Raw genomic sequence first — 288,358 nt, forward strand, 5'->3', positions numbered from 1 at the left:
AGAAAAACAAGGCTAGGTGGAATGGTGTGAAAGAGTTAGAACAGAAGGAGCGACACCTTATCCTGAATTAGATGTGCAGAGGTCAAACTGACGGAGCAGGCTTCGGCTGCAGGAAAAATCAAAAGCTGATAAGAAACATGACCAGAAGGGAACACAGGAAATGCCTTACTAATTTGGTAAAGGATATCGATGAGGAAGACATGTTGGTCTACCTGTATGGATGTGCTCAACAAGGACAGTGGTTGAGATGGGATTCTGCCATACAGACCGATACATCATGGAAGATTTGGGGGACAACTGCTGTCATTCCACACCAACACTATCCACAACCAACTCCCTTCCCCAACCAACCTAAGATTATGGGGGCAACCTTACCCAAACCTTACCCTACCCATTACCCTTCCTCCCGTCCATGGTACACGGAATCTTGTGGTGAGGCTATTGCCCAGAAACAACTTGCTTTCGTCTCCTGGAAAGCAAATCCAACGGAAGGAAATCTCATTTCCTTTCACAAAGCCCATAACAAGTGTTTGTCCACCCTCAGGAGAGCCAGGAAACAATATCTCTCCGTTCTCAGGACAGAACTCTCTTATATGTCTCCCTCTTCCAAATCCTGGTGGCGTCTGGTCAAATCTGTTTCTGGTGTTTGTTCCCCCTCCATCCCCTCCCTCACCTCAAACGGCGACACGGCTGACTCCGCACGTGAAAAAGCTGAATGCTTCAACTCTGTGTTTGCCTCTAAATCTTGTGTCCCAAACCCATCCCTCTCTGTACCCACTGTACCCAGTCGTACCCAGCTGCTCCTGGACTCTGTGTCCTTTCCTCCTGACAAGGTGGAAAAGTTTCTGGCAACCCTCGACTCTGATTCTGCAACTGGACCTGATATCTGCATCATTCTGCAACTGGATTCTGCAACTCCATCAGCCCACGGGTCCTAAAATCTTGTTCTTCCGCTCTTTCACTCCCTCTCTCTGTTCTCTTCACCCTCTCTTTTGCTCAAGCTCATCTGCCATCTGCTTGGAAATCTGCCAACATCACCGCTTTGCACAAAAAGGTGCAAAAACAGATCCCAGCAACTACAGACCAATGAGCCTTCTCCCAATTATCAGCAAAGTCATGGAATCCATCATTGCTTCAGATATGAAATCTTTCCTCTTCTCCAATGGCTTGATCTCTGATCATCAATTTGGTTTCAGACCTGGTCACTCTACTCTGGACATGCTGCTTCTGCTTTCTCAACAATGGATGGAGGTCCTCAATGCCAAACAGGAAATTAGAGCTGTCTCCCTTGGCATATCACGTGCCTTCGATACGGTCTGGCACCCCGCTCTGCTCACCAAACTCTCCTCTTTTGGTATCCATGGAAATCTCCACGCATGGCTGGCGGACTTCCTCTCTAGTCGTAGCCAACGTGTGGCCCTGAATGGGTTTCTCTCATCTCCTCTTCCTGTTCAGGCTGGAGTTCCCCAAGGCAGTGTTCTGGGCCCTGTGCTTTTTCTGGTCTTCATCAATGATCTCTCTGACTCTCTTGAAAATCCTCTCTATCTCTTTGCTGATGACTCTACTCTCTGTCGCTCCATTCTTCATCCCTCAGATCGGCAGTCTGCAGCCTCCTCACTCTCTGCAGACCTGGACAAAATCACAGACTGGGCAAACAAGTGGAACATGTCTTTCAATCCTGACAAATCTCACACTCTTACGATGTCTCTCCGAAAAGACCGACTGGACAACCCTCCCATCCACTTTCTGAATAATCCTCTCCAAGAAGTTCTGTCACTCAAGCTTCTGGGTCTCACTATCTGCCATGATCTTTCCTGGGAAAACCACATTTCAAATCTGGCCTCCAAAGCCAGTCGCCGACTGGGCATCCTCCATCGTGCGAAGTCCTTCCTTGGCACACCTGAGCTCCTCACCACATACAAGGCTTTCATCCGCAGCTCAATGGAATACAGCTCTCCCCTCTGGGCTGGTGCTCCTGCCTCACACCTAGCTCGTCTTCACGCTGTTGAAACCAAAGCATTCAGAATCATTGGAATCTCCCACGATGAAGCTAATTCCAAGGGCCTCTCACTCACTCACCGCAGGCAGGTTGGTGGTCTTTCCGTCTTCTACCGACTCCTCTCTGGCCTTGCCCCCCCCCCCCAGCTCTCTCTCGGCTCTGTCCCCCAAATATTCCTACAGGTCGCACAAGATCTGCCTGCAACCCTCTTATGGTTAAACTGCCAAAATCAAGACTCTCTGCTCACCTTCACTCCTCCATTCCTCTTTTCTCCCGCCTCTGGAACAAACTCCCTCGCTCTCTTCAATCCCACTCCACCCTCCAGGTCTTTAAAACAGCTGTCCACCACCATATCTTATCTTCCCCCATGCAAAACCTTGATCTTTTCTATCCCCGCTAATTTTCACCCCAATTCCACTTTTTTTAAATACCAACTTCTGTCCTGGAAGTCCTTGGTGTCCTTGTGTTTTATACTTCTCACACCCCCCCTCCCCTTCCCACGCCTCCTCCCCCCAAGCCCTCTCCCTCCCACACATCTCCCTGCGCTCAAATGTTGTTTTTGTGTGCTTCCCCTTCTCTCCCCATCTTGTCTTCCGCTCCCTCTTTTTATATATTTTGTTTGTCTGGTTGATTTGTTTGTGAAGTAAATGTCAGCTCGTTCACGAGCCTCGATTCAGTATCCAAAAAAAAACAAAAAAAAAAAAACCTTGGACTGTGTCAACGGTGCTATCATCACCATTGCACACTGCTCCACATCTTAAATGAGTGCAGCTACTCACTCCAAAATGGAAGATACAACTGGTGCCATGACCAAACACTAAGAGCGATTGCATCAGGCCTGGCTCCTTATTCAAAGATGCAAATAAGAAGACCAGTATTGTGTCAAAGCCAAACTCCATTCCCACCATTGCATTCCGTACAGCTGATGGTACATCCTACAGGAACCCAGCCCTACCACTTCCACAGGTAGAAGCATAGGACATCCTACAGAAGGCTAATGTTTGGATGTTTCTTATGGATGAAGACCATAAGCCAATAGTGTTCCCTCCAAAACTTATGGAAACTGCCAAACGGCCTGATATCACCATCTATTCGGCAGTAACTAATAATGTCATCATTATTGAATTGATAGTCCCAATGGAGGAGAACCTGTCCAATGCATATGCTAGAAAGAAAGGCAAATACGAAGACCTGGTAGCTTATTGTGAACATAGAGGATGGTCTGTAAACTACTTTCCAGTAGAAATAGGTGGCAGAGGATTTTACAATACATCTTTCAGCAAATGCCGTGCCCTTTTAGGCATTCCAACAGGAAAGATTATTATGGGCACTGCATCCAAAACGGCCCAGAGAGCGAGCTATATCATCTGGCTATGCAGAAGCTCAAAGGCCTTCAGACAAATAGAATTACTGCCCACACCAGAAATATGCTCTGAGAAAAGAGGGACGGTTGAGCGCTCATAAAACCGGTTTAACCCACCAGAGTCTGGGCTGAAGTCCAGAAACCTCAGAATATAGTTTTGAGTGTAGTATTGTTTCACATTATTGTTCCAGACAGAGATATTCTGCAACAAGGTGAAGATTTTTTTCATAGTCATCTTCATTATTTCAGGAGTGCTCATCCTAAAAAGGGTGATTGCAAGGCTCCGAAGATGACTGCGCTGGTGTTTCACCAATGAAATATCCCTCATGCTTTGTTGCAATGTTATCATTACTTTTGTTGTTGCCCTCGCCTGAGGAGAGGGTATTGCATTTGAGTCCGTTTGTTTGTCTGTTTGTCTGTCTGTCTATTTGTTTGTCTGTTTGTCCGCACAGAATAAATATGATTTTCTCTGCAACCGTTGGTCCGATTGCAGGAAATTTTCACTAGGTGCAACTCCACCTGTAGAATTTTTAAATGATAATTAGGACGTCATAGGTCACGTGGTTCTGCAGCCATATTGGAAAAACCGAAAAACGTTGCACCTCTATATCTCCGAAAGCGCTGAATAGAAAAAATTGAGACATGGCTCATTGTAAAGAACTCTCCATGGGGAATAAAATATGTTAATGATGATGTCATAGGTGCCTCCACGATGACGTCATAATTCGACAAGTACAAAACTTCATCCAATCAAGATGAAATTTATTGAGCGTCATGTCGGTATAAATTGGTGGAGAAAAAAAAATGGACGTCATCGGTCACGTGGTTCGTCCGCCATCTTGGAAAAACCGAAAAATTTTGCACCTCTATATCTCCGAAAGTGCTGAATACAAAAAATGGAGACATGGCTCATTGAAAAGAACTCTCCATGGGGAATAAAATATGTTAATGATGATGTCATAGGTGCCTTCATTATGATGTCATAATTTGACAAGTACTAGTACCCAACTGCAAAGCCGCAATGAGCCGGCGAAGCCAAAGCCTCTTGCCACTATTTTATCCATCACTGTGGCATCAGTAGGTTAGGTAGTTGGTAGTAGGTAGGTGTAGTAGGGGGAAGTTAAAGGACAGTACCTAGTTCAAAATGACACCATTTGCATTCTGGGTGAGCTTAAAACTTATAAAATTTACTTCTTGATTAATTCGGTGAATTCCGTCTCAACTTCGGATATTTCCGGCCGTGAAAAACTATCCCCTGCGGCCGCGAGATTTCTAATAAATAATTCTTCATCAATTTTAGAATATTTGACGCCGTTTTCAGCCTCCGAAACGTGGTACCGGTAAAAAGCTTTTTGAAATATTTTTTCAAATGCTCGAATCTCATTGGTTCCGGTGTTTGGTGACGATTTTCGTTGAAGATAACCAGGGCCCGGTGAACGAGGTTGGTCTTAAAGTATTTTAATTACAAATTAGAGGTGCATAAGATTGTGAATAAAAAAAAGACGGGTGAAACAATGTCCTATTGAACTTTTTCTCAATTTTTATGCATACTTCCGCATCCGCAAGATAGCGGCCTCCATGGAGCGATTTGGTGCGTCAAAGCTTCGAAATTCTCAAAGGATCCAGCAAAATCTGGCTTTTCAACATAATACGTACGCGTTCATTTACAACACCGGCTTCGCCGGCTACAAAACGTCATCCGATCAAGATGAAATTTATTGAGCATAATCTAGGAATAATTTAGTGGAGAAAAAAAGAAAGATAACGTCATCGGTCATGTGGTCCGGCCGCCATATTTGTATTAACACTAAAGCCTTAAAAAAACACTGAAAATACATCCTGGCGAGGGTTTGCAATCTCTGATTGCTCTTTGTCTTGTTTATTTTGTAATTAGAATGCCATGTGGTGGAAGGACATATTAAGCTGGTCTATACATCCCTGGTGTTGGGCTAGCGGCTAGGGTGCCGGCTTAGGATCCTAGGATCCTGGGTTCGAATCCCGGTCAATCGCTGAATTAACGCCAGGGGGGTTGACTCAGCCTGTCATACCTTCCGAGGTCGGCTAATTGAGTACCAGTTCACTGGTAATTCCCTGCTTGTCATTAAAGGCGGCAAAAAGGGTTGGCGTCAGGAAGGGCATCCGGCCGTAAAACATTGCTTCAAAAAGGGGACCGAAAAGCAACAACAACCACAGTTCCCGAAAAAGGCCAACCCCCGCTTGCGGGGAAAAATGGCCTCTAAAGGTGGTTTTTTTTTTTTTTATACACCTCAACATGGTGTGTGCTTAGAAACTTGGAAATTCTTCCAGATTTTTAAAAGTTAATTATCATAATCAACTCAGGAGGTCATAATGATCATTTTTGTGTTTCACACTCCACCATTAGAAAGCTCCAGTAAAACTCCACAAAAACATGCCACAAACACACATACGCACTCACACACACCCACACTCATAACAAAGGTGCCGCTTTTCTCACTGCAGTCGGCGGGGCATTTCCTCAAGATGAATTTCCATAACCCCATGGATGCCAACCAATGAGGATTATCCTTTTAAATGCTGAACGTCAAGCAAGGAAGCAGCATGAATATCGGATCTGTGGGACAAATGTGGCCCTTAAGATAGCCCTTCCTCTATTAACATTTGCACAACACAACGTTTTTGTTTGACTCGGCCGGGATTAAGGATTAAAAGATAAAAACATACAAAGTGCTTTTGGTCTACAATGGTAAAACATATATACTGTACATAGAAATTCCAAGAAATAAAGCTGATCTTCTGTACTCTTTGCAGTGAGTTACATACAGTTTACTTTTGCAGTTACATACAGGTGAGCAATGGTTTTGGATTTAGGCAATTTTAGTAAGAGGGGGTTGCTGGTGGTCTGTATGGTCCTGTAGATACCTGGGGGAGGAGTTTAGGGGGTGGGGTGGGGGGGAAGCAGGGAGAGGGCAGAGGGTGGAAGACCAGAAGCGAGGCAGAAGAAGACAAAGAGACCATCGACCTGTCGGCGATGCTGAAGTGAAAGTCCCTTATACTCAGCTTCATTGGCCTTGGTTTTCATGGCGTCAAGCCGAGCAAGATATGAGACCGGGGTGCCAGCCTAGATGGGAGAGCAGTACTCGATTGTCGGGGAAGTGGATGGTGAGACTCAAGACGCCAATGGTCGGAAACAGGTTTTACAAAAGGTCACAACTTTATTAACTGGTTATTCACTTCATTCCATTACCAAATAATACCGTTTAACTCAATGGATATGGTAACTCTATCCGCATAGTCCCTCTTTCGTGGCTGCAGCGCCGAACCCGTGGTACGCGTTCATTCCGTCGGGCAGGGCTTCTCGTGGCAAGTGCTCCTTGACTCCAAGTCTCTTCCGCTTATATCGGCAAACTTCAGTTAATCCTCTGTCCGCTGAAATCGTAATCCCTTCTCCGCTGACGTTACTTGGTCGCCTCACTGGCACCAGCTCGCTCTCCTCCCTGCTGGGAATTTGCTTCATCCACTTTGCATCCCGATGAAAGACAATAGTACGGGCTTGGGAATGTGTGTTAGCCCGGGGTCGTGCTAAAGCTACACAACAGGACTCCCAGCTTCGACAGGGCGAGATGCATTCCTGATATTCTTACGACCACCTGCTCGTACCTTGGTTAGTTACCAGTTCCAACCAATAAGTTACACTGAGTTACACTTCCACAATTCCCTCATCTTTTTGTTTTTGTTTATATTAACCATTAATCTAAACATCAATATAAGTAAACAATCAATCACTACAAGTAAACATCAATACAAGTATAAGTAAATAATCAATCACTGCAAGTAATCAAATTCCCTTAGGCATACACCGTCATCCTGCAAGAATCACAAAACATTTCGTTGGTCATTGACTCCTTCCATATTGTTCAATCTATTGCATTTGCATCACAAATATCTTTTCAAAACAACACTTCACCATCACCAAGATACAACAATTTCACTTCATTTTCAAGTTTTGTAAAGCATCTGCACCATCTGGCAAAAACGTTTGCCTCCACACAAATGTTGACTTTGTTTGAAAGGAAGGGCTGATCACTTGTGTTTGAATTCAGGTATGAAACATTTTCTTCAGTCTTTATGAACACCTGCACTACTTCGTGTAGGATTTCGCTGTTGTGGTAACGGTGCGGAGTCATAGACTGACCCTGCTCTCCATGTAGCATTCTTGCCACTCTTGCTGTGAACCATAATGATTCCTTGAACAAGGCCTTCGCCCAGTTGTAGTCGACTTGCCTCCTCCCTCATTATGAGTGGGCAGCAAGTGTTGGTGTAATGTTGATTGGCCAGCAAGATGTGGAACAGGGATGCCGGATGCATCCACAATGATGTTGGGACCATGGTGTTCAGGTCATCCATGGTCCATACCAGGAGTGGCCCGCAGAATCGTGCACAGCTGTTGTGAAAAGGCACAGCCATTGGTTTGCAGCTCCATGCTGGCTCCCCGGAAGTTGGTTAAGTAATAACATATGTCCCCGCATTTCACAGAGGTTGCAGGTAAAATGTCGTTGTCCTGCAACTTCTGATGTGATGAATGTTCGAAGCCTTCGAACAAGAGTAAGTGATCGCCTTTCTTTCATATGTTGCAGTGTGATCCAGGCAAATGGTCACATAAATTTCCTTGGTGAAGGTAAGCATTCATCTCCAAGTTACACGGGAGAATGTCTTCATCATTCTTTGAGAAAGAGGGTGTATGCCACGATTAACTTCATTTTTTAGCCACAAATTTTCTTTCTCGAACTTCTTCCCAATTCCGTTAGCACTCCCTTCAAAATGTGATCTCGTCTTATCCTTATGCTCAGTCACATCTGAATCTGCTTTCCACACACACTGAATCAGATAGGGTACATCTTACCATGAAATCAGCATAATCATGTATATCTTCCGACAGTTTCACATTCAACAATTTGTTGTTTTCCCTTACAACATTCAAAAAGTTATATTCATTTATATGCGTCACACAAATAATATTCAATCAGGTATGTATTTCACTACTAAACTAAGAATAGCATCCACAATTGCTTTCAGGTTAATATAGTTCAAAAATTAACTTGTGCAGGTATTTTAGCACTACTCTAAGAAAATAAATTGTATATGATTACAATCACAAACAGGAATATCTAATTCCCAACAACAATTTTCCCAAACCAACAAATTAAGCATAATGAATTATTACCATAATTCCTCTCCACTTTTTCTTTTTTCCTTTTTTTTTTTTTTTTTTTTTTTTTAACAGTGTGTCACTCGTGGTGATATGAGTTCACTGATATTGTAATTGACACAACTCATAACATTGTCGTTATGCCATTATCTTAATTCTACTGTATTCCTTTGCAACATCACTTGATTTAATCTTTTAATCTCAGTATTTATGTCGCCATAAAAGTCTTCCTTTTCTGGTTCCACATTTCTTTCCTCATTTGTCACTTCATGCGTTATCATCGTGTTGTTGGTTACCTTATTCAAACACACCGTCACTAAGGCTTTCAAGCAAGCCACCACTAAAACAATTGCCAATATAACTACTAAACCAACAAACAAGTCTGCTACTCCTTGTATATATTCATACCTATGACATAATTATATGTCGATGACATTCAACATTATATACCAAACTAACAAGCTTCCTAAAAGGTAAATAAAGAAAATCCCTTAATATGTAACATAAATCAGATTATTTGTCTTACCCTGATCCCCCTATCTCCCGGGGTTGAACTCAATCCCCTGATCATGAGTGTAGTTGTTATACAATTTTCACTCATGTTGTATTAATATCAGCAGGTAATTGTATGTCATGTAGGCAAATAAATGTCACTATCCCAAGTAGGAATATCACATGTTGAAAATGTAATGTTTATCAATGCAAGGGGTGTTAAAATGTAATTCAAATGACTGTAAATCACGACAATCATTTATCTGCCACTGAATGTTCTGCTGGGCTGCTAGGTGCAGCCTCATTTTCTGTGGGGTCGTCCACCTTAGCCCCATGTGCTTGCTTGCAATGAGAGGCATGAATCCAACTTTCTATTTTGGGTCCATATTTGTTTCTATTCTTATCAATCTCCTATGGTTTATCAATTCGTTCCAAGATACCGCAACCAAAGGTTTTAACCAAAGCTCTACCAAACTATTTCCAATTTGAACAAAAAAAAATGCCAGTGAAACAATGATTCGAAGAATTAACTTCAAGGGGTCAATAAATTTATTCTATAGCCAGATCTAATTTTCCCATCCAATAGTTTGCCTTGCCACATGTCATATTATAACACTTTAATAAACCTTCGAAAAATGTTTCCCATCTCAACAAATTTCCTTTTTACAAATAGCCATGTGTAACTTACGTATTTAACTACAATTTCCTCTCAATTTGTTTGGCCTAGCTGGCCGCAAAAGTGGCTGCCAGCATGCAGTACCGTTCTTTATCTACCAAGGAAGTGCTCGTCCACACAAGACCTCTACCAAAATGTTGTTTGTAAAAACAAATCTGGGATTTCTGATTACATGGATGCACACTCTCAGGACATTTTCAGGCTGCTGTTAACAATCCACTACGATAAATTAATTCCTTTACCCACAATCAAATAATTAGTACAAATTGAGGATATTATCCCTATCACATTCTTTTATAGATTCATTATGTTGGATCTAATTTTTTCCATTAATTTTCCACTGCTGTAAGGAAGAACAATAGCTCTCATAAGTCTTAGTAATATCGTACTTAATTTGCCCAGCATCGAATAATTTATTTACTATCCTTTCTCATCTGTTAACCAGTGACTTTGTTTGAACTCCAGAACTGAAAACCCACAATAGTTCAAACCAGCAAAATTTTCTTTACTATATTCCCATATCATCTATGCCTAAACCACATCCATACATACAGCACAATTTATATGCTGATAAAATTCAAGTTTATATATATAAAAATCCATGAGCAGAGTACTCTGGGAAGTCAGTGTAAGACCTCTCCAAAATTTGGCTAATTTTGTACTCCCACATTTTTATGAAGCTCATCTATCTATAATTCCAGTAATCTCTGTGTGTCTGTGTGTGTGTCTGTGTGTATGCGACCGCTGTTTCTCCACAACTACCGGTCCGATATACTTGAAACTTGCCAGGTATATTGCTGGGGACCCGAGGATGTGCCTTTTCAAGGTTTCATATTAATCGGAGAAGTAGTTACCGAGCTATGTCCAAAAAACGATTCAACCAATCAGAGAGCAGCGAGTTATCACGTGTGCCGAACGTGGCGAACAGACTCTGCCTCAGACGGCACATTTGAGAGCGTATTCATTTATTTCACGTTGGCAAACTATGTTGCCGCTATGTTGGCGTTAAACTATGTTTTAAAACTAATTAAAACTAATTTGCGATTCTTTCGCTTTCCTGCGCGTTTGTGCACGCTATGGCGATTTGTTTACCAAACTCCGCAAGCCGTTCGCTTTGGACCAAACCATTTCATGTAAATAGAGGGGGGGGGGGATTGTCACCGTACTCGCAAGCCGTTCGCTTTGGACCAAACCATTTCATGTAAATAGAGGGGGGGGGGGGGGGGGATTGTCACCGTACTCGCAAGCCGTTCGCTTGGGACCAAACCATTTCATGTAAATAGAGGGGGGGGATTGTCACCGTACTCGCAAGCCGTTCGCTTTGGCTTTGCGAATGGACCAAACCATTTCATGTAAATAGAGGGGGGGGATATAATTTTAGATATATATATAGTACGGGCATGCCCTAATATCCATAAATAGCTTTGATTCTCATATAAATTCGATCACAATGGAATCCCAAGATTACTTCCAATTTTTTTTTATTTTTATTTTTACTATTAATGAATAGCTGCTCATAACTCAGCAAATCAAATCTTTATTCTCCATCTCCCTTGACAAAAGTGATAATTTTCATAATCAAATTATATTTCTATTTTTTATTTTTTTATTTTATGAATTCTCTCGATATGCGATCCCATCCCCATGGAACTATCTATTTTTTCAGACAAGGCACACTGTCGGTGTCAACAATCTTGTAGGATTGATACACAAAAACAAAAAAACACTGACACACAAAATACCCACACACACATGCATTATGCGTATTTGTTTGCGTTGGAACCCTTATTTACAAATCCGGATGGGTGTCAACTTTATTTCAATTTCTCAAAATTTGTCCTTCAATTTTATAAGCGCTAATACACAAATGGACCAAAAAGTTTATTCTTAGAAAACCCCTATGACGTCACATTGACATTACCCTTTCAGTTCCCACAATAATTTATCCAAATTTGACTACCCACCCATTTGTATGTCAGTCGACCACTGACCTATCAATCGTGTGGAACAATAGTCCGAAATTCCCACCTGATCATGATGTGACTCTTGTCACTTGGTTTGTCAAAAAAAAAATTGCAAAGCAATTGTTCCAAACTTTGTAAATTTAAAATTTTGTGCCCAACATAAAAGATCCAATTTCGGCATTTGATCAATTAATTATCAATTTGCTTACAAGCAAAAGAAAAAATGAATAATTCTTGCTCCGAAAACTTTTCAGACCCAAGAATCATCGACAGTTATTCATGTTTGTCCAGTAATCTAATTTGTTGAGGCCAATCGTCATTTGGGATTTGTCGCAATGAAGGCCTAATCATTGTCTGAGGTATCGGTCAGCACTGGTACCCTTGATCTTGGTTTACCCTATGAACTTGTCTTCCTTTTGGTATACGGACATCCTCTTTTCCAATGTCCCATCCGTCCACACTTGAAACACCGGTTTCTGTCGTTGCCTGGTCTGTGCACCTGTGCACTTGTATTGCTGGGCTGCATCTCTACATCCCTGAGTTGCCACTGCAATCTCTCGTTATCTCCCGAAACACGAAAAAATTCTCTGTACCGTCCTTTTTGGGGAGACAACTGGAAATCAGATGGGACAACTGTCCCTTTCATTCCTAATTTCGAGGGCAGTTGTGCATTTGTCTCCTCCACTGTATCCTGTATCCTTTTTATTTTAAGTTCTAGATCCGTTATCCGTTCTTGCTGTTCCCGTTGTCTGGATTCACCATCCCAAAGATGGAATGCAAGCCAGTCTACCGTTAGATTCTGTCTCTTCCTGGCTTTCAATCTTTGTTCCAATCTTTCCAATCGACTTCGCTCAAATGTACCATCTCTTGGAAACTCCTCATCATGTCCCTTTGTCCACAAATACCAATTCTCGACCTGCCTTATAGCTTCGGCACCATAACGGTCGTACATATGATGTGTACAAGTACCTTTTTGTGGAATCTCTGGTTGTCCTTGTGTATTCTTGCAGGCTCCATTTCCCATTTTGCCTTTTATCAAAGTAGTGTTGGATGTGTTGTAGTTTGTTCCTCTAAAGCTTCTCTCGTACCTCCAGGAAGGATCTCTCCACCTGTTCAAACGGTGATTTCCAGAGAATCTCTCTCACCTGTGGCTTTTGCACAATCCAATCTCACAGATCAGTATTTGCAGATGAGCCAGAGGGTCAGTATGAAATGGGTGAATCCTCAGGTGTCTGCTCTGTTGAAGGGGAAATCATACAATGGTAACCGCACATATATATCTATATATAAACTCACCACCTTGCTCAATTTTCCAAGGTTGTCTTCACATTGATAATATCTCACAAAGATATTAAAGCTTCTTTCTTGAGACCGCATTTTCATCAATCAAACGATCAATATATTCAATTTAATTTATTCAATTCAATTTATCTAGTTAAATTTATTCAATTAAATTCAATCAATTAGATTCAATCAATCAACAATTCAATCAATTATTCAATTTCAATTAATTCATCAATATTCATCAATAAATCAAATTAATCATTTTGGATGACTCCTTGCATAAGCCCTTTCCCCAATGATGTCAGGACAGGTCCATCCATTGACTGAGATCGAATCTCATCGGTCGTCACCTCTGGTTCATACCTCATGTCAATTGATGAATCACCGTACTGTCCTAGGGTCATATCTGACATATTTCCCCATTTTGCCTGGTCTCCACAAATTTTCTTTGCAACCACTAAAGGCAACTCATCCTTCATTCATGAGACAGCCAAAATGGATGGCAGATATTAAAGTTCATTGGGAAAAATATCTCATCATTTCTCTTTTAATAGTACCCAAAATCTCTTGGCAATATAAATTTCGTAAAACTCCTGAAATAAGACTGTAAAATTCCTTCAATCATGCTAAATTTTGAAACTCCATCGCTTGTAACACCCAATTTATCCCATAGGGCTTGAAAGTTCTTTCCCAAGTTCATGCAATCATTCTGCATTTGAACCCTATGATATCATTCATAATAATCATCATGATTTTATAGTCATGGTCCTATCATAATCATCTATTTAAACGAACATTTCCTTTATCACCACAGCTATGTGGTATAATCAACAATAGAATAAAACTGTACATAGCAACAGGCTACCTCATGGCCACTTAGTATACCTATTGACAATAAGTCATAACAATATCGAATAATCATTGAACAATTCAAAAAATCGCTTCCACTGCTCCAGCCGCAGCATTCGTCATTTTGTATGCTCATCCGCGTGACCGAAACGAAATAAAGGGAGCTCAACCATTACACAGCGCTTTTAATGGCGCATGCCATAGGAACTCAACGCAATTTCGACTCGGCCAGAAAAACGAGCAAATTTTGCAGGATGTTAACTGGAATTAGCCGTGAAAATATATACAAAATACACAAAAATACACACCCACAAAAATAAACAACAAAACCCAAACAAACCCAAGGTCGACCCTCTTACACAGTAAATTACATCATTTCAGCATCGTATTGATTGCTGAAATATTCCAGGGTTTATACACACCTTAAAAGAGGTATGCGTGGTGTTGCCCCCTCCCACGTTTTTGTTCCAGGGTTTATACACACCTTAAAAGAGGTATGCGTGGTGTTGCCCCCTCCCACTTTTAATTCCTCATTAAATTACTCATTAAATTACTCATTAAATTACTCATTAAATTACTCATTAAATTACTCATTGAATTACTTATTAAATTACTCATTAAATTACTCATTAAATTACTCATTAAATTACGCATTAAATTACTCATTGAATTACTTATTAAATTACTCATTAAATTACTCATTAAATTACTCATTAAATTACTCATTAAATTACTCATTAAGTTACTCATTAAATTACTCATTAAATTACTCATTAAATTACTCATTAAATTACTCATTAAATTACTTATTAAATTACTCATTGAATTACTTATTAAATTACTCATTAAATTATTCATTAAATTACTCATTAAATTACTCATTAAATTACTCATTAAATTACTTATTAAATTACTCATTAAATTACTCATTAAATTACTCATTAAATTACTCATTAAATTACTTATTAAATTACTCATTAACTTAACTTACATAGTTTCAGCATTGTATTGATTGCTGAAATATTCCAGGGTTTATACACACCTTAAAAGAGGTATGCGTGGTGTTGCCCCCTCCCACGTTTATTCCAGGGTTTATACACACCTTAAAAGAGGTATGCGTGGTGTTGCCCCCTCCCACTTTTAATTACTCATTACATCGTTTCAATTAAAAACATCGCTTCTACTGCTCCAGCCGCAGCATTCGTCACTTTGTCTGCTCATCCGCATGACCAAAACGAAATAAAGGGAGCTCAACCATTACACAGCGCTTTTAATGGCGCATGCCATAGGAACTCAACGCAATTTCGACTCGGCCAGCAAACGAGCAAATTTTGCAGGATGTTAACTAGAATTAGTCGTGAAAATATATCCAAAATACACAAAAAATACACACCCACACAAATAAACAACATTTATTCCGTTCAACAGAACAAACATTTCCTATATCATGACATGCATGTCTTCAAAATTATATGACCAAGAGAAAAAGTAAAACTAATTAAAACTGCGGGCAGTGATAATCCGGGGACCATACCGCTCCATCCTGATTGGACGAGTGCGTGCTAGAGTCGTTAATAACGACAGTCCAGATCCGATTGTTCAAAATTTCAACTCAATCGATCGAAAAATGAACGCAGGGATGCATTTTAAAGGTGCAGTGGCAGTAACTGAGTTGCCACGAATATGGCCACGAAATTGCCAATATGGCCATCACAAAATATTTTCCTTAATCAATTGGCTCATAGCATAACCAATCTGCAAGTATCTCATCCGAAGATGTATCTCTGAGGAATTTTAATTAAATAAGTCATTTATAAATCAACGAGTTAATTTATTAAATGATTAATCAATAAATCAAAATTTTCCTTGACAGCCACATCACTTGGTCAGTGTCATGTCCAAATATCAGCTTCCTTACTCAAAAGGTGCCTGAGTTAATGTAATGTAATTACTGTAATAAGATTACTGCAATTACTGTAACTAGGGCATGCCCGTACTATATATATGCCCGTACTATATATCTATCTAAAATTATATCCCCCCCCTCTATTTACATGAAATGGTTTGGTCCATTCGCAACGCCAAAGCGAACGGCGAACGGCTTGCGAGTACAGTGACAATCCCCCCCCTCTATTTACATGAATGGTTTGGTCCATTCGCAACGACCACAGAACCCCCCCCTCTATTTACATGAAATGGTTCGGTCCAAAGCGAACGGCTTCCGGAGTTTGGTAAAGAAATCGCCATCGCGTACACAAACGCGCAGGAAAGCGAATGAATCGCAAATTCGTTTTTATTAGTTTTAAAACATCGTTTAACGCCAACATAGCGCCAACATAGTTTGCAAACGTGAAATAAATGAATACGCTCTCAAATGTGCCATCCGAGGCAGAGTGTGTCCGCCACGTTCGGCACACGCGCTAGTTCGCTGCTCTCTGATTGGTTGAAGCGTTTTTTGGACATATCTCGGTAAGTAATTGTCCGATTAATATGAAACCTTGAAAAGGCACATCCTCGGGTCCCCAGCAATATACCTGGCAAGTTTCAAGTATATCGGACCCGTGGTTGTCGAGAAACAGCGGTCACAGACAAACAAACACACACACAGACAGACACACACACACACACACAGAGATTACTGGAATTATAGATAGATGATTACTGTAATTACTGTAATTACCGGAACTGTAATTACTGTAATTACCTCAGGTAATTACTGTAATGTAATTACTGTAATGTAATAAGAAATGTAATTAATTAAATAAGTACTTCATTAATCGCTAATAATTAAATAACTCGTGAATTCTTATCCGATTTACTTAACATTTGAGTGTCCCCAAAACGTTGGAGCAAAACGTTGCAACAACGAAAGTGAAACGTTGTAGCGACGTTGTGGACACGTCAGCAAAACCCAACATTTAAATGTTCCCAAAACGTTGGAGCAAAACGTTGCAACAACGAAAGTGAAACGTTGTGGCGACGTTGTGGAAACGTCAGCAAAACCCAACATTTAAATGTTCCCAAAACGTTGGAGCAAAACGTTGCAACAACGAAAGTGAAACGTTGTGGCGACGTTGTGGAAACGTTAGCAAAACCCAACATTTGAATGTTCCCAAAACGTTGGAGCAAAACTTTGCAACAACGAAAGTGAAACGTTGTGGCGACGTTGTGGAAACGTCAGCAAAACCCAACATTTAAATGTTCCCAAAACGTTGGAGCAAAACGTTGCAACAACGAAAGTGAAACGTTGTGGCGACGTTGTGGAAAACGTCAGCAAAACCCAACATTTAAATGTTCCCAAAACGTTGGAGCAAAACGTTGCAACAACGAAAGTGAAACGTTGTGGCGACGTTGTGGAAATGTCAGCAAAACCCAACATTTAAATGTTCCCAAAACGTTCCAACAACAAGTTCCAACAACAAGTTCCAACAAGTTCCAACAATAAGTTCCAACAACAAGTTCCAACAACAAGTTCCAACAACAAGTTCCAACAACAAGTTCCAACAAGTTCCAACAGCAAGTTCCAACAACAAGTTCCAACAACAAGTTCCAACAACAAGTTCCAACAAGTTCCAACAACAAGTTCCAACAACAAGTTCCAACAACAAGTTCCAACAACAAGTTCCAACAGCAAGTTCCAACAACAAGTTCCAACAACAAGTTCCAACAACAAGTTCCAACAAGTTCCAACAACAAGTTCCAACAACAAGTTCCAACAACAAGTTCCAACAACAAGTTCCAACAACAAGTTCCAACAACAAGTTCCAACAGCAAGTTCCAACAACAAGTTCCAACAACAAGTTCCAACAACAAGTTCCAACAACAAGTTCCAACAAGTTCCAACAACAAGTTCCAACAACAAGTTCCAACAACAAGTTCCAACAGCAAGTTCCAACAACAAGTTCCAACAACAAGTTCCAACAACAAGTTCAAACAACAAGTTCCAACAACAAGTTCCAACAACAAGTTCCAACAACAAGTTCCAACAACAAGTTCCAACAACAAGGTCCAACAACAAGTTCCAACAACAAGTTCCAACAACAAGTTCCAACAACAAGTTCAAACAACAAGTTCCAACAACAAGTTCCAATAGCAAGTTCCAACAAGTTCCACCAACAAGTTCCAACAACAAGTTCCAACAGCAAGTTCCAACAACAAGTTCAAACAACAAGTTCCAACAACAAGTTCCAACAACAAGTTCCAACAGCAAGTTCCAACAAGTTCCACCAACAAGTTCCAACAACAAGTTCCAACAACAAGTTCCAACAACAAGTTCCAACAGCAAGTTCCAACAACAAGTTCCAACAACAAGTTCCAACAACAAGTTCCAACAAGTTCCAACAACAAGTTCCAACAGCATGTTCCAACAACAAGTTCCAACAACAAGTTCCAACAACAAGTTCCAACAACAAGTTCAAAAAATCCTTAATTTTCATCCGATTCACCCATGCTATCTGTCTGACAAATTTCGTCCAAAAAAAAAAAAAAAAACACAACAGCACTGGTTTTGCTTCCTGGAAGCTTCCAGCAAAACGCTTTGCTTCTCGCAAAACGTCCACCAATGGGAACTAGAGGGAGGGGAAGGAGCGGGAGCAAGAGACAGGTAACTGGAATGAACATGAGGGACAATGAGGGACAGTGAGGACGTGTCGGTATGCAATTTTCATCCAATCGCCATCTTTCACAATAATTCTGGACCGGCATGAGATGGCGTTGTCTGTCATTAATTTATATTGTAATCAAACGAGTTTTAGACATGGCGGGAAAACTTAAAAAAAATTATTTATTTATTTATTTAAAACGGGTGTACACGATTGTACACGTGTACGGACCTTACCGAACCTTACCGAACCGGCAAACAAATCGCCTCATGGTGCACTCATGGGCCGATTCGCCTCCAGAACAGAGTAAGGCTTTTAATACCCAGCGTATAATGTACATATCCTCGCAAGCACACGAATAATAGAATCATTTAAAACGTTCCATCCGTGACTTTTACCTCGGACGGTCGTGACAAAAAATACGTTTACACTCCTTGGATTACCTATGGAATGCAAGTCCCACACACACATCCTCCACCATGATCAGAATTCATATTTCATAATGGACGCCATGCTTACCTTGGCGACGTCCACTCGAAATTCCAGCGGTGCCTCCAGATTGTCGGGGAAGTGGATGGTGAGACTCAAGACGCCAATGGTCGGAAACAGGTTTTACAAAAGGTCACAACTTTATTAACTGGTTATTCACTTCATTCCATTACCAAATAATACCGTTTAACTCAATGGATATGGTAACTCTATCCGCATAGTCCCTCTTTCGTGGCTGCAGCGCCGAACCCGTGGTACGCGTTCATTCCGTCGGGCAGGGCTTCTCGTGGCAAGTGCTCCTTGACTCCAAGTCTCTTCCGCTTATATCGGCAAACTTCAGTTAATCCTCTGTCCGCTGAAATCGTAATCCCTTCTCCGCTGACGTTACTTGGTCGCCTCACTGGCACCAGCTCGCTCTCCTCCCTGCTGGGAATTTGCTTCATCCACTTTGCATCCCGATGAAAGACAATAGTACGGGCTTGGGAATGTGTGTTAGCCCGGGGTCGTGCTAAAGCTACACAACAGGACTCCCAGCTTCGACAGGGCGAGATGCATTCCTGATATTCTTACGACCACCTGCTCGTACCTTGGTTAGTTACCAGTTCCAACCCATAAGTTACACTGAGTTACACTTCCACACCATCAAGATGGGGATGAAAGCCTTATAGGTGGATAGGAGTCCAGGTGTGCCAAGGAAGGACTTTTCACAACGGAGGAGGGCCAGTCAGGGTCTGGCTTTGGAGGCCAACTTTGAAATATGGCTTGCCCAAGAAAAATCATGGCTGAGGGTGAGACCCAAGAGTTTGAGTGACAGAATGTCTTTGAGAGGGTTGTTGAGAAAGTAGTTGGGATGGTTTGTGGTACGGTCGTTTTGGAGAGAGACAGTGAGCATTGTTATGATAAATATTGTTGCGGATATGAGATTGGCCTCCATCCATATCCGCTTGTAAATATTCCCCTATTTCCCCAATACTTCCCAACTATCCCCAATCCCCCATTCCCTAGTCCCATTTTCTGTAAACAACACTCTGTAGCCCCGACCTTCCCCTATTTCCCCCATTAAATGTCGCATCCAGGTCCACCGCATCTCACGTAGACAACTATAGGACATCTTGCTAGTTATTCTTAGTCTATGTCAGTTAAGGACTCGTTTCCATTAATTCTGACTCTTCGTTGCACCAGAATGTGATTGTATGGCACCGTTAGAAAGTTTAGGACCTCCCAATACCTCCCCGCAGCTCTTCCTCATGGTACAACAACAACAACAACAACAACAGCGGCGGCGGCGCGGGGAGTGTGCGTCCTCACTCCGGCTTGGTTAGCCGCCATTGAACATGTGCTCCGACGGGGTTACCACGCAGGGGCTCGCTGTCAGCTCCTCGTCAAGGGCGGAGCCCGGTAACCCCCCGCACCCAATAGAAGCGGCGGACCGATTCCATCTGGGGCGGAGACAACGAGCCGAGGGCGTGTCACTCCCCGCTGAGCATGCGCAGAAAGAGGGAGGTGACGTCAGATGCGCCCTCAGCTTGGAGAGAGAAGACGCCACCTCCGAGCGCTGAAATACCTCCCCGCATCTCTGGACCAGACCGTGTTGATTCTGCCCCTGAGCCAAGGTGCACCTTGTGCTATCGACTGCCTGTCCTTCCTTGCCATCAATCCCTGTGTAAGTCAGTCTTGTCCCGTTTGTCTGTGGTCTGTCGGGGATAAGATAAGACTGTGTCTAAGTGCCATCTTTTCTGTGCTTTACCTCTTACCGTGTAATCTACCCGTTTCTGCATCACCAATTATATCCTCCTCCGGGGGTCTTGAGAACTGTACCCCTTGTGTCGTTGCATTTATCCCAGCCGTTGTGTCCTTTCCTTCATTGATTTAGCATAGCGCGATTTGGTCAACGTCGGGCGGGATCGGGTTCTAATCGGGGAGTAACTGTTCGGACGCGGTAATACCAAACCGCTCGGTAAACTAACATCTAAAACCGCGTCTGTAACAATTGGTGTCAGGAGTGGGATTCGAACCTGGGACTAAATTTGTTAGGCCCAAATTTTGGACACCAATTGTGTTATTACAGTAACAATTGGTGTCGGGAAGTGAGATCGGACCCGAAGCGCGCTTCACGTGCTCGAAATTATTAACGGCGAAATTTGATTTTACAAAAATAAAAACCCGAATTTTGAAAGTCGCGCTATGGCGGATCAAGACGGCTGGGTTCCGGTAGAGGAGAGTGAGGCAGGGTCGATCCAGGACCAAATTGAGGGACATGAGGGACATGAGGAGAGCGAAGCAGTGAGGGCGGCAGGTTCGCAAAATGGCGTCCTCGCGCACGAGGTTGCGGGCGCGCAAAATGGCGCCTCGCACATAGCTACGGCGGCCGCACCCGCTGCACAAGTGGGAGGGATGGCCCAAATGCAGGCCCTCATGGAGCAATTTATGGCGCAAATGCAGGCGTCCCTCAAACTGCAGAGTGAGCAATTGGGGGTAATGGGAAACCAAATGGGGGTAATGGGGAACCGGATGGATGCTCAGGGTGAGCGATTGGAGGGCCAAATGGGGGTAATGGGGTCCAATAGCGAGAAATTGAGGGAGGACATGGGGTCCAATAGCGAGAAATTGAGGGAGGACATGGGGGCCCAGATCGGAGGGTTAGGGAGTAGAATAGAGGGATTAGACAATAGATTAGGGGAAATACAGGAGGGGTTAATGGGGGTAGAAAACAGAATGGCCGCTCAAGAGAATCAAATGGAAGGGATGCAAAAGGGGTTAGAGGGGTTAGAAAACAGTATGGAAGGCAAATTGAGGGACATGAGGGACCAAGCGGAAAGGGAAGTTAAACAAATGGGGCAGCAGATAGAGGGGGTCAGAATGGGGGTAGAAACTAAATTGGATGCTCACAGGGAGGAAATGGAGCAGATGAGGGTGGCATCTGGGCAGGAGATGCAAGTGATGGGAGAAGAGATCAGAAGAGGTGTGAGTGAGGAGGTCGGAGGAGTGCGCGAGGAGGTGAGGCACTGTAAGGAGCGCATGGAGAAGGAGGTGAGAAAGGGGACTGTAAAATCGCAAGGGGGCATAGAGGACCTGACGCAGGAGGTGGAACAGCTGACGGTGGGACAGACGGAGTTAGTGGAGCAGGTACAAAGGAACACTGCGGTACTAGGAGGGTTAAAAGCGACACAGAAAGAACTAAAAGACGACTTGATAGCGACGAAGAGGAAATGTCAGATGGTACGTGAGGGACTGACAACGAGGTTGGACGAGGTGACAGAGGTAATGGAGACGAAGGACCGGCAGGTGAGGACGCACATGGAAACGGTCAAGGTAGCCTTAGAGGACGAGCTTGAGGAGACGTACCGGGAAATAAAAGAGGTGAAGCAGAAATTAGAAGCAGTGGAAGAAGGGGTGAGCGAAATTAAGAAGCGACGGAGAGGAGATAAGAAAGAGATAAAAGAGGAAGTAAAATAATTGGTCCAAAGTCTGTGTTCGGATCGTGATGATGTGCTCATTAACCGGATGAGGGATTCGCAGGTGATGGAGGAGAAGCGAAGAGAAAGAGGACCCGGTGTAAGTGGTGACCAATATGGTCGTGCGTATGATGCGCCAGGTGATTTAATGAGCTTGGGGGTCGAGATGGACCCGGGTGTTCGAGAGAGGCCGTTGGTGAAGTGTGCGACAGGTCTGGTGTGCGAAAAAGGAGGTGTGCGAGAAAGTCCGACTCTGGGGTGTGTGAGGAAAAAGTGCGTGCCAAGGAGTGAGGGTGCTGTCGAGAGTGAGTCGGTCGTAGCGCGTGTGCGAGGGAGCACATGGAAGCACGTAGTGAGGAGTGTTACGGAGGGTGTAAAGGGAGAATGCACGCCTGTGGTGAGTGTTACAGAGGATGTAACGGGAGAGGGTGTGCGAGAAAGATGTGTGACGGACAGGTGCATGGGGAAAGAGTGCGCTGTCAAAAGTAAGGAAGAGTGTACACCTGTGGTGAGTGTTACAGAGGGTGTAACGGGAGAGTGTGCGCGAGAAAGGTGTGTAACGGACAGGTGCATGAGGAAAGAGTGCGCTGTCGAGAGTAAGGGTGAGTGCGCTGTCAAGAGTGGAGGTGAGAGTAGTAAGAGTGACACGGAGCATGAGTTGGTTGTGACAGGTGAGAAAGGATGCACACCTGGAATGGTAGAGCGTGTGTGGGAATGCACGCTGGAATTGGTAGTGAGGCACGTGGTTGGGAGTGCGAGTGAGAGCACACCTATGATTGTCACAGAGGAGGTGACCGAGGAAGGGGCGCGAAGAGGTGTGTTGGTGAGGTGTGCGACCAACGAATGTGTGCCAAAGTGTTCGGTGGTCAGGTGTGTGACCAAGTCTGTGAGTGGAATGAGTGTACCTGGGTGTGTAAGGAAAGGTACGAGGAGCATGGGAACGGCTGGAGGTATGAGCAAGCAAGGGGTAGCGTATGCATGTAAGCATGCAGGTGAAGCATCGACGGTAACCGGGTTAGCGGTTAGAGCGACTTATAGCCGAATCGGGCCCTCGGTGCGTGCCGGGCTTCGCGTGCCGCGAGAACCAGCGGGGATCTGAGCCACGGCGGGTTCGAAAGGACCGCCGTACGCGATCCACTCTGTGCCTCGCTTGGAACGGCCGCGTCCGGGCTCCACTAGGCGGAGCGGGCAGCCCGATAGGAAGGGTCGTCATGGCGACCACTTTCTATTGAGACGTGCCGGCAGGTCGAGATCGGGACATTGGATGGCTCCACGCCGAGGTGGTGCGTGGGATCTCGGCCCGGGTAAACCTCCTTCCCTGCCCCGAATGCGGGACGTATCCAGCCGCTGGCCCAAAACAACCCGCATTCATGGCTTGGCTGTACGGAGCCGAGCTTTAGAAGTAAATTGGCGCACCGAGAGGCATTAGTAAGTAGACTGTAATGACGAGGATAGTGTTTTGGCCCCGAAATTAGAAAAACAAAATTTGATGATTGGCAAAGGATTGGCAGTAATGATTGGCAGATGATGGGTAGTGAGTGGCAAATTTTTGATTTGTTGAAATTTGATGTGCAAAATTGGTAGTGGGAGATGCCCGATGTGGTGGGATGGCAACTCTGTCATCCCTCACAAAAGGGGGCAAATGCGCGATAGATTATGGGGTTGATGGCAGTGAAAACTAGCCCGGGTGGGTTAGGTTATATTGTGTGTAGGGATCTAGCGAAGATGACATTAGGTAACGTTAAGATTAGTTAGTGACTGATACCTGTAGAGGGGACGCAGGTAGATTAGTATGGATGATAATGACGAGGGAGCGCAATAGTTTAAAGGGACGACTGGGAAGCGCAAGTTTCAGAGGGGAGTAGTTAGATGAGATGATGCTGTGTGAGAACTGGACAGGTGTGTGGAGCAGTGTATGAGTAGTGAGTGTTGTGGATCAGCGCGAATGCGCTTGGGGAGAGAAGGGTGCAGGTGGCACCAGGTGTGAGAGCACAGGTGTGCAAGTACAGGTGTGTGGAATACATGGAGTATTGGAATGAGTGGTGTGGAGAGAGTTGGAGTAAGTGGTACGGAGTGGTGTGCATGGTGCGAAGGTGTGGATGGGGGAAGAGTGGACCCCTTTCACGAGTACCCGGGGTGGGTAGTGTAAGTGTTATGTAGAGGGTATAGGTAAATTGTGGTTGGATATTGGCATTTGTGGTGCGGTTGCAGAATGGTATTGTGGATGGGTGCATTAGTGTTGTGGAAATGGCTGGGCGTGTAGCCTGTTAGTGTGTGTAGTTGGTTTGGGCACTCCACCACTGTGAGGATGTCGGCCAGGTGAGGCCGCAGGTGGGCTCTGGGAGCCGTTAGTGTCAGTGGGTGCCTGAGGATCCCGGGTGTGGATCGGGCAGCCCGTGCCAGAGAGGGCACTGAGGGGGTGAGAGTGCGAGAGGGCCTTCCCCAGTTAGTTAGGTTAGGGTGAGGAGCAGGTAAGCTCGGGTGGCAACTACAGTGGTGGAGGTGTGCAGGTGGGTAGACCTGCTGGGAGAGCTACACGTCAAAGCCCAGAAATTGTGCGAGGGCACCGAGAGATGAATCGGGGGAGTGAGACCCCAAATTGAGAAGCACCACAGTTTGGTCAATGGGAATTGGTTTTTAGAACCCATAGTGTAAGTTGGCCAATGGATTGGCAGGGAAAGACCCCGGGTAATGTAAAGTTGTTAAAGTCATTTAGGAAATAGTTAGGATTGATGAACCTGTCGCATCATACGCAGCCACTTACCTGAGGTGATGATGATGATGACTCCACACCTGTGTTTCTTTGTCTTGTGTTGCAGGAAATGAGAATTGCTGTGTGGATTTGTGAGACGCATCACGACGTGGATGAGACATTGGGGTGATTCCATCTCTCCCTCCTTAGGAGGGACTGATGATGAATTGGTGATGGCAAATTTTGATGTTGAGTTGGAGATGGCAAATTTTGATGAGAGTTGGAAATGGCAAATTTGATTGGTTAGGAGGGAGAGAAGACGAATTTGGTTTATGGGAGGAACGGGGAAGACAGTAGGGACGTTTGTTGATGTGTAAAGTAGATGTTTATGGGTAGTGTTGTGTTTTGTGGATACAGTAAGGGGTAAGGGAGGGGCAATGTAGGTTACCTGGTGGGGGGGGGGGGGGGCATACGGTAGGAACGTACCTGTCTCACCTGGTTCCCATGTGCCCCCAGTGTGCATTACCTTGTATTGCGTGCACTTTTGCGCCCTTACCACCTTACTCAATTGTCTTCTTTTGTCTCCCACCTCTGAGGATCTGGCTTTGGGGCAGAGAGAGAGGAGAGAGAGGTGCTGGCTCCGCAGTTGTGGGCCTGTACTTTCGCTGCTTTCTGCCTGGATCGATACACCATATGGACCGCAATTTTTGTGGCCGCCCACCATGGACCGCAGTTCTTCTGCGGGCAAGCACCACCCGTGGATGGACCTATGGGTCAACGTGGCACCTATGCCATACAGGTGAACCACTTTTAGTTGGCCCCCTGACGGCCACAATTTAGAAATGGACGCGGTTGGCGCCTTTCTTTATTTTTAAAGAAGCCAGAAGGCCAAGTACACCACATGAAGGCAAGACCAGCGGCAGAACATCAGCCGGCTGCGACACCACCGGTGACTATGAACACTTTATTGGTGCACCGGATGGTGCTGACTGTATGTATGGGGTGGTGCTTTTGGTGCTTGGATGGGGTGCTCTGCACATTATTAAAGGCCGTAAGGCCACAGGGCACTCGTGGGTTGGTGTATCGATGCTGGCATGCGTGCTCTCTCTCTATGCATAACATCTGCATGTGTTCCTCAAAGAACAGGTCCTGGATCGTAGTGTAAATATCAGTCTTGTGTAAATAATGCTCCCTACCGGCTGTATGTTTAGTTTGAGGATTCTTTCCGGATTCGGTTATCCTGTGGGTGTGTTTCTGTGAGGAGAAGGGTGCAACGTCGCAGGGGGACATATTTACTCATTTGTGAACATCTGTAAAACTGTCGCACTCAGGGTTGAGTTAATAGTAGAGGGAACTACATCTGAGTGCCACACTAAAGTAAGTAAAAATTTATCGGGTCGGGACGCCCCGAGGTAGAGAAGGGTGCAATGTTGCGGATATGAGATTGGCCTCCATCCATATCCGCTTGTAAATATTCCCCTATTTCCCCAATACTTCCCAACTATCCCCAATCCCCCATTCCCTAGTCCCATTTTCTGTAAACAACACTCTGTAGCCCCGACCTTCCCCTATTTCCCCCATTAAATGTCGCATCCAGGTCCACCGCATCTCACGTAGACAACTATAGGACATCTTGCTAGTTATTCTTAGTCTATGTCAGTTAAGGACTCGTTTCCATTAATTCTGACTCTTCGTTGCACCAGAATGTGATTGTATGGCACCGTTAGAAAGTTTAGGACCTCCCAATACCTCCCCGCAGCTCTTCCTCATGGTACAACAACAACAACAACAACAGTGGCGGCGGCGCGGGGAGTGTGCGTCCTCACTCCGGCTTGGTTAGCCGCCATTGAACATGTGCTCCGACGGGGTTACCATGCAGGGGCTCGCTGTCAGCTCCTCGTCAAGGGCGGAGCCCGGTAACCCCCCGCACCCAATAGAAGCGGCGGACCGATTCCATCTGGGGCGGAGACAACGAGCCGAGGGCGTGTCACTCCCTGCTGAGCATGCGCAGAAAGAGGGAGGTGACGTCAGATGCGCCCTCAGCTTGGAGAGAGAAGACGCCACCTCCGAGCGCTGAAATACCTCCCCGCATCTCTGGACCGGACCGTGTTGATTCTGCCCCTGAGCCAAGGTGCACCTTGTGCTATCGACTGCCTGTCCTTCCTTGCCATCAATCCCTGTGTAAGTCAGTCTTGTCCCGTTTGTCTGTGGTCTGTCGGGGATAAGATAAGACTGTGTCTAAGTGCCCATCTTTTCTGTGCTTTACCTCTTACCGTGTAATCTACCCGTTTCTGCATCACCAATTATATCCTCCTCCGGAGGTCTTGAGAACTGTACCCCTTGTGTCATTGCATTTATCCCAGCCGTTGTGTCCTTTCCTTCATTGATTTAGCATAGCGCGATTTGGTCAACGTCGGGCGGGATCGGGTTCTAATCGGGGAGTAACTGTTCGGACGCGGTAATACCAAACCGCTCGGTAAACTAACATCTAAAACCGCGTCTGTAACAATATGCACCTGTTGAACAATAAAGGAAATTACCTGACTATTGCCATATATCTCAATACACCGGAGGAATTGGGTTGGGAATGGCGGATAGAAGCAAAGGAACAAATTAAAGTTGCTCGGGGAAAGGCACAACACACCCGACTTTCCCAGCCTCCCATGTGTGATGCGGCGAGTTCCTCTACTCTGGCCATCAAACACATCCTCAGCACAGTGGTCACGGCACGGGTTTCACAGCACAGGTTTCAGGTTTCGCGGCACGGGTTTCGGGTTTCGCGGGATGGGTGTTGGGTTTCACGGGATGGTGTTCGCCGGGTTTCGCGGGATGGGTGTTGGGTTTTGTGGCACGGGTGTCGGGTTTCGCGGAATGGGTGCCTGGTTTCGCGGGACGGGTGTTGGGTTTCATGGAATGGTGTTGGCCGGGTTGCACGGCATGATTGTCGGATTTTGCGGCATGGGTGTCGGGTTTCGCTGCACGGCTGTCGGGTTTTGCGGGACGGGTGTTGGGTTTCGTGGGATGGTGTTGGCCGGGTTTCGCAGCATGATTGTCGGGTTTCGCGGCACGGGTGTCCGGTTTCGTGGGATGGGTGTTGGGTTTCGTGGGATGGTGTTGGCCGGGTTTAGCGGCATGATTGTCGGGTTTCGCGGCATGATTGTCAGGTTTCGTGGCACGGGTGTCGGTTTTCATGGCACGGGTATCGGGTTTCGCGGGATGGGTGTTGGGTTTCGCGGGATGGTATTGGCCGGGTTTCGCGGCACGGGTGTCGGGTTTCGCGGCACGGGTGTTGGGTTTTGTGGGATGGTGTTCGCCGGGTTTCGCGGCATGATTGTTGGGTTTCGCGGCACGGGTGTCGGGGTTTCGTGGCACGGGTGTCGGGTTTCGCGGTACGGGTGTTGTGTTTTGTGGGATGGGCGTTGGGTTTCGTGGGATGGAGTTGGCCGGGTTTCGCGGCATGATTGTCGGGTTTCACCGCATGATTGTCAGGTTTCGCAGCATGGGTATCGGGTTTCGCGATGGGTGTTGGGTTTCGTGGGATGGTGTTGGCAGGGTTTCGCGGCATGATTGTCGGGTTTCGCTGCATGGGTGACGGGTTTTGTGGTAAGGACACCGGGTTTCGCGGGATGAGTGTTGGGTTTCGTTGGATGGGAGTTGAGTTTCGTGGGATGGTGTTGGCAGGGTTTCGCAGCACAGGTATTGGGTTTCGTGGGATGGTGTTGGCCGGGTTTCGCAGCATGATTGTTGGGTTGCGCGGCAAGAGTGTTGGGTTTTGCAGCACGGGTGTCAGGTTTCGCGGCACGGGTGTCAGGTTTCGCCACACGGGTGTCGGGTTTCGTGGCACGGGTGTTGGGTTTCGTGGCATGGGTGTCGGGTTTCGCTGCACGGGTGTCGGGTTTTGCGGGACGGGTGTTGGGTTTCGTGGGATGGTGTTGGCCGGGTTTAGCAGCATGATTGTCGGGTTTCGCGGCATGATTGTCAGGTTTCGTGGCACGGGTGTCGGTTTTCACGGCACGGGTATCGGGTTTCGCGGGATGGGTGTTGGGTTTCGCAGGATGGTATTGGCCGGGTTTCGCGGGATGGGTGTTGGGTTTTGTGGCACGGGTGTCGGGTTTCACGGCAAGGTGCCTGGTTTCGCGGGACGGGTGTTGGGTTTCGTGGGATGGTGTTGGCCGGGTTTCGCGGCACGGGTGTCGGGTTTCGTGGCACGGGTGTTGGGTTTCGCGGGACGGGTGTTGGGTTTCACGGGACGGGTGTTGGGTTTTGTGGGATGGTGTTCGCCGGGTTTCGCGGCATGATTGTCGGGTTTCGCGGCACGGGTGTCGGGGTTTCGCGGCACTGGTGTTGGGTTTCGCGGCACGGGTGTCGTGTTTTGTGGGAAGGGTGTTGGGTTTCGTGGGATGGAGTTGGCCGGGTTTCGTGGCATGATTGTCGGGTTTCGCGGCACGATTGTCAGGTTTCGCGGCACGGGTATCAGGTTTCGCGATGGGTGTTGGGTTTCGTGGGATGGTGTTGGCAGGGTTTTGCGGCATGATTGTCGGGGTTTGCTGCATGGGTGACGGGTTTTGCGCAAGGACACCGGGTTTCACGGGATGAGTGTTGGGTTTCGCAGGATGGGTGTTGGGTTTCTTGGGATGGTGTTGGCCGGGTTTCACGGGAGGGGTGTTGGGTTTCGTGGGATGGTGTTGGCCGGGTTACGCAGCATGATTGTCGGGTTTCGCAGCAAGAGTGTTGGGTTTCGCGGCACGGGTGTCAGGTTTCGCGGCACGGGTGTCAGGTTTCGCCACACGGGTGTCGGGTTTCGTGGCACGGGTGTTGGGTTTCGTGGCACCGGTGTCGGGTTTCACGGGATGGGTGTTGGGTTTTGTGGGATGGTGTTGGCCGGGTTTCGCGGCATGATTGTCGGCTTTTGCGGCACGGGTGTCAGGTTTTGTGGTACAAGTGTCGGTTTTGTGGCAAGGGTGTCGGGTTTCACGAGATTGTTGTTGGGTTTCGTAGTATGGTGTTGGCCGGGTTTCGCGGCATGATTGCCCGGTTTTGCGGCATGGGTGTCGGGTTTCACAGGATGGGTGTTGGGTTTCGTGGGATGGTGTTGGCCAGGTTTAGCCGCATGATTGTCGGGTTTCGCGCCATGATCGTCAGGTTTTGCGGCACGGGTGTTGGTTTTCGTGGCACGGGTATCGGGTTTCGCGGGCTGGGTGTTTCGTTTCGTGGGATGGTGTTGGCCGGGTTTTGCGGCATGATTGTCGGGTTTTGCGGCATGGGCGTCGGGTTTTGTGTCGCGGGCATCGGGTTTTGCGGGATGGGTGTTGGGTTTCGTGGGATGGTGTTGGCGGGGTTTTGCGGCATGATTGTCAGGTTTCGAAGCATGGGTGTCGGGTTTTGCGGCCCAAGTGTCGGTTTTGCGGCAAGGGTGTCGGGTTTTGTGACACGGGTGTCGGGTTTTGCGGGATGGTGTCGGGTTTCGCGGGATGGTGTCGGATTTCGCGGGATGGTGTCAGGTTTCGTGGGATAGTGTCGGGTTTCATGGTATGGGTGTTGGGTTTCGCGAGACAGGTGTTCGGTTTCGTGGGATCCTGTCGGGTTTCGCAATAGCTGGCAATAGCATTTCCAAGCTGGCCTCCAAAGCCAGTCGCCGACTGGGCATCCTCCGTCGTGCGAAGTCCTTCCTAGGCACACCTGAGCTCCTCACCACATACAAGGCTTTCATCCGCAGCTCAATGGAATACTGTTCTCCCCTATGGGCTGGTGCTCCTGCCTCACACCTGGCTCGGCTTCACGCTGTTGAATCCAAAGCTTTCAGAATCATTGGAATCTCCCGCGATGAAGCTATCTCTGAGGGCCTTTCACTCACTCACCGCAGGCAGGTAGGTGGTCTTTCTGTCTTCTACCGACACCTCTCCGGCCTTGCTCCCCCAGCTCTCTCTGTGCTCTGTCCCCCAAATATTCCTACAGGTCGCACAAGATCTGCCAGCCACCCTCTGATGGTTAAACTGCCGAAATCTCGGCTCTCTGCTCACCTTCACTCTTTCATTCCTCTTTTCTCCCGCCTCTGGAACAAACTCCCACACTCACTTCAATCACACTCCTCCCTCCAGGTCTTCAAAACAGCTGTTCACCACCATCTCTTATCTTCCCCCATCCAAAACCTTGATCTTTTCTACCCCCACTAATTCACCCCAGATCCACCTTGTTTGAAATTCCAACTTCTTTCCTGGAAGTCTTGGCAGTGTCCATATGTTTTATACCTCTCCCACCCCCCCCCCCCCCCTTCCCATGCCTCCCCCCCAAAGCCCTCTCCCTCCCACAGTTCTCTCGATGTCTCCATGTCTCTCGGTCCCTGCTCTCAAATGTTGTGTTTGTGTCCTTCCCCCTCTCTCCCCATCTTGTCTACCGCTCCCGATGTTATTTGTTTTGTGTGTCTGTTTGTCTTTCTGTGTGATTAATGTTCGCTTTTTCACGAGCCTCGATCTTGTATACAAAAAAAAAAAAAAAAAAAAAAAAAATACAGGTGTCAGCTTTTGCGGTACGAGTGTGTCGGTTTCGCGGCACGGGTGTTGGCTTTCGCTGGATGGTGTTGGGTTTTGCGTTATAGGTGACAGGTTTCATGGCACAAGTGTCAGGTTTGGTGGCACGAGTGTTGGCTTTCACAGTGGATGTGCTGGCATGACGGCTGGAGCCTGTGTCTGTGGGGGAAATCACATGGTCTAGCAGGAAGGACTGATGCAGGCAGATTAACAGACGATTCGAAATTTTCGAGGTGTAAAACCGCAAAATTATCATGATAAAATAGTTAAAATATATGGCAAGATAAAAATGTGCTTGGGTTTAAAAAAAAATTCATTAAATGTATTTTTTCCTATGCTTTGTGTGTTTCTTATATATTTTTTGATTGCCTGGCTTATTGAGTGGTGTTGTGTGGGATATCAACTAAGTGTTTGGAATGCACCCAGTCCCCCTAAATTGCATTAATTGTTTTGGGGGAAAATTCCCCGCTATCCATAGTTTCGTCACAATTCCAACTTTTCTGGAACGCAACTCGGACGTATAGCGAGGACCCGCTGTATCGTACCACTGGGAGGCGGGGGGAGGGTTGGGGTTAGCGGATAGAGGGAATACAGATCTGTGGGACAAGACAAGAGCACCTCATATAATAAAGCTCGTTCCTCCATTAACATTGCACAACGTGCATATCATTCACAAAAAACGTACACAGACGTGACATTATTTATTAACAATCACAACAGCCGCAAAAGGGGGTTTACCACTTACCACTCACTGCCATGCACATTGCTATATATATATATATATATATCTATATATATATATATATATATATATATATATATATATATATATATATATATATATATATATATGTATATATTGTTACAGATCTCTACGTCGGCCTTTCCCCCTTAAGAAGGGGGGATTCATCCCCTTGGCCGCGACTGACCGACGTGAGTCCTGGGGGTCCCAACGCTCCTTCCGGTCGGGAGCAGCCAGGATATTTGGTCTACAAAATGTCCCAAGGACCTGAGTGCCACTCCAGACCGTGAAGCAAGGGAGGGACTCCCGCTCGAACCCTGGTTTTAGATGGTCTAGTTGCCGAGTGGTTTTTAGCAACCCGAAGTTCGAGTCATTAGCATTCACTAACCCGATTCCGAAGCGTTGTCCAAATCGTGCCACAGGTATTCAATTGGGAAAAGACAAGGACGACACGGATGTAAAGGAAAGAAGGCAGAGTAAGGAGGAACAAATATAATTTATTACTAATTATGTACAAGTCAAAAGTAACCAAGGAGAAGGAAGGATACGAAAATAAAGACAGAAAGAGGGACGGACCAGGACACAGTGCAATTTCTAGCTTATACAGACTTACTTATAACCCAGGACAGAACACACAAAACAAACTCACGTACACAAAAGGATGGAAGGACAGGAATCATTTGGGACGGCAGAGGAGGGTCCAGGTAGATGGTGGCGTCGAGGTCCGGTTCCAAGCGCGCGCTCCGATCCACGCTTTGGGGTCGAGGCGAAAACCCGGCAAACACAGCTCCGCTTCACGTCTCACCGACCGGCAATAGGGCCTAGAGGGTCTCGGCCTATTGCCGCAGTACAGGCACCCCCTCACGTCTCTCTCCCTCTTTCCTCAATCGTCTCTTCGTGCCGCCGTGGGGACGTCGCGTGCTTTCCCAGGACTCATCTCAGGTGGGGGGCGTCCCGCTGCGGGTTATATCGGCCACACCCTCTAACCTTTTCGAACCTCCATGATCGCTCTTCCTCCGCCCTCTCAAGCCAAACCCCTCGTGCTTGGTTGGTTGTAGGGGCTCTCCTGGCCCCACCCTCCGATGACGAGGTGGAGACACGCCTTTCTTTTCCAACTTGACCGCGTGCGTAATGGAGGTTTTGCGGCGAAAACCATAAAGCAGCAGCGGCGAATGCAGAAAACCGCACATGGAAAACCACCCAATGCAGTTGGCCATTGATGACAAAAGGGGCATTGGAAGGGAATCTACCTTATTTGAATTCGGTGCAATGGAGTGTCAATTAATGGAAGACACAGCCTTAATCTAATACACATAATAAGGAGATAACTACTGAACAAGGAGGAAATCTATGATTGGCTACGTGTGGTATTTGGAAGAACTACGGGCACGACCTTTGACCTTTATACACAACAAATGGAGGAAGGAGGGTGATATTTTACAATTCATTACACTACAATTAAAAAAAAAACCCAGCAATTCTCAAATCCATAACACTGCACCCTCCTCCTCTTAGACACTTCCCGGGCCTATTAAACTTTTACCTTTAGTGTGGCACGTAGGTGTAGTTCCCTCTACATTTAACCTGACCCTGAGTGTGACAGTTTTAAAACATAAATAAATATGTCCCGCTGTTCCATTGCACCCTGCCTAACAGACTCATGCCCACAGCTAACCGAATTGCGGAATTGTCTTCAAACTACAACATGAACGATGGGGGAGCATTATTTACAGTTACGCTACTTGTATTTACAAAACGCAACCCAGGACCTGTGATTGTTCTTTTGGGGGGGGAGACAGCCTGTGCTGCATCGACGCACCAGAAAGCACCAAAACGCACCAAAGCACCATCAAACACCAATCGGTGCACAGTCACCACAGTTCATAATAAAAATAAATCAACAAACCCTTGGTGGTCTTGCTCTTCGGCTCCCTCTGCTGGCTATTGGTATTCTTCCAGTTGTTGTCAACTTCTTTGCTGGCGGCCTATTTGGACATAATAAAAGTGCACAACCGTGTCCATTGTCCTTTTTATTTATGGCCCACAGGGCCGACCAGGGGTGGATCACCTGTGGGGCATAGGTGCCCTGTGACCAAGGTCCGCCAGCAAGATCTCGGGCCATCATGTCCCATTCCAGCAGAGGGGCCACGCCCTAACCCATGGGGTCCATCAGTGGTGCTCAGCCACAGACATGTGGTCCATAGGTGGTGCATCGATGCAGACAGCTGGTTGCGGGAGTTTCGGGCACACAATGTTGGACCCCCGCACGGTCCCCTTGGCGCCCAGTGGCGCACATTCCTCGGGTGGGAGACAAGGGGGGGGGGGGGGAAGAAGACAGGTGAGCGAGGGGTAAGGTCACAAGGGTACACATCAATAAAGGCAATGCAAGGTGAGGTGCGTCTGGAGACTGAGCGGAGAAAAGCTCGTCCCTACCGTACGTCACCCCCCCCCTGTTACCTTCTCTACCCTTGCCCTTACCCCATATTTACAAAAATTTCCACATTTACAAATTCGTCGCTACCGTCACGTCTTCCCATATTTTCCCTATACCAAATTCGTCACCACAATCCCTCTAATTCAAAATTTGCCATCACCCAATTCATCATCAATCCTCATAAGGAGGGAGAGATGGAACACAAAGCACAATGTCACACCCACGTCATGATGCATCTCACAATCCAAAACAGTTGCCCAAAAAATAATAAAAACATGGCATGGTGCGGAGTTTTGTCACCTCAGGTGAGTGGATGTAGATGGTGCGAGGAGATTCTTAATCCTGACTATCCTCTCAATGACTTTAATACTCTTTACACTACCCGGGGTCTTTCCCTGCCAATCCATTGGCAATCTTACTCTATGCGGTTTTAAGAACCAATTCCCATTGACCAAACTGTGGTGCTTATCAATTTGGGGTCTCACTCCCCCCGTTCAACTCCCTGTGCCTTCGCACAATTTCCGGGCTGGGTCGTGCAGCTCTCCCAGCAGGTCTAGCCACCTGCACACCTCCACCACTGTAGTTGCCTCCGAGCTTACCTGCTCCTCACCCTAACCTATCTAACTGGGGAAGGCCCTCTGGCGCTCTCCCCACTCGGTGCCCTCTCTGGCACTGGGCTACCTGGGTCCGTCCTCCGGATCCTCGGGCCCCATCCACAACTTTACCGGCTCCCAGAGCCCACCTACGGCCTCACCGAGCCGACACCCTAACAGTGGCGGAGTGTTCAACCAACTACACACACTAACAGGCCACACGCCCAGCCATTTCCACGACACTAATGCATCCATCCAAATACCATTCTTCCACCACGCACCACAGATGCCAATATCCAACCACAATTTACCTGTACCCTCTACCTAACACTTACACTACCCTCCCCAGGTATTTGTGATGGGGGTCCACTCTTCCCCCATTCACACCTTCGCACCATCCACTCCACTCCACAGTTTCCACCATACTCACTCCACGACCATCCATTCCATACTCCATATATTCCACACTCCATGTATTCCACACAACCATTCTCCATACATCTGTAGTTGCACACCTGTGCAATCACTCCTACTGGTGCTTCCTGCACCCTCCATCACGAATACCCTGGGTATTCCCGGGGACTGAGCACCACGAATGTGGATGAGCACCACGAATACCTGGGGAATCCAAACTATTGCGCTTCCTCCCTGGACCATTTGGTCAACACAACACACATTCACCACTACCCAGTCATACACTGTTCCATGTACCTGTCCAGTTGCACACCTGTGCAATCTCACCTGGTGCCACCTGCACCCTCCTTCCTCCAGGACCATTCATTCAATACAATGCACAATCAATTATTCCTCATACGCTGCTTCATACACTTTCGATTCTCAAAACCATTGCCTCAGGCACCCAGATTTTCCCACGCTCACACACACATCTCTCCCGAGCATTGCCTAGCAATTCCTCATTTCACCGATATCAATACTCACTCACTCGGCATCATCTAATCTACCTGGTGCCCTGCTAAAACTCGCGCTTCCCCGTCGCCCCTTTAAACTATTGCGCTCCCTCGTCATTATAATCCAAGCTAATCTACCTTCGTCCCCACTGCAGGTATCATTGTCACTACTTACCTCTACCGTTACCTATGGTCATCTTCTCTAGATCCCTACACACTGTATCCTCCGGGCTAGTTTTCACTGCCAACCCCATAACTAGTGCTCCTTTGCCCCCATTGTGAGAGATGGCAAAGTTGCCATCCCACCACATCGGGTATCTCTCACTACCAATTTTGCTCTCAAAATTTTCCAACCACTGCCAATCACAAATTTTGCTTTTCCAAATTCCCTATCCCTACCAAATGTCCTTTACTTGAGCCTCTCGGTGCGCCAATTCATCTCCAAAGTCCGGCTTCGTAAAGCCGAGCAATGAATTCGGGTGGTTTGGTCGCCTGCAGTTGGATCCGTCCGGCGTTCACGATTCTGGGGAGGAGGCATGCTCGGGCCGAGGATCCACGCATCATCGCGGCTCGGAACCTTGCGGTCTCCGGCCCGACGACCGAGGCTCACCCGGTCGGAACCCCGTCCCCGCCAGGGGCGAAGGTCCGACCCGGCTCCCCTCCCCCGGAATCACGCCGATCACTGCTCTGACGCGGCTCTGACAATTCAGTGCGGGGCCCGACCCGAATCGTGCGCGACGCTCCGTAGCGGGGCGAAACAGCATCGATCGCGCAAAGCTTCGCACTCAACAAAGCGCGCCACGCACCGGCGCCCGCGTCGGCTATCCGTCACCCTAACCCGATTCCGAACGTTGGCCAAATCGTGCCCAGGTATTCAATTGGGAAAAGACAAGGACGACACGGATGTAAAGGAAAGAAGGCAGAGTAAGGAGGAACAAATATAATTTATTACTAATTATGTACAAGTCAAAAGTAACCAAGGAGAAGGAAGGATATGAAAATAAAGACAGAAAGAGGGACGGACCAGGACACAGTGCAATTTCTAGCTTATACAGACATACTTATAACCCAGGACAGACACACAAAACAAACTCACGTACACAAAAGGATGGAAGGACAGGAATCGTTTGGGACGGCAGAGGAGGGTCCAGGTAGATGGTGGCGTCGAGGTCCGGTTCAAGCGCGTGCTCCGATCCACGCTTTGGGGTCGAGGCGAAAACCCGGCAAACACAGCTCCGCTTCGCGTCTCACCGACCAGCAATAGGGCCTAGAGGGTCTCGGCCTATTGCCGCAATACAGGCACCTCCTCACGTCTTTCTCCCTCTTTCCTCAATCGTCTCTTCGTGCCGCCGTGGGGACGTCGCGTGCTTTCCCAGGACTCATCTCAGGTGGGGGGCGTCCCGCTGCGGGTTATATTGGCCACACCCTCTAACCTTTTCGAACCTCCCCGATCGCTCTTCCTCCGCCCTCTCAAGCCAAACCCCTCGTGCTTGGTTGGTTGTAGGGGCTCTCCTGGCCCCAACCTCCGATGACGAGGTGGAGACACGCCTTTCTTTCCCAACTTGACCGCGTGCGTAATGGAGGTTTTGCGGCGAAAACCATGAAGCAGCAGAGGCGAATGCAGAAAACCGCATGCGGAAAACCACCCAATGCAGTTGGCCATTGATGACAAAAGGGGCATTGGAAGGGAATGTACCTTATTTGAATTCGGTGCAATGGAGTGTCAATTAATGGAAGACACAGCCTTAATCTAATACACATAATAAGGAGATAACTACTGAACAAGGAGGAAAGCTATAATTGGCTACGTGTGGTATTTGGAATAACTACGGGCACGACTTTTGACCTTTATACACAACAAATGGAGGAAGGAGGGTGATATTTTACAATTCATTACACTACAATTAAAAAAAAAACCCAGCAATTCTCAAATCCATATATATATATATATATATATATATATATATATATATATATATATATATATATATATATCTATATATATTATATATATATATATATATATATATATATATATATATATAATACATACAGACTTGGCATTTAATATGGAATTTTTTTTTCTTCTTGACTTGGGTTTACTTTCTTAACTCAGTATATCAATCTGGTGAATTTCTTTTACACTTTGGTGATTTATTTGTTAAAAGAACCATGTCACTGATTGTCTGTCGCAGCAAGAAGTCAACAACAGGATTATATCACAGGTGGCGTGGCATAATGTACGGAGAGGTGCATTTGATGATTGGCTTCACAGTCGGGTATACAAGGGTTGTTGCGTTCTGTATTAGTGGAAAAGAACTGCTGCACGTCTCCAAAAGTTATTGCCGCTTCCTCTGGAGATGGTCCGTCAACTCGACAATGCTGTTTGTCATGGAGTGGTGGCTTTACGAAATTACGGCATGAAACAGCGTGGAATTGCTCGGCAGTATGGCATCACTCAAGGTCAGGCGTCAAAGATCCTGAAACGAAATGCTCCGAGGGGTGTCCCTACTCCAATACCGAGGCCAGGACGTCCCCGCAGAACCACAAGGAGGGATGATCGCCAGCTGCACCGGTTAGTCCGCAATGGCCGTACCAAGTCAGCTAATCGGCTTGGGGCTGAGTGGCAGCAACTGACAAATGTGCCTGTATCCAGAAGGCTAGTCAACCAACGACTAGTTCAAGCAGGCTATCGTGCCAGGCGTCCCCTGAGAAAGCCACGCCTGACCAGACAACACCGCCAGCGCCGATTGCAGTGGGCCAGAGAGCACCGTCAATGGCAGCCAGGACACTGGAATCACGTGATCTTCAGTGACGAGTCTAGATTTCTGGTCTATCGTCAAGATGGCCGCGTCCGAGTGCGCAGACAAGTGCATGAAGCCTACAACAAAGATCGTATAGTGCCAAGAGTCCAAGCTGGAGGTGGTGGGGTGACTGTTTGGGCTGCTTTTCATGCAGGGGGCAAAACTGACCTGGTTGTTCTGAATGGAAACCTGAACCAGTTCAAGTACAGGGCCATTCCTGAAGAAACATTGCTTCCATTTTCTCATGCAGCCTTTCGAGGAAACATTGTCTTTGAAGATGACAATGCACGGCCTCATCGTGCTCGCATGATCCAACACTTTCTTGCTGACCGTGGTGTAGAGCATATGGAGTGGCCTGCCATGTCCCCGGATATGAATCTGAAAGAGAACTTGTGGGCAGAATTAACGCATCAAATCGACCACTTGGACCAGCAGCCGACCTCTGTGCGTGAATTGCAGCAGGCTATTTTCACTGCATGGCAAGCGATTCCTGTCCAAACCTGGCAAATCTCGTGAACAGCATGCGACAACGTGTACGTGCTCTCCTGAATGCTCGTGGGGGTTACACGAAGTACTGAACTGTAATTTTACTGTCCATAATCCCAGTAGTAATTTAACTTTTGTTTTTGTTGAAATTTTTTTTGGCTAATGTGCAAAATAAAGAGTTACTTCTGGAAAACGTACAGAAGTTTAACACAGTACTGTCCATGAATTGAGTTCGATATCAGTTTACATCACTTTCAAGGATCAATTTATTTGTTTCGAAATGTTAAATGTGGTTTTTGTTTCTTTTAAAGGTCACATGAACAAATTCTAGAATAATTTAAACATAATTCCAATGAACTTTTGGTTCTAAGACATCTTGAAAAGTAAATTCACCCCCACAAAAAAAATATTCCATATTAAATGCCAAGTCTGTATATATATATATATATATATTATATACACGTTGAGGCATGCTGTTCACGAGATTTGCCAAGGTTTGGACAGGAATCGCTTGCCATGCAGTGACAATAGCCTGCTGCAATTCACGCACAGAGGTGGGCTGCTGGTCCAAGTGGTCGATTTGACGCGTTAATTCTGCCCACAAGTTCTCTCTCGGATTCATATCCGGGGACATGGCAGGCCACTCCATATGCTCTACTCCATGGTCAGCAAGAAAGTGTTGGATCATGCGAGCACAATGAGGCCGTGCATTGTCATCTTGGAAGACAAAGTTTCCTCGAAAGGCTGCATGAGAAAATGGAAGCAATGTTTCTTCCAGAATGGCCCTGTACTTGAACTGGTTCAGGTTTCCATTCAGAACAACCAAGTCAGTTTTGCCCCCTGCATGAAAAGCAGCCCAAACGGTCACCCCGCCACCTCCAGCTTGGACTCTTGGCACTATACAATCTTTGTTGTAGGCTCCATGAACTTGTCTGCGCATTCGGACGTGGCCATCTTGACGACAGACCAGAAATCTAGACTCATCACTGAAGATCACGTGATTCCAGTGTCCTGGCTGCCATTGACGGTGCTCTCTGGCCCACTGCAATCGGCGCTGGTGGTGTTGTCTGGTCAGGCATGGCTTTCTAGGGGACGCCTGGCACGATAGCCTGCTTGAACCAGTCGTTGGTTGACTAGCCTTCTGGATACAGGCACATTTGTCAGTTGCTGCCACTCAGCCCTAAGCCGATTAGCTGACTTGGTACGGCCATTTCGGACTAACCGGTGCAGCTGGCGATCATCCCTCCTTGTGGTTCTGCGGGGACGTCCTGGCCTCGGTATTGGAGTAGGGACACCCCTCTGAGCATTTCCTTTCAGGATCTTTGACACCTGACCTTGAGTGATGCCATACTGCCGAGCAATAGCACGCTGTTTCATGCCGTAATTCCGTAAAGCCACCACTCCATGACAAACAGCATTGTCGAGTTGACGGACCATCTCCAGAGGAAGCGGCAATAACTTTTGGAGACATGCAGCAGTTGTTTTCCACTAATACAGAATGCAACAACCCTTGTATACCCGACTGTGAAGCCAATCATCAAATGCACCTGTCCGTACATTTTGCCACGCCACCTGTGGTATAATCCTGTTGTTGACTTCTTGCTGCGACAGACAATCAGTGACATGGTTCTTTTAACAAATAAATCACCAAAGTGTAAAAGAAACTCACCAGATTGATATACTGAGTTAAGAAAGTAAACCCAAGTCAAGACAAAAAAAATATTCCATATTAAATGCCAAGTCTGTATATATAATATATTGCTACGGTTTTGAGATTTGTACATATGACATCATTAAAGGCTAAAGGTTTCCCCCCATAGTTAGTCCACGAGCAACACGGGGGCCACCTTCGAGTATTAGTTATGTCATAGTATGTGTAAGTATAGGCCATTTCCCCTTGTAATATCTGCGTTGTGTAAAGACATGAGTTTAGGTCCCTTCATTTTTGCGCCACCCTCCAATTCCAACGATGGGCATAATTGATCCTGCGCCCCATTTGGCTGATCCCTCAGTTTGTTACGCTTTGGCTACCCACAGCAGTTTGTCACGCTTTGGCTGCCAGCAGCATTCGCTGCCCTTTGTTCACTCGCTAGTTGAGTAACACGAGGTAGGCCTGAGAAGAGGGAGGAGTGCGGGGTCGGGGTGGGTCGGCGTCAAGGAGCACGTCAGAGGCGATGATGGTAAGGGCCTCCAGCCAACCAGGGCTCTGAGGGAATGGCGTGATAGGGCGTGGTAAGGCGCATCTGGTATGTGCTAGAAGGTTCGCGGGGCGTACCTATAAAAGGCTTGGCACAAAGCCCTGGAAGGGGACTCAGAGGACTTACGAGGACTTGCACGAGGGGAAGGACTAGCGCTGGGAGGACTTGTGTCAAAGGACGTGGTGGAAGGCACTTGCTTGAAGGACTTGAAGAGGGCTGGTTGAGAGCGCATTGTGAGCACTTCGAGGCTTAGCGCTTCAAGGCTTTGAACTATATTCGCCTATTACGTACGCAGCCATGCGAGTAAATGCGGCAATAGCCACCAGTGTTAACCGCCAGAGCCAGACCCTACCGTTCGCCCCGTATTATCCCGTGTGCACCAACGACACGCGGAGAGCTCCTGCCGTCTCTACTTACCATCTGCCCGGTACAATCTGGGGACTGTAGAGAGAGCTGCATGGGAACCATCCCTGGATGCGCTGGTGACCATCAACCTGACCTTCATCAGCAAGCTCCGTGTGAGTGTGTCTCTGTGTGAGACAGGCCCGTTTGTTCTGGGAGTAAGTTAAGACTGTTTTTAAGGCTGCACTGTGTTTCTTCTTCTTCTCATCATTGTAAATAGTGTGAATAAATTCTGTTCTTCCTTTCTTCCCAATTCGACCGCTTCTGTGATTTCTCCATTGGGTAAGCGTGGCACGAATAAGAACCGCTTGGATCGGGGTCTAGTAATTGATAACGGCTCGGATCACGTGTTCGCTACCGCTCGGCATATCCACCAACACACGTGATTCGTGCGAGGCTTATCTCCTTGTTTCAGGGCAGCGCTAGTATTTAGGTAATAGCGAATTTGGTCCTACAACCCTATTTAGCGCTGTCCGGAAAGGACGTCATAGGCCTCGGGTCATGCCTGGTCAATCAAAGACAAGGGGACTAATCCCCCCTTGGTAAGGGGAGAATGCCGGCGGCAGATCCGCAACAATTGGTGTCAGGAGTGGGATTTGGAACCTGGGACTAAAATTTTTTTAGACGAAATTTTGGACATCAATTGTGCTATTGGCTGCAACAATTGGTGTCGGGGAGTGGGATTGGACCCGAAGTGCGCTTAACGCACTCAACATTACGAGTGGCCGAAATTTAGTTAACAACCAAATTGTATTCGTGCCATGGATAGCCAAGACGGTCGAATGCCGGTGGGGGTAAATGAGGAGGTAGATAACGTAGAATTAATAACCCAGGACCAAGAAGGACAGTTGACAATGGAGGAGGACATTGCTAAGGGGCAGGTAGCAGGGGAAGTAAATGGCGGCGCCTCACATGTGGCGGCGAGAGTCGAACCCACAGCGCCAATAGATATGGGCCTATTTATGACACAAATGATGACCTTTATGGTCAAAACGGGTGAAGAAATGGAAAAGATGAATGGGACAATGGGTGCCCAAAAGGACGAACTGCGCGGGATAAATAACAACATGAAGAAATAAATAAAAGAAATGGGGGACAAATCCACCAAGGAGATGAAAGATGGGTTATTAGGGTTGGAAAACAAGATGGACGCCCAGGGGGACAAATTCACCTGGGAAATGAAAGAAATGAAAGACGGGTTAACAGGGTTTGAAAACGAAATAGGTGGCCAAATAAAAGAAATGGGAGAGGACATTGAGCGCAGGTCGAGCGGGAAGGTCGCATTGGTACGCGACGGGGTAACGCGGTGTGAGAAACGCGGGAAGAGCGAGCTTGGGCAGAGCGCAGTCAAGTTGACCAGGGTAGAAATCGCGACTCGGGGTGTGGAAAAGCCAACGGCCGCCAAGTTGGAAAATTTTATTTTATGTGCACCGGCGGTCGTTGAGCTGGAAATAAAAGAAAAAGAAATTATAGTGGAAATTGGGGACGAAGAGACGGCAAAAGCAGTAATTAAATCGGAGATGGTGATGGAATATGTGCAAAGTCTGTATTCACATCGTGATGTCATGCTGCCTAACCCAAATGAAAGTTTGCAGGTGCGGTTGGCGGAGAAGAGAATCCCGAAGGTGAGTAGGAGCATGTATGTCGCGAAAATGTATGGCGCGAAAGTGTTTGGCAGGAAAACATTTTTCGTGCGCTTGGGATCGCGACGTCACCCGGGCGCTCGTGGAAGGTCCGTGGGGAGGTGTACGAGAGCGCATGGCGCGCGTGTGCGAAAGAAGTGTGCACCGAAGCGCGAGTGTATGACGGAATGTGAGGGGGAGGTGTGTGAAATGGAGTGTGGAACGGAGTGTGATACAGAGTGTGCGATGGCCGAAGAGAGTGTGCAAGAATGCACACCACAGCGTGTTGAGGAGAGTGTGCGGGAGTGCATACCAGAGCACGTGATTGGGTGTGCAACAAGAGAGTGCACACCTGTGGGTAAGTGTGCGCTGATTGGGTGTGTGCAGGAGTACACATCCGTGGTAGTTACTGAGGATGTAACAAAAGAGAGTGCACGAGAGGAGTGTGTGGAAGAGAAGTGTGCAATGGAGTGTGCGAGTAGTATGAGTGTGCCAGGGTGTGTGCGAGGGTGTATGATAATGGAGTGTGCGAGCAGCATGAGTGCACCTGGGTGGTGTGCACCTGAGTGTGCAAGAGAAGAGAATGCACGGAGAGAAAGTGCAATAACGGAATGCAGGGGGTGTATGGGAGGCGCTGGAGTGCCTCGGTGTGAGAATGCGACTCGGGCATCGACGCGGACTGGGGCAGCGTTTAGCGTGACGAATAGCCGACGCGAGCCCTTGGTGCGCGGGTGCTTTGTGTGCTGCGGGGGCCGGCGGGGATCGTTGCCGCAGCGGTCTCGCAAGGATCGGCGTGTACGATTCGTGCCGGGCCCCGCCCTGTATGGTCGGTGCCGCGCCTTCGCGGGAAAGGCGATCGGCACGGTTTGAGGGAGGGTAGGAGAGGTCGGACCTTCGCCCCTTGGCGGGCGCGGTGCTCCGGCCAGGGGAAGTTGGGCCACCGTGCCGGGGACCGAAAGGCTCCGCGCAGGGATGGCGCCTGGAACCTCGGCCCGAGTATGCCTCCTCCCCTGAATATAAAATGCCGGACGGACCCAACCTACAGGAGACAAACCACCCGCATGCATTCCTCGGCTTTTCAAAGCCGAGCTGTGACGAGAATGTATTGCCACATGGAGAGGCTCATAGTTAGTGGACAGTTAGCCATAGTGTTGGCGAATGGTACCTTTACCATTCATTTGGGGCACATGAGCAATAGGTTATGGGGTGGCAGTGTAAACTAGCCGAGGGCGGGCTAGGATATTGTTAGGGATTTAGAAATGACAATAGGAGACATAAGATTTAAGTAGTGACTTTTATACAGGTAGAGGGGACGTAGAGAGATTAGAAGGATGATAATGACGAGGGAAGTGCTTAGTGTAAGGGAAGACGGGAAAGCACGAGTTTTAGAGGGAAGTAGTTAGTTAGATGATTGTGTGTGTGTGTAAAAGTGTATAAGTGGTGTATTGAGCACAAGTGGCATTGTGTTGTGTGAATTGACTTGCATGGGGCGCAAGTGGGGAATATTTGGTGTGGAATGCTTGGTGGGAGTAGATGGTGTGGAATGAGTGGTGTGGAATGCATGGTGCGAAGGAGTGAATGGGGGAAGATGGACCCCTTCACGAATACCCGGGGAGGGTAGTTTAAGGGCAGGTAGAGGGTTTAGGTAAATTGTTGGATATTGACACCTGTGGTGCAGGTAGTAGCAAAGAAGTGCTTGGATGGGTGCATGAGTCTGTGGAAATGGCTGGGCGTGTGGGCTTTGTTGGTGCGTATGGTTATTGGGGCACTCCGCCAATGGTAGTCTGTCGGCCAGGTGAGGCCGCAGGTAGGCTCTGGGAGCCAGTTAGAGTCAGAGTAGTGTTCAGTGGGGCCCGAGGATCCAAGAGAAGGACCCGGGTAGCCCAATGCAAGAGAGGGCATCAGAGGGGTGAGAGAGCCAGGAGGGGCCTTCCCCGATTTAGGGTAGTCGCAAGGAGCCAGGTAAGCTCGGGTGGCGACTTCAGTGGCGGAGGTGCGCAGGTAGTTGGACCTGCTAGTGGAGCCACATGACCCAGCCCCGAAATTGTGCGAGGGCACAGTAGGAAAAATTGGGGAATGAGACCCAAATTGGAGAGCACCACAGGGTGGGTCAATGGGAATTGGTTTGTAGAACCACATAGTGTGACGATGGCCAATTTAATTGGCAGGGCATGACCCCGGGTAGTGTAACTGAGTTAATGTTATTAGAGGATAGTTAGGATGAGAAATCTCTTCGCACCATCCACATCCACTCACCAAGGGAGACGGAACTCCACACTGGGTTTTGTAAATGATTTGAGTGGGTGAGACGCATCTCGACGGGATGAGACATTGTGTGTAATTCCATCTCTTCCTTCTTGGGAGGGATTGGACGTCGAATTTGGCATAGAGGGGGATATGGGAGACAGGATGTAGAGACGAATTTGTAAATTGTAAATACAGGGAAGGGCAAGGGTAGTGTCGGCCGACATGGGGGGGGGGGGGGGGGTATGAACGGCTAGGGACGAGCTTGCTCTGCTCGCTCTCCCGTGCCCCTCATGTTGCATTGCCTTGTATTATGTGTACCCTTGTGCCCTTTCCTTAGCTAACTCTGCTTTGTCTTCCTCCCCACCCATGGACCCATTTTTTTGGAGGGGAGTGTGCAGGAACCCTGAACTGTGCAGTGGCACCTGGCTACACCGGTGCGGCACACCTGCTACCTGTTGCTGCACCAATACACCCTATGGACCACAGTTCTGTGGCCTGGCATCTTTACTGAGCAGACGTTTGCTGCAAACGTTAACTTGCACCTGCGGAACACTGGTTCTAAGTGGCGTCAATGTCACGCAGACGGACCACCTAAGATTGGCCCTGCAAATAAAAACGGACACGGTTTGTGCATTTTATACTTTGGTGTGTCAGGAAAGCACACCAAAGTATAAATCAAAGCACACCAAAGGAATTCTTTCCGCAATTTGGTGTGTGTGTCAGGAAAGGGACGCGGAAACATGTCGTGGTTTGCGTTCCCCCTAACGAGGTCACCGTGGAAGACTTCGTTATTGCGGTCATCTGCCTGCAGAGAGCCCGTAAAGACATCCTTCGTCTCCAATGTTGTGAGGACCTTTGCACAACACTAATTGTGACTCGTGGATCAATTTGGTGCTGGTTTGTGGAGCTTCCGGTTCCGGAGGAGCTTCCGGTTCCTCGGGCGAGTGAGGCGTGCTTCGAGCTCTCCACGGCATCGAAGTTTGAGTGTTTTCCCATTCTTGTCTTTGTCAAATTTCCACTGGTTATTTTGCTGTGTACGTGTTATTGTGTGTTTCTAGTTGGTGCTGGTTTGTGGTTCGTGCAAACTTCTGTGTAGTTAATCGTTTTCTGAGTCGTACCTCGTGCGCGGCCTGGTGACTTGGGGCTTCCCTCCCCCCGTCGGTGTTTTGTCGGTTTGGGTTATTTCCTTCGCTGTATTGCTTGTTTCTTTTATTTTGTTTTCTCCCCCTCACCTCACCTCCTGAGACAAAGAATTCTATATTGATTCTTTCTCTCCTCCCGGACACGTGCTTGTTCGCTCTCCTCCTCGTCTCAGCTTGTGCCCGGCCCCCTGTATCTCGTTTTCTTCCGCCTCTGCTCCTTCTTTCTCAAATCCACGTTCTCGCTTGGAGACTTTTCCCGGATTGTTTTTTCATCGTTCTGTTTGGATATTGTTGGAATATGTTTAAACCGCAGCCGTGATGCTGACGCCCCCCCCCCCCCCCCCCAGAATTTACATGTTTTGAACGTTTCCCAGTGTGTACCCTGGTCAGAATAGGTACACCGTATCCCTGCGTGTCGTAAGAGACGACTAAGAGGGTTGGCGTCAGGAAGGGCATCCGGCCATAAAAACATTGCCTCAAAAAGAGAAACCATGACAATCACAAGTACATATGGGCAGGGTGCAGCCCGAAGTGGAGATCGGTTTCTGAGGTTTGGGACATGGAATGTGGGGACAATGACAGGGAGATCAGGTGAAGTGGTGGAAGTATTGGTCAGAAGAAGAGTGGACATATGTTGTGTGCAAGAGACGAGATGGAAGGGAAGTGGTGTGAGAATGGTGAAGGGTAGGCAGGGACAGAAATACAAGTTTGTGTGGCAAGGGTGCCCGGAGGGCGTGAATGGTGTTGGTGTCCTGTTTTCTGAGGAGTTTGTAGACAGTGTGGTGAGTGTTACTAGAGTGAGTGATAGGTTGATGATGGTGAAAATGATGATTGGAAAGCTCTTGGTGAACGTCATCTCGGGATATGCTCTGCAGGTTGGTCGAAGCGATGAAGAGAAGGACAAGTTCTGGTGTGCGATAGAGAAGCTGATGGAAAACGTGAAAGATGAGGAAGTTGTTGTGGTGGGAGGAGACCTGAATGGACATGTGGGAAGGAGTATGGATGGTTTTGAGGGAGTTCATGGGGGTTACGGATATGGTGTGAGAAATGGAGAAGGTGAAAGGATTTTGGAGTTTGCTGATGGAGCTGATTTGTTGATTTGTAATACTCAGTTCCAGAAAGAGGACAATAAGCTTGTTACATACACGTCAGGTGGGTCGACGACAACCGTTGACTACCTGATGGTGCGTCGGCAAGATAGGGGGCACCTCCGGGACACAAAGGTGATCCCGGGGGAGGAGGCTGTTTCACAGCACCACTTGGTTGTCTGCGACATAAGGGTGAAAGGTGCGAGAAGAGCTCGGCGGGTGAAGTACCAACCGAGAATGAAGGTGTGGAGGTTGAAAGAGGTGACAGTAAGGGAGGCATTAAAAGAGAGGCTGAGTAGGGTAGAGGATGATGTGGTTGAGCTTGAAAGTGGTTGGATGTCAATGAAAGCTAGTCTGTTGGGAGCCGTTGGTGAGGTATGTGGATGGACAAAAGGACCACCGAGGCACTCGGAAACATGGTGGTGGGATGTTGAGGTTGGAAAGAGGATTGACGAGAAGAGGAAGAAGTTCAAAGAGTGGCAGAAGGCGAAGGGTACGGGAGCAGAAACAGCAGAGCATGAAAGTTATAAGGCAGCCAGGAAGGCTGCAAAGAAAGAGGTAGCAAAGGCGCAGGAGGCATGTAGGAAAATGTTCGGAGAACGCTTGGATTCAGAAGAGGGTCAGAAAGCAGTATTCAGGATTGCAAAGCACATAGCGAAAGAGAGGTGTGATGTGATGGGGGTGAGTTGCTTGAAGGATGAAGTGGGATAAATCGTTGTCGACCCAGATGGAATTAAAGGAAGATGGAAAAGATATATGGAAATGCTGTTGAATACAGAGAATGAATGGGATGGCAACATAGAGAGTAACCCAGTTTTAGGACCGGCAGAGAAGATAACTGAGAAGGAAGTTGAGGAAGCGATAAAAGCAATGAAGAGTGGAAAAGCGGGAGGGCCGACGGGAGTTGTGGGAGATATGTTGAAGGCAGCAGGAAGTTGGGGTGTGAAGAGAATGACAGAGATCTGTAATCTGGTGGTGAAAGAAGGCCGCATTCCAGTGGATTGGGAACTGAGTACCCTCGTCCCTCTATACAAGGGGAAAGGTGACCCTCTGGAGTGTGGCTCGTACCGAGCGATAAAGTTATTGGAGCATGGAATGAAGGTATTGGAAAGGGTGTTGGAGAGGAGGATAAGGAAGAAAGTGAAGATCGACGAAATGCAGTTTGGATTTATGCCAGGAAGAGGAACGACAGATGCGCTTTTCATTGTGAGGCAGTTGCAGGAGAAGTACATGGATAAGAGGAAGAAGTTGTTTTTTGGGTTTGTTGATCTGGAGAAAGCATTCGATAGGGTTCCACGCAAAGTATTGACATGGGCATTGAGGAAGTTAGGAGTGGAGGAATGGTTGATCAGAGTAGTGATGGGAATGTACAAAAGAGCACGCACAGCTGTATGGACGAAGGACGGGAACAGTGGTGAGTTTGAGGTGAAGGTGGGAGTGCATCAGGGGTCGGTACTACGTCCACTACTATTTGTAGCTGTGATGGAGGTGCTGGCTCAGACCGTAAAGGAGGGTTTACCGTGGGAGTTGTTGTATGCAGATGATCTGGTGTTGATTGCGGAAAGTATGGATGGACTGAAGGAAAAGATGAACAAGTAGAAGGAATGTATGGAGACAAAAGGTCTGAAGGTGAATATCGGAAAGACAAAGGTGATGGCAAGTGGTAAAGCATGTGGTGAGGTGGAAAGAACTGGGAAGTGGCCGTGTGCTGTGTGCAGGAAGGGTGTCGGAGTGAACTCCATTCAATGTACAATGTGTGCTGAGTGGGTTCATCAAAAATGTAGTGGTCTGAGAGGGTCATTAACCAGTGTGGCAGCTACATTCAAATGTAAGGTGTGCACAGAGGGAGCTGCAGATGGAGGAAATGTTGAGTTGGATCTTGGAGATGGCGTGAAGCTGGAAGGTGTGAAAACATTTTGCTACCTCGGAGACATGCTGAATGGAGAAGGTGGATCAGACTCGGCAACGGTTGCTCGAGTGAGATGTGCATGGAAGAAGTTTCGGGAACTGAGTGGCGTGCTGATGAGGAGGAGAGTGTCGCTGAAGCTGAAGGGAAAGGTGTATGCTGCATGTGTGAGAAGTGTTATGATTTATGGGAGCGAGACATGGGTAATGAACGTAGAGCAGCAACGAAGGCTGGAAAGGGTGGAAATGCGAATGGTTCGATGGATGTGCGGAGTATCGTTGAGAGAGAGGAAGACAAATGATGAATTGCGAAAGATGATGGGAATATTGCCTGTGATTGATGCTGTGAAGAGGAACAGGTTGAGATGGTTTGGTCATGTATTGAGGAAGGATGAAAGTGACTGGTTGAGAAGAGTGATGGAAGTTAATGTAGAAGGAAGTAGAGGACGGGGAAGACCGAGAAAGACTTGGCTAAAGATGGTGGAAGAAGAAATGCGGGCAAGGGGGTTAACAAGGAGAGATGCAGAAAATAGGGCAAAATGGAGAAGATTGTCATGGGGACCGCAAGGCTAACCCCTGCTCTAGCAGGGAACATGGCCTTAAAATGCATGTTGTTGTTGTTGTTTGTGTGTCAGGAAAGAAGACCTTCAAGTTTTTATTATGGCACACCGAAGACGAAGCGGGAAGCAAGAAGATGCAGCCAAGCAGCAGCCAAGGAGCAAATATGACACTTGAAATGTTTTTTGTGCATTTTTGTGTATTGGTGTATTGGTGCATTGCATTGTTGTTTCTCTCCTCCAAATTTTCTTCCCACAAAAGAACAGGTCCTGGGTTATACAGATGTAAATAATTAGTTTAGTGTTGTAAATAACATGCTCCCCACCGGCTTTATGTATAGTTTGAGAATTCTTTCCGCAATTCAGTTCGCTGTAGGTGTGAGTCTGTTAGTTAGTACACAATGCAGTAGGTGGAACATATCTAGTGTTGTAAAACTGTCGCATACAGGGTGTTAGATTAAATGTAGAGGGAAACCACATCTAAGTGTCACACGTAATTTAAAGAGTAGTCCTGAACCTTGCTCAAAACCGGTCGTTCTCACCTGTGTGGGTTCGGCTCGGGAACGAGCCTGGCGAAGGAGGGGGGCAGTGCTACGGTTTTGAGATTTGTACATATGACATCATTAAAGGCTAAAAGTTTGCCCCTCATAGTTAGTCCACGAGCAACACGTAGGCCACCTTAGAGTATTAGTTATGTCATAGTATGTGTAAGTATAGGCCATTTCCCCTAGTAATATCTGCGTTGTGTAAAGACATGAGTTTAGGTCCCTTCATTTTTGCGCCACCCTCCAATTCCACCTATGGGCATAATTGATCCCACGCCCCATTTGGCTGATCCCTCAGTTTGTTATGCTTTGGCTACCCGCAGCAGTTTGTTACGCTTTGGCTGCCAGCAGCATTCGCTGCCCTTTGTTCGCTCGCTAGTCGAGTAACACGAGGTAGGCCTGAGAAGAGGGAGGAGCGCGGGGTCGGGGTGGGTCGGCGTCAAGGAGCGCGTCAGAGGCGATGACGGTAAGGGCCACCAGCCAACCAGAGCTCTGAGGGCATGGCGTGATTGGGCGTGGTAAGGCGCATCTGGTACGTGCTAGAAGGTTCGCGGGGCGTACCTATAAAAACCTTGGCACAAAGCCCTTGAAGAGGACTCGGAGGACTTACGAGGACTTGCACGAGAGGAAGGACTAGCGCTGGGAAGACTTGTGTCAAAGGACTTGGTGGAAGGCACTTGCTTGAAGGACTTGAAGAGGGCTGGTTGGGAGCGCATTGTGAGCACTTCGAGGCTTAGCGCTTCAAGGCTTTGAACTGTATTCGCCTATTACGTACGCAGCCACGCGAGTAAACGCGGCAATAGCCGCCAGTGTTAACCGCCAGAGCCAGACCCTACCGTTCGCCCCGTATTATCCCGTGTGCGCCAACGACACGCGGAGAGCTCCTGCCGTCTCTACTTACCATCTGCCCGGTACGAGTTGGGGACCGGAGAGAGAGCTGCACGGGAGCCATCCCTGGACGCGCTGGTGACCATCAACCTGACCTTCATCAGCAAGCCCCGTGTGAGTGTGTCTGTGTGTGAGATGGGCCCGTTTGTCCTGGGAGTAAGTTAAGACTGTTTTCAAGGCTGCACTGTGTTTCTTCTTCTTCTCATCATTGTAAATAGTGTGAATAAATTATGTTCTTCCTTTCTTCCCAATTCGACCGCTTCTGTGATTTCTCCATTGGGTAAGCGTGGCACGAATAAGAACCGCTTGGATCGGGGTCTAGTAATTGATAACGGCCCGGATCACGTGTTCGCTACCGCTCGGCGTATCCACCAACATACGTGATTCGTGCGAGGCTTATCTCCTCGTTTCAGGGCAGCGCTAGTACTTACGCAATAGCGAATTTGGTCCTACAACCCTATTTAGCGCTGTCCGGAAAGGACGTCATAGGCCTTGGGTCGCGCCTGGTCAGTCAAAGACAAGGGGACTAATCCCCCTTTGGTAAGGGGAGAAGGCCGGCGCCGAGATCCGCAACAATGTATATATAATATATATATATATATATATATATATATATATATATATATATATATATATATATATATATATATATATATACATATACAGTATATATATATACATATATATATATACATATATATATATATATGTACATATATATATATATATATATATATATATATATATATATATATATATATATATATATATATATATATATATACGTATATATATATATACAGTATACGTATATATATATGTATAATAGGTACGTAATAAATAGATGCCCTCAAAGACACGAAAGTGTCCATGAAATCCACCGCAATAATCCACGTGCCCTTTAGTCGTGGATCGTGAAGAATGTAAATTATTATTCTCGAGAGGTCGCGTAGGGGGGTCGGAGACGCGTGTCGCGTGAGGGCGCGCGCGTCCCGCTATTTGTACGTTTTGTTGTAATTTATTTATTAAACAAAGCACGAACCAAATCAAACTCCCGACTGAGGTAAATATGTACAAGGGATGGTTCGTTCTTGTACAAGGGAACAAGTAAGTTCGGTTGTTTTGTTGTTTTCGCGCAACGCGTCCGATTTTCTTGGTGAAATTGTTTGTGTCATAAAGGGCTTTCGGACTTTTAATAGATCTCCACCAAGGGGCGGATTCCGCTCTCATGACGTCATATCGAAGGGGTTGGGTTTGGCGTCCGCAGTTTGAGCTGAGCTGGGACAGCGAGGTGGATCCGAGTTACGACTTCGAAGTTAAGTACTGAGGTGAGAGTGCGGACGGAGTTCTGCTGTTTCGGGGAGCGCCTGCATCTCTCAGCTGAGTGAACAGCGAGCAGCGAGTGCATCGTGCGAGTGATGCGGTGAGTTTGTCGCTGTGGACGATGTTTGTGGCGGCCCGCACGTGGACCTTCCGCTCGTGCGGGGTCTTGTACATCCTCGCGCCGTGGCGCGTGATACTAGATAGTGCAACGCGTGGGAAAACCGTTTGTCCGGTTGGAGGGTACGTTCTTGTCTGATAAAGTTGTTTTAGTTGTCCATGTCGTACTTTGATTCGTGAGTAACTGTCGCCCCTGGGGAAGTTCATTTATTTATTTACTAACCTGGAGATCACCTTTTATTCCTTCCCCTCCTCCTTCCGTTTCTGACCCATTCTTCTTCCACCATTACCTACGTCGTGTCCTAAAGGCGTTAACATCCGTGTCCTGGAGAAACTTTATCATTAACACACATACACACACACATACACATACACACACACACACACACACACACACACACACACACACACACACACACACACACACACACACACACACACACACACACACACACATACACACATACACACACACACACACACACATACACATACACATCCATATTCCATAACCGTCCATATTCTAAAGTCTAAACCGAAGGCACCACCACCTAGTAGTAGTAGAGCTGCCCAGCCAGGTAAAGCTTAGTCGGTTCGATGACTCAGAGTTCAGACTCCCAGACCCATTTGTGGATGAATCGTCTGACCCGAGCCTTACCTGCTGCACACCTGTACTCGTGGGTGGTGTTTGCGTTTTAGATTCGACGTTCCACGTTTCGAGGAAGAGATTATGTTTGAAATTTGTCGATGGCGCAATCTCGAGGCCATTCGTTACCTGGTTCAGCCTTTATAACCTATAACCTGTTTCTCATCGTTGATCTCCAACACCATTGGGATGGAGGGTGAATTAATTAATTAATTACACATCATTACAGAGCATCCAGCTGTTAAAAAGTGAGAAAGGACGAGGAGGGGAGATGAGAAGAAAGGAAGAATGTGTAGGGTTAACTCCACCACCCCGGGCATTTTTATGTATGTAGTATGTAGATGGCTTCGTTGCTACTGCTTTCATTGATGAAATGCTCTGGAGGAGTAACCTTGATCATGATATAATGATATCTACCATACTCTTCAATCAGTCTCTTGGTGGCAAGGATTATACAACTTATACTGGGTGGTTTGCCATTGCCTTCCGGCAGTAGTTGGGGTAGGCGAGTGGAATTTGTTCATGGTGCCTGCGATAACTCGCCTACTCTTGAAGGACACTGTGGGATCTTTAACGTCCACCAACGAATTCCAGCAGACGGTATTCCCAACTTTATTTCTGGATTCGAACCCAGGCCAGACGGCTTACCTCTTGACCATCAGCAGCGCTACAATAACTGTGGAGATAAGTAAATTAAACATAGATGGCTTCATCGAGTGACACGTGGTCTCGTTATTTTGCTGCCTGACACTGCCAAACCACAACGTGTGCTCATTATTCCGAGATAAACGTCACAAAACAACATGGAAGGTGAACTTTTTATGAACTTGGAAAAACTTTTCACGGACAAGTCCACATGAGATATCCAAATAGGGAAAGTGCGCACAGGTTTTGAAGGTGCAGGAGGTAGTTGCTCCCGTCGGTAGAGTTGTGGAGCACAGGGAGTGGGATTAAATGCTGGTGTAACGAAAGCAGAGTGAAGTACAGACATGTCTGCTTCATGACATCACCGCTCAGCTAGGCCACTCATCTCGTTGTCTGGGATCAATCGTTCACGCTCTCGCACGCAATTTCAAGCAGGATCACTTTCATTCCTGCAGTCACATGTTCACCATTGTTTACTCTGACTTGCACTTGCTGTGACATTCTAATTCATATAATCGGAGACAGCTTTCTCATTCCAATATATATATATATATATATTTGTATACAAGGTCGAGGCTCGTGTAAGAGCTAACATTGATCACAAAAAAGACAAACTGACACATAAAACATAAAACAAATGATAAAGGGAGCGGGAGAACAAGATGGAGAGCAGGGACATCAGGAGATCTGTGGGAGGGAGAGGGCTTGGGGGGAGGAGGCATGGGAAGGGTGGTGGGGGGGGGGGGGGGGGTGGGAGAGGTGGACAAAAAACACGTAAAAAACACGTGGTAAAAAAAAAAACACGTGGACATATGTCTAGTTATCGTGCTGTGCGTGTGCCATCATCATCATACGCAATATACCTGGTGTTGGCCTAATGGTTAGGGCGGTGGGCTTGGGATCCTAAGGTCCTGAGTTCGAATCCCATATATATATATTTGTATACAAGGTCGAGGCTCGTGTAAGAGCTAACATTGATCACAAAAAAGACAAACTGACACATAAAACATAAAACAAATGATAAAGGGAGCGGGAGAACAAGATGGAGAGCAGGGACATCAGGAGATCCGTGGGAGGGAGAGGTGGTGGAGGGAGAGGTAGTTGCGTCTTACTGCCAGGTGGGGTTGACTCAGCCTGTCTCATCCTTCTGAGGTCGGCAAAATGAGTACCTAGATAACTGGTTATAGAGAGGCACTGCATCAGCGGCTAGATGCGCCCACCGAAAAATGATGCAAACAGCAGCTGGGTGGCTGCACACGAACCACCCACCATCATAGACAATGACATTCGGCTACATTATTATTGATCATTGATAAATTGAATGAAAAGGACTTTTGTAGACAATAAACAAGTCAGCATCGTAGATGGGATCTCAATATGAAGTCAACAACCGACGCAAGTCGTCATCATTGTTGTTGTTTTTTGCAGCCTTTGGTTGCTGCTTGCATCATGCTTGGAGCAGTGCCCCTGATGCAGTGCCCCCTGCTGGTTAGAGTAGAAATTTGGAATTTGTCGAGGGTGCTGGTGATAGCTCTCTTACTCTTCACGAACAACATGTGAGGTTGTGGGGTCTTTAAGGTCCACCGACTAAAGCTGGCGGACGGGACGCCCATTTAACGTCCGACCGAGGGGCGGCACCCATTGGTGAATGACCGCGAATCAGAATGCCATTTTATAGCTGGGTGGGGGTTTGAATCCCGGCTATACGGTTCGGAGGCGTGTGCGTGCGTCTAGGCTCTCCTGCCATCCCAAGGGGCACGTGATGAGGTCTGAATACAAAAGGGGCCAATTCCTGGTTTAAGAAGATTAAATATGCCCCACTGCCTCGCTTCCTTTTCCTGCACTCTTGCCTATTTAATTAAAAATATCTTTGTAAGTTACGAAAGAAGCTCAAACGGCATTCCAACACTATTACTCTTTTAAACGTTTTACAAACCCAAAATAATTATTGTGCGGTGGTCATCTGGATTTGTAAGATATTTGATCGATAACAACGCTGTTGTACCATGGTCTGCGAATGCTTCTTCAGTTTATTTGGTGCCTCGATGTTACACCCTGGGTTGATGGTCACAACACGATGTATGAACTCCACATGTACCACACAATGTATGCCCCTCCCCCTCTGACTTTGGAAGCGTCCTTCTTGGATGGCAATACATCTGTACCATTGTAAGAAAGAACCACCTTTGGAGGCCATTTTTCCCGCAGAGAGCAGTTGTCATCTTTGTTGTTGGCCTTTTTGTTGGCCTTTTGTTGGCCAACAAAAAAAAAAACCTTACCCTTAAAACAAAAACAAAACAAAAATGGTAAAAAAAAAAAAAAAAGGTTGGCCTTTTTCGGGCACCGTGGTCCCCTTTTTGAAGCGATGTTTTATGGCCGGATGCCCTTCCTGCCGCCAACCCTGTTAGTAGCCTCTTGCGACATGCAGGAAATTACCAGTGAACTGGTACTCAATTTGCCGACCTCAGAGGGATGGATTCAGGCTGAGTCAACCCCTCTGGCGTTAATTACAGGGATCGACCAGGATTCGAACCCAGGATTCTAGGTTTTTATCCCAAGCCCGCACCCTGACCGCTAAGCCAACACCAGGCTTCACCATTGTAAGAAAGGAAGGAAACATTTCATTGATGCAGTTTAACATGGTCCGTTCACAAACTTCTCAATAGTCCAAAAAATGCTAACGTTAAACAGGTGGTGCACCACCATCTCATGCCATCCCCCATCCCTACCCACAATCTTTATTACCCCACTATAAATCCTTCCTGAGACGACCCTTTTTACCTGCTGCCCCCACTGTCAGCTCATACCCACACTCACACACGTACACACGTACACACGTACACACACACACACACACACTGAGACTAGCAGACGATACTATTTTGTTGGTGAAAAGTAAGGAGGACCTGATGAGACTGCTGTAGAAAGTGAAGAAGGAAAGCGAAAAATATGGTTTTGATATAAACCCAAAAAAACCTGAAGTCTTGTCAACTGAGAAGATTGTCGTGTTCAGATTGGGTGATCGTCATGCGGAAAGTTTCATCTTCCTGGGTTCTGAGATTGAAGTGAGTGGAGAATGTGGAGGATAAATTAAGACAGTTAAAATGGGGGATAACAGCAGTCTGTGCATTAAAGCTGGAGAATAACATTCATCTCCAACATCAATAATTTTTTGACAAAATCCTGGAAAGACAAAGATGTGACAAAACAAACCCAGATGAGGCTGGTGAATGCTCTGGTATTTCCAGTTGCAATCTGTGGATGTGAGTCATGGAGAGTGAAAATATAGAAAGGAAGAAGATTGACAGTTTTGAAATGTGATGTTGGAAATGAATGTTAAAAATTCCATGAACTGCAAAAATAACAAACAAATGAAAAATCACTCAGAGTGACGCTTGTCAAAACAGAACAAAGCAGAATGGCACTCATAGAGAATCCTTTTGACCTCACAAATAGTTGGTGGTTGAACTCAGGTAGCTGATATGAAAATCCAATTCAAATTTCAAGTCAATCAGATGAAAATTGAGGCTTTTAGAAATTCAAAAATAGTGGTTGACCTTTGGCCTATGTTGACCTTTTGGCCTACGCTGATCTCAAAAATAGTTGGTGGTTGAATTCAGTTCGCCGACTTGTAAATCCGATTCAAATTGCAAGTCAATCAGATGAAAATTGAGGATTTTAGAAATGTGAAATTTTGTTGACCGTTGGCCTATGTTGACCTTTTGGCCAATGATCTCAAAAATAGTTGGTGGTTGAATTCAGCTAGTCGATATGTAAATCCTTTTCAAATTTCAAGTCAATCGGGTGAAAATTGAGCATTTTAGAATTTTCCAAAAAAGTGATTGACCTTTGGCCTATGTTGACCTTTTGGCCTATGCTGATCTCAAAAGTAGTTGGTGGTTGAACTCAGTTAGCTGATATGTAAATCCCATTTAAATTTCAAGTCAATTGGATGAAAATTGAGGATTTTAGAAATTTGGAAAAAGTGGTTGACCTTTTGACCTTTTGACCTCAAAATACATAGGATCTTGTGGGACCACGAACTCTACCATTTGGTGAAGTTTCGTGAAGATCGATTTCAAATTGTGACCTATAGGCAAGTATAAGTGAGCGGACAGACGAACACACAAAAACCGGAATGATCAACATACTTGCAAAAAAATTTTTTTTTTTTTTGCCAAGTAATAAGTGCTTGAAGAAATGAGACCACCATGTACGTTAGAAGCACTGATGCTAAAACAGAAGCTGTCGTACTTTGGTTGGACACAGCATGTGCGCAGAAAAAGAGAGACTGGAGAAAACAACCAGGCTGGGAAGGGCTGAGGGAGGAACAGGCAGAATGTGTATATGCTGGATGGATAGGGTAACGGCTGCAGCAAAGCTGTCCCTACCAGAGCTTTGGGAAGCAGAGCAGGAGAGGATGTTTGGAGAATACTGATCAAGAATATCACCAGAATTCGGACACGACTTGATGGAACTAGATGCAGTGCCTTCAGAAAACATTCACATCCCTTCACTTTTTCACATTTTGTTGTGTTAAAGCCTGAAATTAAAATGGATCGAGTTGAGTTTTTTGTCACTGATATACACATAATAGGCCATAATGTCAAAGTGGAATTTTTGGTTTTAGACATTTTAACAAAATAATTAAAAATGAAAAGCTAAAATGTCTTAAGTCAATAGTATTCAACACCTTTGCTATGACATTCCAAATTGAGCTCAGGTGCATCCAATTTCCTTTAATCATCCTTGAGATGCTTCTACAACTTGATTGGAATCCACCTGTGGTCAATTCATTTGATTGGACATTATTTTGAAATAAACCCACCTTTCTCTATAAGGTCCCACAGTTGACAGTGCATGTCAGAGCAGAAACTCTACCATGAAGTCCAAGGAACTGTCCGTAGAAATTCGAGATAAAATTGTGAGGAGGCATAGATCTGGGGAAGGGTATAAAACAATTTATAGAGTGTTGAAAGTTCCCAAGAACACAGTGAGCTCCATCATTAGGAAATGGAAAGAGTATCGAACGACCCAGACTCTTCCTAGAGCTGTCCGTGTGACCAAACTGAGCAACCGGACAAGAAGGACCTTGGTCAGGGAGGTGATTAAGAACCCAACGACCACTCTGACAGAACTACAGAATTCCTTGGCTGAGATGGGAGAATCTACCAGAAGGCCAACAGTCTCTGCAACATTTCACAAATCTAAGCTTTATGGGAGAGAGTTCAGACAGAAGCCACTTCTGTGAAAAAGGCACATGAAAGCATGCCTTGAGTTTGCAAAATGGCACGTGAAATACTCTGAGGGCATGAGGAAAAAGATTCTGTGGTCTGATGAGACAAAATTGAACTCTTTGGCCTGAATGCATAGTGCTACTTCTGGTGGAAACCAAGCACGGCTCATCACCCATCTAACACCATCCCTAACATGAAGTATGGTAGTGGCAGCATCATGATATGGGGATGTATTTCAGCAACAGGGACTGGTATACTTGTAAGGATAGAGAGAACAAGGAATGGAGCCAAATAAAGGCAAATCCTTGAGGAGAACCTGCTTCAGAGTTCAAAAGACCATAGACTGTGGAAAAGATTTACATTCGAACAGGACAATGAGCCCAAGCATACAGCCAAAGAAACACTAGAATGGCTTCAGAACAAGAGCGTGAAAGTTCTTGAGTGGCCCAGCCAAAGCACAGACTTGAATCCCATTGAGAATCTGTGGTGTTACAGCCTGAAGCACACCAAGCAAAGCCTTCAATCACACCGGCTTTATTTAGGGTTATCACCCTCACAATCTATTCCTACACATAAAACAAAGGGAGAAGAGAGGGAAAAACCAGAGTAGGTCAGCATGAGAGGGTAGGAGTAGGCAGGTCCAAGAGTAGGCCCCAATGTGGGCCCAGCAGTAGGCCCCAGGGCAGGCCCAGCGGTAGCCCCAATGCTGCCTCAGCAGTAGGCCCCAATGCAGGCCCAGCAGTAGGCCCCAGTGTAGGCCCAGCAGTAGGCCCCAGTGCAGGCCCAGCAGTAGGCCCCAATGCAGGCCCAGCAGTAGGCCCCAGTGCAGGCCCAGCAGTAGGCCCCAATGCAGGCCCAGCAGTAGGCCCCAGTGCAGGCCCAGCAGTAGGCCCCAGTGCAGGCCCAGCAGTAGGCCCCAGTGCAGGCCCAGCAGTAGGCCCCAATGCAGGCCCAGCAGTAGGCCCCAGTGCAGGCCCAGTGGTAGCAAGAGTTTAATCCATGTCAACCATCAGGTACAGAGGTGGCCGCAGGGGTTGATCCGGCACAAGTCAACCTTCAGGTACCGAGATGGCCGCAGGGGTTGATCCGGCACAAGTCAACCTTCAGGTACCGAGATGGCCGCATGGGTGGATCCGGCACAACCTTCAGGTGGGGAGATTTCCGCTGACAACTCTACAAGCACACAAAAAGGCACTCCGCCATGAGGCCTCTTCCAAAATGGCCACTCCCTCCTCTGAATCACCTTCCTGTCCCCTCCCCTGCCCCACAGCCAATCATAGGCTTTATACCCATGGACCAAACCACTTGGTCTAACTCACAGGGGAGGGGGGGGGGGGAGAGGAAGAAGAAAAGAAAGGTCACAGACCGTAACATTGAGAAGACTTGAAGATTGCTGTTCAGCGACGCTCCTCATCCAACTTGACAGAGCTTGAGTAAATCTGCAAGGAAGAATTGGAGAAACTCCCCATATCAAGATGTGCAAAGCTGATACAGACATACCCAAGAAGACTCAAAGAGCTGTAATCGCTGCCAAAGGCGTTTCTGTGAAGTATTGACTCAGGAGGTTGAATACTTGTGTAAATTAGAGATTTTTGTATTTCATTTTCAATGAATTTGTAAAAACAACTTCTCAAAACATGTTTTTACTTTGTTATTATGGGATATTTTGTGTAGATTTAAGCAGAGGTTCAAGTCAAAGCAAACAATACTGAGCTTTGCAGAGAAGCGGAAGTGCTTTTCATTGCGCCATATATATATATGCAGAAAGGATGGTTGATGTAGGTGATTTTAGCAGACTTCCAAGTAGATGGAAGATGATTCAGGCAAATGATAAAGTGAGTAGAGCAGAATATTTGTGAAGTACAATATGTTGTCTTTCGATTAAAGCCATCAGCAAAGCGACGGGTACTTTTGCTAGTATGTATGTATGTATAATGTGTGTATATATATATATATATACATACATACATACATACATACATACATACATACACATAGAGGTAGTAGAAAACAGAGAGGCCACTGACCTTCCTGCCATGTGAGAGCCACAAACCAACAAGCGTTGACTTCATTGTGTGAGATACCATTAATTTGAAGAACTTTAGATTCCAGTAGAGACAGGTTAGATGGAATGTTGGGGCACCTGCTCATGGCGGAGATCAGTACTCCATTGAGGTACGGACAGAGGCCTTGTAGACTGTGAGTATCTCTGATTTTCCAAGGAAATACTTGGATGTACAGAAGATTCCCATTCTGCGGCTGGCTTTGGAGGCCGGCCTTGCTATGTGTTTGGCCCAGGGGAGGTCATGGTTGATGCTGAGGCCTATAATTTCAAGAGACTGAACCTTTTCCAGTTGCTGACCATGGAAATAGACAGGTGGTTTAGTTTGATGGTCCTTCCGTAGCATCAGGATGAGTTAGTAAGTTTTTCCAGGATTGAAGGACATGTTCCATTCATCAGACCAGCGTCCAATCGTACTTCTTGCACTCTCCCCACCTTCACTTTTCTTCTGCGGTTGGTCCATTTACAGGTTTGATCTCGTGTCTTGACTTTCATTATTAGCTTGTGATCTTTATTTGCAGTCCTCTGTCATCCTATCATGATCAATGAAGGTCAATTGCTTTCCGATTCAGCTTCAAACCTCGCTCTTCTACCTTTGGTGATGGAAATGTGTCATTTCTACGACTTGCTTTACTTTCTGTAAATGCGCATTGCAGGTTAAATTATTCATTTCGCAATAAATCGGAATATTTCTCAATCATGACCAAGTGCCAAGCATCCCAATTGGTGGACGATGTGCGCATTTTTGCGTGCACCTTGTATTTCACAGTTCACCTTTACATGGATCCCTGCAGTCTGCCACAAGGTAAGTTAGTTCACTGGATTCTCCAAGATTTTACATTCTGTCATAATGGTGTGGCCTCGGGCACGATTCCAGATTTCAAGTCAAACGCATTATAATACTGCAATGCATTATGTTATCCGTCTATAATACTTCGCGGTTATTTTCACTCGATTTTCCTACTTTCCGTCGAGGCATCACCCCGCTGCATGATGCTCTCACTATTATCGCTGATATTCCGAGGCACCGTGAGCATGAAACGATGTGCACAGGGTTGAGGTTGAGGTGGGAACAGGCATAACATGGATTGATATGAAATATTGAACTGCAGTATAATGTTTCCATGGCAGAGAGTTTTCCTTTGCCTTTGATTCTCAGTTTGAGAAAACATGTCTCGGCTGGCTCCGGTCGGGAGCCACAGTTATTTGTGTGTCATTGTTTTTCTCTTTTTCCCCGTTGCGTCGTGGTGCCCCGAAGGACACGGCACGCTTGCCTCCCATGGTGGCTCTACGGCCATGTATCTGCAAGTCATAATTAAACAACCTCCACAACAACAAAATACCTCGACTCTGAGCCTGACACCATTAATATCTTGTTTTATTTTAACCTCATCTCCTTAAAAAAATTTTAAAAATTAAAAATCTGTTTTTATGGCAGCTCGTTCTGTTCCACATTCTTTTTCAAACCATGTTTTCCATTTTCTACTGACTTCAAACCATTTTTAAGTGGTCAATGATGAACCCATGTAATTCATGATGATGATGATGATGTCCACTCCTGCATCATCAGATGCATATGGCGGCCGAAGCAGTTTCTTGACTATTGGGCACAATCCTGGTTGGGGCGTCACTCCTACGCAGGACACTCGAATGGCTCATTCATCCCAGTACCCTGGTACTCATTTGGTCTCACCTCGGAAGGATGAGAGGCTGAGTCAACCCCACCTGGTGTTAATTCAACGACCGACCAGGATTTGAACTCAGGACCCTGGAATCCCAAGCCAGCACCAGCCATAACCCATGTAATTAGTATGCTGTAATTATGCTGAATATATATTTCGGGATTCAGTGGAGTTGTAATTTTGGAATATAATGGAATATAATGGAATATACATGTAATTCAATGCATGAAAAATGCCATTTGGCCAAAACCCGCTGTGTTATATTTACCTCCGCCACCAAAAGTGGACTGAGGTTATGTTTCACCTCTGTTTGTCTGTTTGTCTGTCTGTGTTGCAGGATATCTCAAGAAGTTATAGGCAGATTCGGATCAAATTTGGTGGACAGGTTGGGTGTGTGACAAGGAAGAATTGATTCGAATTTAGTGAAGATCTGGATGCGGATACGAGAATTTTAAAAGTGATTCTTCACCATTGAGAGATGGGGTTGAAACTGATACATAGCGCAACATCTCAAAAAAATATGGACGGGTTATGACAAAACTTGAGGGATGAGTTGGTTTGGTGACGAGAACAAGCCGATCAGATTTTGGTTCAGATCCGAATCCAGATCCGACCTATCAGTGGGATACAAAACGTAAACTGTTCAGCCTGGAGGAGGTGTGCGCTCTACCGAGTGCCGTTCTAGTTTTGTGAAAGTTTCTACCTGGAATTTAATGTTCTTTTCCTGCTAAAGTAATTTCATTTTTGGTTATTTCTAGTCAAATGCTCTCGGTGTTCAAATATGCTTGTTACCATGGAAAAATAAAAGCAGTAAATATGATGCTTGATTTTGACTGGCCTAATTCAATCAACAAGACCAACATCATCAAATTATGCCAGCATTTGCCATGTACCAAATCAATTTACACAAGGTGTGGCCGTGTGGTGCATTCATCATTCATGCCACCTTCCCTCCTTCCCCCTCCCACTCCTCCCCTGTTGTTACAATCGCACGAAGTAATTCCACATCAAGAATAATAACACATGGAGTATTAAGATAGCACAGTATGAAAAAAATGCAATAATGTTGTTCAATATCAGAGATCTCCTTGGAAAGGTAGTGGAAGTAGAGGGCGTAAATAGGTTTAAAGTGAAATTAGATATGTACCTGGATGCAGTGGAGATAGTGGGATATCGGGATATTGGCCAGACTTGTAGGTAGTTTGTGTGTGGATGGGTGAATGTTTCTGGGGTTGGTGCAGCGCAGGCATAATGGGCCGAATGGCCTCCTCCTGCACCAAAGTTATTACCTCGGCCACCGTAGGTGGATGGAGGTTATGTTTTCACCCTTGTTACTTGCCGGAAAAGATTCCGGCAAATATGTTGGTTGGTTGGTTTGTCTGTCTGTCTGTTTGTCTGTTTGTGCGCAGTACTACGTCTACATCGTTGCACATAGCATCGCCATACTTTACACACATATTTGCCTTGCCCTGGAATAGACTGTGCCCAATTTTTAACTCTCTAGGCCAAAGCTCAAGCTCAAGGTCGCCCAAAACGTGAAATCAGGGGGATCGAGTTTTCATTTGAAATATATTTCAAAGCACTATAACTCTAAAAGTACAAGAGATATGCATACACTTACTGTTACTGACATATAGGAAGTCACATATGACATTTCATTTGGCACCATGACCTTTGACCTTGAGTGACCTTGAAAGGTCAAACTCGAGGTCAATAAAAAAGTACATTCCGGCAAGTCCTCGGTCTCTGAGCGATTTCTAGTCTGTTTGTTTGTTTGGCTGTCTGTCTGTGAACAGGATATCTCAAAAAGTTGCGGACGGATTCGGATCCGGCTAGTAGAATTTATAAGTGATTCTTCACCATTGGGAGATAGGGCCAAAAACGATACATAGCAGGATATCTCAAAAAGTTGTGGACGGACTTGGACGAATCTAGGTGGACGGGTTGGGTGTGTGACAAGGACGATTCAATTCGATTTTGGTGAAGATATGAATACGGATTCAGATACGATAATTATTTAATTAATAAGTGATTCTTCACCATTGGGAGATAGGGCCAAAAACGATACATAGCAGGATATCTCAAAAAGTTGTGGATGGATTTGGATGAAACTTGGTGGACCGGTTGGGTGTCTGACAAGGAAGAATCGATTCGATTTTGGTGAAGAGAGAATGAAAGTCTCATTGTAAATGCATTAATTAAATTATTTCTGCTGTCTGTATAATTGCACAGCAGAGGCAGAGTGGTGTGGGGAGACTGTGGGGTGGAGTTCCAGGTGATTTTGTAAACTCTCCCCTTTTCAGAAAACACTTTATTATAGCTTAATTCAACAATAATACACCTTTTGCCATTTCCCCCCAATAATTATGTTAGAAGACGTCAAATAATAGCTACAAGTCCAGGGTGTTGGTCATGTATGAGAAAGAGTCAAATCATTTTACACACAAATATTCGGCTTGTTCTTGTCACCTAACCAACTCGTCCACCAAGTTTAGTAAAAACTCGTCCATAACTTTTTACGGCGTAGCCCATAGCGCAAAGCCGTCTGGAACAGTGTTTGTCCGTCTGTATGTATGTCCCCTCAAACGTATACCAATCAGAGCTGAGGATCTGGTCACATGACAGGGTGATGTGATTACGTCTGATGTCATTATGGCGCCGATGGCGGTACAGCGGCTGACTCTCCACACTCCGCCATTTTGATTTATATGCCGTTCATGCCGAACATATTGTCGAACCTGTCATATATCACAATCACCATGCTCCACCTTTACGTTTTTCATCCAGTGTGAAACACAAACAAACCGATTGTTAAAATGACCATCAAATATCGAAAGCATCGTCGTTACGTCTCTTCCAACAAAACGGTACGTACCCAACCCTTGTAAGGTATAATCTAGATTACAGTAGATCTTCCCTCAGTTCTGTTAGTGAAACTTACCTCACAGATGACTGGATTCCTCCAAATTTCTTTGTTTAATGTTAGAAACAGCATTAGCCAATGTTTAAAAAGCTAATCATGTGCGTTTGTGGTTTATAATATTTTACAAGCCCGGCTACACCGCTGTTAGACTTTCAGTCTTGTTAAATATCATGTTATATAATCGCATTTCGCCCAATCTCTCAATAGTGAAGAATCACCTATAAATTAAATAATTATCGTATCTGAATCCGTATTCAGATCTTCACCAAAATCGAATTGAATCGTCCTTGTCACACACCCAACCCATCCACCTAGATTCGTCCAAATCCGTCCACAACTTTTTGAGATATCCTACTATGTGTCGTTTTTGGCCCTGTCTCCCAATGGTGAAGAATCGCTTTTAAATTTTAATAGCCGGTTCTGAATCAATCCGGATCTTCACCTCAATCTAATCATTTCGTCCTTGCCACATAAACTACCTCTCTGCCAAATTTCGTCCGAATCAGTCCAAAACTGTTGAGATATCCTGTTCACAGACTGACGGACAAACAAATGAAAAATTTGTCAGAGACTGAGGACTTGCCGGAATGTACTTTTTTATCAGCCATTTTGGATCATTAAAAGTAAATAATGACCTCTGCCAAAGTTCAAACGACGTGGGTTTAATCTCCACATGAGAGAATTCCACATAGCTATTTGGGTGGTGTATAAGCTAACAGATCGCTGTCTCCATCGATCTTGCCAAGGCCGTAACATCTATCGGCTCAAAATCCTTTTAACTGTTGACTTGCTAGTCTTTACAATGAAGGAAACACGTATCGGGAGTACATACGACATAGCAATTGTGAATGTGACAGCCCTGAGGCGTCTTTCGCTTCGCATCGCACTGACGGCGAGCACCAACATGGCGGCTGTAAGATTAAAATCTGGCTTGAAGCCCCCTCACCACCCAAAGCCTTCAACCTTTGGTTAACACGCTCCTCCCCCTTCATTCCCGTTCTTCAAAGCAAAGCGGTAAAAATTGTTGTACCGCCATAATATATTACTAGCAACGGTACCTGCCCTAAGGGCGGGGCTTCAATTGGGAGGCGCAAATGATTGGGTGACCATCGTTTTGGGTGACCTTGAGCTTGACCGTGGGCCTAGAGAGTTGAAAATTGGGCACAGTCTTCCAGGGCAAGGCAAATTTGAGTGTAAAGTATGGCGATGCTATGTGCAACGATGTAGACGTAGTACTGTGCACAAACAGACAAACAGACAGACAGACAGACAAACCAACCAACCAACATACTTGCCGGAATCTATTCTGGCAAGTAACAAACAGACAGGGGTGAAAACATAACCTACACCCACCTTCGGTGGCGGACGTAATAAAGTATCTTGCTATAATTCACCAAATGCCCGTCCGTCTGTGTCTGTCCGTCCGTTCAAAGGTACCGCAAAAACGGCTGAACTGATCGCAACGATATTTTTGGTCGGTAATCCTGGGATCTCCTGGAGTAAAATAGGGTATATTGTTTCTCCAATTTCAGCTTTGGCCTCCAGCATTTTCAGGTTTGGACTCCCGCATAACGTTATTTTCCCGGGTGCCGCACAAACGGCTGCACCGATTGTTGCACGGCTGCACTGCACGGCTGCACCGATCGGACTCGGTGGCCTCGGACAAAGACCTTTTATAAGGACATGGGTTGAAACCCTGCTTGAGAGAATGCCAACCCCTTCCCCGCCATCACGGTCGTCTCTCCAACTCACAATCCCACATCAGTAGAGTGGCCCAGGGTCGTCCTTTCTGGGTATGCAGAAAGGACGACCCAAAACCAATTATCTTCTTTTTGATTCGTATATAAACATCATTAAAAGTAAATAATGACCTCGGCCAATGTTCAAATGACGTGAGTTTAATCTCAACGTGAGAGAATTCCACATAGCTATTTGGGCGGTGTATACGCTAACAGATCGCTGTCGCCATCGATCTTGCCAAGGCCTTAACACCTATCAGCTCAAAATCCTTTTAACTGTTGACTTGGTACTTTTTACAACTAAGGAAACATTAAGAATGTTGTTAAAAGTTTATTTTGTGATTAATTTGTGATTGGAGTTATGTTGTTTGGAATGAAAAAAGAGATATTGTCATTGAGTTCAAGTAAATGACGACATGCCGTGATGGTTTCTACTTTCCAAACGTGAACTTTGCGGATCGCCATATGCAGATACGCCACGGTCCCACGATCGATGTTTCTATACGTGAATGTACCCGTTTGTTTGTGAACGGGTACGTTTTGCATGGAAGTCCTTTACGAACTTGCTGTCCATGTCTGATGTCTGACGTGCGACTGAGGGTGCTACAGGAATGTGGAATTTATTAGTTTCATGCTTTCGCATTTGCTGTATCTGCATTGCCTGTTCGCGTCTGGTCTCCCACCCATGCGTAGCACGGGTATCTCACTAGTTTTCAGAAAAGGGGAGAGTTTGCAAATTCACCTGGAACTCCACCCTCCAATCTCCCCACACTCGTCTGCCTCTGCTGTGCAAAATACAGAGCAAAAATAATTTAATTAATGCATTTACAATGAGACTTTCCTTCTCTCTTCCAAGGCCATTCGCATGCACACTGGCTGAACATATTCCAATGAGCTTGTGCAAGGTCTGTTTTCAAATGCTAATGCTATAAAGTCAGATATCGTTACTTATGATTTTGAAAGTTTATGTCCAATGTAGGTCTTAGTGTCGTCCTTCGTGTCACAATATAAGGTAGATGTAATTTTGAAATGTGAAATTATGCCCCCAGAAGTTAATCTAAAGCTGCTTTTAACTGTTGGAAGATCTTTTTAATAGCATATCGAGATGCCCTCTCGAATTTATTTTATCTTCTTGACATTCAAATTGCTCTTCAGCATTGCCCTTTTTATCAAGCACTAGTGGAAGTACCCGGCGTTGCTTGGAGGGGGAGGGGGGGAGGAGAGTAGGGGTGGGAGGGGGGGAAGGGGGGAGAGGTGGGAAGGGGGGGCGGGAAAGATGGGAAAGGGGGGTAGGAAGGTGGGGGAAGGGGAGGGGCAGGAGAGGAAGGGGGTTCATATATATGCTGGTTTGTGAATGTGGCGTTCATCACGTTTCTGAGTTAATTGTGATGCCGATCAGGAAGAAGAAGAAGCTGTACTACCAACTTCGTAGACTTCCGGAATGGTTTGATTTATTTGTATTCAAATATCTGGTGATTGTTTTGTATTTATTTATGTGAATGTGTGCTTGTATATAACTGTCATTAATTTAAAAAGGCTTCGGTACTATCGAGCGTTTTTTATTTATTTTTTTAACTCCAAAAAAACGATCTTTTTTTTTTTTTTTTTTTTTTTTGGCCTAAAACATTCACTGATGAACTTCTGAAAGTTTGACGAAGACCCGTTCAGCCAACTCTGAGAAAAATGGCGACAGAGAGACACACACACAGACCAACATCTCTCTTAGTCTTATATCGTCGATTTGCATAGTATAACTCTATTGAGTTACTTGAAAGAAAGTCTCTCTCTTTCTGTATCAGCAGGGTCATTCAATAATGCTTTGTTGTTCATAGCTGAACATCCTACATATGCCAGGTGGATCTGATAAAGAGGTAGCCAATTGCCTTTGAGTCATCTAGTCTGTCTGTTCGATTTTAAATGCTTCTATAAACTGGCTGGTGCTTCACTGGCAAGGTGTTGCATCAGAAATAGTTCCTTGCATCGGTGGGACGTGAACTGGGACCCCGTCACCCTAGCATTGATTTATTGGTGGAGGTTGAAGATCCCACAGTGTCTTCCATCAAGGTTTTTTGAGATTTTCCTCATTGTGGTGTCCGCATCGTGAGCTAGATGTTCCGATGTGGAAATGAAACGGGGCATATGAAAAGAAATTGCGTACGTAATATGTTGAAGTAAAAAAAAAGAAGTCTCTTCCCTAAATTCTCGCTGTCAGGTCTGCATGCGCCTTTTGCATATAACCCAGAGCCTTAACCACCTTTACCACCTTTAGAGGCCATTTTTCCCCGCAAGCGGGGGTTGGCCTTTTTCGGGGACCGTGGTTGTTGTTGTTTTTTTGGTCCCCTTTTTGAAGCAATTTTTTACGGCCGGATGCCCTTCCTGACGCCAACCCTTTTTGTCGCCTTTTTACGACAAACAGGGAATTACCAGTGAACTGGTACTCAATTTGCCGACCTCGGAAGGATGAACAGGCTGAGGCAACCCCCTGGCGTTAATTCAGCGATTGACCGGGATTCGAACCCAGGATCCTAGGTATCCTAAGCCCTCACCCTAGCCGCTTGCCCAACACCAGGGCTCCCCCTTGCCCAGACCCATTGCCCCAGATTGCCCCAGATTGCCCCAGATTGCCATTGCCAGATTGCCAGAGGGCAATAACCCAGAGCCTTGCCAGAGGATAATGTTTTCAACCAACAATTCTGAAGCTTTATTTCTGCAGATTAATTTTTTTGTCTCATCTTTGTGAGTTTGTTGTTTCTGTAGCTAACCTGTTTTATAACATCGCGAAAATATTTTCTATGGAGCATTGTTTGCTAGCTGTTGGAGCACCAGCTTGGTACCTAGTACATCACCCGTCGTGTACAGGCGGTGAGTGCTCAGCTGTGCCAGAGAGGAAATGGAAGGCTGTTGGGTTGATGTTTGAGTGTGGGGGCCTCCACCCCACAGGAAGCATGAGCCGTGCAGCTCTGCCATTCCAAATTGTCCATTATAAGTTTCTCAACAATGCAGGTGGAATTTCTCCCTTTGGCCTCACCTCACCGCAGAGAAAGTACTGTTGTTGCAAACACTGCTACATGCCTGAGGTTTTCAACATTGGTTTTGCTCTGATAATTATATAAAACCTTCAAAACAATATCTTTGTGGGGTCTATTTTATTACAACTGGATTTCAGACTTCTGTAAAGCAATTAACTGCACAGTGTCAGATTGATGTTGTGTTTTTATTTTCTCAATAGGTGGGTGTGGGTGATCCTGACTTGCATTAGATAACATTCTAATTCCCATAAATTAACCTGAAGGAATTTGAATTATTATAACTAGTGGGGTCACCCGTGGGAATCCCACGGGCATGGAGGTGTATCGTTGCGATCGGTGTAGCCGTTTTTGCGGTACCCGGGACAATAACGTTAGGCGGGAGTCCAAACCTGAAAATGCTGGAGACCAAAGCTGAAATTGGAAAAACAATATAGCCTATTTTACTCCTGGGGGTCTCAGGATTACCCACCGAAAATTTCGTTGCGATCGGTTCAGCCGTTTTTGCGGTACATGGGAACGGACGGACGGACAGACAGACGGATGGACATTTGGTGAATTTTAGTAAGATTTGTTGAGGGACACACATTGGGCTGGCAGAATGGCGAAGAGGTACGCACACTCGCCTCTGGGCTGTTTAGCCTGGGTTTGAATCCGAACCCAGGTATAAGCTGTCATCCGGGTGTTTCACAAGCAGGGTGAGTCGTCAATTTGTGTCCCTCGGATGCACGTTGACCTGTTTGTACGTTAAAGATCCCACGGTGTCCTTTGCGAAGAGTAGGTGAGCTATTGCTGGCACCGTGAACAAATTCCAAATTCCTGCCCTAACCTTAATTGAACGTCAGTCGGTCCATAAAGGATTTGGGTCAAAACTTCCTCAGACCATGGGAATAATTGTGAACAATAATAACACAAGAACATGGGAATAATTGTAACCATTAAATAATAATAAGAAGAAGAAGTTGAGGTTCACACATTGGAGAGGGAGAATGGAAGCAGTGAAGGGGGAATTAAATAGAGGAAAAGAGAATGGGATAAGGTAGTGTACGTGGAATGTAGGGAGAAGAGAAAGAAAGCTGTATGGATTGGGTTGTGGTGGGGGAGATGGATAGGAGAGAGAAGTGAAGGGGCTTATATGGGGGCAAATGGGGGAAGGGGAGCATAAATTCTGACATTTTCTGCAAATGCAATAAAACGATTGTTCCCAACCACCACGAGTTGACTAATACCACATTGAGATTGCAGACCAGGTGGAAACGCAAAATACCTTGTGCCTGAAGTCTAGTAGTGACCCACCTGGCTATCAGCAGTCTGAGAGCATCATGGTATTTCTATTGAAACTTGCATTCATTCATTCCAGAATCTGGGAATTGAATCGTGCATACTGCTGCCTCCAGTTTGGTTTTAACCAACAACCTTTGGAATGCCATTCGAGTGTTGGCATGTGTAAATGTTGATAGTGCCTTTACTTAACTTGAATTATTACCACCTGCACGCGAAGCGAGCAGCGGGGTTAAGCGATTGGTTCGCTTCTGTCTGTGCGTCTGTCTGTCTGTCTGTCTGCAAACATCAGTTTATGATCGAGGAACAACTTGACTTCAATTTATTGTTACATTTTGAACACAATTCGGAACATGAATCGGAAAGCAAACCTGCAGTTTAGCAGTACTTTGGCTCTGAATTCAGCCTGATCATGCAGCCTCAGAAAGGAGAGATTTTTATTTATTTATTTTTTATTTTTTTTGTATACAAGATCGAGGCTCGTGAAAGAGCGAACATTAATCACACAGAAAGACAAACCGACACATAAAACATATAACATCGGGAGCGGTAGACAAGATGGGGGGAGAGGGGGAGGAACACAAACACAACATCTGAGAGCAGGGACATCGAAAGATCTGTGGGAGGAAGAGGCTTTGGGGGGGGGGGAGGCATGGGAAGGGGGGGGGGGGGGGTGTGAGAGGTATAAAACATATGGACACTGCCGGGACTTCCAGGAAAGAAGTTGGAATTTCAAACAAGGTGGATCTGGGGTGAATTAGCGGGGGTAGAAAAGATCAAGGTTTTGGATGGGGGAAGATAAGAGATGGTGGTGAACAGCTGTTTTAAAGACCTGGAGGGAGGAGTGGGATTAGATAATAAGATAATTAGATAATTAGATAAAAGAGATAATCTTTTTACTCTGCCTGATGGCCTGGCAGTGAAACCAAATTGAAAATCATTCCAAACAGGAAACTTACGGTTTTTAAGGATGTCATAAAGAACACAAACAACAGGCAAAAATACCGAATGTAACGTGTTAAATAAGGTCGTGTAAAATATGCCGCAGACACTAAAGACGCTGCTTGTGTAAAATAACGCAAATCGCCTTTTGGGCACTTTAAAAACCCTTCTGTTTAGCAGTACGTGGACAAAATATTACGGGCATTTTGCGTCGTCTTGACCAATCAAATTTGCCGCTCACAGACCCCACCAATATTCTTGTTTTCCAAGACAACGTGGGGGTAATGTGTTCTATGAACTCTCTGGTTTGCATTGTCATAATGACATCGATATTTTGTATTGTCGCTTTAATATCGCAGTCTTGAAACAGTTTAAAGAAGAAAGAGCAATCATAGATTGCACACCCTCGCCAGGACATGTTTGTAGTTTGTGCGGTGTTTATTACCTCCGCCACCAAAGGTGGATGGACATTATGTTTTCACCCCTGTCTGTCCGTTTGTCTGTCCGTTTGCCCGTTTGTTGTGAACAAGATATCTCAAGAAGTTGTGGACGGATTCGGACGAAATTTGGCAGAGAGGTAGCGTATGTGACACCGACGAAATGATTCGATTTTGGTGAAGATCCAGATCCGGATCCGGCTACTATAATATTTTAAGTGATTCTTCACCTTTGGGAGATCGGGCCAAAAACGATACATAGCAGGATATCTCAAAAAATTATGGACGGATTTATACGAAACTTTGTGGACAGGTTTTGTGTGTGACAAGAAAGAATCGATTCAATTTTTGGTGAAGATCTGAATATGGATTCGGATATGAGAGTTATTTAATTTTTTAAGTGGTTCTTCACCATTGAGAGATGGGGCTAAAACCAGCATATAGCAGGATATCTCACAAAGTTGTGGACGGATTTGGAAGAAACTTGGTGGACAGATTGTGTGTGACGAGGAAGAATCGATTCAATTTTTGTGCAGATCCGGATCTGGATCCGACTAGTAGAATTTTTAAAGTAATTCTTCACCATTGGGAGATAGAGCCAAAAACGATATAAAGCGGGAGATCTCAAAAAGTTGTGGACGGATAATTTTGATTAAATGTGATTCTGTATTGTGACTTTCTGGTCTACTCTGGGATACAAAACGTAAAATGTTCACCTGGCGGAGGTATTCTCTCTACTGAGTGCCGTTCTAGTTAGCTGCTGTGTTTGTGTGGTTTACTGATGATATAGATTTATGTTCAATCCAATACGGCTGCCAAACCACGTGACCGATGACGTCATGAATTTAATTCCCCCATACAATTTTTGTGTGGATCATGCACAAAAGATCAAGCGTTCTACTTGTCTAATTATGACGTCATAATGAAGACACCGATGACATCATCATTCATTCATTTCATTCCATGGGGAGCACTTGACAACGAGCCATATTTCCTTTTTCCCATGGAGCGGTTTCGGAGATATAGAGATGAAAGGTTTTTCGTTTTTTCCCGAGATGGTGTCCGTACCACGTAACCTATGATGTCATAATTATCATTAGAAAATTGTACAGGAGGAGGCACAGGTATGGTGAAAATGTATTGTTAATCGGACCAACGGTTGCAGACAAATGCAATAACATCTCCTCTGGCGAGGGCAATATTCACTGATTATGACAAATGTTATACTACAGTATATGCAGTTTATGAGAAACTTACAGTACCGGTGGTTGTAAGACAAACTATTGCATCACTCGTTTTATTGTGCAAAGTGAGTAGATTCCATATTGTTATCGGAATTGTTTTAAAAACGAGATGGATGATCAAACAAAGAAGTAATACCTAGATGTGTGATGATGCAATATTTGCAAAATATGTTTGCTAGACCATTTTCAAGGAGTCAGTTGTCATTCATCTGTGCTCTATATCTGTGTACCTACTCAATGGGAAAGAAAGTGGAACTGTCTTTGATCATTTGAGGAAGCTTTCGTCATTTGAATGCGAGATGAAGGACTTGGTATGAAACAACTTTGAATGAAAGTGAAATTTTAACCAGTTAACTGTGGCACAGGAAGTGAAGAGGCACAAGGAAACTGGCACTGCGAAGCGACAAAAGGCTGAGGGCAAAAGACACCTTCTACTCGGACAGGCTCAGAGAATCAAATGTTGAAATGCTTGAGCCTCAGAAACAGAGCAGCAGCATCATCAACTAATTTGAATACAGGCCTGGGAGAACCAATCTTACATGACTATGAGCATCCTTAATGTCTTACCTTGTATTTGCTTCAACTCCAGATGCTTCCCTCACTGTCATAACCATGCAGGATATCTGAGGTCATGTAAAGGTTTTGTTTATTGGAGGTTTATGTTGTGTTTTGGGAGGGGTTGGAGAGGAAGAGTATCTCAGACTTATGAAGGAGTTTGAAAAACTATAGTCTTGCTCGTGGATGCTATAGTGACGATCTGCATCGGCGGACTGGTAGAACAATGGATGAAATGAACTGTTAATGAACACAACACAACTGTTAATGTTGAAATGAACTCCCATCGAAGTCTGTTAACTGCCGTGGGGAACAAGGAGAAGTTGATGTTTTGGGCATTAATCTTTCGTCAGAGCAAAAGAGGGTTAGTGCCCGAAACGTCAGCTTTTCCCTGCTTCCCACGGCGGTTAGCACACTTCGATTGAACGTCCTGTTGATTCCATCCATCATGGAGGAGTTTGTACGTTATATGTATTATGTATGGAAACATGGATGCATCATACTATAATTCACCAAATGTCTGTCCGTCCGTCTGTTCCCAGGTACCGCAAAAACGGCTGAACCGATCGCAACTAAATTTTGGGTGGGTAATCCTGGGACCCCCTGGAGTAAAATATGCTCGATTGTTTTTCCAATTTTTCGAATTTTCTCAATTTAACAGTTTTTCCAAACACGATGGAATAATATTTACCGATATGGACAGTGATGTGGCTTTTATTGAAATTCTACAAATACTGTTTAGATTTTGATGATTTGCGTGTGATATGATTTAACGGATGTTTATATAAATCGTTTAAAATAAAAAAAGCCTTCAATTTCTGATATTTTGCCTTTTCATTTGGGCCTCCCAATTGAAGCCCCAGCCATAGGGTGGGTACCGTTGCTAGTCAATATAATTTGAGGGACTTGAACATGTACTCCCATGATTCCAGGCAGTACTCGGATTACAACAATAAATAGACAGACCAAATTAAAATGTACATAAATATACTGTATTATAAACACTAATGTCCACTTTTGCATTTGGTTTGCCTATTTATTAGGTATCCATAAGCTGCAGATTTTTTTATTTCTCCCATCCCTCTTGTATGTTCCTCTCGGACTCCCCGCTTCCCTTTTTCTTCCTTTTCACTCTTGTGTTCCACTCTCTTCTTTTTCTCAAGTTACATCCTCACAAACACTCCCCTCTTTTCCCTTTGTATATTACAAAGGGAATATGTTTGGTTCCCTTTCAACCACTTTACATAACTCAACGAGATCATGACCTGCATGGTTACGTCACAATGAGAAACTGTAAACACACTATGTCAGCAGTGAGTATTTACTTATCATGTTTGACCTGGTTTCTGCCTACCTTCAGAATTTCAATGCTGTTTAGTTGGGAGGTATTTTGTTAAAAGCTTCTCAAAAATACATGTGGTAATGTCAAGCTTTGTATCCTTTGTCCTGTCCTGTATAGTCCTCCATAAAAACCGAACATGTAGAATTGGTAATGTAATTGCTGAAGGAATGTTTCAGGGTTCATTCCAAGTGCCTTTTTGGCACGAGGGATGTGGAGAACACCTGATTGCAAGTTTCCACGTAACGTAATCATCTCGTGCAATAATCATTCAGCACGTCCAACTCGTGCACCCTTAGGTTTTCACAGGCATCCTGAGCATTTTTAAAGATTATCCGAAATCAGCGTGTCGATCATCCAAACACACACTGATTACATATTCTTTAACTAGAGAGTTCATAGAACAGTGATCAATAATAAACTTAAATTTAAATAAAATTAATGATTTTAAAGATGGTTTTAAAAATCCGGAAGTTTTGCGCTATTGAAGCAGTCTTATCCACTGTAATAACGCAACATTGATTCACAGTTTAGGAGATGGAGGCTTTATTGATCACCATAGAATGCAGTATCAATCATCATCATACATAGCCGTATTGGCAGCCTCTTCTTCACCCCAATCCTGCACCCTCTTACATCTCACATGCCAAACCCTCTCAAGCGATATATCGATATGTAGCATGGTTCTTGGAAGTATTATGAAGGTGATTTGTGTTGTTCATTGCTCAAGTATAGAATTCAATTTAAATAGAGGTTTAAAGGCATATAAATAAGTTAATTCCGGGTTTTACTGCCGTTTTACCCAGTGTCTATTACATCACCATATCTAACACTTACTTGGATGAACTTGGATGTAGAGGCTGGAAGTGATGCTTATTTTCCCCTTGTTACTACATCAGTTCTTTACATTACATTACACAATACATGAGTTATTCGTGCCTGTTGTTTGTGTCTTTTATAACGTCGTTAAAAACCGTAAGTTTCCTGTTTGGAATGATTTTCAATTTTTGTTTGACTGTCAAGCAGGTAAACAGAGTAAAACAAAATTCTCACTCCTTTCTGTGCATGTGAGATTGGGATGAATTCAGATCCGAAGTACGGTAAAACAAGAAACCTTTCTTCCGATTCATGTTCTGATTCATGTTCAAAATATAACATTTGTATGTTATGAGGTTGCCCAGAGTATTCCGGGAAGTGACGGTGGTGACAGCATTCCAACAAATTTCTGTTTTTCCAACAATTTTTCTTCCAACAAATCAGACTGTGATATTGTCATTCAAGCACTCGCTTTATCATTGTGCGAGGTCACTCGGTGGTTCAATTCCAACCCTAACTGAGTCATACCAAAGACTTTTAAAAAATGGTCCGTGCTGCTTCCTTGCTTGATGCTAAGCATTTAAAGGATAGAGCGTGGGTATACTTGTGGTTTGGCATCCCGTAGGAGAGGGACGGAGGATGGGAGAGAGATTTCTCCTTAATTGCCTCTCCTTAATTTCTCTATTATTGGCGCTGAGGAAGCGCCTTTAGCGATTGACTTCCAGCCAGTGTAACGCTAATTCCTGTCACAGGAATTCTGAGATCATATAAGTGGGCGTGGCAGTTCCTGATTGGTTCGTGTTGGGGAACGCCTTCTCGCTGCCGACGTGACGTAAATTCGCGCACGCGCACTGGTGATTGGCGCTGAGGAAGCGCCTCTAGCGAATGACTTCCAGCCAGTGTAACGCTAATTCCTGTCACAGGAATTCTGAGATCATATAAGTGGGCGTGGCAGTTCCTGATTGGTTCGTGTTGGGGAACGCCTTCTCGCTGCCGACGTGACGTAAATTCGCGCACGCGCACTGGTGAAGCTTACTCGATCTTACTCGATCCCATATTACATGTACTTTCATTGCATACAAATTATACTTCCTCCTAGAAATTCCATGCCCGAACCTCAGCGCAATCCAAGAGGATTCACTTGTTTATTTAAATAAATTAATATTTAATTATAATTAATTTAATTAATTAATTTAATTTAATTTAATTAATTAATTAATTAATTTAATTTAATTATTAATATTATAAATAAATTTAATTTATTTAAATTTCTTAATTAATTTCTTAATTTTTCTTAATTTCTTAATTTAATTAAATTTCTTAATTTTCTTAATTTCTTAATTTCTCCTTAATTGTGACTGAGAAAAGAGAGATGTCACAGGTTGGCGTAGCCTGCACCCAGAGTACACTGGGAAGTTATATCACTTTCCTCAATGTCACCGACTCTGTTTGTCTGAAGTGAAGCGCGGAGTTGCCTATACTGTCTCTGTCTGAATGGCATAGCTCCTCCATAAGCCAAATAATCCGAAAAACTAAGAACAAAAAACAAAAACAAATGAAGTTTTGGGAAATTACGGAGCATCTGTCGAAATTGAGCTTTCCTGTCTAAGTGTACAAATCCGCCCCACGTAATCTGCCCTCGAACTCTCAGACTCAGCAGGTGCCGTGAAATTGGAATGCTGACTCATGCGCAGGCTATGACATTCACAATGTGTTAACATTATTTTTGGAGGAAATGCAAGGTCAGTTTGTCATGCCTGGAAATGACATCACATTGTGTATGATGCTGGGACCGCCAGCTCAACCTGACAGCCACTGATTCCCAGGATAACAACTCAAATAAACAACCATATGCATTGTGGGGAGATAAGGTTGTCGGTACAATGCCCTGTCATCCTTTAGTTCTTGTTTGCTCCATAATGAGCTCAAATTTTAGAAAAGGTTGATGTTAAAAGAAAAACATTTATTTCTCATGCTTATTTATATAATTTCACCATGATAATTTTTACGTTGAATTTAAAGCTTGTAATGATTATTTTGTAGAGGCTCGGGTGTTCATTTACTGAAGTATCACTTTAATATATATATAATATGTATATAATATATTTTTATATATATATATATATATAATATATATACTAGCTTGGCTCGGCACGCTGCGCTCGCCTCACCAAGCGTCATTACTGAGGATCGGGCTTGTTTTAGCTGAGGCTAATGACTGTACCTGAGTTGCTGTGTTGTCATGATTTACACCAATCATAATACAAACAATTACTTTGAACAAATGTATTTGTTGTGTTTGTGATATTACATTTTTATAGGCAATTTAGGTTGAAGATTTAGGTTGAATGTTTTTTTTTCAAGAAAGAACCCCGCAGCACATACATAGGGGAGGGGTAGGTGCAGACTGGAAGTTTGGGACGATTACACCTCACCACCACGTAATTCAAAACACCTCACCACCAAGTAATTCAAAACCCCTTACAGCCATAAAACACGTAATAAAAACACCTCACCACCACAAAATTAAAAACACCTCACAGCCATAAAACACGTAATAAAAACACCTCACCACCACAAAATTAAAAACACCTCACAGCCATAAAACACGTAATAAAAACACCTCACAGCCACGAAATTAAAAACACCTCACCACCAAGTAATTCAAAACACCTCACAGCCATAAAACACGTAATAAAAACACCTCACAGCCACGAAATTAAAAACACCTCACAGCCACGAAATTAAAAACACCTCACCACCAAGTAATTCAAAACCCCTTACAGCCATAAAACACGTAATAAAAACACCTCACCACCACAAAATTAAAAACACCTCACAGCCACGAAATTAAAAACACCTCACCACCAAGTAATTCAAAACCCCTTACAGCCATAAAACACGTAATAAAAACACCTCACCACCACAAAATTAAAAACACCTCACAGCCATAAAACACGTAATAAAAACACCTCACAGCCACGAAATTAAAAACACCTCACCACCAAGTAATTCAAAACACCTCACAGCCATAAAACACGTAATAAAAACACCTCACAGCCACGAAATTAAAAACACCTCACAGCCACGAAATTAAAAACACCTCACCACCAAGTAATTCAAAACCCCTTACAGCCATAAAACACGTAATAAAAACACCTCACAGCCACGAAATTAAAAACACCTCACCACCAAGTAATTCAAAACACCTCACAGCCATAAAACACGTAATAAAAACACCTCACCACCACGAAATTAAAAACACCTCACAGCCACGAAATTAAAAACACCTCACCAACACGAAATTAAAAACACCTCACAGCCATAAAACACGTAATAAAAACACCTCACAGCCATAAAACACGTAATAAAAACACCTCACAGCCACGAAATTAAAAACACCTTACCATCACGTCATTTAAAAACACCTCACCACCAAGTAATTCAAAACGCCTTACAGCCATAAAACACGTAATAAAAATACCTCACCACCACAAAATTAAAAACACCTCACAGCCATAAAACACGTAATAAAAACACCTCACAGCCACGAAATTAAAAACACCTCACCACCAAGTAATTCAAAACACCTCACAGCCATAAAACACGTAATAAAAACACCTCACCACCACGAAATTAAAAACACCTCACCACCAAGTAATTCAAAACACCTCACAGCCATAAAACACGTAATAAAAACACCTCACCACCACGAAATTAAAAACACCTCACAGCCATAAAACACGTAATAAAAACACCTCACCACCAAGTAATTCAAAACACCTCACAGCCATAAAACACGTAATAAAAACACCTCACCACCAAGTAATTCAAAACACCTCACAGCCATAAAACACGTAATAAAAACACCTCACAGCCACGAAATTAAAAACACCTCACCACCAAGTAATTCAAAACACCTCACAGCCATAAAACACGTAATAAAAACACCTCACAGCCACGAAATTAAAAACACCTCACCACCAAGTAATTCAAAACACCTCACAGCCATAAAACACGTAATAAAAACACCTCACAGCCACGAAATTAAAAACACCTCACCACCAACTAATTCAAAACACCTCACAGCCATAAAACACGTAATAAAAACACCTCACAGCCATAAAACACGTAATAAAAACACCTCACAGCCATAAAACACGTAATAAAAACACCTCACCACCACGAAATTAAAAACACCTCACAGCCATAAAACACGTAATAAAAACACCTCACAGCCATAAAACACGTAATAAAAACACCTCACAGCCATAAAACACGTAATAAAAACACCTCACAGCCACGAAATTAAAAACACCTTACCATCACGTCATTTAAAAACACCTCACCACCAAGTAATTCAAAACGCCTTACAGCCATAAAACACGTAATAAAAACACCTCACCACCACAAAATTAAAAACACCTCACAGCCATAAAACACGTAATAAAAACACCTCACAGCCATAAAACACGTCATAAAAACACCTCACAGCCACGAAATTAAAAACACCTTACCATCACGTCATTTAAAAACACCTCACCACCAAGTAATTCAAAACGCCTTACAGCCATAAAACACGTAATAAAAACACCTCACCACCACAAAATTAAAAACACCTCACAGCCATAAAACACGTAATAAAAACACCTCACAGCCACGAAATTAAAAACACCTCACCACCAAGTAATTCAAAACACCTCACAGCCATAAAACACGTAATAAAAACACCTCACCACCACGTAATTCAAAACACCTCACAGCCATAAAACACGTAATAAAAACACCTCACAGCCACGAAATTAAAAACACCTCACCACCAAGTAATTCAAAACACCTCACAGCCATAAAACACGTAATAAAAACACCTCACCACCACGAAATTAAAAACACCTCACAGCCACGAAATTAAAAACACCTCACCACCAAGTAATTCAAAACACCTCACAGCCATAAAACACGTAATAAAAACACCTCACAGCCACGAAATTAAAAACACCTCACCACCAAGTAATTCAAAACACCTCACAGCCATAAAACACGTAATAAAAACACCTCACCACCACGAAATTAAAAACACCTCACCACCACGAAATTAAAAACACCTCACAGCCATAAAACACGTAATAAAAACACCTCACAGCCATAAAACACGTAATAAAAACACCTCACAGCCATAAAACACGTAATAAAAACACCTCACAGCCACGAAATTAAAAACACCTTACCATCACGTCATTTAAAAACACCTCACCACCAAGTAATTCAAAACCCCTTACAGCCATAAAACACGTAATAAAAACACCTCACCACCACAAAATTAAAAACACCTCACAGCCATAAAACACGTAATAAAAACACCTCACAGCCACGAAATTAAAAACACCTCACCACCAAGTAATTCAAAACACCTCACAGCCATAAAACACGTAATAAAAACACCTCACCAACACGTAATTCAAAACACCTCACAGCCATAAAACACGTAATAAAAACACCTCACAGCCACGAAATTAAAAACACCTCACCACCAAGTAATTCAAAACACCTCACAGCCATAAAACACGTAATAAAAACACCTCACCACCACGAAATTAAAAACACCTCACAGCCATAAAACACGTAATAAAAACACCTCACAGCCACGAAATTAAAAACACCTCACCACCAAGTAATTCAAAACACCTCACAGCCATAAAACACGTAAAAAACACCTCACCACCACGAAATTAAAAACACCTCACCACCAAGTAATTCAAAACACCTCACAGCCATAAAACACATAATAAAAACACCTCACCACCAAGTAATTCAAAACACCTCACAGCCATAAAACACGTAATAAAAACACCTCACCACCACGAAATTAAAAACACCTCACAGCCATAAAACACGTAATAAAAACACCTCACCACCAAGTAATTAAAAACACCTCACAGCCATAAAACACGTAATGAAAACACCTCACAGCCACGAAATTAAAAACACCTCACCACCAAGTAATTCAAAACACCTCACAGCCATAAAACACGTAATAAAAACACCTCACCACCACGAAATTAAAAACACCTCACAGCCACGAAATTAAAAACACCTCACCACCAAGTAATTCAAAACACCTCACAGCCATAAAACACGTAATAAAAACACCTCACAGCCACGAAATTAAAAACACCTCACCACCAAGTAATTCAAAACACCTCACAGCCATAAAACACGTAATAAAAACACCTCACCACCACGAAATTAAAAACACCTCACCACCACGAAATTAAAAACACCTCACAGCCATAAAACACGTAATAAAAACACCTCACAGCCATAAAACACGTAATAAAAACACCTCACAGCCATAAAACACGTAATAAAAACACCTCACAGCCACGAAATTAAAAACACCTTACCATCACATCATTTAAAAACACCTCACCACCAAGTAATTCAAAACGCCTTACAGCCATAAAACACGTAATAAAAACACCTCACCACCACAAAATTAAAAACACCTCACAGCCATAAAACACGTAATAAAAACACCTCACAGCCACGAAATTAAAAACACCTCACCACCAAGTAATTCAAAACACCTCACAGCCATAAAACACGTAATAAAAACACCTCACCACCACGTAATTAAAAACACCTCACCACCAAGTAATTCAAAACACCTCACAGCCATAAAACACGTAATAAAAACACCTCACAGCCACGAAATTAAAAACACCTCACCACCAAGTAATTCAAAACACCTCACAGCCATAAAACACGTAATAAAAACACCTCACCACCAAGTAATTCAAAACACCTCACAGCCATAAAACACGTAATAAAAACACCTCACAGCCACGAAATTAAAAACACCTCACCACCAAGTAATTCAAAACACCTCACAGCCATAAAACACGTAATAAAAACACCTCACCACCACGAAATTAAAAACACCTCACAGCCACGAAATTAAAAACACCTCACCACCAAGTAATTCAAAACGCCTCACAGCCATAAAACACGTAATAAAAACACCTCACAGCCACGAAATTAAAAACACCTCACCACCAAGTAATTCAAAACACCTCACAGCCATGAAACACGTAATAAAAACACCTCACCACCACGAAATTAAAAACACCTCACCACCACGAAATTAAAAACACCTCACAGCCATAAAACACGTAATAAAAACACCTCACAGCCATAAAACACGTAATAAAAACCTCACAGCCATAAAACACGTAATAAAAACACCTCACAGCCACGAAATTAAAAACACCTTACCATCACGTCATTTAAAAACACCTCACCACCAAGTAATTCAAAACACCTCACCACCACGTAATTCAAAACACCTCATCACCACGTAATTAAAAACACCTCACCACCACATAATTAAAAACACCTCACCACCACGTAATTATAAATACCTCACCACCACGTAATTCAAAACACCTCACCACCACGTAATTAGAAATACCTCACCACCACGTAATTCAAAACACCTCACCACCATGTAATTCAAAACACCTCACCACCACGTAATTATAAATACCTCACCACCACGTAATTCAAAACACCTCACCACCATGTAATTCAAAACACCTCACCACCACGTAATTATAAATACCTCACCACCACGTAATTCAAAACACCTCACCACCACGTAATTATAAATACCTCACCACCACGTAATTCAAAACACCTCACCACCACGTAATTCAAAACACCTCACCACCACGTAATTATAAATACCTCACCACCACGTAATTATAAATACCTCACCACCACACAATTCAAAACACCTCACCTCCACGTAATTAAAAACACCTCACCACCACATAATTAAAAACACCTCACCACCACGTAATTATAAATACCCCACCACCACGTAATTATAAATACCTCACCACCACGTAATTATAAATACCTCACCACCACGTAATTATAAATACCTCACCACCACGTAATTCAAAACACCTCACCACCACGTAATTATAAATACCTCACCACCACGTAATTCAAAACACCTCACCACCACGTAATTATAAATACCTCACCACCACGTAATTATAAATACCTCACCACCACGCAATTCAAAACACCTCATCACCACGTAATTAAAAACACCTCACCACCACGTAATTAAAAACACCTCACCACCACGTAATTATAAATACCTCACCACCACGTAATTCAAAACACCTCACCTCCACGTAATTCAAAACACCTCACCACCACGTAATTATAAATACCTCACCACCACGTAATTCAAAACACCTCACCACCACGTAATTATAAATACCTCACCACCACGTAATTCAAAACACCTCACCACCACGTAATTATAAATACCTCACCACCACGTAATTCAAAACACCTCACCACCATGTAATTCAAAACACCTCACCACCACGTAATTATAAATACCTCACCACCACGTAATTCAAAACACCTCACCACCACATAATTATAAATACCTCACCACCACGTAATTCAAAACACCTCACCACCATGTAATTCAAAACACCTCACCACCACGTAATTATAAATACCTCACCACCACGTAATTCAAAACACCTCACCACCACGTAATTCAAAACACCTCACCACCACATAATTCAAAACACCTCACCACCACGTAATTCTAAACACCTCACCACCACGTAATTATAAATACCTCACCACCACGTAATTCAAAACACCTCACCACCACGTAATTCAAAACACCTCACCACCATGTAATTCAAAACACCTCACCACCACGTAATTATAAATACCTCACCACCACGCAATTCAAAACACCTCACCACCACGTAAATCAAAACACCTCACAACCATGTGATTTAAAAACACCTCACCACCACGTGATTCAAAACCACCACAACGTTATTAAAAACACTTCACAACCACGGAAACAAATGTTTGAGGGAGTCGTTAAATGACAACACAGACACTGCCCAGATGTGTAGATATATAGATAAATGACTGCACCCGAGTTGCCGTTTTGTCATGGTTTAAACCAATCATAATTCAAACAATTATTTTGCACAAATGTATTTGTAATATACGTGATATCACATTTTATAAACGGTTTGCGATTGCCTTCCCAGCAGTAGTTAGGGCAGGAATTTGGAATTTGGCCATGGTGCTGGCGATAGCTCGCCTGCTCTTCGTGAAGTATACCGTGGGATCTTTAACGTCCACCAACTAATGCTGGGAGACGGGGGACGCCCATTTTAATGTCCATCCGAGGGACGGAACACACATGGATGAATCACCTGCCTGTGAAACACTGGGATGACGGTTTATAGCTGGATTAGGATTCAAACCCAGACTAGACAACTTAGAGGCGAGCGTGCATACCCACAGGCCATCCTTATTGCCAGCCACATTTTAATATAAATTTCAGCTAAAATGCCAGACCATTGCAAAGGCATGCGGAGTGTAACATTAGCCTGAATATTGGCGGAAGCCACTTGGGGTGCGTGGTCCCAAAAATACACCCGGCTCGTGCAGTACCCACTTGTCTGCCCACTCGCTTTACATCTTGTTCACGTGGCGTGTCGTGTGGTGTACGGTCCTTGGATTTCACGGCCTAGCTCGTTCGGATGTGGTGCGGCAGATTGCACCAATATGCTTGCTTGAACTAATGCAGTCATGATGTTTGTACAAGTCGGACTTTGTTATTTACTTTGCTACATATTGGGGCCAAACACTTCTTAAAAAGACATTTTTGCTTGCGTTTTGTCATAGCAGAGATCGAACATAAAGAAAGAGTTTGAAGAGGAATTGTCAATACAGTATGATTGCTTGTAATTGAATTTAACTAAATTTGTCACTTAAAAAACAGCCATTTAATTTTGTCCAGTGTTTTGAAAGGTCATTCATTTAATCCAATGGCAAATCCGCAACAAACCCAGCAGAAGGATCATTGGGGTGCTGTTGTGTTTCCCCCGATACAAGATCGAGGATCATGGAAGATCGAGGAGATCGAGGGTAAGACCCGACGGTGGGGCAGTTGGGCATCGGTTGGCCACAACGAGCCAGGCGAAGAGGAAAGAGACGGGAGGAGGAAACTGTAACTTGCAAGTAAGAGGGCTGGGTTAGGTAGGGTTAATGTGGGTAGATAAATTTTACTTTGAGATGACAACCACAGTACCGTATCCAAGTTTGGAGAGAGTTTTTATTAAGTAATAATGAGCTCTTTCAAGGATGTTTGGAACCATATTTGGTTGGCACTGCGGTTGTTTCTCTCATCTATAAACAATGGTATGAAGAAATAAAGGCAAACTGTCCAAAATATGTTCGATGTTTAAGTTTAGAACTTGGCAAGATTTGGTCTACTTTGGATTATTTCTTATACACATGATTTGGATAATAAAATATTTATCTGTCAACTAACTTATTTTTACAGTCATGCATTGACTTGCTATCATGATTACCACTGGTTTGTCTTACTTATTTAATTTGTCCTTGCTTTGAAGATTGCTGTTTAAGCATAAGTCACATTTGCTCTACGGCTAGGATACGGCGGCCGTACCCCCCTTAAATTGACAGAAACGTGCGGCGGCCGCAGAGTTTCTGAGGTGGCCTCAGGGTGGCCCTAGGGCGTATGGCTATCTTTTACAGGCCGTAGGGGTCGCCGTGGAATTATAGCGCGGAGTTATAACTTTTTTCATTTCTAGGTTGGCCGTAGCAATTCGACAAGCCGTAGCCATGACAACTAAGTGCTGTTATACATATGAAAAATAACTGGTATATATACCCACTCGTTACCGTCCGTCTGGCTGCACGTTCGCCTTAGGGCCGCCCTGCGGTCGCCTTGCGGGCACCTTGAGGCTACCTTGCGTCTGCCTTGAAAATTCTATGGCCGCCGCAGGGACGCCCTAAGGTCACCGTGCGACATCAAATCAAAGACCGTACGGCACCCCCACGTTTTCGGTCTCCACAATTTCTAAATACCCCGTGCGGCTACCCGAAAAATAAAAACATATGTGACTGCTACATTGTGTGACCGTGGAAATACTGCGGCCGCCCTATAATTGCTAGTGGCCGTAGATTATTTAGACCCTACGGCCGCCGAGCCAAATGTGACTGAAGCATTACAGACGCTCCCCATCCAACTTGACAGAGCTTGAGCAAAGCTGCAAGGATGGGAGAAACTCCCCAAATCTGGATGAGTTTTAGCCTTTTCTTTTTCTTCCTCCTTTCTTTATTCCCAGAAATTCGTAATTCTCACATACAAGTAATTTTTTTTCCTGTTTCAGTGTCATACATGGGTTATGATTACGCAACGTAACATCTTTTATTGTGCTCTTTGACTCAAGGCAATTGTTTGAGAACTTCTGCAGCTGTTTGTAATTTACCGATTCCAAAAATAATGGTAGGCTGGCGGCTTAGTGCTAAGAATACGACACTGATGTTTACTCAGCAGTTCTTCTTATTCTTAAACGGCCACAATTATTCCCACGTTCTTGTAGGGTTGGCCGGGAGAAGCTTGGCCAAAGTGTTTCACGAACCGGCTGGCCACGCCCGATGTTTGACTATGCCGAGGGAAGGAATTTGGAACTTGTTCACTTTGCCAGTGATAGTTCGCCAACTCTTTGCGAAGGACACTGTGGAATCTTGAGCTTTTGCCGACTAATGAGCTAGCAAATGGCTGGACTCCCTGTTTAACGTCCATCCGAGGGATGGCACACATATTGATGACACACTCTGCCCTTGAAACACAGAAACCAGGCTAGACAGTTTGGAGGTGAGTGTGCGTACCTCTAGGCCATCCTGCTAGCCTATCTTTACTCAGTAGTTATGGGTTTAGCTATGGGTGCTTGAAATAAAGGAACTAGCAACGGTACCCACCCTACGGGCAGGACATTAATTGGGAGGCCCAAATGAAAAGGCAAAATATCAGAAATTGAAGCCTTTTTTTTTTTTTTTTTTTAACTTTAAACGATTTATATAAACATCCGTTAAATCATATCACACGCAAATCATCAAAATATAAACTATTTGTAGAATTTTAATAAAAGCCACATCACTGTTCATATCGGTAAATATTATTCCATCGTGTTTGGAAAAACTGGAAAATTTAAAATTGGAAAAATTTGGAAATTGGAAAATTTGGGAAAATTTGGAAAAACAATATAGCCTATTTTACTCCAGGGGGTCCCAGGATTACCCACCCCAAATATCGTTGCGATCGGTTCAGCCGTTTTTGTGGTATCTGGGAACAGACAGACAGACAGACAGACATTTGATGAATTATAGTAAGATACTCTGTGTTTGTACTTCTTATCATGGAGTAAACTGTATTCCATGACAGAAATAACTGTTTTCAGAAAGCATTTTCCAATTTATCCAATAAAAAGGAAAGTCAAAGTTAAAAATAGTCACCTACTGCCCAATGTACTCAACAAACCAATTATGGTAATGATCTTTTTAAAATAATATTTTCATCTTTTCCTTCAAAATGGCAGATCTGGCAGATATAAAAATGTCAGATCCAGGTGCTAGAGACCCATTTACAGTGCAGGCTTCCTCTTATTCGACAGGTATCTCCAGCACGGAAGCATAAATCAACAACAATTTTTTTTTTGCTGACTAATCTTTATGCAAAGCATATTTCAGGTTATATTCACAAACTCCATCCCAAAGTGTTGAAATGACACCTTCACATTTAACGCAAGACCGACACCTATTAGAATCACAACCCGAATCACATTATCCATTAGCACAGCACAACATGCACCCACACCCACAGATCACACCCAAAGTCAACCTTACATTTTGGATGACATCGCTGTACCCCATATATCTCCCCTTGTTTCTCACGATCCCATTTTTTTAAACCGAACTGCAGTTCCTTTTGTTACTGCCCTCTCCAGATGTCTATCTCATGCATTAAAGACTTCTTCTTCTTTCTTCTTCAGTGGCCACTATTATCCCACCTTGTGGGGTCGGCCGGGGGAAGCTCGGCCAAAGTCTTCACGAACCTGCTGGCATTCACCTAGTTTGGACAGGAATTTGGATTTTGGGCATGGTGCGGGCGACACTCGCCTACCCTTTGCGAAGGACGCCATGGGATCTGCAACGTCCACCAACAAATGCTGGCAGATGGGACTTCCAGTTTAACGTCCATCCGAGGGCCAGCACACACATTGATGAATCACCTGCCTGTGAAACACCAAACTGACAGTTTATAGATAGGTCGGGATTCCAACCCAGGCGAGACAGCTTAGAGACGAGTGTGCGTACCTCTAGGTCTAGGCCATCCTCTCAGCCCATTACAGACCTTGTATAAAATAAAATACCCTTGCCTTACTTCTGTTTTAACCTTTCACCATTGCTCCTAAGTCCTGTTGCAGTCTATGTTGATAAAATAAAAATCTTCTGCATTTATTTTATCTCTAACCGTCATTATGAAACATTTATATGAGATCCCCTGTTAATCACTCCATTTTGATGCGTAAAACCAGTTTCCCTCAGCCACTCCTCATGGCATAGCTTATCTAACTATGGAATCGATCTGGTAGCTCTTCACTGAACCCATTCAATAGCACCTATGACCTTCCTCAAATATGCTGACTAAAAGTGCAAACAATAATCGCGGTGAGGCCTAAATAAATTGCTGTATACCATCAACACCACTTCCTTCAATCTACAAACGACCTCTCTGCAAATGCAACCGAATATCTTATTTGCTTTGTCCTATTTCTGTCTGGCACTCCACTAACTACTGTGCTTAATTTCCAGATCCACAACAAGCCTTAGATTTTTCTGCTGTGCCACATGCTCCTTAACTGCCCATTGCATTTTGTACTTACCTCCGCCACTAACGGTTGACGGAAATTATGTTTTCACCCCCCTGTTTGTTTGGGTGTCCATCTGTTTGTTTTTGTCTTTGAACAAGATATCTCAAAAAGTTATGGACAGATTCCGATGAAACTTGGTGGGCAGGTTGGGTGTGTGCCAGTGACGAATTGATTAGATTTTATTGACGATCCAGATCTGGATACGAGAACTTTAAAAAATTTTATAGTATTTTTTCACCATTGAGAGATAGGGCTAAAACAAAAGCATATTTATATAAGTTATTTATTCATATAAGTCATATAGCATATTTCAAAACGTTGTGGATGGATTATAACAAAACATGGTGGATGAGATGGGTAGGTGACACGGCCAAGCCGATTCGATTTTGGTTCAGGTCCGAATCCAGATACGAACTATCAGTGGGATACAAAACGTAAACTGTTCAGCCTGGCGGAGGTATGCTCTCTACCGGGTGCCATTCTGGTTTCTACTTCTATTAACCCTCTCCCATGCCCAATATTTTACATTTTCCAATATAGAACTGCATATGGCACTTCTGTGCCCATGTTGTAAGAACGTCTGGAATTAAAAAAAAAAATACTCTTAACTCCGTTGTCAAAATCATTTATATAAATTACAAGCAATATTGGTCAGAGTACTAATTTCTGAGATATTGTATTACTTACAATTTCCACGTATGACGTCCTTCCAGTGACAACCACTCTTTCTTTCCTCTCCCTAAACCAGTTCTCCATTGAGTTTGCTGGCAAACTTTCAATAACTTGGATTTATCAAAATGATCCCCCATCCGATTCCTAATCGATGTTTCCAGTCCCTTCCCCATTACTGAAGTTATGCTAAGAAGTCTCTACTTTAAAAAAAAAAAAAAAAAAATCCAATGTTTCCCTCGATCCAATCTCAAAAATTGCTGTTGCGTTCCCTCCAATCCTCCTCTACCTGTTCTGACTCCAGTGAGCTATTAAATATGTCAACTATTATCCAACTTATCCGCTCTGCTGCCTCACATAACACTCTTGGACACATTATTCGGCCCTGGAGCTTTGTCTTCTTTAAGATTTTCTAGCAGTCTCTTTACTTCCTGCATTGTCTTCCCATGTGAAACTTCTCTCACACCCCATAACCTCTCTGGTACACCCACGACCTTCTCTTGCATAATTTATGAGCTGGCATTTCACTTTCATCAGTAACCAACCCTCCCTGTGCTATCCCTAAAGCATAAGTCACATTTGCTCTACGGCTAGGATACGGCGGCCGTACCCCCCCTAAATTGACAGAAACGTGCGGCGGCCGCAGAGTTTCTGAGGTGGCCTCAGGGTGGCCCTAGGGCGTATGGCTATCTTTTACAGGCCGTAGGGGTCGCCGTGGAATTATAGCGCGGAGTTATAACTTTTTTCATTTCTAGGTTGGCCGTAGCAATTCGACAAGCCGTAGCCATGACAACTGTAAGTGCTGTTATACATATGAAAAATAACTGGTAGATATACCCACTCGTTACCGTCCGTCTGGCTGCACGTTCGCCTTAGGGCCGCCCTGCGGTCGCCTTGCGGGCACCTTGAGGCTATCTTGCGTCTGCCTTGAAAATTATATGGCCGCTGCAGGGACGCCCTAAGGTCACCGTGCGACATCAAATCAAAGACCGTACGGCACCCCCACGTTTTCGGTCTCCACAATTTCTAAATACCCCGTGCGGCTACCCGAAAAATAAAAACATATGTGACTGCTACATTGTGTGACCATGGAAATACTGCGGCCGCCCTATAATTGCTAGTGGCCGTAGATTATTTAGACCCTACGGCCGCCGAGCCAAATGTGACTGAAGCATAAATGGGCCAACATCAGTGATGCTATAAGGATTTTGATGCTAAGCCTCTCGCAATTGAGAGCTTCAGGAGAATTTCGATCCTGCTCTTGCATCATCGTAGAAATCCCAGTTGTTAAATTAACAACATTCAGGGAAGAGAGGATTTACCTGCTCCGCCTGGCCATTTCTATATGTAGCACCAGTCCTCATTTTTATGATTGACTGAAAGATCGTTGGGGGGCAATTTGGGATGGGCACTAAATGTTGCCCATGAAATGACTTTGCTACTCAACTTGGCATAATAAAAAAACAAAACATGTGTGGAAATGAAATTTAAAAAACTTCAAAAGTGTCATTCATTCTCATTACCCCACGCACGTGAAGTGTAAAGCTAGTTCACATCTGTCTCTCCGTCCTTCTGTCTACAAACGTCAGTTTATGATCGAGGAACAACTTAATTTCAATTGAATGTGGTATTTTGAACACAAATCGAAACATGAATCGGAAAATGAACCTTCAGTTTACCAGTACTTTAGATCTGAATTATTCCCGATCACGCATGCTCAGAGGAGTGAGATAATCTTTTTACTCTATCTGCCTGTCTGGCAGTCAAATAAAATTGAAAATCATTCCAAACACGAAACTTACTGTCATAAGGACATTATAAAGGACACTAACAACAATTATAACAACTAATGTAATGTGTTAAATAATGTGGTGTAAAAGATGCTGCATCATCGGCGGTGAACTTCCGAATTTTTCGTCTACAACGTTTAAAATCTTTATTTGATTTCAATTGCATTACATACTTGAACACTAGAACACAAATTGCCTTATTGGCACTTTTACAACCCTTTTGTTTATCAGTACTTGAACAAAATATTACAGCATTTTACATCGTCTTGACCAATCAAATTTGCCTCTCATAGACCACTGCCATCTCCCCCCTCCTCCCTCCATGCCCTTGTTTTTCAAGACAGTGAGCCTGTGCAGAGTAAGGTGTTCCATGAACTCTGTAGTCTTAACTATTTTATATACATGGAACCCTCTCCAAATAATAATTCACAACACTACTGTCAGAATAAAAAACAATTTCAAAGGACTTCACAAAGTCATTATTTGGCATAATTCATGCATTTCTAAAACTAGTGAGGTACCCGTGCTACGCACGGGTGGGAGGCCAGGAGCAAACAGACAATGCAGAAACGGCGAATGCCAAAGCATGAAACCAAAAAATTCCACATTCCTGTAGCACCTTCAGTCACACGTCAGACATGGACAGCAAGTTCATGAAGGACTTCCATGAAAAACGTACCCGTTGGCAAACAAACGTGTACGTTTGTTCCATACCCAGTCAATGGCGAATCTGCATATGGTGATCCGCGAATTCGCGTTTAGAAAGTAGAAACCGTCATGACATTCCGTCATTCACTTGAACATGATATCTCTTTTTTCATTCCAAACAGCATAACTCCAATCACAAATATACATTAATATAATAAACTTTTAACAACATTTGTGACATAAACAAATATTTAAATCCTGATGTGAAGTTCCGTACGGTTGGGTGAATACAATTACGAATTCAATATCGTAATTGTATTCACTCAATTCCAATCATCAATTGATACTTTAACAAAACAATTAACACGATTAACGTTTAACGATTTAACATTACGATTGAATGATGGTTGTATTTGGATATTATCAAACCCGCGCATTGCCGTCATCTGTCCACATCCAGATTCGCGGCAGGTTCATAATTGTCATCAAAATCTAAACAGTATTTGTAGAATTTCAATAAAAGCCACATCACTGTTCATATCGGTAAATATTATTCCATCGTGTTTGGAAAAACTGGAAAATTGGAAAACTTGGAAAAATTGGAAAAACAATATAGCCTATTTTACTCCCAAGGGTCCCAGGATTACCCAGCCAAAATATCGTTGCGATTGCTTCAGTCGTTTTTGCGGTACCTTTGAACTGACAGACGGACATTTGGTGAATTATAGTAAGATACTCTTCTTTTAAAAAATACTTTGCAAAGTGCTCCAAATATGTTTTGTGTGTGGATAATGTGATATCAAATGAAAGAGAAGACTTTACTGCTTTGTGGTGCGTCATTTGGCACAGATGCTGTGATAACTATATAATTTGACAATAAGACAGCTGTGAGCATATATATTCTTAACAACTAAAGGGGTGTTTAAAATAGGATGAAAATTCTTAAGCGGTTTCACCTGAGACAAATTTCTGGCATTCTTCTGTAGTGAAAATGGCAGTTTTTTCAGCTGCTACCGTCCTTCTCTGTTCTCGCCCTTCTCCCCCTCACCCACTTACCTAATAGCAGTTTGTACTTTAAGGGTGTCAAGGAAAGACTTGATTTAATGGAGGTCAGCTCATCGACTTGGCTCATATTTTTTGAGATGTGATCGGCACAAATCATGATCGATTGTCACACGAAGGACAATAAATCTGGGTTTACGTCAACTTCCTCTGCAAATGTTGATCCCAAAATGTAATTGGAATTGCCTTCATGTTTTGAGATTGACAAATTAATAACGTAACAGTTACCCGAGTTCAGTCATGATTTGGCTTCGGGACCAACAGGTGATGTTATTCCGGTGTGCATCCAGGGATGCTGTTGCCAGTTTGCTGTGTTTGGGGTGTGTGGCTACTTAGTTCAGAATGGATTCATCTGTACTGGTAGATACCATAAATTTGCACTGGTAATAGAAGACTTATTTTTAGACATCATACAATCACGAATGATGTCGTTTGTGATTGTAGAGGAAACCTTTTTTTGAGAGTTTTTTGGTGGTGGGGTGGGAGAGGGGTGAATGGTAGTGTGAATACCTTAGTTGAATTTGGTCCCACCCCAAGCCAAGTTTGAATTTCTTTTTTAGTTCCAGCACCTGTGTCTTTTAACTTGATCGCAGATAATTGTAATCTGGATCTGAATTTGTCTCACACTATGAGTGGTGAATTTGCAGCTTGTTTCCATGCTTTTGCGTACTGATCGATCGCTTGGGCTCACATCAAATGGATGAATGTGAATAGATTATAACAACAGCAGATTTACTGTCAGATTTAAGTAAAGTTCACTTATCGATCACAGACAAACAACCATGTCAGTTTGCAATACGACCACAGGCTTTGATGGACCTAATGGTCTCCTACTGCTGAGAAGTTCTTTGTATTGTAAGGGAACATTATTTATTTATTTATTATTTTAAGGTCAAGGTATTGCTATTAAGGTGTGCTCTTAAGGATATGCTTCACAGAGCTTTGAGGCACTTACGGTTGGGTGAATTTGACCTTACATATAGATGAAATACTCATGGATATTGCTGAGCAACAACCAACCCCAGACAGTTTGCCACTGTTGAAAGACGTAGATTCAGGCAGCAGTTTAGAATTCGGCCAGCGTGGAGGCACACAGTGGCCTATTCTTGCAAAAGCCCACATAGGGGGGTTAGCATCTACCATCAAATGCCTAGTACTCATCTCATCCCCCATCCTTATCCACAGTATTTTTGTTACCGCCATTTAGCGCCATCCTAGGAAAATCCTCTTACAGGTTACTGTATTTCCTCTCCTCCTCACTTTCTTTGTTCATTTCATTCTTTGTTGTGCCAAGTATTGCCCTGCTGCGCCACTGTCGGTTCATTGCCTTTTTACCCTCTGTCACATCACTTTACTATTAGCCTCGATCTATAAAGAAAAAAATCACACAAACGAATAACAAAACCATGCTGCTGCAACAACCGAAACTCATCGACAAAGTCATCACAGCATAAAGGAAACCCACCACTTCTTCCAATACATTCCCTTGGCACCACTCACCACTGTTGTCCCCAAATTATCTTTCAGACTGCACCACTGATAACAGGAACAATATAATCATTCCAAACGTCATTGTTAGATGTTACGTTGTGACAAATGTGAAGTTGGTTGATTTTAATACAGCAGTCAGGACTTTACAGATCCTGCAGCCTTATTTTGAATTTTAGGTTGCTTTTGTTATTGTAAATGTAATTACTTTGAGGAAATGACTGTTTAATATTAGTTTCTCATGTTAAGGAAAGGGCTAAGAAAATATTTTCTGAGCAATCTCTGGTGTGCATGCAGCTGGAGTGAGCAATCAGACGAGTCGAAAACACCTTAGTGTAACTTTCCTGTTCCATAGCTTTTGGTCTTCTGCTACGTGGGGTATTCAAAAAAAAGGATACACACAGTAGTGCAAGATATGTCAGTATTGCTTTATTTTTCAAAATAAATGTCTATACAATTGCCTAGGTATGCATCGTAGAGATCTTTGAGTGGTCTAGCATGGGTTTGAATCTTGACCCATCTATAAACTGTCATCCTGGTGTTTCACATGCAGGGTATTGTACATCAGATGGCCGTAAACCCAAATGACTCATCTACCAGCCTTGGTTGTTGGATGTTAAAGATACTTTGGTGCCATTTTGTGGCAAGTAGGCGAATTATCGCTGGCACCCTGACACAAATTAGAAATTCCTGCTCTGACCGATTGCTGGGAAGGTAAAGGTAAACTACCCAGCACGACACTTGCCAAGCGACTGCGTAGTAGCATTGAATATGAATGAATGATCGTTTTTAAGGACATTTTCCCGCTAGAGCGGGGGTTAGCCTTGCGGGCCCCATGACAATCATGGTTCCTGGTTGAGGCAATGTTTTTATAGCCGGATGCCCTTCCTGACGCCAACCCTTAGGCGCCTCTACGATGGATGCGCAGGGATAAGGTGTACCTATTCTAAATCGGGGTACACACCGGGATCATTCATCCCAGCAAGCTGGTACTCAATTTGCCGACCTCTGAAGGACGACAGGCTGAGTCAACCCCCCCTGGTGTTAATTTAGCAATAGACCGGGATTCGAACTCAGGATCCTAGGATCCCAAGCCAGCACCCTAACCACTAAGCCAACACCAGGCGTAGTAGCATTGACTGCTGGTAAAGATTTTAATAGAGTGATGATGATGATAAATAGGAGGAAACTAGAACAGCACTCGGCAGAGCGCATATATCTCCGCTAGACCGGACAGTTTACGATTTGTATCCCACTGACAGGCCGGATCTGAACCAACATCGAATTGGTTTGTTCTTGCCGCCTTTCCAACTCGTCCGCCTGGTTTTGTCATAACCCGTACACACCTTTTTTAAATATCGTGCTATATATCGTTTTGGGCCTTATCACTCAATGGTGAAGAATCACTTAAGAAAAATTCTCATATCCAGATCCGGATCCAGATTTTCACCAAAATCGAATAAATGTGTTCTTGTCACACACACAACCTGTCCAGCAAGCTTTGTCCGAATCCGTGCATAACCTTTGAGACATCCTGCTCACAAACAAGGACACACACAAACAGTGGTGAATACGCACATAATCTCCGTCCACTTTCAGTGGCGCAGGTAAAGCTGTCCTTTCTAATTGCCAAATCTGAATATTGAAAAATAATTTGAAAATAAGTTGGCATATCTGCACTATTATGAGTTTCTTGTTTGTATAAATTTTGGAATATCCCTGGTATCATGCTTTTTTGCAATTGATAGACATGAATCATTTTGATGTAAACTATGGTATCCAAAAATAAAATATTGATTCAGACACAGCACAGCAGTTCCCATAATGTCTCACTGCCAATTCTCCAAAATACATGAGTGCCATTGAGTCCACACCTATTTATGTTAAAACCACAACTATTTATTTTCGTCTTCATTTATATGTCTTTAAAGGCCCCAATGATCTCATCTTCTTGTGGGGTTGGCCTGTGTACATTTGTTGGCCCAAGTCTTTCATAAACCGACTTTGCAGGCCTTACAATAATTTAAAGGCGACAAAAAATTGGAATTTGTTTAGGGTGCCAGCAATCACCCACCCACTCTTCATGAAAAACAAACGTGGGATATTTAATATACACTAATGACCAGTGCTGGTACATGGTTCCTCCAGGTTAGCGTCATTCTGAGGGACAGCACCAGCATTAATAGCACACACAGAGCCCTGTGTGCAAAACACCAGGATGACAGTTTATAGCAAGGCCGCAATTGAAACCCAGGCTAGACAGCTTCGAGGTGAGTGCACATACATTTAAACTGTCCTGCTAGAGCAAGACCATTTGTGGAAAGGGATAACATTTCCATTTTTAATAAAGATTGTATCTCAGGTCAGAAAAGGTGCTTGATTTCAAAGTGGAAAGTAATAGAGTTGGTTTGGCAAGGAATAAAATAAAAATTTCATTGATTAAAAAAACTTTTTGTTGACCTTGCAACTTCCGAGGCATTAGCAACAAATGATCATATGAAGAAAGTTGCAGTTATTCAAAAGATTATACGAAAGGATAAGAACTGATCCGCAACTTGCCTTATAACTGTTTTGTACTTGTTATTATACTCTTCCAAATTCCCTGGAATTCCGATTTTATAACTCGTCTTTGGGAATTATCTACATTTGCTTCTTAGTCAAAAGTCAGAGTTAAGTCCTTCAGGTTTTTCTTTAAATAATTTATAGCTTCATTAAAATGAAAATTTATTATTTGGTCGAGGCAGAGCGAAGCGGGGTCGAGGCCGTTTATTCCTGCTATGCGGAACACCCGGCAACCAATGCCTACTGAAAACAGACTTTTTAAAATGCCGGCTGAATTTTCCATCCAATCATCATGCATCTTTGCTAATAAATTATCCATGGGTGGGCACTCCCATGTTGAAAGTTTTGCATCAATCGCTCAAGCGGATGTGGCTAAAACAAATTTAAAAGCGAATAAAGGTGAGAAAGTGGGGATGGAAGAAAGAAAAAAAAGTAAGGACCTCAGCTGACATTCTGCAACATGGTTGTTGGCGGTTGTGGATGCCTATTACTAGTCTAAATAACATGCACACAGCATTCATCTTAGAGGGCATATGCTTTCCTATTCCATGCCCTCCCATTACTCCTCCCTCCTTACAAATTTTCCCTTCCATTCCCACTCCTCACACACTTCCTTACTCTCTGTTCTCCCTCATATCATCATCTCTTTTCTTCCTTCTCTCAATAATTGTGAGATTTACAATTTGGCACTACCTCTCCTCTGCGTACGGAATAAATATATGGGTCCTATCTCCTTACATTCTTTCTCAATCGCTATCCCGGTCACTTCCTGTGCCATTTCCTAAACACTTAAAATGCTGCTCTGCATTTGCAAAACATAAAAAAATAATTCAACCACCAAAATCAACCAAAATGTTCAACTTTTATTTTCCATATTTACTCTCACACATGGGCACCCAGAACAACAATGCCACACTGTCGCAGCATATGCTAGCATATCCTTGTAAGATCAATTTTTGGGGGTTAGAAGTGTCAAAATATTAGGGTAGATTGCGGTTCAAATTCCTGATTTTTTAGGACTGAGTTAGTGATGGTAAAATTAAATTTCACACATGCTGATGGAAAAGCCTTGTTAATGCAGCAAGAATGGGGTTCTCTAAGCCTAAAGGTCATGTAGAATGTGTCTTAAGCGACAGGCATAGAATATTAATGAGCATGTTATGTTTTCTTTTGTTTTGCATTTTGCTTTGTTCATTCATATGAATGCAGCACAGTTGTTCTGCCTTATGGTGTGGAAATCTCATGTTTCTGTCCATGTCTTGTTGTCTGTCAGGCTTCGTGGTACTTTGCTTGTCCTTTTCCTTTGTCCAGCCAATGCTTCATGAGTAGAAGAATTGCTGGAATAGCAGATGTAATTTGTGGATAAACTAGCCTGCTTGACCGATTGAACTGCTTCGTTTGAGATTTGTTGTCACCAGGGAATTTGGGAATTCCCTTGAGGCAGGTTGGGAAGTCTTTAAAGCAGGTGGTGACCGAGTCAGAAGCAGAAGTGAAATAGAGGTCTGTTTTCACGAGGGCCTCAGCACAGTGAAAACAGGTGCAGTTCAAAGCTCTAGCCCCGCACAGAGGTGAAGTGGAGGTGACTTGGTGGGATGCATATATAGTGGGAGCTTCTCAAAGATAAAGCTTCTCAAAGCTATTGTATAGGAGAGTATTAGGATGCAGTCCAACCTTCCTATAAAGCAACCTTCCTATAATGGAGCGAGTAATTTTTTTTGCACTCTCCTTCCACCTTGCCACTCCCGGGCTTGCATTGCAGTGGAAGAGGCTGGAGAGTGGTACTGCAGCTCGTTGCTAGGAAATACTCACCAATCGGTCATAAAGTGTAGGAGTCTGGTGCATCCTTGTGGCCTTTAATGTACACGCATTGCATTTCTTCCACCTCCAAGTTTTGCTCCAAAAACTGACTTCAATTGGTCTTTTCCTCTATAATACGAAGACTTACAATCCAAGAACGTTTTAAATGTGCCTTCTTTGAAAAGGAAAGACTGGAGTGCAGACAACTCTTTCATTTTTATACGTGTGTGTTGTCTTAAGTGCATGTTCTATGGGTGATCGTGACGATTAATGTTTATAAGAGGTAATGGCTGCTTAGTCATATGGCAATCCTTTGAATTGTAAATTATTGGTTCACTTTGTTTGTTAAATGATGCAGGTCTAGTTATTACACGAATATTCGTTATTACCAAATTTAAACGTTAATTTGTTCAACTGGCAACGGTACCCGCCCTATGGGTGGAGCTTCAATTGGGAAGCCCAAATGAAAAGGCAAAATATCAGAAATTGAAGGCTTTTTTTTATTTTAAACGATTCATATAAACATCCGTTAAATCATATCACATGCAAATCATCAAAATCTAAACAGTACATGGCGTCCATTTTGAAAAAACATTGAATTCTGCAAAACGGAAGCGGCCGCTACACGTCTTTCTCAGTCGCACGTTTATGTGTGAAGAGTGCGCGCCGAATCTGTAACACGGAAGCGGCCGCTACACCTGTTTCTCAGTCGCTTTGCACACGCTGCCGTGTTACTTCGGAGCCGTACGTTTATATCGGAAGAGTTTGTCAGGAGTCGATCTACTCTCTCCTGGTACATAGAATTTCAACAAAAGCCACATCACTGTTCATATCGGTAAATATTATTCTATCGTGTTTAGAAAAACTGGAAAATTGGAAAACTTTTGAAAAATTGGAAAAACAATATGTAGCCTATTTTACTCCCAGAGGTCCCAGGAATACCCACCCAAAATATCGTTGCGATCGGTTGAGCCGTTTTTGTGGTACCTTCGAACGGACGGACGGACATTTGGTGAATTATAGTAAGATGCTGTCTGCTCTGATTGAAATTTGAGGTTTGGCTTGAAGTGTCAAGTTGAAGTTAGCTCGGCTTCACACTGTAGAAACCAAGGCTTTTAGAATCATTGGAATCTCCTATGATGAAGCGGATTCTGAGGATCTTTCACTCGCTCACCGCAGGCAGGTTGGTGGTCTTTGTCTTCTACCGACTCCTCTCCGGCCTTGCTCCCCCAGCTCTGTCTGTGCTCTGTACCCCAAACATTCTGACAGGTCACACAAGATCTGCCAGCAACCCTCTTATGGTGAAACTGCCAAAATAAAGACTCTCTGCTCACCTTCACTCTTTCATTCCTCTTTTCTCCCACCTTTGGAACAAGCTCCCTCACTCTCTCAATCCCACTTCTCCCTCCAGGTCTTTAAAACAGCTGTTCACCACCATCTCTTATCTTCCCCCATCAAAAACCTTGATTTTTTTGTACCCCGTTAATACACCCCAAATCCACCTCCTTCGAATTCCGTTTTTGTCCCCCGTCGCACCGCGGAGCGAAAGGGGGATTATGGTTTTCCCCTCCGTCTGTGTGTCCGTCCGTCCGTGCATGCGCGTGCGTGCGTGCGTACGTGCATGCGTGTGTGTGTAAGTGAAGGGCCGAATTCTAATTTGGTGTGGGTGCAACCCACGTCAAAATCTAAGATGGCCACCGCCATGTATGTCTGACGCCATGAATGTCTGAACCTTGTGAGCGGAATATCTTGAAAAATAAGCAAAGTACCAACTTCTAATCTGGTGTGTGGGTGTATCTAGGCATAGGGAAGAACGCTATTGAAAATTGGGTCGCCACGTCAAAATCCAATATGGCTGCCGCCATGTATGTCTGAACCTTGTGAGCGGAATATTTTGAAAAATAAGCAAAGTACCAACTTCCAATCTGGTGTGTGGGTGTATCTCGACATAAGGAAGAACGCTATTGAAAATTGGGTTGCCACGTCAAAATCCAAGATGGCCACTACCATATATATGTCTGAACCTTGTGAGCGAAATATCTTGAAAACTAAACGAACTACTAACTTCTAATCTGGTGTGTGAGTGTATCTACGCATAAGGGAGAACGCTATTGCAAATTGGGTCGCCACGTCAAAATCCAAGATGACCGCCTTGCATCTTCCACTTTGTCAACTCGCATCACTTCACTGACGGGGGACCTAGGCGTAACGCTTGTCTTTCCTGAAAGTCCCTGTAGTGTCCATCTTGTTTATCCCGTGTACCCTGCCTCAGCCCTCTCCCTTCCACAGATCTGACGATGTCCCTGTTCTCTACTGTTGTTGTGCTTCCCTCTCTCCCCTCTTTCTCCTGCTCCCTTTATTACATGTTTCATGTGTGTTTCTGTTTCTGTTTTATGTGTTTTATTTGTTAGCTCTTACACGAGCTTCGACTTTGTATACAAAAAAGTGCATTTAATTATTTTCACTTGCCAGAACCTTTTATACCTGTTGAGATTGTAAGTTAATTAATCAGAAGTTTGCAATTGGAATGCCCCTGGTTTTGCTTTGTGTGTGCACATCCAGGTAAAAGGGCTGACCAGTTAGTTGTTTTTTTTGTGTACATAGTTGAGGCTTGTGGACGAGCTACTACCAGTCCACTGAACCGATCAGGATGTACCAGGACAAAAGGAACAGTAGAGAAAGGTGGGGAACACAAACAGCAGTTTGGACACAAACAACAAAGGCCAAGATAAAGGCAGACGTGGGCAAAGAATGGCTGTGGGTGGGAATGTACGGGTGTAGCAGAAAGCCCCTGAGATTACGATACATGGAATTTATCGGTAAAGATGGAGTTAAGGCATTCAGCCTAATCTTTAGTCAAATGAATTTCATCCATCATGAGCAAATGATGTCAATGATAAGTTGGCAAATGGCAGGCACTGAACTGATCCAGGTTTTTGTTGAACAATATTTGGCTGATGTAGCTTAGTCCTACTATAACTAAAAACTACTGTCTTTGTATTTTCTGGAGAGAAGAACTCAGAAATTGTGAATGAATTAAAATTGATGTTTTGCAAGGAAACAAAACAGTTTTACACTCGTAATAATCACGTCATCGATGTAGAACTCAGTCGAACTGAGTATCGTGGTGAAATGTGTCTGCAACAGTCCATGGTGGAAAGCAACTTTTCCGATTTAGAAATGAAAACTAATCTTGGCGATGAAGATTTGTGTCGATCTGCATCCTTAGACAGGTAGAACAATGGATGAAACCAACAGGATGTTGACCAAGGTATGCTAACCCCAGTGGGAAGCAAGGAGAAGCTGACGTTTCAGGTGTTATCCCTACGTTGGAGAAAAACTGTTTTTCCTCTGACAATTAGCTTCTCCTTGCTTCCCATGGCAGATAACACAACCAGTCAACGTGTTGTTGATTTCATCCATTGAGTTTCATTGTACAGCTGTTGAATTGAACGTTGTAATTACAGACTTAGCATTTAATATGGAATATATATTTTTTCTTGACTTGGATTTACTTTATTAATTCAGTATATCAATCTGGTGAGTTTCTTTTACACTTTGGTGATTTATTTGTTAAAAGAACCATGTCACTGATTGTCTGTCACAGCAAGAAGTCAACAACTGGATTATATCACAGGTGGCGTGGCAAAATGTACGGACAGGTGCATTTGATGATTGGCTTCACAGTCGGGTATACAAGGGTTGTTGCGTTCTGTATTAGTGTAAAACAACTGCTGCACGTCTCCAAAGGTTATTGCCGCTTCCTCTGGAGATGGTCCGTCAACTCGACAATGCTATTTGTCATGGAGTGATGGCTTTACGAAATTACGGCATGAAACAGCATGCTATTGCTCGGCAGTATGGCATTACTCAAGGTCAGGTGTCAAAGATCCTGAAACGAAATGCTCAGAGGGCTGTCCCTACTCCAATACCGAGGCCAGGACGTCCCCGCAGAACCACAAGGAGGGATGATCGCCAGCTGCACTGGTTAGTCCGCAATGGCCGTACCAAGTCAGCTAATCGGCTTGGGGCTGAGTGGCAGCAACTGGCAAATGTGCCTGTATCCAGAAGGCTATTCAACCAACGACTGGTTCAAGCAGGCTATTGTGCCAGGCGTCCCCTGAGAAAGCCACGCCTGACCAGACAACACCGCCAGGGCCGATTGCAGTGGGCCAGAGAGCACCGTCAATGGCAGCCAGGACACTGGAATCATGTGATCTTCAGTGACGAGTCTAGATTTCTGGTCTATCGTCAAGATTACCGCGTCCGAGTGCGCAGACAAGTGCATGAAGCCTACAACAAAGATTGTATAGTGCCAAGAGTCCAAGCTGGAGGTGGTGGGGTGACCGTTTGGGCTGCTTTTCATGCAGGGGGCAAAACTGACCTGGTTGTTCTGAATGGAAACCTGAACCAGTTCAAGTACAGGGCCATTCTGGAAGAAACATCGCTTCCATTTGCTCGTGCAGCCTTTCGAGGAAACTTTGTCTTCCAAGATGACAATGCATGGCCTCATCGTGCTCGCATGATCCAACACTTTCTTGCTGACCGTGGTGTAGAGCATATGGAGTGGCCTGCCATGTCCCCTGATATGAATCCGATAGAGAACTTGTGGGCAGAATTAACACGTCAAATCGACCACTTGGACCAGCAGCCGACCTCTGTGCGTGAATTGCAGCAGGCTATTGTCACTGCATGGCAAGCGATTCCTGTCCAAACCTTGGCAAATCTCGTGAACAGCATGCCTCAACGTGTACGTGCTCTCCTGAATGCTCGTGGGGGTTACACGAAGTACTGAACTGTAATTTTACTGTCCGTAATCCCAGTCGTAATTTAACTTTTGTTTTTGTTAGAACAAAAATTTGGCTAATGTGCAAAATAAAGAGATACTTCTGGAAAACGTACAGAAGTTTAACACAGTACTGTCCATGAATTGAGTTCGATATCAGTTTACATCACTTTCAAGGATCAATTTATTTGTTTCGAAATGTCAAATGTGGTTTTTGTTTCTTTTAAAGGTCACATTAACAAAATCTAAAATAATTTCAACATAATTCCAATGAACTTTTGGTTCTAAGACATCTTGAAAAGTAAGTTCACCCCCACAAAAAAATATTCCATATTAAATGCCAAGTCTGTAAATGGAATGGTGTAATTTGTAAACTTGTTTCCTGAAGCATGAGCAGGTTCTGTCACAGATATGTTGACTCGACCTCGAGCTGTTTGAGGATTTGCATTGGGGAAGAGATATTTGATATGTTTGGAATGAACTTTTCAGTTAACACTTCAACATTCCCCTTTCAATTGGCAAATGACATGAAATTCTGCATAGCTTTATGATTTGTGGGCACTTTCATGGCCTTGTAACAATCCGGACGATCTGCATCCTTAGACAGGTAGAACAGCCCCTGAGTACATGCGTCGACATTGCGTAACCCTCAGCATCATGTTATTTGAAGGAACTCGCCCTTCATGGGTCCTCACTGTCTTGTGTAAGTTACTTAAATTTAGGTTGCCTTTCATGATTCCACCATCTTGGCATTACATCCACAACTCTGCTCGATGATGTGATGACACTTGAGGCCAAAGTCGGGGTTTCCACCATACTTCGAGCTGGAGGAATGGGAAGTTGGCATGCCAACTTTGGCAGAACAGTTTCCAGTGTTTTTTGTTTTTCTTCAGTGATGCGTGCGAGAGATATGGGCATGTAACGTTCCTTTGCTTTGACATGCCAGCCTTACTTGTTTAGTTAAAATGAAAAGCCGCTGGGGTTTGAGAGTTGTGGGGCATTTTATCCACATTGACTTGAATTACTGGACAACCCTTTATTGGACATCCAGCTATTACTTAAATTAATTAATTGCAGAAATTCTTCATTGTGAAACTCAGTCGCAGGCCATTGGCATCATGGTGCACAAAGTGCCAGTACATTGTCATTGCCAACATTCTGCTGCAATGTTTACACTGTCCACATACCTGATAAGCATGCCAATACCCTGTTCAGAAGCCAAAGTTTGATATATTGGGCTGGGTCAAATGGACATAAAAGCATCCCCAACTGACCTGCTCAATAAAATAAATAAATAAATGCGGATGACCCGTTCAAAGTGAGTGCTCCGATACCCTTGGCAAATTCTCTCTTTGATTTGGCTGTACATTTGGCATTGTGGTGTGGATATGGCACAAACATAATGGTTCAAGTGGAGTTTGCCTGTTTCTTAATCACCTTATGATAGCTTGCAAATCGGCAAATGGGCAAATTTTTAGGCTTAAAATAACTGAATTGCTAAATCTTACAAAATTGGGACTGTTTTTCTTGATACAGCCACAAATACTCCTGTGATGCTCAATCTAATCACCAATAACCTCAATAATTTGTCTTCATCAATGATCTCTCCGACTCTCTGGAAAATCCTCTCTATCTCTTTGCTGATGACTCCACTATCAGCCGCTCCATTCCTCATCCCTCAGATCGGCAGTCTGCAGCCTCCTCACTCTCTGCAGACCTGGTAAAAATCACAGACTGGTCAAACAAGTGGAACATGTCTTTCAATCCTGACAAATCTCACACTCTTACAATGTCTCTTCGAAAGGACCGCCTGGAAAACCCTCCCATCTACTTTCTCAACAATCCTCTCCAAGAAGTTCTGTCGCTCAAGCTTTTTGGTCTCACTATCTGCCATGATCTTTCTTGGGAAAACCACATTTCCAAGCAGGCCTCCAAAGCCAGTCACCGACTGGGCATCCTTCGTCAAGAAAGTCCTTCCTTGGCACACCTGAGCTCCTCACCACATACAAGGCTTTCATCCGCAGCTCAATGGAATACTGTTCCCCCCTCTGGGCTGGTGCTCCTGCCTCACACCTAACTCGGCTTCACGCTGTTGAAACCAAAGCTTTCAGAATCATTGGAATCTCCTGCGATGAAGTTAACTCCGAGGGCCTTTCACTCACTCACCGCAGGCAGGTTGGTGGTCTTTCTGTCTTCTACCGACTCCTCTCCGGCCTTGCTCCCCCAACTCTCTCTGTGCTCTGTCCCCCCAATATTCCTTCAGGTCGCACAAGATCTGCCTGCAACCCTCTTATGGTTAAACTGCCAAAATCTAGGCTCTCTGCTCACCTTCACTCTTTCATTCCCCTTTTCTCCCGCCTCTGGAACAAACTCCCCCACTCCCGTCAATCCCACTCCTCCCTCCAGGTCTTTAAAACAGCTGTTCACCACCATCTCTTATCTTCCCCCATCCAAAACCTTGATCTTTTCTACCCCCGCTAATTCACCCCAGATACGCTTTTTTTTGAAATTCCAACTTCTTTCCTGGAAGTCCTTGCAGTGTCCACATGTTTTATACCTCTCCCACCTCCCCCAAAGCCCACCCCCTCCCACATTTCTCCCGATGTCCCTGCTCTCAAATGTTGTGTTTGTGTCCTTCCCCCTCTCTCCCCATCTTGTCTGCCGCTCCCCTTATTTTTTGTGTTTTGTGTGTCGGTTTGACTTTTTGTGTGATTAATGTTAGCTCTTTCACGAGCCTCGATGTTGTATCCCAACAAAAAAAAAAAAGAAAAAAAAAAAGTATTTTTTATGTTGAAGGCTCCAGGCACAGACTATATAGCCGTCATCGAAGCCTGGCCTTAAATACAAGAGAAGGAAATGATGTTTGTTTGCGAGAAAGAGAGATTGAAGCTAGCCCTGTAGCTAGAAAGAAAGGTAAGCTGGAAAGTAAGACCAGCAATCCTGACACAGAGAGTCAGTTACATTACAAACTGTTAAAACATTGTAGTCAGTCAGAACGGTAGTACTACCCTAGGCGGTTGCTGTCTACAACCTACTACCTAAAAAACCGGTCCAACCGGAGGGTGTTTTTTTTTAGGAGACACCATCTCCGTACTGGATGGCCGTTGACTCACTAAGGGAGCTCATCCGCCCTTTAACAGGTATTGTTTTTAGTCCTACAGGGTCTCACAGGCACTCTCCCCACTAGCAAGCCAGTGAGGGTAGTCAGTTTAGTCGCCGACTACCCAACAATGCAGCAGGTAGCATTGGGTTACATGTTACCAGTGGCAGTCAAGACACTGACCTGACTATTTTATGCTGATTTTGCCTTACACCACCATAACAATGTCATTGATTAATAGCTCTTGGTGTTTGATCAGTTGTACAAGCCAGTATTTATGTGGCTGCATCAGAGAGACGCTCGTGTCCAACAGTTTCTCCATTGCCCTACTGTCAGTTCATGCCCCCATCACCTTGCTCTTCCATGAGCCTCAATCCTGTATACCAAAAAAAGAAACCCATTTTGTCACGCCTTTTGTAATTCTCAACAAAACTTTTTCATAATATTTATCGATCATCACACTTTACTCATTACTGCTTTAATGCCACGAACGATCATTGTGAAAATTCGTAATGAATTTTGTGTTCCATTCTGTTGTCACCTGGTGTTGGGCTAGCGGCTAGGGTGCCGGCTTAGGATAACCAAGGATCCTGGGTTCGAATCCCGGTCGATCGCTGAATTAACGCCAGGGGGGTTGACTCAGCCTGTCATCCTTCAGAGGTCGGCTAATTGAGTACCAGTTCACTGGTAATTCCCTGGTTGTCGTTAAAGGCGGCAAAATTGTCGTTAAAGGCGGCAAAAAGGGTTGGCGTCAGGAAGGGCATCCGGCCGTAAAACATTGCTTCAAATAGGGGACCGACAAACAACAACAACCACGGTTCCCGAAAAAGGCCAACCCCAGCTTTGCGGGGAAAAATGGCCTCTAAAGGTGGTTTTTTAAATTTTTATTCTGTTGTCACCCATCTGAGGTTTTCTGAGTCAGGTTTGAATATTTTCAGATTCTTCTCTGCTCTTGTCCCAACTTAGGGTTACTGAAGTTCAACGATTTGATACTGTACTTGTTTGGAATGGCAGCTATCTTAGCCATGAATAAAACTGAAGTTATACCATGACCTTAAATCTTGTATAGCATAAATTGTAACTGTGCTTGGAATTAATATTGTCTCCCCCCACCCCAACCCCACAATTTCATATCTTTTCCCTACCAGAATTATTTCCTCAAATGCCTTCTATGGCAGGGATGGTTGAGAAAACGTCCGAGTCGCTGGGCTTACTGGAAGAAACTGCGGGAGACCGGGCAAGGAAATCGACGATACAGGGTAATGAGAGCACAGGAGAGGTCCCACAACTTAATGTATCAACGTTACAACGGCCTTTGGATTTCGGCGCCAATGCAGCCACCACAATGGAGTCTCTGCTTCCTTCAAAAAACATTTTTGAAGACGGGGACCCCGAAAGAGGCAGCAGTGATGTGACGAGGCCTCCGAAGGTGTTGGCACCACATGTAGACAGAGTGGTGCGAGAGATTATCGAGACCGAAAGAACGTATGTGCAGGATCTACGCAGCATTGTAGAGGTGAGAAGCAGCAATTTAAAATGATTGCGTTTCATTAAAACTAAAGTTGTACAATAACTTACATTCTCAAAAGGAATAATAATGAACTGAGACTGCAGTATTGCTTCATTGGTAGCCTGGCCACAAATTGAGATGTTCAGTAAGAGTTCGAACCTTAACCGGTAAAACTTTCTCAGAACTGCAGTCCTGATGCAGAGTGTAGCAGGGAGTGATAAATGCCGGAGTCTATTGTGCAAATGGGGATGTAAAGCTGGCTGTCTTGTCGATATTCAGGTTGTGAATGTTAAAGACCGTATGAGAACCGCCCAGGGTAGTACTCCCGTTCTGACTTAAGAGTGTTAAAGTGGTGGCCAGAACCATCTTACACTCTCCATGTCAGGATTGCTGGTCTTACTTTCTGTCGCACTCAAACTATAGCTACTGGGCTAGCTTCAAAGTAACTTTAGCAAGAAATATGCCATTGCATACTCGTATGCAGGCAAGATTCCCTTGGAATTAGCGACCGGAATTAGCAATGATTGCAGTAGTTGGGACAACTGGGCAGTGGCATAGTTATCCAGTTAGGGTTTGTGGTGCCTGGGGCCAAAGGTCATTACTGCTAGTCAGTCGGGCTTTTTCCCCTCACAAGTCTGTCCTCGCCATACGTCATACGTCATGGCCCATCTCGTGTGTACACGCGGGCCGGGCTGAAGGAAACTCTACCCGTGAAAGAGAAAAAATTAAGAATGATCCTCGGAGGGCCACACACATAAAGAGGGTGAACTGATAGGAAAGTAGGATTCAAATAAAAAACGTCGAAAGGAAAAGAGAGGGACAAGGAAGTTAAAGAACTTACTTGACACATGATTGAGCTCGGACGGAGAAAGACATCTGGATCTGATCGACATGTAATTACGTCATTACGACGTATCTGTCCAACAAGCAACAATTATAACCTCTCCTTCCCTTGGGCCTATCATGGGCGATCTCTCCGTATTACAGAATGCAATACCTCATCTGTTTGAAGATTTCACAAAATATAATTGGATTAGATAAGAGATTTACGCAGCCAGCAGCCCCATACTTACTGATACGGATTTATTTACTGTGTGGATGTGATTAGTAATAATGTATTACGAAAAATGTTAAGCTGGATGAAAGAGTTTGTTAACATCGACATGACACATTGACACGTACCACAGAGTTTAAAATGTAAAAAGTGGTTCTAAAAGTTACATCTTGTGCTCTCATGAGGAGTCTGTTGTACTTAATTGTATATACACCAAATGGAGCAAGAAAACGTGTTTTAGGGGGTGTCATTTGGCGTCCCATCCACTTCCTGCTCTTGGCTGTTGCCTTTCTGTCGTAGTGTAGCAGCATAGCAAACCTGTTGTGCATTTTGTGATACAAGCACCAAATTTGGCACAAATGTACATTAATATGTTGCGAACATTGTGTGGTCAGCAATGAAGACGAGAGTCTGAATTACATGTATGCAAAAGACCTTGTGAACCAGTGAAGCAAATACACGGGTAAGCATGAATTAAATCTAGGGCATGATATAATTTCCATGATGTTTACCTCTACACTCAATGGTGGAAGGAGGTAATGTTTTGATCCCAGCTTGTCTGTATGTCTGTTTGTCTGTTAGTCCACAAAATTCCAGACAAAGCTTGTAGTAGTGGTAGTTGTAGTGGTAGTGGTGATAACAGAAATTGTTATATAGAACTGAACTTATATTATTATTATATGCAGAAAATAACTTCATTTCTATATGCCCTGCAGTGGACAGGTTAATTGGTTTATGCACTGAAGGGGTCACCCTGGTGTGCACTGCTGTGTTCTGCCTCACTGAGTTGTTCAGGTATGATGTACTCAGCACAAGCTTCCGGTCGACCCGGAGGTGGGGGTGCGGGGCCTGTCACTGAACGTCAAAACAAACGGCCTGCCGGGGCCGCCCAAAAGTCGGGCGTGAGGGGCGCGTCCACTAATGGAACGCCTCTCGCTTCCCAGATCGAGGGCCACGTGGTCAGGAGAACCTCGTCCCTTCCGGTCACACTTTGCCTATCGGCCGGCCTCGAAGACCGAAATTGTGACGGTGTCACCCGAAAAATTTGAAATTACGAAATTTGAAAAAATTTGAAAAAAAAAATTACGGAATTTCAAGTGGCCCAATATCTGAAAATGTTCGCAACATATTAATGTACATTTGTGCCAAATTTGGTGCTTGTTTCACAAAATGCACAATTCTTTTGAATATTTGGGCTAAGCCGCCCCACTATCGGCACTGTATTATGATACTCTTTTTGCTAGACTATTCATTCTGATAATCTTTTTCATATAACTTTTTGAATTCCCTCAAATATTATTCTTACTTTAAGGACATGCAGCAAGTACCTAGTAATCTTATTTTTATTCGGCTGGGGCCAAGCAAATTGAGGTCGAGTTCATTTATTTCCGATACGTGAAAAACCCTGCAAACCATGCCCACAGAAAGCAGACTTTTTGAAACGCCAGCTGCAATTTCCATCCAATCATCATGTAACTTTGGTAAAAACATTATTCATGTGTAGCCACTCCTATGTTGAAAGTTTTGTTTCAAACGTTCAAGCGGTTATGGAGATAACACATTTAAAAGTGAATAAAAGTGAAAAGGCGAGGGTGGAAGAAAAGAAACTGAGGGCCTCGGCTGGCATTCCACAAGATGGTCAAGGATGGATGTGGACGCCAATTACTAGTATAGATTGAAATCAATGGGTATAAGTAGTATGACATAATTTGCATTGGATTCCATGTAATAATACAAGTGAGGAAACGATAATGTGCATTTTCTCACATTGTCAAATGACTTTCAGCACAATCATCACTTATCGGTCTGCTAGCTACGGTGAAGTGGATTGGGTGAGCCGCTTACACTTTAATTAGTTACTCCTGTGTATTATGGGTATTAGGCTTTTCCATTCATAAATTTGCAATGATAAAATGCCTATATATATATATATATATACTGGATATATATATATACAGTCACGTGAAAAAGTAAGTACACCCCATGTAAAGTTTTGACTTTTTCAACATATTTAAAAAAACAGCTATTTGATCTTCATTTCAACAATATTGATAGATAAAGGTGATATAATATAACAAATATCATGAAACATTTACATTTTGTAGTCCATTGTATCTATCTATAATTCCAGTAATCTCTGTGTGTATGTGTGTGTGTCTGTGTGTGTGTGTGTGTGTGTGTGTGTGTGTTTGTCTGTGACCGCTGTTTCTCGACAACCACGGGTCCGATATACTTGAAACTTGCCAGGTATATTGCTGGGGACCCGAGGATGTGCCTTTTCAAGGTTTGAAATTAATCGGACAAGTGGTTCCCAAGGTATGGTCACCGTACTCGCAAGCCGTTCGCTTTGGCTTTGCGAATGGACCAAACCATTTCATGTAAATAGAGGGGGGGGGGGGGGGTTCTACCGTACTCGCAAGCCGTTCGCTTTGGCTTTGCGAATGGACCAAACCATTTCATGTAAATAGAGGGGGGGGGGTTCTGTGGTCGTTACTGCCACGTGGTTTCAAAGTTTTTTTTTGTTGTTGTTGTTTGCACGCATGTTTTTTTGCACCCACGTACGGGCACGCCCTAGTAATTTAAATAAACATAAATGCAAATTTCGCATGTGGAAAAAGTAAGTACACCCTTGGCTCTAATAGGTGGTATTGCCCCCTTTGGCAGAAACAACCTCAAGTAGGCTTTTCTTATAACTGTCTACCAATCTCTGACATCGACTGGGAGAAATTTTTGCCCACTCCTCCATGCAGAATTCTTTCATCTGTGCGATGTTTGAGGGGTTTCTTGCATGCACAGCTCGTTTCAAATTCCCCCACAACATCTCGATGGGATTTAGATCCGGGCTTTGACTTGGCCATTCCAAAAACCTCCATTTCTTTCTTTTCAGCCATTCCTTGGTGGATTTACTGGTATGTTTAGGGTCATTGTCATGTTGCAAGGTCCACCTTCGGTTGATCTTCAACTTTCTGACAGATGGCCTCACATTATCCTCAAGCACCCTTTGGTACAATTAAGAATTCATAGTGGATTCTATGATGGTGAGCTGCCCAGGCCCTGATGCAGCAAAACTGCCCCAAACCATAATGTTTCCACCACCATGCTTTACAGTTGGTATCAGGTTCTTGTGGTCAAATGCTGTCTTTGGTTTTCACCAAACATGACTTCTGGTACTGTGGCCAAATAGCTCTACCTTTGACTAATCTGTCCAGAGCACATTGTTCCAGGAGTGCTGGTCTTTGCCAAGGTGTTCATTGGCAAACTTTCGTCTTGCCCTGATGTTCTTTCTGGACAGCAAAGGTTTCCTCCTGGCGCACCTCCCATGTAGATCAAATTTGTGCAGCCTCTTTCTAATGGTAGACTCGTGCACTTTGACATCAACAGTGGCAAGAGCTAGCTGTAGGTCCCGTGATGACATTCTGGGGTTCTTAGAGACTTCTTTCACCATCTTGCGGTCTGCTCTTGGGCTGAACTTGCTGGGGCGGCCTGGCCTGAACAAGTTGGCAGTTGTTTGGAATATTCTCCACTTGTAGATCATTTTCCGGACAGTCGAATGATTGATTTCAAATTGTTTGGAGATATATTTAAATCCCTTCCCAGACTCGTAGCCATCTATAACCTTCTTTCTGAAGGCCTCAGAGAGCTGTTTTGATCTCGGCATCATGACGCCGCACACTTCAACAACAAAGAGCAAACCAAACTAAATGAGGTTTAAATAAGACAGGTTCCTCCACGATCATCTCTAATGACGTTCTACTCATTTGCACCTGAGCTGGTGCACCTGATTCTAATTTTAGGTATTTGAAGTAGTGATAAATGTAGGGGTGTACTTACTTTTTCCACATGCGAAATTTGCATTTATGTTTATTTAAATTATACAATGGACTACAAAATGTAAATGTTTCATTGTATTTGTTATATTATATCACCTTTATCTGTCAATATTGTTGAAATAAAGATCTAATAGCTGTATGTTGAAATATGTTGAAAAAGTCAAAACTTTACATGGGGTGTACTTACTTTTTCACGTGACTGTATATATACATATATATATATAGTGTTTAAGTCAGCAGTTTTTGTTTCCAATGTTCTTAATTTCTGGATTTAGCTCTGAACCATGCTGACCCATGGTGTGAGCTGGAAACAATATGGTTTAGTTTTTAGCAAAACATGATATACTCAGCAAAATATGATATTGTTTATTGTTTCTTGCCTTAACTTACTCGATCATATTCACTGAACATTGAATAATTTGATGCTTTGCAGGCAGTGAGCTATATTGCAAGGTGTATCGTCCTTCGGATCATTGAGCTGGGGACCCTATTACTAGCTTTAGCTGGTGGAAGTTAAATATCCCACAGTTAAAAAAAACAAACAGTCGATGAGTTATTATTGACGCCTTCAACAAATTCCAAAATCCTGTTCTAACCTAGTGGTGTAACTGCAACAAAGGTATAATCATACCTGCTTCCCTCACCCAAAATGATTTTACTTGCAGGCCAAACTTATACTTGTGTCCCGTCCCAATACGCACATTATACAATACAATACTGGCTCAGAACACCTGCACACGCTCCAAAGATGCGGCCGTACGTCTTATCATTGGAGTAAGCCTCAAGTTCCCAAATGATATCTTAGAATAACTCACTAATTTAAAATGTCTTATGTACTTTCTGCCACCATGATAAGATATTGATGTCGTTGCATTCAGCATAAAGGCGTTGGTATATAACCAATAAAAGCGAGCACAGTGAGGAATCGTGTTTGCGGCGAGAAATCCTTTGCTCGCTGAGGCCATAATAATGTTGACTCTGATAATGAGCAAATGATCAATAACGTGTGGCAATGGAAGTCTGTATTACAGCTGCTCCTTGTAAACCTCTCCACCGTTTCTTTAACTAACTGAGGATCTTTGCTTTCACCTCTGCGATGATGATATTTTATTATTTTAAGGTCAACTACTCATATGACTGTCTGAGATGTCTGCTGGTGGCTTATCGGTTAAGGCGGTTGGCTTATATCGAATCTTAGGGTCCTGAGCTCAACCCCCACCTGTGCCAAATCAACACCAGATGGGTCGACTCACTCCAGTCATCCTTTCGAGGTCGCAGAAGTGAGTACCAGTTTGCTGAGGTTAACAGTTGATTTAATAGCAGTGGTGTACTCCCTACCCAAGTGGTAGAAGCCAGTGAAAGTGGAGCCTTACGGTCGCCCCTGACGTCGGTAGACACCTTCCTTACCTTACCTTACCTCATATGAGTGCAGATTTTACTGTGAAGGATTTGCTCGTTTTGCTCTGATCTCTCTTCCTGCTGTTGATCTTGTGACCTTTGTAAACCATCAGATGTTCCCATGGTATGTATTCCATTTTGCCAACCTGCAGAGTTGTTTGTAGAGTCATTGTTGGTTGAAGCAATATCAAGGGAAAAGAACGAACACCTACACGGCTCATTTCACTGCATAAGCTAATTTAGTACACTGAATATTTCTCTTCATCCAAAATATATGATTAATTGCTTGCCATGACCGAACCGCTTTTTTGAATGAATGAATGAATATGAATGAATAAATATGAATGAATGATCGTTTTAAGGCCATTTTTCCCCGCGAGAGCAGGGGTTAACCTTGCAGGCCACATGACAATCATGGTTCCCTGTTTGAGACAATCTTTTTATGGCCGGATGCCCTTCCTGACGCCAACCCTTAGTCGCCTCTTACTATGCGCAGGGATACAAAAAAAATAATGAATGAATGAGCGTTTTAGGGCCATTTTCCCCGCTAGAGCGGGGGTTAGCCTTGCGGGCCCCATGACAATCATGGTTCCCTGTTTGAGGCAATGTTTTTATGACCGGATGCCCTTCCTGACGCCAACCCTTAGTCGCATCTTACGATGCGCAGGGATACGGTGCACCTATTCTAAGCTGGGGTACACACTGGGATCATTCATCCCAGCATGCTGGTACTCAATTTGCCGACCTCGGAAGGATGACAGGCTGAGTCAACCCCCCTGGTGTTAATTTAGCGATTGACTGGGATTACGAACCCAGGATCCATAGGGTCCTAGGGTCCCAAGCCGGCACGCTAACCGCTAAGCCAACACCAGGCCAACACCAGTTCTTTATTAAACACAAAAATAATAATAAAATAGGAGGGATACGGAGTACCTATTGTAAATCAGGGTACACATCATTCATCCCAGCAAGCTGGTACTCAATTTGCCGACCTCAGAAGGATGAACAGGCTGAGTCAACCCCTCTGGCGTTAATTCAGCAATCGACCGGGATTCAAACTAAGGATCCTAGGATCCCAAGCCGGCACCCTAACCGCTAAGCCAACACCAGGCTAGATTTTCTTTTTTATTGGACGCTTTTTTATTGGACTAAAATGTGCAGCACGTTCTCAGGTAGGCCAGTTCAGCTCAGAAATGGGTATTATGAAGCAACAATACAAGACCAGATGTGTAACCTTCTACTTTCATAATAATTGTAGGAACTTTCCTGTTTGATAAATCTGAGTACAATTTGAACTTCCCGTCTATTGACTCGACTCGCAGACAAAACCGGCTGATTTTTGCCGTCTCAACACTTTGCAATTTTGCTGAAGGTCACGCTTTGGTTTGGAAGCAGTGAATCTGTTGTTACTATACGCCTATTTGAGGAGCTGCCACCACATTTGCCATCTGGCTGAACGACCTCGTCCCTGGCTTTTTGCTAAGTTGCAGGAAAAGTCGCATTTCTGCTGCTTCCCCCTCAATGGACGTCACAAAGTGTGTGGAGATTGCCGAGTGTCTAAACGAGTAGAATTGAAGTGTAGTATTTGGTCGATTTTGCGACAGCCTTAACAATGTTGTATTTGAACTGTTATATTGCAGTTGCAATTACTCCCTTTTTAATACTCGTGTTGATGCTCAAGGAAGAGCAGAACAACAGGGAGGAAAGGGTCAACGGACAAAATGTAGCAAAGGTAAACAGGACAAGAATGCACGGATGGACCACAGCACGAGGAGGGGAGTTCTACGTGAAACAGGGAAAGACTCTCAAGAGGTATAGACGGGTGCAGCAAAACAATTTCCTCCGATCTCCTGTCTACATCCTTTGCCTTAAATCTTTATCATCCTGACCTCCTCTCTCTCTTTTTTTTTTTTATCAAAATTTTCTCCCACCACACCTTTCTCCATACAGATGTAATATGTAGATAACTTTGATTTAACCTGGCAATCTCTGCTCATGTGTTGTAATCCAGACCTACACAGAGGTGCCATTTAGAGGGGTGTTATCACCTTGGAAGTCGTACGTATCGGGTTGCAAAAGTAGCGATGAAGAATGAAGTTGATATGTCAGGCACCAAGGTATTTTGCGATATCATCTGAATCTGCAGTACGCCGAGCAGGCCACACCGATGCCAGCAAGACACGCACGAGACCATGACATAACCACGGTGAGAATGATACTTGTCTACCGCCAAACCCAAGTGTTTCCATCCATTAAAAATACGGGGAAAATGTTCTTTGTAGGAATGATGAGAGGTGCGATTTGAATAAAAGTACATGAAGTGTTCAACTTCATAAGTTGAACAGGATATAGTGCAGTTTTGCAGTGCTCTTCCCTTCCTTCCTTATCCAAGTTTCCTTTTCTTTTCCTTCTTCCCTTCCTCCTCATACCTCCGAACTGCCTTTTTCTCCTCCCATTCTTTGTTTTTCTTCTTCCAGTTCACATTGCCCCCTTTTACATCCCAACATTTATCATTTGTTTACAATGCATCGCACAATCCATGATGCAATGGAAATGTAAAGTGTTGCTGCTTTTCTGCATACTCTCATTACCTCCTCCACCGAAGGTTGACAGAGGTTATGTTTTCACTCCTGTCTGTCTGTGAGTAGGATAGCTTAAAAAAGTTGTGGACAGATTCGGACGAAATTTAGTGGATAGGTTGGGTGTACGACAAGGAAGAATTGATTCAATCCTGGTGCAGATCCAGATCCGATCATTTTTAAGTGATTCTTCACCATTGAGAGATAGGACTAGATATACAGCTAAATACAGTATGTAGCATATAAAATGATATACAGTATAGCACTATATTTCAAAAGGTATGGACTGGTTATGACAAAACTTGATGGGTGAGTAGGGTAGGTGGGTGGTGGGTGGATTCGTGTGCACCCACCCAGCTGCCGGTGGGCGCATCTGCCGCTGATGCAGTGCCTCTCTATAACCAGTTATCTGGTTACTCATTTTGCCGACCTCAGAAGGATGAACAGGCTGAGTCAACCCCACCTGGCATTCATTTCAACGGGATTTCGAACTCAGGACCTTAGGATACCAAGCCCACCACCCTAACCATTAGGCCAACACCATCTATAGTAGGGTAGGTGACAAGAACAAGCCGATTAGATTTTGGTTATGGTCGAGATGCAGATCCAGCCGATCAGTTGGTACAAAGTGTAAACTGTTCAGCCTGGCGGAGGTATGCGCTCCGCCTAGTGCCATTATTGTTTACTGTGTTATTCCCCTCAAGGGGAATAATTTACTGTGTTATTCCCCAAAACTCGTGGTTGCTCGCACGAGAAGGCAGAATACTGGAAGATGTTTCTTATCGTTAATGTGTTTATTAGAAAACAATGAATAAATGGATGTGGGGGAGGTGGGAGACAATACACCAATAAATACTCAACTGAACATATCTAGCGAACAACAGGCAAATGAATAGGTGAGTGCACGTACTTATTATACAAAGAAACTATACCCCACTAATGGTGCCAAAATACCAGATTCAAACAGGAAACAAACGACGGACATGCGAGGACTTGAGGCAGGCACGCTGGTCTTGATCCACCATTACCTGTGCAGGCATGCACCTACGTGGCTTTTATTACCTCTAGGACTAGACCTCATACATGGTGGGTCCCTCACATTGGTCACAAGTAGAAAACATGTACTCCTGTAAACCAATTTTGTGGTCGCAAAGGCTGGGGCTCTCATTTCAGTGATTCAGACTCGAGTTGTGCATTTTTAGTATCCCATGACAATTGAATCGCATTGCTGAGATACCCAACTCAACATGAATTAGCATTCGAGACTTTGAAGTTTGAACTCAAATCTTTAAACAATTGACTTCATTGGGTCCAGTGGGCGGCTACAGTTTCCGGGACTTCCCGCCCTTCTCCAGGGCTCCGCAGCTCACTACACTACTGTGGTCTGCTGTCTTTCGTCAAATGACCTGTGGCGTTTCCATTGCAAGTGCCTTCTGTTATTTGTCACAAGTCCTCCACCTGGCCGCACCTGTACAGGAGGTTTTACATGACACAACCATACTCTATTCTGCTCTATGATTTACAATCACTGCCTCCTCAGTGCACGTATTACATCCAACTGACCTCTGACAGATCCCTAATAGAGGTGGAAATCACTCGACAACAGTGACCAAGCTATTCTTAGCATATTCTATCTATGGATGGGGGGATTCACATCCATGAAGGAGGCCTCATGGAAGTGGAGGAGTGCAGGGATCCACATCACAATATACAGACTTGGCATTTAATATGGAATATTTTTTTTCTTCTTGACTTGGGTTTACTTTCTTAACTCAGTATATCAATCTGGTGAGTTTCTTTTCCACTTTGGTGATTTATTTGTTAAAAGAACCATGTCACTGATTGTCTGTCGCAGCAAGAACTCAACAACAGGATTATATCACAGGTGGCGTGGCAAAATGTACGGACAGGTGCATTTGATGATTGGCTTCACAGTCGGGTATACAAGGGTTGTTGCGTTCTGTATTAGTGGAAAACAACTGCTGCACGTCTCCAAAGGTTATTGCCGCTTCCTCTGGAGATGGTCCGTCAACTCGACAATGCTGTTTGTCATGGAGTGGTGGCTTTACGAAATTACGGCATGAAACAGCGTGCTATTGCTCGGCAGTATGGCATCACTCAAGGTCAGGTGTCAAAGATCCTGAGACGAAATGCTCAGAGGGGTGTCCCTACTCCAATACCGAGGCCAGGACGTCCCCGCAGAACCACAAGGAGGGATGAGTGCCAGCTGCACCGGTTAGTCCGCAATGGCCGTACCAAGTCAGCTAATCGGCTTAGGGCTGAGTGGCAGCAACTGACAAATGTGCCTGTATCCAGAAGGCTAGTCAACCAACGACTGGTTCAAGCAGGCTATCGTGCCGGGCGTCCCCTGAGAAAGCCACACCTGACCAGACAACACCGCCAGCACCGATTGCAGTGGGCCAGAGAGCACCATCAATGGCAGCCAGGACACTGGAATCACGTGATCTTCAGTGACGAGTCTAGATTTCTGGTCTATCGTCAAGATGGCCACGTCTGAGTGCGCAGAAAAGTGCATGAAGCCTACAACAAAGATTGTATAGTGCAAAGAGTCCAAGCTGGAGGTGATGGGGTGACCGTTTGGGCTGCTTTTCAAGCAGGGGGCAAAACTGACCTGGTTGTTCTGAATGGAAACCTGAACCAGTTCAAGTACAGGGCCATTCTGGAAGAAACATTGCTTCCATTTGCTCGTGCAGCCTTTCGAGGAAACTTTGTCTTCCAAGGTGACAATGCACGGCCTCATCGTGCTCGCATGATCCAACACTTTCTTGCTGACCGTGGTGTAGAGCATATGGAGTGGCCTGCCATGTCCCCTGATATGAAACCGATAGAGAACTTGTGGGCAGAATTAACGCGTCAAATCGACCACTTGGACCAGCAGCCGACCTCTGTGCATGAATTGCAGCAGGCTATTGTCACTGCATGGTAAGAGATTCCTGTCCAAACCTTGGCAAATCTCGTGAACAGCATGCCTCAACGTGTACGTGCTCTCCTGAATGCTCGTGGGGGTTACACGAAGTACTGAACTGTAATTTTACTGTCCGTAAGCCCAGTCGTAATTTAACTTTTGTTGTTGTTAAAAATTTTTTGGGCTAATGTGCAAAATAAAGAGATACTTCTGGAAAACGTGCAGAAGTTTAACACAGTACTGTCCATGAATTGAGTTCGATTTCAGTTTCTATCACTTTCAAGGATCAATTTATTTGTTTCGAAATGTCAAATGTGGTTTTTGTTTCTTTTAAAGGTCACATTAACAAAATCTAGAATAATATCAACATAATTCCAATGAACTTTTGGTTCTAAGTCATCTTGAAAAGTAAGTTCACCCCCACAAAAAAAATATTCCATATTAAATGCCAAGTCTGTATATTGCATTTTCATGTGAATGATGAATGAATGAGATACATGGATTTTGAATAATTATCAACATCAGGAGGAAGTGTCCTAAACCAAGTGCCTAGAGAAAGCCAAACCAAGGAAAGGCGAGTTAAACAGAAACAGGAGGAAGCCATTTGGTCCAACCTGCTGTGCTATATTTACATACAAGCATGCCCACATTTACTGCAGGAAGTGTTAATTGAACAGGTAACCCAAAGTACGATACTTGGCCACGATACCGCCACTCATTAATGTACTCTTTTTTATTATTATCATTTTATTTTAAAGATACATTCTCAACCTAAATGCAGAGTAGACAGCATCCAGACTTTTACAGGATGAAGGGTATTTTGAAGGCAATCACTATATGTGTGTATGTGTGCACAAGAGGGTAGAGAGAGAGTGTGTGTAGTGTGTGTGTCTCTCCAAGTTGCTGTTGTTGGCTGCTATCTGCACACATGGGTGGGTTTCAGGAAGTGGAACGGAGACAGAAGGTGGAATGAAACCCTCCCAGGTCTCAAAGTATTCACCTCCATGTGTGCGTGTGTGTATATACAGTATATGAGTGTGTGCACGCACGTATATGTGTGTGCAAATTGCTGTTGTTGGCTGCTATCGTCACACTTGGGTGAGTTTTAGGAGATGGAACAGAGACATACCAGATCTCGTGTGTGTGTGTGTGTGTGTGTGTGTGTGTGTGTGTGTGTGTGTGTGTGTGTGTGTGTGTGTTTGTGTTACACAAGAGATGTGGGGGAATTATCTTTTTATCTTTTTGAGATTTCAAAAAAACAAACAAATTATGTTATCTGATACATTTGACAGCAGTGGAAAATAAATGAAAAGGCTTGGAAATCGAAATCTTGGAAATCAGCAAACATTACCGCTTTACACAAGAAAGGTGCTAAAACAGATCCTTTCATCTTCAGACCAATCAGTCTGTTCCCAATAATCAGCAAGGTCATGGAATCCATCATTGCTTTGACATCAAATCCTTCCTCTTCTCCAATGGCTTGATCTCGGATCATCAATTTGGATTCAGACCAGGTCATTCCACTCTGGACATATTGCTTCTGCTGTCTCAATAATGGATGGAGGTCCTCAATGCCAAACAAGAAATCAGAGCTGTCTCCCTTGACATATCACGTGCCTTCGATACGGTCTGGCACCCCGTCCTGCTCACCAAACTCTCCTCCTATGGTATCCATGGAAACCTCCACACATGGCTTGCAGACTTCTTTTCTGGTCGCAGTCAACGTGTGGGTCTGAATGAAATTCTCTCATCTCCCCTTCCTGTTCAGGCTGGAGTGCCTCAAGGCAGTGTTCTAGGCCCTCTGCTTTTTCTGGTCTTCATTAATGATCTCTCCGACTCTCTGGAAAATTCTCTGTATCTCCGTGCTGATGACTCCACTCTCTGCCGCTCCATATCTCAACCCTCATATCAGCAGGCAGCAGCCTCTTCACTCTCTGCAGACCTGGACAAAATCACAAACTGGTCAAACAAGTTGAACATCCTGACAAATCTCATACTCTCACTTTGTCTCTCTGAAAAGACCGTCTGGACAACCCTCCCATTTACTTTCTGAACAATCCTTTTGAAGAACTTCTGTCAATCAAGCTTTTGGGTCTCACTATCTGCCATGATTTTTCCAGGGAAAACCACATTTCCAAGCTGCCCTCCAAAGCCAGTCGCCGACTGGGCACCCTCCATCATGCGAAGTCCTTTCTGGGCACTTCTGAGCTCCTCACCACATACAAAGCTTTCATCCGCAGCTCAATGGAATAATGGCCTCCCCTCTGGGCTGGTGCTCCTGCCTCACACCTAGCTCGGCTTCACGCTGTTGAAACCAAAGCTTTCAGAATCATTGGAATCTCCCGCGATGAAACTAACTCCAAGGGCCTTTCATTCTCTCACCGCAGGCAGTAGTGCAGGAACCAGATATCCATTTTGTGAGTTCCGTTCATGCATCAGTGTATATACCTGAAACCTATATAGTTTGGTAGAGGGGTCCTATGGGCAGTAGATATGCCCGGTTTTAATTCTAGAGATGTGTGCATTACTGATTTATAAGTATTTTGCTGAATCATTTGTGTACACCATTTCCACCACTTACTGAATTTGGTATAACGTATCTACATGGACAAATATACAGCATGGGTAGCTTTGTATGGTATCAAATTGACCGGAAAGACATACTGCACACATAGAGTACCACCATAAGGCCTTATCCTAGCTGTTCATTCTTCAAGCCACCAGAAACGTCAAAATTTTGTCAAAATTCCGTTTCAGTTTAGGTTCTAGTCCCCCATCATTTTGTTCATAACCCCAAAAGTATATGACCGATTTATGTGTTTGATACACCAAAATCATCCCCATTTATTACCCTTCAAAATAAGATCACATAATCAAGAAATGTATACCATTAATAAACTCTCAGTGAAGCAAAACTAAGGCTACCCCCTTATTTTTCATGAAAACGAAAATGTCCAAAAATGTGTATTAATATTTATGTCGGTTGCTAAAATTAAATTAGGAAGGATACTGGAGCTTGTCTGAATCATGAAAACAAGAAATAAACCAAAGAATTATTGCAATAATTAAACAAAACAGATTGTTGTTGTTGCAGGCCATAAAATGACATTTAATACTCTCAAACAATCCTTATTTCACAAGTATGATTCGAAGGTGAGATACCTCCGCCCCGCCAGAAGGAACAACTATGTTATAATAAACTGTTATAATGTAATTATAAGGCTTACATGGCTTTATAGTAGTAAAATTATTAATCTTGTAACTGTAAAGTATATTATGGAGCAAATTTAACACTCCTATACTAAACTGATATAATCTATCTATAATTCCAGTAATCTCTGTGTGTATGTATGTATGTATGTATGTATGTATGTATGTATGTATGTCTGTGACCGCTGTTTCTCGACAACCACGGGTTCGATATACTTGAAACTTGCCAGGTATATTGCTGGGGACCCGAGGATGTGCCTTTTCAAGGTTTCATATTAATCGGACAAGTAGTTACCGAGCTATGTCCAAAAAACGATTCAACCAATCAGAGAGCAGCGAGCTATCACGTGTGCCGAACGTGCCGAACAGACTCTGCCTCGGACGGCACATTTGAGAGCGTATTCATTTATTTCACGTTGGCAAACTATGTTGCCGCTATGTTGGCGTTAAACTATGTTTTAAAACTAATTAAAACTAATTTGCGATTCTTTCGCTTTCCTGCGCGTTTGTGCACGTTATGGCGATTTCTTTACCAAACTCCGCAAGCCGTTCGCTTTGGACCAAACCATTTCATGTAAATAGAGGGGGGGGGATTGTCACCGTACTCGCAAGCCGTTCGCTTTGGACCAAACCAATTCATGTAAATAGAGGGGGGGGGATATAATTTTAGATATATATATAGTACGGGCATGCCCTAGTGTAACTAAAAGACTTACATAGCCTTACAATAGAATATTAAATAAATGCAACTATAAGGCTTACCTAGCCTTACAATATTATATTAATCTTGATTATGTAACAAACAATTTTCTAATAAACTGATATCCAAAGGTTGAGGGTCATGTACTTGATTTGTGACAGTGATTGTAACTAAATATTACACAATACCATAGTAACTTGAATCCCACACATTTAAACTTTATATGTTTAGCTAAGAAGATAAATACATGAAACAAAAGTACTGCCATTATAGAGGTTACTTAGCTTTACACTCGTATATTTTAATCTCGATTATGAAATCGACATGTTATTTGCTTAGCTTTGATTATGTTAGCCTTATTATGTTATGTTAGACGAGTAGTCTCGTTATATCATTAACCAAAACAAGAAAATAAACACATTTATCTAATGTAGTCAAATAATGCGTGATATAAAAGCCACTTATTTGTACTCAGTCTTCATCGGAATTGTCCTCGTCTGACAAGTGATGACTATTGAGGCACTCTTGTCGGCATCCACAAGCAGCACTACATAACAGATTGAACCTCCGGCATGTACAATGAAGGGATGTACATTTTGTTTTGCACCCACATGTCAACAGTTCTGTGCACGCTGAAGGAACAGGTGGCAGGGTCATCAGTTTTGGTGATAATCCTGTTTCGTCTAATTCCCATCCACATTCCTCTGGTTGGGGTAGATCAGGTTTGGACACAACTGCACTGTACCACACCATGGCTTGGTAATTGCATCTTTGAATGTGCAGCAACAGAGAATCATGAGTGGGAGGTAACTTTTCTGGGTCATTAATTCGATGGAACAGTTCGACGCGAAGATCATTGATATAAGTCGCAGTTGTAGTTGAACTGTCCAACTTGATGACAAAGAGCTCGATATCTGTCGTGTCAACATTGGGGTTGCGGCCAAGATTCTTGAGTAGTTTTGGATTCTTCAAGTATGTTTTCCATGCGGTGCGTTTTCCATGGCCGCAGAACTGACTGGTTGAGTCTGATCCTGTCAGAGCATGAAATCCCAGAATATTGCTGATTACTTCCTGCTCCAGACTTGCACGTACAAGGCTCACTGGAATGTAATGTTTTTCTTTGGCGGTCCCACTGCTTACCCATACGTCTTGGGCAACATCATGATGAATCATCAGAAGGATTTCAGCTTAGTTACTACTGTATGCAAAGCGTGCAGGAAATAGGATTCGTGACTAATCTCATCACTTGTACAGCTTTCTTTACATGTAGAAACCTATATCTGCTGTCTCAGCACTGTTATAAAAATCTGTTGTTTTGCAATCATCGCCCCAATAGCATCTTCAGTGGTAGTGGCTGCAGGAATCAGAAGCAGAGGTTGGTTGGCTAGTCGCTGTTTGCGGAATAGAATTCGGTTACCATAGTGCTTCTGTAGTTTGTGTTTCAAGACGTGTGTCCGGCATGATGGATTGAGAATTCCAGATCGTGTCATAAGATAAATGTATTTATCGGTCACAATGTCCATGCTATAGATGTGGCCACTCTGAAAGCCATTGCCTAGTATCTGTATCAGATCTTCTAGAGCGGGGTCAGTTGTAATCCCAGTGATTTCACTGGGGTGAATGGAACGGCTGATTTTGTCTGCTTTGTGTTTGCAAGAGGAATGGTAATGTGCTTCGTACGCTATCAAATCATTTCCCCCAATTTTGCATTTGAGGTTTTGATCATTCTTTGCCTGACTGTGGATGCTTGCAGCTACTTCATCTGACTGGACTTGGTGTACTTTTTCACGCTTACGACTCTGGCAATAAATACACTGCTTCCAGTCAACCTTACATATTACTGGGCGTGTCAGTGGTTTTGTGCTTGAACTCGCATCACCCGCATCTACTGCAGCAGTGGCTTCCATGTAGCGTTTCTTGACAAGGTCAATGTTGGTTTGGTTTGTGAATGAAGCATAACAATTTTTGTGCCATTTTGCCTGTTTATCACTGAGATTTGTTGTTGTTGCTTCTGATTGCAGTCGTTCTGTAATGTCAGTGGTTTCAATCTGAATTCTATCTTGAAGGGCTGAACATACTTTCGCAACGCCCTGATGACTAGCGTTAGACAAACCGTCAGTACCTTGGCAGAATAGGCATTTTAACCAATTCGTCTGCAACTTGCGCCTTTTAACAGGCATCACCGCTGTAGGCTCAATAATCTCCTCCTGTTCCGTGTTAGACGCCATGGTTACGAGGGAGTAGGATTCATCAGCAGCAGAGCAGCAGGACACCGGTTTCAACGTACTGCAATACAAACGAAAAGTATAATAATAAACATATCTAGGTCATTGATTTACAATTAAACGAAAATTTATTCACCTTTTGCCGCTGATAAAAAATGTAATTAGATTCTAAAGAATAAGTAAAATGAATACACAGGTTAGTATGTGATAGTCTGGAATGAACCGGGCGCCAGATCTGAAAACATATGTATACTGAAACGCAAAAGAAACTTACCACCTTTGAAACCTTTAAATATCAACAATAACACTGCGTGTAGTAAATGTGTGAACTTATTTGTGGACAATAGTGTCCTCACTGTCAGACAAAACGGTCACGGATGGTCACTTGAACCTTCAATGGTCACTTCATAGCACAGCTGTTGAACAGCCGTTTTGACTGTCAGTGATTAGCCAAGGGGTACGGGATGATTTTAATGAGCTGCACGTGATGTCTTGATATTGGCTTTTAAAAGGCCAGTGAAAAATGGGCATTTCAATAAACATGCCACGATTGTCAAGGGATCAATGGCAGCGTGCCCTGGGCATGCTGCAAGGCGGACTGAGCTACCGTGAGGTGGCACGTCGCCTTGGCTGTTCACACCAGATGATATCAGCCCTGGTGGACAGAGACACCCTCCACAACTCTGCAGATGACAGACCTCGATCAGGGAGGCCAAGAGTCACCACTGCAAGGCAGGACAGGCAGATGGTCCGAAGTCACCTGCGGGATCGATTCCGTCCAGCATCCCGCACTGTGGCAGAAACTCCGGGGCGTGCAAACCCACGGATCTCCCATGATACTGCACGAAGACGACTGCATGACTATGGTCTGACTGCCAGAAGACCATACAGAGGCCCCGTGATGACGGCTGCCCATCGCCGCAACCGACAGAGATGGTGCCAGCAGCATCAGCGGTGGACCTTGGCGCAGTGGAACGAGGTCGCTTTCAGCGATGAGTCAAGGTTCTGTTTCAGCGATGAGTCAAGCGATGAGTCAAGGCCGATATCGTCTGGTGTGAACAGCCAAGGCGACGTGCCACCTCACGGTAGCTCAGTCCGCCTTGCAGCATGCCCAGGGCACGCTGCCGTTGATCCCTTGACAATCGTGGCATGTTGATTGAAATGCCCATTTTACACTGGCCTTTTTAAAGCCAATATCAAGACATCACGTGCAGCTCATTAAAATCATCCCGTACCCCTTGGCTAATCACTGACAGTCAAAACGGCTGTTCAACAGCTGTGCTATGAAGTGACCATTGAAGGTTCAAGTGACCATCCGTGACCGTTTTGTCTGACAGTAAGGACACTATTGTCCACAAATAAGTTCACACATTTACTACACGCAGTGTTATTGTTGATATTTAAAGGTTTCAAAGGTGGTAAGTTTCTTTTGCGTTTCAGTATATATACATGATATATGTATGCCATATGGACATTTTCGTTTTCATGAAAAGTAAGTGGGTAGCCTTAGTTTTGCTTCACTGAGAGTTTATTAATGGTATACATTTCTTGATTATGTGATCTTATTTTGAAGGGTAATAAATGGGGATGATTTTGGTGTATCAAACATATAAATCGGTCATATACTTTTGGGGTTATGACCAAAATGATGGGGGACGAGAACCTAAACTGAAACGGAATTTTGACAAAATTTTGAAGTTTTTGGTGGCTTGAAGAATGAAAAGCTAAGATAAGGCCTTATGGTGGTACTCTATGTGTGCAGTATATCTTTCCGGTCAATTTGATACCATACAAAGCTACCCATGCTGTATATTTGTCCATGTAGATACGTTATACCAAATTCAGTAAGTGGTGGAAATGGTGTACACAAATGAATCAGCAAAATGCTTATAAATCGGTAATGCACACCTATCTAGAATTAAAACCGGGCATATCTACTGCCCATAGGACCCCTCCACCAAACTATATAGGTTTCAGGTATATACACTGATGCGTGAACGGAATCACTAAATAAGGCACTTTTTCCAATGTGGGACCTGCACTACAGGTTGGTGGTCTTTCTGTCTTCCACCGACTCATCTCCGGCCTTGCTCCCCCAGCTCTGTCTGTGCTCTGTCCCCCAAATATTCCTGCAGGACACACACGATCTGCCAGCAACCTTCTTCTTGTGAAACTGCCAAAATCAAGACTCTCTGCTCACCTTCACACTTTCATTCCTCTTTTCCACCTCTTGAACAAACCCCCACACTCTTTTCAATCCCTCTCCTCCCTCCAGGTCTTTAAAACAGCTGTTCACCACAATCTCTTATCTTCCCCCATCCAAAACCTTGATCTTTTCTACCCCCGTTAAACAACCCAAATCCGCCTCTTTCAATCCCAACCTCTTTCTTGAAATTCCGAGAAGTGTTAATTTGCTTTATACCGTGTACCTCTCCCTCCTCCCCAGCCCTCCCCCATCAACAGATCTACCGACGTCTCTGTTCTGTTGTTGTGCTTCTCTCTCTGTCCTCCTCTTGTCTCCTGCTCCCTTCATGTATGTTTAATGTGTCTGTGCATGTTTTCATGTTCAATGTGTTAGCTCTTACACAAGCCTCGATTCTGTATACAAAAAAAAGGAAAAAAAAGGCACTTGCTCACAAATAATTTAATAAGGTTTACCTTCCTTTCTGAGATTTATTTCTAAGCTTAATATTCCATGAATTGATGTCGGCTGCTGACAATATAATATGGTTTGTTCAAGTAAATCATAGCAATACCCTCTGTGGATAATTGCATGGAGTTTGTTTGAATCTTGTAGTAATGCCCTCTGGGCTCGACATCAATGGTTGTCCAATTGTCCGGGACTCTAATATAATCTATATCACCATGTGAACTTATGGAAATTGTGTTCAGACCAGTTTGCTCGGACGAGAAATCAGCCAGAAATGTGCGCCTGTTGTCTGGTGGACAGGTCAGTATTTCAATATTTCTGATAAACACGTCATGCATATTTGTGATACAAGTTCTGGAACGAGCCAATTAGCGGACTAAAAAGCCGAAAATCACCGAAAAAAACGCATGAGTAACTTCTAATGTATTTGAACATGGGAAGCGAGAGCAGCCTTCATGAATGAGTATAGTATCTCACTGCATGCTTTGAGCCTCGACATGCCCATCAGATTTGATTTTCATGTCCCATACTCTTTACTGGGCGTTGGTGCTGCCAAAGCATTTTTGGCAAGGGTTGTACTGGGTGGTTTGCCATTGCTTCCCAGCACTGTTTGTCCATGCTCTATCCTTTTAAATACCGAGCATCAAACAAGGAAGCAGCAGGTACCATTTCTTAAAGTCTTTCGTATGACTTGGACCGGGGTTTGAACCACCGACCTCCAAGGTCAGAGCGGATGCTCCAACCATTACATCACCGAATCGGGTATTCTATATCAGAGCTGTAACTTTGTGGACAGATGAAAAAATTTGTTTGAGTTTGTTGGCATTGTTGTCCCTACCAATATCATCAGCTATTTGTGAGAGGGGGTTTTCTGCTGTTAAGCACATCAAGTCTGACTATAGTGATTGTCTTTGACAACTGACAAGATGAATCACTTCTTGCATATGCAGTATATTTAATGTAAGGGTTGTTGAGAAGTCTATTATGCAAAACGAGCAATGTATCTGTGGGGAACAATAGGATAGAGCGAGGGAGGGAGGGAGAGAGAGAGGGACAGAGAGAGAGACGGAGACGGAGAGGGAGAGAGAGAGAGACTTGACTTTTGTGAGCTTTTATTATAAAAGTATCAAAACACACACAGAAAACACCACAAATTTGTTACAAGAAAAGGAAGTTGTACAAAAAAAGATTTAAATACAGTCACGTGAAAAAGTAAGTACACCCCATGTAAAGGTTTGACTTTTTCAACATATTTCAACATACAGCTATTTGATCTTCATTTCAACAATATTGATAGATAAAGGTGATATAATATAACAAATATCATGAAACATTTACATTTTGTAGTCCATTGTATAATTTAAATAAACATAAATGCAAATTTCGCATGTGGAAAAAGTAAGTACACCCCTACATTTATCACTACTTCAAATACCTAAAATGAGAATCAGGTGCACCAGCTCAGGTGCAAATGATTAGAACATCGTCAGAGAGGATCTTGGAGGAACCTGTCTTATTTAAACCTCAGACATTTAGTATGGTTTGCTCTTTGTTGTTGAAGTGTGCGGCGTCACCATGCCTAGATCAAAAGAGCTCTCTGAGGCCTTCAAAAAGAAGGTTATAAATGCCCTACGAGTCTGGGAAGGGATTTAAAAAGTTCTCAAACAATTTGAAATCAATCATTCGACTGTCCGGAAGATCATCTACAAGTGGAGAAGATTCCAAACAACTGCCAACTTGTTCAGGCCAGGCCGCCCCAGCAAGTTCAGCCCGAGAGCAGACCGCAATATGCTGAAAGAAGTCTCTAAGAACCCCAGAATGTAATCACGGGACCTACAGGTAGCTCTTGCCACTGTTGATGTCAAAGTGCACGAGTCTACCATTAGAAAGAGGCTGCACAAATTTGATCTACATGGGAGGTGTGCCAGGAGGAAACCTTTGCTGTCCAGAAAGAAGATCAGGGCAAGACTAAAGTTTGCCAATGAACACCTAGGCAAAGACCAGCACTTCTGGAACAATGTGCTCTGGACAGATGAGTCAAAGGTAGAGCTCTTTGGCCACAGTACCAGAAGACATGTTTGGCGAAAACCAAAGACAGCATTTGACCACAAGAACCTGATACCAACTGTAAAGCATGGTGGTGGAAATATTATGGTTTGGGGCAGCTTTGCTGCATCAGGGCCTGGGAAGCTCACCATCATATAATCCACTATGAATTCTTCATTGTACCAGAGGGTGCTTGAGGATAATGTGAGGCCATCTGTCAGAAAGTTGAAGCTCAACCGAAGGTGGACCTTGCAACATGACAATGACCCTAAACATACCAGTAAATCCACCAAGGAATTGCTGAAAAGAAAGAAATGGAGGGTTCTGGAATGGCCAAGTCAAAGCCCGGATCTAAATCCCATCGAGATGTTGTGGGGGGATTTGAAACGAGCTGTGCATGCAAGAAACCCCTCAGACATCGCACAGCTGAAAGAATTCTGCATGGAGGAGTGGGCAAAAATTTCTCCCAGTCAATGTCAGAGACTGGTAGACAGTTATGAGAAACACCTACCTGAGGTTGTTTCTGCCAAAGGGGGCAATACCACCTATTAGAGCCAAGGGTGTACTTACTTTTTCCACATGCGAAATTTGCATTTATGTGTATTTAAATTATACAATGGACTGCAAAATGTAAATGTTTCATGATATTTGTTATATTATATCACCTTTATCTATCAATATTGTTGAAATGAAGATTAAATAGCTGTATGTTGAAATATGTTGAAAAAGTCAAAACATGGGGTGTACCTACTTTTTCACATGACTGTATATCGTTTTTTAAGGCAGATATCACACCGAGTGTGTTGCATGTATTATAACGGCAGTATTGCTGGCAAAAACACTTAATTTGGGATTTTGTGCAATCCCACCATTGCCTTAAATTTAGGTAGGAAAACGTTTGCATTTCACATTCTTTAAATACCATTCTGAATGCTTCTTTGAAATGCTCACTTTGTAAAAGTTTGACATTGAAAGTCCAATATGCACTTCGACAAACTTGATGAGGTAGGCCACATACAACAACGACCATGTGATGATCAGAAAAACCAGATGGCCTTTTTCAGAATTCTTGACAGGATTTACCATATCACGGTTGACATAAATTATATCCAAACGAGCCATTGTCAAAAGATTTCTTGCGGCACAAACCCACGTGTACTGCCGGATGTTAGGGTTCTGTACCCGCCACACATCCACAAGTTGAAATTTTTAAACCAGCTGTGCCAAAGGCCTTGCACTCGGTGGATGAGGCTCAGGAGTGTTTCTATCAAGTTGTGGGTTGAGGGTACAGTTGTAGTCTCCCCCCAGACAAACAAACATAGACAGGTCAATAGTACTTAAAAGACCCGCTAACTTGTGAAGAAAAGCACTTCTTGCAGAGTTAGCACGAGGGCAATATACATTAGTCATGCAAATCTTTTGATTACCACTGACAAACTCCACAGATAGTAAATGGCCCTTGCAAATTTCTCTACATCTGATCTCCAACGGCTGAAGTCTAGGATGTAAGACTACTGCAACACCAGCCTTGGCATCAACGAAAGCACTGGAGAAAAAGTGACAACCTTTAAAGATTTTACGCCACTCAACCTCAGAAGACTGATTTGCATGCGTCTCTTGTAATATCAGCACATCAATTTTTTCATTCTGAAAAATTTGAAACACCTGGAGGCGACGCACACAACTGCGACCACCGTTGATGTTTAAGGATGCTACTTTCATCTCCATTCTGTTAACTATTCATGAAGTTCCTTACCTGCTCAAGTTACACATTTTCTTAGCCTCTGGAATTGAGGTTCTGACATGTTAACCTGATAGGGTTCACGAATCATGTTCTTTGCAGTCAAAATAAAATCATGCAGATTTGGAAAGTAGTCTTTGATTTTTACATGTCTTTTCCTGAACGTTTCATCAAGGAACTTAATAACATTTTCTTGAGAAACCCTGGTGATGGTGTTGTCATCACACGCCTCACTCTCTTGAGCACTTGAAGCACTAAAGAGTGGAGTAGAAGAGGTTTCATCAGAATCAAGTACTTCGTCTTGATCTGCACCTTTTCCTACTATTTGTTGAGCACTTAGTTTTGGAAACAGCAATTCTACAGGGTCAAGGACCTCCGCGCTCTTTGCAGACACTTCCAAATTTACGATATCCCCCTGTGGCTATAAGTATGTCCCCCACCTCATCATCCCTTTCATTTTTATCTGTCAGGGAAGGGTTAACGTTATCCTCACAGTCGCAAGGACTTTCCCCTTTATCTATTTTCTCCTCACTAGCAGATCCAGCTGCTAACTCGTCTGAGGGAGTTTGGTTATCAGGACAAGGACTTACCACATCCTGAGATGATCGACTATTTTCCGGGTCATGCTCAATCTCCGCAAGTGGTGCAAGCGAACCTTCCTCACGTACACACACTTCCAGTACCATTTCTGTTTTCGCCAAGGAGTTTCCGGTGTAGGCCTCACCCTGAAGGTCCTGCGAGCCTGACACGATCTGAATATTATTTTGTTTTTCTTTGGAATCACAGGATTCATCACTTGAACGCTTCTGACATTTTTTCCTGGTGTCCGCTACGGATACTTCCATGTTATCGTCCGCAATGTCGTGTACAGTGGACAAAATGGGAGAGGGTTCAACCACTTTCATTCCCACCTTAAGTGGAGGGGCGGGGTTAGTCACCTCACGTTCTAAATCTATCACTTCCCTCCCGGGGTGGACGTGTCTGCCGCTTTGCTCACCGCAGTAGGTGTGGTGGGTGGGTTACTCACTCGATCCACCTCCTCCCCGTCGGTGTGCGGTGAAGCAGGCACTCCTTACATGCCCGTAAGCCCCACACCCGAAACACGTCATAGCCTCCGAGGAGGCATACATTTTGTATTCAAAGCAGTTGATTTTCACACTCAACACGACATTGAGCGTTTGTACATTTGCAAGCAGTATCATGTACACCACTCTCTTAAAGGACATGACATGTTTGAATCGTTCACAAACATTTTGCATCGGCACCATCGAAATCCTCGATACGACCTTACCGAACTTGCTTAATTGTTCACGTAAATCCTCATTTCTAATAAATGGCGGGATATTACTGATGGTAATCTTTACCGTAGGGGCTTGTGAAGTGAACACAGAGAGGAGCGTGTTCGGTTCAATGAACAAGCCTTGTTCAACTACACTCGCTACCATGTGCTCCTCGGACAAAAATACGACGAATTTCTTATTCATACGAGAGGCAGCGCGAATGCTGTGTGCACCAACGATGTTTCCAATGGCGGAAAGCACATCATTAATTTCAACCTCGTTGGGAGGAGCACAAACTAGCCCGTGTTTACGAGTTAGCGATTCATAAGTATCAATGCAGAAACGTTCGCCCGCCATTCTAACTCGACCAAAGACAAGTTCGTAACCGAGAACCGAGAAAACCCAATGTTTGTCAAAACCAACAACCAGATCAGCTATAGCCTAAAGCCATTGAACACAGCCACAGAGTGAAGAAAGACCTCCCCCCGGCGGCCATAGCAGGCCGCTGGCTTAGGACCCTCTCAACACCGGACTGTGCGCTCTCTCCCTCTCTCGAAGACAAAGGTACAGAAAGGATGAAAACATAACGCCAAAGCACACAGGATGGAAAAGGAGAGGGAGGGGTAGGGCAGGAGAGGAGAAAAACACACAAAGGACTCACCACAACACAGAGCAGTTGCTCACAGCCGCCATGACGCCACACCCAAATCGCAACAGCCGGCAGGGGGCGAGAGAGAGAGAGAGAGAGAGAGAGAGAGAGGGCGAGAGAGAGAGACTTTGACTTTTGCATACCTTTACTTAAACAAGGTTAGAAAAAACAGTTAGACATAGCCAACGAACAATATCATAAAAGGAAGGTAAAAGATTATAAAATAAAATAGTACAAGTGCACCTTTAAAATGAAAAGGTGAGATCATTATAGACTACTTTACACAGTAAGGTATTGTAACACCATTTTTACGTGTTACAATTAGAGGGTTTTGCTTTAAAAGGTCTAAATTATTTAAGTTTTGGTGAAAATAAAACTCTGCACGTAGCCTGGCAATGGTAAGGGCCTTAAAAACTGTCAAAACATTGTAGTCAGAATCAGGGTTTGCAAGAAGTTTAGCTTTCCTTGTTTTATAAATTGCTAGCTTCCCTTCAGCGATACGGCAGCATTTTTTGGATTTAACAGCAAACCAAAAATGAACATACATAAAGAAAAATAAACATTCATATGGCAGCACAATTGCGATAGCAAAATAAAAAGTGGGGTCAGCCTTGCACAGTCAACATAAGCATGATGTAAATCTTTAGAGGCCGTACAAAAGGGGCATGAAACAGAATTTAAAACAATAAAATGGTGCAATAAAACATTGGTAGGTAAAATCATATGTACAATTCTCCAAGAGATATCACCAGTCTGTTTTACAATCGGCGGGGCATACATGGTGACCCATTGTGGGCAAGGGGGAGACCCCGGAGGTAACATCCCTATCAATCGGGATCCAAACCTACACTACGTGACCAAAGGTATGTGGAAACTCCTTCTAATTAGTGTATTCGGCTGTTTCAGCCACACCCATTGCTGACAGGTATATATAATCAAGCACACAGCCATGCAATCTCCATAGACAAACATTGGCATTAGAATGGGCCATACTGAAGAGCTCAGTGACTTTCAACGTGGCACCGTCATAGGATGCCACCTTTCCAACAAGTCAGTTCGTCAAATTTCTGCCCTGCCCGGAGCTGCCCCGGTCAACTGTAAGTGCTGTTATTGTGAAGTGGAAACGTCTAGGAGCAACAACAGCTCAGTCGCGAAGTGGTAGGCCATACAAGCTCACAGAACAGGACTGCCAAGTGCTGAATCGTGTAGCACGTAAATATTGTCTGTCCTCGGTTGCAACACTCACTACGGAGTTCCAAACTGCCTCTGGAAGCAACGTCAGCACAACAACTGTTCATCGGGAGCTTTATGAAATGAGTTTCGATGGATGAGCAGCCACACACAAGCCTAAGATCACCACGCACAATGCCAAGCGTTGGCTGGAGTGGTGTAAAGCTCGCTGCCATTACACTCTGGAACAGTGGAAACGCGTTCTCTGGAGTGATGAATCACGCTTCACCATCTGGCAGTCCAATGGCCGAATCTGGGTTTGGAGGATGCCAGGAGAACGCTGCCTGCCCGAATGCATAGTGCCAACTGTAAAGTTTGGTGGAGGAGGAATAACAGTCTGGGGCTGCTTTTCATGGTTCGGGCTAGGCCCCTTAGTTCCAGTGAAGTGAAATCTTAACGCTACAACATACAATGACATTCTAGACTATTGTGTGCTTCCAACTTTGTGGCAACAGTTTGGGAAAGGCCTTTTCCTGTTTCAGCATGGCAATGCCACCGTGCACAAAGCGAGGTCCATACAGAAATGGTTTGTCGAGATCGGTATGGAAGAACTTGACTTGCCTGCACAGAACCCTGACCTCAACCCCATCGAACACATTTGGGATGAATTGGAACGCCGACTGCGAGGCAGGCCTAATCGCCCAACATCAGTGTCCGACCTCTCTGATGCTCTTGTGGCTTAATGGAAGCAAATCCCTGCAGCAATGTTCCAACATCTAGTGGAAAGCCTTCCCAGAAGAGTGGAGGCTGAATATAGCAGCAAAGGGGGGACCAACTCCATATTAATGCCCATGATTTTGGAATGAGATGTTCGATGTTCAGGTGTCCGTATATTTTTGGTCATGTGGTGTATCTTTGCTCACGTAAGGATGCCGAATGGTAACACAAAGGTGGTACAGGCACTTTTTTGCAGCACTAGGAAGTGGAGAGGAAGACAGGCACTCAGTTTCTGTTAATGCAGCTAATGATAGATGTACCTGATGAAGGGAGAGAACATACATTGCAGGGTCATTGTTGTTGGCATCAAAATAGTCCCAGTCCTCTAAAGGTATGCAACACTTCTTGAACAAGCATTCTGAGTATTGCGCTGCAATACATGTCCCCTACCGGCAGTCTGTCGTCCGGAAAACTGTTGGGGAAATTACCAAAGTTCAAAGTGCCATAACTTTGTCAAAAATGATCGAAACGTCGTGAAGTTCGAACTTGATCTGTAACTTATCATGTGGAAACCACGTACCAAGTTTGAAATCATTAGCATTAAGAGTTTAGAAAAGAAGTCCGGAAAACTGTTCTTTGCGTGACGGACTGACAGACTGACAGACTGATAGACGGAGGGACGGAGTGCAAACCTATAGTCCCCTCCGGTGTACACCGGTAGGGGACTAATAATCTTCTATACTGTATAACAAAGGTGTCATGGCTAGCACGGTATATACAGGATGAGAAAATGTTCTAATTCACCCCCACCTGCGAACGGCACACTGAACAGACGGATCTCAAAAAATATGCAAATTTATGCACGGTTCATGCTGCTTTTCAAACTTGATCTGAGTTATATCTGAGTTATGCTGAGACATGCGTGTACAAAATTTTGTTGAAATCAGCCAATATTTGGTGGTTATCGCACGGAAACCAAAGTGTGACAGACGAACCTCATTAAATATGCAAATTTATGCACGGTTGAATGTGGGCGCGGATGATGTGAGACCGGGTTAGCCTGACCGGGTTATCCTGACCAGGTTATCCGCGGACCGTGGAAGCTAGGTTACGTCTGACGCGTACTGTATATACTGCTAAGAGGGCAGAGTATCAGATACATATTTAAAGAAGTATTCACGCAGATTATACGCACAGAAGCATATGGTAAAGTGACAATCCAACCTCCCTAGATGTATTGTTGATTTATTGGTAAACTATGTGAATTCAATGTATTCTTGCCTGATATGAAGAATTGTGTTTAAAAAAACCAAAAAAAAACCCACCTTTAGAGGCCATTTTTCCCCGCAAAGCGGAGGTTGGCCTTTTTCGGGAACCGTGGTTGTTGTTGTTTTTTGGTCCCCTTTTTGAAGCAATGTTTTACGGCCGGATGCCCTTCCTGACGCCAACCCTTTTTGCCGCCTTTAACGACAACCAGGGAATTACCAGTGAACTGGTACTCAATTTGCCGACCTCGGAAAGATGACAGGCTGAGTCAACCCCCCTGGCGTTAATTCAGCGATCTACTGGGATTCGAACCCAGGATCCTAGGTATCCATAAAGCCGGCACCCTAGCCGCTAGCCCAACACCAGGGTTCAGTTATTGTTAATGGAAACAAAATTCAGTGAAAACGTTTTTGACTTGATGCTTATTCGAGGAAAGCATTTTAAAGAACAGTCCACGATTACAGCATATTGTACACAAGGAATATTAACAGCTTTGACTTACCGCACTCCAAATTATAGTCCGCAAAACTGTTGGGGGAAATTACCAAAGTTCAAAGTGCCATAACTTTGTCAAAAATGATCGAAATGTCGTGAAGTTCGAACTTGATCTGTAATTTATCATGAGGAAACCATATACCAAGTTTGAAATCATTAGCATTAAGAGTTTAGAAAAAAAAAGTTCGAAAAACTGTTCTTTGCGTGACGGACTGACAGACAGACTGACAGACGGAGGGACGGAGTGCAAACCTATAGTCCCCTCCGGTGTACACCGGTAGGGGACTAATAATCTGGGAGACAGCTCTTACAGAGCGCATTCCAACAGCGGTTGCAATATGTCCTGCTGAGTGCCATGTTTCATTCTGGTTATTCTGCAGGTCTCGTATGACATGCACACCAGAACTTGTGAAACATTGTGCATAAGCACGTGATTGAGGTATTTTGGGGAAAAGTGCAATGTAAAGGATGGGCTCGTCGAGGAAGTTGGTGGTGTTGTGATGAGCCATATCTCGGTGCACCACGAGAGGATGCCAGGCATGCAGCAGGTCTTGGTAGAACAGAGGCAATGGGGAGATGTCAACATGTTGCAGGTCCACGATAAAAAGTTCCTTGTTGAAATCAAGCATGCTAGCCATTTTCAACAGGCAGTTGGCAGTGAGCCACCATGGCAGCGACGTGAAAAAAAAGAAAACGGTGAACAGTGGTGACTCGAAAAGCCATTAGTCGGCTGACAATGTCAATGAGACCATGGCCACCTTCTGCCAATGGAAGGTAAAGGACTTCAGGCTTGACCCAATGCTTGCTGCCCCAGAAGAAATCAAGCAGATGTTTTTGGATTGTCAGCAACAGTGCTTCAGGATGGTGCAAAGCAATAATTTTGTGCTACAAGGAAGCCACTACATTATTAATTACTAAGGCACGTCCTCTATACGACAATGCAGATAACATTAACCCAGTTATTTGCCATGAAAGCTGGAGTGCCAATGTACACACCTAGATAATGGATGCCTTCCTTCTCCCACTGCAAGCCTCTGGGAAGAGAAGGCAAACCAACAGCGGGGGTATGGCCAACCCATAAAGCTTTACATTTGTTCCAATTTATTGCAGTTGTGAATGCCAAATACATTTTTTCCAAATTGTTTAGTAGCATGGTGACATCATCACTGCTACACACCACAACACACATCATCAGCATAGGCTGAGGTGACAATTAGCCTTTCGGTTGGCATCACGGGAAAACCTGGTGAGCTAGTATGAATGCGAATTAGTAGAGGTTCAATGCAGAGAGAGTAAAGAATGCCCGATAAAGGATACCCTTGGCGGACTCCTCTTTCATCCGTTAGTGGTGCACATAAACTGTTATTGACTTTAATGATGCTAAAAACATGATTGTACAGCAATGAGATATAAGAAATAAAGGCTGACCCAAAACCAAACTGTTTTAAGGTATGAAAAACATATTCTTGGCTAATAGTGTCAAATGCTTTCTCTTGGTCAAGTAAAACCAGGCCAGCATTCTGTTTTTGTGCAGCACAGACATCCCACAAGTCCCAAATTAAAAAAATAGTATCATGAATAGACCGAGTTAAAATACAAAAAGATTGATCAAAGTGTATTAAAAAACTAAGAAGGGGCTTACATGGGGGCTTACAAAGAAGGGGCTTACATGCATGCTGCTTACTTACATGCTTAAGCTTTATGCTGCTTACAAGGACTTTGGAAAGGATTTTTTAATCTGCACAAAGCAGAGAGATAGGCCGCAAATTTTGTAAAGACTGCAAGTCTCCTTTCTTGAGCATAAGGCATACAATTGCACGGCGATAACTTAGAGGTAACACACCCTCTTGTGAACTATACTTAAAAACATCTAAACGTGTCGGACCGAGCAAGTCCTAGAATATTTTGTAAAATTCTACAGGTAAACCATCAAAGCCAGGTGCTTTATGATCATTAAGGCTATTAAGAGAAATTAAAAGTTAAACTACTGTAAAATCTTGTTCTAGAGAGCGCTGCTGTGATTCTTCTAATTGTGGTAGATTTTGGGTAAAATTTAACATTTCTTGTTCATTACTTTTCTTTGCAGTAAAAACATTCTTTTAAAAAGTCACTGATAAAACACTTCAACTGAGCCTTCTCCTCAATAATTTGTCCATCACTTGAACGTAAGCTTAGCAGCAAACGATGAGACTTTGTCGCTTTTTCAAAGCTAAAATAGTCTTTACAACAAGTTTCTGAAGGAGATGGACCTTTTACTTGGAGTCGTGTTAGCACTCCAAGAGCATCATCTTTAGTTAAAACATTCAGTCGGGCTTGTTTCTCGTGAAGCCGCTGGCATCGTACATCCTCAATATTAATCGTGTTTTCTTGCAAGTCAAGAATTTCTTCTTTAAAATGCATATCCTCGCTTGCTTTACATTAGTAAACTAGAACGGGCACTCGGTAGAGCGCATACCTTCGCCGCAGCTACTGTTCTGTACTTGGTAAAAATACGATTTTGACCTTTTCGTGACCTTGACCTTGACCTTTGACCCGATTGCTCCCAAAATCTAATCAAATGTGTCCCGTATAATAACCAATCATCCCACCAAATTTCATGCAATTCGGTTGAATACTTTTTGAGTTATGCGAATAACATACACACACACACACAGACATACAAATAAATACACAGCGATCAAAACATAACCTTCCGCTTTTGCGAAGGTAAATATTCCTATATTGCTGGCAGAAGACTCGGATTTGTGCTTTCACATAATCCCATCATTGGCAAAGATTGGTGAAATCATTCCGTGATTCGAGAATCCGAAGTCAGAAATTTAGAAAAGAAAGTTTAAAAAAGGAATCATTTAAAAGAGAAATATTAAAAGACCAATGAGAAGTATGCCTCAGGGCTAGGGAAAGAAAGACGCATTTTGATTTTAAAAATGGTCAGAAAACCCAGAAGGAGTAATATCAGTTAAACTTACAAGGTTTACAAGGAGAGGCTGTTATAAAATATATCAAGCCTTGCAAGCGACAAGTTGTTTAACAGGCAACGACACCAAGTAAATTGTTGAGTGTTCCCATGCTGTAGTCGCCAAACATCACCAAGATCATTTCGAGACAGGAGTGCAGACAGAGGACTAGCACTAGCTGGATGGGGTTCAGGGCTGTTCTGATCTTTGGCTGGGTCTAATGTGCAATTAAAATCACCACCTAAGCACAAAAGGGCATCAGGGGAAAGATGATTCAGGAAGGTAAAGGATTCAGTAAAGAAAGCCGCCCTGGCTGTGCTGTCACTTGGGGCATAAACATTGACGATTAGCATCCGCTGATGGTTATATAAAAATTCAATGGAAGCTAGATATCCAGGTACAATTTCTTTAAAAACAAGAGAGGAGACGGGAAGGTGTGCAGAGATATAGAAAGCAAGACCGTCATTCACCCAGGCAGTGTTACTAAAAAACCAGGTGCCTTTCAGCTTCAGCCTCCAACCTGCCATGCAACTCACAGTCGCACGAGTTTCTTGTAAAATAAGAATATCTACCTTCTCATTCTTAATCAGCTGCATAGCTTGAACTTTACGTAGGGGATTATGCCCGCCGTTTATGTTCAAACTTGTTATAATCAAAATGAAGAGAGTGGCCCACAAAAGATGTTTATGCATTTAAATGCTTCCTTACTTTAACAATGTATCTTTTCAGCCTCTTGCAAGAAGCGCTAGAAATGGCAACAGCTTCCGGGTTCTTAACAATGATTTGCGCAAATTGGGGGAAAAATCATTCAGGTTTACTCGTTTCTTACGAGTGGTTTTTTTTCAAGAAATCTAAATATATCGGATGTAGAAATTGTAGCATCAAGAGTACTGTCTGGGAGGAGCTCCTCACCAAGTGCACTTGACGCCAGAGAGGAGCAACCATCTGAATCGTGGTCGTCATTTTCCTCAGGGCCTTCACCCATTTGCTCAATATCCATGATTGTTTCAGAGTGGGAAACAAAGGATGCAGTAGGGCCAACAAACTCAGCGGTTACATGTTTGGGTGGGTCAATAGTTGTAACAATGGCGATGTTATCTTTAGCAGAGGTACTGCAAGGTTGAGGTAACTCAAAAAGTGTAGGGGCAGTAGACTCAGACTGGGGTGCACTGGTAGTGGTAGTTGGAGGTTGCAGAGCTGGGAGGGGTGGAGGAGAAGAAGAAGAAAAAGAGGGAAGAGTAAGAGGAGGGGAAGGGGGAGGGGGAGGAGGGAGAAGAGCACGGAGAGGGGGATGAGGAATGACTGGAAGAGAGAGGAGGAGGGTAGAGGGGAGGAGGAGAAAGAGGAGAGAAGGAGCAAGAGGAGGAGAGCAAGAGGAGGGGTAGGAGAAGGCAAGGAGGGGCAATGGGGAGTAGAAGGGGGGGGGGGGACAGAAAGAGGGGAAAGAGAAGAGGCATCATTAACGTCATTACATGATACTTTTGAGGCGACCAGTGACTCAGAGGAGGGACAATCTGATGACACAGAAGTACATGGGACCTGTGTTGTGGGGCGAGTACCTGCGACCACCTGAGCAAAGGAACGAATGGATGCTGAAACAGCCAGAATTTTCGATCCAGGTTCAGCGGTGCTTTGAGAAGGGGAAAGAGGTCTTTTAGTACTTTTGTTTGTAACAGCAAGAGCAGGTGCTTCATTTGAACCTGCTGGTTCTGTTTTGGACGTGTTACCTGAGGGAGGGAGATGTTGGGTTGAGGGACCTATGTTAACACTTTGATTCGTCATGTCTCTGGGGCACGATCTTTTTACATGGCCGAATTCACCACAACCAAAACATACCAGGGTTTCTATATTGACATACACCATGTAAGTTTGCCCATCGATTTTGAAGGGAAGTATCGCCTGAAACGCTGAAACCCGCAGGTAGAATCATCTTACTATAATTCACCAAATGTCTGTCCATCTGTTTGGCTGTCTGTTCGAAGGTACCGTAAAAACTGCTGAACCGATCGCAAAGATATTTTGGGTGGATAATCCTGGGATCTCCAGGAGTAAAATAGGCTATTTAGTTTTCCCAATTTCAGCTTTAGTCTCCAGCATTCTCAGGTTTGGACTCCCGCATAACATTTGCATTCGCATAACGTTCATTGTTCTCATTGTGACAATGTTGTTTTCCCAGGTGCCACACAAACGGCTGCACCGATCGAACTCGGTGACCTCGGACAAAGACCTTTTATAAGGACACGGATTGAATCCCTGCTTAAGAGAATTCTAACCCATTTCAACTGAAGGAAACACGTATCGGGAGTACATACGACATAGCGATTGTGAACACGATTAGTTTAATCTCCACATGAGAGAATTCCACATAGCTATTTGGGCGGTGACTACGCTAACAGATCGTTGTCTCCATCGATCTTGCCAAGGCCGTAACAGCTATCGGCTCAAAATCCTTTTAACTGTTGATTTGGAAGTTTTTACAATAAAGGAAACATATCGGGAGTACATACAACATCGGGAGGACTAACTGCACGCGTCTTCAGTATCAAGCTTAAATCTCTCATGGCGGATCTGAAGAGCGGAATGCTTGGAGAAGTGGTGGGCTACTTCGGCATGAAGGAGGATCAGAAACGTGGACTCCCACACTGCCACATCCTGCTGATACTTGCTCCCGCATGACGTTATTTTCCCGGGTGCCGCACAAACGGCTGCACCGATCGAGATTTAACGGATGTTTATATAAATTGTTTAAAAGAAAAAAAGCCTTCAATTTCTGATATTTAGCCTTTTCATTTGGGCCTCCCAATTGAAGCCCCGCCCATAGGGCGGGTACCGTTGCCAGTGTAGAGAATTCAACGAAACGACATAATGTGCTTGAGTTTGTCGTTTTGACTATGAAACGGAATCATTGTTATTGGACACACAACCGTTCTGTATTTTTAAAATTGGGATACGATTTATTCACTTTTAACAAAGGTGGGGGGGGGGGGGGGGGGTGAGGAGGAGGTGAGGAGGGGGTGAGGGGAGGAGTGAGGAGGGGAGTGAGGAGATGAGGAGGGGGGTGAGGAGGGGGTGAGGGGTGAGGGGCGAGGAGGGGGGTGAGGGGTTGAGGAGGAGGTGAGGGGAGGGGTGAGGGGAGGGGTGAGGGGAGGGGTAAATTTGAAATTACAACTTTTTTGCTGGAGTATCCAGGGGGGAAAAGGGAACGTAAATATCGGGGTCAAAAAAACCCCCCGCGCTCCACGACTTGAGCGACCATCCGGACTTCGGAAACGAAAAAAACAAGACGTTTGTTCATGCGAGAGAACGGCTTTAACATTCTCGATGCCGACGATCTCACCGACAGCAAAGATCAACTTCTCCATGTCGATCTCTGACAGAGGAACTCACACAATCCCGTGCTTTCGGGTTAACGCTTCAAACGAAGCATAACATGAACTTTGACCCGCCATAGTTATTCAATGGCCAGATATATGAAAATAAAACACCGAACACCGTTCAACCTTCGACGGGTCATGAGAAAATAAGAGCAATATAAACGAAAAGAAAAATTATAACGAGTAAAGAAGAGAAGGAAAAAATAAACACGATAAACTAATTATACGCAACGGTAAATCGATTGATAGGAGGCGCCGCCCAGAGCGGAAAATAACAACGTACCTAAAACCGTCGAATGCTCTTCTTTCTCTCGCTCAATATATGGGACAAGACGATAGACAGAAGGACACCAACACTTAGACTATAGCCGGAGAGAAAGAAAAGGAAGAAAGGGAAAAGCGGCACAAAACACAAAGCGAACCGACAGAGACCCTGAGCACTGGGAACCTGTGATTACACCTGTGCAGGAAAACGAGCAACAGCTGTGGAAAGTGGGAGGAGAGAGAGAGAGAGGCAGACAAAGAGACAGGTGGACAGAGAGACAGACAGAGACACAGAGAGACAGACACACAGAGAGACAGACAGAGAGACAGAAAGAGAGACAGAAAGAGAGATACACAGAGACAGAACAACAGACAGACAGGCAGACAGATACTCAGAGACAGAGAGAGATCAAGTCGTTCAAAATTCTCGCAAATGCAGATGCTCAGGATGAAAATGATCTCTTCAACATCTTGACAATGTGAACAATAGTCGATCTCAACGTACTGACTGTTCAATAGTGAGAAGATTTACTGCATCATATTCTGCTACATTCTGCAATGTGACAATGGAAGTACACATGGGGCATTCAAAGTTACATTACAATGTGTTTGTTGGTTGATCTGGGTTTGTGTCAGTGTTAAGCTTTTTTATTGCATACTAACAGTATTTCTTTTATTTGTGAGCATATATATCTGAGAAATTAGCATGAACATTGCCATTGGACACTCATTGGGACTGACACAATCTGTCAATTTCCCGACCCGGATCTCAGTCAATGGAGTATCTTCTCTTCTGGACTTGGTTATGACTAACTTCCCTGCAAATGTCTGCTGCTCTTCTTCTGCTCCAATCGGTTCTTCTGATCATGTGCTTGTTAAAGTGGACATCTCTCTGGCCATTCTCAGAGAGCCTCCTCAGCGCCGACGAGTCTGGCATTTCACTCAGGCCGACTGGCACGGTCTGCAAGCAGCCATCAATCATCTGGACTGGTCTCCCATCTCTAATGCCTCTGACATCAATTCTTCCTGGGAATTCTTCCAAAGCAAACTGCTCTCTCTCATGCACAGATTTATCCCATCTCGTCTTCAGTTGTCTTACCCTTCCTCCCGTCCATGGTACACTGAATCTTATGGTGAGGCAGTTTCCCTGAAACAACTTGCCTTTGCCTCTTGGAAGGCAAATCCAACTGAAGGCAATCTCAGTTCCTTCCACCAAGCTCGAAACAAGTGTGTGTCTACCCTCAGGAGTGCCAGAAAGCACTATCTCTCCACACTCAAGATTGAACTCTCAAACCTGTCTCCTTCCTCCAAATACTGGTGGCGTCTGGTCAAATCCATTTCTGGTGTTTGTTCCCCCTCCATCCCCTCCCTTACCTCAAATGGCTACACAGTTGACACCGCACGTGACAAAGCCGAATGCCTCAACTCTGTGTTTGCCTCAAAATCTTGTGTCCCAAACCCATCTCTCTCTGTTCCAACCTTTCCCAGTCGAACCCAACTGCTCCTGGACTCTGTGTCCTTCTCTCCTGACAAGGTGGAGAAGTTTATATCAAACCTCGACTCTGATTCTGCAACTGGACCAGATGGCATCAGCCCACAGGTCCTAAAATCCTGCTCTGCCACTCTATCTCACCCTCTCTCTGTTCTTTTCACCCTCTCTTTTACTCAAGGTCATCTGCCAGCATCTTGGAAATCAGCAAACATTACCGCTTTACACAAAAAGGTGCAAAAACAGATCCTTGCAACTACAGACCAATCAGCCTGCTTCCAATTATCAACAAAGTCATGGAATCCATCATTGCTTCGGATATCAAATCCTTCCTCTTCTCCAATGGCTTGATCTCTGATCATCAATTTGGATTCAGACCAGGTCATTCTACTCTGGACATGTTGCTTCTGCTGTCTCAACAATGGATGGAGGTCCTCAATGCCAAACAAGAAATCAGAGCTGTCTCACTTGACATATCACGTGCCTTCGATACAGTCTGGCACCCAGCTCTGCTCACCAAACTCTCCTCCTATGGTATTCATGGAAATCTCCACTCATGGCTTGCGGACTTCCTCTCTGGTCGTAGGCAACGTGTGGCCCTGAATGGATTTCTCTCATCTCCCCTACCTGTTCTGGCTGGAGTTCCCCAAGGTAGTGTTCTGGGCCCTGTGCTATTTCTGGTCTTCATCAATGATCTCTCCGACTCTCTGGAAAATCCTCTCTATCTCTTTGCTGATGACTCCACTATCTGCCGCTCAATTCCTCATCCCTCAGATCGGCAGTCTGCAGCCTCCTCACTCTCTGCAGACCTGGACAAAATCACAGACTGGTCAAACAAGTGGAACATGTCTTTCAATCCTGACAAATCTCACACTCTTACAATGTCTCTCCGAAAGGACCGACTGGAAAACCCTCCCATCTACTTTCTCAACAATCCTCTCCAAGAAGTTCTGTCGCTCAAGCTTTTGGGTCTCACTATCTGCCATGATCTTTCTTGGGAAAACCACATTTCCAAGCTGGCCTCCAAAGCCAGTCGCCGACTGGGCATCCTCCGTCATGCGAAGTCCTTCCTTGGCACACCTGAGCTCCTCACCACATTCAAGGCTTTCATCCGCAGCTCAATGGAATACTGTTCCCCCCCTCTGGGCTGGTGCTCCTGCCTCACACCTAGCTCGGCTTCACGCTGTTGAGGCCAAAGCTTTCAGAATCATTGGAATCTCCTGCGATGAAGTCAACTCCTAGGGCCTTTCACTCACTCACCGCAGGCAGGTTGGTGGTCTTTCTGTCTTCTACCGACTCCTCTCCGGCCTTGCTCCCCCAGCTCTCTCTGTGCTCTGTCCCCCCAATATTCCTTCAGGTCGCACAAGATCTGCCTGCAACCCTCTTATGGTTAAACTGCCAAAATCCAGGCTCTCTGCTCACCTTCACTCTTTCATTCCCCTTTTCTCCCGCCTCTGGAACAAACTCCCCCACTCCCTTCAATCCCACTCCTCCCTCCAGGTCTTTAAAACAGCTGTTCACCACCATCTCTTATCTTCCCCCATCCAATACCTTGATCTTTTCTACCCCCGGTAATTCACCCTAGTGTCCTTGCAGTGTTCATATGTTTTATACCTCTCCCACCTCCCCCCAAGTCCTCCCGATGTCCCTGCTCTCAAATGTTGTGTTTGTGTCCTTCCCCCTCTCTCCCCATCTTGTCTGCCGCTCCCCTTGTTTTTTGTGTTTTGTGTGTCGGTTTGACTTTTTGTGTGATTAATGTTAGCTCTTTCACGAGCCTCGATCTTGTATACAAAAAAAAAAAAAAAAATCTTAATAAGACAAGCATCACCATGTGAACAGCAGAAATTAAGGTGGAGTCGTGTTGCAGAGTAAACATTTCGGACGAGGCATATCGTAATTCAGATAAGTGGGCCTTATCCCTCACTTCCCCGAGTGACAACCAAGTTTGAAAGTTAACGTCTCTACCCCTGGTCCTCCCACTTCACCTGGTCGTGAGCTTATTTGTCGCCACGTGAAGGATGGTTGGCTCCGAGTGGTACCCCATCCCCTTTGTGACGCGGCATGGAAAGTGAATTTTGTAGTAAGATCTGATTCCATCATGGATTGATTCCCAGACACTATAGACAGATCAACGGCAAGGTTTCTACACAACGAGCTATCCTGCTGCTCCAAGACAACTCTTATTACCTCCGCCACCAAAGGTGGATTGAGGTTATGTTTTCACCCCTGTCTGTCCGTTTGACTGTCCGTTTTCCCGTTTGTTACTTGCTGGAATAGATTCCGGCAAGTATGTTGGTTGGTTGGTTTGTCTGTCTGTCTGTCTGTTTGTGCGCAGTACTACGTCTACATCGTTGCACATAGCATCGCCATACTTTACACACATATTTGCCTTGCCCTGGAAAGACTGTGCCCAATTTTTAACTCTCTAGGCCCAAGGTCAAGCTCAAGGTCGCCCAAAACGTGAAATCAGGGGGATCGAGTTTTCATTTGAAATATATTTCAAACCACTATAACTCTAAAAGTACAAGAGATATGCATACACTTACTGTTACTGACATATAGGAAGTCACATACGACCTTTCATTTGGCACCATGACCTTTGACCTTGAGTGACCTTGAAAGGTCAAACTCAAGGTCAAAAATTGTTGTTGTTTTTACTAATAACTCTGTCAAACATTATCCGATTCCCTTCTAACCAACACCCCTGAAAAAAGTACATTCCGGCAAGTCCTCGGTGTCTGACCGATTTCTAGTTTGTTTGTCCATTTGTTTGTTTGTTTGTGAACAAGATATCTCAAAAAGTTATGGATGGATTTGGACGAAACTTGTTGGACAGGTTGTGTGTGTGTGACGAGGAAGAATCGATTCAAATTTGGTGAAGATCCGGATCCAGCTGGTATAATTTTTTAAGTGATTCCTCACCATTGAGTGATTTGGCCAACCAGGCAGATGCTCTCTACTGAGTACCGTTCTAGTTTCAGCATGAAACAATGAAAAACTGCGAAGGAGGCCTCATTGATCTATTTCAAGTACAACTCCGTCATCATTCAGATGCCATGACAGACGGTTCTTAAAATAATGTCGGACTTGCTTTTGATTTGGTGACAATTTTACTTCAACATTTACCATGTGGTTCCATTCATTTGTCGAAATTACATTCCAGTGAGAGATTTGAGCATTTATTCCTTTTCCGGCACACCTTGATTGGAGAAACAATTATGGCTCGAAACTTATCATCGTTAATATTGTTACAGACGCGGTTGTGGATGTTGGTTTACCGAGCGGTTTGGTATGACCGCGTCTGCACAGTTTACCCGATTATACTCGAACGTTGGCCGAGTCGCGCTATGCTAAATCAATTACGGAAAGGACACAACGGCTGGATTAAATGACACGACACCAGGGGTACAGTTCTCAAGACCTCCGGAGGAGGTTATAATATTTCGGAACGTTAGATTACAAGGACGAGAGAGACAGCATAGGAAGGTAGGCACTTAATCACGGTCTTATAGTAACCCTGACAGACCACAGATAAACAGGACAAGACTGACTCACACGGGGATTGATGGCAAGGAAGGGCAGGTAGTCGAGGCTCCAGGTGCACCTTGGCGCAGGGGCAGAATCGACCCGGTCCGGTCCAGAGATGCGGGAGGTCTCGTCGCGCTGGAGGTGGCGTCTGTTTCTCCTTCGTGGCTGAGGCGCATCTGACGTCACGTCTGGTAAGTCGCTGCGTATATCCGGCGGGGAGTGACACGCCCTCGGCTCGTTAGCTCCGCCCCAGATGGAATCGGCCCGTTGCTTCTTATTGGGTGCGGGGGGTTACCGGGCTCCGCCCTTGACGAGGGGCCGACAGGCAGCCCCTTCGTGGTAACCCCGTCGGCGCACATGGGTAATGGCGGCTAACCGAGCCGGAGTGAGGACGCACACTCCCCGCGCGCTGTTGTGGTAGTTGTTGTTGTTGTTGTTTCATGGGGAAGATGGGAGGAGGTATGGGGAGGTCCTAAACTCACTACTGGTGCCATACAATCACATTCTGGTGCAACGAAGAGTCAGAATTAATGGAAACGAGTCCTTAACTGACATAGACTAAGAATAACTAGCAAGATGTCCAAAAGTTGTCTACGTGAGATGCGGTGGACCTGGGCACGACATTTAATGGGGGAAAAAGGGGAAGGTCGGTTCTACAGAGTGTTATTTACAGGCAATGGGACTAGGGAATGGGGGATTGGGGATAGTTGGGGGGTATTGGGGAAATAGGGGAATATTTACAAGCGGATATGGATGGAGGCCAAATCCCATATCCGCAACTTTGCACCCTTCTCTACCCTCGGGGCGTCCCGACCCGATAAATTTTTACCTACTTTAGTGTGGCACTCAGATGTAGTTCCCTCTACTATTAACTCTACCCTGAGTGCGACAGTTTTACAGATGTTCACAAATGAGTAAATATGTCCCCCTGCGACGTTGCACCCTTCTCCTCACAGAAACACACCCACAGGATAACCGAATCGCGGAAAGAATTCTCAAACTAAACATACAGCTGGTAGGGAGCATTATTTACATAAGACTACACTGATATTTACACTACGATCCAGGACCTGTTTTTGGAGGAACACATGCAGATGTTATGTATAGAGAGAGCACGCATGCCAGCATCGATACACCAACCCACGAGTGCTCTGTGGCCTTACGGCCTTTAATAATGTGCAGAGCACCCCTTCCAAGCACCAAAAGCACCACCCCATCACACAGTCAGCACCATCCGGTGCACCAATAAAATGTTCAATAATCATGGTGTGGTGTCGCAGCCGGCCGATGTTCTGCCGCTGGTCTTGCCTTCGTGTAGTGCTTGGCCTTCTAGCTTCCTTAGAAAATAAAGAAAGGCGCCAACCGCGTCCATTTCCTTATTGTGGCCGTCAGGGGGCCAACTATTAGTGGTTCACCTGTATGGCATAGGTGCCACGTTGACCCAGAGGTCCATCCACGGGTGGTGCTTGGCCGCAAAAGAACTGCGGTCCACGGTGGGCGGCCACAAACATTGCGGTCCATATGGTGTATCGATCCAGGCAGCAAGCAGCGAAAGTGCAGGCCCACAACTGCGGAGCCAGCACCTCTCTCTCCTCTCTCTCTGCCCCAAAGCCAGATCCTCGGAGGTGGGAGACAAAAGAAAAGACAAGTGAGTAAGGTGGTAAGGGCGCAAAAGTGCACGCAATACAAGGTGATGCACACTGGGGGCACATAGGAACCAGGTGAGACAGGTACGTTCCTACCGTACGCCCCCCCCCCCCCCACCAGGTAACCTACATGGCCCCTCCCTTACCCCTTACTGTATCCACAAAACACAACACTACCCATAAACATCTACTTTACAAATCAACAAACGTCCCTACTGTCTTCCCCGTTCCTCCCATAAACCAAATTCGTCTTCTCTCCCTCCTAACCAATCAAATTTGCCATTTTCAACTTTCATCAAAATTTGTCATCACCAATTCATCATCAGTCCCTCCTAAGGAGGGAGAGATGGAATCACCCCAATGTCTCATCCACGTCGTGATGCGTCTCACAAATCCTCAGCAATTCTCATTTCTGCAACACAAACAAAGAAAACACAGGTGTGGAGTCATCACCACAGGCAAGTGGCTGCGTATGGTGCGACAGGTTCATCAATCCTAACTATTTCCTAAATGACTTTAACAACTTTACATTACCCGGGGTCTTTCTCTTACCAAACCATTGGCCCTCTTACACTATGGGTTCTAAAAACCAATTCCCATTGCCCAAACTGTGGTGCTTTTCAATTTGGGGTCTCACTCCCCCGATTCATCTCCCGGTGCCCTCGCACAATTTCTGGGCCGCGACGTGTACCTCTCCTAGCGGGTCTACCCACCTGCACACCCCCACCACTGCAGTTGCCTCCGAGCTTACCTGCTCCTTACCCTAACCTAACTACCTGGGGAAGGCCCTCTGGCGCTCTCCCCACTCGGTGCCCTCTCTGGCACTGGGCTACCCGGGTCCGTCCTCCGGATCCTCGGGCCCCACTGACACTAACGGCTCCCAGAGCCCACCTGCGGCCTCACCTGGCCGACATCCTCACAGTGGTGGAGTGCCCAACCAACTACACACACTAACAGGCTACACGCCCAGCCATTTCCACAACACTAATGCACCCATCCACAATACCATTCTGCAACCGCACCACAAATGCCAATATCCAACCACAATTTACCTATACCCTCTACCTAACACTTACACTACCCGCCCCGGGTACTCGTGAAAGGGGTCCACTCTTCCCCCATCCACACCTTCGCACCATGCACATCACTCCGTACCACTTACTCCAACTCTCTCCACACCACCTTTACTTGCACACCTGTGCTCTCACACCTGGTGCCACCTGCACCCTTCTCTCCCCAAGCGCATTCGCGCTGATCCACACACTCACTACTCATACACTGCTCCACACACCTGTCCAGTTGCACACCTGTGCAATCACACCTGTTCAATTCTCACACACACGGCATCATCTCAGCTAACTACTCCCTTCTGAAACTTGCGCTTCCCAGTCGCCCCTTTAAACTATTGCGCTCCCACGTCATTATCATCCACACTAATCTACCTGCGTCCCCACTACAGGTATCAGTCACTAACTAACCTTATCGTCACCTAATGTCATCTTCTAGGGCCCTATCAATATCCTAACCCACCCGGGCTAGTTTTCACTGCCATACACCCCATAAGCTATTGCGCATTTGCCCCACTATGGGAAGGGTGGCAGGGATGCCACCCTTACCCACCGGGCCCATCACTCACTACCAATTTTTCACATCAAATTTCCACAAATCAAAAATTTGCCAATCACTACCCATCATCTGCCAATCATTACTGCCACTCCTTTGCCAATCATCAAATTTTGTTTTTCTCTAATTTTGGGGCCAAAACACTAACCTCATCACACAGTCTACTCACTAATGCCTCTCGGTGCGCCAATTCCTATCCAAAGCCCGGCTTCGTAAAGCCGAGCAATGAATGCGGGTTGTTCCGTGCCAGCGGCTGGATGCGTCCGGCATTCGGTGCAGGGACGGGGGCTTACCCGTGCCGAGATCCCACGCACCATCTCGGCACGGAGCCATCCAATGTCCCGCTCTCGACCTGCCAGAATGCCTCAACAAAAAGTGGTCGCCATGACGACCCTTCCTATCGGGCTGCCAACTCCGCCTAGTGGAGCACGGACGCGGCCGTTCAAAGCGAGGCCCAGCACGCACCGAGGGCCCGATTCGGCTAAAAGTCGCTCTAACCGCTAACCCGTTTAACGTCGATGCTTCACCTGCACGCTTACACCCCGCAGCCCGTTCCTTGCTCACACATCCAGCCGTTCCCATGCTCCTCGTACCTTTCCTTACACACCCAGGTACCCTCATTCCACTCACAGCCTTGGTCACACACCTGACCACCGAACACTTTGGCACACATTCGTTGGTCGCACACCTCACCAACACACCTCTTCGCGCCCCCTCCTCGGTCACCTCCTCTGTGACAATCACAGGTGTGCTCTCATTCGCACACCCAACCACGTGCCTCACTACCAATTCCAGCGTGCATTCCCACTCACGCTCTACCATTCCAGGTGTGCTTCCTTTCTCACCTGTCACAACCAACTCACGCTCCGTGTCACTCTTACTACTCTCACCTCCACTCTTCACAGCGCACTCACCCTTACTCTTGACAGCGCACTCTTTCCTCATGCACCTGTCCGTTACACACCTTTCTCGCGCACACTCTCCCGTTACACCCTCTGTAACACTCACCACAGGCGTGCATTCTTCCTTGCCTTTGACAGCGCACTCTTTCCCCATGCACCTGTCCGTCACACACCTTTCTCGCGCACACTCTTGCGCACACTCTCCCGTCACACCCTCTGTAACACTCACCCCACCGCGCTTCCATGTGCTCCCTCGCACACGCGCTACGACCGACTCACTCTCGCCAGCACCCTCACTCCTTGGCACGCACTTTTTCCTCACACACCCCAGAGTCGGACTTTCTCGCACACCTCCTTTTTCGCCCACCAGACCTGTCGCACACTTCACCAACGGCCTCTCACGAACACCCGGGTCCATCTCGACCCCCAAGCTTATTAAATCCCCTGGCGCATCATACGCACGACCATATTGGTCACCACTTACACCGGGTCCTCTTCCTCTTCGCTTTTCCTCCATCACCTGCGAATCCCTCATCCGGTTAATGAGCACATCATCACGATCCAAACACAGACTTTGGACCAATTCTTTTATCTCCTCTTTTATCTCTTTCTTATCCCCTCTCCGTCGCTTCTTAATTTCGCTCACCCCTTCTCGCACTTCTTCTAATTTCTGCTTCACCTCCTTTATTTCCCGGTACGTCTCCTCAAGCTCATCCTCTAAGGCTACCTTGACCGTTTCCATGTGCGTCCTCACCTGCCGGTCCTTCGTCTCCATTACCTCTATCACCTCGTCCAACCTCGTTGTCAGTCCCTCACGTACCATCTGACATTCCCTCTTCGTCGCTACCAAGTCATCTTTTAGTTCTTTCTGTGTCGCCTTTAACCCTCCTAATACCGCAGTGTTCCTTTGAACCTGCTCCGTTAGTCCTTTTTGTCCCTCCGTCAGCTGTTCCACCTCCTGCGTCAGGTCCTCTATGCCCCCTTGTAACTTTACAGTCCCCTTTCTCACCTCCTTCTCCATGTGCTCCTTACAGTGCCTCACCTCCTCGCGCACTCCTCCGACCTCCTCACTCACTCCTCTTCTGATCTCTTCTCCCATCACTTGCATCTCCTGCCCAGATGCCACCCTCATCTGCTCCATTTCCTCCCTGTGAGCATCCAGTTTGGTCTCTACCCCCATTCTGACCCCCTCTATCTGCTGCCCCATTTGTTTAACTTCCCTTTCCGCTTGGTCCCTCATGTCCCTCAATTTGCCTTCCATCCTGTTTTCTAACCCCTCTAACCCCTTTTGCATCCCTTCCATTTGATTCTCTTGAGCGGCCATTCTGTTTTCTACCCCCATTAACCCATTTCTCACCTCTTTTATCCCGTTGTCTAACCCCTCAAAATTATTGTCTAACTTCCCAAATTTCTTGTCTAACTCCTCAAAATTATTGTCTAACTTCCCAAATTTCTTGTCTAACCCCTCACCAGTACCCCTCGCTTCGTCCCTCATTACCCCCATTTGGCCCTCTAATCGCTCACTATCAGCCCTCATTTGCTCACTCTGAGCATCCATCCGGTTCCCCATTACCCCCATTTGGCCCTCCAATCGCTCACCCTGAGCATCCATCCGGTTCCCCATTACCCCCATTTGGCCCTCCAATCGCTCACCCATTTGTTCCATAAGGGCCCTCATTTGCAGGAGGAAAAGGTTCGAATCCACCAGACCAGCGGCGCTACCACGGTCGCGGGCGTAGTCGCCGTGGCCATGTGCGAGGCGCCATTTCGTGCGTCTGCTACCCTCACTGCTTCGCTCTCCTCATGTCCCTCAATTTGGTCCTGGATCGACCCTGCCTCACTCTCCGCTACCGGAACCCAGCCGTCTTGGTCTGCCATAGCGCGACTTTCAAAATTCGGGTTTTTATTTTCGTAAAACAAAATCAAATTTCGCCGTTATAATTTCGAGTGCGTGAAACGCGCTCCGGATCGAATTCCACTTCCCGACACCAAAATGTTACCCTAATGGTACAATTGGTGTTCCAAAATTTGGGCCTAACTGAATTTAGTCCCAGGTCCGAATCCAACTCCTCGACACCAAATGTTACAGACGCGGTTGTGGATGTTGGTTTACCGAGCGGTTTGGTATGACCGCGTCTGCACAGTTTACCCGATTATACTCGAACGTTGGCCGAGTCGCGCTATGCTAAATCAATTACGGAAAGGACACCGGCTGGATTAAATGACACGACACCAGGGGTACAGTTCTCAAGACCTCCGGAGGAGGTTATAATATTTCGGAACGTTAGATTACAAGGACGAGAGAGACAGCATAGGAAGGTAGGCACTTAATCACGGTCTTATAGTAACCCCGACAGACCACAGATAAACAGGACAAGACTGACTCACACGGGGATTGATGGCAAGGAAGGGCAGGTAGTCGAGGCTCAAGGTGCACCTTGGCGCAGGGGCAGAATCGACCCGGTCCGGTCCAGAGATGCGGGAGGTCTCGTCGCGCTGGAGGTGGCGTCTGTTTCTCCTTCGTGGCTGAGGCGCATCTGACGTCACGTCCGGTAAGTCGCTGCGTATATCCGGCGGGGAGTGACACGCCCTCGGCTCGTTAGCTCCGCCCCAGATGGAATTGGCCCGTTGCTTCTTATTGGGTGCGGGGGGTTACCGGGCTCCGCCCTTGACGAGGGGCCGACAGGCAGCCCCTTCGTGGTAACCCCGTCGGCGCACATGGGTAATGGCGGCTAACCGAGCCGGAGTGAGGACGCACACTCCCCACGCGCTGTTGTGGTAGTTGTTGTTGTTGTTGTTTCATGGGGAAGATGGGAGGAGGTATGGGGAGGTCCTAAACTCACTACTGGTGCCATACAATCACATTCTGGTGCAACGAAGAGTCAGAATTAATGGAAACGAGTCCTTAACTGACATAGACTAAGAATAACTAGCAAGATGTCCGAAAGTTGTCTACGTGAGATGCGGTGGACCTGGGCACGACATTTAATGGGGGAAAAAGGGGAAGGTCGGTTCTACAGAGTGTTATTTACAGGCAATGGGACTAGGGAATGGGGGATTGGGGATAGTTGGGGGGTATTGGGGAAATAGGGGAATATTTACAAGCGGATATGGATGGAGGCCAAATCCCATATCCGCAACAATATAATGTGTTTCTCAGCTGTACATTTAAGAAATATGTGATTTTTTGAAACGAACAGGAACGCATGAGTCGCACTGGGAAAGCATGGGTAGCCGCACGTCCTCCTACGTCCATGTGCGCAGTGCAGGGTTCGAAGGTTTGGCCAGAGTTCAGGAGCTGGGAGGTGGGGATCACGGGGTTACTTGCGGGAAATGGCTTCACTAGAGCATTTCCGTCCTGGCCGAGAGCATTGACGACAAACAGCGTGGACAACAGGCTTTTCCCAGCACAGGAAATTAAGGGACGGCACGGTGCAGCGCACCAACAGTGGAAACCTTTCGAGTTCAATATCCAATAACTGCTTCAAAAGTTGAAGGCAGATTTTAATCTCTTTCCATACCTATCTATGAACATGGGAAAGTTAAAAAAAAACCTGTGAACAAGGTAACAACAATGATTTGTCAGTATTTTTGGCACTTAAATTGTTTTTTAAATAGACGTATCTGATGGGAAAATCTGGACATCCAGTGGATGTTAAAGCATGGGAAGAAGAATCATCATATCTTGAGTTGCAATTTATTTGTTTTTCGAATTAAAGGAGGAAGAATCACCAACTTAATTACGCTAGAACATGATGTATACAGTATTGTGAAACTCCCACACACACACATGGTGGAGTGGTGGTTGGGGGGAAGGGGAGGTGGGTGTGGGGGGTTCCTACAATAGATTATTTATAGCCAGAAGACTTTTGAAAACTTTGCAGTTTAAGGAATAATACTGTTTTTGAACTGGGATTTATTAGCTTTCCAGGCGGGTTTGGACCCCGTGGGTTTGGACCCCGTGGGACAATCCAAGGGCTATGTGATGGGAGGGAAATCCAATAATTATTTTGATTGTATCAGCAACATGAGGGACAAACAAATTGTGCAGTTCGGGAATGGCAAACGAAGTCTTCTTTGAATGCTGAAAGTTGGCACGAAATCCTTGTTTTTGGCAAAAGTAAGGAGATCTGGGTGTGTGCACAGCTGCTCCTCAAAAATGGAACTTTGAGACCTTTGCAGGAAAGTCATTCTTTTTGGTTTCAACCTTCTTTTGTTGGTGGTTGTTTTGCTATCCACCATCACTCCACCCAATTATTATCAAATGGAGCATCATGAGAGGCTGAATTCCTGGGTTGGCGAGTTATGTCCATGTTGCCAATTTGGCGGAGGCTTGTCTTTGAGATTACAGATTCTTTTTTAATTTATAGGCAATGATATGACTACTCGTTACCTGAATCCCAATGTTTGTGATTGAATGGGATGGCATACTATCCTACTTCTCACAATCACAGGTCTCTATATGCTTTGAGTTGTGTAACCTCTGTATAACCTTTGATAAATATTATTTACTTTATGCAGAGGGATTAATCTTTGTCCGTCTGTATCCTAGGATTACTTAGGTTTCCTTATTGACATTCAAGATCTGCCATTCTCACGAGATGAAGTTTTCACCCTATTTGGGAACATTGAAGACATCTATGAGTTTAATAGGTGAGATGAAACATCACAACATCCTTGTAACATAATCGTGATTGGTGTTGCCCCACTCACATTACCCAAACCCTCCTTGCCTCCCTGCACAAAAGTGTAAGTATTTGCGTTTTCACTGTTCTCTATCAAGTTGTCCCTTGGTGATTAGATTACACTGTACATTATCATTTGTTTCAGGGCTGGGAATTTCTCAGGAACCAGGTGGCAGACATATCCTGTCATGGGCTTGTGGAGATTTAGTGATTTCCGTTTGCTGTGCTCGATTGAACCCTGTGGATGATACCAAATGAACAATTAACATCAACCAAAAGAACATTAATGCTTCGACAAAACTTTGAGCGTTCCATCATTGTGGGGATATCGAGGCAGAATCTGCGCTGGTAACTGTCCTGCTCGATTACGCAGTCCCTGTTCAGGAAACAGACATTGTCTGGGCTGGAGTTGAAAGGTGTAGATTTGAAGAGATTAGGCCATAAAGAGTTTGCCATCTAGTGGAGGCAGGAAGGCTAAATGATCAACCTCACCATTGTATTTGTGTAGAAGAAGACTTTAAGCTTTGAAGTACCGAATCTCATTAGATCATGTAAACTAAGCAGAATAGAGCCTCGTTTGTACATGGATGGGTATGTTGTCTGAACAACAGCAAGATAGCTCAATTTGGGAGCATGATTTATTCGTAGCTGTATCAATCAATGTAGGTTTCTTCTCCCAAGGACTCATATCTGAATAAAACTGCCTCTTTAGTACTGTATCAGCAGAGGGTGTTGCATTTCCAAGTACATCATCTGTTCAACAAACAAACAAGAAAGAGCAATCAGGGATTGCACACCCATGCCAGAACGTGTTTTCGTGGCTTTTTAAGGCTTTTGTGTCAAAACAAATATGGCGACCGAACCACGTGACCGATGACGTCATCATCTTTTTTTTCTCACCAATTTATCCAGAGGATGACGCTCAAGAAATTTTATCTTGATCGGATTAAGTTTTGTACTTGTCGAGTTATGACGTCAAAATGGAGGAACCTATGACATCATCATTAACATATATTATTCCCCATGGAGAGTTCTTTACAATGAGCCATGTCTCCATTTTTTCTATGCAGAGCTTTCGGAGATATAGAGGTGCAGTTTTTTTTTTCCAAGATGGCGCCTGTACCACGTGACCTATGATGTCATAATTATCATTCAAAAAATTATACAGGTGGAGTTGCTCCTATGGTGATAATTTCCTGTCAATCAGACCAACAGTTGCAGAGAAAATCATATTTATTCTGTGGGGACAGACAGACAGACAGACAGACAAACAAACAGACGTATGAAAAATCATTCAGAGCGACACTTTAAAAAAAGAGAACAAAGTAGAATTGCACTCAGTAGAGCATCCTTTTGACACCAAAAATAATTAGTGGTTGAATTCAATGACCTGAAATGCAAATCGTCTTCAAATTTTTCGTTATTCAGATGAAAATTGACAATTTTAGAAACTTGGCCTATGTTGACCTTTTGGCCTATGTTGACCTCAAAAATAGTTGGTGGTTGGTTTCAGTAAGCCGACATGCAAATCGTATTCAGATTTCAAGTCAATTGGATGAAAATTGAGGATTTTAGAAATTTGAAAAGGTTGTTGACCTTTTGGCCTATGTTGACCTTTTGGCCTATGCTGATCTCCAAAATAGTTGTTGGTTGAATTAAGTTAACTGATATTAAAATCCTATTCAAATTTCAAGTCAATCAGATGAAAATTGAGGATTTTAGAAATTTGAAAAGGTTGTTGACCTTTTGGCCTATGTTGACCTTTTGGCCTATGCTGATCTCCAAAATAGTTGGTGGTTGAATTCAGTTTGCTGATATGTAAATCCTATTCAAATTTCGAGTAAATCGGATGAAAAATGTGGATTTTAGAAATTTGAAAAAAAGTGGCTGACTTTTGGCCTTAATCGACGTTTTGACCTTTTGACCTCAAAAATATATAGGATTTTGTCGGACCATGAACTCCACCATTTGGTGACGTTTCGTGAAGATCGGTTTAAAATTGTGTCCTGTAGGCAAGTATAAGTGAGCGGACAGACAAACAAACACACACAAACTGGAATGATGAACATACTTACAAAAAAAAATTTTTTGGCAAGTAACAAACAAACAGAATCAAATGCAATACCCTCTCCTCTGGCGAGGGTAATAATAGGTCATTATTAGTACATTTGAGTATGGGGAAAGATTTATTCTTACTGTAAGATATGAAAACTTGTGCTCGTGTGAAACGATTTTGTGTCACAAAGGCTGTGCCACTCGATTCAGTGACTCAGGCTCGAGTTGTGTATTTTTTGCATCCCTTGACAATTGAATTGCATTGCTAAGAGACTTAACTCAACATGAATTCAATTTCGGGCCTTTGAACTCGAGTCTGAGGCCAAAAACGTCCCCCAGCCAACCCCTATCTCTCTGTGATGTGCAATACACTTCACAGAGCGTTGTTGCCACTGAAGCTGCTTCCTTAGCAAGGACGTTATACTTTAAACAGTTGGCTTTATTGGGTGTCCTTCCAGTTTCTAGAAATATTGATGCACACTTTATATAACTTGTGGAAAAGAGGCTTGAAATAAAAAATGAAAGATAACTCGAGCAACATCAATGCTTCCAGGTAGGAGCATGTAGGGTTTAAAAAAGGAAACATTATACTGGACCCTTAACACTTGTAATATGAGTTCCCTTCGGAGGAACTTGAACACAGGAAAAAGCCATCAGGCCCATAAAAGCTCGTGCCTAATCTAGGAATAAATAAGTTTAGAAAACAAATAATGATGACGTCATTGGTCACGTGGTTTGGCCGCCATCTTGGAAAAACCGAAAAACTTTGCACCTCCATATCTCCGAAAGTGCTGAACAGAAAAAATTGAGACATGGTGTTACGGGGTCCTCCCGTATTTACCTGGTCTCGGTGACCTCCGAACCTCGAGGGGAGCCCCGGCAGAAAAATATGTTATCCTTGGGGAAATCAATCGGATCATTAAGGAGACCACACCAAGGGTTATGAACGAACAAGGATATATTCACCATCCCAAACACATAAAGGGTGAGTACATCAATTCACAATTACAATCACAATATTTAAGATGGTACCACCTTATATATCCCTCTAACCCAACTCACAGCACTTCCCCCCAATGTCTCTGTACTCCTCCAAAGCGACGTCGAGTCGCTCCGGCGATCGTCGGATCAATGGCTGCTCAAAGGCAATTGAGCCTTGGACGAGTGAAACCACCCCGAGATCACGTGATCCAGTTCCCGCACAATGGCGGTGGTATGGGCGCTTTCCCAAGACGCTCCAAACATGCACGTACACCGTGCAGCCACAAACCGCACCGTCTCCTTCAAGGGCCGCTGGCGCGCACACACGTCCTTGGCAACCCACCGAGGAAGGCGAACCCAGCAGACGCGGCAACCTTATTCTGCGAACGCCGCGCGAGTCCCAATGGCGGCGGGCTTGTACTTGCGGCGAACTTATGCAACTAGGGTTCATCTGAATCCGACGTCGACGTCGATCTGACACGCAGATGTGAACAGTCCCAGCGATCACAACGCTGAAGGCCGGACTTCCTTTATAGGCTCAACCGCACCATCTCCTTCGACAATGCTTGCCACGGAGCTTCAACCACCACGTCTCTTGTCGATACTTCCCACCTCCTTTTCTTCGCTCCACCTCTTCCGGTCTCGATCCGGATTTTCCCACCACATTTTATCAGGAGCGCTTTTAACCCTTTTAACCATAACAAGCATCATCTGGAATCAACCATGAACAAGAACCACCATAATTAGGGCCGGTATCCGTAACACTTCCCCCCCTCAAGAAAGAAAGTTTGAACATAGGGAAAACTTTCGTTGCAGGCAAAATTCTTTACACCAACAAGAGTAAGCTCACCCCCAAATCATCAATTCCTGTGAGCAACCACCATCCATAGTTCCCAAAAATAAAGCAACAAACTTTTCACACCCCCCACAGAATTCCCCAAAATTAACTCACTCTGGACAACGCGTCCGCCACGACATTGTCCCGGCCCTTCACATGTTCAATTTCCAAGTTGAACCCCTGCAAAGCCAAACTCCATCTCATCAACCTCTGATTTTATTTTTCATTTTTTGAATGAAGGTTAAGGGGTTGATCAAAATTCCAAAGTTACGCATCTCGATAGCCCTTTTTCCGGGAGGCCAAGCCGAGTATTCACTACATGGACGCCTTTAGGAAGGTGGAGTTCACGGTTAGTCTGGGGAGGAAAGTTCACTCCATGGACGCCTTCAGGAACGTGGAGTTCACGGTTAGTCCGTGCAGGAAAGTTCACTACCTGGACGCCTTTAGGAACGTGGCGTTCATGGTTAGTCCGTGTAGGAATCTGGGCTCGGCGGCTCTGCCGCATTCCGTGCTTCCACTTCTCTGGACTCCTAATAATTACGGTGGGACCACTTGTCACAGTAGTCACGGGAATAGCGGTCTCCCTCTCGGCTGCTACCCTGATAATCATTCTTTCGGGAGATGCCATAACTCTGGGAGCCTCCATAGTAATATCGGCTGCGGCCACCACCAAAACTACCGCCAAGTTGTCCTCTTCTGTAGACCTCTCGACGCCTACGAAATGCCTTCCCTACTGTTATGGTCCGACCCTCCAAATCCTTGCCATTCCAATTCTTCTCTGCCTCTTTGGCATCCTTTGTGCTTGCAAACGTGACAAAGCCGAACCCTCTTGACTGTTGCGTTTCCCTGTCTTTTACCAACCGCACTTCCACAAGCGGTCCATATTTGTTGAAGACAGAGGTCAGAACTTCCTCCTTTGTTCTGAAGTTCAGTCCACCTACAAAAAGCTTGCCAACTTTGCCTCCATCCCTGACTGGTGAGGTGTTATTTCCCATATCGGACTTTTTCACAACCATCAGGTGACTAGAAACTTGACCCCCAGCCAAATCATTCCCAACCACAACTGATACTCCCTCTACAGGAAGAGTGGCTTGCAACCCCACGGTGACCGGTCCTGACACCAAATCAGACTCGAGATTGATGACATGAAGGGGAGCGCTAACCCAGCCACCGATCCCTTGTAACCGAACACTATCACCAGTTGCTGTACTCTCCGACAATGGCAAAATGCCTTCAAGCATTAAGGATTGATGTGCTCCTGTGTCCCTCAATACCCTAACAGGTCTTGGGTTAGTCGAGTCTCCCTCCAGTGAGACAAACCCCTCATAAATAAATGGTTGGTAACTCTTCTGTGGGCGATTTCTCACGTTTGCCATCGCATTCGGAGTTGTACTAGTCGGACTCCGCTCCTGATTTTCCTTTCCCAAAGCATGACAGTGGGAAATCAAGTGTCCGGGTTTATGGCAAAACGCGCAAGTAGGCCCGGAGGAGAACCTCGTGGTCTGCCTCGAGGTCCACGGAGGATACGTCTGCCTTGAAACCGTTGACTTCTGACCCCTAGAAGTCGTAATATCAGAGTGGTCCTCCTCTCGAGGCCGCCCCCATGAATTTTCGTTCTCCGCCCCTGCCGTACCATAGCTCCCCTGGCTAAGTCTAGGCGAGAAGTTAGGGTTGTGGAACCCCATCCTGTGGGTTAAGGCATAGTCATCTGCCATGGTCGCTGCCTCATACAACTTTGGTACTTTCCTTTCCTCCAGGTGTATTTTAATGTCCTCGTGGGCACACTGTTGGAATTCCTCCACCAGGATCAATTGTCGCAATAGTTCGAAGTCTTTCCCAACTCCTTTCGAATCGCACCACCTATCAAACATGGTTTCTTTCAATCTGGCAAACTCCACGTGGGTCTCACTCTCCCTCGTCCTGGCATTCCGGAATTTCTGCCGGTAAGCTTCCGGGACCAATTCATAGGCTTTGAGAAGGTGTTTCTTCAATATCTCATAATCTGCACACTGGTCAATCGGTAAAGCCGAATAAATCTCTTGAGCTTTACCCACCAGAACACTTTGCACCAGTATGGACCAGTACTCCTCAGGCCAGTTTAACTGTCGAGCCACTTTCTCAAAGTGTGGAAAAAATTTGGCTACCTCCTTCTCATTGAAGGGTGGGACCAGCCTCACATGTCTGCCAACATCCCAGGTGTTCTGACTAGGTGTCGAACCAGTCAGCGGGGATGGTACCTCTCCCTGTTCTCTTATTAATTCCAGCTGCTTGACTTTAATTTCCTGCTGACGCGCCAATTCACGGTCCTTTAACTCCCTTTCGGCTCTTCTCTCCTCTGCTTCGAGGTCTCTTTCCACTCTCCTTTCCTCTCTTTTTTTGTCTTCTAACCTTTCCTGGAGTTCTCGTTCCTGTGCTTTTTCCCTTTCCTGGCTCTGTAATTGCATCTCCAGTTTCCGGAGCTGCACATTTTCTTGTTCTTCTGGTAACCAATATCCAGGCTACCCTTTCCCATGCTTCTAATCCCACCATAGATTGTATCACCACTGTCTGCAACTCTGCCTTCTTCATATTAATTCGGACCTCCAAGCTAAAATGTTTGGCCAATTTCCAGAGGTCCGATTTTACGAACGCTCTGAACTGTGCTTCACTCGGGGTCACCGTAAACTTCTCTGCGTCAAACGCCATAGTGACTACGGGTAACACCTGTTAACCTTCACACAAACAATTTCTAACAAACAAAAACAAAAGTATTATTATTATTATGTTTTTTGTTGTTTGTTTTTGGGAAAAATTTGGGAATGTTGGAAAAAGTTCCAAACTTGGGAATTCTTTCCTGGACTAAATTTAGGAATTTTTTTAGATCCAGGACGCAGACCCAATTGCGAGTCCACGAATATCAATTGGACGAGCCCCCAATTTCTGTTACGGGGTCCTCCCCTATTTACCTGGTCTCGGTGACCTCCGAACCTCGAGGGGAGCCCCGGCAGAAAAATATGTTATCCTTGGGGAAATCAATCAGATCATTAAGGAGACCACACCAAGGGTTATGAACGAACAAGGATATATTCACCATCCCAAACACATAAAGGGTGAGTACATCAATTCACAATTACAATCACAATATTTAAGATGGTACCACCTTATATATTCCTCTAACCCAACTCACAGCACTTCCCCCCAATGTCTCTGTACTCCTCCAAGGCGACGTCGAGTCGCTCCGGCGATCGTCGGATCAATGGCCGCTCAAAGTCAATTGAGGCTTGGACGAGTGAAACCACCCCGAGATCACGTGATCCAGTTCCCGCACAATGGCGGTGGTATGGGCGCTTTCCCAAGACACTCCAAACATGCACGTACACAAGCCACAAACCGCACCGTCTCATTCAAGGGCCGCTGGCGCGCACACACGTCCTTGGCAACCCACCGAGGAAGGCGAACCCAGCAGACGCGGCAACCTTATTCTGCGAACGCCGCGCAATGCGCGCGAGTCCCAATGGCGGCGGGCTTGTACTTGCGGCGAACTTATGCGATGAGGGTTCATCCGAATCCGACGTCGACGTCGATCTGACATGCAGATGTGAACAGTCCTAGCGATCACAACGCTGAAGGCCGGACTTCTTTTATAGGCTCAACCGCACCGTCTCCTTCGACAATGCTCGCTACGGAGCTTCAACCACCACGTCTCTTGTCGGTCTCCTCCCACCTCCTTTTCTTCGCTCCACCTCTTCCGGGCTCGATCCGGATTTTCCCACCACATTTTATCAGGAGCGCTTTTAACCCTTTTAACCATAACAAGCATCATCTGAAACCAACCATGAGCAAGAACCACCATAATTAGGGCTGGTATCCGTAACACATGGGTCATTGTAAAGAACTCTCCATGGGGAATCAAATATGTTAATGATGATGTCATAGGTGCGACCATTATGACGTCATAATTCGACAAGGACAAAACTTCATCCGATCAAGATGAAATTTATTGAGCATGATCTAGGAATAAATTAGTTTAGAAAACAAATAATGATGACGTCATCGGTCACGTGGTCCGGTCGCCATATTTGTCCAAAATGGCCGATAAAAAAAGTATATTCCGGCAAGTCCTCGGTCTCTGACCGATTTTTCATTTGTTTGTTTGTCTGTCTGTTTGTCCGCACAGAATAAATATGATTTTCTCTGCAACCGTTGGTCCGATCTACAGAAAATTTTCACCATAGGTGCAACTCCACCTGTAGAATGTTTTAATGATAATTATGATGTCATAGGTCACGTGGTTCGGCCCCCATCTTGGAAAAACCGAAAAACATTGCACCTCTATATCTCCGAAAGTGCTGAATAGAAAAAATTGAGACATGGCTCATTGCAAAGAACTCTCCATGAGGAATAAAATATCTTAATGATGATGTCATAGGTGCCTCCATTATGACGTGATAATTCGACAAGTACAAAACTTCATCGGATCAAGATTAAATTTATTGAGCGTCCTGTAGGCATAAATTGGTGGAGAAAAAAAAAATTGATGACGTCATCGGTCATGTGGTTTGGCCACCATCTTGGAAAAACCGAAAAACGTTGCACCTCGATATCTCCGAAAGCGCTGCATAGAAAAAATTGAGACATGGCCCATTGCAAAGAACTCTCCATGGGGAATAAAATATGTTAATGATGATGTCATGGGTGCCTCCATTATGATGACATAATTTGACAAGTACAAAACTTCATCCGATGAAGATGAAATTTCTTGAGCCTAGCTCGGAATAAATTAGTTTAGAAAAAAAATTTGATGACGTCATCGGTCACGTGGTTCGGCCACCATATTTGTTTTAACACAAAAGCCTTAAAAACCACTGAAAATACATCCTGGCGAGGGTTTGCAATCTCTGATTACTCTTTTCTTGTTTTTCTTTTTAAATGTAAAACACCTTTAGACTGCTTTAGAGTGCCTTATTTTGCACCTTTAGACTGCTGAGACCCCTTATATCTTTGAATAACTTTTAAGACCCCCCAAGACCCTTAAGACCACAAAACCCTTTAAGCCCTAAAAGACCCAAAATACACCAAGGACGACCCAAAAGACATCAACAACCCAAAAGACCCTGAAGACTCCGAAGACCCAAAAGACCCCGAGGACCCCTAATACCCAGAAGAGCCAAAAGACTCTGAAGACCCAAAAGACCCCGAGGACCCCAAATACCCAGAAGACACAAAAGTCCCCAAAAATCGAAACGACCCCGAAAACCCCCAAAAAACCCTAAGACCCTTAAAGACCCAGAGGACGCAAAAGATGCTGAAGACCTTTAAGACCCAAAAGACCCATAAGATCCTTCTGAACCTTTAGACCCCTGAGACCCTTAAGACCCCTTTTACCTTGATGCCACTTTCAATACTTTAGATACCTTTATATCCCTTCACCCTTTTAGACCTTTTATACCCTTTAGACTCCTAGAGCCTCTAAACCCTTACACCCCTTAAGTCCCTTTTGACCTCTTAGGCCTTAACACCATGCAGACCCCTTACACACTTCAGGCAGATTAGATAGCTTGGACCCTTGACCATTCAGAGCTTTAGACCACTTGGACCATTTTAGATTATAAATAAATTACAAATAAATAATATCACCGATGTGACAAATAAATGTGTACAAAAGAAATGTTTTTATTTGATTGGTGTAAATCATATCAACACAGCAACTCACATAGTCATTATCCTCAGTTAAAACAAGCCTGCGCCTCTGTCGCGATGTGTGGTGAGGTGAGCGTAGCGAGCCGTTCCACGCCAGCAATAAAATAAAACTGACTGTAATGAAGCTTAAATCAAGAGCAACTGCATGCCCATCACATTATCTTCCTTCATTGAACACTGTACATATACACAAAATATTAGTAATCTAGCGATGTAAGATGAATAAACATGGTCATCATCATCATCATTATCATCATCAGCCTGTTTTTGGTCCACTGCAGGACTAAGGCCTTCCTCAACTCACATTGGTGGGTATTGGCATACTTGCCATGCTTGCCAAGAGCTGGTTGCCAGGAGAGTTTGGGCAGGAATTTGTAATTTTGATCCAGTGTGCCTGTGATAACTCACTTACTCTTCATAAAAGGCTGTGGGATCTTCATCATCCACCAGATATTGCCAGCAGGTGGGATACCATTTTTAACGTCCATCCAAGGGACGACACACATTGATGAATCACCCCGCCTTAAAAAGAAAACACCAGGATTACAGTTTATACCTGGGCCGAGATGTGCAACCAGGATGAACATCTCAGAGGCGAGTGTGTGCATCGATAGGCTATCCTGCCAGCCGCATGGTGCTCTGCCTTTATACACGCCACGCGTTTATACAATCTTTTATTTTAACAATATGATATGGATCATGGTTTGGAAAGTGAACACCTGTGAGACATGTAAATAGTAGCTGTTTATAACTGCCTGCTGTTCTCATGGTTTACAACCCTGGATGCCATGAGATGAACTAGAAAGATCAATCAGAGATTACAGACCCTCGCCAGAACTTGGTTTGTGTGGTGTGGTGTTTGTGTGGTGTTTGTGTTTGTGTGGTGTGTATACGATGCTTTGACGATGCAGATTTATGTTTATACAGCGGAAAAACAGACCTTTTCAATTTTATTGTATGGAGTATATGGACTATCAGTGAACACACCCCCTGGGTGGGTCGAGTTTGTGCATCACTTACTGGAAAAATGTTTAGTCTGTGTTTTGCAAGAAGACTATAGATGTTTGTGTGGTGTGCAATTAAACGGTTCTAGATGGTCTAAAGAGTACATTCCAATAGTAGTTGGTGTCTAAGGGGTCGAAAGGATCGAATCTCTCAAGCATGTAAAAAGGGTCTAAAAGGTGCAAGTGGTCTAAAGCTCTAAATGGTCAAGGGTCCAAGCTGTCTAATCTCTCTGAAGGGTGTAATGGGTCCAAATGGTGTCAAGGTCTAATGGATTTAAAGGGACTGAAGGAGTCAAAGGCTTTATGGGTCTAAAGGTGTGTAAAGTGTCGAAAGGGTCTTAAAGGTAAAAGGGGTCTTGAGGGCCTTGTGGTTGTTGGAGTCTGAAGGATCTTGGGGTCTTAAAGGTTCTTCTGGATCTTTGGGGTCTTAAGGGTATTCAGGGTCTTAAAGGGTCTTGTGAGTCTATGGGGTCTTAAAAGGTATTGGGGTCTCTGTGGTATTTAGAGGTTTTAGGGGTCTTAAGGCTATTTAGGGTCTTTGGGGTCTCTTTGGGGCCCCCCCAAAGTAGTTTATTGTTGTTTGTTTAAAGTCTTGTGGTTACATTAGTATGATTGTACATGCTGCCATGTCACCTAGCAACCATTGAAATTAGTTTAAAACACCGTGATACTTTAAAAAATACCTTTAGTTGGTGTAGTATACTGCTTTAGTTTACCATGTGAGTGCCCAGAGGTATTGTCCCTATTTTTCCTTTTCAGAAGGCCGTTGTGATTACACTTCGGATATGAATAAGTTGTATGTTTAAAAAAAAGAAGGAATTTTAAAGGAGAGTTGATTATCCTCAGGACTGAGGCCATGAATGTAACTATTCATTTGAATATAATGTTAAATTATAAGAAGGTAATAAATGATGATGTGTATTTTAAATGAGTCTTCAACTTACTCTGCCCTTCACTCTTCTTTCTGCTGTATTCTCTCTCTATCCTGCAGTGACCTGCTCCTTGACCTGGAGAACTGTGACAGCAATCCTGTTGCTGTAGCTGAGTGTTTTGTCATGAAGGTGGGTTCACATCATTCCTTCCTTATCCATAGCCTTGGAACCTTTGCTACATATGATTGTTTTGCCTTCACTTTATTATATCTCTCCTCCTACAGGGAGGGGGAATATATTGTTTTTCCTTTCTTTCTTTATTTTCCTTTCTTTCTATCTGTCTTTCTTTCTTCAAATTTGGTGGGGAGGTGCACCTCGGTCCAATAGACCCCGACTCCTTTTTAACCTTGTTTTGGGGTCTAAAGGGTCAAATTTTAAGCGGTCAAAGGTGAAACTAAAAATCCCACATTTTTTCCTTGCTGTTCGTTTCCTTGTATTTTAGTCGCTAGAGATGTGATTCTAAACAACCTCTGCATGGTGCACAGAAATGTTTTGGATTGAAGTCGTTTTTGGGATTATATGAGGGTCAATGTTCAAAAATGGTTGCAAAATGTAGGTTTTTGGCCTGCTCAGCCTTTCTTGTTTAACCAATGCGGACAAGATCTGGCACAAATATACCTTGCCACAGCGCCTAAAGAAAAAAATGCAGGCAGATATTGATCAGGTCTTCCTCTCAATTTTGCCGGGGTCAAAGGTCAAAGGTCAAAGTTAGTCGCACAATAAAGGGGTTTAACTTGCTGGGCAAACCAGACAAACCTTGACAAAGAATTACGTTGTCAAAGTACCTATAGGCTAAAGCAGGTAAACATTTGTCCGGTGTCTTTCTTTTAATATTGCAGCTGTGTCAAAGTGGATGGAGTTAGGTAAGGGTAGGAAGGGATTTTTCATGCAATATGTTGTTAATGTTCAATTGTACAGAAATGTACACTAAAAGTTTTATTCAAATACAATAAATTTACAGTAAAATTCTCAAACCATTGTAAATATTTATTATGACATGTAAGAAATGCCACGAATCAGTGATTATAGTTTTACAAAAGACCTCAGAATGCACCAAAAAGCCAGAATAGGTCTTCACACCTCAGATGATGGTTGTGAATAAGGTTTGACAATGTGTTTATGGTCTCCTAAAGTATCTGTGCACATACCCATTACTGATTATAAAAAACATTTTTTTCTTGTAATGTTTCCTGAAATAAATCTTGCATTAAAATATTAAATCTTACACAAAATTGAAAAATAACTAGACACCAATGCATAAGGGGGAAGTAGGCAGGTCTGTGGTTGGCTTTTAGCATGGAAGAAAAGACGTCTGAGATGTTTGGATTTCGAGTCAATTTTTTTATTCACCTGCTGTGGTCCAACCCACCCATCCTTATTCTGGGAAAACCTGTACCGGATATCCCCTGATAAACCTGAGCGTAAGCATATTTACGTATTATAAAAGACAAGGCAAAATGATGCCGATAGTCTTTTTTTTTTCTTTTTTTTTGTATACAGAATCGAGGCTCGTGAAAGAGCTAACATTTATCACAAAAATAAATCAGTGACAAACAAACAAAGTATATTAAAAGGGGAGCGGTAGACAAGATGGGGAGAGAAGGGGAAGCACATAAACACAACATTTGACAGCAGGGACATCGGGAATGTGTGGGAGGGAGAGGGATTGGGGGAAGGCGGCGTGGGAAGGGGGGGGGGGGGGGGGTGGGAGAAGTATAAACACAAGGACACCAAGGACTTCCAGGAAAGAAGTTGGTATTTCAAAAAAGTGGATTTTGGGTGAAATTAGCGGGGGTAGAAAAGATCAAGGTTTTGGATGGGGGAAGATAAGAGATGGTGGTGAACAGCTGTTTTAAAGACCTGGAGGGTGGAGTGGGATTGAAGAGAGTGAGGGAGTTTGTTCCAGAGGCGGGAGAAAAGAGGAATGAAGGAGTGAAGGTGAGCAGAGAGTCTTGATTTTGGCAGTTTAACCATAAGAGGGTTGCAGGCAGATCTTGTGCGACCTGTAAGAATATTTGGGGGACAGAGCCCAGAGAGAGCTGGAGGAGCAAGGCCGGAGAGGAGTCAGTAGAAGAAAGAAAGACCACCAACCTGCCTGCGGTGAGTAAGTGAAAGGCCCTCGGAGGTAGCTTCATCGCGGGAGATTCCAATGATTCTGAACGCTTTGGTTTCAACAGCGTGAAGACGAGCTAAGTGTGAGGCAGGAGCACCAGCCCAGAGGGGGGAACAGTATTCCATTGAGCTGCGGATGAAAGCCTTGTATGTGGTGAGGAGCTCAGGTGTGCCAAGGAAGGACTTGGCACGACGGAGGATGCCCAGTCGGCGACTGGCTTTGGAGGCCAGATTTGAAATGTGGTTTTCCCAGAAAAGATCATGGCAGATAGTGAGACCCAAAAGCATGAGTGACAGAACTTCTTGGAGAGGATTATTCAGAAAGTGGATGGGAGGGTTGTCCAGTCGGTCTTTTCGGAGAGACATCGTAAGAGTGTGAGATTTGTCAGGATTGAAAGACATGTTCCACTTGTTTGCCCAGTCTGTGATTTTGTCCAGGTCTGCAGAGAGTGAGGAGGCTGCAGACTGCCGATCTGCTGGATGAGGAATGGAGCGGCAGAGAGTGGAGTCATCAGCAAAGAGTTAGAGAGGATTTTCAAGAGAGTCGGAGAGATCATTGATGAAGACCAGAAAAAGCACAGGGCCCAGAACACTGCCTTGGGGAACTCCAGCCTGAACAGGAAGAGGAGATGAGAGAAACCCATTCAGGGCCACACGTTGACTACGACTAGAGAGGAAGTCCGCCAGCCATGTCTTAACTGCTTGCAGTTGCTTGTGAATGTTAAAGACCACACTTGCCTTCTGAAAAGAGTATATTATTGTGTAATGGTGCTGTGGTCTAATTTCTGGTTAAGCAATTGGTTGACTTCTGTCTGTCTGTCTGTCTGCCTGTCCTTCTGTCTACAAATGTCAGTTTATGATTGTGGAACAACGTAATTTCAGTTAAATGTTATATTTTGACCACAAATCGGAGCATGAATAGGAAAACACTTGTGTAGTTTCGCCGTAATTTGCCTCTGAATTTTTCCCGATCGTGCTTCCGCAGATAAGAGTGAGATAACGTTTTTGTCTGGCAGCCAAACAAAATTGAAAATCATTCCAAACAGGAAATTTACTGTTTTTAAGGACGCCATAAAGGACATAAACAAAAGGCATGAATAATGACTGTAACATGTTGTTGTTGTTATTATTGTTGTTGTTGTTATTATTGTTGTTGTTATTATTGTTTTTGTATAGCCCCAGACAGTTTTCTTGAACAAGCCCGTGGCACGGAGACAGCCGATCGATCTCCCAGGTGCGACCCAGAGATCCCCCACATCTAGGATGGTGTACCCTCGCCTTCACAAAGTCAGGGCCGAGAGAGAGAGAGAGAGAGAGAGAGAAAGAGAAAGAGAAAGAGAAAGAGAAAGAGAAAGAGAAAGAAAGAAAGAAAGAGAAAGAATGAATGGGGAAGATTTGGCCCCTGACTTGCATTGGGCAGTACAACCACCACGAAGAGGCATCCCTGATAGTTGTTAATGTAACATGTTCAATAAGGTGGTGTAAAAGACTGCATCAAAAGACTACAGCGGTAAACTTACGGAAGTTTTTTTTACAACCTTTAAAATCTTTATTTTATTTCGATTGAATTATATACTTGAAAACTGTAGAACTCAAATCACCTTTTTGACACTTTCAAATCCCTTCCGCTTAGCAGTATTTGGGCAAAATGTTACGTCGTCACCATGAATGAATGAATGAATGATCGTTTTAAGGCCATTTTTCCCGGCTAGAGCAGGGGTTAGTCTTGCGGGCCCCATGACAATCATGGTGCCCTGTTTGAGGCAATGTTTTTTTTTATGGTCGGATGCTCTTCCTGACCCCAACCCTTAGTCGCCTCTTATGCCGCAAGGATACGGTGTACCTATTCTAAATCGGGGTACACACTCATCCCAGCATCTGAATGATGAAATCGTTCATCCCAGCAAGCTGGTACTCAATTTGCCGACCTCGGAAGGATGACAGGTTTAGTCAACCCCCCTGGCGTTAATTCAGTGATTGATCGGGATTTGAACCCAGGATCCTAGGATCCCAAGCCAGCACCCTAACTGCTAAGCCAACACCAGGCTTCACCAACACCATGACCAATCAAATTTGCTGCTCATCGACCCCATTTCTCAAGACAGCACGGAGTAATGTGTTCTATGTACTCTCTAGTTTATTCTGTAGTTGAGAGCTTTTTGATAGCATTGTACGATGGTTGGGTTACCATATTTGAATTTCAAAAAAGAGGACAAAGAGGCCAAAAAAGAAGAGAGGGGGTGTATGATATCTGTATCAGTATCAACCAACCCATGGTGTATTGATGTTATTTATACTGTGTACAACATGTCATCTACATTGAGTATCTATAAATAAGAACAAGTGTTAGGGGCTGACAAATCAATGTTATAATTTATCAGTTCGAAAATCCCATGGAAAACCAATCGGCCAAATCCCATAAAAATCCCATTGGAAATTGGACCAGTCAGATCTATTGGTTTCAATAAGGAAAGTGAAATACTGGACCAGTCGAAAATACCAATAAAATAGGACCAGTAGTAGACCAATACAATACAATATATAAAGGAACAAGATTGTAAATAATCAATCAATATATGTGGGCAAATTACACACCCAGACAGCAGGGAATCAAACCCTGGTTCTCTGGTAAACTGTATACCAGTACTCTGCCATTTGATATATGTGGGTGGTGGCAGATGTATATTGCGGTGGGAGTAATTAATCAATGTCAGAGCACTCTCACTACGGTTTTACGGGAAGAGGAAGCGTGAGTGTCGATGTTCGAACACGTTCATTACGCCATGACGGAGTAGTATAGACTTGTACCAAGCTGTCCTGGGTCCAAACATTACATAACCACATTTTATCACTGTAAGAAAATGCACAAAAATGGTTTAACCATTTAAATAAGGTGAAAAAAAGTATACCAAATCTTAAAATTGATCCCTTTGAAAATGAAAAGGCAAAAAATGGCAAAATCCCAGACATTTTTAGGTATTTAAAAAACCTGGCCAAACGGAGATTTAAGAACCAAAAAGGAGGACATGTCTCAGAAAAACCGAACGTATTGTGACTGTATACAATAGAGTAGCAACCTGTCCATGGGCAATTCTTAGCACTGAAACTCACAACTTCTCATGATGCTCGTTAAGATTGTTATGGGGTTCAGGGGGATTTGCTAGACATTTAGTTTTTAATAATGAACTCCCACAAATGGTAGTGAGCCAGAAGCTGTTTTCCAGGATGTCAATTATGTGTATACTTTTACATCTTTTACAGGGTGAAGATTTTGATATTTACACACAATACTGCACAAACTACCCCAAGTGAGTACTGCTCTCTTTAATAATAATTGGTTCACGACCTATCAAGTGACCACTATATTCGTCATGTGTGTGTGTGTGTCTGTGTGTGTGTCTGTCTGTCCGCAGCATATAACTACCCGATGATATCATCCGATCTTGATGAAACTTGGGTGGGAGGTTGATATCATGATATAGTTGTGTCCTGCCTAGAGTGGGCGTATTGTGCACATTGTGGGCGGAGCCACGCCCGAAAAAGATGTATTTTTAGGGGGTAATCGAGTTCAAGCTACATCTTCTCCGAGGGGTTTGGTGGAATCTGACAGGGGTTTCGATATTTGGTTAGGCCAATGTCATGTGTCTAGCCCCACGGAGCTCGATTTATATATATATATATTTTTTTGTTGTCATTTCATTTTTTCACCGAATTTTCGGTATTGTGTAGCTAACTAACCTCATAACTGATTATACATTATTTTCTATCTCATTTCAAGGTCAGTAACCTTCGTTTTGACATTTCCGGGCCTGGCTTGTCCGGGCCTGTTTCGGTTATAGTCCGTCCTTTCTCATTGAATACCGCTCGCTCGTGAACCATCGTCGTCTCCTGACTTGTAATAATAATAATAATAATAATAATAATAATAATAATAATAATGATGATTAATAACAAGAAGACGTCAATTTAGCACAATGCTTGCATAATCCACCCCTCTCCCAAAAAAGGTTGCCATGGATACTTCTTCTTGTCAATTTCATTAAGATTAAAATTGACGATCTTAATCAAAGCTCGGGTCAATCGAATTAATATTGATGATTTTTCAGATGAAAATTCATGATAGAAGGTTGACCTTGAGTTGACATTTGATCTTTTGACATCAAAAATAGTTGTTTTCCCAATTGAGTGAGGCAATATGCAATTGCTGTTTAATTATCAAGTCAATGAGATGAAAAATAACAATTTTAGAAATTTGACCTCAAGATGACCTTTGACCTCTGACCTCAAAATCAATAGGCTCCTTTCTTATGACCATCTCTACCATCTGCTGAAGTTTTGTGAAGGTCGGTTTAAAATTGTAACATGTAGGCGACCGACAGACTGACAGACACACAGAATAATGCACAAGACCAACCAATATACTTGAAAAATCTTCGATTCTCTGATCGAATCTTCGATTTTTCAAGTAATAATAATAGTAATACTATTAATACAATAATAGGAATTCCCTGATAAGGAACTTAAATTCCAGAGGAGGCCATTAGGCCCATGCGCTAGTATTGCCAACTTGTGTTTGTTTGTCCACTCTCTATCCTTTTAAAATGTTGAGCATCAAGCAAGGAAGCAGCACATTCCATTTTAAAGTCTTTGTTATGACCTGGCCTTTGTTCAAACCGACCAACCATCCAGACTCAGAGCAGATGCTCTAATAGTTACACCACCGATCCTGATCCACATAGTCGTATGGAAAGACATCAAGCTGATATGACAGATCGTAGGCATAATCGCCAGTTGTTGCTTGAAATACTCGACACAGTACTTTTTTTCTTTTTTCTTTTTGTATACAGAGTCGAGGCTCGTGAAAGACCTAACATTTATCAAACAAACAAATCAAACAAACAAGCAAACAAAGTATATAAAAAGGGGAGCGGTTGACAAGATCGGGAGAGAAGGGGAGGAAGCACACAAGCACAACATTTGAGAGCAGGGACATCGGGAGATGTGTGGGAGGCAGAGGGCCTGGGGGGAGGCAGGATAGGTATAAAACGCAAGGACACCAAGGACTTCCAGGAAAGAAGTCAAAAGTCACCTCAAAAAAGTGGATTTGGGGTGAATTAGCGGGGGTAGAAAAGATCAAGGTTTTGGATGGGGGAAGATAAGAGATGGTGGTGAACAGCCGTTTTAAAGACCTGGAGGGTGGAGTGGGATTGAAGGGAGTGAGGGAGTTTGTTCCAGAGGCGGGAGAAAAGAGGAATGAAGGAGTGAAGGTGAGCAGAGAGTCTTGATTTTGGCAGTTTAACCATAAGAGGGTTGCAGGCAGATCTTGTGCGACCTTTAGGAATATTTGGGGGACAGAGCCCAGAGAGAGCTGGAGGAGCAAGGCCGGAGAGGAGTCGGTAGAAGACGGAAAGACCACCAACCTGCCTGCGGTGATTAAGTGAAAGGCCCTCGGAGATAGCGTCATCGCGGGAGATTCCAATGATTCCAATGATTCCAAACTTGAGAACATTATTGGCGCTGAGGAAGCGCCTCTAGCGAATGACTTCCAGCCAGTGTAACGCTAATTCCTGTCACAGGAATTCTGAGATCATATAAGTGGGCGTGGCAGTTCCTGATTGGTTCGTGTTGGGGAACGCCTTCTCGCTGCCGACGTGACGTAAATTCGCGCACGCGCACTGGTGATTGGCGCTGAGGAAGCGCCTCTAGCGAATGACTTCCAGCCAGTGTAACGCTAATTCCTGTCACAGGAATTCTGAGATCATATAAGTGGGCGTGGCAGTTCCTGATTGGTTCGTGTTGGGGAACGCCTTCTCGCTGCCGACGTGACGTAAATTCGCGCACGCGCACTGGTGAAGCTTACTCGATCTTACTCGATCCCATATTACATGTACTTTCATTGCATACAAATTATACTTCCTCCTAGAAATTCCATGCCCGAACCTCAGCGCAATCCAAGAGGATTCACTTGTTCATGTTAGCAGCATTTCTGTATACTTAACGAAAAAATTAGACACCTTTTCTGTCGTCTATCCTTTATTGTGGGCCACTAATAAAATACAAGCCAGTCGTACACTGAGGCATGCAAATGTCCGGCGATTCACAGCATTGTCATTGGGGTTGTGTTGCTTCATATTTGAGTGCATGACAAATCAAAAAACAACTTGTTTGGCACAAAATTTGGCTCCAAATGTGACTGAGTGAATTCACCGTGGAAATTGCCTGTGAAAATTGCTTCTGAAGCCTTTGACGTCACGTCCGTGTTTCTCACGTTATCCGTAAGAGCTTTGCGGACAATGGATTTCACCCTCAAATCTTGCCAAGTCAAATGGTATGGTAAAGTTGTCTGCTTCTCATCCATCAAAAAGCAGCAAATTTTACATATTTTAAGATCTTACGTTATACACCACACTTGTAAATGCGGGAAATGATTTCAATGCATTTTAAATTTTGGTGCATGATGCCCAGGATTCATGGCAGAATATGTTCACGTTACTGGCAAATATATGGTGAGCATGTTAATCACCTGCAAATAATTGCCTGAGATTAAGAGAGGATGGCTGAGAGAGAGGCTGGCTTAATGCCTTATTTAGGCTTACGTAAAATCCATGTGCTTTAAATTGCTGCAGCTCGATTGCGGTGTTGGCTGCTTGGATGCAACGCTCACCTCTGGCGAGATGCTTGCGTGAGCGGCAGGCAGAACTCGGGCATAGCCTGCCACTGGGCTCCTTCCTTCTCAAACCTGTCCAGAGGATTCTCAAGTACCACCTGTTCCTGCAGGTTAGGAAGCAGCCAGGGATGACACGATCACATTGCTTCGGTTGTGCAAGATTATAGCTTAAAAGTTAAGATACAGCGAGAGCATGATAATGACACCAACTACAGTCCGGGATGGTGATAAAAATTGAATAATGCTGAAGAACATTAATTTTGTCTTACTCATGACCTTTGTGCACCAGGAAATGGCTCGAACACGAGAAGCAGGAGCTGAGGGAGCTGACGTAGTGATGGAATCACTGTCAGTCATGCACAGTGTAGCCTGGCATATCAATGACATGAAGCGGAAACACGAGCATGCCATTCGACTGCAGGTGAACATTTTATTAAGATAATGATGCTTGCAAAGCAATGGCAAAATGTTCAGTTAGTGGTGTGTTTGCCATTACGTTGTCTTGTCTTGCTTGCTTCTCTGCCCGAGGGTTGAATGCAACAAAAAACTAGAAAGAGCAATCAGAGATTGCAGACCCTCGCCAGGATGTGTTTTCAGTGGTTTTAAGGCTTTTGTGTTAAAACAAATATGGCGGGCGAACCACGTGACCAATGACGTACGTCATCATTATTATTTTTTTCTCCACCAATTTTTCTCTAGATGATGCTCAAGAAATTTCATCTTGATCAGATGAAGTTTTGTACTTGTCGAATTATGACGTCATAATGGACGTCATAATTCGTCAACTCCACCAATTTATCCCTCGATGAAGCTCAATAAATTTCAACTTGATCGGATGAAGTTTTGTACTTGTCGAATTATGACGTCGTAATGGAGGCACTGATGACATCATCATTAACATATGTTATTCCACATGCAGAGTTCTTTACAATGAGCCATGACTCAATTTTTTCTTTGCAGTGCTTTCAGAGATATAGAGGTGCAAAGTTTTTCGGTTTTTCCAAGATGGCGTGCGAACCACGTGACTGAGGACGTCATCATTAATTTTTTTTTCTCCATCAATTTATCCCTAGATGACGCTCAATAAATATCTTCTTGATCGGATGAAGTTTTGTACTTGTCCAATTATGACGTCATAATGGAGGCACCTATGACATAGCCTGTCATCATTAACATATTTATGTCCCATGGAGAGTTCTTTAAAATGAGCCATGTCTCAATATTTTCTATGCAGTGCTTTTTTTGGTTTTTCCAAGATGGCGCCCTTAACATGTGACCTATGACATCATAACTATCATTAAAAACATAATGCAGGAGTTTCACCTGTGGTGAAAACTTCCTGTCAATCGGATCAACGGTTGCAGCGAAAATCATACTTATTCTGTGCGGACAAACAAACAAACAGACAAACAAACGGACTCATGACTCAAATGCAACTGTCATTCTGATGAAGTGCCAGCAGGGGGTGCTATGGCTTTAACATGTTGTATTTTTTACACCATCAATTTCTTTGCATTGACTGGCCTGGATGAAGGTCATCTAGCTGCCTTGATTCCTGGTGCTTTCTCTCATGTAAAGTATTGTTGTCCCTTTGTTGTTTTTTTTCTCAGTTACTGCCGAATAATGTCAATCCTTCTCAAGCTTTCTTTCCCTCTGTTTTGCAAACGAATATCATAATTGGGATACTTGTCGGCTTCATTTGGGTCACGTGACCAAACCAACAATGTTGTCTGTGGTTATTGCTTTCCAGGTTCTCTCTTAAATACTCGTTTTTCATCTTCTGTAATCATGATACACCCTCACAGTGTCTTTAGCCAATTCATTGTGTCATCGGTATCTTTCATTCATTTGATTTCTTCAAGATCAAGGACTGCAGAATTGTAGAGAAGTTGGAAAATAACCTTCATCTTGCATACTCTTCTTTTTTGTTTGGACCAAAATGCTTGTACTTTGGTTCGGGAAGAGGAGCTGTCTAACCTATTGAGGTATTTTTGAGGTATATTTGAGGTTGGGTATGTTAAAGATCGAATAGTGTTATGGCCATCGGTCCGTTCCAGTTGTCCAGTTCGAATCCCGCATATCGTGTCAAACCGACGCAACGGTCGACCAATCCGACGACAGCCACTTCCTCGCTGGATCATGTGTCTAATGTCATGATACCATGCGAATGGGAAGTCGAGAAGTGGTTCAGCATCATGCTGATAGGCGTTACATGACTGGATTCAATTTAGGCCAAGCAACTTAAGTCACGTGACAGGGTCTTAAACGGTGTGGAGACCGTGGCCAATTTTTCCGTATATGGGTCTGTCAAACCACCAAATGAGGCCACCACCACAGCCAGCATTCAGGAAGATACAATAAGCAATACAATCAAGAAGAAAGAGCAATCAGAGATTGCAGACCCTCACCAGGATGTGTTTTCAGTGGTTTTTAAGGCTTTTGTGTTAAAACAAATATGGCGGCCGAACCACGTGACCGATGACGTCATCATAAAAAAATATTTCTCCACCAATTTATCCCGAGATTATGCTCAATGAATTTCATCTTGATCGGACGAAGTTTTGTACTTGTCGAATTATGACGTCATAATGGAGACACCTATGACATCATCATTAACAGATGTTATTCCACATGGAGAGTTCTTTACAATGAGCCATGTCTAAATTTTTTCTATGCAGCGCTTTCGGAGATATAGATGTGCAAAGTTTTTCAGTTTTTCCCAAGATGGCTGCAGAACTACGTGACCTATGACGTCATAATTATCACAAAAAAAATTATACAGGTGGAGTTGCACCTATGGTGAAAACTTCCTGTCAATCGGACCAACGGTTGCAGGGAAAATCATATTTATTCTGTGCGGACAAACCAACAGACAGACAAACAGACAGACAGACAGACAAACGGACTCAAATGCAATACCCTCTCCTCAGGCGAGGGTAATAATAACAATCCGTTAACCTACTACAGTTCATACGTGCCGACGATGCCATCCAACAAACGGGATGCCAAAATTGTCTGTTGCCTTAATTGGGCCCACATTCATACCACGTGATATAGACAGTTGGGGGCAGACAGGGCAGAAGAATCGTTATTGTGGGGTTAGCCGGGGGAAAGTATTTGGCTCAAGTTTTCATAAACCCGCTGGCCAGGCCTGATGTTCAACTAAGTAGTTAGGGTAGGAATCTGTACTTTGTTCAGGGTGCCTGAATAGCTCTCCTACTCTTCACAAATAATACCGTAGGATCTTTAACATCCACCAACATGCTGGCAGATGGCATATTTTGGTTTTGAGGTTTTGTAGTTATGAGGACAGAGATGGGGTTTTACAATCACGTGTGTGTGTGTGTGTGTGTGTGTGTGTGTGTGTGTGTGTGTGTGTCTGTGTGTCTGTGTGTGTGTGTGTGTGTGTGTGTATGTGTGTGTGTGTGTGTGTGTGTGTGTGTGTGTGTCTGTGTGTGTGTCTGTGTGTGTGTCGCCCGAGCTATAACTGTTTTACCATTTGAGTTTTTATCATCGAATTTTCAACAAAGCTTTATGTGAATATGGAGAATACAAATGAATAATTTTGTCTACAGGTCAAAGGTCAGCATCACGTAAAATCATTAATTTTCATCCAGTTGGTCTGAAATTTCAATTTGCCATTTGAGCTGTCATCAAATTTTCAACATAGCTTTATTATGAGAATATGGAGAAGTCAAATTAATGATTTGGTCAGAAGGCCAAAGGTCAGCGTCACATAAAATCATCATTTTTCATCCAATTGACCTGAAATTTTAATAATTTATGTATCGGGTCACTAAATTAGTTCACCAATCAAATGCTAGAAGCCAATTGTTTTTTTTTTAGATCAATAGGTCAAAGGTCAACATTGCATAAAATAATAAATTTTCATCCGATTGACCTGAAATTTTACGAATTTGCATGTTAAGTCACTGAATTGGTTCATCAATCAAATGCTGAAAGCCTATTATTATTTTTTAGATCAAAAGTTCAAAGGTCAAGGTTGCATAAAATAATCAATTTTCATCCGATTGACCTGAAATTTTAAGAATTTGCATGTTAAGTCACTGAATTGGTTCATCAATCAAATGCTGAAAGCTTCTTTTTTTTTTTAGATCAAAAGTTCAAAGGTCAAGGTTGCATAGAATCATAAATTTTCATCCGATTGACCTGAAATTGAAAGAATTTGCATATTGGGTCACTGAATTGCAGAGTTGTTGACTCGAGTCAGTAACTTGGACTCGAGGCTGACTTGAGTCACATTTTTTGACTTGTGACTTGACTTTACTTTCAGAAAAATGACTTGACACTTGCAAAATTTTGACTTGGGACTTGACTTGACTTGTAAACATTTGACTTGCCAACATTAAATAGTCATTAAGTTTGAAGACCAATGATTTGACGCTCAAATAAGAGGGATTTCTGCCGATATTCACGCTTATCCAAATCATTTTGCATAAAACAGCAAGAAAGCAAGCCCTACAAACGTTGGTAAATCCATTGTGAAACGAGAAAACATCAACGTATAATTGAAATGGGATTTTTGTTTTATTACGTGTGTTATTCCAGCTCATTTGTGCATGCGCCTGATAAAGGCCCACAGCCACAACAAGACATTCGCCAATTTGATCTTTCTCAAATGCAATCATTTGTTTACGTAAGCTTAAGTCATAACTTACATAAGCAACACAGTTTCTTATTATTTATTCCCATTCATTTTGGTTATGTGCATTGATTTATTGTGATATTTTTTGTTGTTGTTGGTGTTGCAAGGATGGGTAATGTCACGTTCAACAGCTACAGTCGTGACCAAAAATATTGCCACCCTTACCCTTTTTTCAAATAACTCACAATTTTCTTTAAAAATAAGTTGAAATTGACAAAAGTATTTGGTCTCTACAATTCTTTATTTCACTGTTAATATTACAGAACCTTTGTTTTTGATTCAGAACTTAATATATCCTTTTAAATCAGAAAATAAAAAGAAATGGCATTGACAAAATTATAGACCCCCTAGACTTAATATTTGTTAGCACACACAGCCCATGGACAAAATATCTGCAGTCAAACGCTTCCTATAGCCATGAATGAGCTTCCTTCACCTCTCTACTGGGAGTTTGGCCCACTCTTCTTGTGCAAACTGCTCCAGTTCTCCCAAATTTGAAGGGTGCCTTCTCCCAACTGCTGTTTTCAGATCTCCCCACAGGTGTTCAATGGGATTTAGATCTGGACTCATTTCTGGCCACTTCACAACAGTCCAGCGTTTTGTCTTGACCCATTCCTGGGTGATTTTTGAAGTGTGTTTGGGGTCATTGTCCTGCTGCAAGACCCATGACCTTTGACAGAGACCCAGCTTTCTGACACTGGGTTGAACATTGCGCTACAAAATGCCTTGGTAATCTCCTGATTTAATGATGCCATTCACACATTCAAGGCACCCAGTGCCAGAGGCTGCACATCAACCCCAAAAAATCACTGAACCTCCTCCATGTTTGACTGTAGGGAAGGTGTACTTTTCTTTGAAGGCTTCATTTTGTTTTCTGTAAACATAGAGATGATGTGCTTTACCAAAAAGCTCTAATTTGTCTCATGTCCACAGGACATTCTTCCAGAAGGATTTTAGCTTGTTCAGGTGTGTTTTGGCAAACTCCATTCGGGCTTAATTATGTCTCTCTCTCAGCGGTGGGGTCCTCCTGGGTCTCCTACCATAGAACCCCCTTTCATTGAGTTGGCGACGGATGATGCGAGTTGAAACTGTCGTACCTTGTGTCTGAAGGTCAGTTTGAATCTGTTTGGCAGTTGATCGAGGTGCTTTGTCACCATTCAAATAATCCCTCGCTGCAATCTTCGATCAAGTTTTCTCTTGCGGCCACGTTCAGGGAGGTTTGCTACAGTGCCATGGGCCTTAAACTTTCTGATAACATTGTGTACGGTGGACACAGGAACATCAAGGTCTCTGGAGATGGACTTGTAGCCTTCAGAGTGTCCATGCTTTGCTACAATCTTGTGTCTGACCTCCTCAGACAATTCTCTGGTTTTCTTTCTTTTCTCCATGCTCATTGCGGTACAGACAATGACACAAAAGAGCAGAATGTCTCCTTTTCTCCATTCAAACTGGTTGAATGAGTGATTTTTATATTTCAGGCACCTGCAACTCACCATAGGTGAGTTCAATTCCAATGTAAAGGAGAATCACCTGCTTGAAATCTAATTATTTCTAACAACTTCTAAAAGGTGCCAATAATATTGTCTGGGCCATTTTAGGATTTCTGTGTGGAAAAAGCTTAGATTTAGTAATTTTTTCACCTTTTTTTTTTATTCCACTGCAAACCAAAGAAATACAAATGTGGATACCTAAAGATTTTTTAATTTCAACAATTTTCTGGAAGAAACTGTGCATTATTTGAAAAAAGTGGAAGGGTGCCAATATTTTTGGCCACAACTGTAAGTATGTCCAATATGCTTGACTAAATGGCCTAGTCTTTGTGAAATTATGTCAAATTTGTTATTTCATGAGAGTTACGGTTTTAAGCCCTGAGGTGTACAATGGGTGATCCCAAAGCATCAAGTTTCATAGAGAGCTTCATAAGCGGACCTCTATGGCAATTGCATGTATATGTAAATCCATTCAAAATTTCACTGTCATTCCCCATTCCCTTGGGAACAAAATTTCATGTTGTCATTGCAAATGTCCCTTCCATGATCCGCCATCTTGTCACTTCCATGATCCGCCATCTTGTCCCTTCCATGATCCACCATCTTGCTCACGTGATCTTGCTTTGGTCTGGCGCGACCAATAAATTATTTTCACCTGGTGATTAAAATCAATAAATTACAATACAGTACTGTACATAACGGATTTTGAATTTGAAACCGCTCATCATTTACGCCAGCTACACCGACTTCTTTTTTCCGCCAGCTACACCGGCTTCAGTTTTCCGCCAGCTACACCGACTACAGTTTTCCGCCAGCAACACCGACTTCAGTTTTCCGCTTCGTAAGCGAACCTCTATGGCAATTGCATGTATATGTAAATCCATTCAAAATTTCACTGTCATTCCCCATTCCTTTGGGGACAAAATTTCATGTGGTCATTTCAAATGTCCCTTCCATGATCTGCCATCTTGTCCCTTCCAGGATCCGCCATCTTGCTCACGTGATCTTGCTTTGGTCTGGCGCGACTGATAAATTATTTTCACCTGGTGATTAAAATCAATAAATTACAATACAGTACTGTACAGAAGAGATTTTGAATTCGAAACCGCTCATCATTTACGCCAGCTACACCGACTTCTTTTTCCACCAGCTACACCGGCTTCAGTTTTCCGCCATCTACACCGACTTCAGTTTTCCGCCAGCTACACCGACTTCAGTTTTCCGCCAGCTACACCGACTTCAGTTTTCCGCCAGCTACACCGACTTCAGTTTTCCGCCAGCTACACCGACTTCTTTTTTGCACCAGCTACACCCGCTTCAGTTTTCCGCCATCTACACCGACTTCAGTTTTCCGCCAGCTACACCGACTTCCGTTTTCCGCCAGCTACATCAACTTCATTTAAGCCAGGTACACCGATTTCAGTTTTCTGCCAGCTACACCGACTTCAGTTTTCCGCCAGCTACACTGACTTCAGTTTTCCGCCAGCTACACCGACTTCATTTAAGCCAGGTACACCGATTTCAGTTTTCCGCAAGCTACACCGACTTCATTTAAGCCAGGTACACCGATTTCAGTTTTCCACCAGCTACACCGGTTTCAGTTTTCCGCCAGCTACACCGAATTCAGTTTTCCGCCAGATACACCGACTTCATGAGACGTGTCAAGAAAAATGGTGCTGCTGCCACCTATCGGTAGAGTAACTAAATTGCGGCGTCCGCCTGCCATCTTGCGTTGGTCTTGCGCGACTGATAAATTGGATAAATATTTTAACCCCATGTGATTAAAATCAATAATTCCTACATGAAAAATATTCCGTTTCAAAGACAAATACAAAAAATACCTTAGTGATAAAGTTTTTATGAAACAAATAAGTTACCGGTACATGCACGGTCGAAAATGAAAAGGACACTGCACTGTGGCGGACACAAAAGCCCACTGGCGTGGTGACATCATTCCGCGCACCAAGTGGGCGGTGGCCACGCCCGAGGGGTAGGCGTGGCCTCATGATATACACCGGGCGCGCAGCCCGGAGCGCGCCAGTGTTACAGTGAGCTCCTGAAATAAAGACGCTTATAAGTTACCGCTTGTCCGCTTCCTCCTTGCTCGCAAGCAGCGCGCGTAACGCCGCGCTTTACTGGTGACCCCCCTGACGTTGGATCTGCCGGAGCGATCCTTCCACACGCGACGCCATTGCCATGGCCAACTTCATCAAACTTCCCGAATTTTGGGAGGCTCAGGCCGAAGTCTGGTTCGTCCAGGCCGAAGCCCAATTTCAGCTTCGGCGCCTCACCGGCGATGACACGCGCTATTGCCACGTCGTCGCCTCCCTCGGGCCCGGCACGGCCGCTCGAGTTGTGTCCGTCCTTCGCCACCCACCGGACGGCCACAAGTACGAGGCACTCAAGCGGCTACTCCTAGCCACGTTCGGCCTCACGGACGACGCACGGGCCGACCGCCTCCTGGATCTCCCCGAGCTCGGTGACACGCGCCCGTCGGTCCGAATGGACCATATGCTGTCACTGTTGGGCGACGAAGCCCCCGGTCTCTATTCCGGGCGCTTTTCCGTCGCCAACTTCCAGCGCAGGTTCGCCTCGCGTTGGCCGGGACCGGGCTAACGGAACCCCGAGCATTGGCAGCCGAGGCGGACAAGTACTTCGCCGCTTCGGACACGCGGGCGAGAGTCGGCGTGGCCGTCACGGCCCTCGTGGCTGATGCTGCTGATGCTGCTGCTGATGCTGCTGATCCACAGCATCAGCTTATACAGCATACGCAGCATGCTGATACGCACCTCTTGACCGCCGCCACGCCCTGCCCACCGCCGCGGCGAAAACCGCCACCGCGGGGAAACCCGCCAACTCCACCGGCCTGGCGGAGCCAGCCGCGCTCCTCCAGCTCCACCACCTGGTGCTGGTTCCACGCCAAGTTCGGCCACGAAGCTCGGCAGTGTCATCCGCCATGCTCCTTCAACAGGTCGGGAAACGCCTGGGCCGGCGCTCAATAGTGGCGATGAGCGCCGGCCGTTCGAGCAGCCTGCTGTTCATAACGGACACCTTCTCCGGGCGCCGTTACCTGTGCGACACGGGAGCGCAGGTGAGTGTCATTCCCGCCGGCACGTCAGACAAGCACGCCGCGGGTGGGGGCCCCACGCTGCTTGCCGCGAACGGGACGCCCATCCGTACGTACGGAAAACGCTGCCTCTCTCTGCGGTTCGGAGGGCAGGTTTTCCGATGGACGTTCGTCACCGCCGACGTGGCCATGGCACTGCTTGGCGGGGACTTCCTGTGCGCTAATGGGCTCCTGGTCGACGTCAAGCGCAGACGTCTTGTCCAGGCCGAGACATTCAGCTCGCTCGCTTGTGCGTTGCCCAGCTCAACGAGCGGCTTGCCAAGCGGCTTGCCGAATGGTTCGGTTCCGGCCACGTTGGTCTGTACGCTTCCGGCAGCGGACGCATTCACCCGCCTCCTCGCCGGCTTCCCGGCCCTCACGCGGCCCACCTTCTCGGCGGGGGCCGTCAAGCACGGGGTGGCCCATCACATCCCCACCGTCGGGCCACCGGTCTACGCCCGGGCACACCGCCTCGAGCCGACGAAGCTGGCGGTGGCAAAAGCGGCGTTCGCTACCCTGGAGCGACTCGGCATCGTTCGGCGCTCAGAGAGCGCTTGGGCGTCGCCGCTGCACATCGTGCCGAAGCCCGGCGGGGGATGGCGACCGTGCGGGGACTATCGCCGTCTCAATGACGCCACGACTCCCGACCGCTACCCCGTCCCCTACATTCAGGACTTTTCCGCCCGTTTGGCGGGCATGTCCTTCTTCTCGAAGGTGGACCTCATACGCGGCTACCATCAGGTCCCCGTCAGGCCGGAGGACGTCCCGAAGACGGCGGTCATCACGCCATTCGGACTCTTCGAGTTCCTGCGCATGCCCTTCGGTCTGAAGAATGCGGCTCAGGCGTTCCAGCGACTGATGGACAGCGTCCTGCGTGACTTGGATTTTGTCTACGTGTACCTGGACGATATCCTCGTCGCCAGCGCGTCCCGTGAAGAGCACCTACGCCACCTCCGCACGCTCTAAGAACGCCTGGGCCAGCATGGCCTGATTGTGAACCCCGCAAAGTGCCGGTTCGGCGCCACCATAATTGATTTTCTGGGGCACCGTGTCACCAGGCACGGAGCCGTCCCCCTGCCGGCCAAGGTGGAGGCGGTGAAGGGGTTTCCGCGCCCCCGCACGATCAGAGGGCTGCAGGAGTTCCTGGGCATGGTGAACTTTTACCATCGGTTCCTGCCCCGTATCGCCCAGCTCCTGCGCCCCCTGCACGAAGCTCTCCGAGGTAAGCCGGGCAAAGGCGACGTTACCTGGACCGAGCAGATGGACACGGCGTTCACGGGCGCGAAGCTCGCCTTGGCTAACGCCACCATGCTCGCGCACCCGGCGCCCGATGCACCGATCGCCCTCACCACCGATGCCTCGGACTACGCGGTGGGCGCGGTGCACGAGCAATGGGTGCGTGGAGCTTGGCAACCGCTGGCGTTCTTTAGCCGGCAGCTTCGCCCGCCCGAACGCCGTTACAGTACCTTCGACCGCGAGTTGCTCGGGCTTCACTTGGCGGTCAGGCACTTCCGCCATCTGCTCGAGGGCCGTGCGTTCACTGCCTTCGTCGACCACAAGCCGCTGATCTTCGCGATGGGCAAGGTCACCGAGCCGTGGTCGGCCCGGCAGCAGCGTCACCTCTCGGCCGTGTCCGAGTACACGACGGACATCCAGCACGTCGCGGGGAAGGACAACCCGGTGGCGGATTGCCTTTCCCGGGCCGTCGCCCACGCAGTCCACCTCGGCATCGACTATGCCCGGATGGCAGCGGACCAGGCTGCTGACCCCGACGTCCAGGCCTTGCGGACCGCCGTCACGGGCCTCCGCATCACCGAGGTGGCGTTCGACGGCGCGGGCGCGGCCCTCTTGTGCGACGTCTCCCTCGGGTGTCCTCGCCCCATCGTGCCCGCGGGCTGGCAGCGCCAGGTGTTTGACGCCATCCACGGCCTGTCCCACCCGGGCGCGAGGGCCTCCCAAAGGCTGATCGCCGACAAGTTCGTCTGGCATGGCCTCCGGAAGGCCGTCCGCGGCCGGGCCAGGACGTGCCTCGCGTGCCAGCGCGCCAAGGTGCACCGGCACACCCAGGCCCCGTTGGCCCCGTTCACGGTGCCGGAACGCCGGTTTGACCACGTCCACGTGGACCTGGTGGGACCTATGCCCCCCTCGCGGGGTTTCACCTTCGTCCTCACCATGGTGGACCGCACCACCCGGTGGCCAGAGGCCGTGCCCTTGGCGTCGACAACGGCGGCCGATGTCGCGCAGGCTTTCATCGCCACCTGGGTCGCCCGGTTCGGCGCCCCCTCAGACATCTCGTCCGACCGCGGCCCCCAGTTCACCTCGGAGCTCTGGGGGGCGGTCGCGCAGGGGCTCGGGGTCCGGCTGTACCGAACCACAGCCTACCACCCCCAGGCTAACGGCCTGTGTGAGCGATTTCACCGCTCATTAAAGGCCGCGCTCCGGGCCACCCTCCGCGACGGCGGCTGGGTCGACAGGCTCCCCTGGGTCCTGCTGGGCCTCCGGACGGCGCCCAAGGAGGACCTGCGTGCATCCGCGGCGGAGTTGGTCTTCGGGCAACCGCTGCGGGTGCCGGGCGAGTTCCTCCCCGACTCCACGGCACCATGGTCCGCGGCACAGCAGCGCTCTGCTCTGCAAGAGACCGCCCAGAGGTTCGCCCCGGTGCCAACGGCATGCCACGGGCACCCACCGACGCACGTCGCCCCGGAGCTTCGCACGGCGGAGTACGTCTTCGTCCGCCACAATGCCCACCGGACACCACTGTGGCCCCCGTACGACGGGCCTTTCTGCGTGCTGGAGACCGGGGCGAAGCACTTCACCCTGGACATCGGCGGTACTCCTGACCGCGTTTCGGTAGACCGCCTCAAGCCGGCCCACCTCGACGTGGACCATCCACCGCCAGTGGCCCGACCCCCACGTCGGGGCCGCCCCCCTGCGGGCGGACCCCCGGCACCGCCCAGCCACGCCGCCCCCCGGTCCTGCACCCATCCCAGGGGCAGCCAGGGGCATCCCACCTGGCATCCCTGCACCCCGGACGCCGCCGATCGCCAGGGGGCGCTTCGGCCGGGTCATTCGTCTGCCCCGCAAACTGGCCCTCCAGGTGCGCGGGAATTCTGGGGGGGCACGTGTGGTGGACACAAAAGCCCACTGGCGTGGTGACATCATTCCGCGCACCAAGTGGGCGGTGGCCACGCCCGAGGGGTAGGCGTGGCCTCATGATATACACCGGGCGCGCAGCCCGGAGCACGCCAGTGTTACAGTGAGCTCCTGAAATAAAGACGCTTATAAGTTACCGCTTGTCCGCTTCCTCCTTGCTCGCAAGCAGCGCGCGTAACGCTGCGCTTTAGCACCATCAATCAAGCTCGACCAGCACAACCGAGAGCTGCTGCCACCTATCTATCGGTAAAGTAACTAAATTGCGGCGTCTGCTAGGATGCGAAGACGGACGACGAAGATTGCTTGAGACGTTGCATCTCCTCTATTTCTCTCATATTTTGTTTAAATTACGAGTAGTACGAAACTTCACTGGAATTCTAAGGGTGCAATTGTACTGTGATCAATTTTAAACATTTCATCTCAACTAATTTAAAGCATTTTGCCTGTCACAACCAAGGAAGACGTCTCTTCCGAGTCCCACCCTGGTCCCATCCACTCAAACTTTCCCGGCCCAGCAAGTAGACTTCACACACATCATGCACTGTCTTCTAATTTATCTGTCCTACTGTTTGCATTTCTTCTGTGATCCAAAGACATTTAACGATAAATTTAGCACTTTTAAAGCATTTTGACCTGTCGGTGTCACCAACCGTCCAAGGCATCTCTTTTCCCACACACACCCCGGTCTTCTAAAAATGTCCTGGCAAGTAGGGCCCCGTTAGGCCTAATATCTCTGTCCTATACTGTTTGCAGTTCTTCTGTGATCCATAATAGACATTTAAAAATAAATTTAGCACTCTAAAGCATTCTGTCACAACCAAGGCATCTCTTCCCACACCCCAGTCTTCTAAAAATTTCTCAGCCAGTATTTTGGATATGGTGTAGCCAGTATGGATTAATGGATAGCCAGTATATGGTCCCAGATCAGCCTGGGATAGTATTTTGGCATTTTCACCCCACTGCAGCATGACCAGAGACCAAATTTTTGAGAGGACACCAAAATAGTAATACCATTAGAAAACAAAATACCAAAGTTACCACTCGTAATGAGCTTTGCACCTGCCATCCATGATTATTTCAAAACCAGAAATACACAAAGATGCATGAGCCCCACAGTCAGTGTTGCACTGAACTTTCTGAAGCAGTTTAGTCTGGCACACCAAAACGTCTCTTTGATCGAATGGATTGATCGAAAGACTCAACTCTCAAGAGACAGTGCTCAGTGCCAGTGGCTACGCTGAACGGCCATGCTGAACAGCTGAGCTGAAGCATGCACAACCGGACCTATATACTAAGTACGTACCTGCCAGTCGGACCTACGTACCTGGTCCAGTCGACTAGAAGTCTAGACTATATAGCCTACAGTAGGTAAGTCCTGCATTCTATCCCAATCTATCCATTCAATAAAATTAATTTGAATTTAAATTATAAGACCAAGATCAAATAACCTAGCCTAGCTAGGACTGGGCCTACAGATGTTTGCAAGGGCTGCGTACTCGATCGACTGACCATTGACGACGAAGCTCTCACTCTACGCAATGCGTATTCATATTAGTTTATTAAAATACTAATTTACTAAACACACTTAGCAAGTTTGAAAGTTGATTTAACAAAATTAATCTGGTATAAACTTTCCCTTAACCAATCAGTGACCAAGCCATTTTTAGAGCTGATTAATCACTATTTAACACTTTAAGACTTCCGCTTCCTGTTCTGCTGGTGAGGTAGTGTTCTTGTTCTTCCAAGCTTCCACATCATCAAAGTTAAGTATTTTCCTGTTTGTGTTTTTGTCAAAACTGTACTGTTTATTTTGCTGTTCATGTGTCTACTGTGTGTTTCTAGTAAGATCTCGGTTTTTAAATCTAGCATATCTGTGTGTAATAGTCGTTTTGTTTGTGCCGTGTTTGGGGCCTGGTCCCTCAAGGCTTCCCTGTCTCCTCGGTGGTCGTTTAGTTGTCTATTTACATTCGTTTTCACCTTATTGGTTTTTTCTTTGTCTTTCATTTCACCCCATACTTCCACCGAACACCTTACCCTTTGTTTAAAGTCTTAATACAAAACAAAATAAGAAAAATAAAATCTTAATAATAATTTCCTTCTCTCTTCATGGTTTCTCATTCTTCCTCAGATCCACTTTCACCGAACCTTAATATATTAACGAAAAAAATATATTAACGAATAATTTTATAAGTTGGCCCCTCCTTCCATACTAACACGATTGCTTATACACCTGCCTGTTCCTTCGGTCTCTACTCACCTGGCTGCCAATCTTCTATTCTTCTGTTCTTCCTGAACCTGTTCTGAAATCCTTCATCTCCCTTTGCCTCCCTTTGCCTCCATGCCCTCACTTCAGGGAATTTCCCAGATAGTTTTCATTGTTTTGTTTAAAAATGTTTAAACTTTCCCCTGCAGCGTTGTATTCTGTTGTATATTATAACACACTTTTCTTCTTCCTCTTTAAACGGCTGTCTTCAATTTCGTCAATTTTGCTCAGTCTGGCATTTCACACAGGCCGACTGGAACGGTCTTCAAGCAGCAATCAATCATCTGGACTGGTCTCCCATCTCTACTGTCTCTGACATCAACTCATCCTGGGAATTCTTCCAAAGTAACTTGCTCTCTCTCATGCACAGATTGATCCCATCTCGTCTTCAGTTGTCATACCCTTCCTCCCATCCATGGTCACTGAAGCTTGTGGTGAGGCAGTTTTTTTTTTTTTTTTTGTATACAAGATCGAGGCTCGTGAAAGAGCGAACATTAATCACACAGAAAGACAAACCGACACATAAAACATATAACATCGGGAGCGGTAGACAAGATGGGGAGAGAGGGGGAAGGACACAAACACAACATTTGAGAGCAGGGACCGAGAGACATGGAGACATCGAGAGATCTGTGGGAGGGAGAGGGCTTTGGGGGGGGGGAGTGGGTGGGAGAGGTATAAAACATATGGACACTGCCAGGACTTCCAGGAAAGAAGTTGGAATTTCAAACAATGACCTTCCAACAGAAATCAACTGTGAGGGTCTGCTGAGGGCGGGGCTATGCGGAGGTGCTCCAATTGGCAACTCGGATTGAATCAAGGGCTCGTTTTGATCCACTTTCAGGCCCTGCCCTCGCTATGGGATTATAAAAGCACCGTGGGCGAAAGCTCACTCTCTGCATGTGCATTGGTTTTGGCTCTCTCTGCGTGCATTGGTTCTTGAAACAACTTGCCTTCGCCTCATGGAAGGCTAATCCAACTGAAGGCAATCTCAGTTGCTTTCACAAAGCTCGGAACAAGTATATGTCTATCCTCAGGAGAGCCAGGAAACAATATCTCTCCACTCTCAAGACTGAACTCTCAAACCTGTCTCCCTCTTCCAAATCCTGGTGGCGTCTGGTAAAATCTGTTTCTGGTGTTTGTTCCTACTCCATCCCCTCCCTTACCTCAAACGGCTACACAGTTGACACTGCACATGAAAAAGCCGAATGCCTCAACTCTGTTTGCCTCAAAATCTTTTGTCCCAAACCCGTCTCTCTCTGTACCAACCTTACCCAGTCGAACCCAGGTGCTCTTGGACTCTTGGTCGAACCCAGGTGTCCTTCTCTCCCGACAACATGGAGAAGTTTCTGTCAAACCTCGACTCTGATTCTGCAACTGAACCAAATGGCATCAGCCCACGGGTCCAAAAATCCTGCTCTGCCGCTCCATCTCACCCTCTCTCTGTTCTCTTCACCCTCTCTTTTGCTCAAGGGCATCTGCCATCTGCTTGGAAAACAGCAAACATTACCGCTTTACACAAAAAAGGTGCAAAAACAGATCCTTGAAACGACAGACCAATCAGCCTGCTCCCAATCATCAGCAAAGTCATGGAATCCATCATTGCTTCGGATATCAAATCCTTCCTCTTCTCCAATGGCTTGATCTCTGATCATCAATTTGGATTCAGACCAGGTCATTCTACTCTGGAAAATGTTGCTTCTGCTGTCTCAACAATGGATGGAGGCCCGCAATGCCCAACAGGAAATCAGAGCTACATACATCAGAAAGCTCCCTTGACATATCTCATGCCTTAGATGTGGTCTGACATCCCACCCTGCTCACCACCTCTCCTCCAATGGTATCCATGGAAACCTCCACACATCGCTTGCCGACTTCCTCTTTGGTCGCAGTCAACGTGTGGCCCTGAATGGAATTCTCTCATCTTCCCTTCCTGTCCAGGCTGGAGTTCCCCAAGGCAGTGTTCTGGGCCCTGTGATTTTTTTTGGCATGGGGGCGGGGCGGTGTACTTTGAATTAATTATTTGGCATGGGGGTGGTGTACTTTGAATGTATCTGTACTTGTTATTTATTTATTTTCAGTATTAATCACTTATTTGTTTTCTTTCTCATCTGGGCAATATCTCAGGCACCTTTTGAGTGAGGAAGCTGATATTTGGACACGACAATGACCAAGTGATTTCGCTGTAAACGATATTTTTAGATAAGTAATCGTTTTCAATAATTAAAATAGTAAATCAAAAAATCTCAAAAAATCAATCAATATAATCAATCAAATAATCAATCAAATCGATCTCAAAAATAGTAAATCGGACTTGTGTTTCCAATTCTTTTTTAAAATTATTCTCAAATCAATATTTCAGATAAATAATCGATAAGTAATCGTTTACTGCAAAGTAATCGTTTTCAACGGTGTCAAAATGGTGGCATTCCTAAAAAAAATGAATGGCGTTCAATTAGAAAACATGACTTGTGACTGGAATTGACTTGAGGGAAAATGACTTGCTGACAACTCAGCTGAATTGGATCACTAATCAAAAGCTCGAAGCCAATTGTTTTTTTTAGATCAAAAGGTCAATGTCAATGTTGCATAAAATTGTCGATATTTGTCCAATTGACCTGAGATTTGAAAAATTTGCATATTGGGTCACATAATTGGTTCACCAATCAAAAGCTATAAGCTGATTGGTTTTTTGTTAGATCAAGAGGTCAAAGTTCAAGGCTGCATAAAATCGTCAATTTTCATTTTGTATTTTTTTTTTCGCTGTTTTCGTCATGCTGAGTATACAGAAGAAGAAGAATAATAAGAAGAAGACGTCTGAATACAAGGCGGACGCGGTTTGTTGCATTTTCAGATGCTTTCTAGTTATTTATTAGAAATCCTGTTCAGTTTTTTCCCCTTTTCTTCCTCGTGTTCATCCCTAAACAGGAGCTCCAAGGGCTCCTAGTGGACAAAAAGGTGTTGGACTTGAGTGTGCACGGTGAGCTAGTGCTGGAGGACTGCTTTCGCCTGGCTCGATCGCGCAAGGAGCGCACGCTGTTTCTGTTTCAACACGCTCTGCTCATTGCCAAGCGCCGTGAAGATGGTGCATATGTCCTCAAGGGAAAGATCCCGGTTTGTGCTATTTGCTTCATTTCAGTGTCAGCCATAGTAATGCTTTTCCCATGTTGGCAATGAATATACTAATTGGCCATTTTATAGGCTGTGTGAACATTAATCTTGTCTTTTTCTAATAACATTAAATTTCAAAATTGATAGGAACCAATAGTGCAGAGTTGGATCTATGGTGGGTGGGAGGAGGGGGAAAATGATTGAGGTAAGGGATAGTTACGTTTGGTCAGGGGAATAACTTGCATTATTATGTGATGGTCGTTCAAGGTTTATGTAAACTTTTTATTCTTGAAAATCCAAAGGTACAGAGGAGTTGATGAAGCATCTCCTATTTCTCAGGGTACTCCCTGATGCAAGTACACCCTTGCCCCATTGATTTGTTAATGCCTTGATGCCATCTGCTTATAAATCTTTGGGATGGCATTACAGCGATTTCAGGGCACCTTTGCTTTGAAGTTTTTTTTATCATTCATAAACATAATGCCACCTAGGTGTTCTTTGAGTGGTACAGAGACATACTCTCTGTCTTGGCTTGTCTTGTCTTGACATACTTGGCTATTGTCTGTTTCTTGCCTTTCTCGCCTCATTGAATAACAAGCCACTGTAGTACTTTATATTGATGGTTTCCGATTTTCAAATATTGCGCATGGATTAAGCTATTAAAGTGCCAAAACTGTTTCCAGCAGCTTTACGGCTGATTGCTGAACCTAAAACTTATTTTAGTAGTGGGGACCAGGAACGTTTCTACTCCCAGCAGGTTCACTATAATTATGGTGTAAATTGATAGACCCAGTTCTTATCATATATATCGTCTTATTCAAGAAACCATCTTCCTACCTCTATTAATGTTCCATGAGCTCTGTTGCAAAGGTCACATGAGTTGCCTTTTTATCAAGAGTGGGATTCTTTGGGACCCACCTTAAGCTAATCCTTTAAAATTTGAAGTGAGAATGAACAATTGTTTCCACCCGTCCAATACTGATATGCAGTACCTCTTAAAGAGCATAGTAAAATGGAAATTGTCCCAAATTAGTTGTTCAACACATTTATTGCTTGTGTGATGTTCAATTGGCTGCATGTGACAATGTTCACAATCGCTCTTTGATTCAAGAACATTTTTGAACTTGCTTCAGAATTTAAACGACTTGAAAGGCATACATCAAACTATTGTGCAGACAGTCTAATGAACCACAGAAACATGCCATTATATGCAAGAGAGTTTATAAAACCTGTATCAGACTGGTATTGATGCATGGAAGGAAAATCCGAATTGAAGATGTAAAAATAATGGAAAGCACAGATGAGAATGATATGGTGGATGAATGGATTATCTCTGACAGAAAAAATTCTGAGCTCAGAAATCAGGAAAAAAAACCATCAATAAGTTCAAATACATTCAAAGTACACCGCCCCATGCCAAATAATGAAACATCCTCCAGCGTGGCATTGTGCAGCTCATAGAGACTGTATTGGGAGGGAGAGGTGTACAATAATTGATTGATTAATTGCATAATTAAAATCAAAAATAGAATAATTAATCAATTGGCTAATATCATACCTAAACCACCAGTGCTTCATCCGAAGCTGTAACTTTTAGAAAATTAATTAAATAAGTCATTAATCGGGAAAAAAATTGATTTAATAATCAATAAATAATTAATTGATTAATTGATTAATCAATAAATCAAAAATATCCTTTATAGCCACATCACTTGGTCACTATCATGTTAAAATATTAGCTTCCTAGCTCAAAAGGTGCCTGAAATATTGCCCATGAGTCAACCCCCCGGCGTTAAATCAGCGATCAACTGGGACTCAAACTCAGGATCCTAGGATCCGAAGCCGTTACCCTAACCGCTAAGCCAACACCAGGCAACACCAACACCAACACTTAATTAATCGATAATAATTCAACAACAAATCAATTAATTGATTAATCAAAAAACAAAAAATGCAATTTTTTGCCCAAGCTCTTTCTCTCTATTGTGCCGAAATTTCAGCTTCCTAGCTCAAAGAATGGATGAGATATCGCCCGGACAAACAAAAACAAGAAAACAAGAAAACAAACAAACAAGAAAACAAACAAGTACAGATACATTCAAAGTACACCACCCCCATGCCAAATAAATAAATAACTTCCTCCAGCTTGTATAGACTGTATTGGGAGGGGGAGGTGTACAATAATTAATTGATTAATTGCATAATTAAAATCAATAAACAGTAATTTTATAAATAATTTCTTAATCAATTGGCTAATAGCATACCGAAACACCAGTGCTTCATCTGTAGCTATAACGTTTTGAAAATTAATTAAATAGGTCATTAAACGAAAAAAAATTAAATAATTAATTGATTAATTAATAAATAATTAATCGATTAATTGATCAATCAATAAATAAAAAATAAATAAATAATACCCTTGACAGTCAAATCACTTGGTCATCGTCGGGGCTGCCTCCCCCACAGAGCCTTCACATTCTCCTGACACATTACACACAATTTCACGGTGCTTTCAATATCCTTGTTGATATTTGGCCACCACAGGTATCTCCTGGCCATTTGTTTCATTTTTACCATGCCTGAATGTTCAGCATGTAAATCAGTGAGTAGAATCTGCCGAAGCGATGTGGGAATAACCACCCGAGAGTTCCACAGTACAATATCGTCTTCCACAGAAAGTTCCAGCCTTTTGTTGTGATAAGGCCGAATCACCTTCTCCTGATTCTCATTCCAACCATGTTTTGTGAAATTAAGTACCTTGCAGAGAACTGGATCCTTCTTTGTTTCAGCCGCGATGACAGCGGCATTCACAATTTCATCATTTTTCACCAGAAGTACTTCCACAGTCACTCGTTCAGGCTTTGTAGGATGACCCGGTACGGGTTTTCGTGAGGGGAAATCCGCATAAAAGTTTTTCTTGCCTGTATGATGAACTGTATGGTGTAGTCGTAAGCCGCCAACAGTAAGGACCATCTCTTTATCCTTGCTGACGCTAACTGTGACACGGGTTTGTGCTCGTTAAACAGAGTTACCAGAGGCTTATGATCTGTCATTAGCGTGAAATGTCTCCCCAGGAGGTATTGCCGAAACTTTGTCACTCCAAAAACTATTCCTGAAGACTCCTTCTCAATCTGGGAGTAATTTTTTTCGACGTCGTTCAGAGTTCTCGATGCGTAGGCCACCGGCTCTAACTCACCCTCTGGACTGGGTTGAAGTAGGACTGCCCCTACACCCACGGAGGATGCGTCCGCCTGAAGGACCAAGCAGGCATGAGGGTTTCTAATGACATAGTACCTGACTGGAGCACAAAGCAGCTTTTATTGTTTCAAATGAGTTACCCTCGGCTTTTCCCCATTTCCATTTCACCTCCTTTTTAGCAGCTTGTACAAAGGAGACATGATTTCGGCAAAATCTGGAACAAAACGACGAAGGAAATTTGCGAGGCCAATGAATGACTGTAATTCACCCACGTTTTTGGGAACCACTGCCTGCTGGATAGCTTCAAGCTTCTGTTTTGTCGGGAATACCCCCGCAGCGGAAATAACAAATCCAACATACTCGATCTCGTCCAGCATGAGGTGGAACTTGTCATGTTTTAATGTAATTCCGTTTTCCTCCAGCCTTTTGAAAACCCTGTGAAGGTTTTTTAAATGGTTGTCATCACTCCCTCCCGTCACCAGGATATCATCAATGTACACGCATTGATTGCATGGTGTTGGATATACGATTTATAACGGGGGTATAAAAGGTAAATCATTGCACCCGGGAAGGTCTTTTAGCAAATTCTCCATGGTACGTTGAAAACTCCATGCATTTTCAGAGAGCGCATTTACGAACAACTCCATGCATTTTCAGAGAGCGCATTTACTAACAACTCCATACATTTTCAGAGAACGCATTTACTAACAACTCCATGCATTTTCAGAGAGCGCATTTACTAACAACTCCATGCATTTTCAGAGAGCGCATTTACTAATAACTCCATGCATTTTCAGAGAGCGCATTTACTAACAACTCCATGCATTTTCAGAGAGCGCATTTACTAACAACTCCATGCATTTTCAGAGAGCGCATTTACTAACAACTCCATGCATTTTCAGAGAGCGCATTTACTAACTCCATGCATTTTCAGAGAGCGCATTTACTAACAGCTCCATGCATTTTCAGAGAGCGCATTTACTAACAACTCCATGCATTTTCAGAGAGCGCATTTACTAACAACTCCATGCATTTTCAGAGAGCGCATTTACTAACAACTCCATGCATTTTCAGAGAGCGCATTTACTAACAACTCCATGCATTTTCAGAGAGCGCATTTACTAACAACTCCATGCATTTTCAGAGAGCGCATTTACTAACAACTCCATGCATTTTCAGAGAGCGCATTTACTAACAACTCCATGCATTTTCAGAGAGCGCATTTACTAACAACTCCATGCATTTTCAGAGAGCGCATTTACTAACAACTCCATGCATTTTCAGAGAGCGCATTTACTAACAACTCCATGCATTTTCTAACAGTTCATCTATGCATATATGTTTTCTCAGCCCTACCCACTTCCTTTAAAAACCCTGTAATTTCCTCTGGGGTCATTCCTAAACATTTATCAGAGGTCATTGGAAAGCAGCAGAAGTTATATACAGTAATTTGGTGGAATGTATGCTGATATGTTTTGAAATAAGAGAAACATGTGGCTATCGGTTCTATTTACCTTCGCCACCAAAGGTTATGTTTATAATGGAGGTTATGTTTTCACCCCTGTCTGTTTGTCTGTTTGTCTGCATGTGAACAAGATATCTCAAAAGGTTGTGGATGGATTCAGACGAAATTTGGTGGAGGGGTAGTGTATGTGGCAAGGACGAAATGATTAGATTTTGGTGAAGATCCGGATTCGGATCCGGCAAGTAGAATTTTTAAAGTGATTCTTCACCATCGGGAGATACAGGTCCAAAAACAATATATAGCAGGATATCTCAAAAAGTTGTGGACAGATGTGGACGAAACCTGGTGGAGAGGTTGGGTGTCTAACAAGGAAGAATTAATTCAATTTTGGTGAAGATCCAGATCCGGATCAGGCTAGTGGAATCTTTTAAACATAAACTGTTCACCTGGATACAAAACGTAAACTGTTCACCTGGATACAAAACGTAAACTGTTCACCTGGCAGAGGAACAGTATACTCTCTACTGAGTGCTGTTTTCGTTTCTCATGTTACACTATTATTTTGTCCCCCACAGTGCTCTAGCGTCATGATGCTCGAAAACTCGAAGGATCAAACAATAAGTGTGTGGAAGCAAAGTCAACCCAAGCGCAGGCTAACTTTCCAGGTAGGTGTATACTCTATTGGGAGCCTCTGCTATCTTAACTGTCTCTCCCTCTCCCTGAGATGTACCTTTTCTCATGTTGATGTGGGAACTGGTGGCCTGCTCTGCGTGTTTTGGGTAATTCAGTGATCGTTTCACTTCTCCGTGCTATTTTGATGTAATCCACAAGAGGGAGCTGTTCTTAAAAAAACCAACACATGGAAAAGCTTGAATAAGCGTGAAACAAATTGCACATTTGCCGAATTATTCTCCCCATGATTGGAAAAGTTGTAAGTAAGTTTTGTAAGTTTTGCAACTATTATTCACAATCCTTTTGGGGTTAAAATAATGGTAAAACATGATAAACTATCCGATTTATTATACATCTGGCAAGTGGCAGTTCTGCCTGACTCCTGAGGTTTCGTCCGCCCTCAAGCACTTTCGAAATGACATATTTACGGCCTTGAATGCGTATCATGCATACACATTACACATATGCACAAATGTCTTGTGGTAGGGCAATTGTCAGCACGTTATGGGAGGATCAGACAAGAATGCCTCGACAATATTGCTGTCATCACCATCGAACATGCCTAGCCAAACAGAACAATCGAAAATGACATGAAAAGGATTATTCACATGTAATGACATATAATTAAAACGATTATTGACATATAATGACATGTAATTAAAAGGCTTATTGACATATGGTCGCAGGAAGAATAGGCCATCCTCCTTCTTCTAAAGGATCAATTCGTTTTGATCATTCTTGTTTTCAAATTTTGTGACTTTAATCATTCGTGTGACCGGTGAATTTTTTTGACTTTTATATATATATATATATATATATATATATATACAGTACCCTCCATAAGTATTGGACAGTGAAGTCAAATTTGTTATTAGGTCACCTCATCTTGTCTTGATTCTCAAAAAGATGAACTTTTAAGATGGGTCATGATATCTGGGTGTCTGCCCATCCTTCCATCCATCCGATCGTCTGTCCGTTAACTTTTTGATATTTTTGCTATTCCTCCCTTATCACCCGGCTGATTGTTCTGAAACTTGACACATGAATACAAGACAATATCCCACACAATCATGGGAGCTCCCAGGGGGAGGGGGCGGGTGGGGGGGAGGGGGGAAGGGGACGGGGGAGGGGGGGTTGGCGGGGGGTTATCCCCCAAACTTCAGATACCTTCTCGTCCGTTATTTACCAACCGATTGCTCTGAAAGACAATGCAGCTCTTCTACATGATGGGCCGCACAATCTCTCAGTCTTCGATTTTTCAATTTCAGATCATGGGGGCTCCAAGGGGCTCACCCCCTGAAACTTCAAATCCATACTCGTCCCTTATTTACAAACCAATTGCTCTGAAACCCGATACAGCTATTCTACTTGATGGTCTGCAGGTCGCTCTCTCTTAGATTTTTCGATTTCGGATCATAGGGGCTCCCGGGAGGGGGTGGGATGGGGGAGATGTTGTTATTTTTTTGTATACAAGATCGAGGCTCGTGTAAGAGCTAACATTAATGACAAAAAACATAAACGGACACATAAAACATATAATAAAGGGAGCAGGAGGGGGAGTTACCCCCTTGGGTTTGAGCTCAACGGTATATTCTCTGTCCTGTGACTTGAATTTTCTTAATTGAAAAGTGAGAATTGTATTTTATCAATCTTTTAAGCACTTCCCTTGAACTTATTTTCTGAAATAATTTAGCTGAGCCTGTATTTTGACTATAATCACATTTTATAATTTTTTATCTCTTTTTTAAAGTAATTTTTTTTTAAAGTTTTTTTTTAAAGAAAATTAGTTTGAAATCTGTACTGGTTGCTCAACTTTGGGTATGCCGCTGACTGTCTGTCTGCAATGAATTTAGGCAATGAATCTTCAGCAACAGGTCAGGGCTGTATCTCTTGACATTATGTGTGCTGTCTGGCTCCCACCTCTGCTTGTCAAGATTTCTGCCTGTACTAACCAAGGTCTCCTTCATTTCTGGATTTCCACCCTCCTCCATTCAAGCAAATCAGCACACAATGGCAAATGGCATATTTTCATTTATTATTCCAATGGAAACTGCATTGTCCCATTGCTCAAAAGCATCTCTGGCCCTGTTTTATTTGTCATACACATCAATTTCTCTCTCATGCCTTAAGAAAGCTTATTTTCCACTTAGCAAACGAATCTACATGATGTAGTAACACATCGCATCCCAATGACATTATGGCAGGTGTGGCGTTCCTCGTAGGAAGTCTGTAAAGTATTTGGTGCTGAGCGGACACATGGGAGATTTTTTTTTGTTTACAGACTCGAGGCTCATGGAGAGGATACAACGCAGAATGGACCAGGAAATAACAGAATGAAAAGATCAGTGGAAAGGGGGGAGGCGTACCAACAGCAGCATATCGGGACAAATAGAAGGAGACTTTGAGGAATAAAGGCTATCAGGAAGAATGAGAGCAAGAGGAGGAAGACAAAGAGGGCGAACTCACTTGATACAGGCACAAACACTCAATCACAGAACTGGAAAGGAAAACTGAAGAAGAAGCAGAAATAAAACAAAAAGAAGTGTGATGTCATCCAAATGATATCATTCAAACCGGACATGTGTACTGTATCACATTATCACCTTGTTTTTCAGGAACGATTGTCTTGCAAAGCCACCTATTGCCTTTCTTGATTAACCACTGAAAGAAGTTTGGTCCCTCAAACACACATGTGTACAATCTCACTCTTTCTTCCAGGGCATAAAGAAGACAGTTTACCACCATTCCTTCTCATCATCCACCCCTACATGTAACATTTCCACCACTGTTACCCTGATCTTCCCACCTATCCCTCTTACCTGCAAGTTGGTATCCCTCTTATGTCTTTTCTCTTCTCTCATCCTTTCTAATTCATCCATCCATCTGCTTTTCTGGGTATGATTGTCTCTCAACCAGCCAATGTCAGTGCATTACATTTATAATCATCCATGACCTTGCTCTTACAAAAGCCGAGATCGTGTATCCAAAAAAGAACTGTATGTTTCTTCGGCGGGTAAAGTATCCAAATTTGTGCACTTTCAAAAATATTCAGGTCCTAACTTGGCCCTGGTAAAAAAATACATGACATACATGGAAACTACCCTATATGTGCTTCACTGTGCCACAATATTTGACCAGTCCTAACTTCTTGCATCATTGCAACCCAAAGATGTTGATATGTCCTTAATTCATTCAATACTATTCCTACCCCTTCAACACTAAGGAAACAACTTCAAGAAGCAATGTTGACAGAGCATTACGGGATTTGTTGCCTCCTCATGCTGAAAATGGGAAGGAAAAGTGAAAGAGGGTTCCCAAAAGCATTGGAGAGTCTTACACAGGAAGAAACAGTGGAAAGGGTCCCTTTGCTTGAAGAAAAGAAGCAAAAGTATTGAAAGCAGCGCAACTCCCAGGGAACGGGAACCCGTAACAGGTGGGGCACAATGCTCCGAAGAAGTGGGGAATATGCCCAAATAAAGCAACAAGCCCATTTATGTTACGAGGCGTGAAACTCGGGAGTCTAGCCCATCTACATCAGATGAGGAATTTGAAGAATGTGACACAGAAGTTTGATATGTGTGAGGTGGCAGATGTGGATGACTGGATGGCATGCAAGCTTTGTAATTGTTGGCTGTGGGAACTGTGTTCCTGCAGATCACTCCAGTGATCCATTCCTTTTTGCCAACCGTACCACATCTATCTATTGAACTGTTTGTTATCGGTTTTGCAGTTTTAAAACGGTGTAGACACGAGCAAAGCCTGAAGTCCGCCATGCTTTTGGAATATGTCTCTATGATGGATATCAATGTTTCCTTTACTTCAATCCAGTAAACCTTCATCAAGTTAGGATCAAGAACTTCAAAATATAGTTTAAATAATGTTTTTTTAAAAAGATGTAAAACTTCATCTCTTTAAATAAAGCTCTTCATATATGTCTGATGAAGGAACCAAAAACTTAATTTGTGCAGAGAATTGACTGTGCAGATGATGCCCAAATTTGGACTAGGTGGACTAATTTGAGCACCACCGAGGGCAAGAAAAATGTGGGACGTTAACCACTTTTGTCCATACAGATGTAAACAAGAATGCTACATTTCCGTTACGCAAATGCATTCGATGTATTATTCATGGATTACAGTAGTCATATGAGTAACAGACAAATTGTTACCTATGATAGGAAAACCACCAAGGTATGCCCAAATTAGGGGATTTTGCCCAATTTCCATACTTTTTGCATACGCCATCTCGGCCGGAGTTGCTAATTAAAGTATTTTCATTTCGAATCCATCAATATAAAGTTTGTTTTTCTTTCTTTCTTTAACGCCCACAATTATTTCGACCTTCTTGTCGGGTTGGCCAGGAAAGGTATTTGCCCAGCGTCGTTCACAAACCAGCTGGCGAGGCTGGACTATCAACCAAGGTCGGACATTTGACAAAGTTGGTTAGAGCAGGAATTTGGAATTTATTGAGTATGCTGGCGATAGCTCACGAAGGACACCATGGGATGTTTCACCTCCACCAACTAATGCCGGCAGATGGAACGCCCAGTGTGACGTCCATCTGAGGGATAGCACACACAAAGTTTTTTTTGTTTTTTTTGTATACAAGATCGAGGCTCGTGTAAGAGCTAACATTAATGACAAAAAAACATAAACGGACACATAAAACATATAATAAAGGGAGCATGAGACAAGATGGGGAGAGAGAGGGAAGTACACAAGTACAACAGTAGAGAACAGGGAGATCGGGAGATCTGTGGGAAGGAGAGGGCTTGGGGGAGGGGGAATGGGAAAAGTGGATCTGGGGTGAATTAACGGGGGTATAAAAGGTAAAGGTTTTGGATGGGGGTGCGGGAGCATCATTTGGTCCCTCAATCGAGGCAGCACTGTACACGATGGGCCAAAATCAAACCAAAATCAAAATCATCTAAGCTAAGAGATGGTGGTGAACAGCTGTTTTCAAGACCTGGAGGGAGGAGTGGGATTGAAGAGGGTGAGGGAGTTTGTTCCAGAGGCGGGAGAAAACAGGAATGAAGGAGTGAAGGTGAGCAGAGAGTCTTGATTTTGGCAGTTTAACCATAAGATGGTTGCAGGCAGATCTTGTGCGACCTCTAGGAGTATTTGGCAGGACAGAGCACATAGAGAGCTTGGGGAGCAAGGCCGGAGAGGAGTCGGTAGAAGACAGAAAGACCACCAACCTGCCTAAATGTTTCGCCCTACCTGTGAAACACTGGCATCACAGTTTATAGCTGGGCCAAGATTCAAACCCAGGAGACAGCTCAGAGTCGAGTCTGATAAAGTCGCATTATTAAATGTTATTTTTTATTTCTCCCTGCCATGAGAAGAACATCTGCATGCAGGTTGCTTTGCAACCCCAGCTGTCGTTTTTTCTCTTTCCGCCATTGGCAGCTTCACTAATATGCTCATGTGTGAATGTGTGATGGGTGGAATATTTTTCCTCCTTTAATCACATTCACGCTTCTCGACACTTTCCTTTCGTTTGGACTGTCAACCATCTCTTCTTATCACTTCGAAGTATCTTGTCTTTTCAGTGCACATTCTGGGAGTTTCTTTTTTTCATTTAGTCCGTTGGTTGTCTCTGGGAAGCAAACTCTCAACCACTTTACTGCTCAAGGCCATGACCTTTTGGCATGTATGTATCTATATTGGATCTTGTTCGTCGAGAACGTTTTGATCAATCATAAACCGTTTGAATGAATGAATGAATGAATGAATGATCGTTTTAAGGCCATTTTCCCCGCTAGAGCAGGGGTTAGCCTTGCGGACCTCATGACAATCATGGTTCCCTGTTTGAGGCGTTTGATATCTGATATTGTTTGCTGACTGGCATATGGAATCTGGCCTTTCCCTCGATGAGACTCTGCCACCAGCAGTCTAATTTCATGTGAAGCTGCTTTGTCAGGATTATGTTCCGTCAAACTCCAGGTGCAGTGGGAGCAGGCACACATTTTAGGGAATTTATATTGTACAGGAGATTGCATGGATAACAGCGGATCATCCTTCGGCCCCCAGTGCTGCTTTTTTACCAGCATTCCTATTGCAGCATGTCAGCCCTTTGGGAGTTTATTCTGCTTTGTTGACTAGATCCATGCTCCTGGACTCAACTTCTCTGTCAAGGTTCCATATTATGAGTAAGACTTTTGAATTCCTGCATTTCAAATTTTCTTTCTTTCCTGTATTATTGTTCTTCCAAATATATCTGTCTAAAATTAGTATTGGAAATATTTATGCAAATATACATACGCAATATTGAAATGCAGCTCGTTTGGCAAACGTATTATTGCTACAATAGATCAGTGTGCAAAATGCAAAGAATGCACAATATTTCGCACGTGAGCCCTTTGCTTTGCAAAGAGAATGACAACCTGTTCTTATGCATGCCAGACAGTTCATCTCAAAGCATGATTTGCGCAAAACTCCACAATTCGGTCAAGTTGTTTGTTTACCGGTTGACCTCGGTCCCTGCAAGAATTCATTTCTAACAATGTGAATATTCTCGTAGATCCTGATGCTAAGATGAAGCTTTTTGCTCATCGAGCTTGTTCAGAAAAGCTCCTCAATTGTAGAACCTGCTGTTTTCACACAACCTTAACCATTTGAACCCCAGCGGCCATTTTACCGGCTGATATTCAAACCTCCAGACTGGCCACCACATGCTTTGTTTATTTATTTATTTTTAAAAAGAATTTATGGTCTAAGCCTCCTTTTATACATGCTCTAAAGCTATTTTTCTCTTGTTTACAAACATATCATGAGCAACTTCCTGAGCAATTAGTGGCTCCATTATATTACACCTAATTTTCAGTTTGCGTCACCGCTGAGTAATTGCTCAGGAAGTGTGAGGGAGGTTTTTTGGAGATTTCTTGTGTATCGGAAAGCCGGGCAATACCTGCTGGTTTGACTGGCACCACAAAGTAGAATATTGGCGATAAACTCAAAAAAGAAGAAAGTAAGTCGGTGTATGATTCAAATAATCATTTATTTGTAATTACATGGCCAGAGACTTTTCAGGGATTTTTCTCCAGGGAGCCCAGGGTGTGGGAGCCACAAGTCCAAGGATCTCAGGGTTCAAAAGGTTAAGAATCACTTTTTTATTTCTCTTTAAATGCTGATCGTTTTTTTTTTAAGCCCAAGCAGCCTCAACAAAGTTTATATATTCACCTTGTGCAGGAAAAACCATGGTTACAAGTATTCATTTTGGCCTCTTTACCATCAAGATGGTTTTCCACATTATTTGCTTGTACGCTTTGGATTCTTGCCTCTGAGTTATATTCCTGAGGAAATGGCAGGATGGATCAGAGGGAATTGCGTAGTAATTCAGAATCCGCTTGTATTTTTCAGCAGTCAGGATGTCATCATTTTTGTATTGATCAGTCACACTGTCTGCTGAGATTCAGAACCAAACTTTTAATGATCCTCCACCATGCTTCACTGGTGACATACATTCATTGTGATATACAGTCGTGGCCAAAAATATTGGCACCCTTGCACTTTTTTCAAATAATGCAACATTTCTTCCAGAAAATTCTTGAAATAAAAAATCTTTAGGTATCCACATATGTATTTGTTTGGTGTGCAATGGAACAAAACAAAAAAAGCTGAAAAAAATACTAAATCTTAGCTTTTTCCACACAAAAATCCGAAAATGGCCCGGACAAGATTATTGGCACCTTTTTGAAGTTGTTAGAAATAATTAGATTTCAAGCAGGTGATTCTCCTTTACTTTGGAATTGAACTCACCTGTGGTGAGTTGCAGGTGCATGCAATATAAAAATCACTCATTCAACCAGTTTGAATAGAGAAAAGGAGTCATTCTGCTGTTTTGTGTCACTGGATGTACCACTTTGAGCATGGAGAAAAGAAAGAAACAGAGAATTGTCTGAGGAGGACAGACACAAGATTGTAGCCAAGCATGGACAATCTCAAAGCTGCATGTCCATCTCCAGAGACCTTGATGTTCCTGTGCCCATCGCATGCAATGTTATCAGGAAGTTTAAAGCCCATGGCAATGTAGCCAACCTACCTGGACGAGGTCGCAAGAGAAAACTTGATCTAAGATTTCAGCGAATGATTGGTTGAATGGTGGAGAAAGCACCTCGATCAACTGCCAAACAGATTCAAGCTGACCTTCAGACATAAGGTACGACAGTTTCAACTCGCACTATCCGTCATAAACTCGATGGAAGCAGGTTCTATGCTACGAGACCCAGGAGGACCCCACTGCTGAGAGAGAGAGAGAGAGAGAGAGAGACATAAGAAAGCCCGACTGGAGTTTTCCAAAACACACCTGAACAAGCCAAAATCCTTCTGGAAGAATGTCCTGTGGACATATGAGACAAATTAGAGCTTTTTGGTAAAGCACATCATCTCTATGCTTACAGAAAACAAAATGAAGCCTTCAAAGAAAAGAACACCTTCCCTACAGTTAAACATGGAGGAGGTTCAGTGATGTTTTGGGGTTGATGTGCTGCCTCTGGCACTGGGTGCCTTGAATGTGTTCATGGCATCATGAAATCAGGAGATTACCAAGGTATTTTGTAGCGCAATGTTCAACCCAGTGTCAGAAAGCTGGGTCTCCGTCGAACGTCATGGGTCTTGCAGCAGGACAATGAACCCAAACACACTTCAAAAAGCACCCAGGAATGGTTCAAGACAAAACACTGGACTGTTCTGAAGTGGCCAGCTATGAGTCGAGATCTAAATCCCATTGAACACCTGTGGGGAGATCTGAAAAGAGCAGTTTGTTAGAAGGCTCCCTTCAAATCTGGGAGAACTGGGGCAGTTTGCACAAGAAGAGTTTCTGATTAAAAAAGATATTTTAAGTTCTGAATCAAAAACGGATTGTTGAGACCAAATACTTTCGTCAATTTCAACTTAATTTTAGAGAAAATTGTGAGTTATTTTTAAAAAGTGGAAGGGTGCCAATAGTTTTGGCTACGACTGTACCATTCTACTCTGGCCATTGAATTAATTACCCTTGAATTCTGTGAACAGTTCAAGCTTGAATTTGTATTCAACAATACCTCTTCAGCTTTATCTCATACCTCACTATGGTGGTCTGATACTCATTCCACTATGGTCTGATGCTCATTCCACTATGGTCTGATGCTCATTCCACTGTGGTATGAAGCTCATTCCGCTGTCCGTAGAACTCTGAGATATAATTGTGAGGAGGCATAGATCCGGGGGAAAGGTATAAAACAATTTCTAGAGTGAGGTTTTTTAAATTTTCTTTGCGGAAGCTTTTACCGTTTTTTTACGTAAATTTTCATTTACAGACACTTCCTGCTGGTTCTTTAATTCTGGACTTGTTGATGACAAACTTCCCTGCAAATGCTTCTTTTCTTCCTCTGCTCAAATTGGTTCATCTGATCATATGCTTGTGAGAGTCAACAGCTCTCTGGATATTCTCAGACTGTTGCATCAGTGCTGGCGAGTCTGGCAGTTCAATGAGGCAGATTGGCAGGGACTGCAAGCAACCATCTCACTTCAGGACTGATCTCCTATATCTACTGCCCCTGATATTAACTTAGCCTGAGTTCTTCCACAGAAACCTGCTCTCTCTGATTCACAGACCCATCCAATCTCATCTTCAATTATCCTACGCTTCTTCCTGCCCATGGTACAGTGAATCTTGTGGTGAGGCAGTTGCTCTGAAACAACTTGCATTCTCTTCCTGGAAAGCAAACCTGACCGAAGGCAATCTCAGATCATTCCACAAAGCCCATAACATGTGTGTGTCCACTTTTAGGAGAGCCAGAAAACAACATCTGTCCATCCTCAAGAATGAATTTTCAAACTTGTCTCCCTCTTCTAAACCTGGTGGTGCATTGTTAAGTCTGTCTCTGTTGTATGCTCCCCCTCCATCTCTTCACTCTCTTGAAATGGTACCACAGCCTACTCTGCTCGTGAGAAGGTCGAATGCCGCAATTCTGTGTTTGCTTCCAAATATTGAGTCCCCAACATAACCCCTCACGCTCTGTACCCACCCTAACCAGGTACACCCAACTGCTCCTGGACACTGTGTCTTTTGCACGCGAGAAGGTGGAGAAGTGCCAGGCAACCTTCAACTCTGATTCTACAATTGGACTGGACAGCATCTGTTCACGTGTCCTAAAAACCTGCTCTGCCACTTTTGCACATCCTCTTTCTGCTCTTTTCACCTTATCAATTGCGCTACGTCATCTTCCATCTGCTTGGAAGTCAGCCAGCATCACTGCATTACAATAAAAAGGTGCTAAAACCAATCCCATTAACTACAGACCTATCAGCTTACTTCCAATAATTAGGAAGTTCATGGAATCCATCATCACAGTTGCTATGAAATCCTTCCTTTGTTCCAACGGTCATATATCAGATCACCAATTTGGATTCAGACCAGGTCACTCCACCTTGGATATGCTGCTCCCAACAATGGATGGAGGCCCTCAATGTCAGTCACGAGATCAGGGATGTCTCTATAGAAATATCTCGAGCATTCAATACAGTCCGGCATCCCGCTTTGCTCTTCAAACTGCCTGCCTTTGGCATCCGAAGCCAACTCCACACATAGCTTACTGACTTCCTCTATTCTCGGAGCCAACATGTGGCTCTCAAACAAATACTTTCATCTCCTCTCCCTGTCAAAGCTGAAGTGCCCCAAAGCAGTGTCCTGGGCTCACTCCTATTCCTGATCTCCATCAACTCTCTCTGACTCTCTGAAAAATCCTCTTTATCTATTTACTGATGACTCCATCCTCTGCTGTGACACCCATCATCCTTCAGATAGGCAGCAGCCTCTTCCCTCTCTTCAGACCTTGATAGAATCACAAGCAGCAGACTAGGCATCCTCTATCGTACAAAGTCCTTCCTTGGCACACCTAAACTCCTTTCCACCTACCAGGCCTTCCTTCACAGCTTTATGCAGTATGGTCTCCCCTCTGGGCTGGTGCCCCTACCTCACTCCTTGGTCAGCTTTATGCTGTGGAAATCAAGACCTTCACGATTATTGGAATCTCTCAGGATGAAGCTTTGTCTATGGGCCTCTCATGTTCTCATCACAGACAGGTTGGTGATCTCTCTGTCTTCTACCGCCTCCTTTCTGGTCCTTCCATGCTTTGCCACCCCAGAGTTCTGCAGGACTGACATTCTCTACCAACAAGCCCCTTCTGGTGAACCTACCTAAATCCAGGATCAATGCTCACCTCCACTCATTACCTCCCCCACGAAAGGTGGATGGAGGTTATGTTTCACCAAAGGTGGATGGAGATTATGTTTTATCTGTTTGTCTGTTTGTTACTTGCCCGAAAAGATTCCGGCAAGTATGTTGATCGTTTGGTTTGTCTGTCTGTTGTTCGCAGTACTACGTCTACACCCTTGCACGGAGAATCGCCAAACTTTACACACATATTTGTTTTGCCCTGGAATAGACTGTGCCCAACTTTGAACTCTCTCGGCTCAAGGCCTCCATTATGACGTCATAATTCGATAATTCGACAAGTACAAAACTTCATCCAATCAAGATGCAATTTCTTGAGCACCATGTCGGCATATACTGGTGGAGAAAAAAAAATAATGATGACCTCATCGGTCACGTGGTTCGGCCGCCATCTTGGAAAAACCGAAAATCTTTGCACCTCTATATCTCCGAAAGTGCTGAATAGAAAAAATTGAGACATTGCTCATTGTAAAGAACTCTCCTTGGGGAATAAAATATGTTAATGATGATGTTATAGGTGCCTCCATTATGACGTCATAATTCGACAAGTACAAAACTTCATCCGATCAAGATGCAATTTCTTGAGCGCCATGTCGGCATAAACTCGGCATAAACTGGTGGAGAAAAAAAATTAATGATGACGTCATCGGTCACGTGGTTCGGCCGCCATCTTGGAAAAATGTAAAAACTTTGCAGCTCTATATCTCCGAAAGTGCTGAATAAAAAAATTGAGACATGGCTCATTGTAAAGAACTCTCCATGGGGAATAAAATATGTTAATGATGATGTCATAGGTGCCTCCATTATGACGTCATTATTCGACAAGTACAAAACTTCATCCGATCAAGATGAAATTTCTTGAGCATCATCAAGGAATAAATTAGTTTAGAAAACAAATAATGATGACGTCATCGGTCACGTGGTTCGGCCGTTATATTTGTCCAAAATGGCCGATAAAAAAGTACATTACGGCAAGTCCTCGGTCTCTGACCGATTTTTCATCTGTCTGTTTGTCTGTTTGTCTGTCTGTTTGTGTGCAGTACTACGTCTACACCGTTGCACATAGAATCTCCATACTTTACACACATATTTGTCTTGCCCTGGAATAGACTGTGCCCAATTTTTAACTCTCTCTGCCCAAGGCCTGATGAGGAGGGGAGTGTCGTTGAAGCTGAAGGGAAAGGTGTATGCTGCATGTGTGAGAAGTGTTATGATTTATGGGAGCGAGACATGGGTAATGAACGTAGAGGAGCAACGATGGTTGGAAAGGGTGGAAATGCAAATGGTTCGATGGATGTGCGGAGTATCGTTGAGAGAGAGGAAGACAAATGATGAATTGCGAAAAATGATGGGAATAGAGCCTGTGATTGATGTTGTGAAGAGGAACAGGTTGAGATAGTTTGGTCATGTGTTGAGGAAGGATGAAAGTGACTGGTTGAGAAGAGTGATGGAAATGAATGTAGAAGGAAGTAGAGGACGGGGAAGACCGAGAAAGACTTGGCCAAAGATGGTGGAAGAAGAAATGCGGGCAAGGGGCTTAACAAGGAGAGATGCAGGAAATAGGGCAAGATGGAGAAGATTGTCATGGGGACCGCAAGGCTAACCCCGCTCTAGCAGGGAAAATGGCCTTAAAATGCATGTTGTTGTTGTTGTTGTTGTTGTTGTTGTTGTTGTTGTCTGCCCAAGGCCTCCATACTGACGTCATAATTCGATAATTCGACAAGTACAAAACTTCATCCAATCAAGATGCAATTTCTTGAGTGCCATGTCGGCATAAACTGGTGGAGAAAAAAAATAATGATGATGTAATCGGTCACGTGGTTCGGCCGCCATCTTTGAAAAACCGAAAAACATTGCACCTCTATATCTCCGAAAGTGCGGAATAGAAAAAATGTGAGACATGGCTCATTGTAAATAACTCTCCTTGGGGAATAAAATATGTTAATGATGATGTCATAGGAGCCTCCATTATGACGTCATAATTCGACAAGTACAAAACTTCATCCGATCAAGATGAAATTTCTTGAGCATAATCGGGTTGCCCTGGAATAGACTGTGCCCAATTTTTAACTCTCTCGACCCAAGGCCTCCATTATGACGTCATAATTCGAGAAGTACAAAACTTCATCCAATCAAGATGCAATTTCTTGAGCGCCATGTCGGCATAAACTGTTGGAGAAAAAAAAAATGATGACGTCATCGGTCACGTGGTTCGACCGCCATCTTGGAAAAACCGAAAACTTTTGCACCTCTATATCTCCGAAAGTGCTGAATAGAAAAAATTGAGACATGGCTCATTGTAAAGAACTCTCCCTGGCGAATAAAATATGTTAACGATGATGTCATAGGAGCCTCAATTATGACGTCATAATTCGACAAGTACAAAACTTTATCCGATCAAGATGAAATTTCTTGAGCATGATCTAGTTGCCCAGGAATTCTTTGTTTTCTTGTGACGTTATCGGAGCACGCGCGCAGGGCACCCTGGGACACCTCGGCCATTTTGATACCCTCTCGAACAACGTCGTCAGCGGATTCACATTAAATAGTTTTTGTTCACGACCAGTCATGCCAATTTGCGGCGTATTTCGTTGTTCAAACAGGCCAGGCGTTAGGCCAGGAGTTAAGTTTTACAAAACGCCCAAACTTCTACGGAATCAGGGTGAGGAAACAAGAAATTTAAGTGAAGAGAGGCGGCGTTTGTGGAAGGCTGCCATCAATCGCAGTGACATCCAAACAGAATCACAGTGGGATCGCACACCTGTCTGCTCCGAGCATTTTGTTAACAGTAAGTAAGAACATGTTTCATTGTATAACCATACAATTACTATAATCATTAATGATATTGAATACAATATTTGGTTTTTATGATATCAGTGATATTGGAGTGATATTGGAGTGATAGTGAATTTTATTAATACCTTGGATCGAATCAAGTGGACGTCATTCAGTTCTTTGTGTAGGATTTGTCGCACCCATCCATCTTGGTACAACCTGTATGCTTCGAGGGATTTATACTTCTTCAACTCATCTTTGGTATAGGCCGATTTGCTGAACAACAGGTAGTTGATCACGTCGATGTGGGTCACCTGAGGCCACTTGCTCACATTCTTCTCAAATTGATCATTTGATAGACCATAAGGGTCACACCCAATGACAGAAATCTTCTCTTTGTAACGAACAAGAACGTCCGGGGGGAGCGTCTCTTGGTAGCCAAGGTTGGCACTCACACTGCTAGCCATACTCAAGCCTGGATCTACCGTATCCTTACGTACACTCCAAGTCTGTTCTACAGGTAGTTGGTTGCAGGTTGACCCACTGCCCAGGTGTTCACCAGTTCACTGGTCCACGGCAAACTTAAACCGAATGTTCTGTGTTTGTTGGGCAACAATACGTAATATAAACTAGATGGCACCACACTCCACATGAACGTGACAAAACAAACAAAATTACTTTATAAAACAGACTTTTTGCGATCCGCATTCACCATAAACCAACGCAACAAATCAATATCAGCGCACACGGACAGATTAGCTTGGGTATCAAAATGGCCGCCGCGCAATGCGAGATGGGTAAACTGTGACGTCAGTGAAAACAAAGGATAGACTGTGCCCAATTTTTAACTCTCTAGGGCCTAGAGTCTCTAGAGTCTAGGCCCAAGGCCTCCATTATGACGTCATAATTCGAGAAGTACAAAATTTCATTCAATCAAGATGCAATTTCTTGAGCGCCATGTCGGCATAAACTGGTGGAGAAAAAAAATTAATGATGACGTCATCGGTCACGTGGTTCGACCGCCATCTTGGAAAAACCGAAAAACTTTGCACCTCTATATCTCCGAAAGTGCTGAATAGAAAAAATTAAGACCTGGCTCATTGTAAAGAACTCTCCATGGGGAATAAAATATGTTAATGATGATGTCATAGGTGCCTCCATTATGACGTCATAATTCAACAAGAACAAAACTTCATCTGATCAAGATGAAATTTCTCGAGCATAATCTGGGCATAAATTAGTTTAGAAAACAAATAATGATGACGTCATCGGTCACGTGGTTCGGCCACCATCTTGGAAAAACCGAAAAGCTTGATCCAAAATGGCCGATTTAAAAAAAGTACATTCCAACAAGTCCTCGGTCTCTGACCGATTTTTCATTTGTTTGTTTGTTTGTGAACAAAATATCTCAAAAGGTTGTGGACGGATTCGGACGAAATTTGGCAGAGAGGTAGCGTATGTGACAAGGACGAAATGATTAGATTTTGGTGACGATCCGGATTCGGATCCGGCTACTAGAATTTTAAAGTGATTCATCACCATTGTAAGACAGGGCCAAAAACGATACATAGCAGGATATATCAAAAAGTGGTGGATGGATTTGGACGAAATTGGTGGACCGGTTGGGTATCTCACAAGGACAAATAGATTAGATTTTGGTGAAGATCTGAATATGGATTCGGATATGATAATTATTTAATATTTAAGTGGTTCTTCACCATTGTGAGAGAGGGCCAAAAACGATACATAGCAGGATATCTCAAAAAGTTATGGATGGATTTGGACGAAACTTGTTGGACAGGTTGTGTGTGTGACAGGGAAGAATCGATTCAACTTTGGTGAAGATCTGGATCCGGATCTGGCTGGTAGAATTTTTAAAGTGATTCTTCACCGTTGAGTGATAGGTGGAGGCTCTCTACTGAGTGCCGTTCTCGTTTGATTTCTTTTTTTCTGCCTGTGGAACCAATCTCCACATTCTCTTCAATCTCATTCCTCCCTCCAATTCTTCAAGACAGCTGTGCCCCACTATCTATGATCTTCCCCCATCAAAGACCATGATCTGTTCTACCCCCTTTAACTCTGCCACCACCACCATGCCCCCTCTCCTTTCAAATTTCTAGTTTTTACCTTCCTTCTAGTTTTCTCTGTATCCATCTTGTCCACCCCTTGCATCCTCTGCTACCACTCATTTCTCCCTACATCCCTATTTATCAAAGTCTCCCTCACATTTGTCCCTCAACCCTGCTGTTGTTGTTCCCCCCTGTTTCTGCTGTTCCTTTTGTTCTGTTATGTCCTGATCCGTTCAGTGTTCCAGCAATTCCATGAGTTTTCACTACACATACAAAAAATGGGATTTATTAACAGGAAGACATGGGATGGGCAGGAAGAAAAGAGAACATGGCCGAAAACGGGGAAAAACTCAACGCAATGAAATGAACGAAATGTCCCTTGTGCCCACGGTACCCAGTACCCACCCCAGTGGTACCCACGGTACCCACCCAGTACCCGGTGGCTTAATTAGTTAAACTTGTTCTTTCATTCCGGAAACAACTAAGGCACAGCAGGATGTTGATGAGTCATATTTGAGACTGGTTATGGTATATTGTGCACTTCAGTCACCGCTGCCTTTGCATATATCGTCTTTAGTCTTTTTAATCTGCAGGTATAAAGGTTGTCTACTCTTCCTTCCTTCCTTCCTGCCTTCCTGTTTCCTCTTTACTTCCTGTTTTAGGCTTTTCCTGTGTCTGTTCACTCTTGTTTGAGTCCTCTGCTTTTACTCCTCGATTTTTCATTCCAGGAATTTGGGCTATTTGAATCGAACTCTTATTTTGTTTTGTGTGCAGGTGTTATGTGCAGTTTGCTTTCCGATTTAAACTGTGCTGTTTTGAAATGTGATGTGAAAGTTGAAATGGAGGATGACATTGCTTTCCAAATCCAGCCTTTCAAACTTTCAGCCATCATTTAACTTCAACTGTCAGTTTACTAATCAAGAGAAATTTAAAATTGAAATTATTTGTTCACACACAGACCTTTTGGAGGAAGAACACTTGTGGTATGTGCTATAATTGTGAACACAAAGTGATTTTACCATTTCTAGTTCATTGTTTTTTGTCCACCCATGTTTTTTAATAGGGGTATGTGACAGGAGTGTGTTTGAATGATGGCATGCTTTCATGTAGGCTCGGTCCGTGGAGAACAGGCGGCACTGGGCTCACCATCTCAAACGACTTATGGTCGAAAACCACCCATCTGCTGTACCTGACCGTGTAAGTTTGTTGGGGTTGTGGGTTATCTTTATATGTAACTAGCAGAAGTACCCGGCGTTGCCGGGCGGGGAAGGGGGGGAGGGGGAGGGGAGGGGAGGGGCAAAGGGGAGGGAGGGGAGGGGGGGAGGCGAGGGGCACTCACTGATGTGGTATGTCACTTAAACTCCAAAAAAACGAACTTTTTTTTTCAATTTTTTTTTTTTTGCCTAAAACACTCCCAGGCACTCACTGATGAACCTCTGAAAGTTTGATGAAGATCCGTTCAGCCATCTCTGAATAAAACGCAGACACACACACACAGACAACTCGCGTTTATATATATACACAAAGAATTAAGTTAAGCACCCCCCCCGTTTTTTTACAACCTCGCACATTACAAGTTTGTTGTCGTCAAAACAGTGTAATATACCCATGATATTGCTATATTTTCTGGAGAAGTGATATTATGGTCACATAAAAACATAACAATCATGCCGTTTTCAATATTTTATTCTGAATAATTTAAGGTGAAATTTTTTGGGAATTTTAGGCATATTTTCACCTCAATTTAAGTATGGAGCTATAGGTCCATCACGGACAGTGTGGATGACGTTTATGTTTTCTAACGTACAGTCATTGTTCTGAGAAGACCTCTAGCGATCTTTGCGTCAATAACGTGTGTAGGACCCACGTGATCGGATCACTGACTCAACCAATCACTTTTTTTCACTTTGATCACTCAATTTCATCAATGGATAATTGCTAATGTCATACCAATCATTATTTGATCTCACATACCTTAGAATATATGCCAATGTATACATATACACAAAGAATATATATTAGGGGGTGCTTACCTTAATTCGTTGTGTAGGGGTGCTTAACTTAATTCTTTGTGTATACTAGGGCATGCCCGTACTATATATATATCTAAAATTATATCCCCCCCCTCTATTTACATGAAATGGTTTGGTCCATTCGCAAAGCCAAAGCGAACGGCTTGCGAGTACGGTGACAATCCCCCCCTCTATTTACATGAAATGGTTTGGTCCATTCGCAAAGCCAAAGCGAACGGCTTGCGAGTACGGTGACAATCCCCCCCCCCCTCTATTTACATGAAATGGTTTGGTCCAAAGCGAACGGCTTGCGGAGTTTGGTAAAGAAATCGCCATAGCTCGGTAACTACTTGTCCGATTAATATGAAACCTTGAAAAGGCACATCCTCAGGTCCCCAGCAATATACCTGGCAAGTTTCAAGTATATCGGACCCGTGGTTGTCGAGAAACAGCGGTCACAGACAAACACACAGACATACACACATACACACACACACACACACACAGAGATTACTGGAATTATAGATAGATATATATAAATCGGGATTTAAATTTAATTCAAAAATTGATCCAGACGTCTATTCTCTTTCAAACATTCAAACCGACAGAGGTACTTATTTATCACAGCATCTGGAGACTTTTCACCCTTTGACTCAACTCCGTTTCGCTGTTATTATATTTGGTGGAGCAAAAAGTCAATTGAGCGTTATAGATATTGAGATACATTGTTTCAGTCAATAATTTATTGCAGTATGGTGTACAGACTAAGGTAGAGTTTATTACCTCCACCACTGAAGGTGGATGGAGGTTATGTTTTCACCCCTGTCTGTGTGTTTGTCTGTCCGTTTGTGAACAAAATATCTCAATAAGATGTGGATGGTTTCGGAAGAAATTTGGCAGAGATGTAGCGTATGTGACAAGGACAAAATGAATAGATTTTGGTGAAGATCTGAATATGGATTCGGATATGAGAATTATTAATTTTTTAAAGTGATTATTCACCATTGTGAGATCGGGCCAAACACGATACATAGCAGGATATCTCAAAATGTTATGGATGGATTTGGACGAAGCTTGTTGGACAGGTTGGGTGTCTGACAAGGAAGAATCGGTTCACTTTTGGTGAAGATCCGGATCCAGCTAGTAGAATTTTTAAAGTGATTCTTCACCATTGAGTGATATGGCCAACCAGGTGGAGGTGTGCTCTCGACTGAGTGCCGTTCTCGTTGTGATATGTATCATTATGAATGTAAACTTATTGTTGGCCATGGCCTTCATTTATTGCAAATCTTATTTCAATGAAATACAAGGATATATTGACACAGGACGAGACAAATATGTAGGTCCATCATGGTTGTTCCACATCCACATTTTCCAAACCACACCCAATCAACCACAACACTAACCACACCGACACACCAAAGCCAGTCCTACCTGACACCCATTCGATGATAAGGGTGGAGACAATCATAGGCAGGGCACAGGTGAAGAGGGATATCACAAACTGGACATCAACAACCACACATTATATGGGGATTATGAATTGTTTTTGGGGATGAGGGGGAGGCACAAATAGGGGAGGTTTCCTGAGCACACGACATGCTGATCCATAGCGACGTCCATAACTCAGCGTATGAATATCACATGATACCAAGACCGCAGTGCCAGAATTACTGGGGAGAGGCAGGGTTGAGAGTGCTTGTTAGTTTGCTGTATTAAAATGGTTTGGCTGTGTCGAAAACAGGAACGTGGGCTCTTGTCCCAAAACTAAACTTTTATTCCTTTATTAAAAGCCCCCCTACTTTCTTCCCATAATTTAAGCACTGCTAAACAGCAGCACATACACACAACGCCTGCGGGTCACTGAATTAAATTATCGTCTCCCTTCAATCTCTGCCCTCGTTCATGTACTCCTCTATCCCGCATTGCTTTCATGTTTCCCATTTCATTTTCAATGTCACCTGCTGTCCCTGCTGCTGCGGAATGCACCTTCCCAGGAATATACATCATTATCTATATTCCTGTCCTGCTCTTGTCTTTGTCCCATGGGGATTTATTTGCTGTTTCTTACATGTCCTTCAATGTTTTTAACTGCTGTTGGGCATGTATATGACAAAAGGTAACCGAAGCGGACTATCAATTATTGTATGTGCCTTTAATGGGCATGAAAAATGCAAGTATAGGAGTTGAAGGAAGTGAACTTTTGTTCAGTCTCGTTGTTTTCCTCTACTTATGCAGGCACGACAATAACAATTTTCAATGTTGATTTTGCCTTTTTGACCCCGAACTCTCTCTGATTTATGCTTACTGGTGTCGTTTCTGCCCAAAGCTGCAAATTAAAAAGGCTTCTGTGTTTAGTTAAACTTGAAGCAGATTAAGGTCCTGTAATCATTTTTAATAGCCTTTTTTAATTTTTAATTTTAATATTTTTAATAGTAGCCTGGTGTTGGGCTAGCGGCTAGGGTACCGGCTTGGGATCCTAGGATCCTGGGTTCGAATCCCGGTCGATCGCTGAATTAACACCAGGGGGGTTGACTCAGCCTGTCATCCTTCCGAGGTCGGCTAATTGAGTACCAGTTCACTGGTAATTCCCTGGTTGTCGTTAAAGGCGGCAAAAAGGGTTGGCGTCAGGAAGGGCATCCGGCCGTAAAACATTGCTTCAAAAAGGGGACCGAAAAACAACAACAACCACGGTTCCCGAAAAAGGCCAACCCCCGCTTGCGGGGAAAAATGGCCTCTAAAGGTGGTTTTTTAATCATTTTTAATAGCACGTATCCACTGCTGTGTTTACCCTCATAGCCAAACCTGCCTTTCGGTTCTTAATTCTCATTTATTTTCCCCCATCACCTTCCAACATTATGCCACTTAGCATCTTTACTGGTTTATTGTTCGTAATGTGTTTGTACACTCTGATCTAACCTTATTAATTACTCGTCCAGCCTCTTGTGTTCTCCTTTCTTGTGATGGTCCTGAAGAGTCTGCAACAACCATGACATGTAAAACCACGTTCAGATCTTCACCAAAGTCGAATCGATTCGGTCTTGTCACACACCCACCCGGTCCACCACGTTTTGACCAAATCCGTCCATAACGTTTTCAGATATCGTGCTATGTATTGGTTTTAGCCTTATCACAATGGTGAAGAATCACTTTCTGAGATATCTTGTCTCTCGCGATGATGTCTCTCGCGTGTTCATTATACGTGAAAGACAGACAAACAGACAGACAGGGGTGAAAAAATAACCTCCACCCACCTTTGGTGGTGGAGGTAACCAGACGGTATTCGGTAGAGCGCAAACCTCCGCTAGGCTAAACATTTTACGTTTTGTATCCACTGATAGGCCGGATCTGGATTCGGACCTGAACCAAAATCGAATCGTCTTGTTCTCGTCACCAAACCAACTCATCCCCCCAAGTTTGGTCATACCCCGTCCACAACTGTTTGAAATATCGTGCTGTATATCGTCTTTGGCACCATCTTTCAATGGTAAAGAATCATTTAAAGAATTTAAAAAAATTCTCCAATCCGGATCTTCACTGAAATCTTTTCCCTCACCAAAATCTTCTTCACCAAAATCTAATCAATTCGTCCTCGTCACACACCGAACCCTGTCCACAAGGTTCGTCCGAATCTGTCGATAACCTTTTGAGATGCCATGTTATATATCGTTTTTGGCCCTGCCTCTCAATCACCGTAAGAACTCGAGGATCCGGATCCGGAGCCCGATCTTCACCAAAAGGTAATCGTTTCGTTTTTCGTCCTCGTCACAAACCCAACCTCTCCACCAAATTTTGTCCGAATGAGTCCATAACATTTTGAGACATCCTGTTCACAAACAGACAGACAAGGGTGAGAACATAACCTCCATCCACCTTCGGCGACAGAGGTAATAAATGACCCCAAAGGGTATCGCAGCGACCCGCAGCGTGGATCGCTCCAACGATTGTGTAAAATATTCAGTGCGGTTTCCACCACCACGTATTCTATCACACTGGCTCTGGCATCTAGAAACAGAAATAACAACTCATTATACGTGAAAACTTGGATTTCATTTTTGATTTATGCTAATAAAGTTCGGTTTTTGCTTTAAAAAAAGAATCTAACTTGCCTTTTGCTGCTGTTGTGTGTTTCAGGCAAAGCACGTTATTTTGGAAATGGATTCCCTGTGTACGTATCACGTTTCTCTAAATGCACTTGACATCACGTCCAACTTTACAGTGCTGTGTATCTGCCGAAACGCCGGCGCTGGAGTAATGGAGTTTTCACAACAATGACGTTTTTGTGATTATTTGGAAGTGGCGAGGGTGTGGTGCCAATTTTATAGGTTCTCCACGCTTTATGTCAGAATGTCCAAATCAATATGGTGATCGTTGTAAACCGTCGCAAGACCCTCATGGATTTCCTTCTCATGACCAAAATGCCAATGAGCATGCCGATATGTAGAGAAAATGACCACCGTGTGTTCCGTTGCCATTTAAGGCCATAAATAATGAACGACCTGTACGCTTGAATCGTATCGAAGGAATTTTTTTGGAAAATTCCCCTTCCAAAGATCCCAAGAAGGAAATCACATTTTTACAAACCATGGACCAATTTCCAAACCCCAATGTGTTCATGCCCTTCCATTTGAAATCGGTCTAAGATGGATCAAGGACAATGTAGAGGTCTTATGGGCATTACGTCGAGTGTACGTTTTTAAAAAAAAGCCGGAATAGGATGGCTCAAAAGTATTGGACTCGCTGTGAGTCATGTAGTCTGGGTTTGATTCATGGCCCAACAATAAACTAGCCGTCATCCTGTCGACAGGATGACAGCTGGTTTGCCAATTGATTAGAACACGACAGCATCTAGGTGTTGCATCATTGAGTGTGCCATCCTTCTTAAGGGTGTTGAGCCGATCATCCAATCTGATAGCATTTGCTGGTGGACTTTGAAGATCCCACATTATATTTCAGAACGAGTTCGCCATTGTGTGTAGGTACCCTGGTCGAGTTCTCAATTTCTGCTCTAATTGGCACTTGGAGAGGCAATGTCAAACCACTCTGTGTGTTCTCTCTCTGGTGACTGCCAAAGCAGTCCCTACAGGGACAACGATGATCCTTTAAGGGCATAACCGAACAGAACGTTCTTAAAACCATGCAGGGAAATTTAGCTTAGAATTTTTTTTTTTTTGTATACCAGGTATACAAAAATTCTCCAGGTATACAAAATATACAAAATATACAAAATGTGTACCAGGTATACAAAAAATTCTGCATCGCTCATGTACGAGCTAACATTGATCACAAAAAAGACAAACTGACACATAAAACATAAAACATGATAAAGGGAGTGGGAGAACAAGATAGAGAGCAGGGACATCGGGAGATCTGTGGGAGGAGGAGGCATGGGAATGGCGGGGGGGGGGGGGAGGGTATGGGGTGGGAGAGGTTAAAAAAACAAAAAAACACGTGGACACTGCTCGGACTTCCAGAAAAGAAGTCGGTATTGCAAAAAAGTGGATCTGGGGTGAATTGACGGGGGTAGCACTTTTTAATGGCCACATTTGGCATTTGTTTTCACCTTATTGTTGGGTTGGCCAGGTAAATATTTGGCCATCTTTATGAACTGGTTGGCCAGGCCTGCCTGGAGCTGATTTGGGCAAGAATTAGGAATTTGTTCACTATGCTAATGATAACCCATCCATTGTTCACGAAAACCACCCTGCAAATTTTAACGTCCACCAGCTAGCAGGTGGGACACCCAATTTGACGTCGATCGAGGGTCGGTGCACTTTGTGATTCAACGTGCTGCCTGCGATTAAAGAGTCGGACATTAAACCCAGGCTAGACAGTTCAAAGGTTAGACAGTGCGCCATCTCTGTGCCATTCTAACAGACTGCAATATAGCTGAAAACACGATTCAAAAATAAAATAATGTATATTTGAGGTAACGTGCAATTGATGAGAACAGGACAGCAGGCCCAGCCCTTTGTTCAGCAGCAAAACATATTGTATTAGAGGACGAGGGGTTTGAATGCATGCAAATGGGTGGATGTGCGTATAGTCTGATAAGGCATATGCATGTACACATCGTTTGATATATGAACCATAGACCAATCAAGTTGCTGCTATAACAGTTATTTGCGGGCTCATTTAACAATTGGGGGGATTGGTGAATAGGGCACTTAAGCTTACCGTCTTTTCTCCCTTCCAGTTCCTCCTGGCCACAATTATGTGCCAGGGAGGTTACCACGAGAAAAGGCTGCGAAAACACGCAGAGAGCCCCGCAAGTGTGCAGGTGAGCAAGGAAACACTGCCTTCGGTTTTAAAGACTTCAGCATTTCACCGTATTCGTGAACATTGCATCGACTCGAGCGTTCCATCTCGGTAGTGCAGATCCTCGGCTCAATTTGAACATGTTTTTTTTAAATCACCACCACCTGCTGCTGTTATGATAACTCCGCTGCAGCAAAGTGTTTGTTTGACTCGAATGTGGTCAAGCATGTGATAGAAATAAGGTAAGGATGCACAATTACAAACTTGTTCTCGAAATGACTTTGAGTGTGTCGTTCGGCTTTGCCCATGCATGGTTCTTTAAGTAAGTTTTTCTCACTTGGACCCTTTTAACAGGTACCAGATGGGTAAAATCAGGCTCGCCAATTGTCACAGTCTCTTCTATCCAGAGTGTTTTCTAGCCCGAAGCACTTCCCTGGCTTTGCTAGTTTTACTTTAGATGCTGAGACTTGAATCCCAGAAGCGATGGCAAAAGGTACTGAGCTGCATAATAATAATAATAATAATAATAATAATAATAATAATACATTTATTTTATATAGCGCTTTTCAAGAAGCCCAAAGACGCTTTGACAGAGTACAAAAAAAACAAGTGCAAAAAGACAAAAATCAACAGGTAAATAATCAAAGCAAAAGGAAGGAGAAGGAGAAGAGATAGTCAGGGGTTAAATGCTGTGGGTTAAATGTTGAATGCAGTGTTGAACAGGTGGGTCTTGAGTGATGTTTTGAATGTGGTGAGTGAGGAGGAGTCTCTGATGGTGTGAGGTAGTGAGTTCCAGAGGGTGGGAGCAGCGATGGAGAAGGCCCTGTCCCGCCAGGATCTGAATTTGGTCCGCATGGGGGAGGGGGGGGGGGGTCAGGAGGTTGGTACCAGCAGAGCGGAGGTTGCGGGTGGGAGTGTGTCTGGAGAGGAGGTCAGTCAGGTAGGATGGGGCCAGGTTATGGAGGGCTTTGTAGGTCAAGAGGAGGATTTTGTACTGGATTCTCTGGGGGATGGGGAGCCATTGAAGCTTGTAAAGGACGGGGGTGATGTGGTCACGGGTCCAGGAATGGGTGAGTAGACGGGCAGCGGAGTTCTGAATGTATTGGAGTTTATTGATGATTATTGAGGGTGAACCAAAGAGGAGGCTGTTGCAGTAGTCCAGACGGGAGGTGATGAAGGCGTGGATGAGGGTTTCTGCAGCCGTGGAGGAGAGGGATGGACGGAGACGGGCGATGTTTTTCAGGTGAAAGAAGGCTGTCTTTGTGATCTGTTTAGTGTATTTGTCGAAGGAGAGGGTTTGGTCAAAGATGATGCCAAGATTCCGGATGTGAGGGGAGGTGGATACTGGGAAACCGTCGATGTTGAGGGCAAAGTTACGGGTGGATTTGGTGAGCGTTTTTGGGCCAATGATGATTATTTCAGATTTATCATAGTTAAGCTTGAGGAAGTTGATTTGAAGCCAGGATTTTATTTCAGTGATGCAGTTTGTCAGGATAGAGTGGGTGGCGGTGGAGATGGACTTGGTGGAGATGAAAAGCTGGATGTCATCGGCGAAGCAGTGGAATTGGAGACCATGACGGCGGATTAAGTGACCAAGGGGGAACAGGTACAGGATGAAGAGGAGGGGGCCAAGAACTGAACCTTGGGGGACACCTTGGGGGAGGGGAGCAGTGGGGGATTTGCAGTTATTGATGGAGATGAATTGGCGTCTGTCGGAGAGGTATGATTTGATCCAAGAGAGGGCAGTGCCGGTAATGTTAAAGGTGGTTTCAAGTCGGGTGAGGAGGATGGTGTGATTGATGGTGTCAAAGGCGGCGCTGAGGTCGAGGAGGATGAGAATGTTGAGGTTGCCAGCGTCAGAGGAGAGGAGAAGGTCGTTGGTGATTTTGAGGAGAGCAGTTTCAGTACTGTGGTTGGAGCGGAATCCGGATTGGAATGTTTCATACAGGTTATTGGCAGAGAGGTGATGCTTAAGTTGAGTGGCTACAGCGCGTTCCAAAACTTTTGACAGAAAGGGTAGGTTGGAGATGGGTCTGAAGTTGTTTAGGGTGTCAGGGTTGAGTCCAGGTTTTTTCAGAATGGGGGTAACAGCAGCAATTTTGAGGGATGGTTGGACGATGCCTGTAGACAGGGAGGAGTTTATTGTTGCAGTGATAAGTGGAGAGAGAGCAGGAAGGGAGGCCTTGACAAAGCTGGAGGGGATGGGGTCAAGAGTGCAGGTGGCAGTTTTCATTCCTATGAGGAGTTCAGAGAGGTCAGTAGGGGAGACTGGGGAGAACTGAGACAGGGGTTGGCAGGATAAGGGGGGGCAGGTGGTTTGAGGGGGAGCAGGTGCAGTGGTGGTTAAGCTGCTGTAGATGTTGTCAATTTTGCTTTGGAAGAATGAAAGGAAGGAGATGCAGTTGTCTACTGTGAATGACTGGGTGGTGGTATCCAGGGGGCTGAGGAGTTTGTTTATTGTAGAGAAGAGTGCTTTTGGGTTTCCAGAGCCAGAGTGGATAATTTGAGAGTAGTAGACGGAGCGGGCGCGGGAGAGGGCATCTTTGTAGTGTTGTAGGTGGTCCTTGTAGGCTTGGGAGTGAATTGTGAGACCTGTTTTATTGCGGAGTCTTTCTAGTTGGTGAGCACGAGTTTTCATCAGGCGGAGTTCAGGGGTAAACCAGGGAGCAGAATGGGTGAAAGAAACTGTTTTGGTTTTCACGGGCGCAAGCTGGTCAAGGCAGGAGGAGAGAGTGTGGTTGTAGTAGTCAGTGAGGTCAGAAGGGGTGTGGAGGTCAACGAAGGGAGAAGTGGACATTTTTTCAGAGAGGGTGGATGAGAATGAGGTAGGTGAAAGAGCGTTTAGCTTACGGAAATTGATTGTGCGATAATGCCATGGTGCTGGGGTGGGGATGTTGATGGTCATAGTGGTCAGAGAGGGTGAGGTCGGAGCCAGAGAGATGGTGCAAAACTAATCCAGTAGAGCAGACAAGGTCCAGAATGTGCCCACGGTTATGGGTAGGAAAGTTGACATGTTGAGTGAGGTTAAAGCAGGTGAGTAAATCAGTGAAGTCAGTGGTTATTGTGGAGTCAGCGGAGTCCATGTGGATATTGAAATCACCGAGGAGGAGGATTGAGGGGGAGAGGGAACAGAGCTGGGTCAGAAAGTAGGAGAGGTCAGACAGGAATGATGGGTGTGGTTTGGGAGGGCGGTAGACGACAGCCATGACTGACTGTGTGTGACCAGAGAGTTTAAAAGCCAGGTGTTCAAATGATGGAGCAGATGAGATGGAGATGAGGCTGGTCTTGATGTCCCGTCGGTGAATTACGGCAATTCCACCACCTCGGCCCTCCGAGCGTGGTTTATTGATGTAAGAATATCCATTGGGTGTAGTGAGGTTGAGTGAGAAGTAGTCCAGTGGTTGTTGCCAGGTTTCAGTGAGACAGAGAAAGTCCAGTTTATTTTCCAGAATGTAGTCGTTCAGGGTGAGGCTTTTGTTGTTGAGGGACCGGGTATTGAACAGGGTGAGCTTGATGTTGCTTTGTACGGTGGGGATGATCTCAGGTGATTTAGCCAGGGTTTGCAGACAGGAGGTTTGCAGACAGGTTTGCAGACAAGCACATAATAAACGGATTTTTGTTTTCCGGACAGTGATGTAAGGCTTATTGTTATTTTTTTTATTTTTTTTGTATACAGGATCGAGGCTCGTGAAAGAGCTAACATTAATCACACAAAAAAATCAAACAGACACATAAAACATACAGTAAAGGGAGCGGTAGACAAGATGCGGAGAGATGGGGAAGCACACAAACACAACATTTGAGAGCAGGGACATCGGGAGATCTGTGGGAGGGAGAGGGCTTGTGGGGAGGAGGCGTGGGAAGGAGGGTGGGAGAAGTATAAAACACATGGACACTGCTAGGACTTCCAGGAAAGAAGTCCGTATTTCAAAAAAGTGGATCTGTGGTGAATTAACAGGGGTAGAAAAGATCAAGGTTTTGGATGGGGGAATATAAGAGATGGTGGTGAACAGCTGTTTTAAAGACCTGGAGGGAGGAATGGGATTGAAGGGAGTGAGGGAGTTTGTTCCAGAGGCAGCAGAAAAGAGGAATGAAAGAGTGAAGGTGAATAGAGAGTCTTGATTTTGGCAGTTTAACTATAAGAGGTTATAAAGCTTGATCATGTTATAAGGCTTATAAGATGTTATAAGGCTCTAACCATGAGGCTTGATCATAACTGAGTTTCTACATAAATCACATGCAGAACGAAGACATTAGTAGACATCAGTATGCTTTTCCATGAATTTCAAGGACATTCGTGGATGATAGACAAACATGTGGCATATGACATTTGAACCTGGGTTAGATAATATATAATGTTCCTTTACAAGGCATGTTAACGCAGGATGAGGCCATTTGGACCATCAAAGCCTGCGCTATGATTGCTATGTCCCATGGATGTTTATCAGTGCTTTATCCTTTTTAAATGCCGAGTGCCAAGCAAGGAAGCAGCACATACCATTTTTAAGGTCTTTGAAATGACTCGGCTAGGGTTTGAACCAACGACGTCCCAGACTCAGAGAGGATGTGCCCATCATTATGCCACCGAGTGTGGTTTCGCTGCATCAGGAGCCTGTAGCTCAGATGATAATACAAACATGGCGACCCACATGTCACATGTTTGATATGAAAACCTTTGATATGTGGTCAATATATATATATATGTGTTTGTGCACAATGAGCTTTAGAGTGCCTCGAGTAAAAGCTTCTTCAAATGTAGCACTTTTCAATCGATGAAATGCTCTGTGAAGAGTGATGCACGGTGATGTCTGAAAATGAAGCGAGTCAAACTTTGAGGGCACACATCTCATTGTGTTGGATACCCGCTCTCAAAACATGGCTTGGCTCAAAAACATGGCAAAACATGGCTCAAAACAAACTTTGAGGGCACACATCTGCTTGTGTTGGATACCCGCTCTAAAAACATGGCTTGGCTCAAAAACATGGCTCAAAAACATGGCAAAACATGGCTCAAAACAAACTTTGAGGGCACACATCTGCTTGTGTTGGATACCCGCTCTCAAAACATGGCTTGGCTCAAAAACATGGCTCAAAAACATGGCTCAAAACAAACTTTGAGGGCACACATCTGCTTGTGTTGGATACCCGCTCTAAAAACATGGCTTGGCTCAAAAACATGGTTTAAAAACATGGCTCAAAACAAACTTTGAGGGCACACATCTGCTTGTGTTGGATACCCGCTCTAAAAACATGGCTTGGCTCAAAAACATGGCTCAAAAACATGGCAAAACATGGCTCAAAACAAACTTTGAGGGCACACATCTGCTTGTGTTGGATACCCGCTCTCAAAACATGGCTTGGCTCAAAAACATGGCTTAAAAACATGGCTCAAAACAAACTTTGAGGGCACACATCTGCTTGTGTTGGATACCCGCTCTAAAAACATGGCTTGGCTCAAAAACATGGCTTAAAAACATGGCTCAAAACAAACTTTGAGGGCACACATCTGCTTGTGTTGGATACCCGCTCTCAAAACATGGCACTTAGAATTCATTCGTCAAATGCGGTACTAAAAGCTCATGGCGTTGACTGTTCATTTGAGCTGTTGTAATGAAGTGTGACTAAAAAAAACAAACATCTGTGATGATTGTTTCTCACATTGCCTGCTACAGGGCAGGTATGCAGACAAGGTGCTAGAGTACTCGTGCAATCGCAGCCCTTAGGGAAATCATTCAGGTAGAATTGCACATATTCACTCTCTGATAATGATATGATGAATGGTCTCCATGCATTCCTCACTAGCAGCCTTTCGTTGCATAATTTTTTTTTGTTACGGGATTGTGGCTAGAATGTAAATTATTGCATTTTTTTCTTTCTTAACAATGGTTGGTTTCCATTAAAATTCCAGGAAGTTAATGAACCTCTGTCCGCCGTCCGCCGTTTTCCTTTTTTTTTTTTGGAACTTCTGCAGTTTCACCCCATGGGGTACCTATTCCTGGGGTAGAACCTGGACCCACTTTGACCTTCCTCCTTTCCCCCCATAGACAACTGTAAACACTGATTTTTTTTTTAATGCTGTGAACAAACTTTAGTTTATCATGGATGATGAAGGTTGCGATCAAGTCTCATCAAAATTGTGTGTGTAGTTTTGGAGAAGAACATCCGCGTTGTTGCATACTGACTCAGAGTTACTGACTGACTGACACCGCACTATTCCCCATGTGAGCTAAAAATGATAAACAAGTCCAAAATATGAAAATAGTCAAAGTTCAGCTAAACTATTTCAGAAAATACGTTGAAGTGAAGTTAGATTAATAAAATAAAATTTTCGCTTTTCAACGAAGAAAATTCAAGTCACAGGACTAAGAATATATACCACCAAGCTCAAACTCAAAAAAAGAACTAAGTTGGAATGCTTTGTTAAGTTCACAGCTCATAAATAGGAAAAGTGAATTACATAAGAATCTTACTATAATTCACCAAATGTCCGTCCGTCTGTCTATCTGTCCGTTCGAAGGTACCGCAAGAACGGCTGAACCAATCGCAACGATATTTTGGGTGGGTAATCCTGGGATCCCCTGGAGTAAAATAGGCTATATTGTTTTTCCAATTTCAGCTTTGGCCTCCAGCATTTTCAGGTTTGGACTCCCGCATAACGTTATTTTCCCGGGTACCGCACAAACGGCTGCACCGATCGCAACCTGACGAATGAAAACACACAGTTAAAAATAATGACCTCGGACAAAGACCTTTTATAAGGACATGGGTTGAATCCCTACTTGAGAGAATGCCAACCCCCTCCCTGCCATCACGGTCGTCTCTCCAACTCACAATCCCACGAGATATGCGGAAAGGACGACCCAAAACCAATTATCTTCTTTTTTATTCGTATATAAACATCATTAAAAGTAAATAATGACCTCGGCCAAAGTTCAAACGACGTGGGTTTATTCTCTACATGAGAGAATTCCACATAGCTATTTGGGCGGTATATAAGCTAACAGATCGCTGTCTCCATCGATCTTGCCAAGGCCATAACACCTATCGGCTCAAAATCCTTTTAACTGTTGACTTAGTCGTTTTTACAATGAAGGAAACATTAACAATGTTTTTAAAAGTTTATTTTTTATATTAATGCTATTTAATTTGTGATTCGAGTTATGCTGTTTGGAATGAAAAAAGAGATGTCGAGTTCAAGTAAATGACGACATGCCGTGATGGTTTCTACTTTCTAAACGTGGACTTCGCGGGTCGCCATATGCAGATTCGCCACGGACCCACGATCGATATTTCTATACGTGAACGTACCCATTTGTTTGCGTACGGGTACGTTTTTCATGGAAGTCCTTCTCGAACTTGCTGTCCATGTCTGACGTGCGACTGAAGGTGCTATAGGAATGTGGAATTTATTGGTTTCATGCTTTAGCATTCGCCGTATCTGCATTGCCTGTTTGCTTCTGGCCTCCCACCCGTGCATAGCACGGGTACCTCACTAGTATTATTAATTTCTACTTCAAGAACTCTCTTTTGAAAATTGTTTAATGGACTGCTAATCATAGTACGAATGATGAACTGGTGATGCTAGTCTGTGTTATGAAAAGCCTTTTTAGTGCAGCCAGAAAGGAATAGTTCAAAATGAATTTTAATATGATCTAAATTCCCACTTGGAATGTTGCTTTTTCATGGCAACCCAGCCTTATTCATGCAGTAGCTTTTACTATGCAGGGAATGTACTGAGTGGAAGGACAATGGAGGGTCAGATAGAGAAAGGAAGGGGAAGGACGAAGAGGAAGCAATGGATTGACCATAGCTTATAAGGCCAAGCATGAGAGGTAGCACACCCATAGTGCAGATGAATAATGTGAGAGAGAATGAATTCAGACAATAAAAATCGAGAACGACACTCTTCGACGTCACGACGTTGACTGATATGTCTCTGCCCACATTATTACATCATTTTACATACTTGTACCAAGTTTGATTTAAATCCCTTCAGCTGTTCTCAAGTATCAGATTTTACTTGACATGACCTCTGACCTTTGACACCGAAATATAATCATTTTCTCTTTGCATAATAATATACAGTTGTACCAGGTTTGGTCAAAATCCCATCACTGGTTCACAAGTTAGCTTGGTAACAGAATTTTTACCTTACAGGACCTTTGACCATTGACCCCATAATCTAATCAGTTCATCCTTAAATCATTACACATACTTGTACCATGTTTGACTTAGATCCCTTCACCTGTTCATTCTTAAGGTATCGTGGTAACGAAAACCTATCATGGACTGATGGACGGACCGACAGACAACCCAAAAACATAATGCCTCAGGCAGTGCCGGATTAAGCCTCGGCTGGCCCGAAGGCACATTTTGAAATTTTAGAGAATGGCCTGAACAATTTAAATTAGATCTCGGGCTCATGGAAATGGACCCCAGACAAAAGATGCCCTGATTCATGAAGAAAATATTTAATACAAAAAAAGACAAATATTTAATGTGAAAAGAAACTACAGACTTGGCATTTAATATGGAATCTTTTTTTTCCTTGACTTGGGTTTACTTTCTGAACTCAGTATATCAATCTGGTGAGTTTATTTTACCCTTCGGTGATGTCTTTGTTGAAAGAACCATGTCACTGATTGTCTTTCGCAGCAAGAAGTCAATAACAAAATTATATCACAGGTGGCATGACAAAATGTAAGGACAGGTACATTTGACGATTGGCCTCACAATCAGGTAAATAAGGGTTGTTGCATTCTGTATTAGTGGAAAACAACTGCTGCACGTCCACAAAAGTTATTGCCGCTTCCTCTGGAGATGGTCCATCAACTTGACAATGCTGTTTGTCATGGAGTGGTGGCTTTACGAAATTCTGGCATGAAACAGCATGCTATTGCTCGGCAGTATGGCATCACTCAAGGTCAGGTGTCAAAGATCCTGAAACGAAATGCTCAGAGGGGTGTCCCTCCTCCAATACCGAGGCCAGGACGTCCACGCAGAACCACAAGGAGAGATGATCGCCAGCTGCACCGGTTAGTCTGCAATGGCCATACCAAGTCAGCTAATCGGCTTAGGGCTGAGTGGCAGCAACTAACAAATGTGCCTGTATCCAGAAGGCTAGTCAACCAACGACTGGTTCAAGCAGGCTATCGTGCCGGGCGTCCTCTGAGAAAGCCACGCCTGACCAGACAACACAGCCAGCGCTGATTGCAGTGGGCCAGAGAGCACCGTCAATGGCAGCCAGGACACTGGAATCACGTGACCTTCAGTGACGAGTCTAGATTTCTGGTCTATCGTCAAGATGGCCGCGTCCGAGTGTGCAGACAAGTGCATGAAGCCCACAACGAAGATTGTATAGTGCCAAGAGTCCAAGCTGGAGGTGGTGGGGTGACCGTTTGGGCTGCTCTTCATGCACAGGGCAAAACTGAGCTGGTTGTTCTGAATGGAAACCTGAACCAGTTCAAGTACAGGGTCATTCTGGAAGAAACATTGCTTCCATTTGCTTGTGCAGCCTTTCGAGGAAACTTTGTCTTCCAAGATGACAATGCACGGCCTCATCGTGCTCGCATGATCCAACACTTTCTTGCTGACCGTGGTGTAGAGCATATGGAGTGGCCTGCCATGTCCCCAGATATGAATCCGATAGAGAACTTGTGGGCAGAATTAACGCGTCAAATCGACAACTTGGACCAGCAGCCGACCTCTGTGCGTGAATTGCAGCAGGCTATTGTCACTGCATGGCAAACTATTCCTGTCCAAACCTTGGCAAATCTCGTGAACAGCATGCCTCGACGTGTACGTGCTCTCCTGAATGCTCGTGGGGGTTACACGAAGTACTGAACTGTAATTTTACTGTCCGTAATCCCAGTCATAATTTAGCTTTTGTTTTTGTTGAAATTTTTTTTGGGTAATGTGCAAAATAAAGAGATACTTCTGGAAAACGTACAGAAGTTTAACACAGTACTGTCCATGAATTGAGTTCGATATCAGTTTACATCACTTTCAAGGATCAATTTATTTGTTTCGAAATGTCAAATGTGGTTTTTGGTTCTTTTAAAGGTCACATTAACAAAATCTAGAATAATTTCAACATAATTCCAATGAACTTTTGGTTCTAAATCATCTTGAAAAGTAAGTTCACCCCCACAAAAAAAATATTCCATATTAAATGCCAAGTCTGTACTTTCAAACTAGTTTAGTCTATACAATTTGCAGTGTATGAATATATGCATGACAAAACACGCACAGATTTGGCACTTTGCTTTACAGTTTACTAGACCTTAGATTGTAACCTTGCGCACGTTTACAACTGCAAACTCTTCAATTACGGGACTGAAGTCCAGTTCTCGGAGCAAATCTATTGACGGAGCAAATAATAAAAATTGACGAAAACTGCTTGTCCATTTTTGTGGCCCGAATTTTTGGCTGGCCCTAAGGCACATGCCTTGTCTGCCTAATGGTTAATCCGGCCTTGGCCTCAGGCGATTTCGTCAACGGTGGCATAAAAATATTGATGAGTGAAGCAGCGCAGAAATTATTGGAGGACAATATGGGACTTTCAAAATGATGTATGAATGCAAATGAGGCCTTTTGTGCATGTGCTGTGTGTGCTTTCAGCCACTTACTAACACTACACAGGTGCTTTATACCTGCCTTTGCTCTGGCAAAATCTATAATTCAAATCGTCTTTTTTAAACATATTTTCCAGCATTTAAATGAAAGAGTGGCAATTTCGAGATGGTTAACCATAATTGTTATGTTCCTGGATGCTGATCAGACTGACGGAAATATAGGAAATACGAGAAATATACGTGGATGTGAGGTGTCGAGTTCCTACCATTTCTTATTAATACTGGCAGTCATTCACACACACACACACACACACACACACACACACACACACACACACACACACACACACACACACACACACACACACACACACACACACACACACACTCACACACACTCACACACCCACTCACACACACTCACTCACTCACACACTCACACACACACACACACACACACTCACTCACTCACTCACTCACACACTCACACACACACACACACACACACACACACACACACACATGCTCACTCACACACTCACTCACACACTCACTCACACACTCACTCACACTCACACACACACGTTTCTCCTTTTATTAATACTGGAAATGCAAGAAAACTAGTATAACTTCCCTCGCAGCCCCAAAACCAAACAAACAATATACAGTATTTATAACAGCCCCTCCATCTCCCACCTTTCCCCTCCATCTCCCACCTTTCCCCTCCATCTCCCACCTTTCCCCTCCATCTCCCACCCCTTCCTCTCCATCTTCCACCCTTTCCCCCTCCCAACATGATTAATAGTGAATATCATCATTTGAAACTTACCCTGTACAAGCTCCAGATATGTCCTTCCCACCAGTGTTCAGAAGCACTCAAGCCATTGTGTGTGTGTGTGTGTGAGAAGCACACAAGCTTTGTATATTTTCACATCATGAAGTTGTCTTTTGCCAAAGAGTTAGTTACCTTTGCTTGGTAATGATGCATAGCATCGTCTTTCCAATGATGGACGTCTATTAAATAAATCAACAAGCCTGCCATCTTCACAGAAGGCACTCCCAAAAGGTCAAAGTCCACTCACTGGTAGCGATGGTTGAGGGTTTGGGTAACACGTGCCCGTCAACCTTTTGGGCCTTGCACCGGTCCATATTGTCAGGAGTCTGCAGTATGGGCAACTGTAAGATCTCAGCTCTGTTGGCGATCTGAGAAAGTTCTCCAACCCTTTTCTTGTGCAGAGACTCAGCCCTCTCACTCAGGTACTTTTCCAAGTATTTTTGACTTCTTTAGAAGCTTTGCGAGCCATTGAGGTAACAATGCTTATCTCACACACATGGTAAACGTTAGCATGCCCCGATGGCCACCACTGTTAAGGTTTTATGTGCATGCACACAAAGCATTCTTGGGCAGATGGAGTCATTTCAAAAGCCTCGTATTGGAAAGAGAAGGAAGAGTGCCGGAGAAAGGGGGTGACAAGACGATAGTGAGAAAACATGGTTGGGTTGGAGGAGCCATGCAAGTAGAGTGAGAGGAACAATGGAGTTGGGTTAGAAAACAAGTTTAGAGAACAAAGATGGGAATGGGGAAGTACAAGATTGAGCAGAAGAAAATGGGGAAGTACAAGATTGAGCAGAAGAAAATGGATCAGCAGCACAGGCAGACCATATTTACTCATAACTGACAACAATCTCTCGACTACTTCTACCGCCGTACTACTTTAACATCCACAATTAATCCCACCTTTACGTGGGATCATCCAAGACATAACTGACAACAATGACCACGATCACACATATTCCTCACTTTAAAATATACAAATATGAATAAAACATTGCATTTCAAATGGGAGTACCTGGCCACTCGATCCAGATGCTATATTTGCCCATCTGCTGTTCCATCTTTGAGCTGCAGCTGTTGGCTCTTTCCAAACTTGATTAGTTATCCACCTTTGGAAAGGGAATTAATCGGCAAATGAAGAAAGTGAGTGCAAATGGGGCCTTTGTGGCTTCGTATTATGCTACATGACAGATGGACTTTAACTTAAGGAATGATTCGGGGTGGGGAAGGGTTTCTTGTAATGGTGGGCATCTGCCAGTCTCGACAGATTGGATTTGCACTCCTATTGGGAAGGACAATTAGTAGAGCAGCGCCTGCTGTGACTCGACAGGCCCACTAAGGAATGGCAGTCTCTGTTATATCGGCTGCACTTGTATATGGTCTCAGCTGGGGTCGCCCAATTACTGCGCTTTCTCCAGTCACTTCTATCCTCTGCAACTTGCTGTAACTTTGCCTCAACTCTTCTGAGGCCCTTGTTCAATTCCTGCTTTCACTGGCTATGATCATTGCCAATAATTTCCCACCCTCAACATCAATGTCCAGAGCTTTCATGTCGCGTTTGCAAATGTACTTGAAGCGGAGATGAGGATGTCCAGCACATCTCTTGCCAGAAGCCAGCTCTCCGTATACGATATATTTGGGGATACTCCCATCCTCCATTCAGTGGACATGCCCGGGCCAGCGAAGTTGGTGTTGTCTGAGCAGTGTGACCATGCTCAGATTCTGGGCACGTATGAGGACTTCGATGTTAGGGATTCGATCCCTCCTTGAAATCCAGAGTCTTTGTCTGCCATTACTCCTTCCACCCTCATCCACATATTTGCACCCACCTGAGTCCTCCTCCACACCTCTGCCTCTGACTTACCATCCCCGGTCATTGTTCCCCCCAGATACTCAAACCTATTTCCCTGTCTGATCTCCTTCCCCTATAACCTGATATTCATTTCTTTTCTCTGCTACCAGGCCCACATCACCTCCGTCTTCTACATGCTCATCTTCAGCCCACGTTTCTCAAATGCCTTTTTCCACTCCCCCAGTACTTCCTGCATCTTCTGCCTACTCACCACCACAAACAGCCAGATCGTCCGCATACAATATCCTCCCCATAATAACCCTCATGTTCAACTTCCTGCTTACCAGCTCCAATACCATGATAAACAGGAGTGGGCTGAGAGCACTTCCCTGCCTCAAACCCAGCTCCACTTTCCCCTCCACATAACTCGGGAGCTCCAGCTCACTGTTGCTTCCTTCCCAGTTCAACAAATCTTTCAAAATATCCTTCCCACACCTTCAATACCATTCCCCTCTCTGTCACCAGCCTCCCGCCATCATCCTTAATTACGCCCCCCCCCCCTCCTTCATGTCCTTGCTGTCCTCCTCCCTGTCACGAGCCAACTTATAGATCGTCTTTCTCCCACCATCCACTTCCAACTTGTTGTACACCTCCTCTTACATATCATTCCTTGCCTTATCCACAGCTCTCCTCGCTGCTTTCTTATTCTGCCCGTACAAGTGCACAGCAACCCCGCATCCAGTTGCTTCCCTTTATCCTTGATCTACTCTATCCTCTTCCAAACCTCCTTCGTTTCACGAACTACCATCGCTACTTCCTCCATCTACCATACTTGGTTTCTATCTCAATGATACACCCTTTCCTGACGTCCTTCTGCACATCATCTTACTATAATTCACCAAATGTCCGGCCGTCTGTCTGTCTGTCTGTCTGTTCGAAGGTACCGTAAAAACCGTTGAACCGATCTCAACGATATTTTGGGTGGATAATCCTGGGATCTCCAGGAGTAAAATAGGCTATTTAGTTTTCCCAATTTCAGCTTTAGTCTCCAGCATTCTCAGGTTTGGACTCCCGCATAACATTCGCGTTCGCATAACGTTCATTGTTCTCATTGTGACGATGTTGTTTTCCCGGGTGCCGCACAAACGGCTGCACCGATCGAACTCGGTGACCTCGGACAAAGACCTTTTATAAGGACACGGGTTGAATCCCTGCTTGAGAGAATTCTAACCCATTTCAACTGAAGGAAACACGTATCGGGAGTACATACGACATAGCAATTGTGAACACGATTAGTTTAATCTCCACATGAGAGAATTCCACATAGCTATTTGGGCGGTGAATATGCTAACAAAACGCTGTCTCCATCGATCTTGCCAAGGCCGTAACAGCTATTGGCTCAAAATCCTTTTAACTGTTGATTTGGAAGTTTTTACAATGAAGGAAACACGTATCGGGAGTACATACGACATCGGGAGGACTAACTGCTCGCGTCTTCAGTATCAAGCTTAAATCTCTCATGGCGGATGTGAAGAGCGGAATGCTTGGATAAGTGGTGGGCTACTTCGGCATGAAGGAGGATCAGAAACGTGGACTCCCACACTGCCACATCCTGCTGATACTTGCTCCCGCATGATGTTATTTTCCCGGGTGCCGCACAAACGGCTGCACCGATCGAGATTTAACGGATGTTTAAATAAATCGTTTAAAAGAAAAAAAGCCTTCAATTTCTGATATTTAGCCTTTTCATTTGGGCCTCCCAATTGAAGCCCCGCCCATAGGGCGGGTACCGTTGCTAGTTTATGCAATTTCCTTAAACACCTCTCCATACGTCTTCCATTCCTCCCCTGTCCAAACCTTCAGCTTCTTCACCAAGTTGCTCATACGTGGCCTTCATCCTCTCATTGTATTCTATGGCGATGTTCCCCTTCACTTCCCCCACCTAATAACCTTCTGACCCCTACTCTAAACCTCCCTCCTTTTCTTCATCCATACCACAAACACCACAGGCTTGTGCTGGGTGGTAACTATTTTTGGGGGATTTGACCCCCGGTTCATGCCCCACGGAATGTGGACCCCAGGGAATGTGAATTGAGAATAAGAAGAAGGGGGAAATGGAGGGGAGGTAAGGGGAATGTAATCTTATAAATAAAAGTAATTTTCTGTATGAGTGTGTATGAGCCTGGTGTTGGCTTAGCGGTTAGGGTGCCGGCTTGGGATCCTAGGATCCTGGGTTCAAATCCTGATCAATCACTGAATTAACGCCAGGGGGGTTGACTCAGCCTGTCATCTTTCCGAGGTCGGCAAATTGAGTACCATCTTGCTGGGATGAATGATCCTGGTGTGTATGCTGATTTAGAATAGGTACACTGTATCCCTGTGCATTGTAAGAGGCAACCAAGGGTTGGCGTCAGGAAGGGCATCCGGCCATAAAAACATTGCCTCATACAGGGAACCATGATTGTCATGGGGCCCGCAAGGCTAACTCCTGCTCCAGCGGGGAAAATGGCCTTAAAAACGATCATTCATATTCATTCAGTGTGTGCGTGCGTGTGCGTGCATGTGTGTGAAACACCAATTATGCCCAAAATACTGTGCCAATTGACACCAAATTTGATCCATGGACCAAGTTGGATCTCCTGTTCAACATAGGCTGCTTGGTTCTGTTTTTAATGACCATGGCGACTGATGACATCACTAAATTAAATTCAAATTTTTATTGTGCCAGTTTGTGGGTGTGGCCTCGATATTACCCGTTCCCATCCCAGCATCGGGTTTGACTTTTCTCCCTCACATTTTCCTCCTGATTTGGGGGCTGTGAGGCATGTCAGAATTCTGTTGTTTTGTTTTCGAGATTTTTTCCTTGCTTTGTTTTGTTCTTGGTGGAGTTAAACATCAAAAATTTTGTTCCGCCATTTTGTGTTCCCCTGTCCGGATTTTTTCCTTTGTTAGACGGGGCCTCCTATCTGTAGATGGCCGTTCTGCTGCATTATTGATGTGTGTTCGTCGGGGACTTGCCATAGCCAGTTTGTGAAGGACTTAGGCCGGGGACTTCCCTCCAGCCATCCTAACAGGAGTGCGGCATTGATGGTTGTGGGCGTTTTAGATGGGTTATGGGGTGGGGTTTAGAGGGGGTTAGAATCTCCTTTGGCATTCTCTTGAGGGGACCTTATTCAGACTTTTTCTGTGGTCGGTGAATGACTTCATTGTGTTATTGTCTTTTTCCGAGGGTTGAAACGTGCTTTGGCATCAAATGTGATGGTTTGGCTCCTCTTTCAATGTCCAGATGCTAGTGGAGTGATAGAGTGCATTATCTCCGGAGTGTTTGTGTTTGGGTGGAAAGGCTCTATGGCTGGGGGTTGAGGGTTACTACAAGGGTTAGTACCCCCTTGGTATTGTGGGGTGTGGGGTTCAGTGGTTGTTGATCTGATCCAACCGCACCTCCCTTTCTGCCTCCCTTTCCCAGCCGCTACCCCACTCCTGCAATTCTCCTGCCCCTCTCCCCAGGCCTTCCACTCTCCTACCCCCTTCCATCCCGGCAATTCTCCTGCCCCTCTCCCCAGCCCTTCAACTCTCCTACCCCCTTCCATCCCGGCAATTCTCCTGCCCCTCACCCCACCCTCGCCAAGCAACTCTCCTACCCCCTTTCATCCCGGCAATTCTCCTGCCCCTCTCCCCAGCCCTTCCACTCTCCTACCCCCTTCCATCCCGGCAATTCTCCTGCCCCTCTCCCCAGCCCTTCCACTCTCCTACCCCCTTCCATCCCGTCAATTCTCCTGCCCCTCTCCCCAGCCCTTCCACTCTCCTACCCCCTTCCATCCCGTCAATTCTCCTGCCCCTCACCCCACCCTGGCCAAGCAACTCTCCTACCCCCTTCCATCCCGGCAATTCTCCTGCCCCTCTCCCCAGCCCTTCCACTCTCCTACCCCCTTCCATCCCGGCAATTCTCCTGCCCCTCTCCCCAGCCCTTCAACTCTCCTACCCCCTTCCATCCCGGCAATTCTCCTGCCCCTCACCCCACCCTCGCCAAGCAACTCTCCTACCCCCTTTCATCCCGGCAATTCTCCTGCCCCTCTCCCCAGCCCTTCCACTCTCCTACCCCCTTCCATCCCGGCAATTCTCCTGCCCCTCTCCCAGCCCTTCCACTCTCCTACCCCCTTCCATCCCGTCAATTCTCCTGCCCCTCTCCCCAGCCCTTCCACTCTCCTACCCCCTTCCATCCCGTCAATTCTCCTGCCCCTCACCCCACCCTGGCCAAGCAACTCTCCTACCCCCTTCCATCCCGGCAATTCTCCTGCCCCTCTCCCCAGCCCTTCCACTCTCCTACCCCCTTCCATCCCGGCAATTCTCCTGCCCCTCTCCCCAGCCCTTCCACTCTCCTACCCCCTTCCATCCCGGCAATTCTCCTGCCCCTCTCCCCAGCCCTTCCACTCTCCTACCCTCCCTCACCTGGCCCGCCAACCCTCCGACCCCATCCCTTCTCTATTTTTTCCCCTGAGCAGCACCAGGCACCCCTGCTAGTAGGATATAAGCTTGGAAGTAGGAATGAAATACTGTAACTATGCCATTTTAGCCTCATGAGTAAACCTGCATCTTAATTCAGCATCTATGCAAAAATGACCTCTATATACAAAATCGACTTGGTCATGTTTAAAATAAGCTTTCAATCCCTTTAATTTGTCACATTTTCTATTCACCATGTACACATGTACCTCACAGCCCAATGTGCCATTGTTCAACATAATGTGTAAATCGAAACTGTGCAGTCAATTGGATAGAATAGTGCGGAAGATCAATTGGCACATTGTTCAGCTTCATGCCCTTCTTACATGCAATTCAAACGCACAATGGGAGATCCATCAAGATTGTGAGTTTAATCCGTTCACTGTGCACTCTGTATGCTCGTTTATAGGCTATTATGGCCAATCCAAAGGTTCCAAGACAATCCATTTGCCAGGCCCGTGGAGCGAATGGAGCGATTCAACAAGCGAGCACGACCACAAAGCCAAGCAAGCCAATCGACCACTGCTCACATTCTTGAGTTATCGAGCTCTGTTTTGCTCGGGGTAAACCTTTAACTAAAAACATATAAAGGCTTTAAAGAAGACGAAAGAATTTATTTGAAAGATGCTTTGCTGAATGCATGTGATTTGATTCCCAGGTTAACAAAAGGCCAAATAGCCAATGGTTCCTACTCTGTATACCGCTCACAACCCAGTTCTGTCCCAGTACAAGATTGCAATTCAAAATGCACCAAAGAGATGTGGGGTAGGACGTGTTTGTGTTTGAAAGGATTTGATCAATGGTGTGCTCGTGAGATCAAAGACGCTGCTCCCTCCTGTGATGACAACCCACATATTTCACACTGCAGGCGAGCTAGCTGTGACCGTTTCTCCTTTCGCTGAAATGTTGTTGCTCGGTGCTTGCGGGTTTCCACAGCTTTCTTTATCGTAACATTCAATATGGAAGGGGGAAATATTACTTTTGGCTGTTCTTCTCTTTGCTGGACTGGAAACTGTTTGGCTGTTTGGTTTCGTGAACTGGGAAGGTGTCACTCCAGAGAATGTCTGCCTGCAAGATGACGAACAGTATAGCAAACAATTCAGCGCATTATCCATCGACTTTTGAAAGTCTGGATGTGCAAGGCAATCTAGTTCAGCGCTGCAGGGAGCTTGGATTTTGGATATGGGATTGGATGTTGCAGGATCTTGGATCTTGGACCAATGGATCTTGTAAATTATTTTGGCTTGCTGGGTGAATGAGTACACAAAGAGAAGGGAAGAGAGAGGAGGGCAATTTATTATTAGTAATACATATATAATTCATATTCCTTTAGTATTATCTTTGCCTAGCGGTTAGGGTGCCAGCTTGGGATCCGAGGATCCTGGGTTTGAATCCCAGTCGATCTCTGAATTAACGCCAGGGGGGTTGATTCAGCCTGTCATCCTTCCGAGGTCGGCAAATTGAGTACCAGTTCACTGGTAATTCCCTGCGTGTCGCAAGAGGCGACTAACATGGTTGGCGGCAGGAAGAGCATGCGGCCGTAAAACATTGCTTCAAAAAGGGCGGCAGGAAGAGCATGCGGCCGTAAAACATTGCTTCAAAAAGGGCGGCAGGAAGAGCATGCGGCCGTAAAACATTGCTTCAAAAAGGGCGGCAGGAAGAGCATGCGGCCGTAAAACATTGCTTCAAAAAGGGCGGCAGGAAGAGCATGCGGCCGTAAAACATTGCTTCAAAAAGGGCGGCAGGAAGAGCATGCGGCCGTAAAACATTGCTTCAAAAAGGGCGGCAGGAAGAGCATGCGGCCGTAAAACATTGCTTCAAAAAGGGCAGCAGGAAGAGCATGCGGCCGTAAAACATTGCTTCAAAAAGGGCGGCAGGAAGAGCATGCGGCCATAAAACATTGCTTCAAAAAGGGGACCAAGGTGCCCGAAAAAGGCCAACCCCTGCTCTGCGGGGGAAAATGGCCTCTAAAGGTGGTTCTATTCCATTAGTATTATCGTCGAGCCTTCTGCACACACTTTTGACAAGGTGAGCACTGCTGAGTTTCTTCGAGTAATTTGCTTAACTCTCGGATACTCAATTCGTGACATATAGACCTCCTCTTGTGTTGAGACATGAATAAGAAGGTCCTCATCTGTTTAATTTCACCATTTTGTTATTATGTGTTTTGAAGAAAAATAGTTTGTCACATGACAATTAGACACCAGGATTGGTGAAGCAGAAAAATATGCAAGTTCTTCATGAAAAGGATGTGTGCCTCCTCACTCAGATTCCATGTATGGCTTAAGTTTGACACAGTCAGGCATTCTACTCTACTTGCCGAGCCCGCTGCCTGTGGAATACAAAGCAGCCTGCCTTTATACCTGGTCTTCTGATTTCCTCCACTACATCATTACTGAGTTAATGTGTTGCTCTCAGTGGAACCCTCTTCTCTCTGCTCCTCTCCTAGTGGAGGCTGGAGTAACCCAATGCAGTCTAGGGCCCACACTTGTTCCTTGTAGACATACAGTAAGTGATCTCTCCAACGCTCTGGAAAACCCTCTCTTCATTTTTGCAGATATCTCCACATTATGTCGAACAGTACTTCCCATCCCTCTGATAGGGACAGCGTGTCTGCATCATTGCCAATTTGGAATATATTAGAGGCTGATCTTAGAAATGGAACACACCTTTCATGAGTGGTAAATCTCAGTCTCACCCCGTCACTATGGAAGGATCATCAAACAAACCCACCTCTCGATTTCTATTGTCAGCAACTGGAAGAGGTTCAGTCTCTTGGGCGTCTAGGCTTCACCATTAGCAATAACCTCTCCTGGGCAAATCATATATCTCAGTTGGACTCCACAGTGAGCTACAGACTGGGAATTTTCCATTGTGGCAAGTTCTTCATTGGTAAATCTGAACTCGCAGCCTGCGAAGTGTTTGTCCATAGCTCAATGGAATAGTGCTCCCCTCTATGGACTGGCACCCCAGCATCACATCTATTTCTCTGGAATCTATGGAACTTGAAGCTTTCAACATCATTGGTTTCTCCTGCGATTTGGACAAAATGCAAGACCATTTGCTTTTGTATCGCAGACGTGTAAGTGCAGGCCTCTATTTTTTACCGCCTCTCCTCAATTCTACCTCCCTCTGTTCTCTCATCCCTCTCACCCTCCACGGCAACTCCAGAATGCAGGCATTCTTCCATCAACCCCCTCCTAGTTAAACTCCCAAAATCCACGTTGATTCTACACCTCAACCATACACCTCTTTTTTAAATCCCATTTGTGTAACCGCCTTCCTAAGGCTGTTCATTCCCATGCATCCACCAACGTCTTCACACGCAGGCAGTGCACCGCAATCGCATATCATCCCACATCCTTACCCACAATTACTTGCACCATTATTAACCCTACCCAACCCAAGCATCTTACTTGTAGATTACCATGTTTTCTCCCCTCCTCTCTCTCCTCATTTTTTGTATTAACAGTTGAGGCTCATGGAAGTGCTAGAATGGACCAGAGCATAACAGAACAAAATAAAATAGTGGAAAGGGGGAAACACCAACAGCAGCGTAGAGGGACAAAACTGAGGAACACTTAGTGGGAAAATGGGAGTGGGCGCATGGAAAGGACAGAAAGTGCAATACCATAAAGGCGGCCGCCGAAGACAGAGAGGTCACTGACCTGTATGTGATGTGAGAGAACAAATCCAGAGACCCAGCTTCATTGCGGGAGATTCCCATGATCCACATCAAGGTGTGCAAGATCAAGATGTGCAGGTGTGAGGCATCATTATGTACAAGGTGTGAGGCAGGGGTGCCAAGCCAAATGGGAGAGCAGTACTCCATCAAGCAGTGGTGGCCTTATAAGCTCATAAAAGTTCAGCTTTTCCAAGGAAAGACTATGCACAATGGGATGGAGGATGCCCAGTCAGTGGATTGCTTTGGAGGCCAACTTAGATATATGGTTTGACCAAGAAATATGGCTGAAAATGCAACCGAAAAGATTGAATGACTGAACTTCTTCAAGGCATTGTCAAATAAGTGGATGGGAGGGTTCGCTAGATGGTTCTTTCAGAGAGAAAGAAAGAGTAAGAGTGTAAGATTTGTCAGGGTTGAAAGACATATTCCAAACATTGGATCAGCTCCTGATTTTGTCAAGGTCTGCAGAGAGGAAAGAAGCTGCTGCCTGAAAATCTGAAGGGTGAGAGATGCCATGGCAGAGGATGGAGTAATTGGGAAAAAGAAAAGGAGGATTTTCCAGAGAATCGGAAAGATCATTAATGAAGAAGAGGAACAGGACAGGATCTAATAAACTGCTCTGGGGGCACTGCAGCCTCGATAGGGAGAGGTGACGAGAGGATTTGGTTGAGAGACATAAGCTGACTTTGAGAGTGGAGAACATGACAACAAGCCATGAGAGGACCTTGGATTCCATAGGCAAAGAGTTTGAAGAGGTAGGTGTGGTGCCAGATTGTGTCAAATGCTGAAGGTATGTTCACAAATATAGCCCTGATCTCACATCTGATATTGAGGGCCTCTGACATCCATTGCTGGGAGAGTAGAAGCAGCATTTCCAGAGGCAGAGTGACTGGATCTGAATCCAACTGGGTCTGAACTGATGGTCTGGCATCAGGTTATTGGAGAGAATGAAGGATTTGATGTCAACAGCGATTATGAATTCCATAACTTTGCTTCGAATTGGGAGTCAGCGAATAGCCCTGTAGCTGTAAGAAGATCTGTTTGTGTATCATGTTTATGTAATGCAGTGATGATTGTTGATTTAGAAGAAGATGAAAGGTGACCTAGGGCAAATGATAAATGACAGTGAGCACAGCAGAAAGCAGACAAAACAGAATACAAAACTGGCAAGGAGCTTTCTAGTTCATTCCCTTGCTTATTGTGTCAACTATTACCTTACTGCCTCACACTCAGTTTGTTGCCTTTTTACCTTCTATGAACCCACTTTATCTTGAGCCCAAATCTTGCATAAAAAGTCTGATGTTAGAAATGCCAAAAATATGGCAGCAAATATCCATCCATATTAGGTTTCAATCACCTTGGAGTAAATATTGAGAAACTTCCTGAATCGTCAAAGCTTTCGCAAATATGAAACTTTACACAGTAGAAGCTCCTGACATAGAGTACTGCTCCTATACATACTTGTGTACCAAGTTGTTCCTGGTTGGCCTGCATTTTCATGATTACATAGGAAAAGTGCTTCTTAAGGGATGAAGATGAGGTGAGATGGATGCAATGGAAGAACAGCATTAAATACCTGGCATGGATTACCCAATTGTGTATTTTGGAAAAACTCCTGTGGACAATGTTCTTCACCCGCAAAGTACACCAGGACTCAGCATATACTGGCACAGCTTAAACGTATCAAGTCTATTATTACCGCATGTGCACAAAGCGAAAAGTGGGGTGTCTGTCTGTTAAAAAACGTAAGTTTATGATCGAGGAACAACTTAATTTCAATTGAATGTTATATTTTGAACACCAGCAACGGTACCCGCCCTATGGGCTGGGCTTCAATTGGGAGGCCCAAATGAAAAGGCTCTGGTGTGCAGCTGTGTTAGGATCTTGTTCAGCAGATCTGTATTCCTCGGACTGCCTCTGAGACTGGTGTGCAGCTGTGTCACATACTTGTTCCTGCCTCCGATAGTCCTCGTCTAGGCAAGCCTTCTTTCTTGCAACAGCTTCCTTGGACGTTTTCTTTAATGAAGATTTCCGTTTGGGAGGCATTTTACCGGTTTATCTGAAACGGTATCCGCCCAGAAACACGTACCAGACAAAACAAATCGTTTGGGCAATGGGCTCTCCGATATTCGATGTGTTCACGGTTTGAATTACGTAACATAACGTTTGTGACGATGTTTTCATTGTGACGATGTTTGTGTTCACGGTAGTGTTTGATGTGACGGTGTGAACGTTAATTTCGTAATGTTTTTCGTTTTATTTTCGTAATCGTTTAATGAACGTTTAATGTTTAATGAACGTTTAATGAGCGTAAGAATGAGTGTAATGATCATTAAATGAATGAATGAATGTAATGAATAATTCAATACGAAGTGAAAGACGCCTCAGAGCTGTCACATTCACAATCGCTATGTCGTATGTACTCCCGATACGTGTTTCCTTCATTGTAAAAACTACCAAGTCAACAGTTAAAAGGATTTTGAGCCGATAGGTGTTACGGCCTTGGCAAGATCGATGGAGACAGCGATCTGTTAGCTTATACATCGCCCAAATAGCTATGTGGAATTCTCTCATGTAGAGATTAAACTCACATCGTTTGAACTTTGGCCGAGGTCATTATTTACTTTTAATGATGTTTATATCCGAATCAAAAAGAAGATAATTGGTTTTGGGTCGTCCTTTCCGCATATCTCGTGGGATTGTGAGCTGGAGAGATGACCGTGATGGTGGGGGGTGGGTTGCATTGTCTCAAGCAGGGATTCAACCCTTGTCCTTACAAAAGGTCTTTGTCCGAGGTCACTGTGCCCGATTGGTGTAGCCGATCGGTGCAGCCGTTTGTGCTGCACCCGGGAAAATAACGTTATGCGGGAGTCCAAACCTGAAAATGCTGGAGGCCAAAGCTGGAATTGGAAAAACAATATAGCATATTTTACTCAAGGGGATCCCAGGATTACCCACCCAAAATATCGTTGCGATGGGTTCAGCCGTTTTTGCAGTACCTTCGAACGGACGGACAGACAGACAGACCGACAGATATTTGGTGAATTATAGTAAGATGGTATATTAATTTGTATAAACTGTTGTTTGAATCACACAAGCATGGTATTTGGTACACAGTTAAATATTCTGACTTAGAGTCATCACTCATCACAGTTGTGTCCAATAAAAATGGCGCCCAATTTTTAGTACGGCAGATAGGCGAAATATTTGGGAGAGGAAGATATTTGGCGATAGGGCCATCACAGATTTGTCCTGTGACAACAATGGCGGCCATTTTTCAAAAGAGGACAAATCTGCGATGGCCCTATAGCCAAATATCTTTCTTAGGACATACTCTGACTGTGTGCCAAATGCCATGCTTGGTATCATCAAAGGCACAATTCGGGGGGAAGAGGATGGGCATGGGGGGAGGGGTAAGTCCCATGGGAAGGATGAGGGAAATCCTGTCTATACTCCGAGGTCTCTACTACTACACGAGCCTGGGAGGGGGCGGACCGTTCGCGCACCTCACATCAACGAGGTCGTGACCGTTCATTACCCGGATCAAGTGGCTGAACTGCGTGCTTTATATGTCGGAAAGGCGGACCTCGTAGAGGACACGCCCTTCTGATCCATCCCAACGTTTGTATTCACATGAGTTTCCCTCATTGCGGATTTCTTTGAGAAATTCTCCAAAAGGAAATATTCGAATAATTTTCTTTTAATCATCTTCAAACAGCCTCAAAATCTGTTAATATCACCACTTAAATTACCAATTTTATACTTTGAAGGTATTCTGACCTCGTTCCTTCCCCTCGATCGAACCACCTCCGTTTACATGTGATATTTGCTCCTTTTATAAAGGACGACACAAATCACAGTGAAGCAATTAGACGTTTATAAGTTGCACTGGTTCATCGATTTCGACTCATTAAAAACACAACTAACCGAGGGGCGTGGCTTACCGCTTTCCACGCGAGCGAGGGGCGTGGCTTAGCGGTTTCCAGGCAGTGTATGCTGAGTGAGGGGCGTGGCTTAGCGGTTTCCAGGCAGTGTATGCTGTGTGAGGGGCGTGGCTTAGCGGTTTCCTGGCAGTGGATGCTGAGCGAGGGGCGTGGCGTCGCGGTTTCCAGGCGGTCTATGCGCCCTTAACGACAACCAGGCTTTGCAACATGATGTATTTGCCTTTAGCAATCAGCTTGCTATCTCTTGCCAAACCTGCCGTTCCTTCTCAACAGTTTCTTTGGAGTGCTTGCTTGAGTGTTTAAAATTAGGCGAGCACTCTACAAGTTTATTGACAACGGAACACACCTGCACACCTGTGGGAGGGTCGCAGAGCGTTTCCAAATTTTTAATCTACCACCTGACAACGTGTCTGAAAGTAAAAACACTGTCTGCATGGGACAGGAAACTTTGAAACATTTTCTTGGTAACAACAGTTCAGATTTTTGCCAGGTTAAAATAATTTTTATATGACATTGACATTTTTTATAATCGAAAATGCAATCCAGCATGGCCCTCAGACAAAGCGTTTAGGATATGGTAGGTTTCTTTGAGCTTTTCAACATCTTAACCCCACAATGACCCTCAGATACAAGCTCATAAGAAATACCAGATTTATTTGAGCCAAATCAATTTCTATAAATATTAGTCTATCATTTTATACACACAATATCACCTCATGGTAGTGCGAGGTCACAGTTGAGAGAAGGAACGCAAATAGGCAGGTATATTCTTCTTCTTCTTCCGTATTAGCACATGACAGCGATCAGCATCATCGGCTGAGGAGGCGGTAGTGTAGCAGCATAGCAAACCTGTTGTGCATTTTGTGATACAAGCACCAAATTTGGTACACTAGTAGACTATCATATTATGAAAAGATCTGGATATTGGGCCATCTCAGATTCAGAGATTTGATTTTTGCAAGATTTCGATTCGATTGGGATCGAAGAGAACACCTTCTTCGTCTTCTGTACAGTGAAGTTGCCAGCCCTGAATTCTCTGGCTACATCTGGGTGCTTCATTGGGAGTGCAACCGTGTCCCTCAGGTGAACAGGGACCCACCTGGCATAGTGTGTGTGGTCTAAGGCATGGAACCATGGGACCAGTTCCGTCAGGGCATCAAGGTACGTCGTGAATGAAGCCTGCCGCAGAGAACGCACGTAGACCAGTACCAACATCTCTAGTTCCAGCACAGTTGCCCAGTACTGAAAGTTGGGAATGTCTTCTCCTCTCTGGTGACACCAGTCTTCGAACTCAGGCAGGTCTTCTGCATCATCAGCATATGTCATACAGTGGCGTTCATACGCACGGTGTTGCAGGATGTGCGGTGCCGCTGCAGTGATTTGATGAGCTCTTCTTGTGCGGGTGACGTGGGCAGCTCGTAGGAAGGAGTCGGCCGTCCCTGGCGTTGCAATCTCAGCTTGCAAAATCTGCAAATCTTGCAAAAATCAAATCTCTGAATCTGAGATGGCCCAATATCCAGATCTTTTCATAATATGATAGTCTACTAGTGTGCCAAATTTGGTGCTTGTATCACAAAATGCACAATTCTTTTGAATATTTGGGCTAAGCCGCCCCACTACGGCTGTGTGCCGCTGATACAACATGCAACACCCTCTGCATGTTGAGGCACAAATTGGGAATTTGTTCAGTGTGTCACGATGGTTCGCCCTCTCTTATTGAAGGACACCATGGGATATTTAACGTACACCGACTCATGCTGGCAGACGGGATGACACCCAGTTTAACGTCCATCCGAGGGACGGCACGTTGATGGACACCAGGGTGACATTTTGTACCTGGGCTGAGATTGGAACCCAGGCCAGATTACTCAGAAGTAGGTGTGCATACTTCTAGGCCACCCAAGCAGGTAGATAAATAAAAGCAAAAGAGGAGGCAGAAATGAGAGAGAGAAAAACAATGACAAGTAAACCTTACAATCACCTTTTCTTATTCCTCCTTTGTCAAAGCTGTCTTTTTAATTAGGACCTAATTTTGATTTGTTAAAGTTTTATTATCTGGCATCAGCATTTGGCAGTTGTGCCTCGTTTCTGCCAATTAGCAGGTTTTTTTAATTCGGGCACATTATTGGTGATGTATAAAGTTGAATCGATGATGTTTGATTTATTTTTATTGTATCCTGTTGATGTGTTTATGAGAATAAGGCCTTTTGGATCTTTTTGTGTTAATTGTCAATCTATCAATCCTACTATATTAAATAAGGCAACTGTGTGTGTGTGTATGTATGTATGTATGTGTCTATGTGTGTATGTATGTATGTGTCTATGTGTGTATGTATGTATGTATGTATGTATGTGTCTATGTGTGTATGTATGTATGTGTCTATGTATGTATGTATGTATGTGTCTATGTGTGTATGTATGTATGTGTCTATGTATGTATGTATGTATGTATGTATGTATGTATGTGTCTATGTATGTCTATGTATGTATGTATGTATGTATGTGTCTATGTATGTATGTATGTATGTATGTATGTGAAGGAGCAGCGCTCCAACGCGAGTCGAAAGAATTGACGCGACCAAAGACGGAATTCGTCCGAGTTGCTTTATTGAAACAAAACAGCTCAGGTATTCTGACAAGCCCGTTTATCGGGCAGCAATATATATACACATTTATGCCGGGGCGTTTGCCCGGGAAAACCGAGACCGGGCATGCCCGGACGCTCTGGGCGAGCCCTGGAAAGGCGAGTCTGGACATGCCCGGGCGTCCTGGACGCGGCCTGGCAAGTCGAGGCTGGGCGTGCCCTGGAAAGGCGAGAGCGGGCATGCCCGGGTGTCAAGGGCGAGTCCTGGAAAGGCGAGTCTGGACATGCCCGGGCGTCCTGGACGCGGCCTGGCAAGTCGAGGCTGGGCGTGCCCTGGAAAGGCGAGAGCGGGCATGCCCGGGAAAGACGAGACCGGGCGTGCCCGGGAGGTTCGGGCATGCCCGGGAACAGCGAGTCCGGGCATGCCCAGGAGAGGCACGTCTGGGCCCGTCCGGACGAGCCCGGCATAGCGATCGCGCCCTGGCCGCGTCCTGGCAGGTGCAAGGCGATTGTGTACTTTCAGCGGGAACCGCTACACACGCCCCTCCAGAATCGACCTGCACCGGCAGGGTCAATTTAAGGGGGGTCCAGATGACCCGGCCGAAGCGACCCCTGGAGGGTCGTGGGGGGGGTCCGATCCGGTGGTGGGTGGTCGAGCGGGGGGAACTGTAGACGGGGGGCGGCCTCGCCGCGGAGGAAGGGCCAACCGTGGTGGTCGGTCGACGTCCACGTGCGCCGGTTTGAGGTGGTCCACAGAGATCCGGTCCGACCGGCCGCCGACGTCGACGACGAAGGACTTGTCGCCCCGTCGCAGGACCCGGAAGGGCCCGTCATACGGCGGCCGGAGTGGCCCCCGGTGCGCGTCATGACGCACAAAGACGTACTCCGCTGTGCGAAGTGCCGGGGGGACGTAGGACTGGGGGCCACCGTGGCGGGACGTTGGCACGGGGGCAAATCGTCGGGCGGCCTCCTGGAGATCCGAGCGCTGGTGTGCGGCGGACCAGGGACTGGTAGCGTCGGGCACGAAATCGCCCGGGACGCGGAGCGGCTGGCCGTAGACGAGCTCGGCGGCGGACGCCCGGAGGTCCTCCTTGGGGGCCGTGCGGAGGCCCAAAAGGACCCACGGCAGCCGGTCGGTCCAACCGTCGTCCTGAAGGCCGGCCATGAGTGCGGCCTTCATGGAGCGGTGAAACCGCTCGCACAACCCGTTGGCTTGGGGGTGGTAGGCCGTGGTGCGGTGCAGCGTGACCCACAACGAGCGGGTGACCGAGCCCCAAAGTTCGGACGTGAACTGTGGGCCGCGGTTGGACGAGATGTCCGCCGGTGCGCCGAAGCGCGCGACCCAGGTGGCGATGAACGCCTGCGCCACGTCGGCGGTGGTGGTGGAGGTGAGGGGCACGGCCTCCGGCCACCTGGTGGTCCTGTCCACCATGGTGAGCAGGTGGGTGAACCCCCGCGATGGGGGCAGGGGACCCACCAGGTCCACGTGGACGTGGTCGAAACGCCGTGCAGGCACGGTGAAAGGTGCTAGCGGGGCCTGGGTGTGGCGGTGGACCTTGGCCCGCTGGCAGGCTGTGCAGGCGTTGGCCCAGTCGCGGACGTTCTGTCGAAGGCCGTGCCAGACGAAACGCGCCGACACCAGCTTCTGAGAAGCTTTCCGGCCCGGGTGAGAAAGGCCGTGGATGGAGGCGAAGATGTGGCGCTGCCAGGAAACGGGCACGATGGGGCGAGGCTGGCCCTGGGAGACGTCGCAGAGCAGGACGGTGCCCGCGAAGGGGATGTCGGCCAGGCGGAGGCCGTGTCCGCCGCCCGGAGGGCCTGCACCGAGGTGTCGGTGGTCTGTTCGGCCGCCATGAGCGCGAAGTCCACGCCGAGGTGGACCGCGTTCGCGCTGGCCCGAGAAAGACAGTCGGCCACGGCGTTGTCTTTGCCGGCGACGTGCCGGATGTCCGTGGTGAATTCCGACACGGCGGAGAGGTGGCGCTGCTGGCGGGCCGACCACGGCTCCGTAACTTTGGCCATTGCGTAGACCAACGGCTTGTGGTCGACGAAAGCCGTGAACGGGCGGCCCTCCAGGAGGTGTCGGAAATGGCGAACGGCCAGGAATAGACCGAGCAGCTCGCGGTCGAACGTGCTGTATTTTAACTCGTTCGGCCGGAGCTGCCGGCTGAAAAAAGCGAGTGGCTGCCAAACCCCGTCCACCCATTGTTCATGGACGGCGCCCACCGCGTAGTTGGAGGCGTCCGTAGTGAGGGCAATGGGCGCGTTGAGCACTGGGTGAGCCAGCAGCGTTGCGTCGGCGAGGGCCCGTTTTGCGCTCGCGAAGGCCGCGTTCATGGCCGCGGACCAAATGATGTAATGCTTGGCCGGCTTGCCCCGGAGGGCCTCGTAAAGGGGCCGCATGAGCTGAGCAGCGCGGGGCACGAATCGGTGATAAAAATTCACCATGCCGAGGAACTATTGTAGGGCCTTGATGGAACGGGGACGCGGGAACGTGGTGATGGCCTCGACCTTGGTCGGCAGCGGCACGGCCCCGGTCTTGGTGATGCGGTGGCCCAAAAAGTCAACGGTCGTCGTGCCGAAGTGGCATTTGGCCGGGTTGACAATTAAGCCGTGCTCGCTGAGGCGACCGAACAGTGTTCGGAGGTGGAGGAGGTGCTCGGCACGGGACGTGCTGGCGACGAGGATGTCGTCCAGATATAATTAAAAAAACAACAAAAAAAAAAAACCACCTTTAGAGGCCATTTTTCCCCGCAAGCGGGGGTTGGCCTTTTTCGGGAACTGTGGTTGTTGTTGTTTTTCGGTCCCCTTTTTGAAGCAATGTTTTACGGCCGGATGCCCTTCCTGACGCCAACCCTTTTTGCCGCCTTTAACGACAAATAGGGAATTACTAGTGAACTGGTACTCAAATACGTCCAGAAATACGTCCAGATAGACGAAAAGAAATGGCAGGTCGCGCAGCACGCCGTCCATTAAGCGCTGGAACGCCTGGGCCGCGTTCTTGAGGCCAAACGGCATCCTCAAAAATTCGAACAGGCCAAATGGCGTGATGACGGCCGTCTTCGGGACGTCGGCCGCCCGGACAGGTACCTGGTGGTATCCCCGTATCAGGTCAATTTTGGAAAATATGACCCGTCCCGCCAAACGGGCGGAAAAGTCCTGGATGTGCGGGATCGGGTACCTGTCGGGGGTGGTAGCGTCGTTGAGGCGGCGGTAGTCACCACACGGGCGCCATCCGCCCCCCGGCTTTGGCACGATGTGCAGTGGTGAGGCCCACGCGCTATTGGAGCGCCGCACGATGCCGAGGTGCTCCAACGCGTCGAACTCGGCCTTTGCCACGGCGAGCTTGGCCGGGTCGAGGCGGCGGGCCCTGGCGTAGACCGGCGGGCCCGTAGTGGGTATGTGGTGCTCGATCCCATGCCGCACTGCGACGGCCGAAAACGTCGGCCGCGTGAGGGCCGGGAATTCCGCGAGCAGGCGAGCGAACTCGTTCGCCGTCGGGAGGGCGCACGCCAGTTCGGTCGGCACGGAGCTGCTCATCGTGCACGCCAGGGAGCTGAAGGTCTCGGCGTTGACAAGGCGACGACGTTTGACGTCGACCAGCAGCCCGTGCGCGCAGAGGAAGTCGGCGCCCAGCAAAGCCATTGGGACGCAGGCTGTCACAAAGGTCCACTGAAAGCGCTGGCTGCCGAAGCAGAGGGTGACGTCGCGCGGGCCGAAAGTGCGTATGGCCGAGCCATTAGCAGCGACCAAAGAGGGGCCGCAAACGGCGTCCCGCCTGTCCTGCTCGGAGGCGGGTATGACGCTCAGTTGGGCGCCGGTGTCACAAAGGAAACGCCGCCCGGACGCTTTGTCCCGAATAAACAGCAAGTTGCCCGAGTGGCCGGCGCTCATGGCTGGGAATGAACGCCGGCCCGGCCGTTTCCCGACTTGCCGAAAGTGCACGGGGGTCGGCACGTCCGAGCCTTGTGTCCGAACCTGGCGTGGTAATAACACCACGCCTGGTCAGGTGGAGGCCCCGGCCGTCGTGTCGGAAGCGGTCGGCGCGGCGTGGCGGCCGCCAGTTGCACCGGCAGTTCGGCCTCCAACCGCGCAGGGCGCTCGGGCGTCGTGGGCGTCGCCTCGGACGGCGGCAGGCTCCACGTAGCCGCGCCGTTGTGTTGGCCCGCCGAGGAGATCTTATCGGCTTCCCTGGCGAGAGCGCGGGGATCGGTGATTGACGTGCCAGCCAGGGCGAGGCGTACCGGGTGAGGCAGCTGGCGAAGGAACAGCTCGCGGAACAGAAAATCCGGAGAGTGCTCACCGAGCAACGAGAGCATATAGTCCATGCGCTCGGACGGGCGCGTGTCGCCGAGCTCGGGCAGGTCGAGCAGGCGCCGTGCGCCTGCCGCCGGTGAGAGGGCGAAAGCGTCGAGGAGGAGCGTCTTCAGCGCGTCATACTTGTCGGCAGCCGGCGGGTGCTCGAGGAGGCTCAGGGCGCGGGCCGCGGTGGCGGAACCGAGCGCTGCCACGACGTGGTGGAAGCGGGTGTCGTCCGCGGTGATGCCTCGCAGGGCGAACTGGGAGTCCGTCTGGGCGAACCAAACAGCCGCGTGAGCCTCCCAGAAGGTAGGCAGTTTAAGAGTCACTGCCGTGTCCATGTCGGTAGGTCACCAGTGAAGGAGCAGCGCTCCAACGCGAGTCGAAAGAATTGACGCGACCAAAGACGGAATTCGTCTGAGTTGCTTTATTGAAACAAAACAGCTCAGGTATTCTGACAAGCCCGTTTATCGGGCAGCAATATATATACACATTTATGCCGGGGCGTTTGCCCGGGAAAACCGAGACCGGGCATGCCCGGGTGTCAAGGGCGAGTCCTGGAAAGGCGAGTCTGGACATGCCCGGGCGTCCTGGACGCGGCCTGGCAAGTCGAGGCTGGGCGTGCCCGAGCGCTCTGGGCGAGCCCTGGAAAGGCGAGAGCGGGCATGCCCGGGAAAGACGAGACCGGGCGTGCCCGGGAAGTTCAGGCGTGCCCGGGAACAGCGAGTCCGGGCTTGCCCAGGAGAGGCGCGTCTGGGCCCGTCCGGACGAGCCCGGCATGGCAATCGCGCCCTGGCCGCGTCCTGGCAGGTGCAAGGCGATTGTGTACATTCAGCGGGAACCGCTACATATGTATGTATGTATGTATGTATGTATGTATGTATGTGTCTATGTGTGTATGTATGTATGTATGTATCTTTGTGTCTATGTATGTATGTGTCTATGTATGTATGTATGTGTCTATGTATGTATGTATCTATGTATGTATGTATGTATATGTCTATGTATGTATGTATGTATGTATGTATGTGTCTATGTATGTATGTATGTATGTATGTGTCTATGTGTGTATGTATGTATGTATGTATGTATGTATGTATGTGTCTATGTGTGTGTGTATGTATGTATGTGTCTATGTATGTATGTATGTATGTGTCTATGTGTGTATGTATGTATCTGTCTATGTATGTATGTATGTATGTATGTATGTATGTATGTGTCTATGTATGTATGTATGTATGTATGTATGTATGCATGTATGTGTCTATGTATGTATGTATGTATGTATGTGTCTATGTATGTATGTGTCTATGTATGTATGTATGTGTCTATGTATGTATGTGTCTATGTATGTATGTATGTATATGTCTATGTATGTATGTATGTATGTATGTGTCTATGTATGTATGTGTCGATGTATGTATGTATGTATGTATGTATGTGTCTATGTATGTATGTGTCGATGTATGTATGTATGTATGTATGTATGTATGTATGTCTATGTATATATGTATGGATGGATGTATGTGTCTATGTATGTATGTATGTATGTATGTATGTGTCTATGTGTGTATGTATGTATGTATGTATGTGTCTATGTCTATGTATATATGTATGTGTGTATGTATGTATGTATGTATGTGTCTATGTGTGTATGTATGTATGTATGTGTCTATGTGTGTATGTATGCATGTATGTGTCATATGTATGTATGTATGTATGTATGTGTCTATGTATGTATGTGTCTATGTATGTATGTGTCTATGTATGTATGTATGTATGTATGTATGTGTCTATGTATGTACGTGTCTATGTATGCATGTATGTATGTGTCTATGTATGTATGTATGTATGTATGTGTCTATGTATGTATGTGTCGATGTATGTATGTATGTATGTATGTGTCTATGTATATATGTATGTATGTATGTATGTATGTATGTATGTATGTATGTATGTATGTGTCTATGTGTGTATGTATGTATGTATGTGTCTATGCATATATGTATGTATGTATGTATGTATGTATGGATGTATGTATGTATGTATGTGTCTATGTATGTATGTGTCTATGTATGTATGTGTCTATGTATGTATGTGTCTATGTATGTATGATTGTATGTATGTGTCTATGTATGTGAGTATGTATGTATGTGTCTATGTATGTATGTATGTATGCATGCATGTATGTATGTATGTATGTATGTATGTATGTATGTATGTGTCTGTGTATGTATGTGTCTATGTATGTATGTGTCTATGTATGTATGTATGTGTCTATGTATGTATGTATGTATGTATGTATGTGTCTATGTATGTGAGTATGTATGTATGTGTCTATGTATGTATGTATGCATGTATGTATGTATGTATGTGTCTATGTATGTATGTTTCAAGTATGTATTTATGTTTGTATGTATGTATGTATGTATGTATGTCCATGTATGTATGTATGTATGTGTCTATGTATTATGTATGTATGTATGTATGTATGTGTCTTTGTATGTACGTATGCATGTCGGCGAGCGGTACATCTGAAAATCATATAAAAACAGGGCCGGCCCAATCTTCACCAAATTTTGCAGACGTGTTGGTCGTAACAGGGTCTGGTCGTCGAAACAAGTAGCTCTCCCCCCCCCCCCCCCCCCTCCCTCGCAGAGAAGAGAGAGACGACTTGCCATTCCTCCTAAATGGAGCAGGGGTTTCTAGTCAATTAAATGTACCATACTCTTCAAACAGAGACATTGCTGCTGAAGCAGTTCTTGGGAAAGGGTTATGCTGTGTAGTTTGTCATTGATTTCCCAGTAGTCAGTCACGGCAGGCATTTATAATTTGTTCAGGATGCCGGTGATAACTCTGCACGTCTTTGCAAAAAAAGCAAACTGTGGGAACTTTAGTGTCCATATACTAATGTGAGCAGATGGAACGCCCAGTTTAATTTGCATCCGTGGGACAGCACACACATGTATGCCCTGCTCTGCATACAAAACACCAGGATGACAGTTTATAGCTTGGCCGAGATTCACATCCAAGACAGATGACACCTCAGAGGTGAGTACGCATATTGCCAGGCTAAGCTGCCAGTCTGGACAATTTACAGTACAAACTTCTTTTTTTAAGTTTCTATAAATCTTGTGTGTGCACCTGCATCTCTACTGGTGTGATGAACCTGGCCCTAACATATATATATATACACACAGACTTGGCATTTAATGTGGAATATTTTTTTTGTGGGGGTGAACTTACTTTTCAAGATGTCTTAGAACCAAAAGTTCATTGGAATTATGTTGAAATTATTCTAGATTTTGTTAATGTGACCTTTAAAAGAAACAAAAACCACATTTGACATTTCGAAACAAATAAATTGATCCTTGAAAGTGATGTAAACTGATATCGAACTCAATTCATGGACAGTACTGCGTTAAACTTCTGTACGTTTTCCAGAAGTATCTCTTTATTTTGCACATTAGGCAAAAAAAATTTCAACAAAAACAAAAGTTAAATTACGACTGGGATTACGGACAGTAAAATTACAGTTCAGTACTTCGTGTAACCCCCACGAGCATTCAGGAGAGCACGTACACGTCGAGGCATGCTGTTCACGAGATTTGCCATATTAAATGCCTGTTGTTGACTTCCTGCTGCGACAGACAATCAGTGACATGGTTCTTTTAACAAATAAATCACCAAAGTGTAAAAGAAACTCACCAGATTGATATACTGAGTTAAGAAAGTAAACCCAAGTCAAGGAAAAAACAAGTACAAAAAGTTTTAATTAAAACAAAAGCCGCGTCGATGTTACACAATGCCTAGATGCAGCTGTGCCGAAAACGTCGATGTTATCGGCACAGGACATTCCTATTGATTCGATTACTTGATGTTATTAACGCACAGGTTGTAAACCTGGTGCGTTATAGCGTTTGCCTGAAAATATATCTCGGCAATTTCCCGTCTGTTATTTCAGGCGGTGTATGACTGACCATGCCGCGATTTAAAAAATATATATCTCGGCAATTTCCCGTGTGTGGCGACACGTGAACGAAGCTATGCTCCTCTCTCCACATTATTGTGACGACGTATAAATTAAATATTTCATCGTGACGATTGTCATCAAATGGACGAATTTTTAATATATCTCGGCATTTTCCCGTCTGTTATTTCGGGCGGTGTATGACTGAGCATGCCGCGATTTAAACAAAATATATATATCTCGGCATTTTCCCGTCTCTTATTTCGGGCGGTGTATGACTGAGCATGCCGCGATTTAAACAAAATATATATATCTCGGCATTTTCCCGTCTGTTATTTCGGGCGGTGTATGACTGACCATGCCGCGATTTAAACAAAATATATATATCTCGGCATTTTCCCGTCTGTTATTTCGGGCGGTGTATGACTGAGCATGCCGCGATTTAAAAAAAATATATGTCAATGGACTTGAAGTTACAGGCCTTTGAGAATTCATTTCGTTCTATAAAGGGCAACTTTCATCGGATTTTCTTCCCGTTTTTTTTCAACCGAGTCTAAAACTATGTTGGCGACTGTGAAAAATGAAATGATTTATCGAATTTGATTTGAAAGAAAACTGTGTGAGAGGAAGACACCACGGCCTACAAAACAGGCCTCAAAGCTATGCGAGTTAATAAAATGGTGGATATTTGTTTATATGAAGGCTCTCCCAGAATGGCTGGAGCTTTGAGGTTTTGTCTTCTCCGCAAGAACAAGAAGAAGAAGAAGAAGAGGTGGTAACAACAACAACAGCAGCGTGCACTCTATGAGCAGCGTCTGCGACGCGGCTAAAAATATTCCATATTAAATGCCAAGTCTGTATATATATATATATTAGGGTATATATATATTATATTATATATATATATACCGGCGAGTGGATATATATATCTCCACTCCTCTCATGATCTTCTAGCCGAAGAAAGCTGCATAACTGCAACCATGAAAGGCTACACAAGGTAATCCCGTTCCTGTTTGAAACTCTTTTAGCTCTTTCATGAGCCTCGATTCAGTATACAAAAAAATAAAAATAAAATAAGGAGCTGAGGTATTGCTATTTTGATTTATCAAATCGGCCTGTTCTTGTCACCCACCCAAATCATCCATCAAGTTTTCTCATAATCTGTCCACAACTTTTTCAAATATCGTGCTGTATATCGTTTTTGGCCCTATTTCTCAATGGTGAAGAATCACTTAAAAAATTATTGGATCCGCATCCGGATTTGGATCTTCACCAAAGTCGAATCCATTCTTCCTTGTCACACACCCAACCTGTTTACCGAATCTCTCCATAACGTTTTGAGATATCCTGTTCACACAGGAAGGGCATCCGGCCATAAAAACATTGCCTCAAACAGGGAACCATGATTGTCATGGGGCCCGCAAGGCTATCCCCCGCTCTAGCGGGGAAAATGGCCTTAAAACGATCATTCAGACAGACAGGTGTGGATATATAACTCCATCCACCTTCAGTGGTGTAGGTAAAAAATCTCAATCGAGGGCAGAGTCTGAATAAGAAGAAAAAAACAAGTACAGATACATTCACAGTACACGGCCCCCATGCCAAATAAATAACATCCTCCAGCGCAGCATTGCCGGGGCGGGGCGCCTTAGTCCCCCGGCAATACCACCGTGCAGCTCATAGAGACTGCATTGGGAGGGAGAGGTGTACAATAATTGATTGATTAATTGCATAATTAAAATCAATAAAAGATTATCATAACATTTTCTTAATCAATTGGCTAATAGCATACCTAAGCCACCAATGCATCATCCGAAGCGGTAACATTTTGAAAATTAATTAAGTCATTCATCGAAAAAAGTATTAATTAATTAATTGATGAATCAATACAAAATTAATCGATTAATTGTTTAATCAATAAATCAAAATTATCCTTTCTAGCCACATCTCTTGGTCATTGTGGTGTCCAAATATCAGCTTCCTAGCTCAAAAGGTGCTTGAGATATTGCCCAGATGAGAAACAAAATAAATAAGTACTTAAGTAATCGATAATAATTAAATAACTAATCAATTAATTGATTAATCAAAAAATAAAAAACATCGTTTTTGCCAAAGCACGTGCTCACTATTGTGCCGAAATTTCAGCTTTCTAGCTCAAAGGATGACTGAGATATCGCCTGGACAAACAAGCAAGAAAACAACCGGTCTGAAAACTGAGTACTCCCTTCGGTGCCTGGCAATGACGTCATGCAGCGCCTGCAGATGGCATAAGAAAGGAGCGGTGTACAAAAATCACTCAGAGTGACACTTGGCAAAAGAGAACAAAGTAGAATGGCACTCGGTAGAGCATCCTTTTGACCACAAATAAAATTGGTGGTTGAATTATGTGACTTGATGTGCAAATCGTCTTAAAATTAAGTTAATCGGATGAAAATTGTCAATTTTAGAAATATAGCCTATGTTGACCTTTTGGCCGATGTTGACCTCACAAATAGTTGGTGGTTGGTTTCAGTAAGCTGATACGCAAATCCTATTCAGATTTCAAGTCAATTGGATGAAAATTTTGGATTTTAGAAATTTCATAAAAGTGGTTGACCTTCAGCCTTTGGCCTTTTTGAACTCAAAAATAGTTAGTGATTGAATTCAGTTAGTGGATATGAAAATCCTATTCAAATATAAAGTCAATCATGAAAATTGAGGATTTTAGAAGTCTGGCCTATGTTGAACTCAAAAATAGTTGAGGGGTGAATTCAGTGACCAGATATGCATGTCATCTTCAAATTTTAAGTTAATCGGATGAAAATTGACGATTTTAGAAATTTGGCCTATGTTGACCTCAAAAAGAGTTGGTGGTTGAATTCAGTTTGCTGATATGTTAATCCTATTCAAATTTCAAGTCAATCGGATGAAAATTTAGTATTTTAGAAACTTGAAAATGTTGTTGACCTTTTGGCCTATGTTGATCGCAAAAATAGTTGGTGGTTGAATTCAGTTCGCTGATATGTTAATCCTATTCAAATTTCAAGTCAATCGGATGAAAATTGAAGATTTTGGAGATTTGAAAAGGTTGTTGACCTTTTGGCCTATGTTGACCTTTTGGCCTATGTTGATCTCCAACATAGTTGGTGGTTGAATTCAATTAGCTGATATGTAAATCCTATTCAAATTTCAAGTCAATCGGATGAAAATTAAGGATTTTATAAATTTGAGAAAAAGTGGTTGACCTTTGGCCTATGTTGACCTTATGACCTTTTAACCTCAAAAATATATAGGATTTTGTCGGACCACGAATTCTACCATTTGGTGATGTTTCGTGAAGATCGGTTTTAAATTGTAACCTGTAGGCAAGTATAAGTGAGCGGAGAGACAAATGAAAAATCACTCATAGAGCGACACTTGGAAAAACAGAACAAAGTATAATGTCACTTAGTAGAGCATCTTTTTTACCTAACAAAAATAATTGGTGGTTGAATTCAGTGACCTGATATGCAAGTCGTCTTCAAATTTTAAGTTAATCGGATGAAAATTGACAATTTTAGAACTTGGCCTATGTTGACCTTTTGACCTATGTTGATCTCCAAATTAGTTGGTGGTTGAATTTAGTTTGCTGATATGTAAATCCTATGCAAATTTCAAGTCAATCGGATTAAAATTGAGGATTTTAGAATTTTGAAAAAAAGTGGTTGACCTTTGGCCTATGTTGACCTCAAAAATAGTTGGTGGTTGAATTCACTTTGCTGATATGTAAATCCTATCAAATTTCAAGTCAATCGGATGAAAATTGAGGATATTAGAAATTTGAAAAAAGTGGTTGACCTTTGGCCTATTTTGACCTTTTGACCTCAAAAAATATATAGGATTTTGTCGGACCTTGAGCCCTAATATTTGGTGACGTTTCGTGAAGATCGGTTTAAAATTGTGACCTGTAGGCAAGTATAAGTGAGCGGACACACAAACAAACACACAAACCAGAGTGATCAACATACTTGTCAAAATTTTTATTTTTGCCAAGTAACAAGAAACCGGAGTGAAAACAGTACTCAATTTCAGCGTGCGTCATTGCCGGGCCCGCTTCTTTGCCCGGCAATGACGTCATGCAGCGCGTGGAGATGGAATAGGAAAGGGGCGGTGTTCAATATGAAATTAATGAATAGTCTTAATGGAAGCTCATATTACGAAATGAATATCACACATACATTTTGTTTTGTCCCGTTGTCGTTCAAGACGTATCTAATGATATCTTTACATTAATTGTAAGTGGATAAGTAAGGGTTAGGCACAAATATAAATGCAGGATAAGTGCAAATTATAATATTTTCATTCCACCAAACAAGCTGCAGAACATGCAGATTCACGTTTGCATCTGCTGTCAGTCACCTTGGGAAATTCACTCAATTTGTTTTGTGAAGTCAACACTCAGAAGTAGTTATAAACTTCATATGTTTCTCTTACTCATTTTTCTGTGTCTGAGAAATTCCAAAACAACCAGAACCCTGGTCGTTCATTTAAACCCCCTTGTTGCCCCCCCCCCCCCCCCCCCTCTCTCTCTCTCTCTCTACTGTTCCTTTTGTCCTGTTGCGCCCTGATCCGTTCAGTGTCATAACTCTTCCACAAGCCTTAAGTCTGTATAACAAAAAACAGAAAGGTAAGAGTTGTTCAGAGTGGGAATTTCCACACACCTGCAACAGAGTAGCAATCTGTCCAGGACTAGTTCTTATTGATTGAATGTTCATGACATTTTGTGAGCATCCTGACATTCCATCAAAAGTGTGGGCCTCCACGATTACCATCATAAATGATTAAAAACTTACAATTTCGTTTTGTGTAAAATGTTGTTTAAAGTAGACCAACTTCAGGATAAACACTAATATCACTTGTAAATTTACTGTCTGAATGATCACTCGTAATTTACAACAAAATATAATTGCTTTGAGTGATTACCTATTTATCCTCAATGAAATCATTGTTAGCCGGCTTGTGTTTAGTTATATTTCATAGCGGAGAACTGCGCAGTACAGGCTTATCTAACCCACAACATATCTGTCTATTTTCTACATCTATCTATAATTCCAGTAATCTCTGTCTGTACGTTTGTACGTTTGTACGTCTGTTTGTCTGTGACCGCTGTTTCTCGACAACCACGGGTCCGATATACTTTTAACTTGCCAGGTATATTGCTGGGGACCCGAGGATGTGCCTTTTCAAGGTTTCATATTAATCGGACAATTACTTACCGAGCTATGTCCAAAAAACGATTCAACCAATCAGAGAGCAGCGAACGATCGCGTGTGCCGAACGTGGCGGCCACACTCTGCCTCGGATGGCACATTTGAGAGCGTATTCATTTATTTCACGTTTGCAAACTATGTTGGCGTTAAACTATGTTTTAATAAAGTTTTAAAACTAATAAAAACGAATTTGCGATTCATTCGCTTTCCTGCGCGTTTGTGCACGCGATGGCGATTTCTTTACCAAACTCCGGAAGCCGTTCGCTTTGGACCAAACCATTGCATGTAAATAGAGGGGGGGGATTGTCACCGTACTCGCAAGCCGTTCGCTTTGGACCAAACCATTTCATGTAAATAGAGGGGGGGGATATAATTTTAGATATAGATATAGTACGGGCAATGCCCTAGTCATTTAAAAGAGATTAACCAAAGTACATTAAAGAAAAAAACATTAACCTCGTGTTGCTGGGTGTTTCTGGGTTGCTGGGTAACCGATATACGGTTATTAATTTGGTGTGATTTTTGGGGTTTACAGAGGGAAATTTTTTTATCTCCTTTTAAAACTTGCTATAATTTATTACTTCATCTGGTAGATATGTAAGCAGACATAATGGAGTGTTTATTGCAAGACATTTCATGAAAGGTGAAGGATTTTTAATGGAAGATCCAGAGAGGTTGTTATATGCTTTGCACATCTGTTGCTGTTTGCGTGTATTTATTAAAATCACTCCGGTCAGTGTTTATATTTTGAAAAGATATTCTGCCCATCACATCACATAAATGCCTAATAGGGCAGGCAGGTTAGCCTAAAGATATGTGCACTCACCTCTGAGCTGTCTAGCCAGTGTTCAAATCTAGACCAAGCTATAAAATGTCATCCAGGTATTTCTCAGGAAATTAATCAACATGTGTGCCAGTCCCTCCGGTAGGTATGTAAGCCTACCGGAGGGACCGGAGGGACTGGTAGGATACCGGAGGGACTGGTAGGATAAGCCTACCGGAGGAGTGTTCGCACACAGACGTGGACCTTAAACAGGAGGACCTGAGGGGCATCTGCCAGCATTAGTTGGTTGACACAATAAACCACACTGTGTGCTTCATGAAGAGTAGGTGAGATATCGCTGGCACCATGGAACAAATTACAAATCCCTGCTCTAATCTACAAGGGCACTGCATTGGTGGCACAGCTCTGTCCCCAGCTAGTTATGCTACCTGCAGTCATATGTTGCGCGCATGAAAGAAGTGCCTAATAATATCTGTTGTAGTCTTGGTATACTGTCTGAACCCGACATTTGCGGGGGATACGTTCCTGGAAAATGCAGTGAATGTCAAATCCGCGAATGTGGGGGCATTGTTTTAATGGGAAAAGGGGGAATATGTTCCCAGCAGTACGTGATTCATAAGGGGAAATCAAAAATCCCATGAAAACCTGTGAATACGCCCTTGAAAAAGCGCACAGGAAGTCGAAGGAGGTCAAAAAAACCACGAATACGCTTGCGAAAATAATGTCGGATGGTTTATGTGCGTGTGAAGAATCAGCTCTTCGTTTGCAAAAGAAGTCCACAATAGCCTGGAATGGCGCAGCTTTATTAAAAACCAACTTATACAGATCCGGAGGAGGCCAAGACATCTATAGCAAGAGCCAGTCTCATGCCACGTCAAGCCTTCCTGAAAACGCATTGATTCTCATTCACTTATATACGAATACGATTATCAGAAAATCTCCGAGAGAACGAAGCGACTGGCGAGAGTCCCTCCCACCGTTATCATTCGGGGGAGTCAGCCCTTCCTTATCATTTGGACCAAATGTTTCTCTGGGCTCCGAGAAAACAGAAATGTAACTCACAAAGAGGAGAGTGTATGCTTAGCCAAACAAACCCATATATTTTATGGGTTTGTGTACATGAGTAATCCAAAGCATGTTTATACAGAGTCATGCGTTGCTGTGATTAAAACAAAATATATATGGTTAACGATAGGTTTATGTCCTCTAGCCTCGAAAAAGCACACGTATACAATTTGTTCAGCATGACCTCAGCGAGCCTTTTCTCATCCAAAACTAAAACGAAGCAAAAACCCTTTATTAACTTTCTGAAATAGCATTTTTAGACAACATTTAAATCATAACACATTAGCAACCAACGTCTATAACTGAACTTTAGGCAATAACAAATCTACTACTTGACATTCCTTCCTCTTGTCTCGTCGAGACAAAGTATCTTAAGAGACAACGTGCCACATCGGGCTTTATTGAAAAATAATTGCGTAATGCGGGTATTAAAAAAATAATTGTGTAATGCGGGTATCTCCCAAGGGCATATCGTGCGCCCAAAGCGCCTCGCCCGTGCATTTGGCGAACGTGTCGTGTGGTGCGTGCTCGGAGCCTGAGGGCTCAGAACATGAAAGTCCATTAACGTTTCGGATCCACAACGAAGAGGTCTGGTCCAGATGAGGTTCTGCTCCGCCAGAGGGCCACCACCTCCCCTGCGGAACTTGCTCCCCCCACCCTTTGCAGACCCAGTCCTTGCAGATCTTCGAAGTTAATCAACGATCATGCCCATGAGGTCCCTCACGTGCTGCTGTTCTGGGGGATACATAGTATTGTCAGTATCTTGTGTCTCAATTTCCTGGTCAGGGTACAGAGCGTAAAAATCCGATTCACTTGAAGCATTTGAACTTAATACATATGAAGCAAAGAGAGGAACTTCCTTTATGTCAAAGTCTCCCATGAGCGCCTGGTCGGCTTGCGGGTCTAGGATATCCACGTCGGGTCCCTCGACCGCCAGACCCAGCGTCGCAATCAGATCCATAGTTGGGTTTAAAGGGGGCGTGCAGCTGTCAGCTTGTAATACATAAGCAGCGTTAGCCAGTACACGCAAGGGGTTTATAGCACAAGTATCACAGTCATCACATACACCGTTACAGGCAGCAGCCAGTTCCCACATGGGATCCACACAAGTATCACAGTTGCCACAAAATTCAATGCAATTTTCTGGAGCGCCGGTCGCAACTGCCTTGTTGAAGGACCCGTTCAGGTCGACGGCCTCTGTGGTCAGAGCCATAGTTGTTGTCGGCGGCTTCTTCACTTTCCATCCTGTAAAATACTTTCTCATACAGAGGAGGACTAGAGATTTCATTAGTGCCCCCCAAATTACTACCCCGATTATCACAGCCAGTGCGGTCAATAACCACTTCACTATGGTGCCCGTCCATCCCTGGAACCAGTCAGTGAGCCAGCTAAATGTATAAGAATTTTCGCGCGTGATCCGATCGATCCAATAGTATGTCATGGGCCGTAGCGGTGTCGTTTGCCACCTTTTCTAGGGCCAAAGCCAATTTGTCTATCCGGAAACTATCCATGACTGTGCCCGCTCCTGGGAAGAAGAAACCAAACACCTTTTCCCATAGACTCCCGTGTAGTTTAGTGGTTCCATCTTCGTTCATGACTGACCTCTTATAACGCCTGTCCAAGGACTTTGGGTCTAGCTCATCCAGTATCTCAACGTCAGGAAGAACTGAACCCAGATAACATGTGCCCCCCCAATTATTTGGTAAATAGGGGTAAGCCTTGTCGCCGCATATAAACATTGTCCCATGGGGTGGGACCAGGTGGGTGGATAAGCACTGGAGTCCCTTTACCACCCCATTAATCCTACTAACCCCCCTAGAGAATGTTATAGCCGTTATGTTGTGGTTGTGTTTATCTTGCAGTACTATTCGTAATGTAATCCCCGAGCTCCCTTGTCCCAGCTTCCCGGGGAGAGTGTAGGCGCATTCTGATTCTCCCATACGCAAGTGGCCGGAACCCTGGAGGCAGACCCTCCCTTTCTGTGGTTTGACCCAGACGGGGGCAGGCCTCTCGGCCACATGGGCAATCATTGACGGGCGATAATTAAATTGTCGATTGCAACTCTTGCCGTTGTCAACCCCTTCTCTTTCCAGCGTGGTGACTAAACATGGGGAATCGATAGGTTGTGAGCAGAGGTCATTGAGGGACAGAGGTAGCACTATCATGTGTATTCCTGTGGTGCCTGCTTGGGGAAAGTGCATGCACGACCAGCAGTGTGTCCTATTTTGAATTGTTGCCACCTCCCTGGCCACTTTCCAATATGTGTTTTCCCCCCTCTTTGGGGCCTTATCCTGGGGTTGCGGCGTGAGTATGTATTCGTTGCATCGTATGTAGTTCTTTTCGCCACCGGCCGCGCCAGGGGTCCAGATGCTGCACCGGACCTGCATAGTCATGCCTTTCTCTAGGCGCGTGCGTGTTTGTAGCTTAAAATCAGGGGTTCCCCATTGGTATCCTGGTTGGGCCAAGGTCTTAATGCTAGCTTGCCCGTCTTCCCGGAACTCTCGTTGCTTTTGTAGTACCATGCCAACGCGTCCAGGCCCTGCCGACAGTGCTAGCCAATTTATGTTCACCCAATTTGTGTGCAGGGCTTTCTGTTCGAAACATGGTAGTGATACTCTTTGTCCCCATGTTACGGTGAGGTGTCGGGTTTCGTTTTCGCATCTATTGGAATCGGAGTTTTCCCCTAGCTGCTGTCGCTATCAATAGTATCATACCTATGATTAGGCCCATCCTTACTGTGGTTGCTGTGGTGTAGTGTCTGGTGCTTGTATGGCCAACTTACAGTGCGTGGCGTGGATCCACGAAGTCTTGCCCTCGCAAAAGACTGCCGTTGGTGTAGTCAGCAACACCTGGACTGGTCCCTTCCACCTTGGTTCCAAGGCGTTCTTGCAGGTGAAGTGCTCCACGAACACCTGGTCTTTTTCCTCTGGTGGAACACCTGGTCCACAAGTCTCCTGGGAGCGCCTGGTCCACAGGTCTCCACCCCATAGACTCAATTCATTCAATTCATAGTTTCATAGAACACCTTTTCTCCAATTTCCTAATCCACTTTTTTTTTTTTCAAGTGGATCCAATTTTATCCAATATTCAATTTTTAAATTCAATCCCATTTAATCCAGTCCAATTCAAATTAAATTCAATCCTTTAACACAAACAAACCACCGTTAACCTCCATTAACACAAACAAACCACCATTAACCTCCATTAACACAAACAAACCACCATTAACCTCCATTAACCTCCCCCTATTATTTATTTATTTTCTCGAATAAACAAATAATAGAAATAACCTGGTTTACTTCCAATTTCAATTCTGGTCAGTTCTGGTGTCTGGTCACACACAATGTTTTCCTCACCCACTGTGATTCGCTCAAAATAGATTCTCACTGTTATCTATCTATAATTCGTCTCATGAAAACCCATTCAAGAGTCCGGTGTGACAGACAGCCAAACACATAGACACGCCGAAGACCCCAGGGTACCCATCAAACTAGCTTGTCCGCAGATCCACAACACAGCGAAACATGTAACTTTACTAAAATAATCACTTACTCATAACTAATACTCATAATAACTCATAATTACTTATGTAATTACTCATACCAATACTTACTTAAAATAATGTAATATCCCAATCTTCACCCCCTATGCAAATCGAAGCACCCCGGACAACCCACAACCAATATCAACCACTGTAGCCGTCTTCCCCTCCAGGCAGCCACACACAGCCACATACATCTCCACCCACGTCACACAAGACAACAGCCAACCAGTGTGTCCACCACACAGAAACCTTTGGCAATGCAACAACCGAACTCCCAGACAACCAACAACGAAACCCAATCCATCTCCATGGCTCATCAAGCAGTTCCAACTTAATCCAGCTTCACATACCGATTTCCCCAAAAACTCGTGAAACTTCACCCCCATTCTGGAAAAACCCTGGACTAAACCCTGACACCCTAAATAACTTCAGACCCATCTCCAACCTACCCTTTCTGTCAAAAGTTTTGGAACGTGCTGTGGCCACTCAACTCAAACATCACCACTCTGCCAATAACCTGTATGAAACATCCCAATCCGGATTCTGCTCCAGCCACAGTACTGAAACTGCTCTCCTCAAAATCACCAGCGACCTTTTCTCTCCTCTGATGCCGGCAACCTCAACATTTTCATCCTCCTCACCTCAACGCCTCCTTTGACATCATCAATCACGCCATCCTCCTCACCCTGTTTAGACCAGCTTGTGCCTATTAAACCCAAATCAGTTCACTCCCAAGCTTCACATGGACCACCTACTACTCTCAAATTATCCACTCTGGCTCCGGAATCCCAAAAGCACTCTTCTCTACAATAAACAAACTAAATAAACAAACTTTACAACGTGAACAAACTCCTCAGCGCCCTGGATACCGCCACCTGTCATTCAGAGTAGACAACAGCATCTCCTTTCTGGCTTTCAGCATCTCCTTTCTCCTTTCTGGCATCCAAATGAAATTCTGGCTTCAAATCAACTTCCTCGAACTTAACTATGATAAATCTAAATTAATCTTCGTTTGCCCACAACCACTCACCAAATTCACCCATAACTTTGCCCCCAACATCGATGGTCATTTGAACACAAATTGAACAAAATTAATCGAACAAAACACTTCCATTAACTCGACATTCTTTTCACAGCACAAAGTTCACTTGAACATCTTTTTCCTGGATACTCCCTCTTTATTTTTATACCATACCATGCTTCTCCATGGAATAGTCCACCACTCATATAAATAATCATAAGAGTTCTGCGAAACATCTCCATCTTTAAAACTTAGCCAACCAATTTTAAACCACATGTTTTCCCCCCAAAAAACAAGTCACATTCTTTGTATATTGCCAACATTGTTCATCGTTTAAGTATCATCCAGAACTAAATTTTTTATAAACCATCAACTTGTAGATGCATTTATTTATATCCCATTAACCCAAGAACTCTCAATTGCTTGGTTATATTTTAGTAATGTCATATATCCATATTTCTTTTCCAAATTGTTCCTGATATACACATTAATCCCATCTGTCTTTGTTTCCAGATGAACTCAAATCAGGAAATCAACACAAATCCTTATTACCTCCAATCAACTCAAAATTAAATCAAACAATTCAAAACCAGATCGGATCAGCGATCAAAAATCACTTTTCCAATCAACAATTCATTCAAAGACCAAGCTTAAAAACACAACTCTCATCTTACTGTGACAAGTAAGCAACCAACCTACTTCACACTAAACAAATAACTTTTCATCACCCCTTTCTTCTCCACCGCCTCTTACACTTAAACAGATCATAATTACTCACTCATACACTATTGCCCATCACCCAGTTGCCCCAGACCCAAACACAGGTTTGAAATCCCAGTAGGTTGTTCTTCAATCCCAACCATCATGTGATCCCAACATCTGTACTCGGTGCGCCCGGCGCCCCCTATAATCAGTGAGTTATAATAACCACAATATCTCTGGCACCCAACTCGTGATACCACAATTTAATCCACGTTACTTGCATCTCTTCATCCTCCCAAATGTCCTCCATTTAACGTGACTCAAATCCATCTCAAATCCCCACAGCTCGATCGAACACGTCACTGTATTCGGCCCGGTTAAATTAAATTCCAAGCGTACTGTCCCTGACGCTTCCGGTCGGCACCGGAAGTCTGTTTATTTCTTGAGACCCCTGAATCGGGACATCAACGACAATTACAAAGACAAACAGGACTCGATATTCTCTGTTCATTAATTACGTACATGATTTTGGTTTAACCAACAATATATGTCCCGATATTCTCTCCAGATTTAAGTTCTATATCCTGTCGTTAAAGCAACACCCTGTAGACTGACTCCGCCTGTCGTTCTTCCAAGGTTAGTGAATTGCCTCTGACCTCTTACCCTTACATATCTCGAACAAAGGTCAAATAAACTTCGAAAGGTCAAACTTCAAATTGGGGTAACCAGCGCTTTATTATCCCACAAGTAATGCAAGTCCGGCGACAATGGACAAATGACCATTAATGTGGCTCTACATAGCATAATGCTAACTTCTACGAATCCAACAACCGTCACAATGTTGTGGACGAATCCAACAACCGTCCAGGAACTTCCGTACGAGGCGTGCTTCACAATGCAGCACCTCTCTACCTGGTGCACACCTTTCGCACATCCTTCCTCGTTCGCACAACGCTTCATCAACACACCTCCTCGCGCCCACACCTTGGCACAAGCCACACCACATACCGACAGTTGAAACCTCAACCGTCCTCCTTCCTCGGATCAGCGTTCTGTTGGAAACGTGACATTTCTGCTCAAATTATTGAATTTCCAATTTTAATAACTTAACCTTACCAGCATACTAAATCTGTGTCCGCATCGATCAACACAAATGCCTCGATGCATCTTCCAGCCGCCACTCCGCACTGTACCTTACTGTATGAACAAGACTTCCTGTTGGAACTTGGCTCCGGAAATTAATTACTCTGTCTTGAAATCGTTTATTTTAGCCATCTTAAATAAATCCATCCATCTATCCATCTTATAAATAACGTATTCGTCCTGTGACATTGCCTGGCATATATGTCGCAGCCGGCCACTATTCCGACATGGCTCGTCTGACATGAACGTCCGACATCCAGCAAAGTCGAAATGACCCACAATGCATTTGGGCACACATCCTCCTCTGAGAGTGGGCGAGTTATCGCCGGCACTCTGAGCAGATAATTAAACGAACATTGCCAGGATTCTCGGATAGACGTTTAATTTCACAACACACATGACAAAAATCCGATTTAAATTCAGAGATCGCCGATCGACCTGGCACAACCATCTCAACGCGACGACGCCACGCCGCCCCCCGTCTTGGCGCGCACCCTCGTGCCTCCACACGAATCCCAACACTCCCTGCACGCCGCTCTATTCGCGTTCGCGGCGGGGTTTACCTTACGTTTGGACATGCAGTCGGCTGTCATAACAAAGTGCGAAAAGCTGTCATAACAAATCTGCGACCTGACATGTAGTGAGCTGCAGAACATTGAGCTGTCAGAACTCATCCCTAGCTCGTAAACATCGCAAAAAACAGGATCTCCGACGCTTGACCTCTCTGACCCAAAATGCACTATATGACACCAATTCCAAAGGTGAGCTGCCTCAGCGATACATCCCACACATACAATACACAATATCTGCCATTGAATGAACTCTTCAATTCAAGTAAAACACACATATTGATTCGAATTCTGCAACCATCTCCAAGAAACCGCTTCATATCAACAGTAGATCGACAAGGGCACTCCGGGTGCTTTCCTGACCCGATTTATATCAATTCGCTTCCCAAACAACTCCCAAACAGATGAAAATCCGGACTCAGTTCAGGACCTCGCCTGTTCTCTCGGATAGACGCTAAAATGGACATTCCCGGCCTGAATTTCCCGCACGTCGAGCAGATCACTTACAAAGCTTTACACCGAAACCCTCTGCTTTGCATATGTCATACAGACAAATACATTGGCTAGATACACACGTCAATTAACATCCCAATATACATTCATTCCTCATTCATATACTCATAGAAGTCTCCCAGACTTCGCGCGAAACTCAGATCGACTCAAATCATGCCTTTCTCCAGCCACTCCCAAACAATCTTTGCTCATTCATGTTACGTCTCTCATTCAAGGAAAAGGATTTTTGGGACTGGTTGGACGGGGGGTGGGTTGAGGTGAAAAAAGGGAAGGCAGGGCGGGGTGTTGGGGTGTTGCCTAGAGCCCTGGGACTGAGCTCAGGTCTTGGGGGGGGTGGGGGGTCTTGGTCTGGTATCTGGTCCAGCGGCATCACTCGCTGATTTACTTGTTTAACTACCTCCTTAATTGTTTTGTCCTGAACTTTGCTTCCTGAACTTGCTTCCTTTGGCTCTGAAGCTTCAAATTCCTACAATGCAGCTCCTGCTTCAATTTTCAATATTTCAAAACCTAACCTGTCCTTCTCACCCTGTGGCCACCTGGCCCATTTCCTGTGAGCTTATTTATTTTCTCTTGTCCACCAGATCCTGGCCTGCTTTATCTGGACCTCTTGTCTAGAACTTAGTCTAGAGCTTCCTGGCTTGACCTCGTAGTTGTCACTACCTTCTTGTCAAACCTACCTGGTACCTACGCATTTCACCCTTCCTGGCCATGTCCCTTTGGCCGTCTAAGTTAACCACAGCCCTCCTTCCCTGGCATGCAATGGCATACCCCATCTTGTCTCTGGGCTGTTCCTTCCTGGAAAGTTCTCGGCCTGGCTCGACCTATATGGCTGTCCGACCTCACTTTCCCCCCTTCCCTTGTACCGAACGTTATCTTCACCGATATCCTGCGCAAATCCTTTTACTGGCCATGTTCCTATGGCCTTCTATGTTCCTATGGCCTTCTATCTAAGTTTAGCCACAGCCCTTCGTTCCCTGGCATGCAATGGCATACCCCATCTTGTCTCTGGGCTGTTCCTTCCTGGAAAAATCTTGGCCACCTGGCTTCAGCCTATATGGCTGTCCGACCTCATTTTCCCCTCCTGGTGCTAACTGTAACTTTAAGCTTACTGTTAAGTCCTTCCTGGTTTATCCTTACTTGTTTATCCTGGCTTTAACAAAACCACGTCATTCTGAGGCCTAAATGAGCCTTTACTTACAATTTCTGTTCGAGTGCAGACAGCGCGGAAGACAAGGAGACTGAACCCGCGCGAGGGAGGAAGGTACGAATTTGGAATAATAGCCCTCTGATATAAAACAACTCCCACCTTTAATCAAATCAACGTGCCGGCGCCGGCCTCAGGTCAGCCTTCCTCCTGTCCCTCGGGCTCCGTTTCCCGTCCTCCGCGTCTGTTGACACCCCACTCCTGGTACCATCTGTGAAGAATCAGCTCTTCGTTTGCAAAAGAAGTCCACAATAGCCTGGAATGGCGCAGCTTTATTAAAAACCAACTTATACAGATCCGGAGGAGGCCAAGACATCTATAGCAAGAGCCAGTCTCATGCCACGTCAAGCCTTCCTGAAAACGCATTGATTCTCATTCACTTATATACGAATACGATTATCAGAAAATCTCCGAGAGAACGAAGCGACTGGCGAGAGTCCCTCCCACCGTTATCATTCGGGGGAGTCAGCCCTTCCTTATCATTTGGACCAAATGTTTCTCTGGGCTCCGAGAAAACAGAAATGTAACTCACAAAGAGGAGAGTGTATGCTTAGCCAAACAAACCCATATATTTTATGGGTTTGTGTACATGAGTAATCCAAAGCATGTTTATACAGAGTCATGCGTTGCTGTGATTAAAACAAAATATATATGGTTAACGATAGGTTTATGTCCTCTAGCCTCGAAAAAGCACACGTATACAATTTGTTCAGCATGACCTCAGCGAGCCTTTTCTCATCCAAAACTAAAACGAAGCAAAAACCCTTTATTAACTTTCTGAAATAGCATTTTTAGACAACATTTAAATCATAACACATTAGCAACCAACGTCTATAACTGAACTTTAGGCAATAACAAATCTACTACTTGACATGCGCATATGTGCACAATGGTCGGGGATGGTTTATGTGCACATACAGCTGCACATACAGCTTTATGCGTGTGTTAGATGCTTTTAGAACTGTTATGTGCCTGGATGATGGGAAATGGATTATGCATGTCTGGAAGTGCATCACGAGTGGTAGATGGTTTTAGAACTGTCATGCACATGACTGGTGGGAGATGGGGTTTTTTGTGCCCGTGAAAAACGGCAAATACGTGAAGCACAGGGCCGCGAATGTAGAAGCATGTCGCATTTTATCAACCGCGAATACGCGGGTCCACGAATGTTGGCAACACGAATGTCTAGGTCCAACAGTATTTTCTTATCAATCTGTTAGTGCGCACTCTGCTCCCCTTTAATCAAACCCTCATGAAGACACCGTGGCATTGTGTCAAAACACATGATGAGGATAACTAAGTAAGCAAGTAATGGAGACATTGAAAAGTAACTAATAACTGCTGTTTGACTAACTACCAACTGGATAGTACTGCTTTTTAAAGTGGACATTGTGTATGTTGTGCCACATTATAACAATTCATGATTTGTTGGATTAACAGGATATCTCAGAGACACCACTCTCCTTTGAAACATCCCAACTACAATGTTGATTGCATCTACTTAAACGCTTGTAATTTGTCATGTAAAATAATACCGATGTCTTCTCATGTCCTTGTTCTCCATTTGATACACAGTTTGTACAAGATCCTCTGTGATTCTTCAATCACGGTATAAAATAAATATATTATTTCTAGGATCACTCTGTCAGCAGTATACTTACAATTCACTAATGATGCAATTAACAAACCAAATTAAAAATTTCATTTCAGCCAAATATGTATTTGCCTGAGAGATAATTGGCCGTTTGTTATTTTTATCTGATTTATTGGCTAAGGCCGAGAAAAATATATTTCCGGTCTCTGGTCAGCGCGCGCATCGATTTTGACCCTGCGCGTCAACATTTTTTTTTTTTTCAAATTTTCAACGGTACCTACAACAGCACGCGCCTGTTGTTTCAGGGCCGGAGCGCTATCTCGGGAAATACGGGTCTGTGAGGATCGCCATTGGTATCGACGTTCGCGCACGGTACTCCCCTACAAAACTACGTTTAGGTTGTCCACATCCAACCAGCCGTTCCAAAGATATGAGTAGTTTTGTGTACCGTGCCGTCATGAATCCAATCGGCTGGATATTGTCATTTATTGAAACGACGACGTTCTTTGTCGGGTTCGTCTGAAGCAACCAGAAGGCCGAGAGAGCTGCGGGTGGTCTCGTTAGTTAGGCCTGGATCCTATCTCGTTTGTCATGAGGTTGTAAGTGTCTGTGATATAAATCTGGTGGACTGGGAGAAGAGATTGTGGGAGACCATCGGCCTGTTAGATCACTATCGCATGCGCAGTGTTGACACGATCTACGCATTGGAATGTTTGACGGTACGGCGAGGCGATCTCGAGAACGAAATGGCAGTCCATAATATGCTTGAAGAACTTGATGATTTTCAGAATAAATACATTTTAAAATAACTTAAGCTTGTGTTCATTATTTACAAAAAGGCCTACCAGTCCCATTGGCTGTCTTTAATTTCTCTCTGGACGGCGCCACGGCAGATGAGGAGGACCGCAAGGCAGGAGGACACAAAAAACAACACCTTTATATGTGCAATCCATGCTTTTCAAAAAAGAAAAAAAAACAAACAAACCGCATCACCGCATCAATTCTGGAACTTTGGTCTGACCAGAGACCAGCAATATATTTTTTTCGGCCTAATCTTTACTGGACTCTATGTTCTAAACCATTGTTCTGTGTTGAGATTTGTTTATTCTCACCGAATTTACCCCTTTTTTAATGTAATCACACATGTTGGTGCAGGCCCCTTCCTAAGCCTTTGATGCTGTAGGAAATAAAATGAAGAAGCTTGGCAGGGGATCTTTGCTGTGCGCATACATATTATATCCCTGTTAATCAATTTTCATTGAAACATGCTCATTAAAATATAACAATTTGGTATAATCAGTACATTAGTATTAATAACATTTATCAAGGACTTTGACAATAAATTAAATTCAATTTCATGCAAAACTGGCAATTAAATCAGAAAATGTGGGCAACATGTACAGGCATTTAGAAAACCAGTGTAACTGAAGCTAATGCAGATTTCATATCATTGAGCAATCATCTCCTCGAAATTGAAAATTTGTTGAAGGTGACATTTTAATATTTGTGCATGGGAAGTTTCAGGTTTGATTTCATTATCTACGATAAATGGATGTGCATGTGTGAGGCATGCTTTTTGTGTCTATTATTACATACATCTATTAATTACGTACTAATGAAATTTATTTTTTAAACCTTCAGACTTTTGAGAACCCTTCGACCTTTGAACACTCTTTGAGACCCCCAAGATCCTTAAGACACCAAGGACCCCTAAAAACCCTTAAGACCCAAAAGACAAAGAGAGCTTGCTTCACGCTGTTGAAACCAAAGCTTTCAGAATCATTGGAATCTCCCGTGATGAAGGTAACTCTGAGGGCCTTTCACTCACTCACCGCAGGCAGGTTGGTGGTCTTTCTGTCTTCTATCGACTCCTCTCTGGCCTTGTTCCCCCAGCTCTGTCTGTGCTCTGTCCCCCAAATATTTCTACAGGTCACGCAAGATTTGCCAGCAACCCTCTTCTCGTGAAACTGCCAAAATCAAGACTCTCTGCTCACCTTCACTCTTTCATTTCTCTTTTCTCCCACCTCTGGAACAAACTCCCTCACTCTCTTCAATCCCACTCCTCCCTCCAGGTCTTTAAAACAGCTGTTCACCACCATCTCTTATCTTCCCCCATCCAAAACCTTGATCTTTTCTACCCCCGTTAATTCACCCCAGTTCCACTTTTTTGAAATACCGACTTCTTTCCTGGAAGTCCCAGCAGTGTCCATGTGTTTTATACCTCTCCCACGCCCCCAACCCCTCCTTCCCATGCCTCCTCTCCCCAAGCCCCCTCCCTCCCACAGATCTCCCGATGTCCCTGCTCTCAAATGTTGTACTTGTGTGCTTCCCTCTCTCTCCCCATCTTGTCTCCCGCTCCCTTTATTGTATGTTTTATGTGTCCGTTTGTTTTTTTGTGATTATTGTTTGCTCTTACACGAGCCTCGATCTTGTATCCCCCCCAAAAAAAGAGACCCAGATAACCAAAAAGATGCTGAGGACCCAAATTACCTTGAAGACCCAAAAGACCCTGAGGACCCAAAATACTCTTTAGACGTCCAAGGACCAAAAAGTCCCCGAAGACCCAAAATAATTCAGAGACGCAAAAGACCCCGAGGACCCAACAGACCCTGTAGACCATTGAAGACACTACTATAAATGAATGAGGTGTGTGTGTGTGTGTGTGTGTGTGTGTGTGTGTGTGTGTGTGTGTGTGTGTGTGTGTGTGTGTTTGTGCGTGTGTGTGTGTGTGTGTGTGTCATTGATTGGTATCTCCATAATTTTTTTTTTTGTTGTTGTTGTTTTTGTATACTGAATCGAGGCTCGTGAGAGAGCTAACATTTATTTCACAAACAAAACAACCAGACAAACAAAATATACAAAAAGAGGGAGCGGAAGACAAGATGGGGAGAGAAGGGGAAGCACACAACCACAACATTTGAGAGCAGGGAGAAGTGTGGGAGGGAGAGGGCTTGGGGGGAGGAGGCGTGGGAAGGGGGGGGGAGAGGTATAAAACACAAGGGGACCGAAATTAGCAGGGGTAGAAAAGATCAAGGTTTTGGATGGGGGAGGATAAGAGATGGTGGTGAACAGCTGTTTTAAAGACCTGGAGGGTGGAGAGGGATTGAAGAGAGTGAGGGAGTTTGTTCCAAAGGCGGGAGAAAAGAGGAATGAAGGAGTGAAGGTGAGCAGAAAGTCTTGATTTTGGCAGTTTAACCATAAGAGGGTTGCAAGCAGATCTTGTGCGACCTGTAGGAATATTTGGGGGACAGAGCCCAGAGAGAGCTGGGGGGGCAAGGCCCTTGGAGTCGGTCGGAGAGAGGAGTCGGTAGAAGACGGAAAGACCACCAACCTGCCTGCGGTGAGTGAGTGAAAGGCCCTTGGAGTTAGCTTCATCGCGGGAGATTCCAATGATTCTGAACGCTTTGGTTTCAACAGCGTGAAGACGAGCTAGGTGTGAGGCAGGAGCACCAGACCAGAGGGGAGAGCAGTATTCCATAGAGCTGCAGATGAAAGCCTTGTATGTGGTGAGGAGCTCAGGTGTGCCAAGGAAGGACTTCGCACGATGGAGGATGCCCAGTCGGCGACTGGCTTTGGAGGCCAGATTTGAAATGTGGTTTTCCCAGGAAAGATCATGGCAAATAGTGAGACCCAAAAGCTTGAGTGACAGAACTTCTTGGAGAGGATTATTCAGAAAGTGGATGGGAGGGTTGTCCAGTCGGTCTTTTCGGAGAGACATCGTAAGAGTGTGAGATTTATCAGGATTGAAAGACATGTTCCATTTGGATGCCCAGTCTGTGATTTTGTCCAGGTCTGCAGAGAGTGAGGAGGCTGCAGACTGTCGATCTGAGGGATGAGGAATGGAGCGACAGAGAGTAGAGTCGTCAGCAAAGAGATAGAGATGATTTTCAAGAGAGTCAGAGAGATCATTGATATAAAAATAAAAAATAACCACCTTTAGAGGCCATTTTTCCCCGCAAAGCAGGGGTTGGCCTTTTTTGGGAACCGTGGTTGTTGTTGTTTTTTTGGTCTCCTTTTTGAAGCAATGTTTTACGGCCGGATGCCCTTCCTGACGCCAACCCTTTTTGCCGCCTTTAACGACAAACAGGGAATTACCAGTGAACTGGTACTCAATTTGCCGACCTCGGAAGGATGACAGGCTGAGTCAACCCCCCTGGCGTTAATTCAGCGATCGACCGGGATTCGAACCCAGGATCCTAGGATCTTAAGCCGGCACCCTAGCCGCTAGCCCAACACCAGGGTTCAAAAGAGAGATCATTGATGAAGACCAGAAAAAGCATAGGGCCCAGAACACTACCTTGGGGAACTCCAGCCTGAACAGGAAGAGGAGATGAGAGAAACCCATTCAGGGCCACACGTTGACTACGACCAGAGAGGAAGTCCGCCAGCCATGCGTGGAGATTTCCATGGATACCAAAGGAGGAGAGTTTGGTGAGCAGAGCAGGGTGCCAGACCGTATCGAAGGCACATGAAATGTCAAGGGAGACAGCTCTAATTTCCTGTTTGGCGTTGAGGACCTCCATCCATTGTTGAGAAAGCAGAAGCAGCATGTCCAGAGTAGAGTGACCAGGTCTGAAACCAAATTGATGATCAGAGATCAAGCCATTGGAGAAGAGGAAAGATTTAATATCTGAAGCAATGATGGATTCCATGACTTTGCTGATAATTGGGAGAAGGCTGATTGGTCTGTAGTTGCTAGGATCTGTTTTTGCACCTTTTTTGTGCAAAGCGGTGATGTTGGCTGATTTCCAAGCAGATGGCAAATGGCCTTGAGCAAAAGAGAGGGTGAAGAGAACAGAAAGAGGGAGTGAAAGAGCGGAAGAACATGATTTTAGAACCCGTGGGCTGATGCCGTCAGGACCAGTTGCAGAATCAGAGTCGAGGGTTGACAGAAACTTTTCCACCTTGTCAGGAGGAAAGGACACAGAGTCCAGGAGCAGCTGGGTATGACTGGGTACGGTGGGTACAGAGAGGGATGGGTTTGGGACACAAGATTTAGAGGCAAACACAGAGTTGAGGCATTCAGCTTTTTCACGTGCGGAGTCAGCCGTTAAGCCGTTTGAGGTGAGGGAGGGGATGGAGGGGGAACAAACACCAGAAACAGATTTGACCAGACGCCACCAGGATTTGGAAGAGGGAGACAGATAAGAGAGTTCGGTCTTGAGAACGGTGAGATATTGTTTCCTGGCTCTCCTGAGGGTGGACACACACTTGTTTCGGGCTTTGTGAAAGGAAATGAGATTTCCTTGCGTTGGATTTGCTTTCCAGGAGACGAAAGCAAGTTGTTTCAGGGCAACAGCCTCACCA

General features: G+C 44.6%; 1 protein-coding gene across 2 annotated transcripts; it reads left to right on the forward strand.

The window, feature by feature from the left end:
* Positions 1–53,376: 53,376 nt before the first annotated feature.
* On the forward strand, positions 53,377–229,640 carry LOC137431685 (pleckstrin homology domain-containing family G member 1). Of its 2 annotated transcripts, XM_078780932.1 has the most exons (12): positions 53,377–53,563; positions 111,010–111,377; positions 161,643–161,743; positions 173,324–173,393; positions 178,638–178,684; positions 182,003–182,153; positions 182,333–182,464; positions 199,650–199,835; positions 205,071–205,160; positions 222,339–222,425; positions 227,375–227,408; positions 229,437–229,640. In XM_078780932.1, the coding sequence occupies exons 2-12, from the start codon at positions 111,024–111,026 to the stop codon at positions 229,577–229,579; spliced, it is 1,395 nt and encodes a 464-aa protein (XP_078637058.1). In that variant the 5' UTR covers positions 53,377–53,563; positions 111,010–111,023; the 3' UTR covers positions 229,580–229,640. The 2 variants fall into 2 exon arrangements, with proteins under 2 accessions (XP_078637058.1, XP_078637059.1); XM_078780933.1 differs by lacking the exons at positions 222,339–222,425; positions 227,375–227,408; positions 229,437–229,640 and adding an exon at positions 207,449–208,266.
* Positions 229,641–288,358: the final 58,718 nt, after the last annotated feature.

This window comes from Myxine glutinosa, chromosome 1 (genome assembly GCF_964187855.1).
Source record: "Myxine glutinosa chromosome 1, kmMyxGlut1.1, whole genome shotgun sequence".
Lineage (NCBI taxonomy): Eukaryota > Metazoa > Chordata > Myxini > Myxiniformes > Myxinidae > Myxine > Myxine glutinosa.

Excerpts from the sequence above, each read along its gene's own strand:
- LOC137431685 (XM_078780932.1), top strand. The coding sequence starts at position 111,024 with ATGCCTTCTATGGCAGGGATGGTTGAGAAAACGTCCGAGTCGCTGGGC. Across the intron at positions 182,465-199,649 it reads AGCATGCCATTCGACTGCAG|GAGCTCCAAGGGCTCCTAGT; the intron begins GTGAACATTTTA and ends ATCCCTAAACAG. Across the intron at positions 199,836-205,070 it reads TCCTCAAGGGAAAGATCCCG|TGCTCTAGCGTCATGATGCT; the intron begins GTTTGTGCTATT and ends TGTCCCCCACAG.